This window comes from Oncorhynchus tshawytscha, linkage group LG01, assembly GCF_018296145.1.
Source record: "Oncorhynchus tshawytscha isolate Ot180627B linkage group LG01, Otsh_v2.0, whole genome shotgun sequence".
Classification (NCBI taxonomy): domain Eukaryota; kingdom Metazoa; phylum Chordata; class Actinopteri; order Salmoniformes; family Salmonidae; genus Oncorhynchus; species Oncorhynchus tshawytscha.
This window is the reverse complement of record NC_056429.1, coordinates 87,238,166-87,483,203: the sequence shown is the minus strand read 5'-3', so window position 1 is coordinate 87,483,203 and position 245,038 is coordinate 87,238,166. Positions and strand designations below refer to the sequence as shown.

At 43.1% G+C, this 245,038-nt stretch overlaps 1 protein-coding gene across 1 annotated transcript; it reads right to left on the bottom strand.

Annotated features, from left to right (window-relative positions):
* Positions 1-21,704: 21,704 nt before the first annotated feature.
* On the bottom strand, positions 21,705-206,194 carry LOC112246397 (protein sidekick-2-like). Its single transcript, XM_042327072.1, has 45 exons — positions 206,038-206,194; positions 177,757-177,863; positions 170,121-170,268; positions 142,147-142,280; positions 129,742-129,853; positions 129,237-129,427; positions 120,330-120,413; positions 109,526-109,720; positions 104,099-104,215; positions 101,125-101,292; positions 100,138-100,240; positions 98,866-99,042; positions 97,623-97,759; positions 97,331-97,478; positions 89,518-89,658; positions 88,357-88,538; positions 87,391-87,506; positions 85,858-86,053; positions 85,174-85,272; positions 84,904-85,095; positions 80,475-80,596; positions 80,196-80,305; positions 78,387-78,537; positions 77,773-78,010; positions 74,198-74,313; positions 73,824-74,013; positions 73,497-73,595; positions 71,119-71,313; positions 70,266-70,467; positions 69,968-70,071; positions 69,398-69,468; positions 68,617-68,752; positions 58,438-58,494; positions 55,933-56,034; positions 54,924-55,039; positions 54,542-54,728; positions 53,374-53,511; positions 52,720-52,926; positions 52,162-52,287; positions 50,557-50,721; positions 50,137-50,277; positions 48,507-48,645; positions 34,316-34,448; positions 28,373-28,429; positions 21,705-22,438 (listed from the first exon to the last, which is right to left on the bottom strand). Exons 1-45 carry the CDS (start codon positions 206,115-206,117, stop codon positions 21,983-21,985), a joined length of 6,585 nt encoding a protein of 2,194 aa, XP_042183006.1. The 5' UTR covers positions 206,118-206,194; the 3' UTR covers positions 21,705-21,982.
* Between the last annotated feature and the right edge of the window lie 38,844 nt (positions 206,195-245,038).

Below are 245,038 nucleotides of genomic sequence, written 5' to 3'. Positions count from 1 at the left end.
TGCTTGTAAGTAGGAATCAAGAGCTTTGAAAGGCTGGTAAGACCACTTCCGTATTGAGCAAGTGTAACGGATGTGAAATAGCTAGCTAGTTAGCAGCGGTGTGCGCTAAATACTTGCTCTGAGACCTTGAAGTAGTGGTTCCCCTTGCTCTGCAAGGGCCGCGGCTTTTGTGGATCGATGGGTAACGATGCTTCGTGGGTGACTGTTGTTGATGTGTGCAGAGGGTCCCTGGTTCGCGCCCGGGTATGGGCGAGGGGACAGTCTAAAGTTATACTGTTACACAAGTCACTGGTACTTCCTGCTTGACTTTTTTCTTGTAAGCAGGAATCAAGAACTTTGAAAAGTTATGTGTGGAGTAAAGGTGGTCTAGCATTTTTTTTCTTCTGGTTGCACGTGACATGCTGGTAGAATGAGGTAAAAAGGATTACTAGGTAAAATGGCCACTAGAATTGCCGCTTCTGAGTGAGCATACTCTTGTTTGCTTAAGGCCTTATACAGCTCGTTGAGTGAGGTCTTAGTGCCAGCATAGGCTTATGGTGGTAAATTGACAGATGAAAAATATGGATGAAAACTCTTTTGGTAAATAGTGTGGTCTACAGCTTATCATGAGGTACTCTACCTCAGGCGAGCAAAACCTTGAGACTACCTTAATATTTTGATTGCGCACAAGCTGTTATTGACACAGACACAGACCACCACCCCTCATCTTACCGGAGGTTGCTGTTCTGTCTTGCAGATGGACAGAAAATCCAGCCAACTGTATATTATCCACGTCATCGTTCAGCATTACTCGTTGAGACATAAGATATTACAGTTTTTAATGTCCCGTTGGTATGATCGTTGTGAACGGAGCTCATTTTGTGTATTCTCTAGTGATTGCACGTTCGCCAGTAGGAACTACGGTAAAGGCGGATTATCCACTCACCGACACATTCTCACCAAGCCCCCGGATCTGCCCCCCCCTGTATCGGTTTCTCTTCTTCATACAAATGATGGGGATTTGAGCATGGTCTGGGAGGAGCCGTAAATATTTCTCCTCAGATAGGTTAAAGAAAAATAATTTGTCCAGTACAAGGTGAGTAATTGCTGTTCTGATGTCCAGAAGCTATTTTCTGTCATAAGAGACGATGTACAAAAAAAAAAGTTACAACCAACGCAAAAAAAACACACAGAACAACACAATTGGTTAGGAGCCCGTAAAACGGCAGCCATCCCCACTGGCGCCTTTGTGTGTGTGTGTGTGTGTGTGTGTGTGTGTGTGTGTGTGTGTGTGTGTGTGTGTGTGTGTGTGTGTGTGTGTGTGTGTGTGTGCGTGCGTGCGTGCGTGCGTGCGTGCGTGCGTGCGTGCGTGTGTGTGTGTGTGGAGGATACAGGGACTTTGATCCAGAAGGAGGGGACATCTTATATTTGTTTCACCTACTGCATGTGCTAAATTACTTCAAACCAATAACCTAGCTAATTCATTTAAAATGGGCAGATTGAGCCATAAAGTCAAAACAATAACCTGGATTAGTAATTTATAATGGGCAGATTGAGCCATAAAGTCAAAACAATAACCTGGCTAATTCATTTCTAATGGGCAGATTGAGCCATAAAGTCAAAACAATAACCTGGATTAGTAATTTATAATGGGCAGATTGAGCCATAAAGTCAAAACAATAACCTGGCTAATTCATTTCTAATGGGCAGATTGAGCCATAAAGTCAAAACAATAACCTGGATAATTAATTTCTAATGGGCAGAATGAGCCATAAAGTCAAAACAATAACCTGGATAATGAATTTATAATGGGCAGATTGAGCCATAAAGTCAAAACAATAACCTGGATAATGAATTTATAATGGGCAGATTGAGCCATAAAGTCAAAACAATAACCTGGATAATGAATTTATAATGGGCAGATTGAGCCATAAAGTCAAAACAATAACCTGGATAATGAATTTATAATGGGCAGATTGAGCCATAAAGTCAAAACAATAACCTGGATAATGAATTTATAATGGGCAGATTGAGCCATAAAGTCAAAACAATAACCTGGATAATGAATTTATAATGGGCAGATTGAGCCATAAAGTCAAAACAATAACCTGGATAATGAATTTATAATGGGCAGATTGAGCCATAAAGTCAAAACAATAACCTGGATAATGAATTTATAATGGGCAGATTGAGCCATAAAGTCAAAACAATAACCTGGATAATGAATTTATAATGGGCAGATTGAGCCATAAAGTCAAAACAATAACCTGGATAATGAATTTATAATGGGCAGATTGAGCCATAAAGTCAAAACAATAACCTGGATAATGAATTTATAATGGGCAGATTGAGCCATAAAGTCAAAACAATAACCTGGATAATGAATTTATAATGGGCAGAATGAGCCATAAAGTCAAAACAATAACCTGGATAATGAATTTATAATGGGCAGAATGAGCCATAAAGTCAAAACAATAACCTGGATAATGAATTTATAATGGGCAGATTGAGCCATAAAGTCAAAACAATAACCTGGATAATGAATTTATAATGGGCAGATTGAGCCATAAAGTCAAAACAATAACCTGGATAATGAATTTATAATGGGCAGAATGAGCCATAAAGTCAAAACAATAACCTGGATAATGAATTTATAATGGGCAGAATGAGCCATAAAGTCAAAACAATAACCTGGATACTGAATTTATAATGGGCAGATTGAGCCATAAAGTCAAAACAATAACCTGGATAATGAATTTATAATGGGCAGATTGAGCCATAGGGTCAAAACAATAACCTGGATAATGAATTTATAATGGGCAGATTGAGCCATAAAGTCAAAACAATAACCTGGATAATGAATTTCTAATGGGCAGATTGAGCCATAAAGTCAAAACAATAACCTGGATAATGAATTTCTAATGGGCAGATTGAGCCATAAGAGGAAACACTTGTAGAGAGCTGTTTCATAGATCACCTGCAGCATGTGGTGACAAAATATACAATTGAGAGAAAAGGAGAAAAATAGTAAAAATATTTGAATTTTGTGTGCTTTGTCAAAGCAACTTTCCTCTTTTGTGGAGTCTCTTGGTTCCCACAGTAGTTCTGGCAGGAGCCATAGCCCACCTACACCCTAGTCCCTCTATCCCAACTCCCCCAGCCAGGCATCAGGAGAAGGGGAGAGGCCTATTCCATCATGAAAGATCGCTTTTTGAAAAGGCACCAAGCTATGGATGGAAAAATAGTGGATCAGTTCCTAACTGGTTACCCATGACTAGACAGGCTCAGACATGCCGTACAACGTCAGGCCAATCGAGTGGGATGTTTTTCCCCACAACATATAAATCATAACTCCAAGTTTAGCTCCTTCCCAAATATCCCAGTATCCCAATAATATAAGCAGCTTTACTGACTGTTTATACAGAGTTTAACATGTATTCTGGAATCATTAATATTCCAGAGATTGCCTCCACCACCAAAGGCCATGTATCCCTGTCACGACCTCCGCCGAAGTCGGTCCCTCTCCTTGTTCGGGCGGCGTTCGGCGGTCGACGTCACCGGCCTTCTAGCCATCGCCGATCCACTTTTCATTTTCCATTTGTTCTGTCTTTGTCTTTCACACCTTGGCTTCACTCAACCAATTACTTGTTTATTATTTAACCCTCTGGTCCCCATGTTTTGTTTGTGAGTGATTGTTCTTTGTACATCGTTCCGTTTTTGTGGGCTCGCTATGTTGCTTTATATTTTTGTAATTTTGAGTAGAGTACGTTGATTACTCATATCTGCTGTCCTGCGCCTGACTCTCTACATCAGCTGCACACAGGACCATTACAACCCCACTTAGGGTTCCCAACATCCCGTGCTTTTTCAGAAATCCATGTTGGAGGATTTCTGGAATCAGCATGCAATAAGCTACAAGGGAATTCTCCAACCGGGAAAAACATGGAATTTCGGGAAAGTTTCTGGAATTTTGCAACACTGTATCCCACCCAATCCCCACAGCCCTCTGTCTGAGCCAGACCATTACCAGCAAAATAAACAAATTAAACTTTCGATTTTCAGCTTTGAAAGACATTTGAACTTCATGTTCTGTCAGTACCTTTGAATGTCATTTCAGGCTGTATATCTGTCTTAGGGCTCTGAGAGGCCCCTATCCCCATTTAATGGTCATAGCCTCCTGCCTCTATACCCCGGTCCCCCTGTCTCTCCAGTCAAGAGAGATGTTTTCAACAAAAATTTTAATGAATGGTGTTGTCATGGCCATCTTCCTGGAAGGAATAAGTGGACCGAGGTGCAGCGTGGGGAGTGTACATATTCCTTTTTTTATTTGAATGTAGCCAACAAAACAATAAACAATACAAAACGACCGTGAAGCTTAACAGGGCTATGATGCCTCTAACAAAGTTAACTACCCACAAAGACAGGTGGGGAAAAAGGGCTGCCTAAGTATGGTTCCCAATCAGAGACAACGATAGACAGCTGTCCCTGATTGAGAACCACACCCGGCCAAAACAAATAAATACAAAACATAGAAAATAGAACATAGAATGCCCACCCCACATCACATCCTGACCTAACCAAATAGAGAAATAAAACGTCTCTCTAAGTTCAGGGCGTGACAGGTGTAGGCCAGTCCATTCCAATCCTTGTCCTCTATCCTTTCTATCCTCTATCCTAACCAATCATAACCCTCCTGTTCCTGGCTCGGACACGTTAGTAGGTTAGGGTTGGATCCCATTAGCTTCATCCCCATCTGACATACACTACCGTTCAAAGGTTTGGGGTCACTTAGAAATGTATTTCTTTTTGAAAGAAAAGCTTATTTTTTGTCCATTAAAATAACATCACATTGATCAGAAATACAGTGTAGACATTGTTAATGTTGTAAATGACAATTGTAGCTGGAAACAGCGAACAGCGTCATTAGCTCTGAGACCTTGAAGTAGTGGTTCCCCTTGCTCTGCAAGGGCCGTGGCTTTTGTGGAGCGATGGGTAACGATGCTTCGTGGGTGTCAGTTGTCTATGTGTGTAGAGGGTCCCTGGTTCGAGCCCGGGTAGGTGCAAGGGGACGGACTAAAGTTAAACTGTTACATTAGCACAGCTGAAAACTGTTGTCCTGATTAAAGAAGCAATGAAACTGGAGCATCAGCATTTATGGGTTCAATTACAGGATCAAAATGGCCAGAAACAAAGGACTTTCTTCTGAAACTCATCAGTCTATTCTTGTTCTGAGAAATGAAGCCTATTCCATGCGAGAAATTTCCAAGAAACTGAAGATCTCGTACAATGCAGTGTACTACTCCCTTCACAGAACAGCACAAACTGTCTCTAACCAGAATAGAAAGAGGAGTGGGAGGCCCCGGTGCACAACTGAGCAAGAGGACAAGTACATTAGAGTGTCTAGTTTGAGAAACAGATGCCTCACAAATCCTCTACTGGCAGCTTCATTAAATAGTACCCACAAAACACCAGTCTCAATGTCAACAGTGAAGAGGCAACTCCGGGGTGCTGGCCTTCTAGGCAGATTTGCAAAGAAAAAGCCATACCTCAGACTGGCCAATAAAAATAAAAGATTAAGATGGGCAAAAGAACACAGACACTGGACAGAGGAACCATTTTGAGCCTGTAATCGAACCCACAAATGCTGATGCTCTACATACTCAACTAGTCTAAAGAAGGCCAGGTTATTGCTTCTTTAATCAAGAACAACAGTTTTCAGCTGTGCTAACATAATTGCAAAAGAGTTTTCTACTGATCAATCAGCCTTTTAAAATGATTAACTTGGATTAGCTTACACAAGGTAACATTGGAACACAGAAGTGGTTGCTGATAATGGGCATCTGTACGCCTATGTAGATTTCATAAAAAATCTGCCGATTCCATCTACAATAGTCATTTACAACATTAACAATGTCTACACTTTATTTCTGATCAATTTGATGTTATTTTAATGGACAAAAAAATTTGCTTTTCTTTCTAAAACAAGGACATTTCTAAGTGACCCCAAACTTTTGAACGGTAGTGTATATACTCTACAAATAACATTATGGCACAGTTGGAGTCTGTGTGTGTCTACGAATAGGACCAGGGATGCGGTTTGGACAGTCTAAAAAGGAGCAGACCATATTATTTTTGTCTCCAAGAAAAAAGAAAAGAAAAGGCAAAAAGAGTCCAGGTTATTTTCTGATCAGCTGTCATTTCTCTCAAATGACCTCCCCACTACATGTCTGTTACTGGACAAGTTTATCAGAACAATGAATGAGCTGATGAATGATTTGCTGTAATTTATGTTGTGAAACTCCCTCCTCTCATTGAGAAGATCATTGAGTTATGTAATTGTGGTCCGAGTGGACTGGACTGGGGTGAACTAGGCAAGGTCAGGAGGGGACAGCTGTAGCCATGTAACAGGATTTCTCAGGTCTACTGATCCAACAACCCTACACGCTGATAGAAGCCAGGTGGGATTTCAGCTTTCAGCGCCTAGCCTACAGTACACACAAGATAACACACAGGACACAAAAACCCTGCTTTCCTCCTCGTCAGTGTTCCTCTGAAGTATGGGATATCCACAAGTGGAAGGGTCGCTGGCCTGTATAGGGAAAACATTGTAGATTATAAATGAGCTATTATTAAGTTATAATTGAATGTGATGTTCCTACTAAACACTTCTATCTGGCATTCCCTTCCTGTCTACATGACACATTCACTGTTTACTGTCAACACGGTCTCAACGTATGGTACCATGGTTATAGTCATACAATTTAATTTCAATGCCACTCTCCATTCACATCAACCCCATTCTCCAAATCCTTTACCCCCCTCCCCACCCCTCTCGTTCCATTCCCTTTACAGTATTGATACAGTACCAGGACAGGACTCCCATTGAAAAATAATTTATTTTGGAAAAGTACGGTGATCATATATCCATTCGGAATCAGCATAATGATAGTTATTTTATTTGCGTACAGTGACATCACCCCACAGAGAAAAAAACACATGACAATTTTGGAATTATGATTAAACTGTGACTACCATTAAATGTGTCTGTGTCCTGACTGTAGCTGCACTAGTATGTGGCTGTGTCCTGCCTGTGGCTTCTGTGTCCTGCCTGTGGCAGTACTAGTATGTGGCTGTGTCCTGCCTGTGGCTGTACTAGTATATGGCGTGTTCTGCCTGTGGCTGTACTAGTATGTGGCTGTGCCCTGCCTGTGACTGCTGTGTCCTGCCTGTGGCTCTACTATTGTGTGGCTGTGTCCGCCTGTGTCCTGCCTGTGGCTGTGTCCTGCCTGTGGCTGTGCTATTATGTGGCTGTGTCCTGCCTGTGGCTGTGCTAGTATGTGGCTCTGTCCTGCCTGTGGCTGCTGTGTTCTGCCTGTGGCTGTAATAGTATGTGGCTGTGTCTTGCCTGTGGCTGCTGTTTCCTGCCTGTGTCTGTGTCTTTCCTGTGGCTGCTGTGTTCTGCCTGTGGCTGCTGTGTTCTACCTGCGGCTCTACTAGTACATGGCTGTGTCCCTCCTGTTGCTGTAATAGTATGTGGCTGTGTCCTGCCTGTGGCTGTGCTAGTATGTGGCTGTGTGCTGCCTGTGTCCTGCCTGTGGCTGCTGTGTCCTGCCTGTGGCTGTAATAGTATGTGGATGTGTCCTGCCTGTGGCTCTACTAGTATGTGGCTGTGTGTCTTTCCTGTGGCTGCTATGTCCTGCCTGTGGCTGTGCTAGTATGTGGCTGTGTGCTGCCTGTGGCTGTACATAGCATATGGCTGTGTCCTGCCTGTGGCTGTACTAGTATGTGGCTGTGTCCTGCCTGTGGCTGTACTAGTATGTGGCTATATCCTGCCTGTGGCTATACTAGTATGTGGCTATATCCTGCCTGTGGCTATACTAGTATGTGGCTGTGTCCTGCCTGTGGCTCTACTAGTATGTGGCTGTGTTCTTCTTGTTGCTGTACTAGTATGTGGCTGTGTCCTGCCTGTGGCTGTACTAGTGTGGCTGTGTCCTGCCTGTGGCTGTGTACAGTATGTGCCCTTTAAGCTGGTTATGGAGGGCAGGTGCCAGGCAGGCAGTGCCTACCTACTCCCCCTCTTCTTCTTCTGAGCATCCTGTACAGTCTCTTGTATCCAGACACAGTGGACGCTCCAAAGCTTTTGTCGAAGAAGTGTTATCATCAATCGTCAGCACAGACAATAGTCTCATATTCAGATAGGACTCAAAGTCAATCACAACTGCATTGTGTATTTGTGAATCCATTCCATGACATCATCGCTTTGCTTCGGCTCAAAGGCTTCCTGCCCGCGATGATGATGTCACTGACAAAGAGCAGCACCTGAGCCAGATGAGACATGCAGAGGCGCCTATCCTCTGTCTGTTTTTCAAAATGGCTCGTGTCTGAGCCTGCTCCTTTCTGTGTGCCCACATGTGAGAATCATTGAACTCAAAGAAACTTAAAATGTTGCTGGCTGTGTTATAATGACACATATTATACACATCATTACACATTCACTGTCAACACCATCTCAGTGTATGCTACCATGGTTAACAGTCATACAATTTCAAGGTCACTCTCCATTCACATCAACCCCCTTACTTACACACACTCCTTCCATACCCTTTACAGTATGCAGTACCAGAACTCCCATTGAAAAATCATTTATTTTGGAAATGTACCGTGATCATATATCCATTCAGAATCAGCATAATGATGGTTATTTTATTTGCGTACAGTGAAATCACCCCACAGAGAAAAAAGCAGAAGAGATTTTTGGAATGATGATTAAACTGTGACTACCACCACTGAGTCTGGAATTAAATGTACGTGCCCTTTCAGCTTGCCATGGAGGGTAGGCGCCGGGAGGGCAATGCCGTAGCCTGGGCGTCCTGTACACACAGTGGACGCTATGTATAAAGCTTATGTTGAAGAAGTGTTATCATCACACGTCAGCACAGACAATAGTCTCATTCAGATAGGACTCATAGTCAGTCACACATGCATTGTGCGCTCATCATCATCATCATCATTGTTACACAACATGAGAGAGAGGTGAATTCATTCCATGACATCTATTTGTACAAGCTCAAAGACTTCCCATGATGTCACTGACAGAGAGCAGCAACTGAGCTAGATGAGAGAGAGCCCAAAGAGCCGATAGATGAAGAGCTCCAGAAACTGCTTCTCCAATAGAAATCCCAGATCACGCTTGTAGTCGATGTCATGGGCGATGTTAGCTAGCTTAGCTCATGTGCAGGCCGTAAAATCAAAGGCACTCCTTCTATATAAAGTCGTTTTTTTACAAAATGAAAAAAAAGTGTCAGTTTGTCACTTTCACAAGGTCGAAGTAATAACATGTTCAGCTACTTAAGACATCTCGAGTCTAATCTGGGTTTGAGAACCAGCGGAAATACGTATTCTCTGTCTGTTTTTCTAAATGGCCCCCATGTCTGAGCCTGCTCCACTCTGTGTGCCCACATGTGGGAACCACTGAACTCAAACACACTTTAGATGCTGTCTGTGTTATCATTTCCAGTCTTTATAGTTTGATGTGGAAGCATGATGATGTCACTGATGTTGTGGGCCACTGGGCATGTGCGGTGGCGGTGTGTTGATGAGGGTTGTGAGTGAGTCGTGATGCCACAGGTTAGGTTAGATCATCAGTATAGGAAGGGCTTTTAGATGTCTTCACACCCAGCACCTGTCCGATCTGTAGAAGGCTCATAGTGGCTGATGAGCCTCTGTAGGAGTAATCACCTGGATTGCATCCCAAATGGTACACTATTCTTCTTTTATTGCACTAATTTTGACCAGTCCCATAAGACTCTGGTCAAAGTAGTGAACTATATAGGGAATAGGGTACCATTTGGGCCGCATACTCTGGTCAGGCCCATTAAACTTCTTTAGTGGTGTCAGATCAATACACTGTACAAATATACGTTATAAATAGGGATTAACACCAGTATCCGCGACCCCCCCCCCCAAAAAAATGACGGGATATCGGGAATAATAATATACAGTGCTTTCGGAAAGAATTCAGACCTTGACTTTTTCCACATTTTGTTAGGTTACAGCCTTATTCTAAAATGTATTAAATAAAAAACTCTCCTCGTCAATCTACACACAATACCCCATAAAGACAAAGCGAAAACAGTTTTTTTTGTGCAAATGTATAAAAAGACAAACAGAAATATCTTATTTACATAAGTATTTAGACACTTTGCTATGAGAATCGAAATTGAGCTCAGGTGCATCTTGTTTCCATTAATCATCCTTGAGATGTTTCTGCAACTTGATGAGAGTCCACCTGTGGTAAATTCAATTGATTGGAAATTATTTGGAGAGGCACACCTGTCTATATAAGGTCTCACAGTCAACAGTGCATGTCAGAGCAAAAACCAAGGCATGAGGTCGAAGGAATTGTCCGTAGAGTGCCGAGACCGGATCGTTTCAAGGCACATATCTTGGGAAGCGTACCAAATAATTTCTGCAGCATGAAGGTCCCCAAGAACACAGTGGCTTCCATCATTGTTAAATGGAAGAAGTTTGTAACCAACAAGACTCTTCCTAGAGCTGGCCGGCTGGCCAAACTAAGCAATCGGGAAGAAGGGTCTTGGTCGGGAGGTGACCAAGAACCCGATGGTCACTCTGACAGAGCTCCAGAGTTCCTCTGTGGAGATGAGAGAACCTTCAAGAAGGACAACCATCTCTGCAGCACTCCACCAATCAGGCCTTTATGGTAGTCGCCAGACGGAAGCCACACTCAGTAAAAGACACGTGTATACCTGCTTGGAGTTTGCCAAAAGGCACCCAAAGACTCTCAGACATTGAGAAACAAGATTTTCTTGTCTGATGAAACCAAGATTGAACTCTTTGGCATGAATGCCAAGCATCACATCTGGAGGGAACCTATCACGATCGCTACAGTGAAGCATGGTGGTGGCAGCATCATGCTGTGGACATGTTTGTCAGTGGCAGGGACTGGAAGACTAGTCAGGATCGAGGCAGAGATGAGCGGAGAAAAGTACAGAGAGATCCTTTCTGAGAACCTGCTGCTGGGGCGAAGGTTCACCGTCCAAAAGGACAACAACCCTAAGCACACAGCCAACACAACGCAGGAGTGGCTCTGAATGTCCTTGAGTGAACCAGCCCGAGCCCGGACTTGAACCCGATTGAACATCTCTGGAGAGACCTGAAAATAGCTGTGCAGCAATGCTCCCCATCGAACCTGACAGAGCTTGAGAGGATCTGCAGAGAAGAATGGGAGAAACTTCCCAAATACAGGTGTGCCAAGCTTGTAGCATCATACCCAAGAAGACTCAAGGCTGTTATCGCTGCCAAAGGTGCTTCAACAAAGTATGGAGTAAAGGGTCTGAATACTTATGTAAATTTGATGTATGTTTTTTATTTTTTATAAATTCGCAAAAAATTCTAAAATCCTGTTTTATCTTTGTCATTATGGGGTATTGTGTTTAGATTCATGAGGGGGGGGAAACTATTTAATCCATTTTAGAATAAGGCTGTAACCTACCAAAATGTGGAAAAAGTCAAGGGATCTGAATACTTTCCAAAGGCACTTTATAATTTCTATGGAAAAATATTAAATAGATTTTAACTGTCTGACTTCATCTACACATTAGACCACTGATCACAATGTCCCCAATAGATTCCCTTTAACTGGCATCGTTGACTATCATGAAACTGTAGCAGACTACATGTGACCTTTGCTTACCATAACTGCGTTGAATCTCAATCTCACGTTCACAAATCTCCAAATTAGCTTTGGCAGAGGCTCCAAAATATAAACTGCTACTCACTGTTAACAAAACGGCTGATACATTGTGTCCGCAGAAGCACTCAAGGAAATAGAAATTTGCAACGTTGTTCCATGATGTTACACTAACAAAAGTGAGAGCATGATTTTAAAGATCCGCAGGGAATTGATAAACCATGGAGCTGAATCTCCGCTACTGCGGCCATTTGCTTTTCTGTTTGTTTAGCGCAGCATCAGACTACATTCCCTAAGACTAAGCCAACACAGTAAGCGGCAGGTATTCTAGCGGTTAAGAGCATTGGGCCAGTAACTGAAAGATTGCTGGTTTGAATCCCGATGAGGTGAAACATCTGATGTGCCCATGAGCATTTCACTTAACCCTAATTGCTCCTGTAAGTCCCTCTGGATAAGAGAGTCTGCTAAATGACTAAACTGTTGTCAAAACAACCACTATTTGGCCTCATTCCCATAATAGTGAGAGGAAAGGACCAACAAGCTTTCCGTCAATGGTAGGCTAAAACGAATTTTCACTAGGCTGTAATAACCTCCGGATATTTTACAAGTCGACCAACAGTGCTTCATATGCCTACATTAAAACTAGATTACATCAACAAAATAGTGTAGTGACTTTGAGAACTTCTAGTTGATTAAAATGAAACAAAATCAAGAAACTGTTAGATTCCTGTGTATATTTTTCAGTGGTAGAATTATGTCCGATTTCCTTCGCTGGTATTATACGCTTTTAAATAGCACTTCCGCTTTCAACAGGAATACTGGGATGCCTGAGAATGGCTTGTAAGGGAACATTTTCAGGAAAATATGAATCCCTAGTTATAATCAACCATGTCATGTCTGATCCACTAAAGGACACAAAGAACTTGCAGACCAACCTCAACATTTTTACTTCAGACATACAGTACATTTCCCATATCTGCCAAGGCGGGCAGGCAACTAGGAACTTGGTGTACAGCACAGAGATGTGACCTGCCTGTGACATCGAAATGCTGTCAGACACAATAGTGCGTACCCTATAAGCCAGCCCAGATAACTGCTGAGGATCATGGTCCATAGGTTAAATAGGTGGAGGTCACTAACATATCTCACATTAACACCCAGAAACTTAATTGACCTAATTGGACAGGACTGGGCATTTAACGACTGCCAGTGGGCTCATTTCAGCCTCAATCTCCCCCTTCCTCCTCACTTTCATTACTTTGTCTTTTCTATACCCTGTTCCTCTTTCCGCTCGCTTGTATGGCTCCAGTTTGGGATCCCAGTTTCATTGGTGCTTGTTATCCGAGTGTGGATTGACGCTATGACACTTTTATCGTCTCGTAGATATTTGTTTCCAATAAACTCTTGCCTTTTTACAGTATCTAACTAAATTATTCTCTTGTTGTATGTGTGTAGAAGTGTAACAATGAAAAAGAGAAAATAAATAATACATTGAAACTCATGCAAATCAATCAAACAGAAACATGAATAGATACTGTCTTGTTCTCAGCAGATGTCTATGGGTTAAATAAAACTATACCAGCACACGCACAAATAAAACTATACCAGCACACACACACAAATAAAACTATACCAGCACACACACACACACAAATAAAACTATACCAGCACACACACACAAATAAAACTATACCAGCACACGCACAAATAAAACTATACCAGCACACACACACATAAAACTATACCAGCACACACGCACAAATAAAACTATACCAGCACACGCACACACATAAAACTATACCAGCACACACACACATAAAACTATACCAGCACACACACACAAATAAAACTATACCAGCACACGCACACACATAAAACTATACCAGCACACGCACACACATAAAACTATACCAGCACACACACACATAAAACTATACCAGCACACACACACACATAAAACTATACCAGCACACACACACACATAAAACTATACCAGCACACACACACACATAAAACTATACCAGCACACACACACACATAAAACTATACCAGCACACACACAAATAAAACTATACCAGCACACACACACACATAAAACTATACCAGCACACACACACACATAAAACTATACCAGCACACACACACACATAAAACTATACCAGCACACACACACACATAAAACTATACCAGCACACACACAAATAAAACTATACCAGCACACACACACACATAAAACTATACCAGCACACACACACACATAAAACTATACCAGCACACACACACACATAAAACTATACCAGCACACACACACACAAAACTATACCAGCACACACACACACATACTATACCAGCACACACACACACATAAAACTATACCAGCACACACACACACATAAAACTATACCAGCACACACACACACATAAAACTATACCAGCACACACACACACATAAAACTATACCAGCACACACACACAACTATACCAGCAAAACACACAAAAAAACTATACCAGCACACACACACACATAAAACTATACCAGCACACGCACACAAATAAAACTATACCAGCACACACACACACATAAAACTATACCAGCACACACACACAAATAAAACTATACCAGCACACACACACACAAATAAAACTATACCAGCACACACACACAAATAAAACTATACCAGCACACGCACACAAATAAAACTATACCAGCACACACACACAAATAAAACTATACCAGCACACACACACATAAAACTATACCAGCACACACACACAAATAAAACTATACCAGCACACACACACATAAAACTATACCAGCACACACACACAAACCAGCAAAACTATACCAGCACACACACACATAAAACTATACCAGCACACACACACAAATAAAACTATACCAGCACACACACACAAATAAAACTATACCAGCACACACACACATAAAACTATACCAGCACACACACACAAATAAAACTATACCAGCACACACACACAAATAAAACTATACCAGCACACACACACAAATAAAACTATACCAGCACACACACAAATAAAACTATACCAGCACACACACACACATAAAACTATACCAGCACACGCACACAAATAAAACTATACCAGCACACACACAAATAAAACTATACCAGCACACACACAAATAAAACTATACCAGCACACACACAAATAAAACTATACCAGCACACGCACACAAATAAAACTATACCAGCACACACACAAAATAAAACTATACCAGCACACACACAAATAAAACTATACCAGCACACGCACACAAATAAAACTATACCAGCACACACACACAAATAAAACTATACCAGCACACACACACAAATAAAACTATACCAGCACACGCACACAAATAAAACTATACCAGCACACACACACAAATAAAACTATACCAGCACACGCACACAAATAAAAACTATACCAGCACACACACACAAATAAAACTATACCAGCACACACACACAAATAAAACTATACCAGCACACACACAAATAAAACTATACCAGCACACACACACAAATAAAACTATACCAGCACACACACAAAATAAAACTATACCAGCACACACACACAAATAAAACTATACCAGCACACACACAAATAAAACTATACCAGCACACACACACAAATAAAACTATACCAGCACACACACACAAATAAAACTATACCAGCACACACACACAAATAAAACTATACCAGCACACACACACAAATAAAACTATACCAGCACACACACACAAATAAAACTATACCAGCACACACACACAAATAAAACTATACCAGCACACACACAAATAAAACTATACCAGCACACACACACAAATAAAACTATACCAGCACACACACACAAATAAAACTATACCAGCACACGCACACAAATAAAACTATACCAGCACACGCACACAAACAAATAAAACTATACCAGCACACACACACAAATAAAACTATACCAGCACACACACACACATAAAACTATACCAGCACACGCACACACATAAAACTATACCAGCACACACACACAAATAAAACTATACCAGCACACACACACAAATAAAACTATACCAGCACACACACACAAATAAAACTATACCAGCACACACACACAAATAAAACTATACCAGCACACACACACAAATAAAACTATACCAGCACACACACACAAATAAAACTATACCAGCACACGCACAAATAAAACTATACCAGCACACACACACATAAAACTATACCAGCACACGCACACATAAAACTATACCAGCACACACACACAAATAAAACTATACCAGCACACACACACAAATAAAACTATACCAGCACACACACACATAAAACTATACCAGCACACACACACAAATAAAACTATACCAGCACACGCACACAAATAAAACTATACCAGCACACACACACAAATAAAACTATACCAGCACACCAGCACACAAAAATAAAACTATACCAGCACACACACACAAATAAAACTATACCAGCACACACACACAAATAAAACTATACCAGCACACACACACAAATAAAACTATACCAGCACACACACACAAATAAAACTATACCAGCACACGCACACAAATAAAACTATACCAGCACACACACACACATAAAAAAACTATACCAGCACACGCACACAAATAAAACTATACCAGCACACGCACACAAATAAAACTATACCAGCACACGCACACAAATAAAACTATACCAGCACACGCACACAAATAAAACTATACCAGCACACACACACAAATAAAACTATACCAGCACACACACACAAATAAAACTATACCAGCACACGCACACAAATAAAACTATACCAGCACACACACACAAATAAAACTATACCAGCACACACACACAAATAAAACTATACCAGCACACACACACAAATAAAACTATACCAGCACACACACACAAATAAAACTATACCAGCACACACACACAAATAAAACTATACCAGCACACACACACAAATAAAACTATACCAGCACACACACACAAATAAAACTATACCAGCACACGCACACAAATAAAACTATACCAGCACACACACACAAATAAAACTATACCAGCACACACACACAAATAAAACTATACCAGCACACACACACAAATAAAACTATACCAGCACACACACACAAATAAAACTATACCAGCACACACACACAAATAAAACTATACCAGCACACGCACACAAATAAAACTATACCAGCACACACACACAAATAAAACTATACCAGCACACACACACATAAAACTATACCAGCACACACACACAAATAAAACTATACCAGCACACACACACAAATAAAACTATACCAGCACACACACACAAATAAAACTATACCAGCACACACACACAAATAAAACTATACCAGCACACACACAAAATAAAACTATACCAGCACACGCACACAAATAAAACTATACCAGCACACGCACACAAATAAAACTATACCAGCACACACACACAAATAAAACTATACCAGCACACACACACATAAAACTATACCAGCACACACACACAAATAAAACTATACCAGCACACGCACACAAATAAAACTATACCAGCACACACACACAAATAAAACTATACCAGCACACACACACAAATAAAACTATACCAGCACACACACACAAATAAAACTATACCAGCACACACACACAAATAAAACTATACCAGCACACGCACACAAATAAAACTATACCAGCACACACACACAAATAAAACTATACCAGCACACGCACACAAATAAAACTATACCAGCACACACACACAAATAAAACTATACCAGCACACACACACACATAAAACTATACCAGCACACACACACAAATAAAACTATACCAGCACACACACACAAATAAAACTATACCAGCACACACACACAAATAAAACTATACCAGCACACACACACAAATAAAACTATACCAGCACACACACACAAATAAAACTATACCAGCACACACACACAAATAAAACTATACCAGCACACACACACAAATAAAACTATACCAGCACACACACACAAATAAAACTATACCAGCACACGCACACAAATAAAACTATACCAGCACACACACACAAATAAAACTATACCAGCACACACACAAATAAAACTATACCAGCACACACACACATAAAACTATACCAGCACACACACAAATAAAACTATACCAGCACACACACACAAATAAAACTATACCAGCACACACACAAATAAAACTAAAACTATACCAGCACACACACACACATAAAACTATACCAGCACACACACACAACCATAAAACTATACCAGCACACACACACAAATAAAACTATACCAGCACACACACACAAAAAACTATACCAGCACACACACACAAATAAAACTATACCAGCACACACACACAAATAAAACTATACCAGCACACACACACAAATAAAACTATACCAGCACACACACACAAATAAAACTATACCAGCACACACACACAAATAAAACTATACCAGCACACACACACAAGCACACACACACAAATAAAACTATACCAGCACACACACACAACATAAAACTATACCAGCACACACACACAAATAAAACTATACCAGCACACACACACAAAGCACACACACACAAATAAAACTATACCAGCACACACACACAAATAAAACTATACCAGCACACACACACAAATAAAACTATACCAGCACACACACACAAATAAAACTATACCAGCACACACACACAAATAAAACTATACCAGCACACACACACAAATAAAACTATACCAGCACACACACACAAATAAAACTATACCAGCACACACACACAAATAAAACTATACCAGCACACACACACAAATAAAACTATACTATACCAGCACACACACACAAATAAAACTATACCAGCACACACACACAAATAAAACTATACCAGCACACACACACAAATAAAACTATACCAGCACACACACACAAATAAAACTATACCAGCACACACACACAAATAAAACTATACCAGCACACACACACAAATAAAACTATACCAGCACACACACACAAATAAAACTATACCAGCACACACACACAAATAAAACTATACCAGCACACACACACAAATAAAACTATACCAGCACACACACACAAATAAAACTATACCAGCACACACACACAAATAAAACTATACCAGCACACACACACAAATAAAACTATACCAGCACACACACACAAATAAAACTATACCAGCACACACACACAAATAAAACTATACCAGCACACACACACAAATAAAACTATACCAGCACACACACACAAATAAAACTATACCAGCACACACACACAAATAAAACTATACCAGCACACACACACAAATAAAACTATACCAGCACACACACACAAATAAAACTATACCAGCACACACACACAAATAAAACTATACCAGCACACACACACAAATAAAACTATACCAGCACACACACACAAATAAAACTATACCAGCACACACACACAAATAAAACTATACCAGCACACACACACAAATAAAACTATACCAGCACACACACACAAATAAAACTATACCAGCACACACACACAAAATAAACTAAAACTATACCAGCACACACACACAAATAAAACTATACCAGCACACAAATAAAACTATACCAGCACACAAATAAAACTATACCAGCACACACACACAAATAAAACTATACCAGCACACACACACAAATAAAACTATACCAGCACACACACACAAATAAAACTATACCAGCACACACACACAAATAAAACTATACCAGCACACACACACAAAAACTATAAAACTAAAACTACCAGCACACACACACAAATAAAACTATACCAGCACACACACAAAATAAAACTATACCAGCACACACACACAAATAAAACTATACCAGCACACACACACAAATAAAACTATACCAGCACACACACACAAATAAAACTATACCAGCACACACACACAAATAAAACTATACCAGCACACACACACAAATAAAACTAAAACTACCAGCACACACACACAAATAAAACTATACCAGCACACACACACAAATAAAACTATACCAGCACACACACACAAATAAAACTATACCAGCACACACACACAAATAAAACTATACCAGCACACACACACAAATAAAACTATACCAGCACACACACACACAAATAAAACTATACCAGCACACACACACAAATAAAACTATACCAGCACACACACACAAATAAAACTATACCAGCACACACACACAAATAAAACTATACCAGCACACACACACAAATAAAACTATACCAGCACACACACACAAATAAAACTATACCAGCACACACACACAAATAAAACTATACCAGCACACACACACAAATAAAACTATACCAGCACACACACACAAATAAAACTATACCAGCACACACACACAAAATAAAACTAACCAGCACACACACACAAATAAAACTATACACACACACACACAAATAAAACTATACCAGCACACACACACAAATAAAACTATACCAGCACACACACACAAATAAAACTATACCAGCACACACACACAAATAAAACTATACCAGCACACACACACAAAAACTAACCAGCACTAAAACTATACCAGCACACACACACAAATAAAACTATACCAGCACAGCACACACACACAAATAAAACTATACCAGCACACACACACAAATAAAACTATACCAGCACACACACACAAATAAAACTATACCAGCACACACACACAAAAAAACTATACCAGCACACACACACACAAATAAAACTATACCAGCACACACACACAAATAAAACTATACCAGCACACACACACACTATAAAACTAAAACTACCAGCACACACACACAAATAAAACTATACCAGCACACACACACAAATAAAACTATACCAGCACACACACACAAATAAAACTACCAGCACACACACACAAATAAAACTATACCAGCACACACACACAAATAAAACTATAGCCAGCACACACACACAAATAAAACTAAAACTAAAACTACCAGCACACACACACAAATAAAACTATACCAGCACACACACACAAATAAAACTATAGCACAGCACACACACACAAATAAAACTATACCAGCACACACACACATAAAACTATACCATAAAACTATACCAGCACACACACACAAATAAAACTATACCAGCACACACACACAAAAAAACTATACCAGCACACACACACAAATAAAACTATACCAGCACACACACACAAATAAAACTATACCAGCACACACACACAAATAAAACTATATAAAACTATACCAGCACACACACACAAATAAAACTATACCAGCACACACACACACATAAAACTATACCAGCACACACACACAAATAAAATACTATACCAGCACACACACACAAATAAAACTATACCAGCACACACACACAAATAAAACTATACCAGCACACACACACAAATAAAACTATACCAGCACACACACACAAATAAAACTATACCAGCACACACACACAAATAAAACTATACCAGCACACACACACAAATAAAACTATACCAGCACACACACACAAATAAAACTATACCAGCACACACACACAAATAAAACTATACCAGCACACACACACACACACAAATATAAAACACACACAATAAAACTATACCAGCACACACACACACATAAAACTATACCAGCACACACACACATAAAACTATACCAGCACACACACACAAATAAAACTATACCAGCACACACACACAATAAAACTATACCAAACTATACCAGCACACACACACAAATAAAACTATACCAGCACACACACACAAATAAAACTATACCAGCACACACACACAAATAAAACTATACCAGCACACACACACAATAAAACTATACCAGCACACACACACAAATAAAACTATACCAGCACACACACACACATAAAACTATACCAGCACACACACACAAATAAAACTATACCAGTCTATACCAGCACACACACAAAATAAAACTATACCAGCACACACACACAAGAGGAACAATGTAGTGGAATAAAGTAGGTAACTTCTGTCATGTTTGTGTACAGTATGATCCTTAAAACACAACTCTGTAATAAAAAGGAAAGAAGAAAAACAAGTAAGAAAAAACAGAGAAACAGAAATCAAGATGGTGGATTCTGAGGTTTTTTTGTGTTGGGTATTTACTCTCTAGACACGTTGGGCAGCAGGGTGGGTTTTGTTTTCAGAAGGGAACACAGATCCCTCTCGGAATCAAACGAATGAGGAGAACCCGGCGATGGGGGCCCGAGATCCAGGGGCTGGGCTGGGGCTGCTGGGTGGCCAGTAGGACAGGGTGTTGGAGTGGCTAGGAGGGGTGGAGTTGGAGAGCTGCTGAGAGGGGGTGGGAGTCCGGCTGCCTTTAGGCCTGAACAGACTACCCTGGCCCTGGGGTGTGAGGCCCTGTGGTTGACCATGGGGCTGGGTCTGGGTCTGGGGTAGAGGGGTGGTGGAGGTGAGCTGGGGTGGTAGCGGGGGCAGGGGTGGTGACGGGGCGCAGGGCTCCGGGTCACCCGACTCTGATTCTGTATAATTGTAGGCCTGTGCCCGGGAGATGCCCTTCTGCTGGCGGCGCCAGGAGTTGTAGTAGGTGGGGTCACTGATGTAGTGGCTCACAAAGGAGTGTGTCTTCTGTCTGTGCTGGTCCACTTCGTACTCACTGTCACTGCCCTGAGAGGGGAGAAGGGGGAGAGGGGAGGGGAGAGGACAGGGGAGGAGGAGAGGAGGGGGGGTATGGGGAGAGATGGAATAGGGGAGGGAGAGGACAGGGGAGGAGGAGAGGAGGGGTATGGGGAGAGATGGAATAGGGGGAGGGAGAGGACAGGGGAGGAGGAGAGGTGGGGAGGGTTATGGGGAGAGATGGAATAGGGGGGAGGGAGAGGACAGGGGAGGAGGAGAGGAGGGGTATGGGGAGAGATGGAATAGGGGGAGGGAGAGGACAGGGGAGGAGGAGAGGTGGGGGGGTTATGGGGAGAGATGGAATAGGGGGAGGGAGAGGACAGGGGAGGAGGAGAGGAGGGGTTATGGGGAGAGATGGAATAGGGGGAGGGAGAGGACAGGGGAGGAGGAGAGGAGGGGTATGGGGAGAGATGGAATAGGGGGAGGGAGAGGACAGGGGAGGAGGAGAGGTGGGGAGGGGTATGGGGAGAGATGGAATAGGGGAAGGGAGAGGACAGGGGAGGAGAGGTGGGGAGGGGTATGGGGAGAGATGGAATAGGGGGAGGGAGGGACAGGGGAGGAGGAGGACAGGGGGAGGAGGAGGAGGGAGGGGTATGGGGAGAGATGGAGTAGGGGGAGGGAGAGGACAGGGGAGGAGGAGAGGAGGGATGGAGTAGGGGGGGGGGAAAAGGGAGGGGGAGGGAGAGTGGAGATGTTATCAGCACAATACCACATATTTGTCTGAGAATTTAGAGATGTGATAATGTGTTTTATTGGGAGGTTCAGAGCACAGTGTCTTTCTATAACACACACGCACGCACGCACACACACACACACACACACACCCCCCTTTGGCCCCCTTTCCTTCCAGTTCTCTGCTGCCAATGACTGAATTTGGAGACATGTCTCCCTCACTAACTTTAAGCATCAGCTGTCAGAGCAGCTTATCGATCGCTGCAGCTGTACACAGCCCATCTGTAAATAGCCCATCCAATCTACCTACCTCATCCCCATATTGTTTTTATTTACTTTTTTCCTCTTTTGCACACCAGTATTTCTACTTGCACATCCTCATCTGCACATCTATCACTCCAGTGTTAATTTGCTAAATTGTAATTACTTCGCTACTATGGGTTATTTATTGCCTTACCTCCTCACGCCATTTGCACCCACTGTATATAGACTTTTTTTATTGTGTTATTGACTGTACGTTTGTTTATTCCATGTGTAACTCTGTGTTGTTGTTTGTGTCTCACTGCTTTGCTTTATCTTGGTCAGGTCACAGTTTTAAACAAGAACTTGTTCTCAACTGGCCACCTGGTTAAATAAAGGTGTTCTCAACTGGCCTACCTGGTTAAATAAAGGTGTTCTCAACTGGCCTACCTGGTTAAATAAAGGTGTTCTCAACTGGCCTACCTGGTTAAATAAAGGTGTTCTCAACTGGCCTACCTGGTTAAATAAAGGTGTTCTCAACTGGCCTACCTGGTTAAATAAAGGTGTTCTCAACTGGCCTACCTGGTTAAATAAAGGTGTTCTCAACTGGCCTACCTGGTTAAATAAAGGTGAAATAAATGTTTTATAAATAAACACACACACACCTCAGGAAATTACAATTGGCTCAGAACAGGGCAGCACAGCTGGCCCTTAAACATACACATTAATAATATGCATGTCAATCTCTCATGACTCAAAGTGGAAGAGATATTGACTTCATCACTACTTGTTTGTGTATGAGGTGTTGACAAGCTGAACGCACCAAGCAATCCGTTCAAAATACTAACACACAGCTAAGACACCCATGCATACCCCACAAGACATGCCACCAAGGGTCTCTTCACAATCCCCATGTCCAGAACAGACTATGGGAGGCTCACAGTACTACATAGAACCATGACTACATGGAACTCTATTCCACATCAGGTAACTGATGCAAGCAGTAGAATCAGATAAAACAAATAATTAAATAATAAAAAACAGATAAAAAATACACCTTAAGGAACAGCGGGGACTGTGAAGAGACTCAAGCACTCTAGACACACGTACATTGTAATAATGTTGTATGGTGGTATTATACATGTTGTATTGTATATATATATAGTGGTGTAATATTGTTGTATGGTGGTATTATACATGTTGTATTGTAGATATGTAGTGGTGTAATATTGTTGTATGGTGGTATTATACATGTTGTATTGTAGATATGTAGTGGAGTAATATTGTTGTATGGTGGTATTATACATGTTGTATTGTAGATATGTAGTGGAGTAATATTGTTGTATGGTGGTATTATACATGTTGTATATATGTAATGGTGTAATATTGTTGTATGGTGGTATTATACATGTTGTATATATGTAGTGGTATAATATTGTTGTATGGTGGTATTATACATGTTGTATTGTAGATATGTAGTGGTGTAATAATGTTGTATGGTGGTATTATACATGTATTGTAGATATTGTAGATATGTAGTGGTGTATTGTATTATTGTTGTATGGTGGTATTATACATGTTGTATTGTAGATATGTAGTGGTGTAATATTGTTGTATGGTGGTATTATACATGTTGTATTGTAGATATGTAGTGGTGTAATATTGTTGTATGGTGGTATTATACATATGTAGTGGTGTAATATTGTTGTATGGTGGTATTATACATGTTGTATATATGTAGTGGTGTAATATTGTTGTATGGTGGTATTATACATGTTGTATTGTAGATATGTAGTGGTGTAATAATGTTGTATGGTGGTATTATACATGTTGTATTGTATATATGTAGTGGTGTAATATTGTTGTATGGTGGTATTATACATGTTGTATTGTAGATATGTAGTGGTGTAATAATGTTGTATGGTGGTATTATACATGTTGTATTGTAGATATGTAGTGGTGTAATATTGTTGTATGGTGGTATTATACATGTTGTATTGTAGATATGTAGTGGTGTAATATTGTTGTATGGTGGTATTATACATGTTGTATTGTAGATATGTAGTGGTGTAATATTGTTGTATGGTGGTATTATACATGTTGTATTGTAGATATGTAGTGGTGTAATAATGTTGTATGGTGGTATTATACATGTTGTATTGTAGATATGTAGTGGTATAATATTGTTGTATGGTGGTATTATACATGTTGTATTGTAGATATGTAGTGGTGTAATAATGTTGTATGGTGGTATTATACATATGTATTGTAGATATATAGTGGTGTAATATTGTTGTATGGTGGTATTATACATGTTGTATATATGTAGTGGTGTAATAATGTTGTATGGTGGTATTATACATGTTGTATTGTAGATATGTAGTGGTGTAATATTGTTGTATGGTGGTATTATACATATGTAGTGGTGTAATAATGTTGTATGGTGGTATTATACATGTTGTATTGTAGATATATAGTGGTGTAATATTGTTGTATGGTGGTATTATACATGTTGTATTGTAGATATGTAGTGGTGTAATAATGTTGTATGGTGGTATTATACATGTTGTATTGTAGATATGTAGTGGTGTAATAATGTTGTATGGTGGTATTATACATGTTGTATTGTAGATATGTAGTGGTGTAATATTGTTGTATGGTGGTATTATACATGTTGTATTGTAGATATGTTGTAGTGGTGTAATAATGTTGTATGGTGGTATTATACATGTTGTATTGTAGATATGTAGTGGTGTAATAATGTTGTATGGTGGTATTATACATATGTATTGGTGTAATAATGTTGTTGTATGGTGGTATTATACATGTTGTATATATGTAATGGTGTAATATTGTTGTATGGTGGTATTATACATGTTGTATATATGTAGTGGTGTATTATTGTTGTATGGTGGTATTATACATGTTGTATTGTAGATATGTAGTGGTATAATATTGTTGTATGGTGGTATTATACATGTTGTATTGTAGATATGTAGTGGTGTAATAATGTTGTATGGTGGTATTATACATGTTGTATTGTAGATATGTAGTGGTGTAATATTGTTGTATGGTGGTATTATACATGTTGTATATATGTAGTGGTGTAATATTGTTGTATGGTGGTATTATACATGTTGTATTGTAGATATGTAGTGGTGTAATATTGTTGTATGGTGGTATTATACATATTGTAGTAGTGGTGTAATATTGTTGTATGGTGGTATTATACATGTTGTATTGTAGATATATAGTGGTGTAATATTGTTGTATGGTGGTATTATACATTTGTATTGTAGATATGTAGTGGTGTAATAATGTTGTATGGTGGTATTATACATGTTGTATTGTAGATATGTAGTGGTGTAATAATGTTGTATGGTGGTATTATACATGTTGTATTGTATATATATATAGTGGTGTAATATTGTTGTATGGTGGTATTATACATGTTGTATTGTAGATATGTAGTGGTGTAATGTTGTTGTATGGTGGTATTATACATGTTGTATATATGTAGTGGTGTAATATTGTTGTATGGTGGTATTATACATATGTAGTGGTGGTAATAATGTTGTATGGTGGTATTATACATGTTGTATTGTAGATGTGTAGTGGTGTAATAATGTTGTATGGTGGTATTATACATGTTGTATTGTAGATATGTAGTGGTGTAATAATGTTGTATGGTGGTATTATACATGTTGTATTGTAGATATGTAGTGGTGTAATAATGTTGTATGGTGGTATTATACATGTTGTATTGTAGATATGTAGTGGTGTAATATTGTTGTATGGTGGTATTATACATGTTGTATTGTAGATATGTAGTGGTGTAATATTGTTGTATGGTGGTATTATACATGTTGTATTGTAGATATGTAGTGGTGTAATAATGTTGTATGGTGGTATTATACATATGTAGTGGTGTAAATAATGTTGTATGGTGGTATTATACATATGTATTGTAGATATATAGTGGTGTAATATTGTTGTATGGTGGTATTATACATGTTGTATATATGTAGTGGTGTAATAATGTTGTATGGTGGTATTATACATGTTGTATTGTAGATATATAGTGGTGTAATATTGTTGTATGGTGGTATTATACATGTTGTATATATGTAATGGTGTAGTATTGTTGTATGGTGGTATTATACATGTTGTATTATAGATATATAGTGGAGTAATATTGTTGTATGGTGGTATTATACATTTGTATTTTATATATGTAGTGGTGTAATATTGTTGTATGGTGGTATTATACATGTTGTATTGTAGATGTGTAATATTGTTGTATGGTGGTATTATACATGTTGTATTGTAGATGTGTAATATTGTTGTATGGTGGTATTATACATTTGTTTTGTATATATTTAGTGGAGTAATATTGTTGTATGGGGTACACACACACACACACACACACACACACACACACACACACACACACACACACACACACACACACACACACACACACACACACACACACACACACACACACACACACACACACACACACACACACACACACACAACAAAGGCTGTCTGCACATGATCATGATTGGAGAGGAGGATGACTCATCACTGGACGTGCAGAGTAATCAGATCATCAACACATCTACTGGGGTCAGAGGTTGATTGATTGGGTTTAACATTACTACAACAGCCACAAATTGAGCTAACATATACTATGGGCATTCATCACATACAGTTTAACACTAGGAAGATACAGGAGAGATACCACGGGATCCAAGAGAAGTTTAATTGAGGAGAAGAAAGGAGGGGAGAGTAGAGAAAGAGGAGGGAAGAGGAGGTGAGAGGAGGAGAGAGGAGGGAACAGGAGGGGAGAGGAGGAGAGAAGGGGAGAGGAGAGGAGAGGCGGAGGGAGAAGGAGAGGAGAGGTAAACAGAGGAAGAGAGGAGCAAGGGGGATGGGGGCTAGGGACAAGTCAGTCTCCTACTACCAGTCTGCAGACACACAAGCATGCAGAAAGCCACAGAACCTCACCCAGTTCAGTGGAAGCACACGCAGACCACCCGTCCCATATGAGAACACCAGGGCCTCCTATGGGTGACATGGACAAAGACATGCATGGTTTAAAACGCCACAGTACAGTATGACAGCCACCATGATCCCTCTGTGGTTCAGGTCCCTCCTTGGAACCATCATCATCTATTAAAGAGGCACTTCAAGGGTACAACTCATATGCCTTAATAATATAATAATAAAGTATGCCATTCAGCAGACACTTTTATCCAAAGCAACATACGTGTACTTGTGCATAAAACGGTTGTATTGGTGACACCAGTGGGAACAAAAGCCACATAGGACAACTGGACACTTATCCTACCAGTTAACCCCGACACACACCATGAAACTGATCTGACAAACACACCATGAAACTGAACTGACAAACACACCATGAAACTGAACTGACAAACACACCATGAAACTAATCTGACAAACACACCATGAAACTGATCTGACAAACACACCATGAAACTGATCTGACAAACACACCATGAAACTGATCTGACAAACACACCATGAAACTGATCTGACAAACACACCATGAAACTGATCTGACAAACACACCATGAAACTGATCTGACAAACACACCATGAAACTGATCTGACAAACACACCATGAAACTGATCTGACAAACACACCATGAAACTAATCTGACAAACACACCATGAAACTAATCTGACAAACACACCATGAAACTGATCTGACAAACACACCATGAAACTGATCTGACAAACACACCATGAAACTGAACTGACAAACACACCATGAAACAAGGTGAAACATGGAAGAATGTATTCCATGATCATCGTGCACAACCTTAGGATGTAGGCTAACACCCAGTGCTTCTATCTATTTCATTCAAACAATCACAACAGGAATTTGGGTATATTTCCAATAAGCACATTAGAGTTGCTGAACTCCTAGCTTGTATCTTTGCTAGATGCCTGGCATAAGCTCATCTGAATCATGACACCCAGCATTCCAGATGTTAAACAAGAAACAGCTCTCTCTCATTGGTCACTCTGTGGGGTCTGTTCATGGTCAACCAACTCTCAGCTCTCCTGCTATGGTACTACTGCACATGTGACACACATGACCACACTCCTATCCATCCTCTCCTGCACCGTCCCAACAGGTGTGTGTGTGTGTGTGTGGGTGGGGTGGGGGAGAACAGGGTTGACATACTGGATTGCGTCCCACCCCGGCCCAACTTCACTAAGGCTTTGGAGTGTGTGTGGAACAGATGGTTTGTTCTCCTCAAACATTAACATCCACCCCTCCCTGCCTCCCTCCATTCCACATCCTTGTCCAAAATAAACTCAAGGGTCCTATTGTGGAATCTACACTAAAAAAAGATTAGTTAAAATATGCCTTGAGGGGCCTTAGTCTGTGAAACAGTGATTCATTTGAACACACTAAAAGGCTTATTAGGGGAGATGACTGCTCTGAATGGGCCAAGGCCTTAGGCATGAAACTACACAGTCCCCAGGGGAGTTACCCTTCTATCTGAGGATAACAGAGAGACAGACACCAGCCAGTGGCAGATCCCAGACAGAATGTGCATAATTAGGATGTTTACTATATAGACAGATTAAGATTTCATCTCATTAATGGGTGTAATATTTATGACAGCCGTTTTTCGCAGTGGAGAGTGGTTTCATTTCCAACGTTAACAGAAACATAAGGTTTATGTTTTTATGGTGAATGACTTCTCAAATCTGCTGTTGTCGACAACACTGCTAATAAGCCCTGGTATATGTCTAAAAAGAAAACAGAGGGAATAACATTCAAAATATTTCAGAAACCACATTTGACCTAGTTTCCTAGAGACAAAACTCTCAAAACCAAGAGATAGAGATAAAACTCTCAACACCCAGAGATAAAGACTTCTCAGAAGACTACTAGACTTTTCAGGAGATTACACGACTTCTCAGGAGACTACTAGACTTCTCAGGAGACTAGCATCCTTCTCAGGAGACTAGCAGACTTCTCAAGAGACTCATAGACTTCTCAGGAGACTATTAGACTTTTCAGGAGACTACTAGACTTCTTTGGAGTCTCCTAGACTTCTCAAGAGACTACCAGACTTCTCAGGAGACTCCTAGACTTCTCTGAATTTTCATAGACTTCTCTGGAGACTCCTAGACACCTCAGGAGACTATCAGACTTCTCAGGAGACTACCCAACTTCTCAGGAGACGACCAGGCTTCTCAGGAGACGACCAGGCTTCTCAGGAGACGACCAGGCTTCTCAGGAGACTACCAGGCTTCTCAGGAGACTACCAGGCTTCTCAGGAGACTACCAAACTTCTCCGGCGATTAGCAGACTTCTCATGAGATCAGCAGACTTCTCATGAGATTACCAGACTTCTCAGGAGACTCCTAGACTTCTCATGAGACTCCTAGAGTTTTCATGAGACTGTCAGACTTCTCAAGAGACTACCAGACTTCTCAGGAGACTACTAGACCTCTCAGAAGACAACTAGACTTCAAAAGAGATTAGCAGACTTCTCAGGAGACTCCTATACTTCTCTGGAATTTCCTAGACTTCTCTGGAGACTCCTAGACTTCTCTGGAGACTCCTAGACTTCCCAGGAGACTACTAGACTTCCCAGGAGACTACTAGACTTCTCAGGCGACTCCTTGCCCTGGTATAGATGGTCTGTTGGGGCCAGAGTGGAATGCATTGTGAAGTCTTTAGTGCTGTTCTATCCATCAAACCCTGTGAACTTTATCTTGGGGATTGAAGTTGTAAGAAACCCCCATAACCCTACATCCCATAACCAAGAGAGTTGGGGAGAGAAGGAGTGAGAGAGAGAGATACAGAGAGAGTGAAAGAGAAGGTGAGAGAGGATGAGAGAGAGAGATACAGAGAGAGGAGGGACAGAGGAAGAGAGAGAGAGATACAGAGAGATAGAGATACAGAGAGAGGAGGGATAGAGAAAGAGAGAGAGAGAGAGATACAGATAGAGGAGGGACAGAGGAAGAGAGAGAGAGAGAGAGAGAGAGAGATACAGAGAGATACAGAGAGAGGAGGGACAGAGGAAGAGAGAGATACAGAGAGAGAGAGAGAGAGAGGGGAGGGACAGAGGAAGAGAGAGAACACTGTACATCGTTTCAACACTGTGTATAGACATTATGACATTTGAAATGTCTCTATTCCTTTCAAACTGTTCTGAGTGTAATGTTTACTGTTCATTTGTGATATTCTTTTCACTGTTGATCTATTTCAATTGCTTTGGTAATGTAAACAATGTTACACTCATCATTGTTACAGTGAACACAGCAGGAACCTCAGGCAACAGGTAAACACTCGGACAGTACAGAGGGAGGGGGGAGTGTGTGTGTTTGTTTGAGTATGTATTTGTTTGAGAGCATGTGTGCCTGTGCACATTTGTGTGTGTAAATATGTTTTTTAAAAACATATTGAGTCCCTTGCGAAATCCCCTACAATCCAGCTGTACATCATTTGAGACAGGGATTTAGCGTGACTAGGCAGTTCTAATCCCCCTCTGCACACGCAGCAACTGCTGTTGTTTATGATGAACTAAATCAGACAGATCTGACAGATTTTGCTCTGGGCTTTTTATCATGTCTTAAATGTCTCTCATAACATGCATTTGTGAATATTATGTCATGAATTATAGTCAATCATTATCAGGTATTTCCTCTTTGTTAAAAAAATAAATATATTTCCTTTTTTCTGCATTTCACTAAGACTCTAGCTAGCAGTACTCAAAGCCTGTTCTATTTTTACTTGGTTCCATGAAGTGACATCATATAACTTAATGGTGTTTCCAAAAATGCTACAGATGAACCCTCGGAGCAGTTCCAGTCGAAACAATCCTCTGTGTTGTCATGGGAGACAACCATAACACAGCAGACATGTTTCTCTCTGTAGTGTCTAGGTCTGCGCTCCAGCAGCCGGACACAGCGTCCAGATACTGTATGTTCTTTCATCTCCCATGATGAAGCAACCCACGGACTGATCACCAAATGGCATCCTATTTATTATTTAGTGCAAGGGCCCATAGGGCACTATGCTATAGGGCACTATGCAATTTGGGGGACGCACTCACGATCTTCAACCTCCCATCGACTCAGATGAGCTCACTCCATTCTCAACTGCTGATTTCTATCCAGAGTGTCAAACACACAGTGACAAAACAAGCTGCATAAGGACACACTGTCTACTGGTTTCTAAAGAGTGTGTCTGGTCTACCTGCCGTTAGCCCAGGTACAGTTGTGGTGGTGGCCCGGTTGCCTCAATAACCCTGCATTAACTTCTTCTTCTAAATCCCTTCTTAAGGGGAGGACAATAGCCAACTTATACCTGCCAGTGGAGGACTGAACTGCAGGCCCATAGGGCTTAATGGAGACAACCCCAGCCACAACCCAACACTGAGCAGAGCTGATAGTGTGTGTGTGTGTGTGTGTGTGTGTGTGTGTGTGTGTGTGTGTGTGTGTGTGAGAGCTAAGCTGATAGCCTGGAGTTATCCACTCAATAAAACTTCAAAAGGGACATCACGTTACTGGTCATCTGTAGAATAGACCACTGGTGATGATATGGTTGTGCTTTGAGAGGGGATGGCAGGGTAACCACAGGGCTATGGGGAGGAGGCCTGGGCCTGTACGTCTGGGGTGGTGCAAGTGGAGTTTGGAGGGCTGGAAGGCCAGATAGGCTAGTGTTGTTGAGCTTGTTTGACAATAAGGAAGTATGGAATGGTAGATATGACAGCCCGATGATGACATTTCAAAATTGCTTATATCGGAGGATGTTTTGGATGTAAGGAAAGATCCTGTCTGTAGCAGTTCATTGGGTGGGAGATTTATCCATTGATGTGATGCTAAACTTTTGATAAGGGAACAGCTGGAGAGAGACATCTGGCTTCTGAGGAATTCATACTGGTATGTATTTAGTAGAAGCTGAGTCTGAGTCCCAGATGGCACCCTATTCCCTGTATAGTGCACTACTACAGTACCATAGGGCTATGGTCAAATGTAGCGCACTATATAGGGAATAGGGTGCCATCTGGGAGACTGACCATTTGGGAAAGCTAGAGTAAAAAAATCCAAGATGAAAGAAAACTTAGAAGGCTTCCTCCCTCCATTTGCAGGTTTCTACACAAACCACAAGAACAGAGCAGAGGAAAACAGCAACAAGAGCATCAGTATAGACAACAAGCTAGAAGAGAAAAACAGACAAATTAAAAGAGAGAAAAATATAATTGGAGCTGGAGAGAGAGAGAGAGAGAACGAGAGAGAGAACGAGAGATCCAGTTCATTGATGAGAGATGTTTATTGGGCCCCAGCCCCCCTGTGTGTCTGTCTGTTCCTCTGATTCAGCAGATGCCAACACAGCAGACTGGGACGGGATGTAAGGGGCATTATGGGTAACGGTGACCCAAAACGAGGACGGGGCTGTGGAAGGAATCCAGCCTGGGCCTGAGAACGCAGCAGACCCTCCAGTCTGTGTGCGTATGTGTGTGTGTTTGTGTGGGCATGTGTGAGCATCCTCTGTGCTTGATTCCGACCACCACCAGAGCTGGGCATTGGGTACTGGCCTTACTCCCAGAGCTTGCCTCCAGCTCAGCCTGACTGCCCCATAAAGACCAGGAGAGACACAGGACACATTTCCCATCTAAACCCTACTCTATCAATGCCCTGAGTGTCTGCTTACAGACATTAGACCATTACCAGTACACTGGACAATGCACTGAGCTAAACATTCCAGGTGGAAGTTTCAGCTGTCCCTCCGAATCCTAACCTTAACCACTAGAGGGGAAATACAAAACTGACCACAGATCATCATCTATGGGCATAGCATCAATGTAAAGGTGAGGTGCAGTGGGATCCAATATGTTGACAGACACTCCCAGTGAGAAGGGAGACGTTAAGGGGAGTACATACTGTCGGTACCTTAGAGTCTGATATCTCAGATGGTTTCTCTGTCAGGCTGCTGCTCTCAGCTGGGATCAGATCGTTGTACTTGGTGGTGCTCAAATCCTCGTCAGAGTAGTTGAGACTGCCTGGGCTGGGCCGAGGAGGAGACCTGAGGAGACAGGACAATATAGAGAGATAAATATACACTGAGTGGACAAAACATTAAGAACACCTGTTCTTTCCATGACATAGACTAACCAGGTGAATCCAGGTGAAAGCTATGATCCCTTATTGAAGTCACTTGAGAAATCCACTTCAATCAGTGTAGATGAAGGGCAGGAGACAGGTTAAAGAAGGATTTGTAAGCCTTGAGACAATTGAGACATGTATTATGTGTGCCATGAAAAGGGTGAATGGACAAGAAAAAGATTTAAGTGCTTCTGGGTTTTTCATGCTCAACAGTTTCCAGTGTGTCTCAATAATGTTCCACCATCAAAAGGACATCCAGTCAACTTGACACAACTGTGGGAAGCATTGGAGTCAACTTGGGCCGGCATCCCTGTGGAACACTTTCGACACCTTGTAGAGTCCATGCCCCGACGAATTGAGGCTCTTCTGAAGGCAAAGGGGGTGCAGCTCAATATTTGGAAGGTGTTCTTAATGTTTCGTACACTTAGTGTATAATTACATAATATAACATTCTAATTACATTGCTATGGCAAGGACAGAGCCATTGGCAGTCCTATCAGTCAGTCACTGGCTAATGCACAACATTGGCATTGAAATGAGGTACACTAATATGCTAAAATAATAAAGGAATTCTAGCTACAGTACACTCACTTCAACAGAAAGACCCTCTACATAAACAACTTGTATAAAATCACAGAGAAATCTCATTCACACACCAGAGTGACATGGCAGAGAAACTGGATGAAAGGAAGCAGGAAAACAGCTGAAGGATACACACTGATCAGTCAAAATGTAATGTCTCCACGCATTTACCAATAGTGGTATAGAAAGGGATAGAAGAGAAGGTGCCCTCTAGTATTTATTAATTAATTTATTATTATTATTATTTTAATTTGACCCCTTTTGTTTGTTGGAGACATATTGTTAGTGTGTTTGTGTGGTGGTGGGGAGGTGGCCGTGGGGTATGGAGTGGGAGGAGGGGGGTTGTTATAAGGATCATGGAACAGCCATGAGATCCCAGCCTGTCTATTGTCAGTATTCCCTGAGATGATCTCTTCTGATGAAACACTATGTGGGCTGTCTGTGGAATGCCATTACAGTTAGCCTTGTGACTGACTCATAAATTCGACCCTTGTAGAGTGGAGGAGCTCACTGCATAGGCATAAATCCCATGCAGTCTCAGATAGGAAGGCTCAGGTAGTGTAGATTAGGTTATGTTCAATCCCCATGCAGTCTCAGATAGGAAGGCTCAGGTAGTGTAGATTAGGTTATGTTCAATCCCCATGCAGTCTCAGATAGGAAGGCTCTGGTTGTGTAGATTAGGTTATGTTCAATCCCATGCAGTCTCAGATAGGAAGGCTCTGGTTGTGTAGATTAGGTTATGTTTAATCCCCATGCAGTCTCAGATAGGAACGCTCAGGTTGTGTAGATTAGGTTATGTTCAATCCCCATGTAGTCTCAGATAGGAAGGCTCTGGTTATGTTCACTTTATTGTAAAGGTTATCAACATACTGTACATATAAATAACGAGATCCATTCAAGAGCCAACAGCCATGTTTCAGGGAGTGTAGATGACACTTTCAAAACCTCTCCATTCAGAGATACGTGTGGAGGTTTACAAGGAGTGAGAGAGAACATTTATTAGTATGGAGTGAGAGAGGGTATTTATAAGTATGGAGTGAGAGAGGGTATTTATGAGTATGGAGTGAGAGAGGATATTTATGAGTATGGAGTGAGAGAGGGTATTTATGAGTATGGAGTGAGAGAGGGTATTTATGAGTATGGAGTGAGAGAGGATATTTATGAGTATGGAGTGAGAGAGGGTATTTATGAGTATGGAGTGAGTGAACACGTGTAGTGGGCAGGGTCAGGGCAGGTATTGAGAAAGTTATGAGTGAGAAGGGAAAAGAGCGAGACCTCACAACATCCACAAGTGGTGCACTCAGAATAGCTCTCTCAAAACAATCAAGGTTCTTCTTAGAACTTGGTGAAAAAAATGTTTTGCATTCTGCATAAGTTCCTCCACATGTTCCTCCCTCTGTCCCTGTAAGCCTGTTAAACAATCAGACATCCGTTTATGCTGAATGGCCTTGGTTGGTTTGGTTGGGAGAGCCTCTCTCGATCTCTCTCCTCTCTCTGTCTTTCTCTGGACACACTGTCACTGAAGGGCCTGAAAACCAACTTTATTTTTTCCACAAATATTTATATTTTAGGTTGAGTGCATTCCTAAATCCCAACGTTTAAGTAAACATTTGAAACTTTCATGAGAAAGACATTTGGAGAAGAGGGCGGGGGATTATCATATGATGAGCGTGTTGCTGATAAATTTGAACTAAACCACAAAAACCTTTAGGGAAATCACGGAGAGAGCTGTAATTCAACTACTAATAATAATGTTAATAATTTATAACAAGACTACATTTAATACACTTAAACTTGGATGCAGGAGAGAAACGCACACAATGGAAAGTTAACGTATTATTGCCATCTTCTATCTCTACTGTGTCTCGGTTATGAAACACGAAACAGTAAAATGGGATATGAAGGTTATGAGGAACAATACCACCGCTGCGGAGGTTTTTGCATTGTTGATTATTTGGACGAATCACGATTTCAATTGAGTGCACATACACCTAGTATGTCATTATTTCACTTGCTCCCCATGGCCCCTAAATTTTAGGGCTCCCAAGTGATGCAACGGTCTAAGGCACTACATCTCAGTGCTAGAGGCGTCCCTACAGACCGTGGTTCGATCCCGGGCAGTATCACAACCGGCTGTGATCTGGATTCCCATAGGGCGGTGCACAATTGGCCCAGCATCGTCCGGGAAGGTTTGGCTGGGGTAAGCCATCATTATAAAATAATAATTTGTTCTTAACTTCTTGGATATAGGGGGCGCTCTTTTAATTTATGGATAAAAAAACATGCCCGTTTTAAGCGCAATATTTTGTCACGAAAAGATGCTCGACTATGCATATAATTGGCAGTTTTGGAAAGAAAACACTCTAAGGTTTCCAAAACTGCAAAGATATTATCTGTGAGTGCCACAGAACTCATGCTACAGGCGAAACCAAGATGAAACTTCAACCAGGAAATGGGCAGAATTTTTGAAGCTCTGTTTTCCATTGTCTCCTTATATGGCTGTGAATGCGCCGGGAATGAGCCTGCCCTTTCTATCGTTTCTCCAAGGTGTCTGCAGCATTGTGACGTATTTGTAGGCATATCATTGGAAGATTGGCCATAAGAGACTACATTTACCAGGGGTCCGCCCGGTGTCCTTTGTCTAAATTGGTGTGTAATCTACAAGCTGCATGCAGTCATCCAGTGATTGAGAGGACAGAGGAGGCTTTCAACGAACGATATATCATGAAGAGATATGTGAAAAACACCTTGAGGATTGATTCTAAACAACGTTTACCATGTTTCAGTCGATATTATGGAGTTAATTTGGAAAAAAGTTTGGCGTTTTGAAGACTGAATTTTCGGGTTTTTTTGGTAGCCAAACGTGACGCACCAAACGGAGCAATTTCTCCTAAACAAATAATCTTTCAGGAAAAACTGAGCATTTGCTATCTAACTGAGAGTCTCCTCATTGAAAACATCTGAAGTTCTTCAAAGGTAATGATTTTATTTGAATGATTTTCTGGTTTTTGTGAAAATGTTGCCTGCTAATGCTAACGCTAAATTCTACGCTAGCTGCGCTAGCTGTTACACAAATGCTTGTTTTGCTATGGTTGAGAAGCATATTTTGAAAATCTGAGATGACAGTGTTGTTAACAAAAGGCTAAGCTTGAGAGCTAGCATATTAATTTCATTTCATTTGCGATTTTCATGAATAGTTAACGTTGCGTTATGGTAATGAGCTTGAGTCTGTATTCACGATCCCGGATCCGGGATGGCTCGACGCAAGAAGTTAACTGACTTGCCTAGTTAAATAAAGGATAAACGGTCATGCTGCTCCCACTCTGGTCATTCCCCCACCAGTCTTTACTCTGCCTCCATCCCAATGGACAATTGTTTACTCATCAGTGCTACAGTTATGTATGTATGTTTTTTGAAAAACAATTGAATTCCTATTGAACATACTACTTTCCGAATGAGATATTATAGTTTATTTGCATTTTAGATAATTATTTTCCTTTAATTTTTTAGTGACAGGGACAGGGAAATTCAGATGAATGACGTGCCCAAAGTAAACTGCCTGTTCCTCATGCCCAGAAGCTAAGCTATGCATATAATTGGTAGATTTGAATAGAAAACACGCTAAAGTTTCCAAAACTGTTAAAATAATGTCTGTGAGTATAACAGAACTGATATGGCAGGCGAAAACTAAGAAAAATCCATCCAGGAAGTGGGATTTTTTTATGTTTGTAGTTTTCCATTGACTGCCTTTACAGTATCCAAAGACGTAGGACTCAGATTTCACTTCCTATGGCTTCCACTAGATGTCAACAGTCTTTAGACATTGTTTCAGGATTGTATTCTGAAAAATTAGAGAGTAAGACCACTTTGAATGAGTGGACCCTGCAGTGTCCCAGAGCTGTTTACTGCGCTCGACTGAGAGCGCGCCGTTCTTGTTTTTCTTTTATATTGACGAAGCTATTGTCCAGTTGAAATTTTATTGATTATTATGACTAAAAACAACCTGCGGATTGATTATAAACATCGTTTGACATTTTCTGCGAACTTTACTGATACTTTTGGGATTTTTCGTCTGCCTGTTGTGACCGCCTAGGAGCCATTACTGAATGTAATTACATGCCAACAAAATGGAAGTTTTGGGATAAAAAGGGACTTTATCAAACAAAACAAACATTTATTGGGTAACTGGGAGTTTTGTGAGTGCAACCATATGAAGATCATCAAAGGTAAGTGATTAATTTTATCGCTAATTCTGACTTTTGTTACTCCTCTAATTGGCTGGTAACTGTTTGTAATGTTTTGTGTGCTGGGCGCTGTCCTCAGATAATCGCATGGCTTTCGCTGTAAAGCCTTTTGAAATCTGACACAACGGTTGGATTAACAATAAATTAATCTTTAAGCCGATGTATAACACTTGTATGTTTTAAATTTGTTATGTGTATTTCTGTTTTTGTATTTTGCGCACTGCAATTTTACCGGATGTTGGCCAGGTGGGACCACCTAGAGAGGTTAATGTGTTTATGGTTGAATCATCAGCATTCATGGACACACATGCTTTGTTTAATGCCAGTGGTAGGTCATTGGTAAAAATAGAAAAGAGTAGAGGGCCTAGAGAGCTGCCCTGCGGTACACCATACTTTACATGTTTGACATTACAGAAGCTTCCATTAAAGAAAACCCTTTGAGTTCTGTTAGATAGCTCCGAATCCATGATATGGCAATCTAAGGTTTAAAAGCCATAACACATATGTTTTTTCAACAACAGGTTATGGTCAATAATATCAAAGGCTGCATTGAAATCTAACAGTACTGCTCCCACAATCATCTTATTATCCATTTATTTCAACCAATCATCAGTAATTTGTGTCAGTGCAGTACATGTTGAGTGCCCTTCTCTATAAGCACGCTGACAGTCTGTTAATTTGGTTACAGAGAAATAGCATTTTTTAAAACTTTTATTTAACTAGGATAGTTAGTTAAGAGTCAATTATTATTTACAATGACAGCCTACCCCGCTGGGCCAATTGTGCGCCGCCCTATGGGACTCCAAATCACGGCCGTTTGTGATATTGCCTGGAATCAAACCAAAGTTTGTAATGACACCTCTTGCACTGAGATGCAGTGCCTTAGACCGCTGTGCCACTCAGGAGCTCTGTATTTAGTCAAACACCATTTTTTCCAACAGTTTGCTAAGAGCTGGCAGCAAGCTTTTAGGTCTGTTGTTAGAACCAGCAAATGCCACTTTACCACTCTTGGGTGGTGGAATTACCTTGGCTTCCCTCCAGGCCTGAGGACAAAGACTTTCCTCTAGGTTCATATTAAAGATATGACAGATAGGAGTGGCTATCGAGTCAGCTACCATCCTCAGTAGCTTTCCATCTAAATTGTCAATGCCAGGAGGTTTGTCATAATCCACCTCTCCCACAGTAACTTTACAAAATGTTAACTTGCATTAAAAAACAAATAATGAAAGAAAAATATTGCATGAATACGATTGCTCACTGTTCGTTGTTGGCATTTCCTGCCTAAGTTTTCCCACTTTGCCAATTAATTAGTCATTCAAATAATTGTCAACATCAAATTGTTATGTGATGAATAAGCCATCTGATTCGATGAAAGGTAGAGTTTATATTTTCTTTCTGCAAATAATTTCCATCATTCTTTCTGTAATTGATCTTGGCTTCATAATACAGTGTCTTCTTCTTTTTGTTGAGTTTAGTCACATTATTTCTCAATTTGCAGTAAGTCAGCCAGTCTGATGTGAAGCCAGACTTATTAGCCACACCTTTTCCCCCATCGCATTCAACCATACAGTTTTCAATTCCTCATCAATCCATGGAGCCTTAACAGTTCTGACAGTCAGTTTCTTAACAGGTGCTTGTTTATCAATAATTAGAAGATGCAATTTCTTAAATCCATCAAGTGCAGATTCTGGATGCTCCTTCTTAATCACATCAGACCAACAACTATTTTTAACATCATCTACATAAGAGTCACAGCAAAATATTTTGTATGATCTCTCATACACTATTTTGGCTTTTCTGGATATAGCCACTATATTGAGATCACTGCATCCAATGGGTATGGATACAGCTTAAGAACAAAGTTCTACAGTATTAGTGAAAGTGTGATAGATACATGTGGATGATCTTGTCCTGTAGCGTTAATCACCTGAACCAGAATGCAGGCACTAGTTACAGTGAGAAGCTTCCTCTTGAGCGGACAGCTTGATGAAAACCAGTCAATATTCAGGTCCCCAAGAAAGTAGACCTTTCTGTTTACATCACATACAGTATCAAGCATTTCACACATATTAGATACTGACTGTAAGCACATAGTGGCATATAGCAACACCTCAATAGAAAAGGCTTTAGATGTGCCAAGTGAACCTGCAACCACAACACTTCAATAACACTCAACATAAGATCTTCTCTATGCATTACAGGAATATGGCTCTGAATATATACAGCAACATCTCCCCATAAGCATTTATGTCTCTTTTATATATGTTATATTGCTACTGCTGTATTATGAAATGAATTATCTGAGTGTGTTACAGAAATGGCTAATAGATGAATGTCATCTGATGTTAGCAAGTTACTGATTTCATTAACCTTATTTCTAAGGCTACATATATTAATATGGGTTATTTCAGCACTTTCCTGGGTAGCTTATTATAAATAGACATAATATGGAAAAGAACAAACAACCTACCCAACCTCTAGTGGTCCTGGGCTAATCTCACACAGCAGACTTCACAGCAAGTTTCAGAGACACATTGGACTGGTTCCACCATTGTGTCTTCTGTGAGAAGGGACTAGTCGTGGCTGGGATGGCCCCTCTATGGGCAGACAAAGGGTTAAGGAGTGAATGTGAAGAAAATGTTATTGTTGGCCCTGTGAGAGATTATGATAAACTGCCTGTTTAAAAATTCAGAGGAAGCTCCACTCAACAGGCCCACCTCTCCCATCATCCCCTTCTCTCTCCCTCTCCCTTTCTCCCTCACTAACTCTGATGCTCATTCACTTTTGAGTGAGTGAGGTGTGAATTATTTAACAATTCTCCGGCATAGAGAGGGGGTAGTAGCACCCTTATCACAGCCCCGAAATCCAGGCTAGGGGCAGTAGGTTGGTTGGTGTGTAGTGAATGCAGAAGGGGTGTAATCCACCCTCACCTCCTCCTCTGCTCCCCTCCTCGGGCCTGTGGGACTCATTAACAATGAGTGCAGTTGCGTTCCACAGCTTTGTGAACTTCAGGAGTGCCACAAGCTCCTTTAACTCATACCCTCATTCCTTCCTTAATCGTTCTTGGCCAAAGGCCACTTTCCACTGGGCACAGACGTAACTTCAATGTCTAGTTTTGATTTACATTTTGGTTAAGTTGTCAACTAACGTGAATTCACTGTGAAATCAACAAAACATTTCACCACGTCAATAAATGTAGGTTGCAAGTTATGTGATTCAATGCCATCACAATACATTTTTTGGTTGAAATTATGTGGAAACATTGATTCAACCAGTTTTTTCCCAGTGGGTTATCACCAGTGGTGTAAAGTAATTAATTAAGTAAAAAATACTTTAAAGTACGACTTAAGTAGATTTTTGGGGGAATCTGTAGTACTATTTATATTTTGGAAAATTTCACTTTTACTTCCCAAATAAAATTATGTACTATTTTTCTCCATACATTTTCCCTTACACCTAAAAGTACTCGTTACATTTTGAATGGTTAGCAGAACAGGAAAATTGTCTAATTCACACACTTATCAAGAGAACATCCCTGGTCATGTCACGACTTCTGCCAAAGTCGGTTTCTCTCTTTGTTCGGGCGGTGTTCGGCGGTCAACGTCACCGGTCTTCTAGCCATCGCAGATCCATTTTTCATGTTCCATTTGTTTTGTCTGATTGTCACACTCACCTGGTTTCAATTCCCTAATTACATGTTGTATATGTTCCCTCTGTTTCCCCCATGTCCTTGTTGGGAATTGTTCATTGTAAGTAAGTGTGCCTTTTGTAACTGGTGCGAGATGGGTTTTGTGCCCATGTGTTTTTTGTGATTTCTGTAAGCCGGGATTTATGTGCGTTAAACGGCTGCGGCCATTTACCAAGTTCTGCTCTACTGCTTTTGACTTCCATGCCACCAGTTACCCACCCATTGACAGGTCATCCCTACTGCCTCTGATCTGGCGGACTCACTAAACACATGCTTCATTTGTAAATGATGTCTGAGTGTTGGAGCATGCCCCTGGCTATTCGTACATTTAAAAAACAAGACAATGGTGCCGCCTGTTTTGCTTTATAAGGAATTTCAAAAGATGTAAACTTCTACTTTTGATACTTAAGTATATTTTAGCAATTACTGTCACGGTTTTCCTCCTCTTCGTCTGAGGAGGAGTAAGGATCGGACCAAAGCGCAGCATGGTGTGAATACATCCTTTTAATGATAGACGAAAAAACACGAAGTATACTAAATGAACAAACAAAATAACAAGACGACCGTGACCGCTATCAAAACTGAGTGCAAACATACATCACATAAACAATAACCGACCAACCACAATACAAAACAGGCTACCTAAATATGGTTCCCAATCAGAGGCAACAACAAACACCTGCCACTGATTGAGAATCATATCAGGCCGAAACACATAGAAACAGACTAACTAGACATGCAACATAGAATGCCCACTCATATTACACCCTGACCAAACAAAACATAGAAAAAAACAATGCAAATAATGGTCAGAGTGTGACAATTACATCTACTTTTGATACTTAAGTATATTTAAAACCAAATACTTTTAGACTTTTACTCAAGTAGTATTTTACTGGGTGAGTCATTTTCTATTAAAGTATCTTTACTTTTTCTCAAGTATGACAATTGGGTACTTTTTCCACCACTGGTTATCACTGAAGATGTAAACACACTGGCTCAAATAAAACAACATCTGTTTTCATCGTCTCTCTCTCTCTAGGAAATACTGAGGATGTTCAACCATCCAATAAGTTAACACAGTTATTCAGAGGAGCTAGCCAACAACACAGCTAACACAATCACTTCAAACTGAAGCTGGAATGGCTGCAAACTAGCAACCCTTCGTTTCGTTGTACCTTTATTCAATTGACATTTCTTTGTATATTTTGTGGAATTTGTGGAATAGATACCGGCTGGATTGAGTTTTAACCAATCAGCATTCAGCACCTCGGCAGTTCAAAGATATCTGAGGTGCATCTTAGCATTCCTCCTCTCACACATAATCTCACCCCCTGGCTACTCTTCAAAGTCCAATGCACCTTTGATCCATCCCCAAGGGCAAACAAACAAACAAACAAACACACACACACACACACACACCTACCTACCTTCTGGGGTATGAAAGACATGACTAATTCCCCTGGGCACAGCATCACAGCATCAGACAGAGGGCACTTGGCTTTCCAGCTGGTACTTGTGAGCTTGATCAGCCAGTCAGTCCCAAATGGCTCCCTATTTAGTGCACATATTTTGACCACAGTCCATAAAACTCTGGTCAAAAGTAGTGCAATATCGATTTATTTGCCATTTGGGACACTCACGCAGTCAGTCAGTCAGTCCCACACCTTAATGCTATCTCCACTAACTTAATGCCATGCCATGCCGCTGGCACAAGTACACACACACTTACACACTCCACACAGAGCTAAATCCAGTGAGCAGTAGAGCAGGAACTCCCAATATGTCGCAATGCTGTGGTTAGTCCTAACTTATTGTGTGGTAGTACACAGAGCCAAACAGTAAAATCCTGTGGTTAATGTAGCACAGAATTGTCTAAAATGTAATTGTATGCTGTAGCGTTAATATTTCCCTTCACTGGAACAAACAGACCTAGCCCAAACCATGAAAAACAGCTCCAGACCATTATTCCTCCTCCACCAAACTTTACAGTTGACAATATGCATTCAGGCAGGTACTGTTGTCCTGGCATTGCCAAATACAGATTTGTCTGTCGGACTGCTAATTGGTGAAGTGTGATTCATCACTCCAGAGAAGTTTCCACTGTTCTAGAGTCCAATGGTGGCGAGCTTTACACCACTCTAGCCGACGCTTGGCATTTCACATTGTGATCTTAGGCTTGTGCGGCTGCTCGTCCATGGAAACCCATTTCAAGAAGCTCCCGATGAACAGTTCTGGTGCTGACGTTGCTTCCACTGGCAGTTTGAAACTTGGTAGTGAGTTTTGCAACCGAGGACAGACGTATTTTACTCACTACGTGCTTCAGCACTCGGTGGTTGTTGCTCCTAGGGGTTTCCACTTCACAATAACAGCACTTACAATTGACCGGGGCAGCTAGAGCAGGCAGAAATTTGACAAACTGACTTGGCCATTCTACTGCTAATGTTTGAATATGGAGATTGCACGGCTGTGTGCTTGATTTTATACACCTGTTAGCAACGGGTGTCTAATCCACTATTTTGAAGGGGTGTCCACATACCTTTGTATATATAGTGTATCCTATGAATCACACTGGCTATGCATTGCCTATCTGCAAGGAATTTAAAACATTGTATCAACTATTAGCTTAGTCAGCCCAAGCTCATGGTAGAAAACTTTAAACATTGTATAAAATATTCTGAGCCCTCAGAGTTTCCTGTGCCAGTGAGCTCCGGACAGCCAGAGCTATAGGCTATTTGCACAAGGGATAAGAAATAATCATGTAGGCCTATTTAATAATGTTTCCACCCGACCAGAGTATGACATTTTTATCCCCTGTCATGCTGAGTGGTTATTGAAAGGGAGAGAGATGGAAAGATTGAGCAAATAGGCTATTTGGAATTGAGGAACTATTGTCATTCTCAATGGACGTAAAAACAGACTTTGTTTACTTACCGTTTGAGGCAAAGAAGAAATTACTTTGAGAAGCTCCACAGTGATGGTAGCCTAGGACTAGTTCTATGCGCAATCAAGTGTGTGTCCTCACTCAAGACTGACATGTGCGGTCCAAACAAAAGACAATACATTTAAAACTAATAAATGGAATTAAATAAACTGGGGGCGGCAGCGTAGCTTAGTGGTAGCCCAGCGTAGCCTAATGGGAATTTAGGGTAAATGTACTACTGGTGAAACTGGTGTGCCATCCCCTTTGCCTCCACAATGGATTAGTCCACTCAGACAGGGGTGAATCACACAGGTGTCTCGTGTGCCATAATTGCTTTGCCATTGCTCGACTAAAAAAATCTCGACCAAGCATTCGACCAGTCGACTAAATGGGGTCAGCCCTAGTTTGGAACAAAAGCTGTCACGGGATAATTTAAATACCCTAGCATGACTTATCCGGCAAGCATTCTGCATCAAAACTCAGAACAGAAAGGGTCTCCTCAGTCTCAAGCTCGCCACTAGGTCTGCATTGCACCAAATGGCATGTATCACAGACACCGGGGATCCTCAACTTCAGTAGATCCATCTCAACACCACCCCAGTTATCACTCCTTTCAGCTGCACTCCAAAGAGCAAAGCAGGATACAGCTTTTGTCCCGAGTCATGAAACGTGTAGCGCTCTCTCCCTCCCAAAAAATCTAGACTTTGACCATATTGACAGAACCCAGCCTAACACCACAAACGGATCAGCCAAAAGGCATGGATCCACTTTCTCCATGAATCGTACTGCCTCTGGGCCAGAGTCATCTCGGGCATTTTCCTGATCATCAGGGTGAGGCCTGGAAGCCTTCACCTCACCTGTCAGCGCAGGTTCTTACTCTTCACTTCTGTCAGGAGAGTGATCTTTTCCAGTTCACCATCCATCGCCTGCTCACGGTTTTTAGGAGCTTAACAAGCAATTATCTGTCCTGTACTTGACTCATAAGAGAAATTACTTGGTTTGTATTTCACAGTTTGAACCTCACACCCTTTGTGTCGCGCCATCTTTTCTTCCATTCCATGGGGCGTCATCTTAACATGTGCTGACAATACAACACAACAGATGAACCGGAATGACATTTACTCTCACGGGTGGCCAAAATGAAATAGCTGAAAGCCACGCCCTTAATAAGTCATGCCTCCGGTCTTCTACTCTAACCCGGTGGATCACAGCTCAATAACCAATCTGGCTGGGTTAAAATAACCCAACGTTTGTTCTGTCCACTATTTACCCAGCACTGGGTTGAATTTAATCCAGCCTTTTTTTTGAGTGCAAGCCAGTTAAAGCAAAAGCTTAAAGTGTTTGAAAAGTATTTGAACCCATGCCTGGAATATACTGCATCATAAGAAAGCAGCCATTCTCTTTGTGTTTTACAGTGGAAGTATAGGGTTAATAGGAGAGTATACATTCCATCACAGCAAAAAGTCTGTTCCATCCATCAGCCTTAGTTGGACATCTCCATGCATGATTCAAGTCATAGGCGATGTCCAAATACCCATACTGGCTTTCTATATTTTGGGATTTTTGGGTATGCAAAAATAGAACATTTTATAATACGTGAAATTTTGGAAATTGAGTTTGCTTTAAATGCCAGAATGTAATACTTATTTTGGCTTTCATTTATAGAATTCCCTGCACACTTTTGAGGAGGAGAATGGTCTTTTCACACCCACTGCATCTGACAACAGCTGATATTTAGAATAAGGGACGCACTCTACAAAAACAAATGAATAGCGGGGAACAGTATGGATTATGTTGATTATGTTGATATTTGCTGCTTACTGCACACGTTTTTACTAAACAGGACATTCTAAATAGTATGTAGTACGATTAGTACACAGTATGTAGTTTTAGTAAGCAGTAGGCAAGCCACATTTCAGACACAGCCATAGTGTTTTCTCAATAATGATAAACGCAGTACCATAATACTTAGCATTGTAACTATACAGTATTGTCAAAAACATATTCAAACCAGTCAATTTAAAGGTGCAATGAGTAAAAGTGTCAACTCAAGGTAATGCAAAGACATTTGTTTACATGCCAAGTAGGGCTGGGACGATACCAGTATCGCAATATTTTTTTCCATGGCAAAAATGAAAATACGAAGCAGACCAAACTATTTGATCCTTTAAAAACATGCTGTATGTAACAAATAGTGTGCTATAGCTTGGAAAATACATACATTTGTCTCTGGATGACAACATGATCCTGTTCTTGGTGTGGCCATGGCTACAGACATGTTCTTGGTGTGGCCATAGCTAGAGGCATGTTCTTGGTGTGGCCATGGCTACAGACATGTTCTTGGTGTGGCCATGGCTACAGACATGTTCTTGGTGTGGCCATAGCTAGAGGCATGTTCTTGGTGTGGCCATGGCTACAGACATGTTCTTGGTGTGGCCATAGCTAGAGACATGTTCTTGGTGTGGCCATAGCTAGAGACATGTTCTTGGTGTGGCCATGGCTAGAGACATGTTCTTGGTGTGGCCATGGCTGGTTACTGACCTGGTATAGACACCGTTCTTACGGCAGAAGGAGTTCTTGACGGACAGCCGTCGGTTGTTGAGTTCCAGGGCGGGGAAGCGTCCCTCGTCCAGGCTGACCATATCTCCATGGGTCAGGGCATTACAGTTGGAGTTGTTCCCTGATGAACACACGTAGGGAGACACTGTGACTACAGGCCAGAGGGACGGACGGACAGGCAGTTGGAGGTTAGTGATGCTGTATGTCATGTAGCCCACTCTAGTTCTTTTACTACTGTATGGCTGTGCCCCAAATGGCTCCATATTCCCTATATAGGCCCTTGTCAAAAGTAGTTCACCACATAGGGAATAGGGTGCCATTTTGCACGTACACTATGAGTTGTATAGAAACACTAGAGGATGAATCATGGATGTATGTTATTCATAATATTCTGTTATGTACTCTACCACTACTAATGTTACTAGTGAGTTCTATAGAAACTAGAGGAGTGACTGGAATGATTCCATAATGATGTCATCACCAGTATATTAGGCGATTGAAGCCAGGCATCTAAACACTGATGATAAATTCCACAATATTCAACCAAAACACAGCCTTTAAACCTAAACTAAAACCCACGAAGTCTAGGTCAATAGCCTTATCAGCTGATGTTGATGTAAAGATGCTGATTTAAAACTGATTTGTGTTTTTACTTCTCTGACCTACCCTCTGACCTACCCCTTCTTAGCGAGAGCTTTGATCAGCAGACTCTATTGGGCCTGGGTCTACAGTATGATAATATATTCCCTGCCTATGAGTGAAGTAGGAATCTACGAGAACCCAAAGGTCCAAACATCAACTACCCCCCTGATATACCAGACCCCTCCAAAGACATCTGGGAGCAAAGCTGTCATTCTGCAAATAGTCACTCTATTTGCAGTCACACGAACAAGCTGATCTGTTAACTAGGACTGGTCCAGTATTCCATGAGGGGGTTACAGGGGGTCTGTGAGAGTATCTTTGTGTGAGAGAGCAGAGAATAAAGGGAAGCGATAGAGAAGGGAAGAAAGGACCTCTTGTGTTTCGTCTGTCAGTCAGAAACATGGGCAGTGACCCGCTGGATGCCCTACCCTGGCAGCAGTGCCCGTGAACCACTGACAGTGCCACACAGCAGAGATAAGTGTTGTGCCAGAGGAAATACCTGCTCATTTCAGAGAGGAGCAGACTAGATACTGTAGGCCTTCTACTATACTGCTCCTCTACTATACTCCTCCTCTACCATACTCCTCCTCTACCATACTCCTCCTCTACCATACTCCTCCTCTACCATACTCCTCCTCTACCATACTCCTCCTCTACCATACTCCTCCTCTACCATACTCCTCCTCTACTACACTCCTCCTCTACTACACTCCTCCTCTACTATACTCCTCCTCTACTATACTCCTCCTCTACTACACTCCCCCTCTACTACACTCCCCCTCTACTATACTCCCCCTCTACTATACTCCCCCTCTATAGATCTCTCTCCTTTCCCCTCTTTCCTCTCCCTCTATCACTCACTCTCCCTCCCTCCCTCTCTCCATACTACCCAAAACCAAACCATAACCATAACAAATAGCTTGTTGCCTAGTAATATCAGGTCAATGACATCTTCGTCTCTGCCTCTCACCTGAGTCAGATTTCTTGGCGTACTTCTTGCTCTGTCCTCTGATGATGAGGATGAAGACCAGAAGGAGGATGAAGATAAGACCTACCAGGGCCACCACCACCAAGAACCACCACTCCTCGTAGAATGGCGCCACCTTTTTGGCTGGAGGAGAAGAACACATATAACAACTGGACTAAACACAAGGACAGGGAGCACTGATGCAAAGGTAGCATCTGAAAATGACTGTGGTACATTTCTGTTATACTGATTAGTCTTATATTCTATATAATGAAGTAATATTGTCATTGATTAACATGAAAACCTCAAGCTCAATGGCTTGTGTGTCCTCCAAATGACACCCCTATGAGCCCTGGCCAGAAGTAGTGTACTAGGGAATAGGGTGACATCTGGGACATACTGTAGATATATGAAATAACTCACCAGATATGGAGGCTGAGGGTGGACTAGGAGACCCGTAGCCATAGTCGTTCACGCCAATAACCCGGAAGTCATAACTAACCCCTTGCTTCAGAATGTCCATGTTGAAGGCGTATGACGTCACTTCCTTTGGGATGTCCTTGATCAAGATATCCCACAAGCCCTCATCTGTTGGCAGAGTAGAAGAAGTAGAATGTATTTCAATGAGTAGTAATCAGACATGACAAAATATAGTGGTAAACCAGACTCATTGATATAAAAGCTTATTTAAAAGCCTATAGTATGAACACAATCTGACAATGTCCAAGGTAACTCATATCACATACACATTATGCAAGTTATATATTTTACAGCTTCCATATGGGGCTCTCTGGTCTTTGAGAGGTACAAAAACGGATCTAAAACATGGGTAGGTATGATTCACAAGAGGGACTATTATGCGATGTTTCAAGTTTCCTTTTGCAATGGCTGCCAGAATCCATAAGGGCTAAGTGCTAATAACCATATATATTATTTGGAGTTGACAGCGTTCATGGAGTGCTCAAGAACATCAGCCAACACCAGAGTTTATGTAACGTTTATGTCAGTAGGGAAGAAGTGAAGATATGAAGGATCAATTGAATGTGTTGTAACGCCAGCAGTTTTTCCTGACTATGACAGACTGTGCACTAGTAACAAGAAGAGCTGACTAGTCGTACTGATGTGGTTAGGGGCAGGGTCACTTGGACAGTGGCAGGATATTAGGATAAGATCAGGTCAGGGGTGTTGGGGTTTATGGGTATGTGTTTGTGGCATTCTAATCATCCTCTAAGGCCCCCAAACTCATCTCTGGACCTCCATTTTCCCATTGTTCCCCTCTGGTCAGGGACTGATTTAGACCTGGGACACAAGGAGTGTGAAATTAAGTATCAGGTAGACCAGAAAACCAAAAGGTTGAATAGCCCTGCTCTAGGGAGATCAATGTAATCCATACGAAGCTAAGCCTCTGCTGCCTAATTGGGTTTCCCACCATGTCAGTCAGTCCCATACTCTCAACATCTGGGGCTTAGTGCCCCCAACGGATAGTGAAATCCATCCCTCCCTCTGTGCCTCCCTCCCTACATCCATCATCCATGTATTCCCTCTGTACGGCTGTCCCTGTGCACCGATGACGTGGACGTTGATTAAGGCAGCCCCCCTCTGATTCAGAGGGGTTAGGTTAAATGCGGAAGACACATTTCAGTTGAATGCATTCAGTTGTGCAACTGACTAGGTATCCCCTTTCCCCACTTTCCCAATCACAGATGAAATGTGATACTACGTCTCAAGCTCTGCTGCACCTCAATCAATACTCAATTAAAAGAATAGAGAATGAGCATCACCATCTGTGGAAACACATTGACACTCTAATCTTAGACAGATTATTTCTGTCCAAGCAAGCATCAGGCCGGGCTAAGAGATTGCATGATTGGAAAGAATGTGAAACGTGAATCAATCTGGAAGTGTCCAGTATGTGAACCTGGACAGGGTTCACTGCAGATGCACTGCTGAGGATCTTAGTTCCACTAGAAGCTAAAAAGAATACGTTAAGCAGTGGTGTCCACTATGTCATGTGTTGGGTGTATATACCTGAAGGTCTGGCCTCGATGACGTAGTGTGTGATAGGCGAACTCCCGGGGTCACCGTTGGACCAGTGGATGGTAAGAGCTGAGCCGTACCGAGAGATGAAAGGCTCTCCAGGGGGGCCCGGGGCTCCTGCGTGGGGTCAACGGTTAGAGAAAGGTTTTAGGGTCAGGCAGCCTCAATATACTTTAAAAAATATTATGGCACATTCAGGGCCTAATCTTAAATTGAGACCAGCACACTGACATTTGTTAATCATGCATTGATGTTAATTGAAGATTTGCACAGAATGTTGAGCTAAGTGGGGCGGCAGGTAACCTTGTGGGTAGAGGGTTGGGCCAGTAGCCGAAAGGTTGCTAGATCAAATCCCCGAGCTGACAAGGTAAAAATCTGTTGTTCTGCCCCTGAACAAGGCAGGTAACCCACTGTTCCTAGGACGTCATTGTAAATAAGAAATTGTTCTTAACTGACTTGCCTAGTTAAATACATTTAACAAAAGGGGGCATTTTGCAAGTTAGAATTTGGGCCTCGCTGAACTATAAACACAGCCAAAGATAGACAAACCTTCCCCAGGCCCCATGGTGATGTTAGCCTCCACCTCAGGCCCGTATATGAACGTCTTGGCCCGGATCCTGAAGTTGTAGGTCACCCCGTCAGCCAGGTCCTTGATCTTCATCCAGAACGGGGCCCCTTTGACGTCCACCGTCACTATCTTACTGACGCCTGGGGGGGAGGGGGAGTGAAGACAGTCGGCACAGGCCACGGAAGATTCTAGACAAACACACCACATTTAAAATGGGGCTAATACCCAGAGAATGAATTGGAACAACATGAAACACAAAAACACACACACTGACATAGGCAAAGTCCAACAGTTGTTGGGACGTACATGGGAAATGAATGAAAAGGGTTAACATAGTAACATTATCAAATGATTCAGCATATTATTTGGTGTCAACACACGAAATGAAGGCCACCACTCATTCAGTAATGAAAAAATGTCGTTTTCAATGTAGTTAAGTTATTTGGATCGTTGATGTTTAGCCACAAACAGTGAGACTGAGCTCTTGTCCCAAATGACAATCTACTCTCTATATAGGGCAAAAATAGTGCACTACATAGGAAATGGGGTGTCATTTGGGATGCATATTCAGAAATGTGCATTCGTTGTGAATTGTCAAATGTGAGATGTGGGACATGACGAGATGGGTGGCTTACCGTCAACAGGGGTGCAGGGCTCGTAGACCAGCCGGTAGCCCTCTAGAATGCCGTTGGGGTAGGTGGGCTCACCCCAGGACACGTTGACTGACGTGGTAGTCAGCTCACTGAAGTGGATGAAGCTGGGAGCGCTGGGGGCTGGAGTTCAGAGGACACACAGGTCAGAGGTTAGGGGTCAAATGTTACGGGTTAGGGGCCATAGACAGTAGTGCTACATCTTGGATTGTGTACTTTGACAGCCTTTTTATGATGGCCTCAGAACACAGGACAATTTGAGTTATGATTTCTATTTTGAAGATTGGAAAGAAATTGCAAAAACAATTTAGGATATGTTGTTTGTTTTTAGTCATTGTCTATCCCCATGACAGCCATCATATCATCAGGCTCCAGTCTCTATAGGCTACAGTGCCATAGATGAGCTTGTGACACTAACACAGTACATCCAACACAGCACTCATTTGTGTTATGAGCCTTCTGCTATCAGTCCTGTGAAAAACAGGCTTCATTGTGTGATGAGCCTCCTGCTTACCAGACCTGTGCATCTCTTCTCCTCAACACGCTTGTCACCTGCTTCCGTCTTTTCCACCAAAAAGGCTAGAGCCCTCTGTATCTACCACCCACTTACACCCCTCCACTCCCTCTTGAGATATCAAACACAGTAAACTGCAAACATTTTCCTTTTTATGAGGGGATCGGATGAAACACACATTTCTACAGTGACTGTTCAGAAGGGAGGGAGGAAGACCTTTGGAGGGAAAAACTATCTGGCGACTGTCTTCTGTTGCTATTTAGAACACTGAGCCAGAGACGAAGCATTTCCAAGAAACCACAGGAAGGAGCTTCGAGAAAAAAATTACTTTTAGCCTCTAAACATTTTCATACCATCTTATACCAAACATGACTGTCCAGGGAACCAGCGGATGAGTCAAGAGACTGAAAGAGGAAATTGAAAGGTAAATGATGTTTATGTTGTGTGGTTTCTAACATTCCTGGCTTGGCATGCTGACAGCAACAATTAGGTGCATTGTCTAAAAGCTCACAGATAGAAATCCCTGGATGGTTTGTAAGAGTTGGAGGAGGAATTTGAGTCAATAGAATTGCTTTCTTTTCATGTTAAGATAGACAGCTCCTGTGTGTGTGTGTGTATCTGTGTGTGTCCCACCCTTACCAGCCTGTTGTGTACGGCCCCTGGTTGGTGGGCTTCGGGGCCCGTCCCCTGCTGCGTTGAAGAGGGCCACACTGATCATGTAGGTGGTGTATCCAGTCAGGTTCTTCAGCTTGACCCCTCCCTCTGGCAGGAAAAGGGTGCGCAGTCTCTCCGTCTCATTCTTGTGCTGGATCTCCCAGAAGTACACCTGGAGGGAGAAGAAGGAGGAGATATGGAGAACAGACACATCTTAAGCCACAGCAAAGATGGCCTTTAAATCCCACTGGGATTAAAGAGAAGCAAACATGTGTAACTGCCATTACATTTGAATGACTTCGATTGGAATTATTTAAATGATAAGAATTCTATGGTAACTCCATCCTTGTGAAACCCTCCTCTTCACCTTGTATCCCTGGATGTCTCCGTTCTGAGAGTCCAATGGAGGAGGCTCCCACGTCACGTCCAGCTGGGTGGCCGTTGCTGATTGGATGGCCACGTTCTGAGGTGGGGCGGTGGGTACTGTGAAAAAAGTCAAGATGATAAATCAAGCAAGAAACAACATTAAAAACAGAATAGATTTCAGTGAAACCCTTTCCAGTGTTTTTTTTTCCCTCACTGTTCCTGGAAACACTACAGCACCATTGTCTATCTGCCTGTGTGTGGACTGGTAGCTGTTTGGCTGAGAACAGGGAGAACCATCCTCACTGTACACTCCCAGGCTCTCACAGTCAAAGACATGGAGATTTAAGAAAAGTGAATGTATCCTGAAACCTGAATGAACTTAATGGTACCAATTCAATAGATGTTTGCCAAAAGCAGCTTGACAAGCAGAATAATCACCCTGCCTTCAGGGAGGTCGGATAGTCTATAGTTCTCCTGTTCAGGGAGGTCAGATAGTCTATAGTTCTCCTGTTCAGGGAGGTCAGATAGTCTATAGTTCTCCTGTTCAGGGAGGTCAGATAGTCTATAGTTCTCCTGTTCAGGGAGGTCAGATAGTCTATAGTTCTCCTGTTCAGGGAGGTCAGATAATCTATAGTTCTCCTGTTCAGGGAGGTCAGATAATCTATAGTTCTCCTGTTCAGGGAGGTCAGATAGTCTATAGTTCTCCTGTTCAGGGAGGTCAGATAGTCTATAGTTCTCCTGTTCAGGGAGGTCAGATAGTCTATAGTTCTCCTGTTCAGGGAGGTCAGATAGTCTATAGTTCTCCTGTTCAGGGAGGTCAGATAATCTATAGTTCTCCTGTTCAGGGAGGTCAGATAGTCTATAGTTCTACTATTCAGGTCCTCCGTTGAGGTGATGATTGAAATGACAAGAAAAGCAGAGAGAAAGAGAGAGATAGATTGTGTGTGTGTGTGTGTGTGTGTGTGTGTGTGTGTGTGTGTGTAACCTCACTCCCTCACTCTGCGACTTACCTGCTTCTCCTACAAACACTTCCTGTGGTGTGCTGGTTGGTCCCTCCCCCACGGCGTTATACACACTCATCCTGATCTCATAGCGCTTGTGTTTGCTCAGGTCTGGGGAACAAGGAACAACACTGACATTAACCAACAACCCAGCACAATATTTAATTTCACTTTTATTTCACCAGAAAGGACCCAGAGGTTAGAAAACTATTTTGTGGGGGCGACCAATACATGCCAGAAAATACAGTTAGAGTCTATCCAAGGATGTAATTGAGTTGTTATTGCGTACTGGAAAGCAATACCCTGAAATATGTGACCGTCTGGCTTTGCGCTGCTTAACAAAACAAATACAAGTTCATGAGCTCATGAGACTTGGAATGGACAAGTAAATCTACCAGCGATTCTTATTGAAAATACAATGCAACCACATAGACAGAGAGTCTTTAAATCAGGGCTCACGTAGTGGTCTGTTTGAGCACACTGTCAGAACAGACAAACAAAGCATGTGGCAACAACTCCATTAGACTTAGTTTCACTTTCCATTTCCTCATGACTCCAACTCAAGGCAGCTGACTGTATCATATACATTACCTCATGACTCCAACTCAAGGCAGCGGACTGTATCATATACATTACCTCATGACTCCAACTCAAGGCAGCTGACTGTATCATATACATTACCTCATGACTCCAACTCAAGGCAGCGGACTGTATCATATACATTACCTCATGACTCCAACTCAAGGCAGCGGACTGTATCATGTACATTACCTCATGACTCCAACCCAAGGCAGCGGACTGTATCATATACATTACCTCATGACTCCAACTCAAGGCAGCTGACTGTATCATATACATTACCTCATGACTCCAACTCAAGGCAGCTGACTGCATCATATACATTACCTCATGACTCCAACTCAAGGCAGCTGACTGTATCATATACATTACCTCATGACTCCAACTCAAGGCAGCGGACTGTATCATATACATTACCTCATGACTCCAACTCAAGGCAGCGGACTGTATCATATACATTACCTCATGACTCCAACTCAAGGCAGCTGACTGTATCATATACATTACCTCATGACTCCAACTCAAGGCAGCTGACTGTATCATGTACATTACCTCATGACTCCAACTCAAGGCAGCTGACTGTATCATATACATTACCTCATGACTCCAACTCAAGGCAGCTGACTGTATCATATACATTACCTCATGACTCCAACTCAAGGCAGCTGACTGCATCATGTACATTACCTCATGACTCCAACTCAAGGCAGCTGACTGTATCATATACATTACCTCATGACTCCAACTCAAGGCAGCTGACTGTATCATATACATTACCTCATGACTCCAACTCAAGGCAGCGGACTGTATCATATACATTACCTCATGACTCCAACTCAAGGCAGCTGACTGTATCATGTACATTTCCTCATGACTCCAACTCAAGGCAGCTGACTGTATCATATACATTACCTCATGACTCCAACTCAAGGCAGCGGACTGTATCATGTACATTACCTCATGACTCCAACTCAAGGCAGCGGACTGTATCATATACATTACCTCATGACTCCAACTCAAGGCAGCGGACTGTATCATGTACATTACCTCATGACTCCAACCCAAGGCAGCGGACTGTATCATATACATTACCTCATGACTCCAACTCAAGGCAGCTGACTGTATCATATACATTACCTCATGACTCCAACTCAAGGCAGCGGACTGTATCATATACATTACCTCATGACTCCAACTCAAGGCAGCTGACTGTATCATGTACATTTCCTCATGACTCCAACTCAAGGCAGCTGACTGTATCATATATATTTCCTCATGACTCCAACTCAAGGCAGCTGACTGTATCATACACATTACCTCATGACTCCAACTCAAGGCAGCTGACTGTATCATATACATGGCTACAGATAACACACTGAGTAACTTATTTCTGCTTTATGACTAAATTGTGTGTGGTGTGAATGTGTATGTGTGTTTGTCTACCAGCACTAGGGCACTGTGCTCTTCAGTATGTGTTTCATCAGCAGTGAGACGGATTGAGTTTCATCAGCAGTGAGAAAGGTTGAGTTTCATCAGCAGTGAGAAAGGTTGAGTTTCATCAGCAGTGAGAAAGGTTGAGTTTCATCAGCAGTGAGAAAGGTTGAGTTTCATCAGCAGTGAGACATATTGAGTTTCATCAGCAGTGAGACATATTGAGTTTCATCAGCAGTGAGACAGATTGAGTTTCATCAGCAGTGAGACATATTGAGTTTCATCAGCAGTGAGACAGGTTGAGTTTCATCAGCAGTTTCATCAGCAGTGAGACCGATTGAGTTTCATCAGCAGTGAGACCGATTGAGTTTCATCAGCAGTGAGACAGACTGTTTCATCAGCAGTGAGACAGAGTGTGTGAGACAGAGTGTGTGAGACAGAGTGTGTGAGACAGAGTGTGTGAGACAGAGTGTGTGAGATGCAGGCAGGCCTGTGAGGACTTACTATCCAGCTCATACTGGGTGAGAGAGGACTCGCTCAGGTTTCTCACGCTGTAGGGGGCTGTGAGGGTGATGGGTCAAACATGAATAGGAGAGAGAGTCAGAAGTCAAAAGAGAGAGGGGGGTAGAGAAGAGACATGTTATTTTGTTAGTGTGGTACCGCAGTGCCAAGTATAGGTCCAAAAGTCTCCTTTGCAGCTTCTACCCCCAAGCCATAAGACAGCCAAGCAGTTAATCAAATGGTTACCCAGACTATTTGCATTGACATGTTTTAAGCTGCTGCTACTCAGTGTTTATTATCTATGTTTTTGTTTTTATACATACATCCATACAGTGGGGCAAAAAAGTATTTAGTCAGCCACCAATTGTGCAAATTCTCCCACTTAAAAAGATGGGAGAGGCCTGTAATTTTCATCATAGGTAGTACACTTCAACTATGACAGACACAATTAGAAAAGAAAATCCAGAAAATCACATTGTAGGATTTTTAATGAATTTGTTTGCAAATTATGGTGGAAAATAAGTATTTGGTTTATCTCAATACTTTGTTATATACCCTTTGTTGGCAATGACAAGAGGTCAAAAGTTTTCTGTAAGTCTTCACAAGGTTTTCACACACTGGTATTTTGGCCCATTCCTCCATGCAGATCTCCTCTAGAGCAGTGATGTTTTGGGGCTGTTGCTGGGCAACACGGACTTTCAACTCCCTCCAAAGATCTTCTATGGGGTTGAGATCTGGAGACTGGCTAGGCCACTCCAGGACCTTGAAATGCTTCTTACGGAGCCACTCCTTCGTTGCCCGGGCGGTGTGTTTGGGATCATTGTCTTGCTGAAAGACCCAGCCACGTTTCATCTTCAATGCCCTTGCTGATGGAAGGAGGTTTTCACTCCCGATACTTGGCCCCATTCATTATTTCCTTTACACGGATCAGTCCTCCTGGTCCCTTTGCAGAAAAAAAGCCACAAAGCATGATGTTTTCACCCCCATGCTTCACAGTAGGTATGGTGTTCTTTGGATGCAACTCAGCATTCTTTGTCCTCCAAACACAACGAGTTGAGTTTTTACCAAAAAGGTCTATTTTGGTTTCATCTGACCATATGACATTCTCCCAATCTTCTTCTGGATCATCCAAATGCTCTCTAGCAAACTTCAGACGGGCCTGGACATGTACTGGCTTAAGCAGGGGGACACGTCTGGCACTGCAGGATTTGAGTCCCTTGCGGCATAGTGTGTTACTGATTGTAGGCTTTGTTACTTTGGTCCCAGCTCTCTGCAGGTCATTCACTAGGTCCCCCCGTGTGGTTCTGGGATTTTTGCTCACCATTCTTGTGATCATTTTGACCCCACGGGGTGAGATCTTGCGTGGAGCCCCAGACCGAGGGAGATTATCAGTGGTCTTGTATGTCATCCATTTCCTAATAATTGCTCCCACAGTTGATTTCTTCAAACCAAGCTGCTTACCTATTGCAGATTCAGTCTTCCCAGCCTGGTGCAGGTCTACAATTTTGTTTCTGGTGTCCTTTGACAGCTCTTTGGTCTTGGCCATAGTGGAGTTTGGAGTGTGACTGTTTGAGGTTGTGGACAGTTGTCTTTTATACTGATAACAAGTTCAAACAGGTGCCATTAATACAGGTAACAAATGGAGGACAGAGGAGCTTCTTAAAGAAGAAGTTACAGGTCTGTGAGAGCCAGAAATCTTGCTTGTTTGTAGGTGACCAAATACTTATTTTCCACCATCATTTGCAAATAAATTCATGAAAATCCTAGAATGTGATTTTCTGGATTTTTTTCCCTCATTTTGTCTGTCATAGTTGGAAGTGTACCTATGATGAAAATTACAGGCCTCTCTCATCTTTTTAAGTGGGAGAACATGCACAATTGGTGGCTGACTAAATACTTTTTTGCCCCACTGTACGTACATACATACATACATATATATATACATACACACACACATATATACATACACACATATATATACACACACACATATATACTGCTCAAAAAAATAAAGGGAACACTTAAACATCACAATGTAACTCCAAGTCAATCACACTTCTGTGAAATCAAACTGTCCAATTAGGAAGCAACACTGATTGACAATAAATTTCACATGCTGTTGTGCAAATGGAATAGACAACAGGTGGAAATTATAGGCAATTAGCAAGACACCCCCAATAAAGGAGTGGTTCTGCAGGTGGTGACCACAGACCACTTCTCAGTTCCTATGCTTCCTGGCTGATGTTTTGGTCACTTTTGAATGCTGGCGGTGCTTTCACTCTAGTGGTAGCATGAGACGGAGTCTACAACCCACACAAGTGGCTCAGGTAGTGCAGCTCATCCAGGATGGCACATCAATGCGAGGTGTGGCAAGAAGGTTTGCTGTGTCTGTCTTCGTACTGTCCAGAGCATGGAGGCGCTATCAGGAGACAGGCCAGTACATCAGGAGACGTGGAGGAGACCGTAGGAGGGCAACAACCCAGCAGCAGTACCGCTACCTCTGCCTTTGTGCAAGGAGGAGCAGGAGGAGCACTGCCAGAGCCCTGCAAAATGACCTCCAGCAGGCCACAAATGTGCATGTGTCTGCTCAAACGGTCAGAAACAGACTCCATGAGGGTGGTATGAGGGCCCAACGTCCACAGGTGGGGGTTGTGCTTACAGCCCAACACCGTGCAGGACGTTTGGCATTTGCCAGAGAACACCAAAATTGGCAAATTCGCCACTGGCGCCCTGTGCTCTTCACAGATGAAAACAGGTTCACACTGAGCACATGTGACAGACGTGACAGAGTCTGGAGATGCTGTGGAGAACGTTCTGCTGCCTGCAACATCCTCCAGCATGACCGGTTTGGCGGTGGGTAAGTCATGGTGTGGGGTGGCATTTCTTTTGTGGGGCGCACAGCCCTCCATGTGCTCGTCAGAGGTAGCCTGACTGCCATTAGGTACCGAGATGAGATCCTCAGACCCCTTGTGAGACCATATGCTGGTGCGATTGGCCCTGGGTTCCTCCTAATGCAAGACAATGCTAGACCTCATGTGGGTTGAGCGAGCTCCATCCACCAACGCCACGTTGCACCACAGACTGTCCAGGAGTTGGCGGATGCTTTAGTCCAGGTCTGGGAGGAGATCCCTCAGGAGACCATCCGCCACCTCATCAGGAGCATGCCCAGGCATTGTAGGGAGGTCATACAGGCACGTGGACCACATTAATCTGTACAAACAATAGCACGCAAGTATAAACATCATGGGACCATGCAGCCGTCATACCACTCAGGAAGGAGACGTGTTCTGTCTCCTAGAAATGAACGTACTTTGGTGCGAAAAGTGCAAATCATCCCAGAACAAAAGCAAAGGACCTTGTGATGATGCTGGAGGAAACAGGTACAAAAGTATCTATATTCACAGTAAAACGAGTCCTATATCGACGTAACTGAAACGCTGCTCAGCAAGGAAGAAACCACTGCTCCAAAACCGCCATAGAAAAGCCAGAAAACGGTTTGCAACTGCACTTGATGAGAAAGATCCAACTTTTTGGAGAAAAGTCCAAAAATAGAACTGTTTAGCCATAATGACCATTGTTATGTTTGGAGGGAAAAGGGGGAGACTTGCAAGCCGAAGAACACCATCCCAACCGTGAATCACGGGGGTGGCAGCATCATGTTGTGGATGCTTTGCTGCAGGAGGGACTGGTGCCCTTCAAGAAATCGATTTAATCATGAGGGAGGAAAATTATGTGGATATATTGAAGCAACAGCTCAAGACATCATTCAGGAAGTTAAAGCTTAGTCGCAAATGGGTTTTCCAAAATGGACAATGACCCCAAGCATACTTCCAAAGTTGTGACAAACCGGCTTAAGGACAACAAAGTCAAGGTATTAGAGTGGCCATCACAAAGCCCTGACCTCAATCATATAATTTGTGGGCAGAACTGAAAAAACCTGACTCAGTTACACCAGCTCTGTCAGGAGGAATGGGCCAAAATTCACCCAACTTATTGTGGGAAGCTCGTGGAAGGCTACCTGAAATATTTGACCCAAGTTAAATAATTTAAAGCCAATGCTACCAAATACTAATTGAGAGTATGTAAACTTCTGACCCACTGGGATTGTGATGAAAGAAATTAAAGCTGAAATAAATCATTCTCTCCACCATTATTCTGACATTTCACATTCTTAAAATGAATTGGTGATCCTAACTGACCTAAGAAGGGAGTTTTTACCAGGATTAAATGGCAGGAATTGTGAAAAACTGAGTTTAAATGTATTTGACTAAGGTGTATGTAATCTTCCGACTTCAACTGCATGTATACATATATATATATATATATATACACACACACACACAGTGCCTTCGGAAAGAATTCAGACCCCTTGGCTTTTTCTACATTTTGTTACGTATTCTAAAATGGATGAAATATTTTCTCCCCCTCATCAATCCACAAACAATACCCCATAATGACAAAAAAAATGTTTAAAAAATATATATATTTATACTAAAAAGAAAACAGAAATATCACATTTACATAAGTACTCAGACCCTTTACTCAGTACTTTATTGAATCATCTTTGAAAGTGATTACAGCCTCGAGTCTTCTTGGGTATGACGCTACAAGATTGGCACACTTTTGGGGAGCTTCTCCCATTCTTCTCTGCAGATCCTCTCAAGCTCTTTCAGGTTGGATGGGATGCGTCGCTGCACACTATTTTCAGGTTTTTCGGCCCAGATGGCATCCCAGCCGGGTCCTCAGAGCATGCGCAGACCAGCAGGCTGGAGTGTTTACGGACATATTAAATCTTTCCCTATCCCAGTCTGCTGTCCACACATGCTTCAAGATGGCCACCATTGTTCCTGTACCCAAGAAAGCAAAAGTAACTCAACTAAATACTGTAGCACTCACTTCGCTCATCATGAAGTGCTTCGAGAGACTCGTCAAGGATCACATCACCTCCACCCTACCTGATACCCTAGACCCACTTTAATTTTCTTACCGCCCCAATAGATCCACAGATGATGCCATCGCCATTGGACTGCACACTGCCTTTTCCCATCTGGACAAGAGGAATACCTATGTAAGAATACTGTTTATTGACTATAGCTCAGCATTCAACCCCAAAGTACCCTCCAAGCTCATCATTAAGCTTGAGGCCCTGGGTCTGGACCATGCCCTGCACAACCGGGTCCTGAACTTCCTGATGGGTGGTGAAGGAAGGAAACAACATCTCCACTTTGCTGATCCTTAACACTGGGTCCCAAAAGGGTGCCCCCTCCTGTACTCCCTGTTCACCCATGACTGCATGGCCACGCACACCTCCAACTCAATCATCAAGTTTGCAGAAGACTAACAGGGAGTGTGGTGCCAGGAAAATACCCTCTCACTCAACATCAACAAAACAAAGTAGATGATCGTGGGCTTCAGGAAAGAACTATAAAAGTTTCATCAAGCGCTATGATTAAACTGGCCCTCATGAGGACCACCACATGAATGGAAGACCCAGAGTTACCTCAACTGCAGAGGATAAATGACCAAGCATTATCACTATTGGAGACATATTTTAAGTTTTACAAGTGTATTTTATACAGCTCTGAAACTTGTTTTAAATGCAAAGAAAACACATTTAATGATTTTTAATAGGTTCAAAATGTTGGTTGAAATTCACTTACACTTACGAGCTTAGATGGTTCTCAAATTAATCAGGTCTCTGCATATAAATACTTAGGGACATGGTTGGATGATGAACATGGTTGAATGATTTTAAAATGCATATTGACCAACTTTGTAAACGGCTAAAAATCAAGCTAGGCTTCATCTATAGAAACAGGACATGCTTGTCCTCTACAAATAGAAGACACATTGTGCAAGCTACTTTTATGTCTGTTATAGATTATGGGGATATTATTTACATGCATGCTACGGCATCAACACTTAAATCGCTGGATGCTACTTATCATTGTGCACTTAGGTTTATTACGGGTGCTACAGAACTCACCACTGTGTTTTATATCAAAATGTGGGTTGGACTTCACTGTCTGTGAGACAAGAACAACATGCTCTCGTGTTTGTCTATAAAGCACTTCTGAATAAGCTACCTTCTTATTTATCATCACTCATCAATATTATAGTTCTAATTCCTAAAACCAGGTCTCAAACAGGGATTACACTTGAGGCCCATGTGATTTCCACAGAGTTGGGTATGGCTGCCTTTTCCTGTTACGCTCCTTGCCTGTGGAATAGCCTAAACTTAAACCTGAGACTCTTGTCGCCCATTTTAAATATTTATTGGAGGATTTGTATTTTTGTATTGCTTGTAACTGTTTCAGGTAGTGCAAGTTCTTGTGCTGTTAGGGGAATAACCTGTGTTTAATCTGTTGCTGTATTTGTTTGTGTTATCTGCAATCAATTTGTTTGTCTTTTGTAGTTTCTTAATCATTGTACCTAAACTCTATGTGTAAACATGAATACGCACGACCCAGCTGTAAAAGAGACCTTGGTCTCAGTCTGTGTTCCTTGTTGGAATAATAATAAGTTCATTAGAGATACCAACCTCAGAAATTGTAGCCCAAATAAACGCTTCAAGTAACAGACACATCTCAACATCAACTGTTCAGAGGAGACTATGTGAATCAGGCCTTAATGCACAAATTGCTGCACTAGCACTACTAAAGGACACCAATAAGAAGAAGAGACTTGTTTTGGCCAAGAAACATGAGCAATGGTCCAAAATGGAGGATTTTAGTTCCAACCGCCGTGTCTTTGTGACACGCGGTGTGTGTGAACGGATGACCTCCACTTGTATTTCCGACCGTAAAGCACAGAGGAGGTGTTATGGTGTGGGGGTGCTTTGCTGGTTGCACTGTTTGTGATTTATTTAGAATTCAAGGCACACTTAACCAGCACAGCTACAACAGCATTCTGCAGTGTTAAGCCATCCCATCTGGTTTGGGCTTAGTGGGACTATGATTTGTTTTTCAACAGGACAATGACCCAACACACCTCCAGGCTGTGTAAGGGCTATTTGACCAAGAAGGAGAGTGGTGGAGTGCTGCATCAGATGACCTGGCCTCCACAATCACCCGATCTCAACCAAATTGAGAAGGTTTGGGATGAGTTGGACAGCAGAGTGAAGGAAAAGCAGCCAGTAATCAAGGCAAAGGGTGGCTATTTGAATCTGAAATGTATTTCGATTTGTTTAACACTTGTTTGTTGCTAAATGGTTCTATATGTGTTATTTCATAGTTTTGTGTTCGCTATGCAATGTGGAGAATGAATGAATGGGGCCATGTATCATGAGATTTTGAGTGAAAACCTCCTTCCATCAGCAACGGCATTGAAGATGAAATGTGGCTGGGTCTTTCAGCATGACAATGACCCCAAACACACCGCCCGGGCAACGAAGGAGTGGCTTCGTAAGAAGCATTTCATGGTCCTGGAGTGGCCTAGCCAGTCTCCAGATCTCAACCCCATAGAAAATCTTTGGAGGGAGTTGAAAGTCCGTGTTGCCCAGCAACAGCCCCAAAACATCACTGCTCTAGAGGAGATCTGCATGGAGGAATGGGCCAAAATACCAGCAACAGTGTGTGAAAACCTTGTGAAGACTTACAGAAAACGTTTGACCTCTGTCATTGCCAACAAAGGGTATATAACAAAGTTTTGAGATAAACTTTTGTTATTGACCAAATACTTACTTTCCACCATAATTTGCAAATAAATTCATTAAAAATCATACAATGTGATTTTCTGGAATTTTTTCCCACATTTTGTCTGTCATAATTGAAGTGTACCTATGATGAATATTACAGGTCTCTCTCATCTTTTAAGTGGGGGAACTTTCACAATTGGTGGCTGACTAAATACTTTTTTTCCCCACTGTATATGTCTCTCTTTCTGCATGGCCTGGGGGAGAGTCTCCTCCAGAATTTTACAACCTGAGATAACAGAACCTGGGTGTAGGAGTGAGAGAGGGGGAAGCCACGATCTGTATCCAGAAAGGGCCACGTCATGACAGTGCTTAGGGTCATTCTCCTGTTGGATGGTGAACCTTCGCCCCAGTCTGAGGTCCTGAGCGCTCTGGAGCAAGTTTTCATCAAGGATCTCTCTGTACTATGCTCCGTTCATCTTTTGCTCTATCCTGAGTAGTCTCCCAGTCCCTGCCGTTGTAAAACATAAACACAGCAGGATGCTGCCACCCCCATGCTTCACCATAGGGATTGTGCCAGGTTTCTTCCAGACGTGACATTTGGCATTCAGGCCAAATAGTTCAATCTTGGTTTCATCAGACCAGAACATCTTGTTTCTCATGGTCTGAGAGTCTTTAGGTGCATTTTGGCAAACTCCAAGTGGATGTCATTAGAGAGTTGGGCCAGTAACCAAAAGGTTGCTGGATCCAATCCCTGAGCTGACAATGTAAAAATCTGTCGTTCTGCCCCTGAGCACTGTTCCCCAGGCGCTGAAGACGTGGATGTCGATCAAGGCAGCCCCCCCGCACCTCTCTGTTTCAGAGGGGTTAGGTTAAATGCGGAAGACACATTTCAGTTGTACAACTGACTAGGTATCCCTCTTTCCCCCATGTGCCTTTTACTGCGGAGTAGCTTCTGTCTGGCCACTCTACCATGAGCGCCTGAGTGTTGGAGTGCTGCAGAGACATTTGTCATTCTGGAAGGTTCTCCCATCTCCACAAAGGAACTCTGGAGCTCTGTCAGAGTGACCATCGCGTTGTTGGTCACGTCCCTGACCAAATCCCTTCTCCCCCGATTGCTCAGTTTGGCCAGGCAGCCAGCTCTAGGAAGAGTCTTGGTGTTTCCAAATATCTTCCATTTAAGAATAATGGAGGCCACTGTGTTCTTGGAGACCTTGCTGCATAAATGTTTTGGTACCCTTCCCCAGATCCGTGCCTCGACATAATACTGTCTCGGAGCTCTACAGACAATTCCTTTGACCTCATAGCTTGGGTTTTGCTCTGATATGCATTGTCAACTGTGGGACCTTATATAGACCAGTGTGTGCCTTTCCAAATCATGTCCAATCAATTGAATTTACCACGGGTGGACTCAACAATGATCAATGGAAACAGGATGCACCTGAGCTCAATTTCCAGTCTCATAGCAAAATCTGAATACTGTTTTAAATTTTTTATACATTTGCAAACATTTCAAAAAAACTGTTTTACTTTTGTCATTATAGGGTATTGTGTGTCGATTGATGAGGAAAAAATGAATTGAATCCATTTATAAGGCTGTAACGTAACAAAATGTGGAAAAAGTCAGTGTCTGAATAATTTCCGAAGGCACTGTATACATAACAAAATGCAGCTAATATTTTCTTACTTAAAAAACTCTGCTTAAGGGCTTGTAAGTAAGTATTTTACTGTAAAGTCTACACCTGTTGTATTTGGCAAATGTGACAAATACAATTTGATGTGACTGTTCTGCAAGAACCAGTGAAAAACCCACACAATCATAGAAACCCATACTAACTTCATCAAAGAGAAATGAAACATCACACAGACATAGAAACCCACACTAACTTCATCAAAGAGAAATGAAACATCACACAGACATAGAAACCCATACTAACTTCATCAAAGAGAAATGAAACATCACACAGACATAGAAACCCACACTAACTTCATCAAAGAGAAATGAAACATCACACAGACATAGAAACCCATACTAACTTCATCAAAGAGAAATGAAACATCACACAGACATAGAAACCCACACTAACTTCATCAAAGAGAAATGAAACATCACACAGACATAGAAACCCACACTAACTTCATCAAAGAGAAATGAAACATCACACAGACATAGAAACCCACACTAACTTCATCAAAGAGAAATGAAACATCACACAGACATAGAAACCCACACTAACTTCATCAAAGAGAAATGAAACATCACACAGACATAGAAACCCACACTAACTTCATCAAAGAGAAATGAAACATCACACAGACATAGAAACCCACACTAACATCACACAGACCGAGCAAATAGTAGAAGACTATTAGAAGGGACTGATTCTAAGAAGTGTAGTGTCAGGTGTCAGGCACAGCCAGTGTTACAGGAAGACAATATAGGAGAATGTTTGGTACACTTTCTGATGGAGTTCTGTGTGGCCTTCTTGAGAGATGGTGGTTGATGTGAGGTTGTAGGAGCATTGTGGGGAGGTTAGGACAATACTCACAGTTGAGCTCGGTCCATGTATTGGAGGGGCTGTTGGCGGTGCGTACGGAGACGCTGCGGAGGCGGTCGTACATGAGCTCCCGGTATCGTATCCGGAAACCCAGGAGGATACCGTTAATCTTCTCCTCAGACGGATGCTGTGATGACAATACATAACGTGAGACTACCATTAGGTCATGTTCAACATAGTCTTTTCACGGACAGTCATATTTACAAAGCCGAGCAAGCTAACTAGATATTTGATTAAAAATAACAATATATTTAATTCATAACTCGCTTTACGATCATCCCATTTATGGCAAGCCCTCCCCGGCAAAGCATGGCCAGTGTACAACAGGACTAAGATAAAGGAGGATTCAAAAATCCCCAGAAAACCGGAGCTCATCCATGGCTGACTCACACAGACAAAAATCCCCAGACAACCGGATCTCATCCATGGCTGACTCACACAGACAGAAATTCCCCTGTTGTAAAACATTAGATAACAGGGCCAGAACAAATGGAAAAGAGAGGAGTGAGAGAGAGAACAGGGGAAAGAGATGTCTCGTTTGGATGTCTCGGTGTAAAACTCCTACAGGCAGTAACCTGGGAACTCTCCATCTCCCCGTTATGACCTGCTAATTCAGGTGTTAGTGTTAGAGAGAGGAGGTGTGTGTTCCACTCAGTCTAAGTACACCCTATTCACCGTGCTACCCTCTCATTACCACCCACTGACTGACAGATGACTGGGTTTTTACTGCGGATAGGAAGACAGACATCAGGACCAATCACCACGTGATTACCTGCCAGCGAATCAGCACGGATGTAGTTGTGTGTGGTGTGACAGAGAGGATTGTGGGGGCTTCGTCAGGGGCTGCAACAGAAGGAGAGAAAAGAAAAGAAGGTTGAAAGTGAGGACAATTAGTTGAGACTACCACCAGGTGCAAATAACTAAAGCAGTGGTATTCACAGCATACACAACTAAAAGAACATATCACCCACTGGTAAACAAGTCAAATATGGGCATGACATTGATTTGAAGGAAGAACATTTCTTGAATTAAAGTTAGTTCTTCTCGGTTGACATTGTTTGGTTTTAAGTGCCACCCCCCCCCGTCACACAGCAACCACAGATGGTGAAGATGATATCACCTATTCTGCTGCTGCCAATAATGTCCTCACCACAGCATTACATTAACTCTAACCCAACACTGATGTAAAACATACTTTATAGAACCCCTGCATACAAATGTGTCAATGTGGCAAATCCAAGGATAATGAATACCAAATCATGTGTGGATAATGATGTCCACAAGGATCTGTATTTTCAATGCAGTAAGATATCACAACTTGAAAACAGTTCTAGTCTCTTACCGTCCTGTAGTGTGGTGATAACTTCACTCTCCTCGCTGTATTCACTGTCTCCTATGTCGTTGGTGGCTTTCACTCTAAACTGGTAGGAGATGAAGGGCTTCAGCCTAGCAACAGAGATGTAACACATGACAACATCATTCTCAGTCGTTACAAGATTTTTTTCAACCTTTCAAGTTCCATTTAGGGCTAAGTGCAGCTTTTCCAAGCAAATATCTCAAATATCTCAGCTCAGGAAACCTTCCACTATGTACCCCTGTTAGTGCACTGGGTAGGGTGCTAGGTAGGGTCTATAATGTACCTGCCAACTATGTAGAAGCTAGACTCGTGGTTGACCGAGGCAGAGTGGACGGTCCAGTTGCTGTCGGGCAGTTCTCTCAGCTGCACGGTGTAGTAGCGGACCGGAGAGAGGCCATCGCTGCCTGGTTCCCATGACAACAACACGCTGCGGGCCTGAACATTCTCTTGGGGCACCATGGGACGCCCGGTGGGCTGAGGGCGAGCTGGGGGGGGGAGACAGAGGAAGAGGGGAAGAGAGAGGGGAAAACAGAGGGGGTTAAAGAGGCTAACAAGGTTAACAACAACAGTTCTACGATAACAGAAAGAAAGTTTGAACTGTGTACTGTCAGTTCTTATCAGGTTAAACAAATGACCACACACAATATCATTAGCCTACAGTACTCACTAACTTCAAGTGCTTGTGTAAAAACACTAAACAAATAGCTTGTTACTGCAGATGTAACCGGGCCGAATATGACTCATTAGAAACCAATGTGCTGAATCTGTAAACCACTATCAGATGAGTGTTTCTTCTAAACTCGATGGAATTCTCTGTTGTTTACAGTAACTGTCTGACTTAGCCCAGCCACTCTAACATTTTGTGTCAACCCTGAGAAAATAAACCTGTCTGCTCTCTAACACATGTAGACAGTATTCTGTGGTATGCTCTATAAGTACAATAACTCATATGCTAATGTAACATAAAACTTGATCTAAGTACACAAAATACACAATTATTTCTGTAATGTCCTATAAGCTACAATAACTCATACTATAACTTTTCCATATGTTTTTGGTATATTCAATAAGTACAATAACTCAAACACTAATGTGATATAACACGTCATCTGACATATCTTTCAAATCACATTTACCTCTCTTCTCGGTAGTGACCACCAGTGCCTCTGCAGCCTCCCCCCAGCCCTTGCGTGTCTGGGCTGTGATGCGGAACACGTACACTGACTCTTGTTTCAGGCCAGTCACCATGTACTGGCGAGCACTCGGGTTTAAGACGTCCACTGTGGCCGTGTTGCTATTGGTCGAGTTCAGACGATACGTGATCTGATAGGCTGAGAAGAGAAAACAGAAAACACAACATGAAAGCATAGAGTCAGAGTCAGACACTATATTAACTTGATGATTAAACGTAATGTCTGTCAACATTTCCTTCGGAAGATATGATGATTATCCTTAATGTCTGTCAACATTTCCTTCAGAAGATATGGACACCCACATTTTAAAGTGGAACTGACAGTGTTTTAACTACTTTGCAGACAAACAGACAATCATATCAGTCAAAAATATCAAATACTCAGTTTATGCTTCAAAAACATCTTCATTTGACTCAACATTCCATGATGTACAGTAAGGCATTGTTGGCAGAATAGATGGATGCAGTTCAATGCATGATTAATATAATTCACCAACACATTTCTTGGTAGTCCCAAAACACATTGCTGTCGGGTTGTCAATCACAGCCTGGTACATTGTTTGCTGCCTCCACCCATTCTGGATACTTTCTTTCAGTTTCAATATATTCTGAACAAGAACGGACGACCGGGAAGACGACTGGGAAGGCTGGGAATGTCAATACAATCAAACTAGTTAGGGCAATGATCACAAGTCAGTCATAACGTGGCTAATAGGCCAGCGCACTTGTCAAACAAAGCCCGCGGGCTGAATAGGACACACAAGCGTGTATAAATTAGTAAACAGTTGAGTCATTAACTTTATAAAATTACAGCCTGATGCGCACGCATAGGTGAATTCAACTTCAACTACGCTACTTTCGTGTGTCCCATTTACAATGCGTAGCGGAGGGTTAAGTGTACAGACACATGCCAGTCCTAGCTGGGCTACTAAAATGTTGCAGTCTGGCTTCGGTTTATAAAACTTAAATAACCAACAATAAATAACCAAAAACTAAACCTGCAACAAAACACCATACCTGTAGTCTTATTCCAGCAACATTTGGTGGGTGGGGTTATATCCTTCCTGTTTGGCCCTGTCCGGGGGTGTCCTCGGATAGGCCACAGTGTCTCCTGACCCCTCCTGTCTCAGCCTACAGTATTTATGCTGCAGTAGTTTGTGCCGGGGGGCTAGGGTCAGTTTGTTATATCTGGGGTACTTCTCCTGTCCTATTCGGTGTCCTGTGTGAATTTAAGTGTGCTCTCTAATTCTCTCTTTCTCTCTTTCTTTCTCTCTCTCGGAGGACCTGAGCCCTATGACCATGCCTCAGGACTACATGACATGATGACTCCTTGCTGTCCCCAGTCCACCTGGCCGTGCTGCTGCTCCAGTTTCAACTGTTCTGCCTTATTATTATTCGACCATGCTGGTCGTCATGTATGAACATTTGAACAGCTTGGCCATGTTCTGTTATAATCTCCACACGGCACAGCCAGAAGAGGACTGGCCACCCCACATAGCCTGGTTCCTCTCTAGGTTTCTTCCTAGGTTTTGGCCTTTCTAGGGAGTTTTTCCTAGCCACCGTGCTTCTACTTCCTGCATTGCTTGCTGTTTGGGGTTTTAGGCTGGGTTTCTGTACAGCACTTGGCGATATCAGCTGATGTACGAAGGGCTATATTAATACATTTGATTTGATTTGATTTGAGCAGTAGCCTCGGCTGGCTACTCAACAGACGTTGCAATACATTTTGAGTGCACCATACATCAATGCTGCATTCAACCGCACTGGTGATCCATGCAGTGCAAAAACATGAAAAACATGTTTGACATTTAAATGTTATAACAATCTATAGCTACGTTTTTGTTATTTGGAGTTAGGGTCACAGCATAATATGCACATCTGCAAGCTAGCATAGCAGTAAAGGATGGACAAATATTATTTCTCTCTTTTGTTGTAATATGTTAAAATGCTATATTCGGCATGCTACCCCACACGTTTGTGGGGCCACAGGCGTGGTGGACATTATAAAGGACCACATTTTTTCAAATAAAACAACGGGCAGTTTGAGTCGTGGCTGCAATTTCTGTGTCTTTTCAATATGGCCAATGCGCTGATTGCAACAACTCTGGCAGTTCTACTTTGAGCCCTTTGAACCTGCCTGAAACATAATGGTGAACACAAGTATCTGGTTGGTTCTAACAAATATCTGGTTGGTTCTACGATGCTAGGTCAAAAGTTGGTTATATCTAAATCATCATAGTCAAGGTGATGTTGTCATTCTTGTGGAGTCTGGACAGGTTAAAGGTGAAAGGTCTGGTCAGGGTCAAAGGTCAAACCACATACCCAGGATGATACCATTAGGCTGGGACGGGGACTGCCAGATGAGACGCACCGAGGTGGTCCGGACCTCAGGGAACAGGATGCCCACTGGAGGGCCGGGCACTGGAGACAAGAGAGTGGCAGAGGGGTTAGACTATTTAACACCTCTTTCTTCACTTCAGATGCATTGGTTTACTGAATGGTAGTGGGCATTGGTATACTATAATATCAAATTCTGGATAAGCTATTTGAAAGCTTGAAAATATCCTGTATCCACCACTACTTGATGTCTAAGGGCCCTACAGGTAGTATACATTAAGAAAGGCATATATTATGCTGCCCAGTGCATACCGTCGTCCAGAGTTCTCTCCAGTATGAGTGGTGAGCTGGGCATGCCGTCTCCGATGCGGGTGAAGGCCAGGACCTGGATCTCATAGAGGACGTATTTCCCCAGACCAGTCAGCTGGACACTGTGGCTGGCGTTCCCATCCACTGTCCACAACTGGAGGGAAGAGTCAGAGTCCTTCTCCCTATACAACACCTGAAAGCGAAGAGAATAGAAGAAAACAGAGGATAGATGAGAAGAGTGGAGAAGAGAGGGAAGAAGAGAAGAGCAAAAGGAAGATGTTGAATTAGAGAGTGGGAGAGGGAGTAATGGAATTATTTTTGTGTACAGTATTGTATCCCTCTTGGAGGCGAGGGTGATGACTAAGCACCTCACACACCTTGTATCCCAAGATCAGCCCATTCCGGTCTGGTTCTGGTACTTCAAACCAGCGCACCAGGATACTGCTGGAGGTTGTGGCAAAGGCTGACACGTTGGTGGGGCCACAGGAGGGGACTGGAGGGAATAACAAATTTAAAAAATCACTTTTAAGACCCAAATCCAGGTATTTTACGCTGATGATATTGTAACTTATTGTTGTGCCTCGTCTCTCACAAAAGGTTCCCAGAACTTGCAAACTGCTTTTTATACCTTGTGTCAGTTGAAGCTTATCCTCATTACTGACAAAACTAAACTAATATTGTTTTCTAAAGCAAGAAATAGACCTCTGAACCTTTCACCTATTATTACTTGTCAGGGCAATGAGATTGAGACTGTAACCTCATATAAATATCTTGGAATATTAATTGATGACAGCCTCTATTTTACATTACATATTCAACATCGTACAAAAAAATGGAAACTGATTTGGGATTATATTTTAGGAATAAGGCCGGTTTTTCTTTCGAAGCCAGGAGGCTAGTATCAGCTACATTTATGCTTATACAAGACTATGGTGATGTTTTATATATGAATGCTTCCGCTCAGTGTTTGAGATCAATTGACACCCTTTACCATGGAGCTTTGAGATGTATTTTAAACTGCAAAACCCTTACGTACCACTGCAATTTATATACCAGTGTTGGCTGGCCTTCTCTAATCAATCATAGGCTCAGTCACTGGTATACTATAATTTAGCCCAAACAACTACATCTCCACCTAATGTATAGATTTATGTATTTATTTTGCTCCTTTGCACCCCATTATTTCTATCTCTACCTTGCACATTCTTCCACTGCAAATCTACCCTTCCAATGTTTTACTTTCTATATTGTATTTACTTCGCCACCATGGCCTTTGTTTTGCCTTTACCTCCCTTAGCCCACCTCCTTCACTCACATTGTATATGGACTTATTTTTCTACTGTATTATTGACTGTATGTTTGTTTTACTCCATGTGTAACTCTGTGTCGTTGAATGTGTCGAACTGCTTTGCTTTATCTTGGCCAGGTCGAAATTGTTCTCAACTTGCCTACCTGGTTAAATAAAGGTAAAAAACATAAACAAAAATACATCTTCATGGGCCATTGTGTGTGTGTGTGTTAAAGACACATAGACACTGAGGCCTAGGGTCTAACCCAGGTGTGACTGTAGCTCCAGAGAATCAGGCCAGCTAGGCTATGACTCCTTCCTGGCACACGTCCTCTCACTGTCAACCATGTTTATTTTCAGCAAACTTAACATGTGTAAATATTTGTCTGAACATAACAAGATTCAACAACTGAGACATAAACTGAACAAGTTCCACAGACATGTGACTAACTGAAATTGAATAATGTGTCCCTGAACAAAGGGTAGGTCAAAATCAAAAGTGACAGTCAGTATCTGGTGTGGCCACCAGCTGCATTAAGTACTGCAGCTCCTTCTCATGGACTGCACCAGATTTGTCAGTTCTTGCTGTGAGATGTTACCCCACTCTTCCACCAAGGCACCTGCAAGTTCCCAAATATTTCTGGGGGGAATGGCCCTAGCCCTCACCCTCCGATCCAACAGTCCCCATACGTGCTCAATGGGATTGTGATCCGGGCTCTTCGCTGGCCATGGAAGAACACTGACTTTCCTGTCTTGCAGGAAATCACGCACAGAACGAGCACTATGGCTGGTGGCATTGTCATGCTGGAGGGTCATGTCATGATGAGCCTGCAGGAAGGGTACCACATGAGGGAGGAGGATGTCTTCCCTGTAACACACAGCGTTGAGATTGCCTACAATGACAACAAGCTCAGTCCAATAATGCTGTGACACACTGCCACCCCAGACCATGACGGACCCTCACCCTCGATCCCGCTCTAGAGTACAGGCCTCGGTGTAACGCTCATTCCTTCGACGATAAATGTGAATCCAACCATCACCCCGGTGAGACAAAACCGTGACTTGTCAGTGAAGAGCACTTTTTGCCAGTCCTGTCTTTTCCGGCGACAGTGGGTTTATTGCACATAGGCGACATTGTTTCCGGTGATGTCTGGTGAGGACCTGCCTTACAACAGGCCTACAAGCCCTCAGTCCAGCCTCTCTCAGCCTATTGCAGACAGTCTGAGCACTGATGGAGGGATTGTGGGTTCCTGGTGTAACTCAGGTAGTTGTTGTTGCCATCCTGTACCTGTCCCGCAGGTGTGATGTTCGGATATACCGATCCTGTGCAGGTGTTGTTACACGTGGTCTGCTACTGCGAGAACGATCAGCTGTCCGTCCTGTCTCCCTGCAGCGCTGTCTTAGGCGTCTCACAGTATGGACATTGCAATTTATTGCCCTGGCCACATCTGCAGTCCTCATGCCTCCTTGCAGCATGCCTAAGGCACATTCACGCAGATGAGCGGGGGGCCATGGGCATCTTTCTTTTGGTGTTTTTCAGAGTCAGTAGAAAGGCCTCTTTAGTGTCCTATAGTTTTCATAACTGTGACCTTAATTGCCTAACGTCTGTAAGCTGCTAGTGTCTTAACGACCATTCCACACGTGCATGTTGATTAATTGTTTATGATTCATTGAACAAGCATGGGAAACTGTGTATAAACCCGTTACAATGAGATCTGTGAAGTTATTTGGATTTTTACGAAAGACAGGGTCCTGAAAAAGGAACTTTTCTTTTTTTTGCTGAGTTTATATGTGATTATAAAACTTCTGATTCTGAATATGTTGATGTTGTGAGTGGAAAAAAGGAAAAAACACAGGAATTCCACATTGTAGCCCATGTGTTCCCAATTTCCTCCTCTACTCTCTACTCCCTAAAGTCTGGTAGCCACAGTGACTGCACCAGCGGGGGGTGGGGGGAGAGAGAGAGAGAGAGAGAGAGGCAGACAGACGGGTTGATGTCTGTTTCATAAGGCTCCATGAAGAAGAAAGAGTAAAACTACCTTGGCCCCAATGCCATACACATGGATAGCTAAAGAGCTAATATGCAGGAGGTCTGGGCCAAACCCACATATGGGTGAATATAACCTGCACACAGTGTTGTGTGTGACTGAAAATCTGGTATTATAGATCAGAATACTGGTTCTGAAGATCAGAATACTGGTTCTGAAGATCAGAATACTGGTTCTGAAGAGCAAAATACCGGTTCTGAAGATCAAAATACTGGTTCTGAAGAGCAAAATACCGGTTCAGAAGATCAAAATACTGGTTCTGTAGATCTGAATGCTGGTACTGTAGATCAGAATTCTGGTTCTGTAGATCAGAATTCTGGTTCTGTAGATCAGAATACTGGTTCTGTAGCTATAGGCCATGCCTTTTAAGTCCTAAATTAATGAAGTGTGTAGGTCAAGGGTCCCCATATTAAAGACTGAACATCAGTGCTGTGTGTGATACTCCACCAATTGTTGAGATGTGAACAGTATTTTAACCAGTATATAACAGCATCTACCGTATACAGAGTCTGCATCCCAAATTGCACCCTATTCCCTATGGACCCTGGTCAAAAGTAGTGCACTATACTATATAGAGAATTAGGTTCCATTTGGGACAAAGGCAGTGTGATCTCACCAGACTCCCTGGTCCTTCCTCTGACAGGCTGGCTCCAGGGCCCGGCCCCAATGCCATTGAGAGCCTGAACCCTGACATCATACTCTGTCCACTCCTCCAGGTCCTCGATGGTGAACTCCCTCTCCAGCCGGTCAGCGATCACATGGGTCAGCGCCCTACCCTGGGAGCCTGTGCGGGAGTACTGGACCCGGTAGCCCACCACCTCTGGGTCCCCATTGTACTCCCACTCTGGTAGGGGCTGGGGGGGTAAGAGATGGAGGTAGAGGTGGGGAGGGCGAGAGAGGGAGAGAGGGCGAGAGCGGGGTGGGAGGGAGGGGGAGAGAGGGTGAGGGAGAGAGATGGTGAGGGAGAAAGAGGGTGAGGGAGAGAGGGAGGGAGAGAGATGGTGAGGGAGAGAGATGGTGAGGGAGAAAGAGGGTGAGGGAGAGAGGGAGGGAGAGAGAGGGTGAGGGAGAGAGGTAAGAGGGGTGGAGAGAGTGAGAGGTGGAGCGGGAGACAGAAATGAAAGAAAGAAAGGAGAGAGAAATCCATAATAATCAGTATAAATCAAACATCGCTTGATGATGAAACCAGAGCATCATATCATGTCGTCAGTCTGTTGAGACGTCACGTACCACCCATCGGAGCCACAGACTGGTCTCGCTGGCCGTGCGCAGGGTGACGTTAGCGGGGAACATATCTGGACGGGCCTGCAAGGTCTGGATCTTCCTGGAGGGCTGACTGGGAGGACTAGTCCCCACAATGTTCACCTGACGCATACGGAACCTACCAAGGGGGAGGGAAGTAACAAGAGCAAAGTCATCACAGGAGAGGTCCATAGGGCCCAGAGGGCTCACAGCTCTATTCATTACATCTAAACTAGACTAACAGAGATCATGAAGCTGTATTGTTTTGAGTTAATGGGTCCCAGGAATCTGCATAAGGTGTTAGAGGTTAGCTACACTACCTGTATAAGGGTTAGAGGTTAGAGGTTAGGTACACTACCTGTATAAGGGTTAGAGGTTAGAGGTTAGGTACACTACCTGTATAAGGGTTAGAGGTTAGAGGTTAGGTACACTACCTGTAGAAGGGTTAGAGGTTAATGGTTAGCTACACTACCTGTATAAGGGTTAGAGGTTAGAGGTTAGGTACACTACCTGTAGAAGGGTTAGAGGTTAGAGGTTAGGTACACTACCTGTAGAAGGGTTAGAGGTTAATGGTTAGCTACACTACCTGTATAAGGGTTAGAGGTTAGAGGTTAGGTACACTACCTGTAGAAGGGTTAGAGGTTAGAGGTTAGGTACACTACCTGTAGAAGGGTTAGAGGTTAGAGGTTAGGTACACTACCTGTAGAAGGGTTAGAGGTTAATGGTTAGCTACACTACCTGTAGAAGGGTTAGAGGTTAGTGGTTAGCTACACTACCTGTAGAAGGGTTAGAGGTTAGAGGTTAGGTACACTACCTGTAGAAGGGTTAGAGGTTAGAAGTTAGGTACACTACCTGTAGAAGGGTTAGAGGTTAATGGTTAGCTACACTACCTGTAGAATTGTTAGAGGTTAATGGTTCGCTGCACTACCTGTAGAAGGGTTAGAGGTTAGAAGTTAGGTACACTACCTGTAGAAGGGTTAGAGGTTAATGGTTAGCTACACTACCTGTAGAAGGGTTAGAGGTTAGAAGTTAGGTACACTACCTGTAGAAGGGTTAGAGGTTAATGGTTAGCTACACTACCTGTAGAAGGGTTAGAGGTTAATGGTTAGCTACACTACCTGTAGAAGGGTTAGAGGTTAATGGTTAGCTACACTACCTGTAGAAGGGTTAGAGGTTAATGGTTAGCTACACTACCTGTAGAAGGGTTAGGGGTTAATGGTTAGCTACACTACCTGTAGAAGGGTTAGAGGTTAATGGTTAGCTACACTACCTGTAGAATTGTTAGAGGTTAATGGTTAGCTACACTACCTGTAGAAGGGTTAGAGGTTAATGGTTAGCTACAATACCTGTAGAAGGGTTAGAGGTTAGAAGTTAGGTACACTACCTGTAGAAGGGTTAGAGGTTAATGGTTAGCTACACTACCTGTAGAAGGGTTAGAGGTTAGAAGTTAGGTACACTACCTGTAGAAGGGTTAGAGGTTAGAAGTTAGGTACACTACCTGTAGAATTGTTAGAGGTTAATGGTTAGCTACACTACCTGTAGAAGGGTTAGAGGTTAGAAGTTAGGTACACTACCTGTAGAAGGGTTAGGGGTTAATGGTTAGCTACACTACCTGTAGAAGGGTTAGAGGTTAATGGTTAGCTACACTACCTGTAGAAGGGTTAGAGGTTAGGTACACTACCTGTAGAAGGGTTAGGGGTTAGAGGTTAGATATACTACCTGTAGAAAGGTTAGGGGTAAAGATGTATATGGGTTAAGTATGGTACCAATAGAAGGTGTAGGGGTTAGTTACACTACCTGTAAAATGTGTATGGGTTTAGTCCTGGCACCTCCAGGGATCGGGCATCAGGCTCGTTGGGCAGCTGGTGAACAATCACCCAGTCCTCATTGTCTCCTATCACACTGACCTATAGAAAACAACAACAATATATATATATATATTGTGCGTCCCAAATGGTACACTATAAGTAGTGCAGTGTATAGGGAAAAGTGTGCCATTTGGGACTCAGCCATAGTCGATGTGGGTCACAGATCAGGGGAGGGGTCAGAGACTTTCTCAGGGGAAGAAGACCTTACCTGGGCCTCTACCTGCCAGCGAGAGATGGAGGTCTTTCCATCGTAGCCGGGTTTGAACTGGAGAGTGATGGATCGAGGGCCAATGTTGGAGATGGCCATGTTGGTGGGAGGACCAGGCAGCTCTAGATAGATAGACAACACATCGTTATTGACCATTTGAAAGGTGGGAATAATACAAGGAGAACAGGAAGGAACAGAGGGTATCAAGGACCAGGGCCTTTCATACAGTAAAGAGTTGAAGTAATGAGTCGACAGAAAACCTAATACAGTGGTCTCTATGCCTAATGCAATGTTGTTTTTGACTTGAGGTTTTCTACTACATGGAATTGTTTTATCTTTTAAATCTTTACTGATTCAGGACTATGCTTCTACTACATTAAAATGCTAAAGATTGAAGGTACTTCTCCAATAAGTATAAACTAGAGACATCTGTTTGTTTTGCATTGGATGCATCTCAATTCACATTGCTCTTCCTCATCAGCAGTGAAAGGTTATAGAGGTAGAATGGTGTTTGTCAGGCCAAGAGACATCCCGAAAATCAGTCTTCTTACAAAATCATTTGTAGCTTCCGAACGGTTTGACCTACAAACTATTATGGAAAGATGAGACTCCCACGAACATGGTGGTGTTCCCCGTTTTGCTCTGCGCCCCTTACAAGCGTCTTGGGACTCGTCTGAATTTGGTACAGCCGATCTGCCAACTTCTTTCTGTAGCGTCCAAACAGTTTGGGCTGAACACTAATATGTGACTCTCACGAACATGCACATGTCTGTTGTTTTGCTCTAGGATGCCCACAGGCCTCACAAGACTCATATGAAGGTCCCCCGGTACCAGTTGAAAAAATACATGTAAGTACAGTATATATGGAGACTGTTTAATGCCAAAAATAAATAAATGTACAAAACAATAATAAATGTTTCCTGATCTTATATCTCTCACTTCAGAACAACCTTCCTTTAGATTTTTTTGGGGGCTATCTGTTGATGTTGTCCCCCGATTTAGACAGGGCTTGGACTCTCATGGGTTAAAGTTGTGGGTTAAAGTTTAAGTTATGGGTTAAAGTCGACTACAGGGAAATCTATTACTTTGTGACAGTGCAGCCTTGTGGTCTAAAATGGATACTGCACTGGTGATGAGCCAATGCTGTTGACTAGCAGTCTCTCGCTCTCATGGAAGTTTCACTTCACTCAACTCGAAGTTCTGAGATAAGATAAAACAAAATGTTTTAGATCAGCGGGAAGAGTTGGGGATCTTGGAAAAAGCTCTTACATAGAGATAGCCCTATACATAGTATGCCAATTCATGATAAACATTTGCATTCGGATATTGTATTTTTATTAAGTTATGAAAAAATAAAAAATGACAATATCCTAATGTAAATGTTTATTATTAATATCATGAAGTTGGCATATTCTTTATAGGGATAGAATAAACGGCCAAATGAATAGCAATTGCATTTCATCTCACTTTTTACATTATGGATGGCTTATTCTCTGCAAATCCTGCTGGAGAAAAAGCTGAATATGACAAAGATTCTATTCAAGTATGTGTGTATGTGAGTGCGGTATTCCAGGAGCTACTAACACGCAGCCAGAATCAGCAGAGTGTGTGGTTCCCGCTTCGGACTCAAACACATGAAGAGGAACATCTTCATCATGGACTACGATGGACCGCTAAGATTAGTTTGAGGTAACTCACGATCAAATGATTGTGGATGGAGTAACTACACAAGTACAGTTATTTGCCTGTAAGTTACCGTACAGTGTAGCCTACACTGGAAAAAAACTTGTTTTTACGGTAACTTACTGGCAGCCAGCTACTGTTACGGTTTTCTTCGGGTGAAAGAGAGTCGGACCAAAATGCAGTGTGGTTAATTCGATACATCTTTAATGAAGACGAACCACGAATAATACAAAAACAATAAACGTAACGAGAAAACCGAAACAGCCTAAACTGGTGTAAACTAACACAGAGACAGGAACAATCACCCACGAAACACTCAAAGAATATGGCGGCCTAAATATGGTTCCCAATCAGAGACAACAATAAACACCTGCCTCTGATTGAGAACCACTCCAGACAGCCATAGACTATGCTAGAAAACCCCACTAAGCCACAATCCCGAAACCTATGAAAAAAAACCCATACATACCCCATACCCCACACAACACAAAATAAACCCATGTCACACCCTGGCCTGGCCAAATAAAGAAAGAAAACACAAACGACTAAGACCAGGGCGTGACAGCTACCTGTACGTTACTGAGTGAACATGTTTGGGAACCCTTGCCCTAGGGTACTAAGTGGAGGCTGCTAAGGGGAGAATGACTCATAATAATGGCTGGAACGGAGCGAATGGAATGGCATCAAACACATGGAAACAATGTTTTTGATAACATTCCATTTAATCTGCTCCAGTCATTACCACAAGCCCATCCTCCCCAATCAAGGTGCAACCAACCTCCTGTGAGGGTACTATATAGTGAAAGGGACCAACTCTTCAAGTTGATGTAGTGGGTCTATTGGCACATAGACTATATACCTGGAATAGTAAAAGCATCAAAGGTGAAAAACGTCACTTTTTGAGCGACCTAAGAAAAATCACATAGACATGTGAGTTATAGATATGTAATTCCCATTGAAAGCAAGTTTAAAAAGAGGTAGATCTGTTCTATGTGCACCATTTCTATACTTTCCTGTTTTAACGTTTCGTTGTTCCGTCTTTTAATTTTGGTTTAAAACATCAGCTTCAAACAGCTGAAAATGTTGGTTATGGAAAATATATTTCACAACGGTTTAGATGATACAATGATTCTATTCACTATACTTTCTTGTTTTGTCACATAAATTGAAATTTAGGTGATTTATTAGAATTTTAGCAACATGGAAATGGCTGAATGATTTCTACGTAGTGCATCTTTAAAATAACTGTCCAGTGTTTACATATTTCTGTGAAATATTCCCTATAATTAATTACAATATGAGTGAAATAGCTTTCCTTCAACAAATTGTAATTGAGTATGTTAAACAACTACTTTTCTGTGATGGAATGGTGTGGGCTTATACCAGTCAAAAAACATATTAATGCGAGTAGACCGCTGATTGGCCAGCTCATTCTCTTCAGGAGGATGACATCATCCTCTATGAGGAAATAGCTAGCATTTTTTAAATGGTCTGTTTGAGATACAAGTTTAAGGTGGGGTTTTTGAAGTGTTTATTCTCCTATTTATACTTTGTCCACAAATACTAGTATAGGACGAACAACAACATTATATGGGAATGAGTGAACAGAATATTAACTTTTAAAGGTGAGATTTTCAATGGACAGTTAGGATACTTAATAAATAATTAGCATGACTGGTTATACAGACAAAAGCACAGTGTGAGATCTCTAGGGTGGGGATGTAGAGTTAAAGCCATAGACTATCTTTTTACAGTTAAAGAGTTGAAGTAATCACCATTCTTGAAAAATAACCATAGCTCTATACTGTACTAACTATAACCCTCGATATAATGGGTAATTTTACTTGACAGCTCTGAAAGACATACTGTATAGTGTCTGGGGGAGCCCCAGGTGCAGTAATAATTTACTGGAGGTCTTGTATTTCTATAATACACTGTACCGTGTTTTAATAGGTAATTGTAAACTGGAATTATCTCGATGGACTCTTACTTTTGAGCCATGTGTCGGTACTGACCTGGAGCTACACACCAGGGACTGAGCCATGTGTCGGTAATGACCTGGAGTTACACACCAGGGACTGAGCCATGTGTCGGTAATGACCTGGAGTTACACACCAGGGACTGAGCCATGTGTCGGTAATGACCTGGAGTTACACACCAGGGACTGAGCCATGTGTCGGTAATGACCTGGAGTTACACACCAGGGACTGAGCCATGTGTCGGCAATGACCTGGAGCTACACACCAGGGACTGAGCCATGTGTCGGTAATGACCTGGAGCTACACACCAGGGACTGAGCCATGTGTCGGTAATGACCTGGAGCTACACACCAGGGACTGAGCCATGTGTCGGTAATGACCTGGAGCTACACACCAGGGACTGAGCCATGTGTCGGTACTGACCTGGAGCTACACACCAGGGACTGAGCCATGTGTCGGTACTGACCTGGAGCTACACACCAGGGACTGAGCCATGTGTCGGTACTGACCTGGAGCTACACACCAGGGACTGAGCCATGTGTCGGTACTGACCTGGAGCTACACACCAGGGACTGAGCCATGTGTCGGTACTGACCTGGAGCTACACACCAGGGACTGAGCCATGACCCGGTACTGACCTGGAGCTACACACCAGGGACTGAGCCATGACCCGGTACTGACCTGGAGCTACACACCAGGGACTGAGCCATGTGTCTGTACTGACCTGGAGCTACACACCAGGGACTGAGTCATGTGTCTGTACTGACCTGGAGGTACTCCAGAAGAGATTGTGGAGGAGGACAGTTTTCCCTGGCCCTTGGAGGTCATGCCGGCCACCTCGATGGTGTAGGTGGTGAGGGCAGTCAGCCCTGTGACGCGGTACTGCAGGGTCACGTTGGGGAGGTAGTGGGTCACCCGTGTGTTGGTGCGGTTAAACTCCTCCCATGAGATACGGTACCCTGGAACAGAGAATCAATCAAATTCATCAATCAATCCAATATTATTTGTTCAGGTCCAATGTCTTTTGCGTGATGTACCTGTGAGGACTCCGTTCTTCTCTTCAGGTTCTCTCCAGCTCACTTTGAGAGACGTGTCGAGGATCTCTGTGAAGCTCAGGTCACCCACCGCCCCAGGAGCTAAAGAGGAGGGCACAGTGGTTATTTAAGAACAAATTCTTACTTTCAATGACAGCCTAGGAACATTGGGTTAACTGCCTTGTTCAGGGGCAGAACCATTTTTACCTTGTCAGCTCGGGGATTCAATCTTGCAACCTTTCGGTTACTAGTCCAACGCTCTAACCAGTAGGCTACACTGCCACCCCATTATCATGATGAGAATTATAACACAATGGATCCCACGGGTGTCAATAGCATACATAATTACATTATGTAGATGCATTTTAATATATTAGGCTTTTTTAAAAATTGCCCGTTGAACAGTCATTACAGCTACTAAAATAGGCAAAATTAGGCTTTTACTTGGAAGATTGTGTAATTACAAGTAAAAGCCTAGTACAGTATGGCCAAACCTTTATCTCTTGAGAAAATGTGTCCCAATTAAATGTGAATTTGTGCAAAACCCTAATTGTAGCCCACGTATTCATTAGGACTGTAGAACTAGGCTGATACTGTGCATTAATAATACATTTGACCCAGTGGGCATGTTTCAGTATGATTGGCCATGTCCACTAAACAGTGAGTCTGTGTGTGTGTTGAACTCACTGTCTTCATGTGTCCTCAGGCCGTTGGCGGGGCTGCGGGGGCCGTCTCCAGGCGTAGTGAAACACAGCACAGAGCTGTAGTACTCTGTGAACTTCTTCAGCCCCGTCACATAGCCCACATGCACACTGTCCTGGAAGTTAGGTCTCACTGTAACCATGGTGACCTCCTCTTCCTGACCTGGCTCCCATGCCAACAGCTAGCAGAATGGTTAATGCGAACAGAGAAGGAAGAGCGTGAGATTAAACTAGAAATAAAAACTAAATGGTAGAACATCTAATAGGACTGACTGGTTTTCTGACATTTTGGATGGGAACCAAAGAGCTCCACAATTTCCCCCAGAAATAGAACTGTTACTCTCCAAGTCTAATCATTTTCAAATGTTTTGTTTAAACCAACTCTTCCCCCTCGCACGTGCTGGTGACCTGCTCTGGGGTGTCATTTGGCATCATACCTGCCACATGAATAGTTAGCGCCAGTGTCAACGTGTTCTGCCAGTGAGTAAGCACTGGAAGGCAGGGCTGGAATGAGTCCACAGAGAGAGAGGATGAAACAGAGAGCTTTAAATTGTGGTGTATAGCACGTCTAATGTATAGCGACTGCATACACATCAGAATGAGAGAGTGGCCAATTAGGTGTTTAGATGATTACTACCATTGGCAAATCTGTTGGGTCTATTGCTATATTGGTTCCCAGGCTGTGAGTAGAGTTTGTCTCTGGGAAAGAGAGTGTGGAGTTGGCACGCGGTGAGGTGGGTGTGTAAGCTGAATGTGGAATATATGGATGTCCCCTCTGCTTCCCTCTCTCGCTCTCTCTCTCTCTCTCTTCCTCTCTCGCTCACTCACACTCCCAGTAACCTCTCTCTCGGGACAGCCCTGCAGTCAGAGAGAGTTTAACAGTGACTGCTAAGATGTCCTGATAAGTGGGGCCAGAGTCATTCTCATGAACTCTTCTGAGAGAAATACCGTGTCATCACATCACACAGACTATATAATCAAGTACTAGTACAGCTGATTCTAAGCAGTCTTTCTCCATACATCTCATTCTAAGCCTATAAAGTACATATTTAAATGACAGCTGACATTCTTAAACCATCTTCCTTGACAGTGTGAGCTGGAGAGATTGAACAAATGACTTCCAGATCTAGTTAGCCACAAGATAGATAGCTGGTCAAATGCTCCAAAAATGAAGGTCAATGAAACAAATGACAAATCGGAAGCCATCTTTCACAATGTTTGGTAGTGGCATATCTGTTTCCCCCTGTGACACAGTATGATGCGCTACCAGCCTATCATCCAGTCAATCGATTGTACTGCCCCTAATGACAGGCTGTCTAGTGTCTCTGAGACGGCCCTCAGTGACAGGGTGACTGGTGTCTATCACCCATTAGAGAGTACTGCCCTTAGTGACAGGGTGACTGGTGTCTATCACCCATTAGAGAGTACTGCCCTTAGTGACAGGGTGACTGGTGTCTATCACCCATTAGAGAGTACTGCCCTTAGCGACAAAATGACTGGTGTCTATGATGTCCCTCACCTTGTATCCCTGGTTGATCCCGTTGATAAACTGAGGGTTAGGGGCGGCCCAGGTGATACGGATGGTCGTGGAATTGACGGCCTCCACCTGAACTTTACTGGGGGCTATAGTCGGCACTGCGGAAGACAAGAGGAAAAGAGAGAATCAGAGAGAGAATCAGAGAGAGATAAAGAGAGAGAGATGGAGAGAGAGATAAAGAGAGAGAGAGAGAGAGATAAAGAGAGAGAGATAAAGAGAGAGATAAAGAGTGATAGATAGAGAGAGGGATGGACAGAGAGAACAGGATACAACCAAACGAAACACATTTCAAATTGGACAGCCTTGGCTAGGTATTGATTCTGCAGGGCAGGGGCCACCATATTCACATCTTCACTCTCTTCTTTTTCTTCTCCTATCTTGAGGCTCAGGACTTATTACAACATTGTGGCTTTACTGCTCTCAGTTTCCAGCTGCGGGCTCAAACTTGAAATCTACGGCCAAGGTAGTGTAATGTACTATTCAGACCTTACAAACGATTCAATTGGAATGCATACCTCTATTCAGCAAGGATTACATCTATTCAGCAATATTTCAATACCATTTGGCACGGATGCTAACTCAAGGTTTTTGCTCCAGTTCTGACTGCGCTGCCTTCTACATAAACTGCATCAATAAAATATCCTTGTTGAACATCATTCTTATATTCTCCAAATGGGCATGATGCTTGACAAGTTAATTTATGTGTTAACTCATGAAATAGGTATTTAAAGGTAAGTTCTCCACAGGTAAAATCCTTTCCATTCAATTTCCTTCCAATGTCATCTAAGTATTTATCTGACTGACAAGCAGAATGTGCAATGAGCAGAGACGTTTACAGCTCACATCTGCACTGACAAGCATCAGGGAAAATGAGCAGAGTCTATTCCAGCTAACATCTGACTGACAAGCATAAGGGAAAATGAGCAGCGAGGATTCAGGATCACTCACCTCCCTGCAGCGTCCACTCAGTGACCTTGTGGCTGAAGGTTCCTAGCCCCGCCCTGTTGTAGGCTGCCACCTCTATCTCATAGTTGGTCCAGATGATCAGGTCCTCCAGGAGAATGTTGGTAACGTCGGGTTTGGAGATGTTCTTACTCTGGTAGTCCACTGGAAGACCTGTTAGACGATACCTGAGAGGGGGGGGATAGGGGAGGGAGAGGGTGTAGAGAGAGGAGAGAAAGGAGAGGTTAGTCTGGTCTGGTTTGGAGATGTTCTTACTCTGGTAGTCCATTGGAAGACCTGTTAGACGATACCTGAGAGGGGGGTAGGGGAGAGAGAGGGTGTAGAGAGAGGAGAGAGAGGAGAGGTTAGTCTGGTCTGGTTTGGAGATCTTTGGTTCTTACTCTGGTATTCCACCGGAAGACCTGTTAGACGATACCTGAAAGGAGAGGGGTGAGAGAATGGAGGGAAGGAGGGAAGGATAGGGGAGAGAGAGGGTGTAGAGAGAGAGGAGAGGTTAGTCTGGTCTGGTTTGGATATGTTCTTACTCTGGTAATCCACCGGGAAACCAGTTAGACAGTACCTGAGAAGAGACAGTACAGTCTAGTCTGAGACGATTGTAACTACAAAGTCATCCAGGGTGAAGAGACACTACAGTCTAGTCTGAGACGATTGTAGCTACAAGGCCATCCAGGGTGACAACATTGAGCAAAAACGGATTCTTAGTTGGAGAACAAGACATTCAACTCTTGTGTTTTTGTGTCATGGTCCCTGAGACACAGTGCCAGAGTGTGTTAAGGCCAGGTACTGTAGTACATCCTATCTACAGTAGAGGGAGACAGAGCAGTAGTCTACAGCACTCGCCATAGTGAGCAAATGATGATGACAGAGTGATTGGAATATCTACAGAATGCCTGCCAACTTATTCTACACCATGACACAACCAGCTACAAAACTACTGCAAACTGAGTTTATCCCTACTGATAAACTGCCAGAGCTACAAGAGCAACTCCTAAAATTGTTCTTTCTCTCAGCTCGTGGTTTTACTTCATTTTGAACATGAGCTCTTATGTTATGTGCTTCCATGTAGCATAACAACTCTCATCCTTGATTCAGAGAACCAGGGAGGGTTATAGCAGCCAACCAATCCTGTTATGCCATGGTTCTCACCGGACGCTGTAGCCCCTGAGAACCCCGTTCTGGTGGCTCTCTGGTGGGGGCTGCCACTGGATCATGATGGACTGGTTGGTGCGGCCGCTGGCGATCACATTCTGGGGAGGGGCACTGGGAGGTTCCTCTGGTAGAGATACACTGCAGAGAGGAGAGAGAGCAGAGAAAGTTTGGAAGGATAGAGCGTTGTTTGTTTTTCTGTCAGAAGAGAAGACAATGCAGCGTGTTGACAGGCTCTGTCTGTAGACAGGCTCTGTCACTTCTTTCTCATCCATAACCTGTCTCATGACCTCTTGCTCTTTTCAATAATCAACGCGATGTCATGAGAATGGCGCTGAAATGTATAGCGTCCATTTTACGGCCTGTTTTGTGTTTTTCTTTGCTGATCTTAACATATTATATATATTTTTTACATAGTGTTTCCGCGGTCGTTTTTTATGTCCTAAAGGAGCTTCTGGACATCAGAGCAGTGATCACTAACCTTGATTTGGATGAAGATTTCTACTTCAATGGGTCGGCGGCGCAGGACATACTGCTTACCCCGGACCAGGCCCTAATCCCCAAAACTCGGAAGAGAAAGAGACGGCAATATAGAGGGCGACGTGCGGGCACCCTGACGAAACTATAGCGGCGAGTAAATAAACCGCCTCTACCCTCTGTTCTATTGGCGAATGTACAATAATTGGAGAACAAACTGGATGAGCTCCATTCGAGACTACCTTATCAATAGGACGTGAAGAACTGTGATATCCTTTGTTTCTCTGAAACTTGGCTGAAAAAGGAGATGGATAATATACTGAAACTCTAGATCCCCATTACTCCACACACAGAGACACATACAAAGCTCTCCCTCGCCCTCCTCCATTTGGCAAATCTGACCATAACTCTATCCTCCTGAATCCTGCTTACAAGCAAACATTCTAACAGGAAGTACCAGTGTTGTCCCGACAGTGACCGTACACACAGTACATATCCCAACAAGAAGCCATGGATTACAGGTGTCGTGTCTTTGGCTATGCTGGATTAAGTGATATGACATGCTATTCTATAAAATCCTTTCTCTGTAATTAATATTACCTGATTGAGCTAATCATGTAAATGTAATTAACTAGAAAGTCGGGGGACCACGAAATAATATTTCTTGAGCAGTTATCTATTATCTATTATTATTATCTGTTATCTAGCAGTCAATATTAATCGTCACCTTATTTCAGTCTCATCTGAAAGTTGTAAAATCTTCACGAACCCTGGCTAACAAGTTGAACCAGCCATACAAAATTGGGTTCAATTATTTATTTACTAAATACCTAACTAATCACACAGAGTTACATATACACAGAATGAATCATACCTTGATTTCAAATGATGTCATAAAGGAAAACGTCCCTAGCGGACGGAACAGATATGACAGCTGGTTACACAAAGAAAAGGGGGCTGGGTTTGAGTGAAAGAGAGGGAGGACTGAAGAACAAAGGGAGAAGCGATGTCTCTATCGGGCCGTAGGCAGCTACTCTATTGTAAATACAGAATCTTATGCATTCTAAATGACCGCCCATTTGGAAAAGGAAAATGCAATAAATATTTACTCAGAGCTGCGCTTCGGTAGGTTGGCCGTAGATGCTGGTCGTGTTGGCCAACAGATATCTTCCTGTCCTCGGAAGAATGTATCTGGTGTTAAATTGTAATGTCATTGTAACGTTGTTGTATGGTAGACGGGATACTCTGTCTGTTCTTTCCTAGCCCACATTTGCAGCTGCTGTTGCTAACTCAATGGCTAGGAGGTATCACTTCCGTAGTGAATAAGAGTTCAAAGTTCATACCATTTGCAACCAAAGCTCACGCTGAGGTTGGCTTCGTTCTGTAGTTATTATCTGAACCCTTCTGACATCGGATTGTCATCCTAATATACCTGGAACAGCAAGCTATATTGTCGCCAAGGCTTTATAAAGGAAGGGAGAGGAGGGAGTGTTCCATAGTTTATAACCAATGTCTCTTCACAAGGGTGGGCCACTGAATCGGTCCTAATTCACTCATGAAACCCCAACTCTCACATTTTAGAAGCTAAATTCACATTTCATCCCCTCCCAAATCATATAAATATTCAAACGTTTAAATTGCAAAACAATTCCATGTGAATCTGATAACTATAATGTGTAGACTTTCCACTGTAGAGTTTATGTCATCCTATCATTGATGAGAATGTCTCAGATGACAACCGAACTGACATCATATTCATTAAGTACCAACGCATATGATCAACTGGTTGGATTACCAAAATATGTTTCATTTCCCCCCACCTTATGATGTTCCCAGAATCTCTGTTTAACAAAGGCTATTCAAGAGTCCCTCTGTAGAGTCAAGAAAGAGGGAAGGGAGAAAGGTATTTATGGGGGGGGTCATAAACCTTACCCACAGGGTAAGGCAACAGGCAACATCCACACTGAGCTAAGGGCTAGAACTGCCACTTTCAAGGAGAAGAACACTAACCCAGACTCGTATAAGAAACCCTGCTATGCCTTCCGACGAACCATTAAACAAGCAAAGCGTCAATGCAGACAATGTGTGTAAGACCTTTAAACAGGTTAACATTCACAGGGCCACAAGGCCAGATGAACTACAAGGAAGCGAACTCAGAGCATGAGCCGACCAGCTGGCAAGTGTCTTCAGTGACATTTTCAACCTCTCCCTGACACAGTCTGTAAAACCTGTAGCCTGTCTAAATGACTATCGCCCCATAGCACTCACATCTGTAGCCATGAAATGCTTTGAATTGTACTCTACACTACCCTTTCTCACTTAGACAAAAGGAACACCTACGTGAGAATGCTGTTCATTGACTAAAACTCGGCGTTCAACAGAGTGTCTTCCAAGCTCATCACAAAGTTAAGGACCCTGGGACTGAACACCTCTCTATGCAACTGGATCCTGGACTTCCTGACGGGATGCCCCCAGGTGATGAGGGCAGGCAATAACACATCAGCCACACTGACCCTCAACATGGGGGCCCCTCAGGGGTGCGTGCTTAGTCCCCTTCTGTACTCCCTGTTCACAGATGATTGCATGTCCGCACATGACTCCAACACCATCATTAAGCTTGCAGACAACACAACTGTGGTAGGCCTGATCACTGATGACAATGAGAAAACCTATAGGGAGGAGGTCAGAAACCAGGCAGTGTGGTGCCAGGACAACAACTTCTCCCTCAACATCAGCAATACAAAAGGTGCTGATCGTGGACTACAGGAAAAATCCTCAAAAATCCTCATATTCTCAAAAAGTCCTACAGCTGCACTATTGACAGCATCTTGACTGGCTGCTTTACCGCTTGATATGGCAACTTTTCTGGCATCCAACATGTCCTGCCCAATGAGTAGCCCATGCTAGAGACACGCCGAGAGATGAGTTTGGATTGGACATTGGACGTTGCATTTTGTGTCTGTAAAATGAGCTGCTCGTAATGCCTAGATAGTCCTTTCTACTGCAGTTTATTTGAAAGATATAACTTTAGCCACGGAGAACTGCAAATATGTTGCTTCTGCTCTCAATAACATTCCTGCTCTGAACTTATCAGGCGCTATCGACAAAGGTCAGTGGGGAAAAGTTGTGATGATGGACTACTTTCTGGACCACAATCGTGCAATGCAATGCTGACTCTCTCTCACTCTGAAAATAACACGTTTTGAAATCAGTGGAACACAACCGGCCAAAAAAGCTATGCAAAATAAACAGACAAAACACAGGATGTCTTATAAAAGGGGTTGCAGTCTGCCGTGAAGCTTTCATCCATGTATACATCCATGTAAGAATCTAGCTACAGATATTATACATTTCTAATTTTGTCAGAAAGTTGTTTTCATTGCAAACTAAAGCTTGCTGTTAGGTAGCCAGCTGGAGTTCGATGGCTGGTTTGCTAACTAACAATGAACCTAATGTGAAGCTTTCATCCATGTATACAGGTAAGACTCTAGCTACAGGTTCAGATATTATAAGATTCTAATTTTGTCAGAAAGTTGTTTTCATTGCAAGCTTAAGCATGCTGTTAGATAACCAGTTGGAGTTCGATCGCTGGCTTGCTAACTAAGAATGAACATAACGTTATTTGTTTAGCTTGCTATGACAATCGGTTTGTATTGCTAGTAACGTTACTCTATATATTGGGATTATATTTAATATTTTTGCTAGCTAACGTTAACGTGACATGTCTAAACAAAAGACCCCAAGTTACAGCTTGATGTTAGCTAGCTAACGTCAGCTGAAGTTAGGTGGCTGGCTTGCTAGCTAAGATGAACTTGTGTATAAAGTGTGTGTATAGTTAGTTTAGTTTTCTCAGAATGCCATTTCACATTGCTAGTTATCTTCTTCGGGATAGGTGTCCGATCCACTGGATGGTTGAGCTAACGTAGGCTAATGCATGAGATTGTAAGTACCAACATTTTTTCCCAGGACATAGACATATATGATATTGTCAGAAAGCTTAAATTATTGTTAATCTAACTGCACTGTCCAATTTACAGTAGCTATTGCAGTGAAATAACACCATGCTATTGTTTGAAGAGAGTGCAAAGTTTTGAACATGAAACGTTATTATTTTTTACAGAAATGCGATGGTTCATTGGATCAGTCTAAAACTTTGCACATACACTGCTGCCATCTAGTGGCCAAAATCTAAATTGCAGCTGGGCTGGAATGATACATTATGGCCTTTCTCTTGCATTTTTAAAATGATACAAAAAAAATACAAAATAATGTATTTTTTCCCTTCTTTGTATTATCTTGCGTTATATTCTCCTACATTCCTTTCACATTTCCACAAACTTTAAAGTGTTTCAGTTACAGGAAATTAGATTTGGGTATGTCATTTTAGGCAAAAATTGAAAAAAAGGGGCAGATCCTTAAGGCTAGCTAACATTAGGCTTTAAAGCTTGCTTAGCTAGCCAACTGATGTTAGATGGCTGGCTAGCTACAGTAGCTAACATTCCCTGCATGAACTGTGTGTAGTGATATCTCAGAATGCCATTATGTATCTATTGTAGAGTAATGCTAAAATATTTGTATCTGGAATTTGTCTTTCAGCATCAATCAGTAGCAAACGCCTGACTCTAATCCACCATTCACACAGTCATCAAAAAGAAAGCTGGCCCATGCAAGCAAAGGCAGCAGCGCAGTCATCAACTACATGCACCACTTCTTCAACTACAGAGTTGGTAAAAACACGTGGGGACCTGAATTGTGATAACTCCAGTGGCCAAACAAGAACAAGTTTATGCTCTGGCATGCACAAGCTCCACCACAATCTGGACATTCACTTCCTGATCACAGGCCACACCAAGTGTGCCCCTGACTGGTGCTTCAGTCTCATGAAGCAGTGCTTCAGAAAGACCAGAGGGAACACTTTGTCTGAGATTGCTGGTGTTGTAAAGGACAGCACTGTGACAGGGGTCAACATCTCACAGCTGGTTGGACTTTAGGATGGTACGGTGCTGGTGGAAAGCTATGGCTGGCAATCACACCTGTCTCCATACTTCAGGCCGCTGCCACAGATCAAGCAGTACCAGCACTTCAGGTAAAAAATAATTTTCATTGTATGAGGTTCTTCTTATCTAAACTTGCATTGATGTTGTGCAGGATTGTAATGTCTTCAGATTTTTTGTTATTCCCTATTTTACAGATTCAATTCTCTAGAGCCTGGTGTTGTCGACAAGGAGCGTTTGGGGTTTTGAAACTGGGAGTCAGCGTTGGAAATTAGTCGTGCACGCACGACGTGCAAGTAAAAAAAGTATTTAGTCAGACACCAATTGTGCAAGTTCTCCCACTTAAAAAGATGAGAGGCCTGTAATTTTCATCATAGGTACACTTCAACTATGACAGATAAAATGAGAAAACAAAATCCAGAAAATCACATTGTAGGATTTTTTATGAATTTATTTGCAAATTATGGTGGAAAAGTATTTGGTCAATAACAAAAGTTTATCTCAATACTTTGTTATGTACCCTTTGTTGGCAATGACAGAGGTCAAAAGTTTTCTGTAAGTCTTCACAAGGTTTTCACACACTGTTGCTGGTATTTTAGCCCATTCCTCCATGCAGATCTCCTCTAGAGCAGTGATGTTTTGGGGCTGTTGCTCAGCAACACAGACTTTCAACTCCCTTCAAAGATTTTCTATTGGGTTGAGATCTGGAGACTGGCTAGGCCAGCCAGTTTCATCATAGTGCTTGATGGTCTTTGCGACTGCACTTGAACAAACTTTCAAATTTCAAATTTTTCGCATTGACTGACCTTCATGTCTTAAAGTAATGATGGGCTGTCATTTCACTTTGCTTATTTCAGCTGTTCTTGTCATAATATGGACTTGGTATTTTACCAAATAGGGGTAACTTCTGTATATCACCCCTACCTTGTCACAACACATCTGATTGGCTCAAACGCAAGGAAAGAAATTCCACAAATGAACTTTTAAAGAGGCTCATCTTTTAATTGAAATGCATTCCAGGTGACTACCTCATGAAGCTGGTTGAGAGAATGCCAAGAGTGTGCAAAGCTGTCATCAAGGCAAAGGGTGGTTACTTTGAAGAATCTTAAATATAAACATCGATTTGGATTTGTTTAACTTCTTTGGGATAGGGGGCAGTATTTTCACATCCGGATAAAAAGCGTGCCCAAAGTAAACTGCCTGTTTCTCAGGCCCAGAAGCTAGGATATGCATATAATTGGTAAATTTAGATAGAAAACACGCCAACGTTTCTAAAACTTTTATAATTATGTCTGTGAGTATAACAGAACTGATATGACAGGCAAAACCCAGAGGACAAACCATCCCCCCACCCCAAAAAAAACATATTCACCTCATCGACTAGGTAAATGGGACCCCATGTATATAAGTTATTGTTACTCATTGTGTATTTATTATTACTTTTATTATTATGTGTTTTACTTTTCTATTATTTCTCTATTTTCTTTCTCTGCTCTGTTGGGAAGGGACTGTAAGTACACATTTCACTGTTAGTTTACACCTGTTGTTTACAAAGCATGTGACAAATAACATTTAACTTGATTTGATTTTGTCCATGCTATCTGCAGTATCTGTGTCTAAACTGTGTACAAAACCATCACTATGCCTTAATGAATTTCCTACTGATGGAGACACATAAGGTACCTAGCCAGAGAGAGAAAAGGCTAATACCAAAGACCACAGCGGACCAGTCAGATGATGCTGAATCAATTCAATCAATTCAAAACCAAAGGGCCCATACAGAGATATGACTTTTCAGAAAGCGAGGCGCAGTTGAGATTAATTGTGGCACTTTAGGATCAAACGGAAGCACAAAGCACTCAGTGTGAACCCTTGCGCTGTCAGACGTGAGCCCCCTATGGTTCTCCTCTCAGCTGGATATGGCTGGGGATCCAACTGCTCACATTTGAGCTGGCTTGACGAGCTAGTCTGTGTAAGAGGAGGGATTGAGTCCCAAATTACCCCCTATTCACTACATAGTGCACTACTTTTGGCCAGAGCACACTACGTTATGAGAAGTGACTCAGGCTATTGAAGCCAACCTGATCTCAACAATCTCCGAGGACACCCCCAAAGCCCCCTCTGAGTGAGTGAAGTGGTGGTGTGTGTCTGGCTGCATCGGCTCAATTACTAATCCTTCAGCAGATAAAAATACACACACACACACACACACACACACACACACACACACACAATGTGTACTGGCACGGGATCACACACTGGTTGACTGGGAGACTGAGTAGGCTGTTATCATTGCACAGCAGGGGGAGAGAGGAATCCTGGGAGGGCTCTCTCTCTCTCACCGGTCAGTCTCCTTGCTGAACTGGCCCTTGCCCACGTCGTTGACGGCACACAGGCGGAACTGGTAGGAGCGTGCTGGGATGAGTCCACTGACGGTCACTGCTGTCGACTCAGGCTCTATGTTGGCCAGGAGGATAGCCCAGGGAGCGTCTAGCACAGGAGAGAGAACAGACACATATCAAACCTGCAGATAGTGCAGATGATCTAATCCTTCTCTTTATTCTATTTATCCTACTAACAGTGGTTTATTCTTTCTCATTATCCATCTGCCTGTGTCCTCCTGAGATCACTCACTGTTCTCAGAGACCTCCAGGATGTAGCGAAGCAGGGGGCTGTTCCCGTCGAAGGGCTTGGCCCAGGTCAGGTTAATGGCCCTCTTTTCTGAGGAACTTAGCAGGGCCGCAGGGTTCTCTGGAGCATAGGGCAGCTGTCTGAGGGGTGGTGGTGTGTGTGTGTGTGTGTGTGTGTGGGGGGGGGTAGACAGATAGTCAGAGAGGTTGTCAGACAGACGGGCAGACAGAAAGAGGAGATATGACTGACTGGATGAGTTTTTAAAAATACATTCTTTGAGGTAAGATTTACTCAAAATCCATCATTAAAGGAAACTAGGACAGAAGGAGAGGTGAGACAGGAGAGGTGGGACTGGAGAGCTGAGCTACAAGAAGACAATGAGTAAGGGCTGGCAAAAGAACAGGAGGTCAGAAAGTTAGAAAATGTTTATTGTATTTTTCTGTGTGTGTTAAGAGAACAGCAGACAGAGATAATTATAAAAAGACCACAGAGGTGGACAGAGCAAGAAGTGAGAGAGAGAGAGAAGAGCAGTATTTTTTGTTAAAGACAGGATGAGAGAGAGAGCAAACAAGCTGTATATCTTGTTCAAGACAAGATGAACGAGAGAGAGAGAGAGAGAGAGAGAGAGAGAGAGAGAGAGAGAGAGAGAGAGAGAGAGAGAGAGAGAGAAAAAAACAAGCAGTATATCTTGTTCAAGACAAGATGAACAAGAAAGAGAGAGAGAGAGAGAGGGAGAGAGAGAGAGAGAGAGAGAGAGAGAGAGAGAGAGAGAGAGAGAGAGAGAGAGAGAGAGAGAGAGAAAAGAGAGAGAGAGAAAACAAGCAGTATATCTTGTTCAAGACAAGATGAACAAGAAAGAGAGAGAGAGAGAGAGGGAGAGAGAAAAACAAGCAGTATATCTTGTTCAAGACAAGATGAACAAAAAGAGAGAGAGAGAGAGAGAGAGAGAGAGAGAGAGAAAAAAGCAGTATATCTTGTTCAAGACAAGATGAACAAGAAAGAGAGAGAGAGAGAGAGAGAGAGAGAGAGAGAGAGAGAGAGAGAGAGAGAAAAACAAGCAGTATATCTTGTTCAAGACAAGATGAACAAGAGAGAGAGCGAGAGAGAGAGAGAGAGAGAGAGAGAGAGAGAGAGAGAGAGAGAAAACAAGCAGTATATCTTGTTCAAGACAGGATGAACAAGAAAGAGAGACAGAGAAAACAAGAGGATGATAAAGAGGGAGAGAGAGATATGTCGATCGTGTTACCTGACTCGGAGGTGTGCGCTGCGTGAGTCGTTGCCTCCTACCGACATAACCCTACAGGTGTAGGTCCCGATGTCACCTGACCAGGTCTGGGAGATGTGGAGGGTACCATCCGGGTCCAGTCGGATACGAGGGATAGACTGGGCGTTGATGACCAAGCCCTCCTTCTCCCACACATACCTACAGTTTAAAGGTCCAATACAGACATTGTTATCTAAACATCAAATCATTTCTGGGTAACAATTAAGTACTTTTCAACTAAAATGGTCAAAACTAAACAAAAATAACTTCCTATCAAATAGCAATTTCTCAAGCAAGAATTTTACTTGGACTGTCTGGGAGTGGTCTGAGTGAGGGTGGGAAACTGAACCCTGGCTGTAATTGGCAGAGAGGTTTGGAACTCTATCTTATTGGTCTATTAACTAATTTACTGCCAAAACTCCATTCACCGAAAACAGACTGTAATTTCAGGCGGCCTTTTCAAACAGCTCTTACACAAAATGGGCAAAATCATACATTTCCCAATTTCACAGTATCATTCCAACCTCATAGTGGTTGCTTCTTGACATGCACAGCAGGCGTGACCTGCCCCTGTGACCTTGTCATATTGTGCAATGTTAGTGAGTGTTGTTATATGTAAGGTTGGAGAAAAGTGTGTGTGTTTGTGTGTGCATAAGATGCTTTGTGTGCATCTCACTCTCTGTGTGTGTGTGTGTGGGTGGGTGCAGTGTGTCTGTATGTGTGTGTAAAAGTGTAAAAGCCTGGAAGTCAGGCGCAGGAGAGCAGAGATGAGTGGACAAAGCACTTTACCAAGGCAATCATAATACAGAACACAAATGCGTCACAAAACAAATGCCCAAAGAACAAGTGAGGCAGCACAAAGTACAAAACCTTTAGTACAAAGTACCGGCTGCCACAAAGCACAGGCATAAAACAAAACCTGTTGCAAACCAGCCGGAAGTGTGCCAACCTTGACAAATGAACAATACCCCACACAGACATGGAGGGAACAGAGGGCTAAATACACATATTAATGATGATGAGATGTAAACCAGGTGTCCAGGAAAACAAGACAAAACAAATGGAAAATGAAAAGTGGATCGGCGATGGCTAGAAGACCAGTGACGTAGACCACCGAACGCAGCCCAAACAAGGAGAGGAACCGACTTCGGCGGAAGTCCTGACAGTGTGTCTGTATGTGTGTGTAAAAGTGTACTGTGTGTGTGCGTGCATGCGTGCGTGCACATAGTGCTTGGTGTGTGTGTGCTCTCCTACCTGACCGTGACACTGGGGTCGTGTGTAACTCCACAGGTCACAGTGGCCTTGGTGCCTTTGATGACACTCTGGTCCTGAGGGGGGGTGTTGATACGGGTGCGAGCTGTAGGGAGAGAGAGTGGGTGTATGAACACACACTTATACACACACACTATAAAGAGAAGGATGCAGTGCGTGCTGCACGTTTTGATTTCTCCAAGTGGCACGTTGTCCCTGGATCAAGTCACATGTTATCCCTGGATCAAGTCACATGTTGTCCCTGGATCAAGTCACATGTTGTCCCTGGATCAAGTCACATGTTGTCACTGGATCAAGTCACATGTTGTCCCTGGATCAAGTCACATGCTGTCCCTGGATCAAGTCACATGTTGTCACTGGATCAAGTCACATGTTGTCCCTGGATTAAGTCACATGTTGTCCCTGGATCAAGTCACATGCTGTCCCTGGATCAAGTCACATGTTGTCACTGGATCAAGTCACATGTTGTCCCTGGATCAAGTCACATGCTGTCCCTGGATCAAGTCACATGTTGTCACTGGATCAAGTCACATGTTGTCCCTGGATTAAGTCGCATGTTGTCCCTGGATCAAGTCACATGTTGTCCCTGGATCAAGTCACATGTTGTCACTGGATCAAGTCACATGTTGTCCCTGGATTAAGTCACATGTTGTCCCTGGATCAAGTCACATGCTGTCCCTGGATCAAGTCACATGTTGTCACTGGATCAAGTCACATGTTGTCCCTGGATCAAGTCACATGCTGTCCCTGGATCAAGTCACATGTTGTCACTGGATCAAGTCACATGTTGTCCCTGGATTAAGTCGCATGTTGTCCCTGGATCAAGTCACATGTTGTCCCTGGATTAAGTCGCATGTTGTCCCTGGATCAAGTCACATGTTGTCCTTGGATCAAGTTACATGTTGCCCTTGGATCAAGGCAAATGCTGTCCCTGGATCAAGGCACATGTTGTCCCCCCCACACGCTCACCCCACACCACAAGGTCAGCAGCAGCCTCGTCTATGCCCCGGGAGTTGCTGGCCATGCAGGTGTAGGTGCCAGCGTCTGATATGTGGGATGGGGAGATGAGCAGGCTGCCTGACTCCAGCAAGGTGAACCTGGGCAGCTGAACAGAACCACTGGCCAGAACACGCTCACCTGGAAGGACAGAGAGAGAGAGAGAAAGAGCGAGAGAGAGAGTGTTTGCTGGGGACAGTGATATGTCTTTTGTAATTTCTTAAAGTTCAAGTTTTATTGTCACATGCACAACAAGTACAGTGAAATGCTTAACAAGCTATTCTCAACAGTGCAGTAATCAATATAAAAATGAAACAACTAATAATAATAATAAACTAAATTAAAATATTTACAGCACCAGTCAAAAGTTTGGACACACGTACTCATTAAAGGTTCTCTTTGTTTTTACAATTGTTTACATTGTAGAATAATAGAGATGACAACAAAACAATGAAATAGCACATTTGGAATATGAAAATATGAAAATATATTTAAAACATTCAAAGTTCTTGACATTTTCAGGATTGACTGACCTTCATGTCTTAAAGTAATGATGGACTGTTGTTTCTCTTTACCAATTTGAGCTGATCTTGCCATAATATGGACTTGGTCTTTTACCAAATAGTGCTATCTTCTCTGTTTCATTTTTATTTATCCATGCAAGTCAGTTAAGAACAAATTCTTATTTACAATGACAGCCTACCGGGGAACACTCGGTTAACTTCTTGATGCCCCCATCCTGTTAGCGGGATCATTTTCGTCAACATCCGCTGAATTGCAGAGCGCCAAATTCAAATTAAATTACTAAATATATTTCATTTTCATGAAATCACAAGTGCAATATAGCAAAACACAGCTTAGCTTGCTCTTAATCCACCTGGCGTGTCAGATTTCAAAAAAGCTTTTCGGCGAAAGCTATCCAAGCGTTTATGTTAGGACATCTCTCTCAGCAGACAGAACATTACAAACAACTAGCAGCAAAGTAGATTGGTCACGAAAGTCAGAAAAGCAATAAAATGAATCACTTACCTTTGATGATCTTCGGATGTTTGCACTCATGAGACTCCCAGTTACACAATAAATGTTCCTTTTGTTCCATAAAAATTATTTTTAAATCCAAAAACCTCCATTTGGTTGGCACGTTATGTTCAGAAATCCACAGGCTCGAGCGGTCACGACGGGGCAGACGAAAATTCCAAATAGTGTCCGTAAAGTTTGTAGAAACATGTCAAATGTTTTTTATAATCAATCCCCAGGTTGTTTTTACAATAAATAATCGATATCTCAACCGGACCGCAACTTTTTCAATAGGAGTGAGAGAGAAAATGTCTGCTCCAAGCTGCTCGCGCTTGCAAAACTCAGCCATCCACTGACGCGATGTGATTTTTCTCGCTCATTTTTCAGAATAAAAGCCTGAAACTATGTCTAAAGACTGTTCACACCATGTGGAAGCCATAGGAAAAGGAATCTGGTTGATATCCCTTTAAATGGAGGGAAGACATGCAATGGAACAGAGAGGTTTCAGGACAAACAGCACTTCCTGGTTGGATTTTCCTCAGGTTTTCATCTGCAATATCAGTTCTGTTTTACTCACAGACAATATTTTGACAGATTTGGAAACTTTAGAGTGTTTTCTATCCTAATCTGACAAGTATATGCATATTCTAGATTCTGGGCCTGAGAAATAGGCAGTTTCATTTGGGTACGTTTTTCATACAAACATCAAAATTCTGCCCCCTACACTGCCTTGTTCAGGGGCAGAACAACATATTTTTATCTTGTCAGCTCTGAGATTCAATCCAGCAACCTTTCAGTTACTGGTCCAATGCTCTAACCACTAGGATACCTGCCACTCCAAATACCACCCCTAACTTGTCACAACACAACCGATGAGACAAAAACACATTAAGAAGGAAAGAAATTCCACAAATTCACTTTTAACAAGGCACACCTGTTCCAGGTGACTACCTTGTGAAGCTGGTTGAGAGAATGCCAAGACTGTGCAAAGCAGTCATCAAGGCAAAGAGTGGCTTTTTTGGTTATTGCATGATTCCATATGCGTTATTTCATAGTTTTGATGTCTTCACTATTTTTTTACAATGTAGAAAATAGTAGAAATAAAGGAAAACCCTGGAATGAGTAGGTGTGTCCAAACCTTTGACTGGTGCTGTAAATAATACAGAAAACACGAGAAAGTAGAAATAAGACATGTCTGATGTCTTTATGGGACCCTTTAGTGGAAGCTGGGGAGCCGGTTTGGTGTACATTTTTGATTGATTCTTACTATTTTTTGATTGCATTTCATATTCAACGTGTTTAGTTTTGTATTTTGCTAAAAGAGACCTGGTTCTCAATATAACACCATGTTTAAAGCTGCAAAAAGGAACTTTCTGGGCCACTCGACCAAACGCACATAGAAATGTGAGTTATAGATCTCTCATTCTCATCGAAAGCAAGGCTAAGAAGTAGATATTTTCTATGTGTGCCATTTGTATGCTTCCCGTTCTTACGTTTAGTTTTTGCATATTTTACTTTCGGTTTTTCACACCAGCTTCAAAAAGCTGACAATACAATATTATTGGTTATATAATATATTTCACAGCTCTTTAGAAGGTACAATGTTTCTTTACATGGAAATTATGCAAACTATTAGAATTTTAGTAACCAGGAAATGGTGGAGTGATTGCTGTATATTGCACCTTTAAATAACGGTTAAATAAAACATTTAATAAACCAATGTCTGCTATTCATCTGCATGCGCTAGATAGACTGGTACCATGGGAGATGTGCATTCATCCATCCTATTGCAGATAGTTGAGTAATGCTATGATTGGATTGTTCCATTCTGTTTAACTCCATTGTTTATACATCATGGAAAATATTAGCCATATTGTGAATAGTCACATAGTGTGTGTCTGGTTGAGTGGTGCAGTGTAGAGAGTCTGACCTTTCTGCCAGGTGATAGCTGGTCTTGGTGCTCCTGATGTTTCACAGTGGAGAATGACTGACATGCCGTCAATCACCGTGCTGTCAGATGGTCCAGCTGTGATGTTAGGGGCGATGCCTGATGACACAAGCACACACACACTGGAGTGACAAAGGCAGGCAGAGGGCTACAGAGAGGTGAAAGAGAGAAGTCGTCTTCAATAGGAACTCATCTTCAAATCCATCCAGACAGTTATTGGCTGTGTCTGTTACAGACTTTCTCTGTCATGGTATCTCATTGTTCAGTAGCACTAACACTCCCAGGATTAACACATCAGTCACCCACCTTTCATTTCCTTCATACACAAACCAGAAACAGAGGGAGGGAGTTGAGGGAGGGAGGGAGTTGAGGGAGGGAGGGAGGGAAAGAAAGAGACAGGGCGATAAAGCATTCTACCCCACTCACAACAGGTGACTAATTAGGAAGCATGTGACAAATAACATTTGATTGGATTGAGTCTTAGAAGATGACAACAGAACATGCCACTCAACCAACTGACAGAGAAAGGAAAAGAGGAAGGTAAAGAAAGAGAGAAATAGAAGGGAGTGGTATGGGGGCAAACATATATTGAACAGAGAGGACAAGGGAGAGAGCAAGAGGGAGGCAATAAATACTGGAAAGGATATGACATAAGATTGTGACACAGGTAGAGGGAGGAAGGCAATACACTAGGTAGGGTATGACCTAAATGGTGACACAGGTAGAGAGAGGGAGAGACAGAAAGATTCCTTCACTCTGTTAACATGGTCACATTAAGTAGTACATGTCAATGAGACATATAGACAGAATAAGTCAAATAAAGGAAACAAGTAAAAGGATGAGTAAAAAGAGTTGTAGCCAGAGTAAAATGATGAGTAAAAGGAGTTGTAGCCAGAGTAAAAGGAGTTGTAGCCAGAGTAAAATGAGTTGTAGCCAGAGTAAAAGGAGCTGTAGACTGAGTAAAAGGATGAGTAAAATGAGTTGTAGCCAGAGTAAAATGAGTTGTAGCCAGAGTAAAAGGAGCTGTAGACTGAGTAAAAGGATGAGTAAAAGGAGCTGTAGACAGAGTAAAAGGAGTTGTAGCCAGAGTAAAAGGAGCTGTCTCAGCCTCCAGTATTTATGCTGCAGTAGTTTATGTGTCGGGGGGCTAGGGTCAGTTTGTTATATCTGGAGTACTTCTCCTGTCCTATTTGGAGTCCTGTGTGCATCTAAGTGTGCGTTCTCTAATTCTCTCCTTCTCTCTTTCTTTCTCTCTCTCGGCGGACCTGAGCCCTAGGACCATGCCCCAGGACTACCTGACATGATGACTCCTTGCTGTCCCCAGTCCACCTGGCCGTGCTGCTGCTCCAGTTTCAACTGTTCTGCCTTATTATTATTCGACCATGCTGGTCATTTATGAACATTTGAACATCTTGGCCATGTTCTGTTATAATCTCCACCCGGCACAGCCAGAAGAGGACTGGCCACCCCACATATGCTCTCTCTAATTCTCTCTTTCTTTCTCTCTCTCGGGGACCTGAGCCCTAGGACCATGCTCCAGGACTACCTGACATGATGACTCCTTGCTGTCCCCAGTCCACCATGCTGCTGCTCCAGTTTCAACTGTTCTGCATTATTATTATTCGACCATGCTGGTCATCTATAAACATTTGAACATCTTGGCCAAACATGAGGATTTCTTCCTAGAGGGAGTTTTTCCTAAAAGGAGTTGTAGACAGATATCAGGTGATAAAGGGAGATTTGATTCTGTAGACAGAGTAAAATGATGAGTAAAAGCTAAAAGGATGAGAAAAGGAGTTGTAGACAGAGTAAAGTGAGCTGTAGACAGAGTAAAAGGATGAGTAAAATGAGTTGTAGCCAGAGTAAAAGGAGCTGTAGACAGAGTAAAATTATGAGTAAAAGGAGTTGTAGACAGAATAAAAGGAGCTGTAGACAGAGTACAATGAGCTGTAGACAGAGTAAAGGGAGCTGTAGACAGAGTAAAAGGATGAGTAAAATGAGTTGTAGACAGAGTAAAAGGAGTTGTAGCCAGAGTAAAAGGATGAGTAAAAGGAGTTGTAGACAGAATAAAAGGAGCTGTAGACAGAGTACAATGAGCTGTAGACAGAGTAAAAGGATGAGTAAAATGAGTTGTAGCCAGAGTAAAATGAGCTGTAGACAGAGAAAAAGGATGAGTAAAATGAGTTGTAGCCAGAGTAAAATGATGAGTAAAAGGAGCTGTAGACAGAGTAAAGGGAGCTGTAGCCAGAGTAAAATGAGCTGTAGCCAGAGGAAAAGGAGTAGTAGCCAGAGGAAAAGGAGTTGTAGCCAGAGTAAAAGGATGAGTAAAAGGAGTTGTAGCCAGAGGAAAAGGAGCTGTAGACAGAGTAAAAGGAGTTGTAGCCAGAGTAAAAGGATGAGTAAAAGGAGCTGTAGACAGAGTAAAGGGAGCTGTAGACAGAATAAAATGAGCTGTAGACAGAGTAAAAGGTTGAGTAAAATAGTTGTAGCCAGAGTAAAAGGATGAGTAAATGAGTTGTAGCCAGAGGAAAATGAGTTGTAGCCAGAGGAAAAGGATGAGTAAAAGGAGTTGTAGCCAGAGGAAAAGGAGCTGTAGACAGAGTAAAAGGTTGAGTAAAATGGTTGTAGCCAGAGTAAAAGGATGAGTAAATGAGTTGTAGCCAGAGTAAAAGGAGTTGTAGCCAGAGGAAAAGGAGTAGTAGCCAGAGGAAAAGGAGTTGTAGCCAGAGTAAAATGATGAGTAAAAGGAGATGTAGACAGAGTAAAAGGAGCTGTAGACAGAGTAAAAGGATGAGTAAAAGGAGTTGTAGCCAGAAAAAAAGAATTAGTAAAAGGAGTTGTAGCCAGAATAAAATGGTAAGTAAAAGGAGTTGTAGCCAGAGTAAAAGGAGTAGTAGCCAGAGTAAAAGGAGTTGTAGCCAGAGTAAAATGAGCTGTAGCCAGAGTAAAATGAGCTGTAGCCAGAGTAAAAGGATGAGTAAAAGGAGTTGTAGCCAGAGTAAAAGGAGATGTAGACAGAGTAAAGGGATGAGTAAAAGGAGTTGTAGCCAGAGTAAAAGAAGTTGTAGCCAGAGTAAAAGGAGCTGTAGACAGAGTAAAAGGAGCTGTAGACAGAGTAAAAGGAGCTGTAGACAGAGTAAAAGGAGCTGTAGACAGAGTCAAAGGATGAGTAAAAGGAGTTGTAGTCAGAGTAAAAGCATGAATAAAAGCAGTTGTAGCCAGAGTAAAAGGAGATGTAGACAGAGTAAAAGGAGCTGTAGACAGAGTAAAAGGATGAGTAAAAGGAGTTGTAGCCAGAGTAAAAGGAGTTGTAGCCAGAGTAAAAGGAGTTGTAGCCAGAGTAAAAATATGAGTAAAAGGAGTTGTAGCCAGAGTAAAAAGATGAGTAAAAGGAGTTGTAGCCAGAGTAAAAAGATGAGTAAAAGGAGTTGTAGCCAGAGGAAAAGGATGAGTAAAAGGAGTTGTAGCCAGAGTAAAAGGATGAGTAAAAGGAGTTGTAGCCAGAGTAAAAGGATGAGTAAAAGGAGCTGTAGACAGAGTAAAATAATAAGTAAAATGAGTTGTAGCCAGAGTAAAATAATGAGTAAAAGGAGTTCAAATCAAAAATTATTTGTCACGTGCGCCGAATACTATACAACAGGCTCTAACCAATAGTGCAAAAAAGGTATTAGGTGAACAATAGGTAAGTAAAGAAATAAATCAACAGTAAAAAGACAGGCTATATACAGTAGCAAGGCTATAAAAGTAGCGAGGCTACATACAGACACTGGTTAGTCAGGCTGATTGAGATAGTATGTACATGTAGATATGGTTAAAGTGACTATGCATATATGATGAACAAAATTTAGCAGTAGCGTAAAATAGTGGTTTGTGGGTGGTGGGTGGCGGGACACAATGCAGATAGCACAGTTAGCCAATGTGTGGGAGCCCTGGTTTGTCGGCATAATTGAGGTAGTATGTACAAGAATGTATAGTTAAAGTGACTAGGCATACATGATAGACAGAGAGTAGCAGAGGGGTTGGGGACTTGGGAGGGGCACACAATGCAAATAGTCCGGGTAGCCATTTGATTACCTGTTCTGGAGTCTTATGGCTTGGGGGTAAAAACCATTGAGAAGCCTTTTTGTTCTAGACTTGGCACTCCGGTACCGCTTGCCATGTGGTAGTAGAGAGAACAGTCTATGACTGGGATGGCTGGGGTCTTTGATAATTTTAGGGCCTTCCTCTGACACCACCTGGTGTAGAGGTCCTGGATGCAGGCAGCTTTGCCCCAGTGATGTACTGGGCCATACGCACTACCCTCTGAAGTGCCTTGCGGTCAGTGGCCGAGCAATATCCGTACCAGGCAGTGATGCAACTAGTCAGGATGCTCTCGATGTTGCAGCTGTAGAACCTTTTGAGGTTCTCAGGACCCATGCCAAATCTTTTTAGTTTCCTGAGGGGGAAAGGCTTTGCCGTCCCCTCTTCATGACTGTCTTGGTGTGTTTGGACTATTCCAATTTGTTGTTGATGTGGACACCAAGGAACTTGAAGCTCTCAACCTGCTCCACTACAGACCCGTCAATGAGAATGGGGGCGCGCTCGGTCCTCCTTTTCCTGTAGTCCACAATCATCTCCTTAGTCTTGGTTACATTGAGGGATGGGTTGTTATTCTGGCACCACCCGGCCAGGTCTCTGACCTCCTACCTATAGGCTCTCGTCGTTGTCGGTGATCAGGCCTACCACTGTTGTGTCGTCTGCAAACTTAATGATGGTGTTGGAGTCGTGCCTGGCCATGCAGTCGTGGGTGAACAGGGAGACCTGGAGGGGACTGAGCACGCATACCTGGGGATGTCCCTGCGTTGAGGATCAGTGTGGCAGATGTATTGTTATCTACCCTCACCACCTGGGCGCGGCCCGTCAGGAAGTCCAGGATCCAGTTGCAGAGGTGTTTAGTCACACCTTAGCTTCGTGATGAGCTTTGAGGGTACTATGGTGTTGAACGCTGAGCTGTAGTCAATGAATAGCATTCTCACATAAGTGTTCCTTTTGTCCAGATGGGAAAGGGCAGTGTGGAGTGCAATAGAGATTGCATCATCTGTGGATCTGTTTGGGCAGTATGCAAATTGGAGTGGGATTTCTGGGATAATGGTGTTGATGTGAGCCATTACCAGCCTTTCAAAGCACTTCATGGCTACAGACGTGAGTGCTACGGGTCTGAAGTCATTTAGGCATGTTGCCTTTGTGTTCTTGGACACATGGACTATGGTGGTCTGCTTGAAACATGTTGGTATTACAGACTCAATCAGGGATATGTTGAAAATGTTGTAGACAGCATAAAATGAGTTTTAGACAGAGTAAAGGGATGAGTAAAAACAGTTGTGGACAGAGAAAAAGGAGTGAAAAGACTAGAACAACAGGTAAACTCACTAGTGACAGCCAGGTAGGTGTTGGTCTGCACCTCTCCTGCCAGGTTCCGTGCAAAGCATTGGAACATCCCTGTGTCGTCAGGAAGAAGGCCGTTGACCTGCAAACTGCCCCCCACTAACACCCTATACCTGGGGGTTTTCACTGGGCTGATGGGCGCCGCATCCTTATACCACACAATGTCTGGTTGAGGCACACCTAAAGGAAGGATAGAAGTAGTTAATTAAATACTGGGAAAGCACACACACCTGTACATGTGGGGATATGTAATCAAACTCACACACACCTGTACATGTGGGGACATGTAATCAAGCACACACACCTGTACATGTGGACATGTGGGGACATGTAATCAAACACACACACCTGTACATGTGGACGCTCTACCGGCGCCGACAGAGATGGCCGCCTCGCTTCGCGTTCCTAGGAAACTATGCAGTTTTTTGTTTTTTTACGTGTTATTTCTTACATTAGTACCCCAGGTAATCTTAGGTTTCATTACATACAGTCGAGAAGAACTACTGAATATAAGATCAGCGTCAACTCACCATCAGTACGACCAAGAATATGTTTTTCGCGACGCGGATCCTGTGTTCTGCCTTACAAACAGGACAACAGAGTGGATTCCATGCAGCGACCCAAAAAAACGACTCCGAAAAAGAGGGAAACGAGGCGGTCTTCTGGTCAGACTCCGGAGACTGGCACACCGTGCACCACTCCCTAGCATTCTTCTTGCCAATGTCCAGTCTCTTGACAACAAGGTTGATGAAATCCAAGCAAGGGTAGCATTCCAGAGGGACATCAGAGACTGTAATGTTCTTTGTTTCACGGAAACATGGCTCACTGGAGAGACGCTATCCGAGGCGGTGCAGCCAACGGGTTTCTCCACGCATCGCGCCGACAGAAACGAACATCTTTCTGGTAAGAAGAGGGGCGGGGGCGTATGCCTTATGACTAATGTGACATGGTGTGATGACAGAAACATACAGGAACTCAAATCCTTCTGTTCACCTGATTTAGAACTCCTCACAATCAAATGTAGACCGCATTATCTACCAAGAAAATTCTCTTCGATTATAATCACAGCCGTATATATCCCCCCCCCAAGCAGACACATCGATGGCTCTGAACTAACTTTATTTAACTCTCTGCAAACTGGAAACGATTTATCCGGAGGCTGCATTCATTGTAGCTGGGGATTTTAACAAGGCTAATCTGAAAACAAGACTCCCTAAATTTTATCAGCATATCGATTGCGCAACCAGGGGTGGAAAGACCTTGGATCATTGTTACTCTAACTTCCGCGACGCATATAAGGCCCTGCCCCGCCCCCTTTCGGAAAAGCTGACCACGACTCCATTTTGTTGATCCCTGCCTACAGACAGAAACTAAAACAAGAGGCTCCCACGCTGAGGTCTGTCCAACGCTGGTCCGACCAAGCTGACTCCACACTCCAAGACTGCTTCCATCACGTGGACTGGGAGATGTTTCGTATTGCGTCAGATAACAACATTGACGAATACGCTGATTCGGTGTGCGAGTTCATTAGAACGTGCGTTGAAGATGTCGTTCCCATAGCAACGATTAAAACATTCCCTAACCAGAAACCGTGGATTGATGGCAGCATTCGTGTGAAACTGAAAGCGCGAACCACTGCTTTTAATCAGGGCAAGGTGTCTGGTAACATGACTGAATACAAACAGTGCAGCTATTCCCTCCGCAAGGCTATTAAACAAGCTAAGCGTCAGTACAGAGATAAAGTAGAATCTCAATTCAACGGCTCAGACACAAGAGGCATGTGGCAGGGTCTACAGTCAATCACGGACTACAGGAAGAAATCCAGCCCAGTCACGGACCAGGATGTCTTGCTCCCAGGCAGACTAAATAACTTTTTTTGCCCGCTTTGAGGAATATACAGTGCCACTGACACGGCCTGCAATGAAAACATGCGGTCTCTCCTTCACTGCAGCCGAGGTGAGTAAGACATTTAAACGTGTTAACCCTCGCAAGGCTGCAGGCCCAGACGGCATCCCCAGCCGCGCCCTCAGAGCATGCGCAGACCAGCTGGCCGGTGTGTTTACGGACATATTCAATCAATCCCTATACCAAACAGCCACCACTAAAATTGAGTGGCTGCTGCCAACACACTGACACTGACACTGACTCAACTCCAGCCACTTTAATAATGGGAATTGATGGGAAATGTAAATATATCACTAGCCACTTTAAACAATGCTACCTTATATAATGTTTACATACCCTACATTATTCATCTCATATGCGTACGTATATACTGTACTCTATATCATCGACTGCATCCTTATGTAATACATGTATCACTTGCCACTTTAACCATGCCACTTTGTTTACATACTCATCTCATATGTATATACTGTACTTGATACCATCTACTGTATCTTGCCTATGCTGCTCTGTACCATCACTCATTCATATATCCTTATGTACATATTCTTTATCCCCTTACACTGTGTATAAGACAGTAGTTTTGGAATTGTTAGTTAGATTACTTGTTGGTTATTACTGCATTGTTGGAACTAGAAGCACAAGCATTTCGCTACACTCGCATTAACATCTGCTAACCATGTGTATGTGACAAATAAAATTTGATTTGATTTGATTTGACATGTGTACATGTGGACATGTGGGGACATGTAATCAAACACACACACCTGTACATGTGGACATGTGGGGACATGTAATCAAACACACACACCTGTACATGTGGACATGTGGGGACATGTAATCAAACACACACACCTGTACATGTGGACATGTGGGGACATGTAATCAAACACACACACCTGTACATGTGGACATGTGGGGACATGTAATCAAACACACACACCTGTACATGTGGACATGTGGGGACATGTAATCAAACACACACACCTGTACATGTGGACATGTGGAGACATGTAATCAAGCACACACACCTGTACATGTGGACATGTAATCAAGCACACACACACACACACACACACACCTGTACTTGTGGGGACATGTAATCAAACACACACACCTGTACATGTGGACATGTGGGGACATGTAATCAAACACACACACCTGTACATGTGGACATGTGGAGACATGTAATCAAGCACACACACCTGTACATGTGGACATGTAATCAAGCACACACACACACACACACACACACACACACACACACCTGTACTTGTGGGGACATGTAATCAAACACACACACCTGTACATGTGGACATGTGGGGACATGTAATCAAACACACACACCTGTACATGTGGACATGTGGGGACATGTAATCTACCACACACACCTGTACATGTGGACATGTGGGGACATGTAATCAAACACACACACCTGTACATGTGGACATGTGGGGACAAGTAATCAAACACACACACCTGTACATGTGGACATGTGGGGACATTTAATCAAACACACACACCTGTACATGTGGACATGTAATCAAGCACACACACACCTGTACATGTGTGGACATGTAATCAAACACACATGTACATGTGGACATGTGGGGACATGTAATCAACCACACACACCTGTACATGTGGACATGTGGGGACATGTAATCAAACACACACACCTGTACATGTGGACATGTGGTGACATGTAATCAAACACACACACACCTGTACATGTGGACATGTAATCAAGCACACACACCTGTACATGTGGACATGCAATCAAGCACACACACACACCTGTACATTTGGACATGTGGGGACATGTAATCAAACACACACACCTGTACATGTGGACATGTGGGGACATGTAATCAAACAGACACAGATAGATAAACGTGATCATGCCCTAAACTCATATATGTGGGTCAATATGGTAACTGCCAAAAACAAGGAAACACAAGAGTAAATTAGGGATACAAAGTTTATTGAAAGCAGGTGATTCCACAAAGGTGTGGTTCCTGAGTTAATTAAGCAATTAACATCCCATCATGCTTAGGTTTGTGTATAAGAATGCCCAGCAGCCCATTATTTTGGCTACCATAGCTAGAAGAGATCTCAGTGACTTTGAATGAAGGGTCTCAAAGACTCATAGCGAGTTTAAAGGATGTGTATGTATGTATGAGTGGGTGTGAGTCTCAGTCACCAGATCTCAACCCAATTGAACACTTATGGGAGATTCTGGAGTGGCGCCTGAGACAGTAATTTCCAACAGTATCAACAAAACACCAAATTTTTGAATTTCTCGTGGAAGAATAGTGTCGCATCCCTCCAAAATTATTTTAGACACTTGTAGAATCTATGCCAAGTTCCATTGAAGTTGTTCTCATGGCTCGTGGTGACCCAACGCCCTAATAAGACACTATATGTGGGTGTTTCCTAATTTGGCAAATATTTAGACTACCAGGCAAAAGTTTGGACAAACCCTCTCAATCAAGAGTTTTTCTTTATTTTTACTATTTTCTACATGGAATAATATAGTAACCAAAAAAGTGTTAAACAAATCAAAATATATTTTAGATTTTAGATTCTTCAAAGTAGCTACCCTTTGCCTTGATGACCGCTTTGCGCACTCTTGGCATTCTCTCAACCATCTTCACCTGGAATGCTTTTCCAACAGTCTTGAAGGAGTTCCCACATATGCTGAGAACTTGTTGACTGATTTTCCTTCACTCTGCTGTTCAGCTCATCCCAAAACATCTCCATTTGGTTGAGGTCAGGTGATTGTTGAGGCCAGGTCATCTGATGCAGCACTCCATCACTCTCCTTCTTTGTCAAATAGCCTTTACACAGCCTGGAGGTGTGTTGGATCATTGTCCTGTTGAAAGACAAATGATAGTCCCACTAAGCGCAAACATGGGATGGCGTATCACTGCAAAATGCTGTAGTAGCCATGTTGTTTAAGTGTGCCTTGAATTCTAAATAACTCATAGACAGTGTCAACAGAAAACCACCCCCACACCTCCTCTTCCATGCTTCACAGTGGGAACCTCACATGTGGAGATCAACCGTTAACCTTCTCTGCATCTCATAAAGACACAGCGGTTGGAACCAACAATATTACATTTGGACTCATCACACCAAAGGACAAATTTCCACCGGTCTAATGTCCATTGCCCATGTTTCTTGACCCAACAAGTCTCTTCTTCTTATTGGTTTCCTTTAGTAATGGTTTCTTTGCAGCAATTCAACCATGAAGTCCTGATTCATGAAGTGTGCTCTGAACAGTTGATGCTGAGATGTGTCTGTTAGTTGAATTTTGTAAAGCATTAATTTGGGCTGCAATTTCTGAGTTGCAGTTAACTCTAATGAACTTATCCTCAGCAGCTGAGGTAACTCTGGGTCTTCCTTTCCTGTGGTGGTCCTCATGAGAGACAGTTTCATCAAAGCAGTTGATGGTTTTTGCGACTGCACTTGAAGAAACTGTCAAAGTTCTTGACATTTTCCAAATTGTCTTCAAGTAATGATGGACCGTCATTTATCTTTGCTTACTTGATATGTTCTTGCCATAATTTGGACTTGGTCTTTTACCAAATAGGGCTGTCTTCTGTATACCACTCCTACCTTGTCACAACACAACTGATTGGCTCAAACGCATGAAGAAGGAAATACATTTCACACATTAACAACAAACACCTGTTAAATCCTCTTAAGGATCGGACCCTTTCTTCATTTTTCGCCTAAAATGACATACCCAAATCTAACTGCCTGTAGCTCAGGACCTAAAATGACATACCCAAATCTAACTGCCTGTAGCTCAGGACCTAAAATGACATACCCAAATCTAACTGCCTGTAGCTCAGGACCTAAAATGACATACCCAAATCTAACTGCCTGTAGCTCAGGACCTAAAATGACATACCCAAATCTAACTGCCTGTAGCTCAGGACCTAAAATGACATACCCAAATCTAACTGCCTGTAGCTCAGAACCTGAAATGACATACCCAAATCTAACTGCCTGTAGCTCAGGACCTGAAATGACATACCCAAATCTAACTGCCTGTAGCTCAGGACCTGAAATGACATACCCAAATCTAACTTCCTGTAGCTCAGGACCTGAAATGACATACCCAAATCTAACTGCCTGTAGCTCAGGACCTGAAATGACATACCCAAATCTAACTGCCTGTAGCTTAGGACCTGAAATGACATACCCAAATCTAACTGCCTGTAGCTCAGGACCTGAAATGACATACCCAAATCTAACTGCTGTAGCTCAGGACCTAACATGACATACCCAAATCTAACTGCCTGTAGCTCAGCACCTGAAATGACATACCCAAATCTAACTGCCTGTAGCTTAGGACCTGAAATGACATACCCAAATCTAACTGCCTGTAGCTCAGGACCTGAAATGACATACCCAAATCTAACTGCCTGTAGCTCAGGACCTGAAATGACATACCCAAATCTAACTGCCTGTAGCTCAGGACCTGAAATGACATACCCAAATCTAACTGCCTGTAGCTCAGGACCTGAAATGACATACCCAAATCTAACTGCCTGTAGCTCAGGACCTGAAATGACATACCCAAATCTAACTGCCTGTAGCTCAGGACCTAAAATGACATACCCAAATCTAACTGCCTGTAGCTCAGCACCTGAAATGACATACCCAAATCTAACTGCCTGTAGCTCAGGACCTGAAATGACATACCCAAATCTAACTGCCTGTAGCTCAGGACCTAAAATGACATACCCAAATCTAACTGCCTGTAGCTCAGGACCTGAAATGACATACCCAAATCTAACTTCCTGTAGCTCAGGACCTAAAATGACATACCCAAATCTAACTGCCTGTAGCTCAGGACCTAAAATGACATACCCAAATCTAACTGCCTGTAGCTCAGGACCTGAAATGACATACCCAAATCTAACTGCCTGTAGCTCAGGACCTGAAATGACATACCCAAATCTAACTGCCTGTAGCTCAGGACCTAAAATGACATACCCAAATCTAACTGCCTGTAGCTCAGGACCTGAAATGACATACCCAAATCTAACTGCCTGTAGCTCAGGACCTAAAATGTCATACCCAAATCTAACTGCCTGTAGCTCAGGACCTAAAATGACATACCCAAATCTAACTGCCTGTAGCTCAGGACCTAAAATGACATACCCAAATCTAACTGCCTGTAGCTCAGGACCTGAAATGACATACCCAAATCTAACTGCCTGTAGCTCAGGACCTAAAATGACATACCCAAATCTAACTGCCTGTAGCTCAGGACCTGAAATGACATAACCAAATCTAACTGCCTGTAGCTCAGGACCTGAAATGACATACCCAAATCTAACTGCCTGTAGCTCAGGACCTAAAATGACATACCCAAATCTAACTGCCTGTAGCTCAGGACCTAAAATGACATACCCAAATCTAACTGCCTGTAGCGCAGCATTTGAATGGAAATACTTTGAAGTTTGTGGAATTTGTGGAAATGTGAATCTATTGTAGGAGAATATAACTCATTAGATCTGGTAAAAGATAATACAAAAAAAACATGCCTTTTTCCACAATATCTTTGAAATGCAAGAGAAACGTCACAATGTACTATTTCAGGTTAGGTGCAACTTCGATTTTGGCCACTATATGGAAGCAGTGAATGTGCAAAGTTTTAGACTGGTTCAATTAACTATTGCATTTTTGTCTGCATTTTTAAAAAATCAAGACTGCCCAAATGTGCCTAATTGGTTTATTAATACATGTTCAAGTTCATAACTGTCCACTCTCCTCAAACAATAGCATGGTATTATTTCACTGTAATAGCTACTATAAATTGGACAGTGCAGTTAGATTAACAAGAATTTAAGCTTTCTGCCCACATCAGATAAGGCTATATCCTGGGAAATGTTATTGTTACTTACAACCTCATGCTAATCACATTAGCCTACATTGGTTGCTCTACTAAAACTTGTTTGATTATGCTGCAGGATTTAGAGGTAATTTTAGGTTTTTTACGGTACCCTGTGTCACCACTTAATTGCTCCAGACCAGCACAAGGGGGAGTTGGAGCACTGTATATGCTTTTAGGTCCTACTGTGTCTCTAATTGTCAATGAATGGGCGACATAAACCTATATAGAAACTGATAATTATGTACAACTTCAGAATTACTTACTAAAACTGTTGTTCCATTAAGGTTTTTATTATTTTATTTTGTTAGGATTATTTTGCTCTTGTAGTACTATAGCCTACTCCCGACCGGTCATGCTGTACAGCGCCTGAGTGGCACAAAGGTCTAAGACACTGCATAGCAGTGCAAGCTGTTGCTGGTTCAATACCTGTGTGCACAATGGGATTGCCTTGCAGTTCTCCAGCTGTGTCCACTGAAAGCATATGAGGTTCAAGGCACAGGATGAGCTGCAGGGCCATGCACAGAAGACTGACTTAGCCCATTGGGAAGGGAAGAGGAGGAAGTGGAAGTGGAAGTGGGAGGGGGGTTGGACCCCCACCCCACTGGCAACACTTTTAGGGGTATTGCACTAATAATGGAGCTGACTAGGGAACAGTTCCTGCTGTTCTGTTCTTAGTGCCAGTCTGCATGTTCAAACTAAAACAATGTAACTAATAATGGCATCTTTATGCTTTCGTTAATAAAATAATGATAAAAATACTCTTTCAAAATGCCGATGTTTATTTAGTTATGGATCCATAATGAATTACTATGTTAATAAATATCATTGAATTACAGAAATATCCTCCAATCCTCTAGATGCAATTATTGGTAGAGAGTCACATCATTTTTTTTCAATATACTATCGGCCTACCGTAGGTGACATGAGTCTCACTAGTGTAAAGTAATGTGCTGTTAAAAGTGGTGTAGGTCTTATTTATTAAAAGAGCATATTGAAGTTAGAAGCAATATGATTTGAAGCAATAGCCTACAACAATTTTAGCACCGTTTCGTGCTGCTCTGAGACAAGCATGGGGACTGGTCTTGGTTGAGGTTAACTGAAATGCATTCCAGGTGACTACCTTATGGAGCTGGTTGAGACAAAGCCAAAAGTGTGCAAAGCTGTCATCGAGGCAAAGGATGGCTAATTTGAAGAATCTCAAATGTAAAAAATATTTTGATTCGTTTAACACTTTTTTGGTTACTACATGATTCCATATGAGAAATTATGTCAGTCAGTCACTTTTTTCACGTAATTTCCGGTCACAACTTGCAGACTTGTTTACGTGCTGCTGTGCGTTTTGTTGCTAACCTTACTTTGCTACCTGACAACCTAACGGTTTTTACTTTTGAATTACTGTTTATATTTTTAGTTTATCCCTCGCTCAACTTTTTTTCATTCAACTTTTCAACTTCCCCGCAGCCGGACAACTTCTCATGGCTTCTGGAGGGAAATGCTGTAGGAATGCTCAACCGGTGTCGCTCATTCATTTGACAGAAACTTTCAACCGGTTCTCCCCACTAAGCAGCGAGTCAGAGTCAGAGGCCGAGCCTTCTCTGGTCTCTACTTCTCCCGTTACGGGGTCTGAGACGCCGAAGCCTCCCACCATTATCTCTGACAAATTGAAAACCCTAGTCATTGGCGACTCCATTACCTGCAGTATTAGACTTAAAACAAATCATCCAAAGATCATACACTGTTAACCAGGGGGCAGGGCTACCGACGTTCAGGCCAATCTGAAGATGGTGCTGGCTAAAACTAAAACTGGCAAGTGTAGAGAGTATAGAGATTTTTTTTTCTCGTCGGCACCAACAATTTTAGGATGAAACAATCAGAAGTCACCAAGCGCAACATAGCTTCAGGTGCAAATCAGCTAGAAAGATGTGTCGGCATCAAGTAATTGTCTCTGGCCCCCTCCCAATTAGGGGGAGTGATGAGCTCTACAGCTGAACTCTATGAGCTCTACAGTCTCACAACTCAATCGCTGGTTGAAAACTGTTTTCTGCCCCTCCCAATAGTGGGTGGGGTTATATCCTGCCTGTTTGGCCCTGTCCGGGGGTATTGTCAGATGGGGCCACAGTGTCTTCCGACCTCTTGTCTCAGCCTCCAATATTTATGCTGCAGTAGTTTAAGTGTCGGGGCTAGGGACAGTCTGTTATATCTGGAGTATTTCTCCTGTCTTATCCGGTGTCCTGTGTGAATTTAAGTGTGCTATCTTCTTTCTTTCTTTCTCTCTCTCTTTCTCTCTCTCTCTCGGAGGACCAGAGCCCTAGGACCATGCCTCAGGACTACCTGGCCCGATGACTCCTTGTTGTCCCCAGTTCACCTGGTCATGCTGCTGCTCCAGTTTCAACTGTTCTGCCTGCGGCTATGGAACCCTGACCTGTTCACCGGACGTGCTACCTGTCCCAGACCTGCTGTTTTCAACTCTCTAGAAACAGCAGGCGCGGTAGAGGTACTCTGAATGATCGGCTATGAAAAGCCAACTGACATTTACTCCTGAGGTGCTGACCTGTTGCACCCTCAACACCCACTGTGATTATTATTATTTGAACCTGCTGGTCATTATGAACATTTGAACATCTTGGCCATGTTCTGTTATAATCTCCACCCGGCACAGCCAGCAGAGGACTGGCCACCCTTCATAGCCTGGTTCCTCTCTAGGTTTCTTCCTAGGTTCTGGCCTTTCTAGAGAGTTTTTCCTAGCCACCGTGCTTCTACACCTGCATTGCTTGCTGTTTGGCGTTTTAGGCTGGGTTTCTGTACAGCACTTTGAGATATCAGCTGATGTAAGAAGGACTTTATAATACATTTGATATGTATTATTCATAGTGTTTATGTCTTCACTATTATTATACAATGTAGAAAACCCTTGAATGAGTAGATGTGTCCAAACTTTTGATTGGTACTGTATATGTGCATGTGTCTCACCTCGTGCCTGACAGGGGATATCCACCACTTTCTCCATCTCAGCAATGATGTGTTTCTCTGGTTCCTTCACAAACTGGGGAGGCTCTGAAGGAGAGCGGGAGATATGGTGAGGTAATTGTCAGACAGCTGAAGCAAATAAAAACCTTGAGGAGTACTTAAAGTCTTACACAAATCTCCTGAACATTGCATGATTTACCCAAAACCTTGAAATGAAACACCCCTGTTTCTCAAGAATTCGGCCTTCAGAATCTGTATGGAACGTATATTCATTTTTTTATTTTTTTTTTTCACCTTTATTTAACCAGGTAGGCTAGTTGAGAACAAGTTCTCATTTACAACTGCGACCTGGCCAAGATAAAGCATAGCAGTGTGAGCAGACAACACAGAGTTACACATGGAATAAACAAATTAACAAGTCAATAACACAGTAGAAAACAAAGGGGGAGTCTATATACAATGTACAATGTGTGCAAAAGGCATGAGGAGGTAGACGAATAGTTACAATTTTGCAGATTAACACTGGAGTGATATATGATCAGATGGTCATGTACAAGTAGAGATATTGGTGTGCAAAAGAGCAGAAAAGTAAATAAATAAAAACAGTATGGGGATGAGGTAGGTGAAAATGGGTGGGCTATTTACCAATAGACTATGTACAGCTGCAGCGATCGGTTAGCTGCTCAGATAGCTGATGTTTGAAGTTGGTGAGGGAGATAAAAGTCTCCAACTTCAGCGATTTTTGCAATTTGTTCCAGTCACAGGCAGCAGAGTACTGGAACGAAAGGCGGCCAAATGAGGTGTTGGCTTTAGGGATGATCAGTGAGATACACCTGCTGGAGCGCGTGCTACGGATGGGTGTTGCCATCGTGACCAGTGAACTGAGATAAGGCGGAGCTTTACCTAGCATGGACTTGTAGATGACCTGGAGCCAGTGGGTCTGGCGACGAATATGTAGCGAGGGCCAGCCGACTAGAGCATACAAGTCGCAGTGGTGGGTGGTATAAGGTGCTTTAGTGACAAAACGGATGGCACTGTGATATACTGCATCCAGTTTGCTGAGTAGAGTGTTGGAAGCCATTTTGTAGATGACATCGCCGAAGTCGAGGATTGGTAGGATAGTCAGTTTTACTAGGGTAAGCTTGGCGGCGTGAGTGAAGGAGGCTTTGTTGCGGAATAGAAAGCCGACTCTTGATTTGATTTTTGATTGGAGGTGTTTGATATGAGTCTGGAAGGAGAGTTTGCAGTCTAGCCAGACACCTAGGTACTTATAGATGTCCACATATTCAAGGTCGGAACCATCCAGGGTGGTGATGCTAGTCGGGCATGCGGGTGCAGGCAGCGATCGGTTGAAAAGCATGCATTTGGTTTTACTAGCGTTTAAGAGGAGTTGGAGGCCACGGAAGGAGTGTTGTATGGCATTGAAGCTTGTTTGGAGGTTAGATAGCACAGTGTCCAATGACGGGCCGAAAGTATATAGAATGGTGTCGTCTGCGTAGAGGTGGATCAGGGAATCGCCCGCAGCAAGAGCAACATCATTGATATACACAGAGAAAAGAGTCGGCCTGAGAATTGAACCCTGTGGTACCCCCATAGAGACTGCCAGAGGACCGGACAGCATGCCCTCCGATTTGACACACTGAACTCTGTCTGCAAAGTAATTGGTGAACCAGGCAAGGCAGTCATCCGAAAAACCGAGGCTACTGAGTCTGCCGATGAGAATATGGTGATTGACAGAGTCGAAAGCCTTGGCAAGGTCGATGAAGACGGCTGCACAGTACTGTCTTTTATCGATGGCGGTTATGATATCGTTTAGTACCTTGAGTGTGGCTGAGGTGCACCCGTGACCGGCTCGGAAACCAGATTGCACAGCGGAGAAGGTACGGTGGGATTCGAGATGGTCAGTGACCTGTTTGTTGACTTGGCTTTCGAAGACCTTAGATAGGCAGGGCAGGATGGATATAGGTCTGTAACAGTTTGGGTCCAGGGTGTCTCCCCCTTTGAAGAGGGGGATGACTGCGGCAGCTTTCCAATCCTTGGGGATCTCAGACGATATGAAAGAGAGGTTGAACAGGCTGGTAATAGGGGTTGCGACAATGGTGGCGGATAGTTTCAGAAATAGGGGGTCCAGATTGTCAAGCCCAGCTGATTTGTACGGGTCCAGGTTTTGCAGCTCTTTCAGAACATCTGCTATCTGGATTTGGGTAAAGGAGAACTTGGAGAGGCTCGGGCGAGGAGCTGCCGGGGGGGAGGAGCTGTTGGCCGAGGTTGGAGTAGCCAGGCGGAAGGCATGGCCAGCCGTTGAGAAATGCTTATTGAAGTCTTCGATAATCATGGATTTATCGGTGGTGACCGTGTTACCTAGCCTCAGTGCAGTGGGCAGCTGGGAGGAGGTGCTCTTGTTCTCCATGGACTTTACAGTGTCCCAGAACTTTTTGGAGTTGGAGCTACAGGATGCAAACTTCTGCCTGAAGAAGCTGGCCTTAGCTTTCCTGACTGACTGCGTGTATTGGTTCCGGACTTCCCTGAACAGTTGCATATCCCGGGGACTATTCGATGCTATTGCAGTCCGCCACAGGATGTTTTTGTGCTGGTCGAGGGCAGTCAGGTCTGGGGTGAACCAAGGACTGTATCTGTTCTTAGTTCTGCATTTTTTGAACGGAGCATGCTTATCTAAAATGGTGAGGAAGTTACTTTTAAAGAATGACCAGGCATCCTCAACTGACGGGATGAGGTCGATGTCCTTCCAGGATACCCGGGCCAGGTCGATTAGAAAGGCCTGCTCACAGAAGTGTTTTAGGGAGCGTTTGACCGTGATGAGGGGTGGTCGTTTGACTGCGGCTCCGTAGCGGATACAGGCAATGAGGCAGTGATCGCTGAGATCCTGGTTGAAGACAGCAGAGGTGTATTTGGAGGGCCAGTTGGTCAGGATGACGTCTATGAGGGTGCCCTTGTTTACAGAGTTAGGGTTGTACCTGGTGGGTTCCTTGATGATTTGTGTGAGATTGAGGGCATCTAGCTTAGATTGTAGGACTGGCGGGGTGTTAAGCATATCCCAGTTTAGGTCACCTAACAGAACAAACTCTGAGGCTAGATGGGGGGCGATCAATTCACAAATGGTGTCCAGGGCACAGCTGGGAGCTGAGGGGGTCGGTAGCAGGCGGCAACAGTGAGAGACTTATTTCTGGAGAGAGTAATTTTCAAAATTAGTAGTTCGAACTGTTTGGGTATGGACCTGGAAAGTATGACATTACTTTGCAGGCTATCTCTGCAGTAGACTGCAACTCCTCCCCCTTTGGCAGATCTATCTTGACGGAAGATGTTATAGTTGGGTATGGAAATCTCTGAATTTTTGGTGGCCTTCCTGAGCCAGGATTCAGACACAGCAAGGACATCAGGGTTAGCAGAGTGTGCTAGAGCAGTGAGTAAAACAAACTTAGGGAGGAGGCTTCTGATGTTGACATGCATGAAACCAAGGCTTTTACGATCACAGAAGTCAACAAATGAGGGAGCCTGGGGACATGCAGGGCCTGGGTTTACCTCCACATCACCCGCGGAACAGAGAAGGAGTAGTATGAGGGTGCGGCTAAAGGCTATCAAAACTGGTCGCCTAGAGCGTTGGGGACAGAGAATAAGAGGAGCAGGTTTCTGGGCATGGTAATGTGGGCATGGTAATGTGTTGTGTTCATGAACACAAATCAAACAAATCAAATCAAACAAACCAAACAAAATTATTTAGCCATGCTTACCATGTGCATGTAAATAGGCCCCTGATAGGCCCCAGAGTCATACGCTGTACATGTAATTAGGCCCCAGAGTCGTATTTTGAACATGTAGGTTGGCCTAGTGTGACGACCCTCCCACTCTGTCTGCCGTATTCTCTCTCTGTTATTTCCTTATTAGGATGCTGGTGGGCGGAGTTGGGAGGGTCGTTAGCTACATGGGAAACACCTGGGCCCGGTGTCTCCCAGGATAAATACACCACTTCCCCATTCATGGAGGAGACTCTCCATGCAGACACCTTTATGGATTTTGTTGTGTTTCTTGGTGGTTTTTGAGTTGTTTGCGACAACATCTTTCAACACCCTGCATTATCACATTCATGCATAACACTCACTTACACTACTGATTACACACACCATTGTATATTTTCCTTAGTTGCTTTAGTTAATAAATATATCTTTTGTTACGCCTTATCTCCACGTTGTCTCCCTTTTGTTACGGGCTTTGAGCCGGTTCGTAACAAGTGGGGGCTCGTCCGGGATCTTTGAACTATTGGTTTGGGAGACCGTGAAGGTACGTGTTTGGTTTGCATATTTTGTCTGAGTTTGATAGGCCCAGTATTGGTTGCCTTTGTTGTTTGGTTTGTGTGCTGTGTTGGAGAGAGTATAATGGTTAGTTTCCAGGCCCTGCCTAGCCTGAACTCTTGTTCTACTTTCTGTTGGGACGTCAGTCTGATGTGAGTAATCGGCTGTGTACCTCGGTGGGAGATTTGGGTAGGGTAGTGGAACTTGCTACCCGGAGCTATAGCCTTTTTCCCCTGATAGGTTTAGCGACGTGTTTCATTTTTTGGAATATGTTGGGCATGGTTAATGTTTGTTATTTTTGTGTGGTGTCTGTAGACTGAGCAGTTGTCTCGGGGGCACATCTGTGGCTTGGTGGAATTTGCCAGCATGCTGGGGAGTTTTTCCTTGCCAGCGGGCTACAGTGCGTAAATTCCCACCACAAATCTGCACGAAGACTAGGGTTGAGTTATTGTAGGTTTTGGGGAAGCTCCGTATCTCATCTCTCTTCTGTGGTGCTCAGGGTGATTGTCAATTCTCGGGTTGTGGTCTGGTGTGCTCAGCAGAAGGGAAGAGCGAGAATTTTTTTTGTGATTATGGCGTCTTATGTAGATAAGTTCATTCGCTCTCCATCAGAGGAATTGTTAGATTTAGGTACTAAAGATCAGCTGTTGAAGGTCGCGGAACACTACAAGGTTGAGATTAGTGATAAACGTCTAAAGAATTCTATTAGGTTGATATTGAAGGCCAATCTGATGGAGAGTGGTATTCTTGAAGTTACCACTGGGCCAGCCTCTGCTGAGGATTTGTCATCTCCCCATAATGTTACAATGGCCATTCCATCGGTTAGCCCTAGTAGCCTTCTTTTTGAACAGCAGAAAGAACTGCTTTGTTACAGCTGGAATATGATCGTGAGAAGAGAGAGCATGATCGGTAGCATGATCGTGAGAAGCTAGAGCATGATCGGTAGCATGATCGTGAGAAGCTAGAGCATGATCGTGAGAAGCTAGAGCATGATCGTGAGAAGCTAGAGCATGATCGTGAGAAGCTAGAGCATGATCGTGAGAAGCTAGAGCATGATCGGCAGCATGATCGTGAGAAGCTAGAGCATGATCGGCAGCATGATCGTGAGAAGCTAGAGCATGATCGTGAGAAGCTAGAGCATGATCGGCAGCATGATCGTGAGAAGCTAGAGCATGATCGGTAGCATGATCGTGAGAAGCTAGAGCATGATCGTGAGAAGCTAGAGCATGATCGTGAGAAGCTAGAGCATGATCGTGTAAAATATGAAAAGGAATTGGCATTTAAACAAGATATGGAGCGTGCTAAAATCAAGTTGCAACAAGAACGTATAGAGTTGGTTAGGGAAGGAAAGATCTCAGGGGAGAGTTTGTTTTGGGAAGGTGACCCAGATTTACCTAGGGGTAGTTCTCCTTTTGGTCGTGCCCCAGAGACATTTGATATTGTTGGGAACTTACGGTTATTGCCTCAGTTTAATGAAAAGGACCCCGAGACATTCTTTTCGTTGTTTGAATGGGTTGCTGACGCTAGGAGTTGGCCTGATTCTGACCGCACTTTAATGTTGCAGTGTGTGCTGACTGGTAAAGCGCAGGAAGCATATTCAGCTCTTAGTGTACACGACAGTGCCAGTTATGATAAAGTTAAAACAGCTGTGTTACAGATTTATGAACTGGTCCCTGAGGCTTACCGCCAACGATTTAGAACTTTAAAAAGGGATGATAAGCAGACTCATGTTGAGTTTGCGTGACAGTTATCTTTACAGTTTAATCGCTGGTGTTCCGCCTCTGCAGTTGTGACTTTCCAAGGGCTGTGTGATCTGATTATGTTAGAGCAATTTAAGGACACAATTCCTGATCGTATTGCCACGTATATTAACGAACAGAAAGTAAAGAATGTTGCTGAAGCTGCGGTTTTGGCGGACGAGTATGTGTTGACTCACAAAAGTGTCTTTGCAGAGCCCCGTATTCGGAAAGAGTGGGGGCGTTCGGATAGATTTGGGCTTCGCTCACAGAGATACTTTGGTTCACGGGCAGAGTTCTATTCAACTAGGGTTGAGCCTGACTCCCATGGTAAAGCTGACTTTGGGCAGGAGTGTCACTACTGTCAAGGTTCAGGTCATTGGAAAAACGAATGTCCACTTCTCAGGTCAAAGGGTGCTTATGCTAAATCTAAGCCTACCGCGTTAGCTGCACCTGTTCCACATCAGTTCACTCATGACTCATTTCCTCAGGCCCAGGAGAATGTGAAAGTCCATATTGATCCAGACTATTTACCTTTCATTACAGAAGGTTGTGTGTCTATGTTAGGAAGTAAAGACCTAGTGCCAGTGAAGATCCTGAGAGACACAGGTGCCTCTGAATCATTTGTGTTGGAGTCAATGTTACCCTTTTCTGCTGAGACTGATTCGGGGAATAGTGTTCTAATTAGGGGAATAGGTTTGAACACTCTGTCAGTTCCATTGCATGAACTGATGTTGGATTGTGGATTGGTGAAGGGTGAAGTTGTTGTGGGGGTGCGTCCTTCGTTGCCTATTGAGGGTATCGACGTTATCCTTGGGAATAACTTGGCTGGTGAGCGTGTATGGCCTGTCGTGTTTCCATCTCTAGTGGTTTCCACTAAGCTGTCATTTGTTGGGATTCCTGATGAGAGTGTACAGAGTTTCCCAGAGGTGTTCTCTGTGTGTGCAGTGACACGTTCTATGAGCCGTGGCGAACTGGTTACTGCGCCGACTAATGATAATAATGCAAAGTATGTCACTGTTTTCCCTGTTATCCCGTTATCTGTAACCCGGTCAGATCTAATCAATGCGCAACGGGATGACCCCACGTTGGAAGAGTTGCGTGATCAAATTGTGCCTGTAGAACAGTTGGGAGATGTCGCCCATGGCTATTTTCTCCAAGAGGATGTCCTGATGAGAAAGTGGGTGTCTCATGATAGTAGTTTTCTGGGGGAGGCAATTAGTCAGGTTGTTGTACCAGTTAAGCTTCGTGAGTTGGTGTTGGAAACTTCTCACAGCGACGTTGCTGGACATATGGGGGTGAGGAAAACCTACAATCGCATATTAAGACATTTCTTTTGGCCTAGATTAAAGCGGGATGTTTCTGATTTTATCAAAACTTGTCACACCTGTCAATTAACTGGTAAGCCTAATCAAGCTATTAAACCAGTACCATTGTTTCCTATTCCTGTACTCAGCCAACCTTTTGAGTATCTGATTATTGACTGTGTGGGTCCTCTGCCTCGTTCTAAAAAGGGTAGCAGTTACCTGTTCACTGTGATGTGTCAGACCACTAGGTTTCCTGCTGCCTATCCTCTCCGATCTATCGACTAAATCGGTGTTAAAAGCTTTGACTCAGTTTCTCTCATTGTTTGGAATCCCTAAGGTCATTCAGAGTGATCAAGGATCTAATTTTACCTCTAATCTGTTTAGTCAGGTTCTTCAACAGCTCCATATTAAACACAATTTGTCTAGCGCCTATCACGCGCAAAGTCAAGGAGCACTGGAACGTTTCCATCAAACACTTAAGTCTTTGTTGAGAGCTTATTGTACTGAGATGGATAAGGATTGGGAGGAGGGGTTGCCTTGGTTACTGTTAGCCGCTAGGGAAGTTTCACAGGAGATCACAGGTTTCAGTCCAAATGACCTTGTGTTTGGACATAGGGTGCGTGGACTTTTATCTGTTCTCCAGGATGACTGGAAGTCTCCCGAGCCTCCTCAGTCCCTATTATCGTATGTGTGTGATTTCCGGCGACGACTGTACGCCGCTGGTGAAATGGCTAAAGAGAAGTTATCATCTTCACAGGAGAGGATGAAGGGCATATTTGATCGCCGAACTGAGCCTCGTCACTTCAGTCCAGGTGACCAGGTTCTTGCTCTGCTGCCAATTGTTGGTTCTCCTTTTCAAGCCAAGTTTCAAGGTCCATATACAGTGGTGCGCCAGTACACTCAGCAAAATTATCTAGTTGCCACTCCAGAACGGAGGAAAGCACACCAGCTGTGCCATGTAAATCTGTTAAAACCCTATTATGCACGTTCCTCTGAGACTGAACAGTGGGATTCTACAGAGGACGGTAAACCTGTTCTTTTGGCTGATACCGTTGTTTCCTTGGGTTCTTGTCGTGCTAGATCTGTGCATGAGGAGGAAGATGTTCCTGGTCCTGACGATTGTATATTGCAGGGTAGATTGAAAAATTCAGAAACACTGGATATTTTAGTCAGTTCTCTCACTCACATACCTGTTGATGGCCGGAAAGAGATGGTTGGTCTTATTCAGAGATTTCCAGGTTTGTTTTCTGATACACCTACACGTACAAACTTAATAGAACATGATATTGACATTGGAGGTGCTGACCCCATTCGTCAGCGGTTCTATAGAGTTTCTTCAGAGAAACTACGTTGTCTGGATGCTGAGGTCAAGTACATGCTGGAGAGTAAGATAGCAGAGCCTTCTTACTCCAGTTGGGCTTCTCCCTGTATCTTGGTCAGTAAACCGGCTGGAACAAACCGTTTAGTACGGACTACCGTAAGGTAAACAGTGTCACAAAGCCAGATTCATTTCCTCTTCCTCGGATGGAGGACTGTACTAGGCCCAAGATATATTCATACCTTGAACATGAAGGTAGGCCCCAGCATTGACAGAAGGCACACTGCTGCTGCGGAGGACCACCTCACATTCATAGAACCCTGAGTCACTGACCACAGGGCCGATAATGGTCAGTCTGCGGTTGAAGTCACTCAGACCACTGGTGACCAGAACCCTGTTCTTCCTCCATGTGATGCTGAGTTTGATCAGTGGTCTGGGATGGAAGAGAGAGAGACAGAGAGATACACTCATGATATTGAAAAAGACAGCAATCTATTTACCAAATATCTTTGTGCATTGCATCAGCCAAATACAGACATTAGTATTTGACTCATTAATAACTCATTACACATTTGTATAAAAAATAGTTTTTGTCTCAAAATTATCCATCAAAACCAATCAGTCTGGCAGGAAGACAAGAGGATTTGTCTGTCAGGAACACAATAGATAATGACAGAGTAGAGACTAGGGAGTGACAGCTAGAGTATGTTGTCACAGTGGGCCTCCGGGGTGGTGGGGGGAGGTTACCTTGCGTTCGCGACACACTCCATGGTGACTTCAGACGTGCCTGACACTACACTGGTGTTTGTTGGGGGGATGATTATGGTGGGGGCAATGGGGTCTGCAGGCCCACCAACATCTAGAGAGAGAGAGAGAGAGAAGGAGATATATATTTATATACCTATATATGACCACATCAGAATCAAACAGTGATCAGTGTACTACATGCAATAGAAATGATACAATCTAAAAGGTGTGTAGTTCATATTGAGTGTCTCTATGGATGGTCTGCTCTGACTGATTATATAGCCCAGGCTCATTTTCAGGCCGGAGCCGTGTTGTCCATTACATGTCAGTCTTAATCTAAAATAGATTTTTTTTAAATCCCTATTAACATACAGTACCCTCTAATGAGAAAGTGAAAACCCTTTTTTAGATATTTTTGCAAATGCATGGAAAAAGGTCCCCAAGAACACAGTGGCCTCCAAAATTCTTAAATGGAAGAAGTTTGGAACCGCCAAGACTTTGGAGTGGCTTTTTGGGACAATTATCTGAATGTCCTTGAGTGGCCGATCTAGAGCACGGACTTGAACCCGATCAAACATGAAGATACCTGAAAATACTTTTGGAGCAACGCTCCAGGATCTGCAGAAAAGAATGGGAGAAACTCCCCAAATACAGGTCGGGCAAGCTTGTAGCGTCATACCCAAGAAGACTTGAGGCTCTTAGCGCTGCCAAAGGTCTGAATACTTATGTAAATGTGATATTTCAGGTTAGAAGCTTTGATAAATGTACATTTCTAAAAACATTTCCTAGAACCTGGTTTTGCCTTGTCATTATGGGGTACTATGCTGATGAGGGGAAAAAACGATTTAATCAACTCAGCAAAAAAAGAAACGTCCCCCTTTCAGGACTTTGTTTTTCAAAGATAATTCGTAAAAATACAAGTAACTTCACAGATCTTAATTGAAAAGGATTTAAACACAGTTTCCCATGCTTGTTCAATGAACCATAAACAATTAATGAACATGCCCCCGTGGAACGGTTATTAAGACACTAAAAGCTTACAGACGGTAGGCAATTAAGGTCACAGTTATGAAAACTTAGAACACTAAAAATTCTGAAATCTTCATCGCTAACTATAACATTTTCAGACAAGATAGAACGGCCAAAGGGGGCGGTGTTGCAACCTACTGCAAAGAGAGCCTGCAGACTTTTTTCCTACTATCCAGGTCTGTACCTAAACAATTTCAACTTCTACATTTAAAAATCCACCTCTCTAAAAACAAGTCTCTCACCGTTGCCACCTGCTATAGACCACCCTCTGCCCCAGCTGTGCTCTGGACACAGTATGTGAACTGATTGCCCCCCATCTATCTTCAGAGCTCGTGCTGCTAGGCAACCTAAACTGGAACATGCTTAAAACCTCTTGAAGCTAGGGGGCAATATTTTTATGTTTGGAAAAATAACGTAAGTAAACGGCCTATTTCTCATGACCAGATGCTAGAATATGCATATAATTGACAGATTAAGATAGAAAACACTCTAACGTTTCCAAAAGTGTACAAATATTGTCTGTGGGTATAACAGAACTGATATTGCAGGCGAAAGCCTGAGGATAATTCAATCAGGACGAGCCTCTTATTTTGAAACATCTGTGTTCCTATGCGTGCTTGTCCTCCATTTAAAGGGTTATCAACCAGATTCCTTTTTCTGGGGCTTCCCTAAGGTGTCAACAGTCTTTAGACATAGTTTCAGGCTTTTATTTTGAAAAATGAGCATGAAGGATCACATTGCGTAGTGGAGAGGTGGGGGCTCTCAGAGTGAGATGGTGCCCAATTGAGTGAAGCAGCCATTGTTCCTCCCGCTGTTTTGGAAAAAGCTACACACTCGGTTGATATATTATCAGATATATATTTTAAAAACTACCTGAGGAATGATTATAAAAAACATTTGACATGTTTCTGTCGACATTATGAAGACTATTTCCGTCTGTGTTGTCGTGACCGCTCTTTCCTGTGGATTTCTGAACATAACGCGACAAACAAATGTTGGTATATTGGGTATAAAAATCATCTTTATGGAACAAAAGGAACATTTGCTGTGTAACTGGGAGTATCATGAGTGAAAACATCCGAAGATCATCAAAGGTAAACGGTTCATTTGATTGCTTTTCTGATTTTCGTGAACAAGCTTCCTGATGCTATGTGTACATAATGCTATGTTAGGCTATCGATAAATTTACTCAAACGCTTGGATTGCTTTCGCTGTAAAGCATAATTTCATAATCTGAGACGACAGGGTGATTAACAAAAGGCTAAACTGTCTTTCAAAATATTGCACTGGTGATTTCATGAATAGGAATGTTTTCTAGTAATATTATTTGACTGTTGCGATATGCTATTCAGCGGTTGCAGACAAATTATCCCGCTACAGGGATTGGTAGTGTCAAGAAGTTAACATCCCAGCCATCCTACAATCTAAGCTTGATGCCCTCAATCTCACACAAATTATCAATGAACCTACCAGGTACCACCCCAAAGCCGTAAACACGGGCAACCTCATAAATATCATCCTAACCAACTTGCCCTCTAAATACTCTGCTGTTTTCAACCAAGATCTCAGCGATCACTGCCTCATTGACTGCATCCGTAATGGGTCAGCGGTCAAATGACCTCCACTCATTCATTTTGCCCTTGGGTCTCTCCAGACCTGACTGCCCTTAACCAACACAAAAACATCCTATGGCATTCTGCATTAGCATCAAACAGTCCCCGTGATGTGCAACTTCTCAGGGAAGCTAGAAACCTCTATACACAGGCAGTTAGAAAAGCCAAGGCTAGCTTTTTAAAGCAGAAATTTGCTTCCTGCAATACAAACTCAAAGTTTTGGGACACCGTGAAGTCCATGGAGAATAAGAACTCCTCCTCCCAGCTGCCCACTGCATAGAGGCTAGGAAACACTGTCACCACTGATAAATCCACGATAATTGAGAATTTCAATAAGCTTTTTTCTACGACTGGCCAAGCTTTCCACCTGGCTACCCCTACCCCGGTCAACAGCACTGCACCCCCAAAGCAACTCGCCCAAGCCTTCCCCATTTCTCCTTCTCTCAAATCCAGTCAGCTGATGTTCTGAAAAAGCTGCGAAATCTGGTCCCCTACAAATCAGCCGGGCTAGACAATCTGGGCCCTTTCATTCAAAAATTATCTGACAATTGTTGCAATCCCTATTACTAGCCTGTTCAACCTCTCTTTCGTGTTGTCTGAGATTCCCAAAGATTGGAAAGCAGCTGCAGTGATCCCCCTCTTCAAAGGGGGGACACTCTTGACCCAATCTGCTAAAGACCTATATCTATCCTACCCTGCCTTTCTAAGGTCTTCGAAAGCCAAGTCAACAAACAGATTACCGACCATTTCGAATCCCACCATACCTTCTACGCTATGCAATCTGGTTTCAGAGCTGGTCATGGGTGCATCTCAGCCACGCTTAAGGTCCTAAACGATATCTTAACCACCATCAATAATAAACAATACTGTGCAGCCGTATTCATTGACCTGGCCAAGGCTTTCGACTCTGTCAATCACCACATCCTCATCGGCAGACTCGATAGCCTTGGTTTCTCAAATGATTGCCTCGCCTGGTTCACCAACTACTTCTCTGATAGAGTTCAGTGTGTCAAATCAGAGGGCCTGTTGTCCGGGCTTCTGGCAGTCTCTATGGGGGTGCCACAGGGTTCAATTCTTGGACCGACTCTCTTCTCTGTATACATCAATGATGTCACTCTTGCTGCTGGTGAATCTCTGATCCACCTCTACGCAGACGACACCATTCTGTATACTTCTGGCCCTTCTTTGGACCCTGTGTTAACAACCCTCCAGACGAGTTTCAATGCCATACAACTCTCCTTCTGTGGCCTCCAATTGCTCTTAAATACAAATAAAACTAAATGCATGCTCTTCAACCGATCGCTGCCTGCACCTGCCCGCCGATCCAACATCACTACTCTGGACGGTTCTGACTTAGAATATGTGGACAACTACTAATACCTAGGTGTCTGGTTAGACTGTAAACTCTCCTTCCAAACTCACATCAAACATCTCCAATCCAAATCTAGAATTGGCTTCCTATTTCGCAACAAGCATCCTTCATTCATGCTGCCAAACATACTCTTGTAAAACTGTCCATCCTACCGATCCTCGACTTTGGCGATGTAATTTACAAAATGGCCTCCAATACCCTACAGTCTATCACAGTGCCATCCGTTTTGTCACCAAAGCCCCATATACTACCCACCACTGCGACTTGTACTCTCACGTTGGCTGGCCCTCGCTTCCTACTCGTCTCCAAACCCACTGGCTCCAGGTCATCTACAAGGCCCTGCTAGGTGAAGTCCCCCCTTATCTCAGCTCGCTGATCACCATAGCAGCACCCACCTGTAGCACGCGCTCCAGCAGGTATATATTTCTGGTCACCCCCAAAACCAATTCTTCCTTTGGCCGCCTCTCCTTCCAGTTCTCTGCTGCCAATGACTGCAACGAACTACAAAAATCTCTGAAACTGGAAACACATCTCTCACAAGCGTTAAGCACCAGCTGTCAGAGCAGCTCACAGATTACTGCACCTGTACATAGCCCATCAATAATTTAGACCAAACAACTACCTCTTGCCCTACTGTATTTATTTATTTATTTTGCACCCCATTATTTCTATCTCTACTTTGCACATTCTTCCACTGCAAATCTACCATTCCAGTGTTTTACTTGCTATACTGTATTTACTTCGCCACCATGGCCTTTTTTTTGACTTTACCTCACTTATCTCACCTCATTTGCTCACGTTCTATATAGACTTATTTTTCTACTGTATGTTTGTTTTACTCCATGTGTAACTCTGTGTTGTTGAATGTGTCGAACTGCTTTGATTTATCTTGGCCAGGTCGCAATTGTAAATGAGAACTTGTTCTCAACTTGCCTACCTGGTTAAATAAAGGTCAAATAAAATAAATAAATAAAAAAGTTAGATATTTGGTTGAGATGGAGACATTAATTCAACATATCAATTATTCATTTTTAGACAAACTGGATTGTGATTGGTTGTCAATGCAACCAAATATCAACATTGAAGGAAATGTATCTAATGCTTGGATAGCTCCATCTGTGCAATTAACTTAGTCTGGCTTTAATTCCAGTTTGTCGACAAATTAATAATTGATATGTTGAATTGACGTCTACATCTCAACCAAAAATCTAGTTTAAAGAACAGGACTAAATCAAATAAAACTTTAAAACGTTTTAAAAACTTTAAAAGTTTGATTTGTTTTAGGCCTACTCTGATTGAAATGGAGACTGAATCCAACATATCAATTATTATTCATTTGTAGACAAACTGGAATTAAAGTCAGACTAATTCAGTGGCACAAAAGATACATCTCCATCAAATGTTGATATTTGGTTGTGTTGAAAACCAAACAAAATTCAATAACACTTTTGTAATACACTAGTTACAGTGGCTTGCGAAAGTGTTCACCCCCCTATGGCATTTTTATTTTATTTTTTACCTTACAACCTGGAATTTAAATAGATTTTGGGGGGGGTTGGTATCATTTGATTTACACAATGTGCCTACCACATTGAAATAAACTGAAACCTTTAGCATCCATAACTATTCATCCCCCCAAAGTCAATACTTTGTAGAGTCACCTTTTGCAGCAATTACAGCTGCAAGTCTCTTGGGGTATGTCTCTATAAGCTTGGCACATCTAGCCACTGGGAGTTTTGCCCATTCTTCAAAGCAAAACTGCTCCAGCTCCTTAAAGTTGGATGGGTTCGGCTGGTGTACAGCATTCTTTAGGTCATACCACAGATTCTCAACTGGATTGAGGTCTGGGCTTTGACTAGGCCATTCCAACACATTTAGATGTTTCCCCTCAAACCACTCAAGTGTTGCTTTAGCAGTATGCTTAGGATCATTGTCCTGCTGGAAGGTGAACCTCCGTCCCTGTCTCAAATCTCTGGAAGACTGAAACCGGTTTCCCTCAAGAATTTCCCTGTATTTAGCAGCATCCATCATTCCTTCAATTCTGACCAGTATCCCAGTCCCTGCCGAGGAAAAAACATCCCCACGGCATGATTCTACCACCACCATGGTTCACTGTGGGGATGGGGTTCTCGGGGTGATGAGAGGTTTTGGGTTTGCTCCAGACAGAGTTTTCCTTGATGGCTTAAAAGCAAAATTTTAGGCTCATCTGACCAGTGTACATTCTTCCAAATGTTTGAGGAGTCTCCCACATGCCTTTTGGCGAACACCAAATGTGTTTGCTTATTTTTTTCAAAACCAATGGCTTTTTTTCTGGCCACACTTCTCTAAAGCCCAGGTCTGTGGAGTGTACAGCTTAAAGTGGTCCTATGGACATATTCTCCAATCTCCCCTGTGGAGCTTTACAGCTCCTTCAGGGTTATCTTTGGTATCTTTGTTGCCTCTCTGATTAATGCCCTCCTTGCCTGGTGTGTGAGCTTTGCTGGATGGCCCTCTCTTGGAAGGTTTGTTGTGGTGCCATATTCTTACCATTTTTAAATAATGGATTTAATGGTGCTCCGTGTGATGGTCAATGTTCCGGATATTTTTTTATAACACAACCCTGACCTGTACTTCTCCACAACTTTGGCCCTGACCTGTTTGGAGAGCTCCTTGGTCTTCATGGTGTCGCTTGCTTGGTTGTGCCCCTTGCCTTGTGGTGTTGCAGACTCTGGGGCCTTTCATAACAGGTGTACATATACTGACATCATGTGACAGATCATGTAACAGTTAAATAAAGTCCACCTGTGTGCAATCTAACTAATTATGTGACTTCTGAAGTTAATTGGTTGTACCAGATCTCATTTTGGGGCTTCAAATCCAAGTTTATTTGTCCATGCTCCGAATACAACAGGTGAACAGTGAAATGATTGCTTACAGCCTCTAACCAATGGTGCGGGAAAAAATATATGTGTGTGTGTGTGTGTACGTAAGTAAAGAAATAAATAAAACGAGTAAAAATACATTTGAAAAAAGAGTAGCAAGGCTATATACAGAAACCTGTTAGTCAGGCTTATTGAGGTAGTATATATGTAGGTATCGTTAAAGTGACTATGCATATATGATGAACAGAGAGTAGAAGAAGCATAAAAAGAGGATGAACAGAGAGTAGAAGAAGCATAAAAAGAGGGGTTCACAATGCAGATAGCCCGGTTAGCCAATGTGCGGGAGCACTGGTTGGTCGGGCACAATTTAGGTAGTATGTACATGAATGTATAGTTAAAGTGACTATGCATATAAGATAAACATTGAGTAGCAGCAGCGTAAAAGAGGGGTTGGGGGGACACACAATGCAAATAGTCCGGTACTTATTTTCCACCATAATTTGCAAATAAATTAATTAAAAATCCTACAATGTGATTTTCTGGATTATTTTTTCTACTAATTTTGTCTGTCATAGTTGAAGTGTACCTATGATGAAAATTACAGGGCTCTCATCTTTTTAAGTGGGAGAACTTGCACAATTGGTGGCTGACAATCATTTTTTGCCCGACTGTATGAGATGAGTAATGTAGGGTATGTAATCATAACATAAAAGGTGGCATTGTTTAAAGTGACTAGTGATAAATGTATTACATCCAATTATTAAAGTGGCAAGTCAGTATGTTGGCAGTTAGTGAAGGCTGTTAAACAGTCTGATGTCATTGAGATAGAAGCTGTTTTTCAGTCCCAGCTTTGATGCACCTGTACTGACCTCGCCTTCTGGATGATAGCGGGGTGGTTGTTGTCCTTGATGATCTTTTTCGTCTTCCTGTGACATCGGGTGATGTAGGTGTAATGGAGGGCATGTAGGCTGCACTACTGTGTTGTGCATGCCACACTACTCTCTGGAGAGCCTTACGGTTGTGGGCGGAGCAGTTGCCGTACCAGGTAGTGACACAGCCCGACAGAATGCTCTCGATTGTGTTTCTGTAAAAGTTTGTTTTCAGTGACAAGCGAAATTTCTTCAGCCTCCTGAGGTTGAAGAGGCACTGCTGCGTCTTCTTCACCACGCTGTCTGTGTGGGTGGACAATTTCATTTTGTCCGTGATGTGTACGCAGAGGAACTTAACTTTCCGCCATCTCCACTAATGTCCTGTCGATGTGTATAGGGGGGTGCGCCCTCTGCTGTTTCCTGAAGACCACAATCATCTCCTTTGTTTTGTTGACGTTGAATGTGAGGTTATTTTCTTGACACCACACTCCGAGGGCCCTCACCTCCTCCCTGTAGGCTGTCTCGTCGTTGTTGGTAATCAAGCCTACCACTGTAGTGTCGTCTGCAAACTTGATGATTGAGTTGGAGGCGCGCATGGCCACGCAGTCATGGGTGAACAGGGAGTACAAGAGAGGGCTGAAGAACGCACCCTTGTGGGGCCCAAGTGTTGAGAACCAGCGAGGTGGAGATGTTGCTTCCTACCCTCACCACCTGAGGAGGAAGCCCGTCATAAAGTCCAGGACCAAGATGCACAGGGTGGGGTCGAGACCCAGGGTCTCAAGGTTAATGATGAGTTTGGAGGGTACTAAGGTGTTAAATTCTGAGCTGTAGTCAATGAACAGCATTCTTGCATAGGTATTCATCTTGTTCAGATGGGATAGGGCAGTGTGCAGTGTGATTCCCTTTGTGTCGTCTGTTGACCTACTGGGGAGATAGGCAGATTGGAGTGGGTCTAGGGTATCAGGTAGGGTGGAGGTGATATGATCCTTGACTAGTCTCTCAAAACACTTCATGGTAGTACCTTAGCTTTCTTGGGGACAGGAACAATGGTGGCCCTCTTGAAGCATGTGGGCACAGCAGACTTTGATAGGGATTGATTGAATATGTCTGTAAACACACCAGCCAGCTGGTCTGCACATGCTCTGAGGAAGTGGCTTGGGATGCTGTCTGGGCCAGCCGCCTTGCGAGGGTTAACACGTTTAAATGTTTTTACTCACGTTGGCCATGGTGAAGGAGAGCCCACAGGTTTTGGTAGCGGGCCGTGTCACTGGCACTGTATTCTCCTCAAAGCGAGCAAAGAAGTTGTTTAATTTGTCTGGGAGTTGTTGTCTGTGTTTTTTTTTGTTTGTAATCCGTGATTGACTGTAGACCATGCCACATACGAGCCGTTGAATTGCGACCCTACTTTGTCTCTATACTGACGCTTAGCTTTACTGACCTTGTGGGGATATTGGGGCATTTCTGGAACCATCACGGATAGTGATATACGCCCACACACACACACACACACACTCTGGCAAGGGCTCTGTGTCCTTCACAGGGGCAAAAAAGTGTCTCTCTCTCTCTGGCATTCCTCCCCCTGTCCTGCCATGCCAAGCCCCCCCCCCACTGACTCTCCCTTCTCTCTACCACCAGCCATACATACCAGCCATACATACTGACTCTGACTGCTCTGTTCTGTCTGCTCTTGTCTGTTTGTCTTTGTTTGTCTGGTCTGACTGGTATGTCTGTTTTGTTCCTTCTGGTCTGACTGTTCTGTCTGCTCTGTTCTGGTCTGTCTGCTCAGTTCCGGTCCCTCTACTCATCAACTAGCTCTACTGTCTGGGTCTGAGTTCTGTTCTAATCAACACTCCCCCTGCACTGTGCCATAGGTAATGTCTGCTCCCTCTTTAATTATAGATGTGACGATAGTCATGTCTATATTAGGCATTGGATGAAGCACAGTGTTAAATTCAAATCTCTTTGAAAATGTGCAAATCAACTTTATTGGAGGTACATAAACCTTTGCCAAGAGTGTGCAAAGCTATCATCTTAGCAAAGGGTGGCTACTTTGAATAATCTCAAATATAAAATATATTTTGATTTGTTAACACTTTTTTGGATACTACATGATTCCACGTGTTATTTCATAGTTTCGATGTGTTCAGTATTATTATATAACGTAGAAAATAGCAAAGATAAAGAAAAACCTTTGAATGAGTAGGTGTTCTAAAACGTTTGACTGGTAGTGTGTACATACAGTCAGAAGGTTACATACACTTAGGTTGGAATCATTAACTCGTTTTTCAGCCACTCTACAAATTTCTTGTTAAAAAACTATAGTTTTGGCAAGTCAGTTAGGACATCTATTTTGTGCATGACAAAAGTAATATTTCCAAAAATTGTTAAGACAGATTATTTCACTTATACACATATTTCACACTATCATAATTCCAGTGGGTCAGAAGTTTACATACACTAAGTTGACTGTCCCTTTAAACAGCTTGGAAAATTCCAGAAAATTATGTCATGGCTTTAGAAGCTTCTGACAGTCTATTTTGACATCATTTGAGTCAAATGGAGGTGTACCTGTGGATGTATTTCTAGGACTACCTTCAAACTCAGTGCCTCTTTGCTTAATATCATGGGAAAATCTAAAGAATTCAGCCAGACCTCAGAAAAAGATTGTAGACCTCCACAAGTCTGGTTCATCCTTGGGAGCAATTTCCAAATGCCCGAAGGAACCAAGTTCATCTTTACAAACAATAGTACGCAAGTATAAACACCATGGGAACACACAGCCAACACACTGCTTAGGAAGGAGATGCATTCTGTCTCCTAGACATGAACATACTTTGGGGGGTTAAGTGCAAATCAATGCCAGAACAACAGCAAAGGACCTTGTGAAGATGCTGTAGGAAACAAGTACAAAAGTATCAATGTCCACAGTAAAACAAGTCCTATATCGACATAACCTGAAACGCCACTTAGCAAGGAAGAAGCCACCGCTCCAAAACCGTCATAAAAATAGCCAGACTACAGTTTGCAACAGCACATGGGGACAACAATCGTACTTTTTGGAGAAATGTCCTCTGGTCTGATAAACAAAAATAGAACTGTTTGACCATAATGACCATCGTTATGTTTAGAGGAAAAGGGCTGAAGGAGGGACTGGTGCACTTCACAAAATAGGTGGCATCATGAGGTAGGAAAATTATGTGAATATATTGAAGCAACATCTCAAGACATCAGTCAGAAAGTTAAAGCTTGGTCGCAAATGGGTGTTCCAAATGGACAATGACCCCAAGCATACTTTCAAAGTTGTGGCAAAATGGCTTAAGGACAACAAAGTCAACCTCAATCCTATAGGAAATGTGTTGGCAGAACTGAAAAAAATGGTGTGAGGCTAGGAGGCCTACAAACCTGACTCAGTTACACCAGCTCTGTCAGGAGGAATGGGCCAAAATTCACCCAACTTATTGTGGGAAGCTTATGGAAGGCTACCTGAAACGTTTGACCCAAGTTAAAGGCAATGCTACCAAACACTACTTGAGTGTATGTAAACTTCTGACCCACTGGGAATGTGATGAAAGAAGAAAAAGCTAAAATAAATCATTCTCTCTACTATAATTCTGACATTTCACATTCTTAAAATAAAGTGGTGATCCTAACTAACCTAAGACAGGGAATTTTTACTATGAATAAATGTCAGGAAACGTGAAAAACTGAGTTTAAATGTATTTGGCTAAGGTGTATGTAAACTTCTGACTTCAACTCTATGAATGTATATCATTTGGCTCTATGTATTTTTAGATATAGGCCTATTTTAAATGTGTATTATTGTTGTCATTATCTTTATTGTAAAAATAAATCCAAGCACAAACACAACATAAAGCTACATATTTTTTTGACCGAGGTAATGAACTGTGCATTGATCACTGTGTCCAACACACCACCACCTGTTGTTACGTAGGTCAAAGCTGTGTGCTGGGAAACCTTGGTAGACCATGGGTGGAATAGGCATTGAGGTGCTATGTGTCTTCAGACCAATGACTATTCTCATTTAAAAGTTGTTGTTTTTTCCATCTTTAATCGTGTCTAATTCCATGAACTGCACCGGCCTGCTTTCAATTCGCTTTTTCAAAATACTTTTCTATACGATTTCTTTATAATGATTCACAATTTTGTGGTCCCCTTTCACACTACATTAGTATAACATGTCTGATGGCATTATGGTGATTTAAGAATGTCTGCTAAATGAAATAAATATACATGTATATGTAAAAATGAACAATTGAAAAGCATGCTGGGTTTTATTTTAATGAGCAAGGCCGATGACAATAGCCAGTGTGATTTGCAGTATACATTTACATGTTGGACAACTAAGGTAGATAAACAACAACATATCACATTCAGCAAGTAAAATATTTGTTTAACCATTCCTGAGAATGTCTTTGCTGTTCGGCCGGTTACTTACAAATGTTTTTTTGTAATTTAAAATACATGTATTTTAATTCAATACAATACTTTGCAAAAGTATCTTATACTTTGTTTTGATACATTGATCTTTAGGGTATTTTGTAGTTGTATTTCGTATGATCAAATTTATGCCCATCCCTCTGTGTGTGTGTTTGTGTGTGTGTGTGGTGCATGTCTCTGCATATGGTTTCAGTACTACTCACTGTCGACAGAAAGGGTTATGGGTTGGCTGGTCTTGTTTTCGCCGTTCTTGTCGTTGACAGCCTGTACGTAGTAACGTCCAGCATCAGGGGCCACCGTGGACAGGATGACCAGAGTGTTGTCCAGAGTAATGGCTCTGAGGAACACAGAGACATGTTTGGTCACTACACTGCCACAAACACCACTGACAAAAAGGCCCCTCCGCACATACACACACACTTTACAGTGTAAAACATCCTTAAGAAGGAATGCCTTCCAGGTTTTTGCAGAGCTGAATAAGATTACAGTTGTCCTGTTATATTCTTGTTGTGTGTACCAGCTTCTCCCCTGCTCCAGCCCCTCCCACTCTGTGTTGTGCTGACCAGTGGAGTGAGACCCAGGCCTCCACTCCCTGCATTCTACCAATTATAGCCCCGCCTCGGTTTACAATCAATGTTTGCTTATTATCAGCGCCTGTTCACCAATTTGGAGCTGGATTGCATGTTCCGACTCATTGCCCCCGACCCCCTCTCCCTCCCTCCCTTCTCTCTCTCCACCAAGAGTCAGCATACTAACGTGAATGCACCTCTCCCCTGGAGGAATGCAAACCACAGTGAGGATCAGGTGATGCTGTATATACGGTACACACACATCCGACTGTACCTATGGTACACGCATCCTACTGTACACACGTACACATCCTACTGTACGCACGGTACACGCATCCTACTGTACACGGTACACGCATCCTACTGTACACACATCCTACTGTACACACGGTACACGCATCCTACTGTACACACATCCTACTGTACACACGGTACACGCATCCTGCTGTACACACGGTACACGTATCCTGCTGTACACACGGTACACGTATCCTGCTGTACATACGGTACACATGGTACACATATCCTGCTGTACACACGGTACACATATCCTGCTGTACAAGCAGGGAAATAGAAAATAAATGTAGGATACAAATACAGATAAACTTCATACAAAAATAAAGATATGTAGAAACACATATGTGCACCTTTGACATACAATATTAGGCCTTTGTTCACATGCATATCCAGAGACAACATTTTACCTTCAATGCTCAGTAACCTGCACCCTCCTGAATGAACAAGGTCATGGTTTTGATAATAAACTGGAAGTCTGAGAGACTTAACAAGTATGCACTTGGCAACCAGCAGCAGCAGTAAGACGTTGTTGTGATTCATGGTGGGCTGTAAATAAGGGGCTCGGCTGTGTGTCCTGCAGTGTGCTTTGCTTGTGTTCTGTTCGGAGCGGTGAGGTACTAGGATTGGCTTCCTGGGGTGTATGCTTGGCCCTGAAGCCTGGCGCCAGCCGACGCATCCCCCCACCTCTACTCACAGAGACAAATGAATACACACACGCAACCACAAACACACGCATACGCATGCACACACAATCAACCCCTTCACCTCCCACCACATGTTCACCCAGTTTAGATACCATCTATGTGAATTGAGTTCTTGAATTGCCATGGAATTTGCATCCCATTGCAACCATGAAACATATTTTAAAATGACAAATAGTTACACAAGTTAATATTGAACTCTTTATCAATGATAAAACATAACTTCTATACTGCAACACTTTATGTTTATGCATTGTTTAAAGTACTTTGGGCAAGCAAATTGCCTTGTCCCAGTAGTGATGAGTTTTGGGGATGGAGAGTTTTTTTGTGCCACATTTTTTTTTTTTTTTGGGGGGGGTGGTTACAGGTATAATATAAAAATCATTTAATTATGTACTTTGTACTTACCTGTGGGCTGCCACTCACAAATGATGAAAAAATCTCCACCACCTGGAAACCAGTTGATGGTTCGGATTACGGGATGCTGAGGTCATATTTTTCCATATTCTGTTCCAATTAAAGGGTTGTTCAGATTCACTTAGATATGTGGACCATACCTTTTTAATGGCTATCAGCATATGAGCTTTCCAGAAGTTGTTTATACTGTACATTGTAGAGAACAGTCATTTAAGGAGCCCAGATCATTTATTTTTTAATCCCATCAGTATTTTGGGTCAGTATTTGACTTTCCAAAGGGACTCGATAGGCCAGCATAGCTGATTTAGATTGTAAATATAGAAAAGAGGAGGTGCCTGGTAATGTGTGTGTGTCTATCAAGTCTTGGAATGTTGTCAAACCATTACTCTCCATGATATCTGTACAGATTCTACAGATGACACAGATGCTAAGCTACAGGACTGTTTTGCTAGCACAGACTAGAATATGTTCCGGGATTCTTCTGAAGACATTGAGGAGTACACCACATCAGTCATTGGCTTCATCAATAAGTGCATCAATGACGTCATCCCCACAGTGACCATACGTACATACCCCAACCAGGAGCCATGGATTAAAGGCAACATCCTCACTGAGCTAAAGGCGAGAGCTGCCGCTTTTAAGGAGAGGGAGACTAATTCGGACCCTTATAAGAAATCCGACTATGCCCTCAGCTGAACCATCAAACAGGCAAAATGTCAATACAGGACTAAGATTGATTTGTACTACACCGGCTCCAACGCTCGGTGGATGTGACAGGGTTTGCAAACTATTACAGACTACAAAGGGAAACACAGCCTCAAGCTGCCCAATGACATAAGCCTACCAGAAGAGCTACTTCTAATTACTTCTATGCGCTCTTCGAGGCAAGCAACACTGAAGCACGTACGAGAGCATTAGCTGTTCCGGACGACTGTGTGATCACGCTCTCAGCAGCCGAGTGAGTAAGACCTTGAAATAGGTCAACATTCACAAAGCCACGGGGCTAGACGGATTACCAGGATGTGTATTCCGAGCATGCGCTGACCAATTGGCAAGTGTCTTCATTGACATTTTCAACCTGTCCCTGACTGAGTCTGTAATATCAACATGTTTGAAGCGGACCACCATAATCCCTGTGCACAAGAACACTAAGGTAACCTGCCTAAATGACTACAGACCGGTTGGCACTAACATCTGCAGCCATGAAGTGCTTTGAAAGGCTGGTCATGGCTCACGTCAACACCATTATCCCAGAAACCCTAGACCCACTCCAATTTGCAACCACCTCAACAGATCCATAGATGATGCAATCTCTATTGCACTCCACACTGCACTGTCCCACCTGGACAAAAGGAACACCTATGTGAGAATTCTATTAATTGACTACAGCTCTGCGTTAAATACCATAGTGCCCACAAAGCTCATCACTAAGCTAAGGACTAAACACCTCCCTCTAAAACTGGATCCTAGACTTCCTGACGGGCCACCCCAGGTGGTAAGGGTAGGGAGTAACACATCTGCCACACTGATCCCCAACACGGGGCCCCTCAGGGGTGCGTGCTTAGTCCCCTCCTTTACTCCCTGTTCACCTATGACTGCATGGCCAGGCACAAATCCAACACCATCATTAAGATTGCAGATGACACAACAGTGGTAGGCCTGGTCACCAGCAATGATGAGACAGCCTCTATGGAGGAGATCAGATACCTGGCCGTGTGATGCTAGGGTAACAACCTCTCCCTCAACGTGATCAAGACATAGGAGATGATTGTGGACTACAGGAAAAGGAGGACCGAGCACGCCCTCATTCTCATCTATGGGGCTGTAGTGGAGCAGGTTGAGAGCTTCAAGTTCCTTGATGTCCACATCACCAAATGATCATGGTCGAAACACACAAAGACCGATTTAGCATGGGTACCTCAGATCCTCAAAACGTTCTATAGCTACACCAGAGAGCATCCTGGTTGTATCTCTGCCTGGTATGGCAACTGCCCGTTCTCTGACCGCAAGGCACTACAGAGGGTAGTGCGTACAGCCCAGTACATCACTGGGGCCAAGCTTCCTGCCATCCAGGACCTCTATACTAGGTGGTGTCAGAGGAAGGCCCTAAATACGTCCACCCTAGTCATAGACTTTTTCTCTGCTACCACAGTACCGGAGCACCAAGTCTAGGTCCAAAAAGCTTCTTAACATTTTCTACCCCCAAGCCATAAGACTCCTAAACAGCTAATCAAATGGCTACCCAGAATATTTGCATTGTCCCCCTTTTACGCTTCTGCTACTCTCCGATTATTATCTACGCATAGACACTCTATCTACATGTACATATTACCTCAATTACCTCGACTAACCGGTGCCCCCACACATTGACTCTGTACCGGTACCCCTGTATTTAGCCTCACTACTGTTATTTTACTGCTGCTCTTTAATTATTAGTTATTTTTATTTTTTTGATCTATTATTTACTTAACACTTATTTTTCTTACAAGCCCTTAACCAACAATGCAGTTGTAAGTAAGCATTTCACTACAAGGTCTGTTGTATTCGGCGCATGTGACAAATAACATTTGATTTGATTTTGACCATTAGGGCGATGCAAAAAGCCGCCCTCCAGATTGCAGGGCGTAATTGTGAAATACTGGAGTATGGGCATGCCATTTTCATTCCCTGTTATATTGTTTTTCAATTTTGCGCCAAATAGAGATTATGTGTGTAATAATAGAACCAAAGCATAGTTTACATTGTTTAAGGGATATACAGTATTAGTGACCATCTCTTCCAGGGCAATAGGAGACACCATGTTTCTCTCTATACTCAGCCAGGGGTGGAAGAATCATGTCTAAACCAATTTAATGTGGGGTGAAATGCCTGGAAATACAATTTAATGTTTGGTACGGATAGTCCTCCTCAGTCTTTTCCTATTTGTAAATGTGTTAATTTTATCCGGGATCACTTACAGTGCCTTATACAGTACATTCAGAAAGTATTCAGACCCCTTCATTTTTCCACATTTTGTTACATTACAGCCTTATTCTAAAATGGAAAAAAAAAACATTTTGCTTAACATATTGTATATTTTGCATCTTTGTAATATATGTTATGGATTGACATCCACAAATGAAAACATATCATACGAAACGTAACATATCATACCAAATGGAATGTCTCGGATTTACATACAGAATAATATGAAATGATCTAAGATCAGGTTGGTGTGTCTGAGCTAAATCCATAATAAAAACACACTTTATCTCTCCAATGCTGCATGTGGAAAACAATAGAATGGCTCCCAGTAGAGGAGAGAGATCGAGGTGATGTAAGGAAGCGACAGGGTGTTAATGGTGATGTGTACCTGTTCTTTGGGTTTTTACCATGACTTACGAGTTCCAACCGCTCGACTGTTCATTTTAATGTACTATATCTCCAAGTGAAAAAGGCTTCATTTGGGATTCCCTGAGCGTTGTATAGGCCTCAAAACTGTCTGTCGCCCCAAAGCACCTCGCAGGACTGACTGAGCAGAGGCTTATGATCCATGGTTAATATTTAATACCATTGTCCTAGCTCATCGCCCTGGAAACACATGCTGGACCATCGCTATAGTGATCAGTTTTGGATTCCCTTAGGGATGTGGACTGTCCGGTGCGTTAAATGAATCCCAGGTGACTCCCGGGACATTTCCAAAACAGGGACACTGCGTAGTGATGCTTGTAGCTTAAAGGATAAGAAACTGGCCAGGGATAAATATAGTTTGTATAGTAGATAGATATTCACTATATTAACAGGAATTAGTACTAGACTACTATGTAATGCAGCCCATCACTCACACTGTATACCTGAATACTTGTAAACATATAATCTGCACTGAAAGATACATAACGCACAGTTCACAAGCTGAATTTATGGCAAGTTAAACGTGGTCTGGCACAGTTAAGAGCTTTGCTTGACGTACCAATTGCTTTCACACAACCGCTCTCAACGACACAGAACAGGAGACCCAACACCTCATTGGTTTGGATAAAATGTAGGTATAACAGCGACCCCTTCTGTTGAAAAAAAAAAAACGTTTATTGGAATAAAAAGACAAACGATGCTTCACACACCTGTGTGGATGTTTGAAACAGTGAATATGTGTCTCGGTTAACATGACGTGTCCTCATATTTCATAACTCCCTTTACTAAAGAATCACAAGAGTCTTCTCATCCCTAAAATAAACCATGAGTTCTGCTAGTGGTAGCAATATTAGGGATACTATGTAACATTCCATTCTCTTTCCCGAGATTACAAAACAACATATGTTAATGTAGTACACATCGGTTAGGAATATTTCAACCTCTGTGTTGAGAAGTTGTGTATTTACTGTCATTTCCTGGTTTCAAAGAGCACCAGAAACTACACTAACTGTGAGCTTTAGCATTTCTTCTGTCGCTACAGAAACAGACCCTGGGTCTGTTCTAAATTGAACACCTGCAAATCCGAGGCCATGATTGTGCTTTTGTTGTTGGTGTGGTAGTGAAGCAACCATTATTTGCATACAATTAACATAACATACTTCATTTAAAGGTGCAATATGCAGAAATTGATCCGTCATTTCATGGTTGCTAAAATTCTAATAGTTTGCCTATTTTCAGTTTAAGAGACAAAACAAGGAATGTATCATTTAAACCAGCGACCCAACTGTTAGGCTTCCTGCTGCTCTATATATTATTATGAAATTACCATTTCTCCAGACTGTGGAAGAACTTATCTGACATGCTGCATTAAACAGAGGTGTGCTTCACCCATGCCGAAAAAGCGGCACAGGCTGCTGAACCATCTTGGTGCACTGCAATGTTCCACTCTATCCAGCTCTTCCAAAGAGAAAGGCATTTATTTTTGTATTTGGTGTGGCGATAGAGCAGTCAGTTTGAAAGAGGGTGTAACGGTTTTCTTCTTCCTCTGACGAGGAGTATGAAATATCAGACCAATGCGCAGCGTGGTAAGTGTCCATAATTTATTTAATAAACTGGACACAGAATACAAAAGAACAAGAGAAATAAATGGAAAAACCGAAACAGTTCTGTATGACAGACACAGAACACAACTACCCACAACCCATAGTGGGAAAACAGGCTGCCTAAGTATGGTTCTCAATCAGAGACAACGATCGACAGCTGCCTCTGATTAGGAATCATACCAGGCCAAACACAGAAATACAAAACATAGAAATACAAAACATAGAATGCCCACCCCAACTCACACCCTGACCAAACTAAAACAGAGACATAAACAAGGAACTAAGGTCAGGTGACAGAGGGCATAACAATGCTCTCTCTCTACCTTTACCAGCCACAACCGTAATATATGTCTCTGTACTGGGCTGTTACGGTGACCCTATTACCACCACACCGGTCAACACGAGTTATGATGGCACTCAAATTCCATGTGACTGTTTAATTAGTCTTCTCCAAGCTCTGATGCTGCTCATGGTCATTAGTAGCATACCAAATGTGCTAACTGCCTCGTACTCAGCACTCTATTGTCCCTCCAATCACTCTGTCATCAATGCAAATATTCAAAAATCGAAACAAACACTTCATGAGAGCTTATGAGTTCATGTTGCTCAACATTTCTATAGGCTTTGCAATTGCGTGAGAAAGAGTTTTGATGGCCTCTATTAAAAAGAGGAGGATCCCATCAGCTTTCTATAGGCTAGGCCTACTATATTTATTCATCAACTTTCTTAATAATAAGTACATTGCTTCGCTTTACAACAGGAGTATACCCTATCTGGCTGGGATGAAAATTAACCATGGGAAAAGCGTCCTCCATTCGCTATTTAAGTGCATACAGGAAATGTATTTTTTACCCCATTCTCCTGTTACGAGACAGGTGCATAATAATGGTCCATTCTAAATCAAATCTAATTTCACACATATACTAAAAATCTATGTAAAGATGAGATTAAATTAAGAATAGTCTGGTGGGTGCAATATTAGCCTATCACTTGTGAATGATGCCCAGCGTGTGCAGTAAGGCATTTTTTTGCCACTTTTCAAATCATAGTTGCACACCTCATGTAGGCTAGTCCATACGACTAAACATTCTTATAAGATTTGTATCACAACTAAAGTGGCCAAATAACTTCTTATATTCAGCCTGGTGGAACAACGGTCACTTTGGCTGCAAAATGCATGGATTTTGAAAGGGGCATGACGGCCACAGAAGAGGGATGTCGGACAGAGAGTTCGAGGCCTGGTGAGAATATTATCAAACGCTTGTCAAATGGTTAGCAGTTGGCAACTGCTTGCAACTTTTTCAAATCATCATTATAGTCCCATCATGCAGCCTGAGAATGTATTACAACTCAAAACAGACAGTGCCTTCAGAAAGTATTCAGACCCCTTGAGTTTGTTCACAAATTTTAAAAAAATATATAACTTATTGACGTAAGGAATCAGACCCTTTGCTATGAGACTTGAAATTGAGCTCAGGTGCATCCTGTTTTCATTGATCATCCCCTGAGATATTTCTACAACTTGATTGGAGTCCACTTGTTGTAAATTCAATTGTTTGGACATGATTTGGAAAGGCACACGCCTGTCTATATAAGATCCCATAGCTGACAGTGTATGTCAGAGCAAAAATCAAGCCATGAGGTTGAAGGAATTGTGCGTAGAGCTCTGAGACAGGATTGTGTCAAGGTACAGGTCTGGGGAAGGGTACCAAAATATTTCTGCAACATTGAAGTTTCCCAACCTGGGTGGGAGGTATTCTAGTGGTTAGAGCGTTGGGCCAGTAACTGAAATATCAAATCACTGAGCTGACAGTTAACCCACTGTTCCCCGGGCGCTGAAGACATGGATGCCAATTAAGGCAGCCCACCGCACCTCTCTGATTCAGAGGGAAGACACATTTCAGTTGAAGGCATTCAGTTGTACAACTGACTAGGTATCATGTGGGTGCAAAGTGAAGTGAGGTCCAGCTGCATAATGGGTGAGCTTGAAGACACCATGACAGAGGAAGCAAAGCCAAATAGAGAGACTAGATGCCACTGTAAACATACAGATGGGTTGGGTCTAGGAGCTACTTTAACATCATAGTTGGGTTGCATTGGGTGCTTCATTGGTTAATGCATCATATAAAAGAGGATAGATGTTGGGGCAATTGTACTCTGAACATTTTGAAGACATTGATGTGAAAGCATATACAGTGCTGAGTTACCTCAAGAGGATGTAATGTTGATTAGGGATATGTATTTGCCTACCAGGTGATGTGCCAACAAGTGGCAATGAAGGAGATGGGGAACAAAGTGAAAATGACAGCTTGGGAACACCTCTCGGGAACCTGGGGCCGGAAAGGGGAAGACTGGGCGAAAGCATGAGGAGGCCAAGTGTTAAGCAAATCACAGTATATTTTATATTTGAGATTCTTCAAAGTAACCACCCTTCACCTTGATAACAGCTTTGCACACTCTTGGCATTCTCTCAACCAGCATCACCTGGAATGCTTTTACAATGGTCTTGAAAGAGTTACCACACATGCTGAGCACTTGTTTGCTGCTTTTCCTTCACTCTGCAGACCAACTTTTCCCAAACCATCTCAATTGGGTTGAGGTTGGGTGAATGTGGAGGCCAGGTCATCTGATGCAGCACTCCACCACTCTCCTTCTTGGTCAAATAGCCCTTACACAGCCTGGAGGTGTGTTGTGTCATTGTCCTATTTCAAAACTCTCCACCCGGCACAGCCAGAAGAGGACTGGCCACCCCTCATATAGCCTGGCTCCTCTCTAGGTTTCTTCCTAAGCTTTGTCCTTTCTAGGGAGTTTTTCCTAGCCACCGTGCTTCTACACCTGCATTGCTTTTTGTTTGGGTTTTTAGGCCGGGTTTCTGTAGAACACCTTGAGATATCAGCTGATGTAAGAAGGGCTTTATAAATCTTTATAAATTATAAATTTATAAATTTTGCACGCCCAATTTTTCAGTTTTTGATTTGTTAAAAAAGTTTGAAATACCCAATAAATGTCGTTCCACTTCATGATTGTGTCCCACTTGTTGTTGATTCTTCACAAAAAAATACAGTTTTATATCTTTATGTTTGAAGCCTGAAATGTGGCAAAAGGTCGCAAAGTTCAAGGGGGCCGAATACTTTCGCAAGGCACTGTATATGGGCTGCATTTTCTGGGGGTGGTAACTTCAATGAACTTATCCTCAGCAGCAGAGGTAACTCTGAGTCTTCCTTTCATGTGGTGGTCCTCATGAGAGCCAGTTTTATCATGGAGCTTGATATTTCTTGCGACTCTTGATAAAACTTTCAAAGTTCTTGAAATGTTCTGTATTAACTGACCTTCATGTTTTAAAGTAATGATAGACTGTCATTTCTCTGCTTATTTGAGTTGTTCTTGTCATAATATGGACTTGGTCTTTCACCAAATAGGACTGTCTTCTGTTTACCACCCCTACCTTGTCACAACACAGCTGATTGTATAGGAAAGAAATTCCACATTCAATTTTAACATGGCACACCTGTTAATTGAAATGCATTCTTCATGAAGCTGGTTGAAAGAATGCCAAGAATGTGCAAAGCTGTCATCAAGGAAAAGGGTGGCTACTTTGAAGAAAATAAAATATTAAATATACTTTGAATACTTTTGTTTCCGTATGTGTTATTTCATACTTTGAAGTCTTCACTGTTATTCTACAATGTAGAAAATAGTAAAAAATAAGAAAAATGAGAAGGTGTCCAAACTTTTGACTAGTACTGAACATGTTGCTTGAGATGCTAAAGTTGTTTATGTTAATTAATATTCAATTACTGTGAGAGGCAGGAGGCAGGCAGTTATTTACTTGGCAATCACCGGCTGACAACATGTCATGACCGCCACAGCCCTACTCTGTACACACACACACACGCTCACGCTCACACACACACACACACACACACACACACACACACACACACACACACACACACACACACACACACAGAGGGATGGGCATACATTTGATAATAAAAATACAACTACAAAATACCCTAAAGATCAATGTATCAAAATAAAGTTTAAGATACTTTTGCAAAGTATTGTATTGATTTAAAATACATGTATTTTAAAATACAAAAACATTTGTAAGTAACCGGCCGAACAGCAACGACATTCTCAGTAATGGTTACAAAAACTATTTACTTGCTGACTGTGATATGTTGTTGTTTAACTACCTTAGTTGTCCAACATGTAAATGTATACTGCAAATCACACTGGCTATTGTCATTGCTCATTAGAATAAAACCCAGCGTGCTTTGCAATTGTTCATTTTTACATATACATGTATATTTAGTTCATTTAGCAGACATGTTATACTAATGTAGTGTGAAAGGGGACCACAAAATTGTCAATCATTAAAAAGAAATCGTATAGAAAAGTATTTTGTATTTTGAAAAAGAGAATTAAAAGCAGGCCGGTGCAGTTCATGGAATTAGACACAATTAAAGATGGAAAAATCAATAACTTTTAAATGAGAATAGGCATTGGTCTAGTAATACATTGTTATTGACTATTGCATTGTTGGGTCTTGAGTTTGCAAGAAAGGTATTTCACTGTACCTATGCCTTTGTCAAATTGAAAACACACACACACACACACACACACACACACACACACACACACATATCAAACCACCTCTTCAATCAACACAAGTAGTACATGTAGAGTCAGTAGTCCATGTGGAGTCAGTAGTCTATGTAGATGGAGTCAGTGGTCTATGTGGATTGAGTCAGTAGTCCTTGTGGATTGAGTCAGTAGTCTATAAATCAAATCAAATTAAATCAAATTTTATTTGTCACATACACATGGTTAGCAGATGTTAATGCGAGTGTAGTGAAATGCTTGTGCTTCTAGTTCCGACAATGCAGTAATAACCAACAAGTAATCTAACTAACAATTCCAAAACTACTGTCTTATACACAGTGTAAGGGGATAAAGAATATGTACATAAGGATAGATGAATGAGTGATGGTACAGAGCAGCATAGGCAAGATACAGTAGATGGTATCGAGTACAGTATATACATATGAGATGAGTATGTAAACAAAGTGGCATAGTTAAAGTGGCTAGTGATACATGTATTACATAAGGATGCAGTCGATGATATAGAGTACAGTATATACGTATGCATATGAGATGAATAATGTAGGGTAAGTAACATTATATAAGGTAGCATTGTTTATATATTTACATCATTTCCCATCAATTCCCATTATTAAAGTGGCTGGAGTGGAGTCAGTGTCATTGTCAGTGTGTTGGCAGCAGCCACTCAATGTTAGTGGTGGCTGTTTAACAGTCTGATGGCCTTGAGATAGAAGCTGTTTTTCAGTCTCTCGGTCCCAGCTTTGATGCACCTGTACTGACCTCGCCTTCTGGATGATAGCGGGGTGAACAGGCAGTGGCTCGGGTGGTTGATGTCCTTGATGATCTTTATGGCCTTCCTGTAACATCGGGTGGTGTAGGTGTCCTGGAGGGCAGGTAGTTTGCCCCCGGTGATGCGTTGTGCAGACCTCACTACCCTCTGGAGAGCCTTACGGTTGTGGGCGGAGCAGTTACCATACCAGGCGGTGATACAGCCCACCAGGATGCTCTCGATTGTGCATCTGTAGAAGTTTGTGAGTGCTTTTGGTGACAAGCCGAATTTCTTCAGCCTCCTGAGGTTGAAGAGGCGCTGCTGCGCCTTCTTCACGATGCTGTCTGTGTGAGTGGACCAATTCAGTTTGTCTGTGATGGTTATGCCGAGGAACTTAAAACTTGCTACCCTCTCCACTACTGTTCCATCGATGTGGATAGGGGGTGTTCCCTCTGCTGTTTCCTGAAATCCACAATCATCTCCTTAGTTTTGTTGACGTTGAGTGTGAGGTTATTTTCCTGACACCAAACTCCGAGGGCCCTCACCTCCTCCCTGTAGTCTCGTCGTTGTTGGTAATCAAGCCTACCACTGTTGTGTCGTCCGCAAACTTGATGATTGAGTTGGAGGCGTGCATGGCCACGCAGTCGTGGGTGAACAGGGAGTACAGGAGAGGGCTCAGAACGCACCCTTGTGGGGCCCCAGTGTTGAGGATCAGCGGGGAGGAGATGTTGTTGCCTACCCTCACCACCTGGGGGCGGCCCGTCAGGAAGTCCAGTACCCAGTTGCACAGGGCGGGGTCGAGACCCAGGGTCTCGAGCTTGATGACGAGCTTGGAGGGTACTATGGTGTTGAATGCCGAGCTGTAGTCGATGAACAGCATTCTCACATAGGTATTCCTCTTGTCCAGATGGGTTAGGGCAGTGTGCAGTGTGGTTGAGATTGCATCGTCTGTGGACCTATTTGGGCGGTAAGCAAATTGGAGTGGGTCTAGGGTGTCAGGTAGGGTGGAGGTGATGTGGTCCTTGACTAGTCTCTCAAAGCACTTCATGATGACGGATGTGAGTGCTACGGGCGGTAGTCGTTTAGCTCAGTTACCTTAGCTTTCTTGGGAACAGGAACAATGGTGGCCCTCTTGAAGCATGTGGGAACAGCAGACTGGTATAGGGATTGATTGAATATGTCCGTAAACACACCGGCCAGCTGGTCTGTGCATGCTCTGAGGGCGCGGCTGGGGATGCCGTCTGGGCCTGCAGCCTTGCGAGGGTTAACACGTTTAAATGTCTTACTCACCTCGGCTGCAGTGAAGGAGAGACCGCATGTTTTCATTGCAGGCCGTGTCAGTGGCACTGTATTGTCCTCAAAGTGGGCAAAAAGTTATTTAGTCTGCCTGGGAGCAAGACATCCTGGTCCGTGACTGGGCTGGATTTCTTCCTGTAGTCCGTGATTGACTGTAGACCCTGCCACATGCCTCTTGTGTCTGAGCCGTTGAATTGAGATTCTACTTTGTCTCTGTACTGACGCTTAGCTTGTTTGATAGCCTTGCGGAGGGAATAGCTGCACTGTTTGTATTCAGTCATGTTACCAGACACCTTGCCCTGATTAAAAGCAGTGGTTCGCGCTTTAAGTTTCACACGAATGCTGCCATCAATCCACGGTTTCTGGTTAGGGAATGTTTTAATCGTTGCTATGGGAACAACATCTTCAACGCACGTTCTAATGAACTCGCACACCAAATCAGCGTATTCGTCAATGTTGTTATCTGACGCAATACGAAACATCTCCCAGTCCACGTGATGGAAGCAGTCTTGGATTGTGGAGTCAGCTTGGTCAGACCAGCGTTGGACAGACCTCAGCGTGGGAGCCTCTTGTTTTAGTTTCTGTCTGTAGGCAGGGATCAACAAAATGGAGTCGTGGTCAGCTTTTCCGAAAGGGGGCAGGGCAGGGCCTTATATCCGTCGCGGAAGTTAGAGTAACAATGATTCAAGGTCTTTCCACCCCTGGTTACGCAATCAATATGCTGATAAAATTTAGGGAGTCTTGTTTTCAGATTAGCCTTGTTAAAATCCCCAGCTACAATGAATGCAGCCTCCGGATAAATTGTTTCCAGTTTGCAGAGAGTTAAATAAAGTTTGTTCAGAGCCAACAATGTGTCTGCTTGGGGGATATATACGGCTGTGATTATAATCGAAGAGAATTCTCTGGGTAGATAATGCGGTCTACATTTGATTGTGAGGAATTGTAAATCAGGTGAACAGAAGGATTTGAGTTCCTGTATGTTTCTTTCATCACACCATGTCATAAGGCATACGTTAGTCATAAGGCATACGCCCCCGCCCCTCTTCTTACCAGAAAGATGTTTGTTTCTGTCGGCGCGAGGCGTGGAGAAACCCGTTGGCTGCACCACCTCGGATAGCGTCTCTCCAGTGAGCCATGTTTCCGTGAAGCAGAGAACGTTATATGGATTGAGTCAGTGGTCTATGTGGATTGAGTCAGTAGTCCATGTGGAGTCAGTAGTCTATGTAGATTGAGTCAGTAGTCTATATGGATTGAGTCAGTGGTTTATGTGGATTGAGTCAGTAGTCCATGTGGATTGAGTCAGTAGTCCATGTGGATTGAGTCAGTAGTCTATGTGGATTGAGTCAGTAGTCTATATGGATTGAGTCAGTAGTCTATGTGGATTGAGTCAGTAGTCTATATGGATTGAGTCAGTAGTCTATATGGATTGAGTCAGTAGTCTATGTGGATTGAGTCAGTAGTCCATGTGGAGTCATTAGTCTATGTAGATTGAGTCAGTAGTCTATATGGATTGAGTCAGTGGTTTAGTCCATTTGAGTCAGTAGTCCATGTGGAGTCAGTAGTCTATGGATTGAGTCAGTAGTCCATGTGGTTGAGTCAGTAGTCCATGTGGATTGAGTCAGTAGTCTATATGGATTGAGTCAGTAGTCCATGTGGAGTCAGTAGTCTATGTAGATTGAGTCAGTAGTCTATATGGATTGAGTCAGTGGTCTATCTGGATTGAGTCAGTGGTCTATGTGGATTGAGTCAGTAGTCCATGTGGAGTCAGTAGTCTATGTAGATTGAGTCAGTAGTCTATATGGATTGAGTCAGTGGTTTATGTGGTTTGAGTCAGTAGTCCATGTGGAGTCAGTAGTCTATGTAGATTGAGTCAGTAGTCTATATGGATTGAGTCAGTGGTTTATGGGATTGAGTCAGTAGTCTATATGGATTGAGTCAGTAGTCTATCTGGTTGAGTCAGTAGTCTATATGGATTGAGTCAGTGGTCTATGTGGATTGAGTCAGTAGTCCATGTGGAGTCAGTAGTCTATGTAGATTGAGTCAGTAGTCTATATGGATTGAGTCAGTGGTTTATGTGGTTTGAGTCAGTAGTCCATGTGGTTTGAGTCAATAGTCCATGTGGATTGAGTCAGTAGTCTATATGGATTGAGTCAGTAGTCTATGTGGATTGAGTCAGTAGTCCATGTGGAGTCATTAGTCTATGTAGATTGAGTCAGTAGTCTATATGGATTGAGTCAGTGGATTGAGTCAGTAGTCCATGTGGATTGAGTCAGTAGTCTATATGGATTGAGTCAGTAGTCTATGTGGATTGAGTCAGTAGTCCATGTGGATTGAGTCAGTAGTCTATGTGGATTGAGTCAGTAGTCTATATGGATTGAGTCAGTAGTCCATGTGGATTGAGTCAGTAGTCCATGTGGATTGAGTCAGTAGTCCATGTGGATTGAGTCAGTAGTCCATGTGGATTGAGTCAGTAGTCTATGGACAGCAGGCAGCTGCAAGGCAGAAGGCTGTACAACAGGTGGTTGCAAGGCAGAAGGCTGTACAGCAGGCAACAGCTCTAGGAAATGTTGGCCGCCTAGACAGCTGGTACAGCCTGGCTGTGCTGTGCTGGGGCCTGGACCTGTCATGTAACTCCATTTGTAATGATTTCCCATCTAAGGCTCATTTATTTATTTGATGCCATGGGGGGAGTGATTGACAGCTAACGTTGATAATAATTAATAATAATTAATAATTAATTAATTAATTAATTAATAATAATTAATAATTAATAGATAATAATTCTGTACAGCTCCCATCAATATCGGTATGTGTGTTGGTGCGGTATGCGCGCGTAGTCTTGTGTTTGTGTGTGTGTGCTTGAAGTGTATGAGTGTAAAACGCTGTTGACATAGAGTGACAGTGTCCAAACTATTCTGAGACACACAATGGAAGAGTGTAATGTCATACTGTATGTTGTGGTGGTCTCACTCTATCTCCACCCCCCCACCACCCACCCCGACACCCACCTCAGACCTCGATTACTTCCAGACAAATAGCCGTGGCCAACCTCCGCCAACCTCCCCCAGTAGAGACAGAGGTCAGGGGGGATCAAGCGGCCGACAGGCCTGGGACAAATATGACTCAAACCAGAGCCGACACCCTGCCTTCCATCGCTCCACAACACATCTCTCTGATGAAAACCTACAGCTCCAAGGTAGATGGAGGGAGGGAGGGAAGGAGGGGAGACATGGAGGAGAGAAGGGAGGCCGGTGCTCATAAAAACAGCCACTCGCTTTTCTGCCCGGGAGCTCTCATGATTTGTAGCTGGTAGCTTGACTTTCCACTCCCTACTGCTGGAGTTATTTTCAGAAGTAAGCTATTGAGTATTCATACAATTCATTTTCATCTCTCGATGTCTGAGACACAGTGCCATTTCAATCAGATCTCCTGCCATCCACGTCAGCCTCCTCACACCTACAGTACTCCACCAGGACCTAATTCTCCTTGACCACTCCTCCCTGTTCGCCAGGTCAACTAGTCAGTGTGAGGCAGATGAAGAGTTTGGTGTGTTCCGTCACACATACGCTTGAACGCACACACACAAACATACCCACTAACACACACACACACACACACACACACACACACAAAGACTACACAAACCTGCGCATAACACAGGCTACACGTACACTTACACACACTACACATGAAACACACACACGACTACACACACACATATGTACAATACTACACACACACACACACACACCACAGTGAGTAATGCAGAATCCATATTAGACAGACAAGAGGTGGATGTCTCAGGCAGACCCATTAATTGACCACTCTCCAAGCAGTAAATTGGTAATTGCACAGTGTCAGCACAGCGTCGTTGTTCCTCCTCCTCCTTCGTCTTCTCCTCTCTGTGACTTTCTAGGTACGCCGTGTTAGAATGGGTTGTTGGGCTGTAGCACTCAGAGATAAATCCATGTCTTAACGTCTTTAGAAGAGACGAGAGAGACATTTCCGGATGAAAGGAGAGAGAATGAAAAGATTGTCTGAGGAAGAAAACGTATTCTAGGGCCCGCCTGACTCCTGTACCCTGTGCCTGACTCACCTTCCAACCTAGAAAATGGTGCGGTGCAATTTCAGGTAAATGGGTTTACTGAAGGAGGCTCTGACTATACAGCACATTAAGTCTCGGGAATAACATAACAAATCACAGCAGCTGAATGGAAAAGGCCCTTCAATTGCATTCCCATTCAATAAGAGAAGAGTAATGGCTATTAGAGCTAAATAAGTGCTTTCTCTCCCCTCGGCCTCACACAGTCCTCACACAGCACACTGTATTTCAATGAGCATGGGATCCAGTCGGTCTAAACCAATCTAGTGCAGAGCAGATCGGCTAGAATTCCAGACACCAAACCTGTTCAGGACAGTTGATTTCAATCAATTTCAGAAAATCGGATAAGAGACAAAGAAAGCAGTTTGAGATTTATTTTGTGAACAGATGACTGCTCCTGTCAGTTAAGGTGAGAAAGAGACATAATATTTACGTTGTTGCAGATCCACAATGGTCCTAAAGGATCAACATGACAAGTATAAAGAACTCAACTAATGCATAAAAGTCTTTCCCTGTGACAAGGACATTCAAAGTCTGAGAGGACAGAGCAGTGGATGTCATAAAGAACAGCTGCATAGGCAGCGTGGCAGAGAGAGAGAGAACAGCAGTGGATGCCAAGAAGAACAAAAAAGAGAGAGAGCAAATGTCAGAATGCTGCATAGGCAGCGTGGCACAGAGAGTACGAGAGAGAGAGGCAGAATGCCTGAACAGCTGCATAGGCAGCGTGACAAAATTAAGGAAAGCCTGGAGTCATGTAGTCAGACTCAGTGAGCAAGGACATTCACAGTCTGAGAGGACAGAGCAGTGGATGTCATAAAGAACAGTGGATGTCATGGATGTCATAAAGAACAGCTGCATAGGCAGTGTGGCTCACTGCCCACAAAATGAGGTGGAAACTGAGCTGCACTTCCTAACCTCCTGCCCAATGTATGACCATATTAGAGAGACATATTTCCCTCAGATTACACAGATCCACAAAGAATTCGAAAACAAATCCAATTTTGAAAAACTCCCATATCTACTGGGTGAAATTCCACAGTGTGCCATCACAGCAGCAAGATTTGTGACCTGTTGCCACGAGAAAAGGGCAACCAGTGAAGAACAAACACCATTGTAAATACAACCCATATTTATGCTTGTGTCCTTTAACCATTTATTGTTAAAACTTATTTATTTTATCTTGTGTCCTTTAGCCATTTGTACATTGTTAGAACACTGTATATATATATATATATATATGACATTTGTAATGTCTTTACTGTTTTGAAACTTCTGTATGTGTAATGTTTACTGTTAATTTTTGTTGTTTTTCACTTTATATATTCACTTTGTATGTTGTCTACCTCACTTGCTTTGGCAATGTTAACACATGTTTCCCATGCCAATAAAGCCCTTGAATTGAATTGAATTGAATTGAGAGAGAGAGTAGAGAAACTTCTGAGAGAGCAGTGGATGCCATGAAGAACAGCTGCATAGGCAGCGAATTGGCAGAGAGAGAGCAGTGGATGTCATAAAGAACAGCTGCATAGGCAGCGTGGCAGAGAGAGAGAGAGAGAGAGAGAGAGAGAGAGAGAGAGAGAGAGAGAGAAGCAGTGGATGTCATAAAGAACAGCTGCATAGGCAGCATGGCAGTGGCAGAGAGAGAGAGAGAGAGAGAGAGAGAGAGGATGCCATAAAGAACAGCTGGATAGGCAGCATAAAGAACAGCTGCATAGGCAGCGTGGATGCAGAAAGAACAGCTGCATAGGCAGATGGCAGAGAGAGAGAGAGAGAGAGAGAGCAGTGGATGCCATAAAGAACAGCTGCATAGGCAGCATGGCAGAGAGAGAGAGAGAGAGAGAGCAGTGGATGCCATGAAGAACAGCTGCATAGGCAGCGTGGCAGAGAGAGAGAGAGAGAGCAGTGGATGCCATGAAGAACAGCTGCATAGGCAGCGTGGCAGAGAGAGAGAGAGAGAGAGCAGTGGATGCCATGAAGAACAGCTGCATAGGCAGCGTGGCAGAGAGAGAGAGAGAGAGAGAAGTGGATGCCATGAAGAACAGCTGCATAGGCAGCATGGCAGAGAGAGAGAGCGAGAGAGAGAGAGATGCCAGAAGTGGATGCCATAAAGAACAGCTGCATGCCAGGAACAGCTGCAGGCAGCGTGGCAGAGAGAGAGAGAGAGAGAGAGAGAGCAGTGGATGCCATGAAGAACAGCTGCATAGGCAGCGTGGCAGAGAGAGAGAGAGAGAGAGCAGTGGATGCCATGAAGAACAGCTGCATAGGCAGCGTGGCAGAGAGAGAGAGAGAGAGAGAGCAGTGGATGCCATGAAAGAACAGCTGCATAGGCAGCGTGGCAGAGAGAGAGAGAGAGAGAGCAGTGGATGCCATAAAGAACAGCTGCATAGGCAGCGTGGCAGAGAGAGAGAGAGAGAATGGATGCCATGAAGAACAGCTGCATAGGCAGCGTGGTAGAGAGCGAGAGAGAGAGAGCAGCAATGGATGCCATAAAGAACAGCTGCATAGGCAGCGTGGCAGAGAGAGAGAGCAATGGATGCCATAAAGAACAGCTGCATAGGCAGCGTGGCAGAGAGAGAGAGAGAGCAATGGATGCCATGAAGAACAGCTGCATAGGCAGCGTGGCAGACAGATGCCAGAACAGCTGCAGAGAGAGAGAGAGAGAGAGAGCAATGGGATGCCATGAAGAACAGCTGCATAGGCAGCGTGGCAGAGAGAGAGAGAGAGAGAGAGCAGTGGATGCCATAAAGAACAGCTGCATAGGCAGCATGGCAGAGAGAGAGAGAGAGAGAGAGCAGTGGATGCCATAAAGAACAGCTGCATAGGCAGCATGGCAGAGAGAGAGAGAGAGAGAGAGCAGTGGATGCCATAAAGAACAGCTGCATAGGCAGCGTGGCAGAGAGAGAGAGAGAGAGAGTGGATGCCATAAAGAACAGCTGCATAGGCAGCGTGGCAGAGAGAGAGAGCAGAGAGAGAGAGAGAGAGAGAGAGCAGTGGATGCCATAAAGAACAGCTGCATAGGCAGCGTGGCAGAGAGAGAGAGAGAGAGAGCAGTGGATGCCATGAAGAACAGCTGCATAGGCAGCATGGCAGAAGAACAGAGAGAGCGAGAGAGAGAGAGAGAGAGTGGATGCCATAAAGAACAGCTGCATAGGCAGCGTGGCAGAGAGAGAGCGAGAGAGAGAGAGCAGTGGATGAGAGAGAGCAGTGGATGCCATGAAGAACAGCTGCATAGGCAGCGTGGCAGAGAGAGAGAGAGAGAGAGCAGTGGATGCCATGAAGAACAGCTGCATAGGCAGCGTGGCAGAGAGAGAGAGAGAGAGAGCAGTGGATGCCATAAAGAACAGCTGCATAGGCAGCGTGGCAGAGAGAGAGAGCAATGGATGCCATGAAGAACAGCTGCATAGGCAGCGTGGCAGAGAGCGAGAGAGAGAGAGCAGTGGATGCCATAAAGAACAGCTGCATAGGCAGCGTGGCAGAGAGAGAGAGAGAGAGAGAAAGAACAGTGGATGCCATAAAGAACAGCTGCATAGGCAGCGTGGCAGAGAGAGAGAGAGGGAGAGAGAGCAATGGATGCCATGAAGAACAGCTGCATAGGCAGCGTGGTAGAGAGCGAGAGAGAGAGAGCAGTGGATGCCATAAAGAACAGCTGCATAGGCAGCGTGGCAGAGAGAGAGAGCAATGGATGCCATAAAGAACAGCTGCATAGGCAGCGTGGCAGAGAGAGAGAGAGAGAGAGAGAGAGAGAGAGAGAGTAGTGACAGGCCCACTATAAGACATTGCCTCTATCAAGGGGAAAATGGAGGCAGGGGAGCCGAGATGGAGAATTCTCTGAGCCACCATGGAACTCCTTTACTTTACACATCCATTGTAGAAGACAACTTATGTTAATTTTCCTGCAGTTGAATGTTGAGGAAAACGTACCCAACACTCCCCAGAATCTCTCCCCAAGCAGTGGCACCTTTACACATAACTAAACCCGCCCAATGTCCTTGGAAACACTGCCAAGGACAAGACAGCAACACAACAACCAGGAGATAAAGCACAGAAGAAAAAACAAATACCAGCCAATGTCCAATCCGTAGAATGAAAATCACTATATTACAATAATCTCTTCATATCCTAATAAAATATATCTTACTATATGAAGACTCAAATCCAGATGTTCTGTCAGCAACGTCAAATTGCACTGAGGTGTGAATGCCCTTGAATTGTATTTTACCTCAATTTAACTAGACAAGTCAGTTAAGAACAAATTCTTATTTTCAATGACAGCCTAGGAACAGTGGGTTAACTACCTGTTCAGGGGCAGAACAACAGATTTGTACATTGTCAGCTCAGGGATTTGAACTTGCAACCTTCCGGTTACTAGTCCAACACTCTAACCACTAGGCTACCCTGCCGCCATTGAATACAATGGCAGCAGAGGAGCACAGCCTCCCCAACCCAAACGAAGAGGCCTCACACCCCTATCCAGAGGCCACACTCCTATGCAGTGGCCACACCCCTATGCAGAGGCAATCTAAGTACAGTCCCCCCCCCAGATTATTTTTTTATCCTGCTTGTAAAAGGTACAAAGAGAAGCTCCTCAAAGAAAATCTAGATACACTATTTACTGTCAACAATGGGTACGTAAACAACCTCATCTTCCAGACAGGGATGCAGCATGAGCCCCATCCTCTTCAACATTTACATGAAAGAATTGGTGAGGGCACACGGCCTCACCCTACTGGACGTGGAAATCAAATGTCGACTGTTTGCTGATGATCTGGTGCTTCTGTCCCCAACCAAAGAGGGCCTACAGCAGCACCTAGATCTTCTGCACAGGTTCTATTAGACTTAGGCCCTGACAGTAAATCTCAGTATGACAAAAATAATGGTGTTCCAAAAAAGGTCCAGTTGCCAGGACTACCAATACAAATCTACCTAGACACTGTTGCCCGAGAGCACACAAAGAAGAGTACATGCCTAAACATCAACCCCACAGGTAACTTACACAAGACTGTGAACGATCTAAGAGACAAGGCAAGAAGGGTATTCTATGCCATCAAGAGTAACTTAGGCGTCCCACCTGGCCAACATCCAGTGATATTGCAGAGAGCCAAATTTAAAAACAGAAATACTCATTATAAAAATTCATAAAACATACAAGTGTTATACATGGGTTTAAAGATTAACTTCTTGTTCATCCAACTACGTTGTCAGATTTCCAAAAGGCTTTACGGCAAAAGCATACCATGCGATTATCTGAAAACAGCGCCCAGCAGACAAATCATTACAAACCGTAACCATCCAAGTAGAGGACTTACACATGTCAGAAATAGTGATACAATTAATCACTTACCTTTGATTTTCGATTAAGTCCATGTTTATATCCAAAAATCTCAGATTTGTTTGCACGTTTTGTTCAGTAATTCACAGGCTCAAACACAGTCACAACAGGCAGACGAAAAATACAAATAGTATCTGTAAAGTTCGTAGAAAACACATCAAATGATATTTATAATCAATCCTCAGGTTGTTTTTAGTCCTAATAATCAATAATGTTTCAACCGGATAATAACGTCGTCAATATAAAAGGTAAACATGTAAGGCGAGCTCTCGGTCGCGCATATGAAAAAGCTCTTGGACACTGTAGTGTCCACTCATTCAGAGAGGTCTGTTCACTCATTTATCAGAATACAAGCCTGAAACAATTTCTAAAGACTGTTGACATCTAGTGGAAGCAATAGGAAGTGTAATTTGAGTCCTAAGTCAATGGATACTGTAATGGCATTCAATAGAAAACTACAAACATAAAAAAATCCCACTTCCTGGATGGATTTCTCTCAGGTTTTCGCCTGCCGAAGTTCAGTTCTGTTATACTCACAGACATTATTTTAACAGTCTTGGAAACTTTAGATTGTTTTCTATCCAAATCTACCAATTATATGCATGTCCTAGCTTCTGGGCCTGAGTAGCAGGCAGTTTACTTTGGGCACACTTTTCATCCTTAAGTGAAAATAGTGCCCCCTACCCAAGTGAAGATAACAATTGACATCCCAATTAGGATCTGTAAAAAAAAAAACTTACCAGTTACGGAACCCATTGCCATTATGGTGGTAATGTCTGAGATCAACTCACCAACAAATCATTCACAAAATGGGACAAATACCCAATTGAGACTCTTCATGCAGAATTCTTTAAAAACATACTTTGTATCCAACTTAAAACCCAAAACAATGCATGAGTCAGAATTAGGAGTATACACACTAGTTATCAAAATCCAGAAAATAGCTGTTAAAAAAAAATCTACAACCACGTAAAAGGAAAGCTCTAACCTACAGTGAGATGAACCTGGAGAAGAGTCCCCTAAGCCAGCTGTTTCTGGGGCTCTGTTCACAAACAGACCCCACAACAGCGCCAGGTCAGCAACACAATTAGACCCAACCAAATCATGTGAAAGGAAAAAGATAACTATTTGATACACTGGAAAGAATTACCCAAAAAACAGAATACCTGACCACTGTGACTGACCCAAAATGACAAAAATCCTTGACAATTTACAGACTCCGTGAACATAGCCTTGCTATTGAAAGAGTTGAAGTAGATTGAAGTAGGAAGTTTATATAAACTGAGTTTAAATGTATTTGGCTAAGGTGTTTCACATTTCCTGACATTTACTCATAGTAAAAATTCCTTGTCTTAGGTCAGTTAGGATTACCACTTTATTTTAAGAATGTGAAATGTCAGAATAATAGTAAAGAAAACAAATTATTTCAGCTGTAATTTCTTTCATCACATTCCCAGTGAGTCAGACGTTTACAAATCAATTAGTATTTGGAAGCATTGCCTTTAAATTGTTTAACTTGGGTCAAACGTTTCAGGTAGCCTACCACAAGCTTCCCACAATAAATTGGGTGAATTTTGGCCCATTCCTCCTGACAGAGCTGGTGTAATTAAGTCAGGTTTGTAGGCCTTCTTGCTTGCACACGCTTTTTAAGTTCTGCCCACACATTTCCTATAGGATTGAGGTCAGGGCTTTGTGATGGCCACTCCAATACCTTGACTTTGTTGTCCTTAAGCCATTTTGCCACAACGTTGGACATGTGCTTGGGGTCATTGTCCATTTGGAAGACCCATTTGCGACCAAGCTATAAATTCCTGACTGATGTCTTGAGATGTTGCTTCAATATATCCACATCATTTTCCTACCTCATGATGCCATCTATTTTTTGTGAAGTGCACCAGCCCCTCCTGCAGCAAAGCACCCCCACAACATGATGCTGCCAATCCCGTGCTTCACAGTTGGGATGGCATGCAAGCCTCCCCCTTTTTCCTCCAAACATAACGATGGTCATTATGGCCAAACAGTTCTATTTTGGTTTCATTAGACTAGAGGAAATTTCTCCAAAAAGTACGATCTTTGTCCCCATGTGCAGTTGCAAACCGTTGTCTGGCTTATTTTATGGCGGTTTTGGAGCAGTGGCTTCTTCCCTGCTGAACAGCCTTTCAGGTTATGTCGATATAGGACTTGTTTTCCTGTGGATATAGATACTTTGTACCTGTTTCCTCCAGCATCTTCACAAGGTCCTTTGCTGTTGTTCCGGGATTGATTTGCACTTTTTGCACCAAAGTACGTTCATCTGCAGGAGACAGAGCGTCTCTCCTTCCTGAGCGGTATCACAGCTGCGTGGTCCCATGGTGTTTATACTTGCATACTATTGTTTGTACAGATGAACGTGGTACCTTCAGGCATTTGGAAATTGCTCCCAAGGATGAACCAGACTTGTGGAGGGCTACATATTCTTTCTGAGGTCTTGGCTGATTTCTATTGATTTTCCCATGATGTAAAGCAAAGAGGCACCGAGTTTGAAGGTAGGCCATCCACAGGTACACCTCCAATTGAATCAAATTATGTCAATTAGCCTATCAGAAGCTTCTAAAGCCATGACATCATTTTCTGGAATTTTCCAAGCTGTTTAAAAGCACAGTCAACTCAGTGTATGTAAACTTCTGACCCACTGGAATTGTGAAACAGTGAATTATCAGTGAAATATTTGGTCTGTAAACAATTGTTGGAAAAATTACTTGTGTCATGCACAAAATATATGTCCTAACCTACTTGCCAAAACAATAGTTTGTTTACAAAAAATGTGTGGTTTGGTTGAAAAACAAGTTCTAATGACTCCAACTTAAGTGTATGTAAACTTCCGACTTCAACTGTAGGTGGAAACTGAGCTGTACTTGCTAACCACCTTTCAGTATGACCATATTAGAGACACATATTTCCCATAGATCACACAGACCAACAAATAATTTGAAAACAAACCAAACATTGATAACTCCCATATCTGTTAGGAGTAATACCACAGTGTGCAATCACAGCAGTAAGATTGGTGGCCCGTTGCCATGAGAAAAGGGCATTCAGTATAGCACAAACACCATTGTAAATACCAACCATATTTATCTGTTAATTTTTCTTCCCCCACTATTCATACTCCAACTATTTGCACATTGCTAACACACTGTCCATATCTGATAATATAACAGTTAAAATGTCTTTATCTTTTGAAACCTTTTTGAGTGTAGTGTTTACTACGAATTTCAAATCGTTTTTTGATGATGTTTCTTCTCACATTTGTTTATTGTTTATTTCACTTGCTTTGGCAATGTAGACATTTTTCCCGTGCCAATGAAGCCCCTTGGCATTGAGAGAGAGAGCCACACATGTGGACATCATCTGTTAACCTACTCTGAGTCTCAAAAAGACACTGCGGTCGGAACCTAAAATCCAAGATTTCCACCGGTCTAATGTCCATTGCTCGTGTTTCTTGGTCCAAGCAAATCTCTTCTTATTATTGATATCCTTTAGCAGTGGTTTCTTTGCAGCAATTCAACAAGAAGGCCTGATTCATGAAGTGTGCTCTGAAAAGCATTCATTTGGGCTGCAATTTCTGAGTTGCAGTTAACTCTAATGAACGTATCCTCTGCAGCAGAGGTAACTCTGGGTCTTGCTTTCCTGTGTCGGTCCTCATGAGAGCCAGTCTCATCAAAGCAGTTGATGGTTTTTGAGACTGCACTTGAAGAAACCTTCACATTTCTTAAATTCTCCAAATTGACTGACCTTCATTTCTTAAAGTATTGATGGACTGTCATTTCTCTTTGCTTATTTGAGTTGTTCTTGCCATAATATGGACTTGGTCTTTTACCAAATGGGACGATCTTCTGTATACCCCCCTACATTGTCACAACACAAGTGATTGGGTCAAACGCATTAATTAAGAAGGAAATACATTCTAGAAATGTACTTTTAACAAGGCACACCTGTTAATTGAAATGCATTCAAGGTGACTACCTCATGAAGCTGGTTGAGAGAATGCCAAGAGTGTGCAAACCTGTTGATCAAGGAAAAGTGTGCCTACTTTGAAGAATATAAAATATATTTTGATTTATTTAAAACTTTTTTGCTTACTACATTATTCTATATTTGTTAGTTGATCGTTTTGATGTAGAAAATATAAAAAATGAAGAAAACCCTTGAATGAGTAGGTGTGTCCAAACTTTTGACCGGTACTGTATGTCTGGGGCCAATCCTTTCACTGTAAATAAGCAGTGCTCCCAGTCTCCCACTCGGGGCTGCCGAGCCAGTGAGAGAGCCAGAGAGACCTCTTTCCAAAAGCACCTCTCTATTTGTCCCCTTTTTTAGTTTAAGAGGTAGAATGCCAAGACAAGAATCCCATTTGAGGCTTTCAGTGGCTCCACCAGGCACTCAGAGCCCCACACTCCTATCCCCCCTCTCAGAAGCCCCTATCTAGCCCCAATGTAGTCTGACAGTACTAGGCCTCTCTCTAAACTGGTAAACAAGTCTCCCTCGCTGCCTCGCCTCCATTAGAGGGCAGAATAAATGGAGAGTAGAGGAGAGGCCCTGGGAGTACATTTCACTGAGGCCGAGACCTCTTTCAAGTGATGGAGACATAGTTACAAACAGACAGAACATGCTATCTATCACGCTCTGTCTCTCTTTCCCTTTCTCTTCATCTCTCTGTCCTCCATGTCACTCTCAGACACAGGCACTAACAACCTTACGGCACCTTAGACACATAAAACACGCAGATGGAGCCAGCTGATATGAAATACAATAGAATGAACAACCCATTCACACTAACACATAATAGACAACATAGCTATTGTTTATCAAATAGACAGCATCTTGAGGTAAGATGGGAGAGGGAAGAAGAGAGAGAAGAAGAGAGAGCGTGGGAGAGAGAAGAAGAGAGATAGTGGGAGAGAGAAGAAGAGAGAGAGAGAGAGAGAGAGAGAGAGAGAGAGAGAGAGAGAGAGAGAGAGAGGGAAGAATAGAGAGAGTGGGAGAGAGATGAAGAGAGAGAGTTGGAGAGAGAGTGAGATAGCTGCATAAGAGACATCATCATCATCATGCATCTTACATGCGGCTGCTGGGTGGTATCTTGCGTCCGTCTCTGAACCATGTGACCTGCGGCTGGGGAAAGCTCCTGATGCGTGGAGCGGGAACCACTGCCCCCTCCCCCTGAGAGACCGACTGGTCGCGCTCACCCTCCTCAAAACCGCCCATAACTAAATGAAGAAAGAAGAGAAAGAAAGAAAAATAAATGTTTAGTTAGTCGTTGGGAGAATATTATCTCTCAAACTTGATCCTTTGTTTCCTTTGTTTTGTGGACTGAGTTGGTTTTACACAGCCTGTGATTGGTTGTCACATACTGAGGCAGTGGGACTGTAGATGTAGTGACTCACTGAGGGAACGCGGGGAGAACATGGATTGACTCAGATAAATCTGTCACAACACCACTAACAAATGTATTTTTTAAATATATTTTTTTCCTTTATTTAACTAGACAAGTCAGTTACCCCTTGTGTTGTCTTATGGGTAAAACATGACCCGCCACTATGTTTAACAGCAGAGAAAACCCCCTAAATGACAGATTTTTTCAATTTGAAATGTGATTAATTTTCCGGAAGTGACCCCAACATTAGAAAAAGTGAAACATAACCTTTGTTGATATTTCAATGAAAGCTGTACACCACCAGGGTACAAAGATAGTCTTAGGGTCATTTTTAACGCGGCAGTTATAAAATAATTTACACACCACAAAAACCACAAAGACACATACACACACAATAATGATAAATTGAGATCATGTGTTCTACTGATTGAACTCAGCCAGCATCTCCTGAAGAGGAAGATTGGCACAGTTAGAAATAACAAGCCATAGCTCACCCCTGCGCTCATCGCAACAAGGGGGAGAGAGACCTTCTCATCAAAGTTTGCCTTCACCCCCACCACCACTCTAGTTTCTTACCTCCCCCAAAGAGGAACAGGAATGTCGTCACTGCACAAAACACCTGAGATCAGTGATCGTGAGGACAGGACGCCAGCCATCTTCCTGGACTACAACCACAACAAAGGAGGTGTGGACAACCTGGACAAGGAGAATGGAACTTACAGCTGCAGGAGGATGACTGCCCGCTGGCCCCTGGTCATCTTCCATAACGTCATTGATGTGTCCTCATACAATGCCTTCATGATATGGAACAAGATCAACTCTACCTGGATGCCTGATAAGCGGAACAAGAGGAGGGTGTTCCTGGAGCTGCTGGGAAAGGCACTTGTAACCCCACACATTCAAAGAAGAAAGCATCTCCCCCGCACAGCAGCCTCTGCAGCGCTTGTGAAAGCTGAATCTTGTCCTGATTCACCTGAGGATGCAGCTGGGGCAGCAAGAGGAGGATATGCCAATTATGCCCCCTAAAGAAGGACTGTAAAACAAATAGTATGTGCTGCACATGTGAAAAATACATCTGCCAAGTCCATGCACACACACTTGCATACTGTCCTACATGTTATAATTAAAGATGATTGATCTTTGTTCTTTATATTTTTGTTTTGTATCTATTATCTTATTTACTTATTATTATTTATTGTTGTTATTTATACACCTTGTGGCTGGGGGCAATGCTTCAAAAAATGGAAGAGGACTAGTATTTTGTAGTTGAATTCATCATTGTACAGTATATAAGAATATGTCACTATGTTGCCAAAACAATTCAAGACTGTTATTGTTTCCCTTCATTAAAATGCATTCAAAACTACTTTCTGCACATTTCTGCAACTTTCTTAGGCCATACAAGTGCTATCTCTTGCTAAGAAATGTATGTTTACACCTATGCAGTACCTTTAGCAATAAGAATAATAATAATAATAATAATAAATCTCTACTTTAGTAAAGAAAACAAGTATAACAGGTGTGTTGTAATAAAAATGAGTGGTGTCCACTGATTAAATGCAGTCTTTCTGCAGTGTGAAGAGGGAAAACCCAGATATTCACAAAGTTTGTGATGAATGACAGGTTGTTTCTTCATGCAAAATACATTTGACGTTTAAAATTCAATTAAGCTGCTTTATTTTAGGGGTTTAGTGAAGGCGGGTCATTTTCTACCTTTAGGAGAAGGGGAGTATACCTGATTTTAAGACTACACAACGGTTAAGACAAATTCTTATTTACAATGACGTCCTACCCCGGCCAAACCCTAACCCGGACGATGGTGGACCAATTGCGTGCGCGCCTATGGGACTCACAATCACGGCCGGTTGTGATACAGCCTGGAATCGAACCAGGTTCTGTAGTGAAGCTTCTAGCACTGAGATGCAGTGACCTTAGTGACCATAGACCGCTGACTATAAGTGGCTGTTCATGTACCTAGAGAGTCAGTATGTGGGTTCACACCCAGGGAACAAGGGCACGTGGAAGAAAAAACAGTGCTGTGTTGCTGCATCATTTGAAGCAACACAAACTGAGTCCAGCAACTCCATGAGTCAAGACTACAATGTATTGTAACTAAAAAACCATCACTGAATTGTTTTCAGTAAAAAACTCTAAAGAAATTAAATAGATACACTGAGTGTACAACACATTATGAACACCTACTCTTTCCATGACATAGACTAACCAGGTGAATCCAAGTGAAAGCTATGATCCCTTATTGATGTCACTTGTTAAATCCACTTCAAATCAAATAGATGAAGGGGAGGAGACAGGTTAATTAAATAATTATTTTTAAGTCTTGAGACAATTGAGACATGGATTGTGTATGTGTGCCATTCAGACCGTGAATGGGTAAGACAACATATTTAAGTGCCTTTGAACGGGGTATGGTAGTAGGTGTCAGGCTCACCAGTTTGTGTCAAGAACTGCAACTCTGCTGGGTATTTCACGCTCAACAGTTATCCGTGTGTATCAAGAATGGTCCACCAACCAAAGGACATCCAGGCAACTTGACACAACTGTCGGAAGCATTGTAGTCAACATGGGCCAGCATCCCTGTCGAACACTTTCGACACCTTATAAAGTTCATTCCACGGCAAATTGAGGCTGTTCTGAAGGCAAATGGGGGGGTCTTATTGTAGGCTGCTTCATGGCGCTATGGCAACAATATAACTGATATACTGTGACTGTCATGTTCATATTACATACTGTATATTTCACATTATAATGCAGTCTTCTTGTCTTTCTCAGACTTTCTTTATTGAACATAATCATATTTGCTTTGGTGCATTTTAAAGTCAAACATTGTATCGGTAATAAATACATTTTCTACCATCCTTAGGAGAAGATGCAGTAAAAACTGTACAACTTCACAATGTAGCTTTGCTACCTCCAAGCTGAACATAGCAATGTCGTCAACTAACATTAGCTGCGTTTTACACAGGCAGCCCAATTATGATATTTCCCCAATTATTGGCAAAAGAGCTCATCTGATTGGTCAAAAGAATAGTTAGTGAAAAAAAATATGTGTCTGCCTGTATAAATGCAGTCATTGTCACCTCAAACTAAATAAAGGATTGGTAAAGAATAGTAGATTATCTTACTCTTTACAGTCCACAAGGTTGGTCAAATGAGACTATATGCTTGAGCAGTGGCTGTCACTGATGCTGTAGGCCTAGTTGAGCTACAAGTCATGAAAGACACAGAGCTGGGGACTCAGAAATGTACGTTTCTGTCAGTTTCCCTACCAAGTAGAGGTTAAGACCCTCAAAATAGAATCTTTCTAACCCCATGTGAATAAGTTAAAACACATTTTAGAAATAATACTATTATTGATACATGCTTTAGACATTGAACTATAGAGATGTAATAGACCCTGAATGTGGTGGTAGATGGTGGCCAGCTCTCTAGCTTTTTCTTTCAAATAGAATTGTCTTGAAGTGACTTAACATTAGAGTAATTGCGCCGGAGGAGATGGCTGCCGTTTTACAGTCTTCTAACCAATTGTGCTATTTTGTGTGTTTTTTCGCATTATTTGTAACTTATTTTGTACAAAATGTTTCTGCCACCGTGTCTTATGACCAAAAAGAGCTTCTGGATATCAGGTCAGCGATTACTCACCTCATACTGGACGAAGATTTTTTCTATAACGAGTCGGACGCAAAGGATTTACTTCAGACACCTGACAAGGCTAAAATCCCCCGTATTCGCAGGAGAGAGAGACAGAGGGACGTAGGTTGGGGTGCCTTGTAAGGATTCGATGACGAGTGGAAATATGCCTCTACCATCAGTCCTATTAGCAAACATACAATCATTGTACAAAAAGGGCTAATTACGATCACGAATATCCTACCAACGGGACATTAAAAATGTACATTGCCTTGCAAAAGTATTCACCCCGCTTGGCGTTTTTCCTATTTTGATGCACTGCAACATGTAATTTAAATAGATTTTTATTTGCATTTCATGTAATGGACATACATAATATAGTCAAAATTGGTGAAGTGAAATTCTAAAGTGAAAATTCTAAAAAATACAAAAACAAAAAAGTGGTGCCCCTAAATAAGATCTGGTGCAAGAAATTACCTTCTGAAGTCAAATAATTAATTAAATAAAGTCCACCTCTTGCCTTTACGGAAGAGTGGCCAGAAAAAATAAGCACACGTGTTTGGTGTTCGCCAAAAGGCATGTGTGAGACTCACCAAACATATGGAAGGTACTCTGGTCAGATGAGACAAAAATGTAGCTTTTTGGCCATCAAGGAAGGAAAACGCTATGTCTGGCGCAAACCCAACACCTCTCATCACCCCTGAACATCATCCCTACAGTGAAGCAAGGTGGTGGCAGAATCATGTTGTGGGGATATTTTTCATCGGCAGGGACTGGGAAACTGGTCAGAATTGAAGATATGATGGATGGCGCTAAATACGAGGAAATACTTGAGGGAAAACTGTTTCAGTTTTCCAGAGATTTGAGACTGGGACTGTTACGTTCCCCAGTTTCTGTGCTGTGGGTTTGTTTGTATATGTTTCAGGAAATGGCTTCCTGGAATCCCTCAAGCAGCTGATTGGTCGGCCCCTTTGCTATTTGGAGCTGACCCCGCCCTCTCGTCAGAGGTTACAGCTGTATCCCATTACAGATTCCTTCTCCAGCTAGAAAATCCAGTGTTCCTTTGTTAGGGAGAGCTTATTAGTAGGTATGAGGTATGTTGGTTGTTGCTGAGAGAGAGCAAATGGTTGTGTTGGTTGTGTCCTGTGTTGGTTGTTGCTCAGAGACAGGTTTTTGTTAAGTATTTTGTAGCCGCTGATCTGAGGTATGTGTGTGCAAATAGAACGCAGTGTTTTGATTCTTGAAATTGATTACTTACGTTTGTATTATACTTTTTAATTTGTTCCCAGGGGGGAAGGGGAAGGCACCTATGGAGTGCTTAGGCAAGAGGCCTGTGGGCATACATAACCCATAGTATTTACTGTCTATGCACACTAGGTATGACCTGGGATGACCACCGCTTTTATTTTGGTTAGCTCACCAGGTGGTGCTAGTTAGGTAAGTAGTGGGTAGGCAGGTAAGGTAGGAGAGGGGGCGCTTTAACTTTAACTTTCTTTGCTTTGTTTCGTCCAGCCCCTTTTTCTCAAAATTACTGTGTGAAGGAATAAATTCCCTGTAAACGGTAAATTAAACACCTCCCTCTGCAACTGAATCCTGGACTTCCTTGCGGGCTGCCTCCAGGTAGTAACGGTAGGTAACAACACATCCCCAACACCTGGGACCCCTCAGGAGTGCATACTCAGTCCCCTCCTCTACTCCCTGTTCACACATGACTGCATGGCCAGGAACGACTCCAACACCATCATTACCTTTGCCGACGACATAGATCGTCATTCTAATGGAATCCAGAGAGAACAAAACCCTGTCCTCAAACATTTACATTGTGTATTTAGTCTTCATAATCCTTCAATTTTGCCTGATCCCCGACAATGATGAGCCTATATGGAGGAGGTCAGAGACCTGGCCGTGTGGTGCAAAGGATAACAACCTATCCCTCAATGTAACCAAGACTAAGGAGATGATTGTGGACTACAGGAAAAGGAGGACCGAGCACACCCCCATTATCATCAACGGGGCTGTAGTGGAGCAGGTTGAGAGCTTCAAGTTTCTTGGTGTCCACATCAACCTCAAACTAGAATGGTCCAAACACACCAAGACAGTCGTGAAGAGGGCACGACAAAACCTATTCCCCCTCAGGAAACTAAAACGATTTGGCATGGGTCCTGAGTTCCTCAAAAGGTTCTACAGGTGCAACATCGAGAGCATCCTGACTGGTTGCATCACTGCCTGGTACAGCAATTTAGAGTACTAGGGAGGGGGGCACTAGGACCGGGGATACTAGTGAGGGAGTACTAGAGAAGGGTACAAGGGAGAAGAGTACTATGGAGGGGAATACTAGGGAAGGGATAAATAGGAAAGAGAGTACTAGGGAGTACTAGGGAAGGGAGTACTAGGGAGTACTAGGGAGGGGAGTATTAGGGGTGGGAGTACTATGGAGGAGAGTACTAGGGAGGAGAGTACTAAGGAGTAATAGGGAAGGGAGTACTCTGGAGTACTTGGGATGAGAGTACTAGGGATAACTAGGTAGGAAAGTACTAGGGAGGGGAGTAATAGAGAGTTCTAGTGAGGGAAGTACTGGAGAGAATAGTACTAAGGGAAGGGAAACAAAACAGAGTACTAAGGAGGGGAGTACTAGTGAGTGAGTACTGGGGAATGGGGCACAAGTGAAGAGAGCACCAGGGAGTACTAGGGAGGGGAGTACGAGGAAGGAGAGTTCCAGGGAGTAAAAGAGAGGGGAGTACTACGGAGTACGAGGGAGGAGGGTACTATGGAGTACTAGGGATGGAAAAACTAGTGAGGGAATACTAGGCACTGGGGTACAATGGAGGAGAGAACTAGGGCATACTAGGGAGGGGATATCAATGGAGGAGAGAGTACGAGGGAGTACGAGGGAGGATAGTTCTTGGGAGTACTAGTGATGAGAGTAAGGGAAAAAAGGGAAAGGGGGATACCTAGTCAGTTGTACAACTGAATTCCTCCAGTACTAGGGAGTACTAGGGGGGGGAGTCTAGGGAGGATAGTACCAGGGAGTACTATGGAGGAGAGTACTAGGGAGTACTAGGGATGAGAGTACTAGGAAGTACTCGGGATGGGAATACTACAGAGTACTAGGAATTGAAGTACTAGATAAACAATTGTTTTCATTTATTTAAAAACTCTGCGGTTCAACCGGAGATTAACAGATGTTGATGTCAATTAAGGGAATAAAATAAGTGGCAGTCATATAAAAACCACAGCACAACATAATCCATCTAATGAGAGGGTTGAGTGGAACAGCTGTCCGGGGGGACATAGGCTCAGTAAATGAAATGCAGGTAGATATTTTCTCCCCAGATGGAGCTGGCACACTCTTCAACAGTGCCTAGCAAAGGGAACCTCTCTGGATACTCTGTAACACTGCTTACTCGACAGGCAGAGTATCATCATGGGGATACTCACACACACTACCTGCAATCCAGTTGGTTTCACGAGAATGCACACACACACACACACACACACACACACTTGCATGAATGCACACAGACCCACGCACTTGCACGCACACACACAAAAACATGCCAAACTTTCAAATATTATATTCTACTTTTCAGAATATAGAAAAGTAAATGATTATTAAATTGTCAATTTAGTTGACTTCCTGAATTGACTGCCACACACAGTCACAGTCACTTACATGCAACCTGCACTTCAGTCCTCCTCTGTAGTAAGGCTCCAACACGGTTCCTGATGATACATTGGTAGAAGCCAGCATGGGAACGGTCCAGGGAGGGAATCAAGTACCTGCAAAACACACACATATTACACACATTCACACACACATGTTAGATATCTGGATCACATTCGATACACACACATGTTAGATATCTGGATCACATTCGATACACACACATTAGATTGTTGAAACACGCACAATACATACATCAATCAAAATGAAGCTTTAAGCGACATTATTTGTCTAAACACACAATACCCCCACATGACTGGAGTAACTTAAATACCCCACATGACTGGAGTACCTACAATACCCCCCATGACAGGAGTACCTACAATACCCCCCCATGACAGGAGTACCTACAATACCCACACATTACTGGAGTACGTACAATACCCCAACATGAATGTATCAATGACAATATCCCCCCCATTACAGGAGTACCTACAATACTTCCACATGCCTGGAGTACCTACAATACCCCCACTTACCTGGAGTACCTACAATACCCCCACATGACTGGAGTACCTACAATACTCCCACATGATTGGAGTGCCTACAATACCCCCACATGATTGGAGTGCCTACAATATCCCCACATGATTGGAGTGCCTACAATACCCCCACATGATTGGAGTGCCTACAATATCCCCACATGATTGGAGTGCCTACAATACCCCCACATGATTGGGGTAAAAACAATACACCCACATGACAGTGTCACCTACAAAACATACACATGACTGAAGTACCTACAATACCCCCACATGAATGGAGAACCTAAAATACTCGCACAACACTGGAGTATCTACAATACCCTCACATGACTGGAGTACCTACAACCCCCCCCCCCACACACCCGTGACTGGAGTACCTACAATACCTCCAATTGACTGTGTCATCAACAATACCCCACATATGACTGGAGAACCTACAATAGCCCCAATTGACTGTGTCATCAACAATACCCCACATATGACTGGAGAACCTAAAATACCCCCACATGACTGGAGAACCTACAATACCTCCAATTGACTGTGTCATCAACAATACCCCACACATGACTGGAGAACCTACAATACCTCCAATTGACTGTGTCATTAACAATACCCCCACATGACTGGAGAACCTACAATACCCCCACATGACTGGAGCAACAACAATACCCCCACATGAATGGAGTACCTACAATACCCTCACATGACTGGAGAACCTACAATACCCCCACATGACTGGAGGACCTACAATACCCCCACATGACTGGAGGACCTACAATACCCCCACATGACTGGAGGACCTACAATACCCCCACATGACTGGATAACCTACAATACCCCCACATGACTGGATAACCTACAATACCTCCACATGACTGGATAACCTACAATACCCACACATGACATGAGAACCTGTCACGTTCTGACCATAGTTCTGCTATTTTATTCTTTGTTTTAGTATGGTCAGGACATGAGTTGGGGTGGGCAGTCTATGTTTGTTTTTCTATGTTGGTTTTTGTGTTCGGACTAGTATGGTTCTCAATCAGAGGTAGGTGTCGTTAGTTGTCTCTGATTGAGAATCATACTTAGGTAGCCTGGGTTTCACTTTTGGTTTGTGGGTGTTGTGAGTGTTTGGGCCACACGGTACTGTTTCAATTTTAGTTTTGTTCACATCGTTTATTGTTTTGTATTACAGTGTTCAGTTCGTTTTGAATAAATCATCATGAACCCTTACCACGCTGCGCTTTGGTCCTCCTCTCTATCTTCAGACGACAGCCGTTACAGAACCTACAATAGCCCACATGAAAAGAGCTACTACAATACCCAACCATGACTTGAGTACCCACAATACACCCACATGACTGGAGAACCTACAATACCCCCACATGACTGGAGAACCTACAATACCCCCACATGACAAGAGCAACTACAATACCCACACATGACTGGAGTACCTACAATACCCCCACATGACTGGAGTACCTACAATACCCCCACATGACTGAAGAACCTACAATACCCCCACATGACTGGAGAACCTACAATACCCCCACATAACTGGAGTACCTACAATACACCCACATGATTGGAGCAACAATAATACCCCCACAAAATTGGAGTACATACAAAAAACTCCCGCCCATGACCTACAATACCTCCAATTGACTGTATCATCAGCAATACACCCACATGACTGTATCATCAGCAATACCCCACACATGACTGTATCATCAGCAATACCCCACAAATGATTGGACTACCTACAATACCCCACACATGGCTGTATCATCAACATTAACGCAAAGTGATTGGACTACCTACAATACCCCACATGACTGGAAAACCTACAATACCCCACATGACTGGAAAACCTACAATACCCCACACATGACTGTATCATCAACAATAACCCAAAGTGATTGGACTACCTACAATACCCCACATGACTGGAAAACCTACAATATCCCCACATTACATGAGTACCTACAATACCCCCACATGACTGGAGTACCTACAATACCCCACATGACTGGAGTACCTACAATACCCCACATGACTGGAGTATCTACAATACCCCACACATGACTGGAGTACCTACAATACCCCACACATGACTGGAGTACCTACAATACCCCACATGACTGGAAAACCTACAATATCCCCACATGACATGAGTACCTACAATACCCCCACATGACATGAGTACCTACAATACCCCACATGACTGGAAAACCTACAATATCCCCACATGACATGAGTAGCTGCAATACCCCCCACATGACATGAGTACCTACAATACCCCACATGACATGAGTACCTACAATACCCCACATGACTGGAGTACCTACAATACCCCACATGACTGGAGTACCTACAATACCCCACACATGACTGGAGTATCTACAATACCCCACACATGACTGGAGTATCTACAATACCCCCCATTACTGGAGTACCTACAATACCCCACACATGACTGGAGTATCTACAATACCCCCACATGACTGGAGTATCTACAATAACCCCCATTACTGGAGTACCTACAATACCCCCACATGACTGGAGTATCTACAATAACCCCCATTACTGGAGTATCTACAATACCCCCATTACTGGAGTATCTACAATACCCCCCATTACTGGAGTACCTACAATACCCCACATGACTGGTGTATCTACAATAACCCCCATTACTGGAGTACCTACAATACCCCCCATTACTGGAGTACCTACAATACCCCACACATGACTGGTGTATCTACAATACCCCCCATTACTGGAGTACCTACAATACCCCACACATGACTGGTGTATCTACAATACCCCCCATTACTGGAGTACCTACAATACCCCCACATGACTGGAGTATCAACAATACACCAGACTTTTTCATTGACCCCTCCCCCACACTTGTTTTGTTCACTGCTGCTACTGTCTGTTTTTTATCTATGCATAGTCACTTCACCCCTACGTACCAAATGATCTCAACTAACCTGTACCCCCGCACACTGACTCTGTACTAGTACCTCCTGTATATTACCTCTTTATTGTTATTTTATTAATTTTTCTCTTCTTTTTTTTCTTTGGAAAATAGTTTCTTAACTCTTCTTGAACTGCACTGTTGGTTAAGGGCTTGTAAGTAAGCATTACACGGTAAGGTCTACAATTGTATTCGATGCATGTGACAAATAAAGTTTGATTTGATTCAAAAATTAACAAAAAGATACATTCATTTGAAATGCACTCATTGAAATACATGCATTTCGAAATGAATTCATTAAAATACATGCATTTCGAAATGAATTCATTAAAATACATGCATTTCGAAATGAATTCATTAAAATACATGCATTTCCAAATGAATTCATTAAAATGCATGCATTTTCTATTTGAATACTCTGAAATACTGTATATTTGCAAGTAGAGCAACAACATACAGCAAAATCATTCTCCGAAACGGTTAAAGAACCATTTTACTTGCTATAGCTGTGATATGATGTTCATCTATCTTAGTTGAATACACTGAAGTCACTCTGGCTAAACAGGCACTTGCATAGATAAGGCTCTACCTGTGTCGAGTACATGCTCCTTACTGTCTCCAAAGTGCCTTTTTCGGTGGTGATATCATTTCCTCATAAAAATATTTTTGTTTTATAGATTTTTTGTCGTCGCTGTTCTGAGCCCACTTTCCACAAGTCGTCGTTAAATTCTTAACTACAGTATGTTTCAGAACCAAAATGATGTGCTTCTTGATTGTTGACCAATGACCAGTCATCATCATTGGCTGGCACGCATATCCAGATTAGTGACCAGAAAGAACTTGTTTAATATCCTCCAGTTTTGCCTGGTACAAACAGAAAAGTCTATGTTTATTATCCATTTCAAAAACAGTTTAACAATCCACTACTGATTCATCTCTACCAGAACAACCTGGCGATTTGATTGATCATTTTCATATTTCAGATAGGCCCAGTTTGGGTGCACACTGGTTGAATCAACGTTGTTTCCATGCCATGTCATTTCAACGAAATTCTGTTGAACCAACTTGTAATAGACATTAAATTGACATCTGTGCCCAGTGGGAGGCCACTGGCTATATGTTTAAAGATAAGCAGTTGTAACATCGCACGGCCGTCAATATTATGGGATGGAGATGTAACATATTCTGGGAAATTTATTACGATATTTGTGAGGAAAAACGTGGCTACCTGGCTAGCAATGAGCACTCTGCAGGAAGGCTGCCCTACAAATTGATAGAGTTTTGCAGACAGAACATGCTTTCCATCTGATCCTGCAACCTCCAAGTAGCCTAGGCTGTATCATTTTGCTCGCTCTGGACTCCAGATAAGTGACATGATGTATCCATCCCTAGCATCCCGTTGCTAACATGAATTACTTTCAGCTGCAAATGCAGGTGTTAAACGCAGTTTATTTCTGTTGCCTATTTTGAGTTTTGAAAACTCATCACTGTTTATGGCTGTAACGAAAGGCTACATTTGCTCAGCAATTGTGGGTGCATGTTCGCATGTGCATGACTCAAGCTTTGCCTCTCCCGAGCCCGTTGGGGAGCTGCAGCGACCAGACAAGAACGTAATTCTGGAGCAAAAGGGGGGTTAAAAGAACTAAAGAAACTAAAATAAAAAGTTTTAAAACCACTGGGATAACTTGATAGGGTTGAACAAATGGAGTTAGGTCGGATATAGTCAAGGTTGGCTGCAATATTTCTTACGATCTTTTATGTTGACTGGAAATGTGTTGGTCATTGTTTATAAGAGCTGAGTACTTTCCTCATCAGATTGGTCTGCTTTCGCCTCTTCTTCTAATAATTTCTCAGCTAGTCCGTGAGTGCGGATGCATACATTTTTTTGGGGGGATTGCCATTTTATTTTTTGATTCACATGCCCCCCAAAAGGTCTGAACATGGCCCTGCTGCTAAATGAACATTAACTGACCAAAATGAATTACAAAGCACACTGGGTATTATTATTGCCCTTGTTTCAGGGGTGGCGCTCAATAGAACTAAACTCAGCATGCTTTGCAACTGTTCATTTTCACATATACTCTACCGGTCATATACACTACTGGTCAAAAGTTCGAGAACAACTAATCATTCAAATGTTTTTCTTTATTTTTATTATTTTCTAAATTGTAGAATAATAGTGAAGACAGCAAAACCAATAAATAACACATGGAATCATGTAGCAACCAAAAAAGTGTTAAACAAATCAAAATCAATTTTACATTTGAGTTTCTTCAATTAGTCACCCTTTGCCTTGATGACAGATTTGCACACTCTTGGCATTCTCTCAACCAGCTTCTGATGTTGCTCTTGCTGCGGGCGATTCCCTGATCCACCTCTACGCAGACGACACCATTCTGTATACTTCTGGCCCGTCCTTGGACACTGTGCTATCTAACCTCCAAACGAGCTTCAATGCCATACAACACTCCTTCCGTGGCCTCCAACTGCTCTTAAACGCTAGGAAAACCAAATGCATGCTTTTCAACCGTTCGCTGCCTGCACCCGCACGCCCGACTAGCATCACCACCCTGGATGGTTCTGACCTAGAATATGTGGACATCTATAAGTACCTAGGTGTCTGGCTAGACTGTAAACTTTCCTTCCAGACTCATATCAAACATCTCCAATCTAAAATCAAATCTAGAGTCGGCTTTCTATTCCGCAACAAAGCCTCCTTCACTCACGCCGCCGAACTTACCCTAGTAAAACTGACTATCCTACTGTTACGTTCCCCAGATTATGTGTTGTAGTTTGTGTATTTACATGTGTTTATTTCAGGAAATGGCTTCCTGAAATCCCTCAAGCAGCTGATTGGTCGACTCCAGGGCTAATTGGAGAGCTGACCCCGCCCCCTCGTCAAGACGCAGCTGTCTCCAATTACCCATTCCTTCTGACACTATATAAAAGCCAGTGTTCTGTTCAGGGGGGATCTCTTCTTTTGGAGGTAGAGATTTTGCTGGAGGTAGAGATTTTGCTGGAGGTAGAGATTTTGCTGGAGGTAGAGATTTTGCTGGAGGTAGAGATTTTGCTGGAGGTAGAGATTTTGCTGGAGGTAGAGATTTTGCTGGAGGTAGAGATTTTGCTGGAGGTAGAGATTTTGCTGGAGGTAGGGATTTTGCTGGAGGTAGGGATTGTGCTGGAGGTAGGGATTGTGCTGGAGGTAGGGATTGTGCTGGAGGTAGGGATTGTGCTGGAGGTAGGGATTGTGCTGGAGGTAGGGATTGTGCTGGAGGTAGGGATTGCTGAGATTAGGGATTGCTGAGATTAGGGATTGCTGAGATTAGGGATTGCTGAGATTAGGGATTGCTGAGATTAGGGATTGCTGAGATTGATTGTGATAGAGGTTGATTTTGCTGGAAAGTGGTATGTTCTGTGAGTTTGTTGCTCAGATAGAGCTTATTTGACATCCTTTTGTTTCTTAGTTTGTTTGAAATTGTTTAATATTCTGTTTCATTTGTTCCCAGGGGGAAGGGGAAGGCACCTAGGGAGTGCTTAGGCAAGAGGCCCGCGGGCATACATATACCCGTAGCATATTCGCTGTCTAGACACACTAGGTAAGACCTGGGCGGACCACCCCTTGTATTTTGGTTAGGGCACCAGGTGGTGCTAAATTAGGTAAGTAGTGGGTAGGCAGGTAAAATAGGAGAGGGGGCTTTGAGATTTACTTTCTTTGCTTTGGTTCCGTCCAGCCCCTTTTCCCCATATTACCGTGTAAAGGAATAAAGTCCTTGTAAACGGTACCACATTCTGCCTGTTGTCATTCTTACTTGCACCTACAGTCCATACCTTTTTCGCTTCACAGAGAGTTTAGTTGTAGCAGGGTGTTGCGGTCCCTCTTCATAGAGGCGTGCGTAACACCTACCGATCCTCGACTTCGGCGATGTCATCTACAAAATAGCTTCCAACACTCTACTCAGCAAACTGGATGCAGTTTATCACAGTGCCATCCGTTTTGTTACTAAAGCACCTTATACCACCCACCACTGCGACCTGTATGCTCTAGTCGGCTGGCCCTCGCTACATATTTGTCGCCACACCCACTGGCTCCAGGTCATCTACAAGTCCACGCTAGGTAAAGCTCCGCCTTATCTCAGTTCACTGGTCACGATGGCAACACACACCCGTAGCACGCGCTCCAGCAGGTGTATCTCACTGATCATCCCTAAAGCCAACACCTCATTTGGCCACCTTTCGTTCCAGTTCTCTGCTGCCTGTGACTGGAACGAATTGCAAAAATTGCTGAAGTTGGAGACTTATCTCCCTCACCAACTTCAAACATCTGCTATCTGAGCAGCTAACCGATCGCTGCAGCTGTACATAGTCTATCGGTAAATAGCCCACCCAATATTACCTACCTCTTCCCCATACTGTTTATATTTATTTACTTTTCTGCTCTTTTGCACACCAATATCTCTACCTGTACATGACCATCTGATCATTTATCACTCTAGTGTTAATCTGCAAAATTGTAATCATTCGCCTACCTCCTCATGCCTTTTGCACACAATGTATATAGACTATTTTTTTCCTACTGTGTTATTGACTTGTTAATTGTTTACTCCATGTGTAACTCTGTGTTGTCTGTTCACACTGCTATGCTTTATCTTGGCCAGGTCGCAATTGCAAATTGAGAACTTGTTCTCAACTAGCCTACCTGGTTAAATAAAGGTGAAATAAAAAAAATAAAAAATGAGGTAGTCACATGGAATGCATTTCAATAGCAGGTGTGTCTTCAAACCTATTAAGGAGGCTGCGAATTTTCGCAGCTTTTTGTTAAAAATCGCACAACATTTCAGCGTCCTGCTACTCATGCCAGGAATATAGTATATGCATATGATAAGTGTGTGTGTGTATAGAAAACACTCTGAAGTCTCTAAAACTGGTTCAATCGTGTCTGTGGCTATAACAGAATGTGTTTAGGAGTCAAAATCCTTCGCAAAACTGTTCACCAAAAATACAAAAATAATATTCATCCGCCAGTCAATGTATTGTCTAAGGCTGAGGAAAATACATGGAGATCCCCTGTAAACGCCTACAGATTCCACACGATGTCGCCAATGCTGTCATTTTGGGGCTGCTTTATCCTTGGTTTGGTGACGTGTAAGCACTTCCTTTCATCGAGTACACCACAGGATGTTATGAAAGTGAAAACATGGAGTATGATTTTAAGACTTGCTGCTATCGAATACAGATCGCCCGTGATCAATTTGATAGATTATTAACGTTTATTAATACCTAAAGTTGGTTTAGATAAGTAGTTTGAAGTGATTTGTAAAAGTTTATAGGCAACTTTTGTAATTTTAAAAAGTGACGTTGCGTCTTGTAAAGGGGCATTTTTCTGGATCAGACCGGTCTTCAGCAAATCACATTTTGGGTATACAATGACGGATTTAATCGGGAAAAAGACCCAATTGTGATGTTTATGTGACATATAGGAGTGCCAAGAAAGAAGCTCGTCAAAGGTAATGAATGTTTTATATTTTATTTCTGCGTTTTGGGTAGCGCCGGCTACCACGAAATCTGTTGTTTTGTTGACGGTCTGGTATTCTGGGGGTGCATGCTATCAGATAATAGCTTCTCATGCTTTCACCGAAAAAAAAAAAAAACATTTTACAAATCTGACTTGCTGGCTAGATTCATAATGAGTGTAGCTTTAATTCAGTACCTTGTATGTGTGTTTTAATGAAAGTTTGAGTTTTATCGAAAACTATTAGGTGGCGCTCTAAAATTTCCGCTGATTTGATCCCGCCACAGGGACCTAGTCAAAAACAAGTTATTAAAAGTTCATTTGTGGAATGTCTTTCCTTAATGCGTTTGAGCCAATCAGTTGTGTTGTGAGAATGTGGGGAGGTTAAACAGAAGATGTTTAGTAAAAGAAGCCTGTTTAGTAAAAGACAAAGTACATATTATGACAAGAACAACTCAAATAAGCAAAGAGAAATGACAGTCCATCATTACTTTAAAACATGAAGGTCAGTCAATTTGGAAAATGTCAAGAACTTTGATAGTTTCTTCAAGTGCAGTCGCAAAAACCATCAAGCGCTATGATGAAACTGGCTCTCATGAGGACCGCCACAGAAAGGAAGACCCAGAGTTACCTCTGCTCTAGAGGATACGTTCATTATCAGCCACAGAAATTTCAGCCCAAATAAATGCTTCACAGAGTTCAAGTAACAGACACATCTCAACATCAACCATTCAGAGGAGACTGTATGACTCAGGCCTTCATGCAGGAATTACTGCAAATAAACCACTACTAAAGGACACTCATAATAAGAAGACACTTGTTTGGGCCAAGAAACATGAGCAATGGACGTTAGACCAGTGGAAATGTGTCCTTTGGTCTGGAGTCCGAATTGAAAGTTTTGGATCCAACCGCTGTGTCTTTGTGAAACGCGGTGTGGGTGAACTGATCTACACGTGTATTTCCCACCGTAAAGCATGGAGGAGAAGGTGTTATGGGGTAGGGGTGCTTTGCTGGTGACAGTGTCACTGAATTATTTAGAATTCAAGGAACACTTAACCAGCATGGCTACCACAGCATTCTGCAGCGATATGCCAAGCCTTCTGGTTTGGGCTCAGTGGGACTATCATTTGTTTTTCAACAGAATAATGACCCAACACACCTCCAGGCTGTGTAACGGCTATTTTACCAAAAAAGGAGAGTGATGAAGTGCTGCATCAGATGACCTGGCCTCCACAATCCCCTGATCTCAACCAAATTGAGATGGTTTGGGATGAGTCTGACCGCAGAGTGAAGAAAAAGGAGCCAACAAGTACTCAGATTATGTGGGAATTCCTTCAAGACTGCTGAAAAAGCATTCCAGCTGAATCTGGTTGAGAGAATGCCATGAGTGTGCAAAGCTGTCATTAAGGCAAAGGGTGGCTATTTGAAGAATTTCAAATATTAAATATATTTTGATTTGTGATTTCATATGCATTATTTCATAGTTTTGATGTCTTAACTAACTAGAAACTAGAAAATAGTAAAAATAAAGAAAAACCCTTGAATGAGTATGCGTTCTACAACTTTTAACCGGTACTTTACATGTATATTTAGTTCATTTAGCACACTCTCTTATCACACCATAGTGCCATCAGACTTCTGATATCAATGTAGGGTGAAAGGGGGCCACAAAATTGTGAACCATTATTAAGAAATGGGATTGAAAAGTATTTTGAAAATACTAATTACAGCTCTCCCCATCTATTCCAGAGTGTGTTACTGAAGCAGACCATAGAGAGATGAAAGCAGCAACATTAGCAATGCAGGTGTTATGTACACATCCACCAGTCAACAGCCCACCCACACCCTCCCTATGACCTTGAGTTCAATGTACGTCCCATGGAGCTGCAGTACCTACTCCGTCCCATGTGGGGACAGCCTAACACATCATATTCAATACCATACCTAAGCAGGATGGAGTAATAATGTCAACGTAACGATAGGACACTAACACTTCGTAAGTCGTCATGCTCTCTGAGTCTGGCTGCAGAGAGTAAAATGTCTGCTACCAAAGAAGGGGATATCACACAAGGAAATGACCATAAAAGGAGAAATGCAGAGAAAGCAGGGACACCATCTGGACTCTCCGTGATGATTAATAAAAGGTCAAAATCCCTTGATGTGTTTGACACTGGAATGAAACACAATGCCTGGGTCTTTGGTCAGGGAGGCAGACTCCACTACACCAAAGGGACATCTCTTTCCTTTGGTCTATTATATTTCACTACTTTCTGTCCTACGGTGAGGCAGTGTCTGGTATATTCATTTTCCCACACAAACTCTTAGTTTGAGAAGGTCTAACAGGAAAAAGGGACTTTTATGTCGACAATCAGGGTACTTGTGGTACTGCAACTCTCTTCTCTGTGCAAGGCTGTAGTTACACATTGTCAACAATAGGGGAGCTGATCACAATGTCTGTTTAGCTCTGGTATTTCAGAGGCACCTAACAGACCCATCTTCAGAAGCATGTAACAGCCTCATGGCCTAATTGTTTTTTAAGTCTTCAAAACGATTTTGTTCTGCCCTGATGACTTGTCATAACTTTTAATTTATATCTAGTAACATCCGGTTAATACTGAGTTAAAAGTGATTATATTACCTTAAAGTTATGGTCTGAGCTCTGCAAATAGCTCCAGTAAATTAACCCATTTTTCTTTACAGTTAACCATTTATATACATAGCGGTTCCTGTCTGCGATCCGAAAGATAGATATAAAGGAACATAACCTGGAGACCTTGGGCTACAAATTACTCTAGTGGGAAAGCACTCCCTGAACCTGCGGATCAATGCTGCGGAGAAAAGAGGAGCGAGACAGAGAGGGATTAGGGGAGGGAGGGAACGCAAGGGAGTATAGAGCAAGATAGTTTGGAGTTTCGATCTTGATGCTTTAAAAAGCTATTGACCTCAGATGGAGATCAATAGACACAATAGAGTGGGGAAGGTAAAGAGATCTGCCCAGACAGAGGGGATATGAAGGAGAGAAAAAGAGTGAGAAAGAGAGAGAGAGCAAGAGAGAGAGAGAGAGCAAGATAGAGAGAGAGTGTGAGAGAGAGAGAAAGCAAGAAATGGAGAAAGAGAGAGACAGCGAGCTAAAGGGGAGAGGAGGACGAGAGAGGGAAAGATGACAAACAGGCCAGCCAGACACACATCATCTGGAGAAAGAAAGGGACCAAGGTCTGCCTGGAACTGGAAAGAGAAGAGGATCATTTTTTCACACTCATCAAATCAAATCAAGTGTTATTTGTCACATATACATGGTTAGCAGATGTTAATGCGAGTGTAGCGAAATGCTTGTGCTTCTGGTTCCGATAGTGCAGTAATATCTAACATGTAATCTAACAATTCCCCAACAACTACCTAATGCACCCAAATCTAAAGGGGTGAGTGAGAATATGTACATATAAATATATGGATAAGCGAGCGGCATAGGCAAAGTGCAATAGATGGTATAAAATACAGTATATACATATGATATGAGCAATGTAAGATATGGAAACATTATTAAAGTGGCATTATTTAAAGTGGCATTGTTTAAAGTGACTAGTGATCCATTTGTTAAAGTGGCCAGTGATTGGGTCTCCATGTAGACAGCAGCCTCTCTGAGTTAGTGATTGCTGTTTAGCAGTCTGGTGGCATTGAGGTAGAAGCTGTTCTTCAGTCTCTCGGTCCCAGCTTTGATTCACCTGTACTGACCTCGCGGTCTGGATGGCAGCAGTGTGAACAGTCAGTGTCTCAGCTGGTTGTTGTCTTTGATGATCTCTTTTGCCTTCCTGTGACATTGGGTCCTATAGGTGTCATGGAAGGCAGGTAGTTTGCCCCCGGTGATACATTGTGCAGACCGCGAAACCCTCTGGAGTGCCTTGTGGTTGAGGGACAAGCAGTTGCCGTACCAGGCAGTGATACAACCCGACAGGATGCTCTCATTTGTGGATCTGTAAAAGTTTGTCAGCGTTTCGGGTGACAAGACACATTTCTTCAGCTTCCTGATGTTGAAGAGGTGTTGTTGCCCCAACTTGTCTGTGTGGGTGGACAATTTCAGTTTGTCGTTGATGTGTATGCCTAGGACCTTAAACTTTCCATTTTCTCCACTACTGTCCCTTCGTTGTGGATAGGAGGCCGCTCCCTCTGCTGTTTCCTGAAGTCCAAGATCATCTCCTTTGTTTTATTTACGTTGAGTGAGAGGATGTTTTCCTGACACCACACTCCGAGTCTCGTCGTTGTTGGTAATCAAGCCCATTACTGTTGTGTCATCTACAAACTTGATGATTGAGTTGGAGGTGTGCATGGCCACGCAGTCATGGGTGAACAGGGAGTACAGGAGGGGGCTGAGCATGCACCCTTGAGGGGCCCCAGTGTTGAGTGTCAGTGAGGTGGATATGCTGTTTCCTTCCTTCACCACCAGGTGGCGGCCCGTGAGAAAAGTCAGGACCTAACTGCACAAGGTGGGGTTGAGGCCCAGGGCCTCCAGCTTGATGATGAGCTTGGAGGGTACTATGGTGTTGAAAGCTGAGCTGTAGTCAATGGACAGTATAGAATAACCCTGTTGACTGCTGTGTTTCTGTGTCCACTGTGTTTCTGTGCTTCATTCACAACTGTTTTTCTACATGTTCTTGTGATTTTTGGATGCACCACGGTTGATTCTCAATTCATTGGAGAAGCAGGTACGAGGAAAGGGACCTTGGACCTCCGCCTCTAATATGGTTGAAAATAATATAAGGAGAAACATTGTCAACTCCACTCCTCTTGATATATTTTCAATAATAATTAATAAAATTCATCGTCAGGAAACAGCATTTTTGTTATTCCATATTCACTGTTACCCTATTATTATATAATTTACTGTAGCAAAGGCAGCAGGGAGACATTCAGATTGCACGGCTGAGCAGGTACTGTAAGAAACTAAAGAGAGGTCGACAGAGGGCCAGGAGGAGGGAGGGAGTGAACGAGGGAGGGAGGGAGAGGAGGAAACATTGATTGACAGGGGCCCGGGTCGATAGTGTGATGTGGGGATCAGGGGAGGGAGGAGCCAGAGGGGGCTGTAACAACCAGTCCGTAATGAGGTATCAAACCATATTAGTACTGGGGTTAGCGTGGAGCACAGAGCAACTGGACTAAATTACTTCTGGTGTCTATTAATGTTAACGGACTAATTAGGGGCTAACAGTAAGGTAGAGGTAAGCAAGTGGCGTTAGAGACACTTCTCGTTTAAGACACGTGTTTTGGCAGCTAGCGCTATTAAACAGAATGGCTGTTTTGCATATACGTAGTGCAATATGCTACGGAAGTAGCATTAACTTGAGTAACAGGTAAGGGAGAGGATTGAATCAGGGAATCCTCTGGAACGATGCAAGGAGATTTAGAAAGAGAGGGGGGGGGGGAGAAAGCTGTGAGGTGGTGCTTGTTCTCCGCAGTCTGACCTTGAGGACACCTGTGGAGATTTCACTCCTCAGTCTTGAGCCTAAACCTTCAGGGTGACTTTAACCAGAGTTTGTTTATTATCTCTCTCTCTCTCTCTCTCTCTCTCTCTCTCTGCATGGGAAACATATGTTGAATTCGCCAAAGCAAGTGAAATTGATAAAAAACAAAAGTGAAATAAACAAAAATTGAAAAAAAGGGGAAATAACTAAACATAAAAATGGGTTGTATTTACAATGGTGTTTGTTCTGTATTTGTATTTATTATGGCTCCCCATTAGCTGTGGCCAAGTGTCATGACGTTGGACTGGGGATAGGCCTGGGGATAGGTATGACAGTCATAAATACCTCTTCCCCCCTTTTTCCTCTCTCTACTCTACTGAGGTTACATTTGAAAAACCCTTGGTTAACTTAAAGATTCTGCGAACATCAGTAGGTGGGGGGAAATGAATTATATTCTGGTAATCCAAACAATTGAACATATGCGGTGGTACTTAATGAATATGATGTCAGTTTGGTTGTCATCTGAGACATTCTCATCAATGATAAGATGACAAACTCTACAGTGGAAAGTCTACACATCAGAGTTATCGGATTCACATGGAATTGTTGTTCAATTTAAATGTTTGAATATGAAATTATTTGTGATGGGATGAAATGTGATTTTAGCTTCTAAAATGTGAGATTTGGGTTTTCATAAGATATGGCTCTGCTCAATCAGTGGCCCGACCCTGTGAAGGGACATGGGCTATAAAACTTTTCAAACACACCATCCTCTCCCTTCCTATATAAGCCCTTGACGACAATATAACCTCCTGTTCTGAGGATGTAGGACGACGGTCCTATGTCAGAATGGTTCAGATAATAACATCAGCATGAGCTTTAGTTGCGAATGGTATGAACTTTGAACTCTTATTCACTACAGAAGAGATACCTCCTAGCCGTTGAGTTAGCAACAGCAGATGCAACGAGGGTTAGGAAGGAACAGACAGAGTATTCCGTCTATCACCCAATGACGTTACTACAACGTATCCCATTGACAACCAGAGACATTCTTCAAAGGACTCCATCTACCACCAACCTACCGAAGCACAGCTCAGAGTAAATATTTATTGCATTTTCCTTTTCCAAATGGGCGGTAATTTAGAATGCATCAGAAACTGTATTTACGATAGCACAGCTTCTCCCTGTGTCCCTCAGTCTTCCTGCTCTTTCACTCAAACCCAGCCCTTTTCCTTTGTGTAACAAGCTGTCATATCTGTTCCGCCCGCTAGGGACGTTTTCCTTTATGACGTAATTTGTAATCAAGTTCTATTTTTTTTAAACATTACAATACTTTCACAAGAGATCTCACAACACATTGAGTGTGTGTCGCATCACAGTGCCCGCTGTTCCATAAGGTGTATTTGTATCTGTTTTTTAAATCTGATTCTACTGCTTGCATCAGTTGCCTGATGTGAAATAGATTTCCATGTAATCATGGTTCTTTGTAGTACGGTGCAACTCCCATAATCTGTTTGGGATTGTGAAGAGACCTCTGGTGGCATGTTTTGTGAGGTATGCTTGGGTGTCTGAGCTGTGTGCTAGTAGTTTAAACAGACAGCTCGGTGCATTCAGCTTGTCAAAACATATTACTAAAACAAGTAGTGATGGAAGTCAATCTCTCCCCCAATTTGAGCCATGAGAGATTGACATACATAGTATTAATGTTCGCGCCACATGTACCTTTAAGGACCAGCCGTGCTGCCTTGTTCTGAGCCAATTGTAATTCCCTATGTGTGGCACCTGACCACACGACTGAACAATAGTCCAGGTGCGACAACACTAGGGCCTGTAGGACCTGCCTTGTTGATAGTGTTGTTAAGAAGGCAGAGCAGCTCTATATTATGGATAGACTATCAATATGTTTTGACCATGACAGTTTTACAATCCACGTTTATTCTAATCAGTTTTGTCACCTCAACCTGCTCAATTTCCACATTATTCATTACAATGTTTAATTGAGGTTTAGGATTAGTGAATGATTTTTATCCCAAATACAATGTTTTTTTTTATTTTTTATATATTTAGGACTAACTTATTCCCTGACACCCATCTTGCTACCCATTCTCACACTAACTGCAGCTCTTTGTTCAGTGTTGAATTCATTTCAGTTGCTGTAGTAGCTGACGTGCATAGTGTTGAGTCATCCGCATACAAAGACATATTCAAAGCCAGTGGCATGTCGTTAGTAAAGATTGAAAATGGTAAGGATCCTAAACAGCTGCCATGGGGAATTTTTTATTATACCTGGATTATGTTGGAGATGTTTCCATTAAAGAAAACCCTGTATGTTCTGTTAGACAGGTAACTCTTTATCCATAATACAGCATAATAAAGCCATAACATATATGTTCTTTACTGGTAGTCATTTTCTTGTGGCAACAGGCCACAAATATTACTGCTGTGATGGCGCACTGTGGTATTTCACCTAATAGATATGGGAGTTTATCAAAATGGTGTACTCTCTGTTTAGGGCCAAATAGCATTCTAGTTTGCTCAGTTTTTTTTTGTTAACTCCCAAGAACTATACAACTATACAGTAAATGCTCTGGAACAGCAAAATAAGCACAACAGAATCCTGAAAATACCATCCAACCTGGAACTGAGTAAGTAGTGTTTCAGTCTGAAGCTACTTTTAAAGCCAAGAAGAACAATAAATTACAATAATCTATTTTACTTTATAAGGACTGAATGCTATGCAAATGTTACCAAGCTTGCTAGGACAGAACAGATACGGCTGCAACTTCAATTAGCACTAAAGTGTGAAGTGAGATGTGAGAACTCTTGAGCCCAACAATGGCAGGAGAGCTTCACAAGAGGCAGAGGCCTTTGAATCCCCCTCCCTCATTACAATACAGTACCCCCTGGATGTAGAAAATGAGAAGGTACTGAAGGGGTACAAAAATAAGCTCCTCATGGACAATTCAGAGACACCTTTTGCTGACTGTTACAAACAAGGAAAAGTTTTACAGAGCAATACTCAATCATGAGGCATCAAAGCCAAAGGAACTGAATAATACTAAAACATGATATAGAAGGAAGGAAAGTAGTGTAGAAACCTACCAAAAACAATTAGGCAACGAATAATTAAATCCTTTTTAGACAACTTCCTGGACAAAATGTTTCACTGTAATAGTGAAGGTGTAAACGTGGCAGTAGAACATCTAAACTGTATATTTGACCTCTCAGCTTCCCTCTCAAATTTGAAAATGCAAGCAGGTAACTTAAGAAATGAATAACAATGACAAATGGTTTGATGAAGAATGGAAAAACCTAAGAAAGAAAATGAGAAACCTATCCAACCAAAAACATAGAGACCCAGAAAACCTGAGCATACACCTTCACTATGGTGAATAACTAAAACATTACAGAAGTACAATACGGAAAAAGAAGGAAAAGCGCTTCAGAAATCATAGAATCTAACGAATCGATAGAATATAACCTCTTCTGGGAAAATGTGGATACACAAAACAAACAACAACACCAAAATGGAGGTGTATGGGTAAACCACTTCTCCAATCTGTTGGGCCTATAACAAAGAACAAGTAAAAATATACAAGTAGAACAAGTAAAAATATATCTAATATAGGAGATTCTGTAAAGATCCACCCTTTGCCTTGGTGACAGCTTTGCACACTATCACTACAGAATGATGTGGTAGCCATGCTGGTTAAGTGTGCCTTGAATTCTAAATAAATCACTGACAGTGTCACCAGCAAAGCACCCCCACACCATAACACCTCCTCCTCCCCCTCCATGCTTTACGGTGGGAAATACACATGTGGAGATCATCCGTTCACCCACACCTTGTTTCACAAAGACGCGGTGTTTGGATTCAAAATGTTTCAATTTGGACTCCAGACCAAAGCTCAAATTTCCACCGGTCTAATGTCCATAGCCGTAATGGTCGTCAGTGGAAGAAGGTGAGGACCAAAGCGCAGCGTGGTATGTGTTCATGATGTTAATATTTAATGAATCAAACTGAACACTGAAATACAAAACAACAACGTGAACGAACGAAACCGAAACAGTTCTGTCTGGTGCAGAATAGTAACACTCAACAGAAAATAATCACCCACAACTCAAGGGTGAAACCAGGCTACCTAAGTATGGTTCTCAATCAGGGACAACGATTGACAGCTGCCTCTGATTGAGAACCATACCAGGCCAAACACAGAAATCCAAATCATAGAAAAAATAACTTAGACTGCCCACCCAAACTCACGCCCTGACCATACTAAAACAAAGACAAAACAAAGTAACTAAGGTCAGAACGTGACAATTGCTCATGTTACTTGGCCCAAGCAAGTCTCTTCTTCTTATTGGTGTCCTTTAGTAGTGTTTTCTTTGCAGCAATTTGTCCATGAAGGCCTGATTCACACAGTCTCCTCTGAACAGTTGATGTTGAGATGTGTCTGTTACTTATTTATTTGGGCTGCAATTTCTAAGGCTGGTAACTCGTATGAACTTTTCTTCTAGAGCAGAGGTAACTCTCGGTCTTCCATTCCTGTGGTGGTACTTGTGAGAGCCAGTTTCATCATAGCGCTTAATGGTTTTTGCGACTGCACTTGAAGTAACTTTCAAAGTTCTTGAAATGTTCTGTATTACCTTAAAGTAATGATGGACTGTCATTTCTCTTTGCTTACTTGAGCTGTTCTTCCCATAATATGGACTTGGTCTTTAACAAAATATGGGGATATACAGAAGTTAGCCCTATCTTCTCACAACACAACTGATTGCCTCAAACGCATTAAGAAGGAAAGATATTCTTCAAATTAGAGAAGAAGGGACACCTGTTAACTTAAATGCATTCCAGGTGACTACCTCATGAAGCTGGTTGAGAGAATGCCAAGAGTGTGCAAATCTGTCATCAAGACAAAGGGTGTCTATTTGAAGAACCTCAAATATAAAATATATTTTGATTTGTTTAACACTTCTTATGTGATATTTCATAGTTTTGATGTATTCACTATTAATCTACAATGTAGAAAATAGTCAAACTAAAGAAAAGAAAAACCCTTGAATATGTGTTCTAAAACTTTTGACCGGTAGTGCACATAATCGAATACATATCTTATAATCAACTATTAAAAACTACCTTCTTACAACCCTGTTCTTCTCATACTTTCCTGTCCTCTTCATACGCCCCTGTTCTTCTCATACTATCCTGTCCTCTTCCTACACCCCTGTTATTCTCATACTTTCCTGTCCTCTTCATACACCCCTGTTCTTCTCATACTTTCCTGTCCTCTTCATACACCCCTGTTCTTCTCATACTTTCCTGTCCTCTTCATACACCCCTGTTCTTCTCATACTTTCCTGTCCTCTTCATACACCCCTGTTCTTCTCATACTTTCCTGTCCTCTTCATACACCCCTGTTCTTCTCATACTTTCCTGTCCTCTTCATACACCCCTGTTCTTCTCATACTTTCCTGTCCTCTTCATACACCCTTGTTATTCTCATACTTTCATGTCCTCTTCATACTTCCCTGTCTTCGTCATACTTCCTGTCCACCATATTTCTATATTGCCGTGTCCCCTGGGTTGGATAGGACTTTGCAAGCTTTTCCACAGACGATGAGGGATATGTCAAGCTTATGAAACGCTATAGCAATAGTACAACACTATAAATCACATCAAATCAAATGTTATTTGTCACATACGCAGAATACAACAGGTGTAGACCTTACAGTGAAATGCTTAGCTACAAGCCCTAAACCAACAATACAGTTCAAGAAATAGAGTTAAGACAATATTTACTAAATAAACAAATGTTTTTTAAAATGCTAATAAAAAAGTAACAATAAAATAACAATAACGAGGCTATTTACAAGGGGTAATGGTAACAAGCTAATGTGCAGGGGTCCAGGTTAGTGTAGGTAATTTGTACACGTAGGTTGAGGTAAAGTGACTATGTATAGATAATAAACTCTGTGGGCGGCAGGGTAAAAACAAGTGGTTAGAGCAATGGACTAGTAACCAGAAGGCTGCAAGTTCATATCCCCGAGCTGACAAGGTACAAATCTGTCGTTCTGCCCCTGAACAAGACTGGTAACTGGAAGGTTGCAAGTTCATATCTAGAGAGCTCCCGAGTGACTGGGTACAAATCTTTCGTTCTGCCCCTGAACAAGGCAGTTAACCCCTGTTCCTAGGCCGTTATTGAAAATAAGAATTTGTTCTTAACTGACTTGCCTAGTTAAATAAAGGTAAAATAAATTAAAAAAAGGCAGTGAGTTGCAGCAGTGCAAAAACAAAGGGGGGAGATCAATGTACATAGTCAGGGTGGCCATTTGATTCATTGTTCAGAAGTCTAATGTCTTAGGGGTAGAAGCTGTTGAGGAGCCTTTTGGTCCTGGACTTGGTGCTTCGGTACAGCTTGCTGTGCAATAGCAGAGAGAACAGTCTATGACTTGGGTGACTGGAGTATTTGACAATATTTTTTGGGCCTTCCTCTGACACTGCTTAGTATATACAGTAAGTCCTGGATGGCAGGAAGCTTGGTCGCAGTGATGTACTGGGACGTACGCACTACCCTCTGTAGCGCCTTATGTTCAGATGCCGAGCAGTTGCCATACCAGGCGGTGATGCAACCGGTCAGGATGCTCTCGATGGTGGAGCTGTCGATCTTATTGAGGATCTGGGTACCCATGACAAATCTCTTCAGTCTCCTGAGGGGGAAAATATGTTGTCGTGCATTCTTCAAGACTGTCTTGGTGTGTTTGGACCATGTTAGTTAATTAGTGATGTGAACACCAAGGAACTTGAAACTCTCGACCCAGTCTACTAGAGCCCCATCAATATTAATGGTGGACTGTTCAGCCCGCCTTTCACTGTAATCCACGATTAGCTCCTTTGTCTTGCTCATACTGAGGGAGAGGTTGTTGTCCAGGCACCACACTGCCAGGTTTCTGACCTCCTCCCTATAGACTGGCTCGTCATTGTCGGTGATCAGGCCTACCACTGTTGTGTCATCAGCAAACTTAATGATGGTGTTGGAGTCGTGTTTGGCCACACAGCCATGGGTGAACAGGGAGTGCAGGAGGTGACTATTATTGGTCCTTATGCCCTGACTGATACTGTTGTGTTGCCTGTCTGTTTATTGATCCTGATGCCCTGACTGATACTGTTGTGTTGTCTGTCTGTTTATTGAACCTGAAGCCCTGACTGATATTGTTGTGTTGTCTGTCTGTTTATTGGTCCTGATGCCCTGACTGATACTGTTGTGTTGCCTGTCTGTTTATTGATCCTGATGCCCTGACTGATACTGTTGTGTTGTCTGTCTGTTTATTGAACCTGATGCCCTGACTGATATTGTTGTGTTGTCTGTCTGTTTATTGGTCCTGATGCCCTGACTGATACTGTTGTGTTGCCTGTCTGTTTATTGGTCCTGATGCCCTGACTGATACTGTTGTGTTGTCTGTTTGTTTATTGATCCTGATGCCCTGACTGATACTGTTGTATGTCTGTCTGTTTATTGATCCTGATGCCCTGACTGATACTGTTGTGTTGTCTCTGTCTGAGTTCGTATCTTCCTGAGGGAAGGTAGAGAACAGCAAGCAGCAGCTCCATCAACAATAGAAACACTGAACACACACACTCAGTCCAGTTTCGGGTGTGACAGAGATGTTTGTGTCAGCTCATTGTCTCTCATCGCCCCGACATTCCATTTACACCTCTGTACGAGCACACACACACACACACACACACACACACACACACACACACACACACACACACACACACACACACACACACACACACACACACACACAGACACACAGACACAGACACGCACCTTATCCAGAGATCAGACCAATGCTTTCCACATGATAAAGGTCTCCTATTTAACTCTCCCCCTCTATCTTTCTTTCCCTCTCTCTCCCCATCTCCCTTTGCTCCCCCCCCCTTCTCTCTCTCTCTGAATTCAAACAACTTTATTAGCATGGGAAAAATTGTTTATCGGCAATGTTCGAACAACGTGCAAATAGTATGAAAAGTATGAAAGGAAAACCACGGAGTCAATGTGCGGAGTTGTGACGACCCTCTCACTCTGTCTGCCAAAACCACCAAGTCAATGTGGGGGGTTGTGGCAACACTCCCACTCTGTCTGCCGAAACCACCGAGCTACCCCATTTATTTCTCTTTGCTCTTGTTTCCTTAATAGGATGTCGGTGGGCACTGGGGAGGGTCATCAGTGAAATAGGACACACCTCGGCTCGGGTTTGTCCCGGGGATAAATACACCTTTCTCTGCGTTGTCTCCCTCTTTGTTATAGGCTACGAGCCGGTTTGTAACAGGGTACATGTTAGCAGAGGTAATTGAGGTAATACTGTATGTACGGTGCATTCAGAAAGTATTCAGACCCATTGACTTTTTACATATTTTTATTATGTTACAGCCAAACAATTGATTAAATTGTTTTTTGTCCTCATCAGTCAACACACAATACCACATAAGGACAACACAAAAATAGGTTTTTAGAGTTTGTTTATGGATTAAAAATAGACGATTTATAATAAACTATTACGTTTACATAAGTTCTCAGACCCTTTACTCAGTACTTCGTTGAAACAACAACTTTGGAACGTCAGTTCTTCTTCTATTCTTCTCTGCAGATCCCCTCATGCTCTGTCAGGTTGGATGGGGAGCGTCGCTGCACAGTTATTTCCAGGTCTCTCCAGAGATCTTCGATCTGGTTCAGGTCTGGGCTCTGGCTGGGGAACTCAAGGACATTCAGAGACTTGTCCCGAAGCCACTCCTGTGTTGTCTTGGCTGTGTGCTTAGGGTCGTTGCCATGTTGGAATGCTGCCACCGTCACCCCAGTCTGAGGTCCTGAGCATTCTGGAGCAGGTTTTCGTTAAGGATCTCTCTGTACTTTGTTCCGTTCATCTTTCCCTCGATCCTGACTAGTCTCTCAGTCCCTGCCACTTAAAAACATTCCCACAGCATGATGCTGCCACCACCATGCATCACCATAGGGATGGTCGCTTAACCAAAAAGGCATGATTGCGGAGTGCTGTAGAGATGGTTGTCCTTCCAGAAGGTTCTCCCATCTCCACAGAGGAACTCTAGAGCTCTGTAAGACTGACCATCGGGTTCTTGGTCACATCCCCCAATTTGTTTTGGTACCCTTCCACAGATCTGTACCTCAACACAATCTTGTCTCAGAGCACTACGGACAATTCCTTCGACCTCATGGCTTGGTTTTTGCTCTGACATGCACTGTCAACTGTGGGACCTTAAATAAACAGGTGTGTGCCTTTACAAATCATGTCCAATCAATTGAATTTACCACAAGTCCACTCGAATCAATTTGTAGAAACATCTCAAGGATTATCAATGGAAACAGGATCCAGCTGAGCTCAATTTCAAGTCTCATAGCAAAGGGTCTGAACACTTATGTAAATAAGGAATTTCTGTTTTTTATTTCAAATACATTTGCAAAAATTTCTAAAAACCTGTTTTCGCTTTGTCATCATGGGTTATTGTGTGTAGATTGATGACACAAAATATAATTTAACTGATTTTAGAATAAGGCTTTGGAAAAAGTCAAGGGGTCTGAATACTTTCTGAATGCACTGTAGATGTAAGCAGGGGTAAAGTGATAAGTCATTTAAAATAAAGCAGCGAGTAGCAGCATAGTAAAAAAGGTTCTCAATGCAAGTAGCCCTGTTAGCCATTCCATGAACTGTTTATCAGTCTAATTGCTTGGGATAGAAGCTGTTAAGCAGCATTTAGGATCTAGACCAGGACCGCTTGCCGTACCTTTAGGACCTAGACCAGGACCGCTTGCCGTGTATGATTAGGGTGGCTGGAGTTTTTCACAATTTCTAGGTCCTTCCCCTGACACCGCCTGGTACAGAGGTCCTGGAAGGCAGGAAGCTTGGCCCCAGTGATGTACTGGGCTGTACGCATTACACTCTGTAGCGCATTGCAGTCAGATGCCGAGCAGTTGCCATAACAATCGGTGATCCAACCAGTCAGTCATGCTCTCAATGGTGCAGCTGTATAACTTTTTGAGGATATGAGGATCCATGCTAAATGTTTTCAGTCTTCTGAGGGGGAATAGGTTTTGTCGAGCCCCCTTCACAACTATCTTGGTGTGTTAGGACCATGATAGTTTGTTATTAATTTGGACGCCAATGAACTTGAAGCTCTTGACCCGCTCCACTACAGAACCGTCGAAGTGAGTGGGGTCATGCTTATCCTGCCCCTTATCCTGTAGTCCATGATCAGGTTGAATTTACAATGGTGTTTGTGCTCCACTGGTTGCCCTTTTCATGTGGCAACAGGTGAGAAATCTTGCTGCTGTGATGGCACACTGTGGTGTGTTAGATAGATAGATAAATAGAAGTCTCTCTCTCATGGAGGTCAAAGGTTGTGAGTGGCATTGCAGCAGATCTGAGGCTGAAGAGAGGAGGAGCAGGGGAGGGCAAAAGAGAAGAGGAGCCTGTCTGGGCCGAAGAGAGGAGGAGCCTGACAGAGACGAAGAGAGGAGGAGCCTGATAGGGCGGAAGAGAGGAGAAGCAGAGGAGGGCTGAAGAGAGGAGAACCAGGGGATGGCTGAAGAGAAGAGGAAGAGGGGAGGCACGAAGAGAGGAGCAGCAGGGGAGGGCCGAAGAGAGGAGGAGCAGGGGAGGGCCGAAGAGAGGAGGAGCAGAAAAGGGCTGAAGAGAGGAGGAGCCTGACAGGCCCGAAGAGAGGAGGAGCCTGACAGGGTCGAAGAGAGGAGGAGCCTGACAGGCCCGAAGAGAGGAGGAGCCTGACAGGGCCGAAGAGAGGAGGAGCCTGACAGGGCCGAAAAGAGAGGAGCCTGACAGGGCCAAAGAGAGGAGGATGCAGACAGGGCCAAAGAGAGGAGGAGCCTGACAGGCCCGAAGAGAGGAGGAGCCTGACAGTGCCGAAGAGAGGAGGAGCCTGACAGTGCCGAAGAGAGGAGGAGCAGGAGAGGGCTGAAGAGAAGAGGAGCAGGGGAGGGCTGAAGAGAGAGGAGCAGGGAGGGCTGAAGAGAGGAGGAGGAGCAGGGGGGCTGAAGAGAAGAGGAGCAGGGGAGGGCTGAAGAGAAGAGGAGCAGGGGAAGGCTGAAGAGAAGAGGAGCAGGGGAGGCTGAAGAGAAGAGGAGCAGGGGAGGGCTGAAGAGAGGAGGAGCCTGACAGTGCCAAAGAGAGGAGGAGCAGGGGAGGGCTGAAGAGAAGAGGAGCAGGGGAGGGCTGAAGAGAGGAGGAGCAGGGGAGGGCTGAAGAGAAGAGGAGCAGGGGAGGGCTGAAGAGAAGAGGAGAAGGGGGGAGGGCTGAAGAGAAGAGGAGCAGGGGAGGCTGAAGAGAAGAGGAGCAGGGGAGGCTGAAGAGAAGAGGAGCAGGGGAGGGCTGAAGAGAAGAGGAGCAGGGGGGAGGGCTGAAGAGAAGAGGAGCAGGGGAGGGCTGAAGTGCCAAAGGAGGAGCAAGGGAGGGCTGAAGAGAAGAGGTGCCAGGGAGGGCTGAAGAGAAGAGGAGCAGGGGAGGTCTGAAGAGAAGAGGAGCAGGGGAGGGCTGAAGAGAAGAGGAGCAGGGGAGGGCTGAAGAGAAGAGGAGAAGGGGAGGCTGAAAAGAAGAGGAGCAGGGGAGGGCTGAAGAGAAGAGGAGCAGGGGAGGGCTGAAGAGAAGAGGAGCAGGGGAGGCTGAAGAGAAGAGGCACAGGGGAGGGCTGAAGAGAGGAGGAGCCTGACAGTGCCAAAGAGAGGAGGAGGAGGGGAGGGCTGAAGAGAAGAGGACAGGGGAGGGCTGAAGAGAAGAGGAGCAGGGGAGGGCTGAAGAGAAGAGGAGCAGGGGAGGGCTGAAGAGAAGAGGTGCAGGGGCAGGGCTGAAGAGAAGAGGTGCCAGGGAGGGCTGAAGAGAAGAGGAGCAGGGGAGGGCTGAAGATGAAGAGGAGCAGGGGAGGGCTGAAGAGAAGAGGAGCAGGGGAGGGCTGAAGAGAAGAGGAGCAGGGGAGGGCTGAAGAGAGGAGGAGCAGGGGAGGGCTGAAGAGAAGAGGTGCCAGGGAGGGCTGAAGAGAAGAGGAGCAGGGAGGGCTGAAGAGAAGAGGAGCAGGGGAGGGCTGAAGAGAAGAGGAGCAGGGGAGGCTGAAGAAAGAGGCACAGGGGAGGGCTGAAGAAGGAGGAGCCTGACAGTGCCAAAGAGAGGAGGAGGAGAGGAGGGCTGAAGAGAAGAGGAGCAGGGGAGGGCTGAAGAGAAGAGGAGCAGGGGAGGGCTGAAGAGAAGAGGAGCAGGGGAGGGCTGAAGAGAGGAGGAGCAGGGGAGGGCTGAAGAGAAGAGGTGCCAGGGAGGGCTGAAGAGAAGAGGAGCAGGGGAGGGCTGAAGAGAAGAGGAGCAGGGGAGGGCTAAAGAGAAGAGGAGCAGGGGAGGGCTGAAGAGAGGAGACAGAGTATTTTATGTATCTTCTCTCTTCACCTGTACTTCTTACTGGCTACACCTCACCTCAGGGGAACACCCCCCTATCCACATCGATGGAACAGTAGTGGAGAGGGTAGCAAGTTTTAAGTTCCTCGGCATACACATCACAGACAAACTGAATTGGTCCACTCACACAGACATCATCGTGAAGAAGGCGCAGCAGCGCCTCTTCAATCTCAGGAGGCTGAAGAAATTCGGCTTGTCACCAAAAGCACTCACAAACTTCTACAGATGCACAATCGAGAGCATCCTGGCGGGCTGTATCACCGCCTGGTAGGCAACTCACCGCCCTCAACCGTAAGGCTCTCCAGAGGGTAGTGAGGTCTGCACAACGCATCACCGGGGGGCAAACTACCTGCCCTCCAGGACACCTACACCACCTGATGTTACAGGAAGGCCATAAAGATCATCAAGGACATCAACCACCCGAGCCACTGCCTGTTCACCCCGCTATCATCCAGAAGGCGAGGTCAGTACAGGTGCATCAAAGCTGGGACCGAGAGACTGAAAAACAGCTTCTATCTCAAGGCCATCAGACTGTTAAACAGCCACCACTAACATTGAGTGGCTGCTGCCAACAGACTGACACTGACACTGACTCAACTCCAGACACTTTAATAATGGGAATTGATGGGAAATGATGTAAATATATCACTAGCCACTTTAAACAATGCTACCTTATATAATGTTACTTACCCTACATTATTCATCTCATATGCATAAGTATATACTGTACTCTATATCATCGACTGCATCCTTATGTAATACATGTATCACTAGCCACTTTAACTATGCCACTTTGTTTACATTCTCATCTCATATGTATATACTGTACTCAATACCATCTACTGTATCTTGCCTATGCTGCTCTGTACCATCACTCATTCATCTATCCTTATGTACATATTCTTTATCCCCTTACACTGTGTATAAGACAGTAGTTTTGGAATTGTTAGTTAGATTACTTGTTGGTTATTACTGCATTGTCGGAACTAGAAGCACAAGCATTTCGCTACACTCGCATTAACATCTGCTAACCATGTGTATGTGACAAATAAAATTTGATTTGATTTGATTTGATTTGACCTGTACTTCAGTAAGAAGTGTGTGAGCTTGGTGCCATTTTGGATCTATAGAGGTAATTACAGTATATAGTGGCAGCACTCACCTGTACTCCTGTGAGAAGCGTGTGAGCTCAGTGCCATTGTGGATCTATAGAGGTAATTACAGTATATAGTGGTAGCACTCACCTGTACTCCTGTGAGAAGCGTGTGAGCTCAGTGCCATTGTGGATCTATAGAGGTAATTACAGTATATAGTGGCAGCACTCACCTGTACTCCTGTGAGAAACGTGTGAGCTCAGTGCCATTGTGGATCCATTTGAACTCCAGGGGCCAGCTCCCCTCTGCCATACACGTCAACACGAGCCTGTTACGCTCCAGGTGCAACTGGCTCCGCACCGGCTCCGTCTTAAAGTAGGGCGGCACGTCATCTGGAGGTGGGGATGGGAGAAAGAGAGAAAGAGAGAGACAGAGTCACACATGGAAGAAACTCACAGGTTCACAGGTGATCAATTAACAGCATCAGAAGAACAGAAAGTGAAGCAAACCTTGGTGATCATACAGTGACTGTATGGGGAGAAACGTTCAGTGTAGTTGTGTGACAGCAGGGACATGCTTGTGTGTCACCCAAGAGAATCTGGACATGTTCCACTGCTCTCGCTCTCTAATCTGACTAGTAACAGTGGGCCACAGTCTGCTGACTAGTAACAGAGGGCCACAGTCTGCTGACTAGTAACAGTGGGCCACAGTCTGCTGACTAGTAACAGTGGGCCACAGTCTGCTGACTAGTAACAGTGGGCCACAGTCTGCTGACTAGTAACAGAGGGCCACAGTCTGCTGACTAGTAACAGTGGGCCACAGTCTGCTGACTAGTAACAGAGGGCCACAGTCTGCTGACTAGTAACAGAGGGCCACAGTCTGCTGACTAGTAACAGAAGGCCACAGTCTGCTGACTAGTAACAGAGGGCCACAGTCTGCTGACTAGTAACAGTGGGCCAAAGTCTGCTGACTAGTAACAGAGGGCCACAGTCTGCTGACTAGTAACAGTCTGCTGACTAGTAGTGGGCCACAGTCTGCTGACTAGTAACAGAGGGCCACAGTCTGCTGACTAGTAACAGTGGGCCACAGTCTGCTGACTAGTAACAGAGGGCCACAGTCTGCTGACTAGTAACAGTAGGCCACAGTCTGCTGACTAGTAACAGTGGGCCACAGTCTGCTGACTAGTAACAGAGGGTCACAGTCTGCTGACTAGTAACAGTGGGCCACAGTCTGCTGACTAGTAACAGTAGGCCACAGTCTGCTGACTAGTAACAGTAGGCCACAGTCTGCTGACTAGTAACAGTGGGCCACAGTCTGCTGACTAGTAACAGTGGGCCACAGTCTGCTGACTAGTAACAATGGGCCACAGTCTGCTGACTAGTAACAGAGGGCCTCCTTAGAAGCTGTACTCAACTTTTATTCCCTCCACAAACCATGCTTCTGAGGATCGGGCCAAACCAAAATTATAATTTGCGGCTGGGGAATCCAATGGTAAAGTGAAGAAATTAGTAGCACTGTGTCAGGTAAATACACAGAAAACCAGTAGCTGCCTGCCACACACACACACACACACACACACACACACACACACACACACACACACACACACACACACACACACACACACACACACACAAGCTCCAATCCACCTCACTGTCATACTCCCTTGTGGTTCTGATAACTCACTCTTGATAGATGGTACTACAATTAAGACCTTGTGTTTGATGATCATTGTAAATATAGACCAATTTAATTTGATGGATGGATTATATAATTTTCTAATTATCTAATAATCAATAATTGAAATTAAACTGTCAAAATGATCTATTGGCTTGGTATTTTGCACTCCTATTTTGGCTCCACCAATCCAACGTAGGTAGGTTAGCAAGACAGATAAAAGAAAGGGGGAAGATGGAGAGAACATAAAGACATCCAGTCTATAAACAGAGAAGACTGGTAGACAGGATGATGTGGGTAAGACGAGGCTTGTATAGATGGTTTCACAGCCTCCTTAGTGTGGTTAAAGAAGGGGAAAGGAACTACACATAGAAGACCCACGTCGACAGGACGTACATCCAGACTACAGCACCACATCCACACCCCCAGCCCAAACAATAAACACCCCCAAGTGAACCACGCCCACACCCCATTTAGAACCCCTCAGATAAGACCTCACAAATACTTCACTATCTTATCCTGGAATATCTAAGGCCCGAGGTCATCTGCCTTTGGCCTAAAGAGCAGGAACCTGGACTTCATCAAAGAAATCAGAAGTACAGACATTGTCATCCTACAAAAAACATGGTATAGAGGAGATGGACCCACTGGTTGCACTCTATGTTACAGAGAGCTGGTAGTTCCACCCACCAAACTACCAGGTATCAAACAGGGAAAGTTTGAAAATAAAAGAGAGCCGCACACTCTAGGAGCTCAGATGCAAAAATTGAATTACCAACGTTTCGACAGCCAAGCTGTCTTCATCAGAGTATAATCACAAACACTGCGGGATGACTCGTTTATGTAGTGTCAAAAGACACAGGTGTCTGTAATCATGGCCAAGAGTGGCCTAATATCATTGGTTAATTATCAAATATTAAAATGTCATACAAAGAACAGCATACAAACAACAAATGGATAGCATACGATCATAGATTAATTTGACTACACAAGCTTACAAACAATTACAATGGCAAAGTCACAATAATCACAAGAATGGCTTCAGATCAAAGTCTACATTGAGACCGAAGGGCGCAAGGGTCTTTAAGTCGCAACTGGGCAAGTCAAGTTTTTACACCTAATGGTGCTACGATGCTCTGAGATACGTACTTTTAATTTGCGCTTTGTTTTACTTACATACTTTTTTACCACAAGGACAAGTTATAAGATAAATAACTGCCTTAGTGGAGCACGTAATAACACCTTTGATTGGGATCGATTTCCCTGTTTGTGGGTGTTTGAAGGATCTACATTTATAAGTGCCATTGCATTGAGCACAACCATTACATTTGTAATTTCCTTCCAGTAGGGGCGCAAATAGACGTAGTTCAGGAATATCTTGGGGTGGTAAATCAGAGTGTACCAACTGGTCTCTGAGATTTCTGCCCCGCAAGAATAAGACCAAGGGAAGGGCCGAAAACACATTACCGAGACTATCATCGGATTTTAGGATGTGCCAATGTTTGTGAACAATTCCCTTAATTTGTTCAGAGCACTTTGAATAGCTGGTAGTTAGAACACAATGGATGGAAATTACAAATGTAATGGCTGTGCTCAATGCAATGGCACTTATAAATGTCCCATGACCTTGAAAAAGGTCATGTCTCATTTTGTTTTGAATTTTTACAATGGCAATATTAATCTGATCATTCTTGTAGCCCCTCTCCCTGAACTTTCTTTGCATCTCAGCCATATTTCTGTCGAAATCTGATTGTTTTTTGCAAATTCTTTTGATTCGACAGAATTGGCTGTAGGGCAAACTATTTTTCAACGGAAGTTGGTGACAACTATCAGCCCTCAACAAACTGTTAGGATCAGTAGGCTTCCTGTAAAGATCAGTGTATAGAACATTATCTTCACACAAGATCAGAAGATCAAGAAAACTGATTTGACATGTATCAGATTGCATAGTAAATCTCAGATGCTCAGAACAGGAGTTAAGAAAAGCATAGAACACCTGGAGCTGTTTTGCATCAGCCCTCCATAGAACAAAAATATCATCAATATACCGTTTCCAAATAATGATGTGAGGCAAGAAAACATTTTGGAGAGGATTGAAAATAGACTGTTTCCCCATGTAACCCACATACGAATTAGCATAGTTAGAAGCCATGGGGGATCCCATAGCAGTACCTTTCGTCTGAATAAAGAAATAATTTAGAAACATGAAATAGTTATGCGTGAGTATTATTTCAGCCAATGTTATAATGCATGTACTGGAAGATAGTTCATTAGGGTCACGTTGCAGAAGAAAATGTTCCATAGGACTCAGGGGGTATGCTAATTTGGCATAGTGCAGACCTAACTCACTCTATTAACCTTCCTGTTGTGTTCGTTTCATGTTAATTCATTCTGTGTTCCCTGTCCAAAATGACCGCCCCATTACAGCTGATAAAAATCCATAATAATACATATATTATTACCTAATGTTGTGTTAGATCTTTTTATCAACTTAAGTTCTTGTGAACATTACACGTTTTGAACTTCTATTTGCTATTTATGGCCTGTAGGCCTCATAACTCATTTTTGATTAAAGAAAAATTATTATTATTTTGACTATAACAAATAGTCAGATGAAACATATTGTCCTTTTATCACAAACGACTTTATGTCAAAGATTATCAAGAACTCTCTCCTCCTCACCAGTGTCATGATCATAGATATGATCAAGAGCCTCACATACAGTATATTATATGGTCATTGTGCTGCCACAGAAAGAATTGTGAGCAAGGCCTCAAAAAAGCTTTATATACCAGAGCTACAAGAAAAGTTCTGTATATTATTGAAACAATGTTGCTATTGTTTTTGAGAATGCCAACAGGTGTGGTTCCCGTGGGGGAACGATTCTATTGGGGAAAGGTTCCCGTGGGGGTTGCCATGGAAGCCAAGAAGGGGAGTGAGGTTTGTGTGTGTGTGTGTGTGTGTGTGTGTGTGTGTATGTGTGTGTACTCAAACACACATGCATGTGGGGGTCTGGGAGAAGAAGTGTGTCCATCTGATGAATGGGCAAGTTCCTGAACTCTATTTTATACACTAATTGTAGTCTCACCCATTAATTTCTAATGAACCCATTCATCAATGACCGGGAACACCACAGGTGTAATAAAGTTAAATAAAACACCCAAAATGTAATGAAAATCATCAAAATGTATTTCAGATGCCTTGTGTGGACAGTCATGGAACCTTATGACAATCAGATTAAATGAACTACATTTTTCAGAGAGAGAACTTGTAACTCAGTCCAATTTGACCGGAACACAGCAGGAGGGTTAAATGAATCAAAACAGGAACATTTTACATTTGGATAGAAATTCAAAAGGAAATTATCTCAACAGAGGAAAATGTCATCCTGTGTGCTATATACCCCCACGAGAATTCCCATAGTTTAATGAAGACATCTTCTCCATCAAAATCACTAATTTCCAGGTCCAGGGACATGTACTTGTCTGTGGTGACCTAAATGCCAGAACACAGGGACAAACACCTACCTGGAGGTGACAGCATTCCCTCCCCCATATTTATTTGTTATTTTCAATGACAGCCTAGGAACAGTGGGTTAACTGCCTTGTTCAGGGGCAGAATGATAGATTTTATATTGTCAGGTCAGGGATTCGTACTTGCAACCTTTCGATTACAAGTCCAACACTCCACTAGGCTACCCTGCAACCCTATGCACAACTATGACCACATAACCAACAAAAACATGTCACAACTCCTGCAGCTCTGTTGTACGCTGGGCATGTACATAGTCAATGGTAGGCTTCGAGGGGACTCCTACCGTAGGTACATATATAGCTGATCAAGAGATCAGTACAGTAGTACTGTAGACTACTTTATTATCGACCTCAACCCAGAGTTTCTCAGAGTGTTCAAAGTCAGCCCAAATCACAGCAAAATCAGTCTACCTGAACAGAGCAATAATCAATCATGAGTCAGCAAATAATAATATTAATAAATGCTATAGATGGTAGGAAAGTAGTGTGGAAACCATCCAAAAACAGTTAGGCAACAACAAATTCAATCCCTTTTAGACAACTTCCTGAACAAAACATTCCACTGTAATAGTGAAGGTGTAAACATGGTAGTAGAAACCCTAAACAGTATTCAACCTTTCAGCTTCCCTATCAAATCTAAAAAAATATATTAAAAAATAAAAGAAAATTAACAACAATGACAATGGATTGATGAAGAATTCAAAAACCTATTTTAAGAAATTGAGAACCCTATCCAACCAAAAACATAGAGACCCAGAAAAGTTGAGCCTATGCCTTCACTATGGTTAATCACTAAAACAATACAGAAATACACTATGGAAAAAGAAGGAATAGCATGATGAAATCAGCTCAATGTTATTAAAGAATTCATAGACTCTAACCACCATAGACTCTAAAAACACTCAACAACACAAAGAGTTTTCTATGCAAAATGGAGACGTATGGGTAAACCACTTCTCCAATATTTTTGGCGCTTCAACAAAGAACAAACAGCAAAAACATATACATGATCAAATACAAATCTTAGAATCAACTATTGAAAACTACCAGAACCAACTGGATCCCCCAATTACATTGAATGAAGTACAGGACAACATACAAACCCTCCAATCCAAAAAGGCCTGTGGTGTTGATGGTATCCTCAATGAAATGATAAAATATACAGAGCATAAATTCTAATTGGCTATACTAAAACTATTTAACATCATCCTTAGCTCTGGCATCTTCCCCAATATTTGGAACAATGGACTAATCACCCCAATCCACAAAAGTGGAGACAAATTTGATCCCAATAACTACAGTGGGACATGCGTCAACAGTAACCTTGGGGAAATCCTCTGCTTTATCATTAATAGCCGACTAGTTCATTTCCTCAGAGAAAACAATGTACTGAGCAAATGTCAAATTGACTTTTTACTAAAATACCATACGACAGACCACGTATTTACCCTGCACATCCTATTTGACAAAAAAAAAACAAGGCAAAGTCTCCTCATGTTTTGTTGATTTCAAAAAAGCTTTTGACTGAATTTGGCATGAAAGTATGCTATATAAATTGATAGAAAGTGGTGTTGGGGAAAAAACATACAACATTAGCAAAACCATGTACACAAACAACAAGTGTGTGGTTAAAATGTGCAAAAACATGCACATTCATTTTCACAGGGCCGTGGTGTGAGACAGGGATGCAGCTTAAGCCCCACCCTCTTCAACATATATATCAACAAATTGGCGAGGGTACTAGAACAGTCTGCAGCACCCGGCCTCACCCTAAAAGAATCTGAAGTCAAATGTCTACTGTTTGCTGATGATAGTGTGTTTCTGTCACCAACCAAGGAAGGCCTAAAAAAGGTTCAGTTGCCAGGACCACAAATACAAATTCCATTTTGACACTGTTGCCCTAGAGCACACAAAAACAATGCAAATCTCGCCACAGGTAACTTCCATAAAGCTGTGAACGAGCTGAGAGACAAGGCAAGAATGTCCTTCTATGCAAACAAAAGGGACATAAAATTTGACATACCAATTAGAATCTGGCTAAAAATACTTGAATCAGTTATACTGTATAACCAATTGGCCTTTATGGTTGTGAGGTCTGGGTTCCGCTCACCAAACATCAATTCACAAAATGGGACAAACACCAAATTGAGAATCTGCATGCAGAACTCTACAAAAAAATATACGCTGTGTACAATGTAAAGAACAAATAATGCATGCAGAGCAGAATTAGGCCTACCCCGCAAATGATCAAAAATCCGAAAATAGCTATAAAATTCTCAAACCACCTAAAAGGATGCGATTCCCAAACCTTCCATAACAAAGCTGTAACGGCGTTCGTCTGTTGAAGGAGAGTCGGACCAAAATGCAGCATGGTGGTTACTCATGTTCTTTACTGAAAAAATAGCGATACATGAAATAACTAAATAAATACAAAAACAACAAACGAAACGTGAAAACCTAATTACGGCCTATCTGGTGGACACTACACAGAGACAGGAACAATCACCCACAAAATACACAGTGAAACCCAGGCTACCTAAATATGGTTCCCAATCAGAGACAACGAGAATCACCTGACTCTGATTGAGAACCGCCTCAGGCAGCCAAGCCTATGCTAGACACACCCCTAATCAGCCACAATCCCAATGCCTCCAAAAACCCCAATAAGACAACACAATAAGCCCATGTCACACCCTGGCCTGAACAAATAATTAAAGAAAACACAAAATACTAAGACCAAGGCGTGACAGAACCCCCCCAAGGTGCGGACTCCCGGAGGCACCTCAAAACCATAGGGAGGGTCCGGGTGGGCGTCTGTCCATGGTGGCGGCTCTGGCTCAAGACGTGGACCCCACTCCATAAATGTCTTAGTTCCTCCCCCTTGCGTCCTGGGATAGTCCACCCTCGCCGCCGACCATGACCTCGTAGTCCTCACCCAGAACCCCACTGGACTGAGGGGCAGCTCGTGACTGAGGGGAAGCTCGGGACTGAGGGGCAGCTCGGGACTGAGGGGCAGCTCGGGACTGAGGGGCAGCCCGGGACTGAGGGGCAGCCCGGGACTGAGGGGAAGCCCGGGACTGAGGGAAGCCCGGGACTGAGGGGAAGCCCGGGACTGAGGGGAAGCCCGGGACTGAGGGGAAGCCCAGTACTGAGGGGAAGCCCAGTACTGAGAGGAAGCCCAGTACTGAGATGAAGCTCAGGCAGGTAGTTGGCTCCGGCAGATCCTGGCTGGCTGGCGGATCTGGAAGAGTCTGGTTGACTGGCAGATCTGGAAGAGTCTGGTTGACTGGCAGATCTGGAAGATCTGGCTGACTGGCAGATCTGGAAGATCATGGCTGCTCCATGCAGACTGGCAGCTCTGGCTCTAGCTGCTCTGGCTGCTCCATGCAGACTGACAGCTCTGGCTGCTCCATGTAGATTGGCAACTCTGGCTGCTCCATGCAGATTGACAGCTCTGGCTTCTCCATGCAGACTGGCAGCTCTGGCTGCTCCATGCAGACTGACACTCTGGCTGCTCCATGCAGACTGGTACCTTTGCGCAGACTGACAGCTCTGGCTGCTCCATGCAAACTGGCAGCTCAGGCTGCTCCATGCAGACTGACAGCTCAGGCTGCTCCATGCAGACTGGCAGCTCTGGCTGCTCCATGCAGACTGGCAGCTCTGGCTGCTCCATGCAGACTGGCAGCTCTGGCTGCTCCATGCAGACTGACAGTTCAGGCTGCTCCATGCAAGCTGACAGCTCTGGCTGCTCCATGTAGACTGGCAGCTCTGGCTGCTCCATGCAGACTGGCAGCTCTGGCTGCGTTGAACAGGCAAGAGGCTCCGGCAGCGCTGTAGAGGAGGAAAACGCTGGCTGTGCTGAACGTGCGGGAGGCTCCGACAGCGCTAGAGAGAAGGATGGCTCTGCCTGTGCTGAACAGGCGAGGCGCACTGAAGGCCTGGTGCGTGGTGCTGGAACTGGTTGTACTGGATCGAGGACACGCACAGGAAGCCTGGTGCGGGGAGCTGCCACCGGAGGACTGGTGTGTAGAGGTGGCTCTGGATAGACCGGACCGTGCATGCGCACTGGAGCTCTTGAGCACCAAGCCTGCCCAACCTTACCTGGCTCGATGCCCACTCTAGCCCGGCCAATACGAAGAGCTGGTATGTACCGTACCGGGCTATGCACCCACACTGGAGACACCGTGCGCTCACTAGCATAACACGGTGCCTGCCCGGTCTCTTTAGCCCCCCGGTAAGCACAGGGAGTTTGCGCAGGTCTCCTACCTGGCATCGCCATCCTCCCTGTGAGCCCCCCCCCCAATACATTTTTGGGGGTGACTCTCAGGCTTCCATCCGCGTCGCCGTGCTGCCTCTTCATACCAGCGCCTCTCCGCTCTCGCTGCCTCCAGTTCTTCTTTGGGGCTTCGATATTCACCAGGCTGTGCCCAGGGTCCTTTTCCGTCCAATATCTCTTCCCAAGTTCAGAAGTCCTTTGATGTTGCTCCTCACGATTAACAGGGAGAGTTGGCTCAGGTCTGACTCCTGACTCTGCCACTCTCTCCCTGAGCCCCCAATACATTTTTGGGGCTGCTTTTTGGGCTTCCTTGCCAACCTTGTTCCCTCGTATCATCGTCTCTTATCTCCGGCTGCCTCTGCTCTCCTAAATGCCTCCACCTGTTCCCATGGGAGGCGATCTCTTCCGGCCAGTTTCTCCTCCCAAGTGTAACAACCTTTGCCATCCAACACGTCTTCCCATGTCCATTCCTCCTTTCGCTGCTCCTGCTGTCGCTGCCTGTTACCACGCCGCTTGGTCCGTGTGTGGTGGGTGATTCTGTAACGGCGTTCGTCTGTTGAAGGAGAGTCGGACCAAAATGCAGCGTGGTGGTTACTCATGTTCTTTACTGAAAAAATAGCGATACATGAAATAACTAAATAAATACAAAAACAACAAACGAAACGTGAAAACCTAATTACAGCCTATCTGGTGAACACTACACAGAGACAGGAACAATCACCCACAAAATACACAGTGAAACCCAGGCTACCTAAATATGGTTCCCAATCAGAGACAACGAGAATCACCTGACTCTGATTGAGAACTGCCTCAGGCAGCCAAGCCTATGCTAGACACACCCCTAATCAGCCACAATCCCAATGCCTACAAAAACCCCAATAAGACAACACAATAAACCCATGTCACACACTGGCCTGAACAAATAATTTAAGAAAACACAAAATACTAAGACCAAGGCGTGACAAAAGCCATCACATACAGAGAGATGAACCTGGAGAAGAGTCCCCTAAGCAAGCTGGTCCTGGGGCTCTGTTCACAAACACAAACACACCCCACAGAGCCCCAGGACAGCAGCATAATTAGACCCAATCAAATCATGAGAAAACAAAAAGATAATTAATTGACACATTGGAAAGAATTACCAAAAAAACAGAGCAAACTAGAATGCTATTTGGCCCAAAACAGAGAGTACACAGTGGCAGAATACCTGACCATGTGACTGAACCAAACTTAAGGAAAGCTTTGACTATGTACAGACTCAGTGAGCATAGTCTTGCCATCACAGCAGCAATATGTGTGACCTGTTGCCACAAGAAAAGGGCAACCAGTGAAGAACAAACACCATTGTAAATACAAACCATATTGCTGCTTATTTATTTTCTCTTGTGTACCCTTAACAATTTGTACATAGTTGCAACACTGTATATACAGTGCCTTGCGAAAGTATTCGGCCCCCTTGAACTTTGCGACCTTTTGCCATATTTCAGGCTTCAAACATAAAGATATAAAACTGTATTTTTTTGTGAAGAATCAACAACAAGTGGGACACAATCATGAAGTGGAACGACATTTATTGGATATTTCAAACTTTTTTAACAAATCAAAAACTGAAAAATTGGGCGTGCAAAATTATTCAGCCCCTTTACTTTCAGTGCAGCAAACTCTCTCCAGAAGTTCAGTGGAGATATTGACATTAGAGAGGGGCATAGAGCAATCATAGGTGTTGTTTGGGAGAGCTAAAGGTTGAGACAACAATGACATTATAGACGATTCTGTGCTTCCAACTTTGTGGCAAAAGTTTGGGGAAGGCCCTTTCTTGTTTCAGCATGACAACGCCCCCGTGCACAAAGCAAGGTCCATTCAGCAGTGTTTTTTCGAGATCGGTGTGGAAGAACTTGACTGGCCTGCACAGAAACCTGACCTCAACCCCATCGAACACCTTTGGGATGAATTGGAACGTCAACTGCGAGCCAGGCCTAATCGCCCAGCATCAGTGCCGACCTCACTAATGCTCTTGTGGCTGAAAGGAAGTATGTCCCCGCAGCAATGTTCCAACATCTAGTGGAAAGCCTTCCCAAAAGAGTGGAGGCTGTTATAACTTCATATTAACTTCATATTAACATATCAACTTCATATTAAAGCCCATGATTCGACGAGTACATGTCCATATACTTTTGGTCTTGTAGTTTATTTAATCTAGAGCCTGGGTGATGAACACACACAGTGGGCAGTGCATACAGTGTTGGGTGTGTGTTTTTATGTGTATGTTTGTGTGGTGAGAATGTATGTCAGTACGTCAGTTGGAGTGCTGCTCTGCTGGAGGTCTGGCCAGGCTGTTAAGGACTCCCACTGGGGTTGAGATCTGTTCCGGGGTCTTTCATTATGTAGCCCAGTGGCCTTTTCCTGTCTGTGTGCTGTGTGTGAAATCTGTTCACGGACCCGTCATTATTTAACCCTGTGGCCTGGCCCTGTCTGAGTGTGTCCTGGTGACCGTCCCACTGAGACACTCATAGCCTGGCCACAGCTCCCTACTGCCAAGCAGGCCCTCCTTCTTCATACACTCTGACAATACACAAACACACACACACACACACACACACAGGTCATCCACTACCCAGGCACACACACAAACACACACACCCACACACACATTAACAAACTCTGATCATCCACTACCCAGGCACACACACATACTCACACAATGAAACACACTGATCGTCCACTAACCACACACACACACACACACGTTCCATTTGAGAGGGAGGGAATGAGAATCGACGCAAGGAATTGGGAAAGGGCCAAATGCATCCAGTGTTTTTCCCTTGCAACCCTCACCATCACTGATGCTAAGATGCTCAGTCCATCCATTGTTGTGACAGGGCAATACTGACCCTCCACCCTCCCACCTCTCACTGTGGGGGATAAGATAGGAAGGCCTTGGCACCACTGACCCTCCACCCTCCCACCTCTCATGTGCGGATAAGATAGGAAGGCATTGCTATACACCTGACCCTCCACCTCCCCACATCTCACTGTGGGGATAACATACAAAGGCATTCACACCATAAATCAGAAAGGCAAAACATTAAAGTCGTCTCTGTTCTTTAATGGCATTGCTGGAGAAGGACGCAGGTTCATAAATCTGCTGGCTAACCTTTCAGCTTTCAGTGCGCGCTCCCACCTTTATCACTCACCCCATAGCCATCGCTCCTCTTCCTAATAACGTCAAAGCAGAACAACACGGTGATGAAACACTGCCTCCTCGGAAAGAAGAACTTTAATAAGGACGTGTGTGTGTGTGTGTGTGTGTGTGTGGTACAGGAGTGAGAGAGACTGTGTTAGTGTGTGTGTCACAGAGCGAGAGCACAATGTTATGTTTGTACGTGTGTGTGTTTGCATGCGAGAGAGTGTCTACCTGTGTGTGTGTGTGTGTATCTCCCTCAGACATGTGTGGGCAAGCAGGTTTAATTTCCCTGAAGATCCAAAAATAAAAGCCTCTCTTGTGGACGGGACGGCTCCGTGCATCACTGCATGTTCTGAGCAAATTATGCCATTATGTTTATGAGAGCAAATCAAATCCTGCATTATTGAGACAATAAAGGCTAAGACAGGTCCCGTGTGTCAGGATCACATGGCTAAAGACCTGGAACATCCCCACAAACAACCTGCACATCAACCAACTACTCAGAAACACTCTGCTCACAGCTAATAATGAGGAGAGGGGTCGTGAACGAACCAACTGGAAAAGCTACTGTAACAGTCAGAAGGAGGGAGGGAGGAGGGAGATGTAAGTGGACGCAGACACACATACAAACACACAGTATACACACAAGGAACCTGACCAACCCAAACCACAGGGATGGGTTGTGTCCACTGGTCGCCCCCGACTATTAAAGCTGTAAAATAACGTTCACTGAGATAACACAGAAGTGAATATAGGCCCCATAACACACACACAGGTACAGTGCCTTGCAAAAGCATTCATCCCCCTTGGAGTTTTTTATATTTCGTTGCATTACAACCTGCAATTTAAATGGATTTTATTTGGATTTCATGTAGTGGACATACACAAAATAGTCCAAATTGGCAAAGTGAAATGAAAAAAAATGACTTCAAAAATGCTAATAATTCAAAATGGAAAAGTGGTGCGTGCATATGTATTCACCCCATTTGCTTTGAAGCCCCTAAATAAGATCTGTTGCAACCAATTACCTTCAGAAGTCACATAATTAGTTAAATAAAGTCCACCTGTGTGCAACCTAAGTAGCACATGATCTGTCACATCTCAGTATATATACACCTGTCTGCAACACCAATAAGCAAGGGGCAACACCAAGCAAGCAGCACCATGAAGACCAAGGTGCTCTCCAAACAGGTCAGGGAAAAAGTTGTGGAGAAGTACAGATCAGGGTTGGGTTATAAAAAAGATCAGAATCTTTGAACATCGCTAGGAGCACCATTAAATCCACTATCAACCAACAAACCTGCCAAGAGAGGGCCGTATACCAAAACTCGCGGACCAGGAAAAGAGGGCATTAATCAGAGGCAACAAAGAGACCAAAGATAACCCTGAAGGAGCTGCAAAGCTCCACAGCGGAGATTGGAGTATCTGTCCATAGGACCACTTTAAGCCGTACACTCCACAGAGTTGGGCTTTACAGAAGAGTGGCCAGAAAAAAGCCATTGCATAAAAAAATAAATAAGCAAACACGTTTCGCCAAAAGGCATGTGGGAGACTCCCCAAACATATGGAAGAACGTATGCTGCGTTTTTCATCGGCAAGGACTGGGAAACTGGTCAGAATTGAAGGAATAATGGATGGGGCTAAACACAGGGAAATTCTTGAGGGAAACCTGTTTCAGTCTTCCAGAGATTTGAGACTGGGACGGAGGTTCACCTTCCAGCAGGACAATGACCCTAAGCATACTGCTAAAGCAACACTCAAGTGGTTTTAAGGGAAAACATTTAAATGTCTTGGAATGGCCTAGTCAAAGCCCAGACCTCAATCCAATTGAGAATCTGTCCCAGTGGCTAGATGTGCCAAGTTTATAGAGACATATCCCAAGAGACTTGCAGCTGCAAAAGGTTGCCCTTCAAAGTATTGACTTTGAGGGGGTGAATAGTTATGCATGCTCAAGTTTTCTGCTTTACTTGTCTTACTTCTTGTTTGTTTCACAATAACAAGTATTCTTCAAAGTGGTTGGCATGTTGTGTAAATCAAATGATACAAACCCCCCAAAAATCTATTTTCATTACAGGTTGTCAGGCAACAAAATAGGAAAAAGGCCAAGGGGGTTGAATACTTCCGCAAGCGTTGATCCCAATGTCATACATTGGCCCCATTATTTATAGAAAGACCCTTATACATTATTCATGTAACCACATCATGATAAGGCAGTCCTATGTATCTTTAATTTGGTGTATTGCACTTGTTAATGTATGATAAATGACATATTTCAAAAAAATAGTTTTGAATTTCACGCACTGCCTTTTCAGCGGAATGTTGTCGAGGGGTGCCGCTAGCGGAACCCCTAGTCAGAAGAAGAAGGAACTTGGTATTTGATCACTTTCTCAATATAAAAACAGTGTTGGTGAGATTAATGCTACTGCTATTCATTATGTGTGCCTGCAAAAAATTCATCCAATATATTTAGTCAGGCAATGTCAACATTATTCTCAAATATTTTAGAATGTAATAATAATTTGAATATCAACGCCTTTAAAAAATGAATACATTCTTAAAGTGGTAATAGCCTTTTTATATATATTTTTTTTTACACTTTTTGCACGTTCTTTGGGGTGGATAGGGGTTCTATGTTAGACCCTACATGTACAATGATATAACTTATACAATTGTATAACATTGTGGTCATTGAAAATTACAATGGAATGCTTTAAAAAGTCCCTGAAAGTCCTTGAATTTGACTTGCCAATGTCTGCATGAACCCTGCTTGAAGGATGTATTGTCCTAGGCCTATTTTGTTGTAAAGGTGGAGTAATGGGACAATTTGCATATATTAACTTGTATTCCTCTAAGTGCACATGTGGAACTGCATAAAAATCCTTGACATTTTTGTTTCAAACCATTCTTAAACGTTGATCCCAATGTCATACATTGGCCCCATTATTTATAGAAAGACCCTTATACATTATTCATGTAACCGGAATAGAAATATGAAAGGCCACATAGCCTAATGAGTTGGTATACGGTGAGGGTTCGGAGAGACCCATAATCCTATTCCGTGAAACACTATCTGGATAGAAATAAATCCTATTTTTGTTCTCAGTACCACAGCAGGGGTCTCCTGTGCGTGGCTCGTGTCAAGCTGAATTAGACGGATGTTTTAGCAGAGCTGCTAGAAACAGCAGGGGGTGTGATGGTTAAAAGAGAGGATGTAGAGGGTCAAAGAGTGTAGAGACGACGAGGTGCACACAAGCCCTTAGCTAGTAATGAGGTGTTATTTCAGGTGCCAGCTGTTATCACAACTAAATAGAGCTCACACGTCCTGCCTGAAGAAGTAGGAGGAGCAGAAGGAGAGTTAGAGAGAGAAAGAGAAGGGGGGAAATAAAGGATAGTGGGAAGGTGTGAAGAGGAGGAGGATGAAGAGGAGGAGGATGATGAGCAGGATAGGTGGAAAAGAAAGAGAGTACTGACACTGTAAAAATACAAGGGGAGGCACTTTATGGATGTGAGGCCTGGGGTCAGCTCACCAAACAATAATTCACAAAATGGGACTCTGCTTGAAGAATTCTGCCAAAATATCCTCTGTGTACAATATAAAACACCATATAATACATGCAGAGCAGAATTAGGCTGATAACCTCTAATTATCAAAATCCAGAAAAGAGACGTTAAATTCTACAAACACCTAAAAGGAAGTGATTCCTAAACCTTCCATAACAAAGCCATCACCTACAGAGAGATGAACCTGAAGAAGAGTTCCTGGGGCTCTGTTCACAAAGACAAACAGACCCCACAGAGCCTCAGAACAGCAACATAATAATTAGACCCAAACAAATCACGAGAAAACAGGAATGGAATTACTTGACACATTGGGGAAAAAAATCACAAATAAACTGAGGAAACTAGAATGCTATTTGGCCCTAAACAGACAGTATACAAAATATCTGACCACTGTGACCATCTTTAAAGACAGGCTATGTGCACACTGCCCACAAAATGAGGTGGAAACTGAGCTGCACTTCCTAACCTCTTGCCAACTTTATGACCATATTAGAGACACATATAGTCCCTCAGACTACACAGATCCACAAAGAATTCCAAAACAAATCAAATTTTGATAAACTCCAATATCTACGGGGTGAAATACCACAGTGTGCCATCACAGCAGTAAGATTTGTGACCTGTTGCCTCAAGAAAGGGCAACCAGTGAAGAACAAACACCATTGAAAATAAACCCATATTTACAGTGCCTTGCGAAAGTATTCGGCCCCCTTGAACTTTGCGACCTTTTGCCACATTTCAGGCATCAAACATAAAGAAATAAACCGTATTTTTTTGTGAAGAATCAACAACAAGTGGGACTCAATCATGAAGTGGAACGACATTTATTGGATATTTCAAACTTTTTAAACAAATCAAAAACTGAAAAATTGGGCGTGCAAAATTATTCAGCCCCCTTAAGTTAATACTTTGTAGCGCCACCTTTTGCTGCGATTACAGCTGTAAGTCGCTTGGGGTATGTCTCTATCAGTTTTGCACATCGAGAGACTGAAATGTTTTCCCATTCCTCCTTGCAAAACAGCTCGAGATCAGTGAGGTTGGATGGAGAGCATTTGTGAACAGCAGTTTTCAGTTCTTTCCACAGATTCTCGATTGGATTCAGGTCTGGACTTTGACTTGGCCATTCTAACACCTGGATATGTTTATTTTTGAACCATTCCATTGTAGATTTTGCTTTATGTTTTGGATCATTGTCTTGTTGGAAGACAAATCTCCGTCCCAGTCTCAGGTCTTTTGCAGACTCCATCAGGTTTTCTTCCAGAATGGTCCTTCCTGTATTTGGCTCCATCCATCTTCCCATCAATTTTAACCATCTTCCCTGTCCCTGCTGAAGAAAAGCAGGCCCAAACCATGATGCTGCCACCACCATGTTTGACAGTGGGGATGGTGTGTTCAGGGTGATGAGCTGTGTTGCTTTTACGCCAAACATAACGTTTTGCATTGTTGCCAAAAAGTTCAATTTTGGTTTCATCTGACCAGAGCACCTTCTTCCACATGTTTCCTCACTGAACTTCTGGAGAGAGTTTGCTGCACTGAAAAGTAAAGGGGCTGAATAATTTTGCACGCCCAATTTTTCAGTTTTTGATTTGTTAAAAAAGTTTGAAATATCCAATAAATGTCGTTCCACTTCATGATTGTGTCCCACTTGTTGTTGATTCTTCACAAAAAAATACAGTTTTATACCTTTATGTTTGAAGCCTGAAATGTGGCAAAAGTTCGCAAAGTTCAAGGGGGCCGAATACTTTCGCAAGGCACTGTATGTTTATTTATTTTCCCTTTTGTACTTTTACAATGTGCACATCGTTACTACACTGTAAATAGACATAATATGACATTTGTAATGTCTTTACTCCTATGGAACATTTGTGAGTGTAATGTTTATTTCACTTTTATTTATAATTTACTCCACTTGCTTTGGCAATGTAAACACATGTTTCCCATGCCAATAAATCCCTTAAATTGAGTTGAATTTAATTGAGTGAGAGAAAGAAAAGAGGGGAGGACAGCTGGAGGGAAAGAGTAGAAGGGGGAAGAATGGAAGGAGGTATATAACAATGACAGTGAAAATGTCTAAACCTCGTATTCACTGGGAGGTATTTTGTTGAGTTCAGTAAGCTAGCGCCAAACACCTTAGTGTTATGTGATGTTCCCCTGGAGCACGCTATGATGGCAGTAACTGGGCTGGGTATATGCCGGAGCAGGGTGTGTGTGTACATGCTCATGCAAGCGCGTCTGCACACTGTGTGTGCCCCATCATGCTGTGCACAATGCCAGTTTCCTGTCAGGGTATGCCCACACTCCCTGGAAGGATCAGTCATGCTATACTTAGAGTAGGAGAGAGAGAACAGGAGATGAGAGAGTAGGAGATTGAGTGAGAGAGAGAGTAGAGAGAGAGTAGAATAGAGAGTAAAGAGAGAGAGAGAGTCTGAGATAGTAAGAGTGATTAGGAGAGAGAGTAGGATAGGAAGAGAGTAGGAGAGAGAGTTGGAGAGACAGTAGGAGAGAGAGTAGGAGAGAGAGTAGAAGAGCGAGTAGAGAGAGAGAGTAGGAGAGAGTAAGAGAGAGATTCAGATAGAGAGTAGGTGAGGGAGAGTAGGAGAAAGTAAGAGAGAGATTTGGAGAGAGTAGACAGAGAGAGTAGAGAGAGATTTGGAGAGAGAGTAGGAGAGAGAGTAGGAGAGGGAAAGAGTAGGAGAGGGAGAGTAGGAGAGAGAGCAGGAGAGTGAGTAGAGGAGAGGGAGTAGGAGACAGCGTATGATAGAGAATAGGAGAGAGAGTAGGATAGATAGTAGGAGAGGGAGAGAGTAAGAGAGAGTATGAGAGGGAGAGAGTAGGAGAGAGAAGGAGTGGGAGTAGGAGAGAGAGAGGAGGAGAGAGTAACGGAGAGAGAGTAGGCTAGAGAGTAGGAGCGATAGAGAGAGAGAGAGTAGGAGAGAGAGTAGACAGAGTCTCTCAGAGCCTTCACAGTCAGCCCATTGACACCTCTCTCAGACCACAGTAAAATCACAGTGTATCTGAGAAGGGCAGAACCCAACCATGAAGCATCACGGCCCAATAAATGACATGCTACAAAACAGGCCTATAGATGGAGTGCAAACAGTACAGACATCTACCAAAAAGCAATTAGTAGCCAAAAAATACAATCTCTCCTGGACAACTTTTTAGCCTTAACATTCTCCTACAGCAATGAAGGTGTAAATTTGGCTGTTTGGAACATAAACTTTATATTTGACAAATTAGCCTTTACACCCTCCACACTCTAATTGATAAACAAGTAAACCAAAACAAAGCCAAAATCTACTCGTGTTTTGTAGATTTCAAGAAAGCATTTGATTCAATTTGGCACGAAGGTCTTTTTTATAAACTAATAGAAAGTGGTATTGGAGGGAAAACATATGATTTTATTAAATCAATGTACACTAAAAACAAATGTGCGGTTAAAATTGGCAACAAGCAAACAAACTTCTTCTCTCAGGGACGGGCAGTGAAACAGGGCTGCCCAATAAGTCCAACACTATTTAACATCTACATTAATGAGTTAACAACAGACTTCTTCTCTCAGGGACGGGCAGTGAAACAGGGCTGCCCAATAAGTCCAACACTATTTAACATCTACATTAATGAGTTAACAACAGACTTCTTCTCTCAGGGACGGGCAGTGAAACAGGGCTGCCCAATAAGTCCAACACTATTTAACATCTACATTAATGATTTGGCAAAAACATTAGAAGAATCGGCAGCACCTACACAACACTGAAATTAATTCTCTGCTGTACGCAGATGACCTGGTGCTGCTGTCTCCCACTAAAGAGGGGTTACAGCAACACCTAGATCATCTTCACAGGTTCTGTCAGACCTGGGCTCTGACCGTTAACCTAAAAACACCAAATATAATGATATTCCAAAAAAGGTCTGGAAATAAGGATGACAAATATAAATTATATTTGGACAGAGTTCTATTAGAACACACCAAAAACTACACATATCTAGGACTAAATATCAGCAACACAGGTAGATTTCAAATGGCTGCAAATGAGCTGAGAGACAAAGCAAGAAGAGCATTCTATGCCATTAAAAAGAACATTAAAATAGAAATTCCAATTAGAATCTGGCTCAAAATTTTTCAATCAGTTGTAGAACCAATTGCTCTATATGGCAGCGAAGTATGGGGTCCAATCTCTAATAATGAATTTACCAAATGGGACAAACATCCAATTGAAATACTGCATGCAGAGTTTTGCAAGACTGTATTGCAAGTGCAAAAAAAACCTCCAAATAACGCATGTAGAGCAGAATTGGGCCAATAACCCCTCCTCATTCGAATAGAAAAAAGAGCCATCAAATTTTACAACCATCTAAAAACAAGTAACCCCAAAACATTCCATCACACAGCTCTACAATGTCAAGAGATGAAAAAAGAGAAGAGTCCCCTCAGCCAGCTGGTTCTGAGGCTCAGTTCACCAACTCAAACCAACCCCATAGAGCCTCAGGACAGCACTCAGAAAATCTGGCCCAACCAAATCATCACAAAACAAAAATAAAAATATATCACCTATTGGAAAGACACCACAAAAAATCTAAGTAAACTTCAATGCTATTTGGCTCTAAACAGACAGTACATGGTGGCAGACTATCTGACCACTTGACTGAGAGAAAACTGAGGAAAACATTGACTAGGTACAGACTCAGTGAGCACAGTCTGGCTATAGAGACCGGTCGTCACAGACAAACCTGGCTGCCCAAAGAGGACAGGCTGTGCTCACTCTGCTCCAGGGGAGAGGTAGAGACGGAGCTGCATTTCCTATTACACTGTGACAAATACTCAGACCTAAGAGAATATTTCTTTACCAAAATTATAATTCAATACGAAGAATTTGAAACTATAAAAGATGAAGAAAAAATCTAATATTTATTGGGTGAAAAGCCAAAATGTGTAGTTTTGGCAGCCAAATATGTCCTCCTGCCACAACCTGAGGGACAGCCAGTGAAAAGTGCAAAATAATGTTGATAATATTTCCCATCTGGTTTTGTTTGGTCTTTCATACCATGTCATGTGTCTTCTCAGTCATGTTGACACTGGTCTACTACCACTGCTTTAATGTATTGTTGTTCTCATTAATATTGTTGTTGAAGTTGTTAATGGTAATCCCATGTCCACTATTATTATTGCTGTTGGTCCCACCATTTATTTATATATAAATATATATATATTTTATATTTAAATATATATTTTTATTTTATTTTAATTTTTTTGATATGACAAGGTACAAATCTGTCGTTCTGCCCCTGAACAGGCAGTTAACCCACTGTTCCTAGGCCGTCATTGAAAATAAGAATTTGTTCTTAACTGACTTGCCTAGTAAAATAAAGGTACAATTTAAAAAAAGAAATAAAATGTATACTTTGACAATGTAAGTAATAATGAACGTGCCATGTCAATAAAGTCAATTGAATTGAAAATTGAGTAGAAGAGAGAGTAGAGAAAGAGTAGGAGAGAGTAAGAGAGATTTGGAGAGAGAGTAGGAGAGAGAGTAGGAGAGGGAAAGAGTAGGATAGAGAGTAGGCTAGAGAGTAGGAGTGATAGAGAGAGAGAGTAAGAGAGAGAGAGTAGGAGAGAGTAAGATAGAGATTTGGAGAGAGAGTAGGAGAGAGAGTAGGATAGGGAAAGAGTAGGAGAAAGAGTAGGCGAGGGAGATAGTAGGAGAGAGATTAAGAGAGGGAGTAGGGGAGAGAGAGGAGAGGGAGTAGGAGAGAGAGAGAGAGATTAGGAGAGATAGTATGAGAGAGGGGGAGAGAGCAGTGTAGGGAGAGAGTAGGTGAGAGAGTAGGAGCGAGAGAGTTGGATAGAGAGTAGAAGAGAGAGAGAGAGTATGAGAGAGAATAGGAGAAAGAGTAAGGGAGAGAGAGTAGGATCGAGAGTATGAGCAAGAGATAGGCGAGGGAGAGTAGGAGAGAAAGAGAGGGAGAGAGTAGGAGAGAGAGTAGGAAAGGGAGGGAGGAGAGGGTAGGAGAGGGGGTAGGAGAGAGAGGAGGAGAGATAGTATGAGAGATAAAGAGGAGGAGAGAGCAGTATATGGAGAGAGTAGCCAAGAGATTAGGAGCGAGAGATTGGGATAAAGTAGAAGAGAGAGAGATTAGGCAAGGGAGAGAGTAGGAGAGAGAGTAAGAGTAAGAGAGAGAGAAGGAGGGGATAGAGAGTAGGACAGGGAGTAGGAGCGAGAGAGAAAGAGAGATTAGTATTTTCATTTGTCTTTATTTATTTCACGTTTATTTAAACAGTTAGGCCAGTTGAGAACAAGTTCTCATTTACAACTGCGACCTGGCCAAGAGAAAGCAAAGCAGTGCGACACAAACAACAACACAGAGTTACACATGGAATAAACAAAATTATTTGTCAATAACACAATATAAGAAAATATATATACAGTGTCTGCAAATGAGGTAAGATTAGGGAGGTAAGAAAATAAATAAGCCGTAGTGGCGAAGTAATTAGAAATGAGCAATTAAACATTGGAGCGATAGTGCCGAAGATGAATTTGCAAGTAGAGATACTGGGGTGCAAAGGAGCAAAAAAATAAATAACAATATGGGGATGAGGTAGTTGGATGGGATATTTACAGATGGGCTATGTACAGGTGCAATGATATGTGAGCTGCTATGACAGCTGATGCTTAAAGATAGTGAGGGAGATATGAGAGAGAGCAGAAGGGATAGAGCAGGAGATGGAGAGAGGAGAGAGAGAGAACAGAAGGAGAGAGTAGGAGAGAATGTAGGTGAGGTAGAGAGTAGGAGATGGAGAGAGTAGGAGAGGGAGTAGGAGAGAGAGAGCACAGAAGGAGAGAGTAGGAGAGAATGTAGGTGAGGGAGAGAGTAGGAGTGGGAGAGAGTATGAGAGGGAGTAGGAGAGAGAGGGTAGGATAGGGAGTAGGAGAGAGAGAGAGAGAGAGGGGGAGAGAGTGTAGAAGAGGGAGAGAGTAGGAGAGAAAGTAGGAGGAGAGAGAATGAGAGAGAAGGAGAGGGAGTAGGAGAGAGTAGGAGAGGGAGAGAGTAGGAGAGAGTGTAGGAGAGCGAGTAGGGGAGAGAGAGGAGAGGGAGCAGAATAGGGAGAGAGTAGAAGAGAGACTAAGAGAATAGGAGCGAGAGTAGGAGAGAGAATAGGAGAGCAAGTAAAGGAGAGAGAGTAAGAGAGAGAGCAGGAGGGAGAGCAGGAGAAAGAGGAGGAGCTAGAGGGAGAGCGTTAGAGAGAGAGCAAAAGAGAGAGAGAGTAGGAAAGAGAGTAGGAGAGAGAGCAGGATGGATAGAGTTGGAGAGAGTTGGAGTTTTTATAAAATCTTTATTTTAAACTACGTATTAACACAAATATTGGCACAGTGCCTTTTCAGAAATTAAACAACAAATGTGTCCTTCTTAAATAAACATTTAAAAAGCTAATGCATTAAATAAAAATGATTTACATTCAACTTATTATCAACAAAAATAGTTTCCCCTCCTCCACAAAACATACCGCTCCTTCATAAATCCACTTCTCCTCAAACAATGGGAGGTCTTTTACAGCCGAGAAGAACTGAAAATCAACTTTTATTCTCACTTTTACTAATCCTTTAAAAACACATCTTACATCCTTACTATATCCTTTATCTATCTTATTTTTCCTACTCAGAAAAAGAGATATTTTAGTTGACCCAAAATAACATTGAACAGTTTCTGGTGCTTACCATATTGAAATCCCAAAATAAAAACAGTGTCATTGAAAATCTCCCCTACAGCTGTAAACAAAGACTCCAGTATTTCAAAGAGAAGCTTCATCCTCTCACACTCCATAAAACAGTTAAAAATAGTTTCTCTTATATTACAAAAAGATGTCTCCAACATCTCAGTTAATAGCATATACAAAAGCATTAACTGCAATGATGCCATGCAAAACCCTCTGATCCATGTCACCAGTGCCCTTTTGTAACGGTGGCTTGTACAGTGCTCTCCATGCTGGCTTTACCTTGTCACCAATGCCCAGTTTTACCCTCCAATGAGTGTCTTTTCCATTCTTCAATTTATCTTTATTGAAAACCTTGACACACCACTATATAAGTCTTTCCATCCACCAATCCACCTCTTCCAACCCTCTCAAATCCAGTACTAAAGCCTTTCTGTCTGACTCTGGGATACTGGGTGTAATCCTTAGTCTGGGAAATGGGACGTTCTCATCTTGTGCCTTTTGCAGTAACTATTGAACATAATCCACTCTTCTGCTGACAGAGCCTTCCTGCAACATCCCAGCAATTGTCCGACAATCCTTTCCGACCTCACCCCCAAATGTTCAGCCACCGACCCTTCATCCATTAATTAGGGCCCAGACATGTCCATTAACTTCCTTAGGGTGATGATTTTGCCCTTCACCAGCATCTTGGAGAAATGTGGAACAGCTTCAGTTATACAATCCAGTCTTGCCCCATACACCAGAGGTTCCTGCAGCAGCAAATGCACTGACTTTGCCTTAGTGCGTCTGGACACCTTCATTGTACTCCAAACCCTAAGAAGTCCTCAAACCCTAAGAAGTCCAGAAATCTGGCAACTATCAACCAAAAATAAAGCCTTCTTTAAATCTAATCCCCCTACCTTCTGTAATAGCAGACCTGCCATCCCACTCCTAACCACATTTATGTTTTGGTCCATAAACAACCTATGTATTAACTGAAACTGAAAAGCAGCAGACCTACTAGCAAGACACACAAGACCTTGTCCCCCCCTCCTCTTTTGAGAAATACAAAACACTTTGTGGAATCCAATAATATTTATCCCCAAAAACGTCTATGTTAATTGCCTGTATCTTAGCCAGAAGGCCAGATAGTGGCGCTAAACATGACAACCGATGCCACAGTTGTAATAGGGTCCTGTGTGTAGCTGGTGTAGAGAGTCACGCGCAGGACAGCAGAGATGAGTAATCAACGTTATTAACTCAAAATGCAAAAATACAAGGAAAATATTACGAGCCCACAATAACAGACCGATTTAAAAAGAACAATCACTCACAAACAAACATGGGGAACAGAGGGTTAAATAATAAACAGCTAGTTGGGTGAGTGAAACTAGGTGTGTAAGACTAAGACAAAACAAATGGAAATTGAAAAGTGGATCGGCGGTGGCTAGAAGGCCGGTGACGTCGACCGTCGAACGCCACCCGAACAGGGAGAGGGACCGAGTTCGGGGGAAGACGTGACGCGTGGCTCCAGTAGCACGCCGACACCGACCTCGGGGACGACCCAAAGGACGAGGCGCAGGGCGAACCGGATGGAGACGGTGGAACTCCCGCAGCAACGAGGGGTCCAAGACGTCCTCCACAGGCACCCAGCATCTCTCCTCCAGGCCGCACCCCTCCGACACCAAGAGCTACTAAAGGCCCCTCACCCGACGTCTCGAGTCCAGAATGACTTGAACAGCATATGCCGGTGCCCCCTCGATGTCCAGAGGGGGCGGAGGAACCTCCCGCACCTCAGACTCCTGGAGTGGACCAGCCACCACCGGCCTGAGGAAAGACACGTGGAACGAGGGATTAATACGGTAATCTGGGGGAAGCTGTAACCTGTAGTATACCTCGTTCAGTCTCCCCAGGACTTTGAATGGCCCCACAAACCGCGGGCCCAGCTTCCGGCAGGGAAAGCGGAGGGGCAGGTTTCAGGTCGAGAGCCAGACCCGGTCCCCCGGTGCGAACACCGGGGCCTCGCTGCAGAGGCGGGCGGCGCTCGCCTTTTTCCACCTCACAGCACATGGGCGGCGTCCAAGGTCTCCTCCGAGCACTTAAACCGTGAAAACCTGAGGTGAGGCTGACTGAGCCCCCCAGATGTTCCTTGAACGCTCTCCAGACCCTGGACGTGAACTGGTCCCCGATCAGAAACTATGTCCTCTGGCACCCCGTAGTGCCGGAAGACATGTGCAAACAGGGCCTCCGCTGTCTGTAGGGCCGTAGTGAGACCGGGCAAAGGAGGAGATGGCAGGACTTAGAAAACTGATCCACAACGACCAGGATTGTGGTGTTTCCCTGTGAGGGAGGAAGATCCATCAGGAAGTCCACCGACAGGTGCGACCACGGCTGTTGTGGAATGTGTAGGGGTTATAACTTCCCTCTGGGCAGGTGCCTGGGAGCCTTGCACTGAGCGCACACCGAGCAGGGGGAAACATAAACCCTCAGGTCCTTGGCCAAGGTGGACCACCAGTATTTCCCACTAAGGCAACAAACCGTCCGACTGATGCCAGCGTGACCAGAGGAGGGTGACGTGTGGGCCCAATAGATCAACCAGTCGCGGAGAGCAGACGTAACGTACAGGCTGGGGCTGGACACTGCGGGGGAGTGGGCTCTCTGCGCAACGCCTGCTCGATGTCCACACCACCGGTGCCACCAGGCAAGAGGCCGGAAGTATGGGAGTGTGATCCATGGACCGCTCCTCTATGTCATACAGCCGGGACAGTGCGTCTGCCTTAGCGTTCTGGGAACCTGGTCTGTTGGACAGAGTGAAAACAAAATGTGTAAAGAACATGGCCCTCCTTGCCTGGCGAGGGTTCAGTCTCCTCGCCGCCCGGATATACTCCAGATTGCGGTTTTCAGTCCAGATGAGAAAAGGGTGTTTAGCCCCCTCAAGCCAATGTCTCCACGCCTTCAGAGCCTTGACAACAGTCAACAGCGCCCGGTCCCCCACATCATAGTTTTGCTCTGATGCTCCTATCCCAGCCTCGGACGCGTCCGGATCCACTATGAACGCCAAAAAGAGGGATCCGGTTGAGCCAGCATGGGGTCCGAGGTAAACAGAGCCTTCAGGTGACCAAAAGCCCTGTCGGCTTCAACCGACCACTGCAGACATACAGGACCCCCCTTCAGCAGTGAGGTAATGGGAGCTGCTACCTGACCAAAACTCCGGATAAACCTCCGGTAGTAGTTGGCAAACCCTAGAAACTGCTGCACTTCCTTTACAGTGGTGGGAGTCGGCCAATTACACACGGCTGAAATGCGGTCACTCTCCATCTCCACCCCTGAAGTGGAAATGCGGTACCCTAGGAAGGAGACGGACTGTTGGAAGAACAGACATTTCTCAGCCTTGACGTATAGGTCATGCTCCAACAGTCAACCAAGCATCCTGCGCACCAGGGACACATGCTCGGCGCGTGTAGCGGAGTATATCAGAATGTCGTCGATATTCACCACTACACTCTGCCCATACAGGTCCCGGAAAATCTCGTCAGCCAAGGCCTGGAAGACTGATGGAGCATTCATCAACCCGTACGGCATGACGAGGTACTCATAGTGCCCTGAGGTGGCACTAAATGCCGTCTTCCACTCGTCCCCCTCCCGGATACGCACCAGGTTGTAAGCGCTCCTGAGATCCAATTTTGTGAAGAAGTGCACCCCGTCCATTGACTCGATTGCACTGGCGATGAGAGGCAGCGGGTAGCTATACCTCACTGTGATCTGATTGATCCCTCGATAGCCAATACACGGGCGCACACCCACATCCTTCTACTTCACAAAAAAGGAGGCAGGTGAAGTGGAGGGCCGAATGTATCCCTGGGATTCGGAGACATATGTTTCCAAAGCCGCCGTCTCCTCCTGTGACAGAGGATACATGTGACTCCTGGGAAGTGTTGCGTCTACCAGGAGATTTATCACACAATCCCCCCGTCGATGGGGTGGTAATTTAGTCACCCTCTTCTTACAGAAGGCGAGAGCCAAATCAGCATATTCTGAGAAGATGTGCATGGTGGAGACCTGGTCTGGACTTTCCGCTGTAGACGCACCGATGGAAACACCCACACACCTCCCTGAGCACTCTCGTGACCAACCCTTGAGAGCCCTCTGTTGCCATGAAATAGTGGGATTATGACAGGCCAACCAGGGTAGGCCCAGCATCATGGGAAACGCAGGAGAATCAATACGGAAGAGACTGATTCTCTCCTTGTGCGTAACCATGTCTAGTGGAGCAGTGGCCTCCCTAATCAGCCCTGACCCTAATGGTTGACTTTCCAGGGCATGCACAGGGAAGGGCATATCCACAGGAACAAGGGGGATCCCTAAACTATGGGCAAATGAACGGTCAATACAATTCCCAGCTGCGCCTGAATCTACGAGCGCCTTATGCTGGGAATGAGGGGAAAATGAAAAAATAAAATACATGTGAGCAACAGGGGGCTCTGGGTGAGCCTGGTGCCGACTCACCTGGGGTGAGACAATAGTGCCCTGCTGCCTCGGAACCCCCCAGCACCGACCAGCAGTGTGCCCTCTGCGGCCACAGATGGTGCAGGGAATGGCCCCTCCTCCGTTCGCCCTAAGTGCAGCACCTCCCAGCTCCATGGGCATCGGAGCACAGGTGTTGGGGGATGGAACTGACAGGCCCCGATCCGGACATCCGCGGGTAGTCAACAGGTTGTCCAGCCGAATGGACAGGTCCACCAGCTGGTCCAATGTGAGGGTGGTGTCTCGGCAGGCCAACTCTCGACGGACGTCCTTGCGCAGACTGCACCGGTAGTGATCGATCAGGGCCCTGTCATTCCATCCCGCACTGGCTGGCAGGGTCCGGAGGTCCAATGCAAAAAGTCCCCTGCCTCAGGTGGAACAGTTGTTCTCCTCTCGACCCTCAGGCGGGTGGTAGAAAACGTCCCAAAAGCGGAGGGTGAACTCTGCGTAATGGTCCAAAGCAGCGCCTCCTTCACTCCATACGGCATTGGTCCACTCCAGGGTTTTGCCTGAGAGGCAGGAGACAAGGGTGGACACGCTCTCACGTCAACCACATTGTTAACAATAATAGTGTGTCCCTTATATGACATACGAGATAACAACAAATGCCATCTCCTCATCCTCCCTTCCACCACTTCAACCACCCCATTCCAATTTTATTTTCCATTGTCTCCTCATCCCCTAGGTATACTCCAAGATACTTGAAAACTCCCTTACACCATTCCAGCCCCCCTGGAAAAGCCATGAATATTCAATACACTTTCAATGTCACCATATATCACCCTGATCATGGCAATAAAACCAGAGCTGAAAACAAAAGCCTCAAAAGTGCACCAGGGGTATTGATGTTCAACTCGGTCAAACGCCTTTTCTTGATCAATTGAAATTAGACCAGCATCCAACCCAATAGCCCTAGAGACATCCAAACAATCCAGAATCAGGAAAATGTTATCCCCTATCTGCCAGCCGGGAACACAGTAGCACTGGTCCGTGTGTATGATTTGCCCCATCACCTCCCTCAGCCTGGTGGACAAAGCCTTGGACAGGATCGTATAATCAGTGCACATTAAGGCCACCGGCCTCAAGTTCTTAACCTCCATAGGGTCACCCTTTATGGCAGTAAGGTGAGCACAGCCCTTCTGCAGCTTAGCGGTAGTAACCCTCTGGTCAAACGATCGTTAACTATTGCAAGTCAAACCTCTCCCAACATAGCCCAAAAATATTTTAAAAAGTCAACAGGAAGCTCATCAATGCCCAGTGCTCTTCCATTTTCCATGCCTTTTAATGCAGTGTTTTGCTCCTGCGAAGACAATGGTTTCTCTAGTTCAACCTAAGCTTCTTCAGCCACCTGTGGGAGCCCATCTTGGAACTGCTGTGTAACTGTTTATCCTCTTTATACTCACACCTGTAGAGCTCAGCATAGAACTCTACTGCCCTCTTTCTAATTTCACTAGGGCTAGTGAGATCTTGTCCAACAGCTGATTTGAGGCAATGAATAATTCTTCTCTGTCCATTCTTTTTCCCTAAGCTAAAGAACAATTTGGATGAGGCATCCATTTCAAAGATTCCCTGAAACGTACTTCTCACCAATGCCCCCTGTGCTCTGATACCCAGCAGGTCTGCCAATGCAGCTTTTTTTCTCTTGAGGGCCTGAGTATGGCCTTGATCTCCTGTGTCTCAACTAACATCAGGAGTTCCACTATTTCAGACTCTAGGATGTTCATTGATCTGCTGATATCTTAGGTGACATTCATTGTGTATTGATTACAGAATTGTTGAATCTGGATTTTCCCTAATATCCCACCACTGTTGAAGAGATACAAAACGGTCCTTTTCAGACCTCCACCTCTCCCAGTAAAAAACAAAAACATTTCCTGAAATGAGCATCACTCAATAGAGTTATATTTTAAAAAGCCAGTATGCCCTTTTGGGTTTTACAGCATTAATGTCCACCACCTCTGTTACTAAACAATGATCAGAACATCCCACTGGGGTTATCACACTTGATTTACAAACCTGAGATTGATGCTCAAAACAATAACACCTATCTAACCTGCCAGAGAGATGGTGTTCTCTCTCACATTGGCCAACGTGTACGGTCTCGTGCCTCCATTTTGACTCTTCAAAATATTACGTAGTTCATGTGTTACAAAAAGGTGTTTTTAAAAAGTAATTGAGGCTAGATTATGTTTTTTTGTGATTTCTATCTAAATCACTGACTGTGCAGTACAGATAAAATCCCCAGCAAGAAATAAATTATCCTCAGTATTACATTTCTCAATGAAATTTGATAATGTCTCTAAAAAAACATACCATCTCAACTGCCACTACTGGGGCATATACATTTATTAAACATATAGTGATGATTAAATATCTCGCTCTAACTTTTAATAACCTCCCCTCAACTACCTCTTCAACCTCACATGACAAAGGCAAAAAACCTTTTGAGAACAAGATAGCCACAGCACAATTGTTTTTGTTTTTATGACTACACATCACTGCCCCCCCCACCCACATAACTTCATTTTCCACATTGGCAGCAAACTTAATATGTGTAAATATGTGTATGAACATAAGATTCAACAACTGAGACATAAACTAAACAAGTTCCACAGACATGTGATGAACAGAAATTGAAAAATGTGTCCCTGAACAAACGGGGGTCAAAATCAGCTGCATTAACTTCTCTGGGATAGGGGGCAGCATTTGGAATTTTGGATGAAAAGCATGCCCAAATTCAACTGCCTGCTACTCATCCCCAGAAGATAAGATATGCATCCTATTAGTCGATTTTGATAGAAAACACTCTGAAGATTATAAAACTGTTTGAATCATGTCTGTGAGTATAGCAACCCGAGGACAAAATTCAAACCACTCTTTTCAATGAGTTTTCATTTGGAATCCAGATTTCAAAGGGACTTGCATGCAGTTCCTACCACTTCCACTGGATGTCACCAGTTTTTAGAAATTGGTTGAGGTTATTCCTTTGTGTAATGAAGAAGCACGGCCATCTTGAACGAGGGTCACTTCATGTGTACTGTTAGATAGAGGCGCGTGACCAGAAAGTAGCGTCAGTTTGTTGTCTTCCTGTATTGAACACAGATCATCCCGTATTCAATTTTATTGATTATTTACTTTAGAAAATACCTAAAGTTGTATTACAAAAGTAGTTTGAAATGTTTTGGCAAAGTTTACAGGTAACTTTTGAGATATTTTGTAGTCACATTGCGCAAGTTGGAACCAGTGTTTTTCCTGTATCAAACGTGCCAAATAAATGGACATTTTGGATATATATGGACGGAATGAATCGAACAAAAGGACCATTTGTGATGTTTATGGGACATATTGGAGTGCCAACAGAAGAAGCTCGTCAAAGGTAAGGCATGACGCTACCTTCCCACATATCCCAGAGAGGTTAAGTGCTGTAGTGCATCACCTCCTCATGGACTGCACCAGACTTGCCAGTTCTTGCTGTGAGATGTTACCCCACTCTTACACCAAGGCACCTGCAAGTTCCCGAACATTTCTGGGGGGAATGGCCCTAGCCCTCACCCTCCGATCCAACAGGTCACAGATGTGCTCAAGGAGATTGAGATCCGGGCTCTTCACTGGCCATGGCAGAACAATGACATTCCTGTATTGCAGGAAATCAGGCACAGAACGAGCAGTATGGCTGGTGGCATTGTCATGCTGGAGGGTCATGTCAGGATGAGCCTGCAGGAAGGGTAACACATCCCTGTAACGCACAGCGTTGAGATTTCCTGCAATTATAACAAGCTCAGTCCGATGATGCTGTGCCACACCACCCCAGGCCATGATGGACCCTCCACCTCCAAATCGATCCTGCTCCAGAGTACAGGCCTCAGTGTAACTCTAATTCCTTCGACGATAAACGAGAATTCGACCATCACCCCCGGTGAGACAAAACTGTGACTCGCCAGTGAAGAGCACTTTTTGCCAGTCCTGTCTGGTCCAGTGACGGTGGGTTTGTGCCCATAGGCGTTATTCTTGTTGCTATCCTGTTCCTGTCCCGCAAGTGTGATGTTAGGATGTACCGCTCCTGTGAAGGTGTTGTTACATGTGGTCTGCCACTGCGAGGATGATCAGCTGTCCGTCCTGTCTCCATGTAGCGCTGTCTTAGGCTTCTCACAGTACGGACATTGCAATTTATTTTCCTGGCCACATCTGCAGTCCTCATGCCTCCTTGCAGCATGCCTAAGGCACATTCACAAAGACGAGCAGGGATCCTGGGCATCTTTCTTTTGTTGTTTTTCAGAGTCAGTAGAACGGCCTCTTTATAGTGTCCTACGTTTTCATATCTGTGATCTTAATTACCTACTGTCTGTAAGCTGTCAGTGTCTTAACAACTGTTCCACAGGTGCATGTTCATTAATTGTTTATGGTTCATTGAACAAGCATGGGAAACAGTGTTTAAACCCTTTGCAATGTGAAGTTATTTGTATTTTTACAAATTATCTTTGAAAGACAGGGTCCTGAAAAAGGGACATTTATTTTTTTGCTGAGTTTATCTTAACACAGTTAGGACTGCGACTGTACTCTTTCATTTCCATTAGTATGTACCTCACTTGTCACTCTCGTGACCACTTTCTTTAGGTTAGCCATTTCTGTGCTTTTCAATCCTCCACCCGTTATGTTTGATATAAGAAATTAGGCTGATTCAATAAACAATTAACTTTCAGGAAAAAAAATCTGTTACAATATAATCCTGTTTATATTTCTTCCCTTTTGTCAAATTCAGAAGTTGATGTACCTTTTCAATCCTGTATCTCCCTTCCACCCCATTTCTCTCTCTATTTTGTTGTGACGCCTCAGATGCCTCACTCTCACTATCATTCCCAGAATAAAACTCCATCTCTACAACCTGTTTATCCTCAACTGATTCATCATCTCTGCCTTCCTCTTAGAATTAGAACCTTCACCACCCCTTCAATACATCCTCTTACTCCTCGGTACTGAAAACAGCTGCTTCACTCTCCTCTTAAACTCTCATTGCATTCTCCAGCACCCCCTCAACGACCTCAATCACAGTCTCACCTACTGACCCCCCCTCTTTTCCCTGCTCTACCACAACTTCCCCCGTAGCCACATTGCTCTCCTTTCCTATTTCTCCCACCACATCTGCCCACCTTCTCCCTTCTCCTGAACCCTTAGCCTGTTCATCCCTTCTCCTGAACCCTTAGCCTGTTCATCCCTTCTCCTGAACCCTTAGCCTGTTCATCCCTTCTCCTGAAACCTTAGCCTGTTCATCCTTCTCCTGAACCCTTAGCCTGTTCATCCCTTCTCCTGAACCCTTAGCCTGTTCATCCCTTCTCCTGAACCCTCAGCCTGTTCATCCCTTCTCCTGAACCCTTAGCCTGTTCATCCCTTCTCCTGAACCCTTAGCCTGTTCATCCCTTCTCCTGATCCCTTAGCCTGTTCATCCCTTCTCCTGAACCCTCAGCCTGTTCATCCCTTCTCAGTGGTGCTTCAGCTGCACCAGCGCTAGAGCTGCTACTGGGCTGTGCGCTGTCATTCTCTGGACAATTACGCACCAAATGACCCTTTCTTCCACACCCAAAGCATTTCATTGATTCAGTAGAAGCGTAGAACACATAATCAATCTTTCAATCTTGAAACGGAACGCTAAATTTAGTTCATCAGTATCCTTCTTTAAAATCATGTGCACTTGTCTCCTATGAGATATGACATATTTCAGCAAAGGCGATTTAACAACCTTTTTTTATTGTAGAAACAAGTTGTCCATGACGAGATAACTCTCGCTCCAAAACTTCATCTAACAAAAGGGGGCACGCCAGATTCATAAGAGGGAATACTGACATCTGTCTCTCCCGCAACACAACACAACTCTCAACTATTGTATTCACATTTTCAATGGAATCCAATAATATTACTACAGTGCTATTCATCCTGGAGGCTGATTTATTGCTATCATGCCCAATGATAGTGCCCACTGCTAAACTGCATTCTTCCACCGAACAACCTGTCGCAGCGGGAATCTTCACACCATGCCGCCAAATAAGTTTTTCAAACTCTACACCTCCACGAGTGGCCATTACAACCAGCCCCTCCTGCTGGTTGCGCCCTCGAGAAAACCAACCTCAATGATCCCACAACCCCTATACGTGCTTAGTGAAAGTGAGACAATATAACCTTAAAACAACTCAACTAATCAATATATATATATATACACAACGAAACCCAATAGGGTGAAAGTATTCCAGTCACTCCAACAATCGCTCCTGCTTCCCGACTTACTCCCAGCATGCACTCCGACAAGAGAGAGAGAGAGAGTAGGAGAGAGAGAGCAGGAGAGAGAGAGTGGGAGAGAGAGAGTAGGAGAGAGAGAGTAGGAGAAATAGTAGGAGAGAGAGAGTAGGAAAGAGAGGAGGAGAGATAGTAGTATATATAGTAGGAGAGAGGAGGAGAGAGAGGAGGAGAGAGAGAGAATATGAGAGAGAGGAAAGAGAGAGACTTGGAGGAGTGAGGGGAGAAAGAGAGGTGAAGGTATAGTAGCATAGAGACAGGAGGAGAGAGAGAGTAGGAGAAGGAGAGCGTAAGAGAGAGAGTAGAATAGAGAGAAAGTAGAACAGTGAGAGTAGGAGGGAGAGTAGGAGAGAGAGTAGGAGAGAGAGGAGGATAGAGAGGAGGAGAGAGAGTAGGAGAGAGGAGGATAGAGAGTAGGTGAGAGAGGAGGATAGAGAGGAGGAGAGAGAGTAGGAGGGAGAGTAGGAGAGAGAGTAGGAGAGAGAGGAGGATAGAGAGGAGGAGAGCGAGTAGGAAAGAGAGGAGAGAGAGAATAGGAGATAGAGAGATTAGGATAGAGAGCAGGATAATGAGTAGGAAAGAGAGAGGAGAGATAGTAGGAGAGAGAGTAGGAAAGAGAGTAGGGAAGAGCGAGTAGGAGAGGGAGAGAGTAGGAGGGAAAGTATGTAGGGAAGAGAGTAGGAGAGAGAGAGTGCAGGTGAGAGAATATGAGAGAGAGTAGGATAGATAGAGTAGAAGAGAGACCAGGAGAGAGAGTATGAGAGAGAATAGGAGAGTCTAAGGGAGAGAAAGTAGGAGGGAGAGTAGGAGAGAGAGCAGGAGAGGGAGGAAGATTAGGAGTGCAGGAGAGGGAGAGAGTAGGATAGAGTAGGGAGAGAGAGTAGGATAGACAGCAGGTAAGATAATATGAAAGACAGTAGGATAGATAGAGTAAAAGAGAGACAAGGAGAGAGAGATTAGGAGAGAGAATAGGAGAGAGAATAAGGGAGAGAAAGTAGGAGAGAGAGAGCAGGGGGTATTTTAGGAGAAAGAGGAGGAGAGAGAGCAAGAGAGAGCGCAGGGGGAGAAAGTAGGAGAGAGAGTAGGAGAAAGAGCAGGAGAGGGAGACAGGGGAGAAAGTAAGAGAGGGAGAGAGTGTGAGTAGGAGAGAGTATGGGAGAGAGTAGGAGAGTATGAAAGGGAGAGACTAGGAGAGAGAGCAGGAAGAATTTTAGGAGAAGGAGGAGGAGAGAGAGGAAGAGAGAGGGAGGAGAGGGAGAGAGTAGGAAGGAGAGCAGGAGGAAGATTAGGAGAGCAGGAGAGGGAGAGAGTAGGATAGAGTAGAAGAGAGAGTATAGTATTAGTGTAGAGATAGTAGCAGAGAGAGGAGTCGAAAAAGGAGGAGAGGGAGAGAGTATGAAAGACTTGAGGAGAGAGTAGGACAGAGAGTAGGAGAGAGTAGGATAGAGAGGAGGAGAGAGGGGAGAGGGAGGATGAGAGAGGAGTAGAGAGAGGAGGAGAGAGAGTAGGGGGAGGAGGAAAGGGAGGAGAGAGAAGAGGAGAGAGAGTAGGTGAGATAGGAGAGATAATAGGTGAGAAAGTAGGAGATAGGGAGGGAGGGAAGTAAGTTGTGAGAGAGGGAGGGAAGGATGTAAGTAGGGAGAGGGGGAGCGGGGAGGGAAAGAGGGAGGGAGAGAGGGATGTAAGTAGTTCTTGTAGTTCACAACCCTGCTATTTCTTACCCACCAGACAACCCTGCTATTTCATACCCACCAGACAACCCTGCTATTTCATACCCACCAGACGACCCTGCTATTTCTTACCCACCAGACAACCCTGCTATTTCATACCCACCAGACAACCTCGCTACTTCTTACCCACCAGACAACCCTGCTATTTCTTACCCACCAGACAACCCTGCTATTTCTTACCCACCAGACAACCCTGCTATTTCTTACCCACCAGACAACCCTGCTACTTCTTACCCACGAGACAACCTCGCTACTTCTTACCCACCTACCCACCAGTCTTTACATAACAACACCTGACTCCAAGTGACATAATGGAAAGGTGATTTCAAGTTGTTTGAATAAAAGCATGTATTACATGTTTACCCCCATGTACAACAACATAATAACAAGTCCTGATTTAGCTTTCTGCGTTTAGCTCAGGGATGGTTTGCATTGCCGACAAGGTCCTGCTGTGGAATACGTTAGGTTTCAGCGAAGGGGAAGAAAAGATGAGTGAACTCTCTCTCTACCTGATCTCTCTCTCTACCTGATCTATGAGCTAATCTCTCTAATATGTGTTCCCTCCTCTACTCTCTCTCACTTTACCAGATCTATGATCTAACCTCTCTAATCTGTGTCCTCCCCTCCTCTAATCTCTCTCTACCTGATCTATGAGCTAATCTCTCTAATCTGTGTCATCTCCTCCTCTACTCTCTCTCTCTACTTGATCTATGATCTAACCTCTCTAATCTGTGTCCTCTCCTCTAATCTCGCTCTCTACTTGATCTATGATCTAACCTCTCTAATCTGTGTCATCTCCTCCTCTACTCTCTCTCTCTTTACCTGATCTTTGAGATAATCTCTCTAATCTGTGTCCTCTACTCCTCTACTCTCTCTACCTGATCTATGATCTAAACTCTCTAATCTGTTTCCTATCCTCCTCTACTCTCTCTCTTTACTTGATCTATGATCTAACCTCGCTAGTCGTCTTCCTCTACTACTCTAATCTCTTTCTCTACCTGATCTATGAGGTAATCTCTCTAATCTGTGTTCTCTCCTCCTCTACTCTCTCTCGCTCTACCTGATCTTCCACATATGCGCTAACCTCTCTAATCCACGGTGTGTTTGAGTGAGTGTGTGTGTATGTGCATGTCTGTGTGCCATTTGCTATCCCAGTCAATGACCATGACAGGGGACATTTAATTCTAACAAGTTGCTTTTCTCAGATTCCCAGTATTATCCCGAACCACCTCACACACACGCAATCACACACAAACTCTCTCTCGCTCTGCTGGATCAACAATCACACACACACACTGTCTCTGCTGGATCAACAATCACAACACACTACCTCTCTGTTGGATCAACAATCACACACACACACACACTGTCTCTGCTGGATCAACAATCACACACACACACACTGTCTCTGCTGGATCAACAATCACACACACACACTGTCTCTGCTGGATCAACAATCACACACACACACACTGTCTCTGCTGGATCAACAATCTCACACACACACTGTCTCTGCTGGATCAACAATCACACACACACACTGTCTCTGCTGGATCAACAATCACACACACACACACTTTCTCTGCTGGATCAACAATCACAACACACTCTACCTCTCTGTTGGATCAACAATCACACACACACACTGTCTCTGCTGGATCAACAATCACACACACACACTGTCTCTGCTGGATCAACAATCACACATACACACTGTCTCTGCTGGATCAACAATCACAACACACTTTACCTCTCTGTTGGATCAACAATCACACACACACACTGTCTCTGCTGGATCAACAATCACAACACACTTTACCTCTCTGTTGGATCAACAATCACACATACACACTGTCTCTGCTGGATCAACAATCACAACACACTCTACCTCTCTGCTGGATCAACAATCACAACACACTTTACCTCTCTGTTGGATCAACAAACACACAAACATTCAACATAATAGTAAGGAGCAACTGGGAAACTGGATGGAGGTGATGGAGGGACTTTCGCAGCGGGAAAGCCAGGTGGGAATGAATCATGGTGTGTTGTTGGATTTTTCTTATACTGTATATTCTGCTCCAGTATTTACTCGAGTGACACACACAGGATGTGGCCAAGATGGCACCCTATTCCCTTTTACAGGGCACTTCTTTTGATAAGGGTCAATAAGGCTCTGGACAAAAGTAATGTACTACATAGAATAATAGGGTGCCATTTGAGATGCAGGCTATATAGACATTTGTGACTCGTTTCAGGAAAGAACTTCACAGGAGAGGCATTCGAACGTGAACATATATATTTTTTATCAAAATGCCAAAATGCCTCCTGGAACATGTGAACTTTCATGTGCCTTACTAACAAACTTGTACACCATCTGTAAATACAAATAGAAATGGTTAAATTATGAGCCTAGTTGGTTTAGCCACGTAAAAAGGGAGGAACCTTCCCGCTAGCCATGATTGGCTGATATAATGGATGGGCTGGACATGCCCATGAGAGATGAGTTCGGATTGGTCTGCCATGTAGCACGGATCTGTCTTTAACATGAGCTGCTCAGTATTAAATACACAACATGTAATGAATGGTATTGGAACCAGGAGTGTAGGAAGACAAGACAAAACCAATGGAAAATGAAAAATGGATCAATGATGGCAAGAAGGTTCGTGACGTCGACCGCCGAACACGACCCGAACAAGGAGAGGGACCAACTTCGGCGGAGGTTGTGACACTAAGGAAAACCATGGCATCTGTGACAGAGAAGGAGAAG

Bases quoted from the DNA above. Each gene is read 5' to 3' on its own strand.
- LOC112246397 (XM_042327072.1), bottom strand. From the start codon at position 206,117: ATGGCAGAGGGGAGCTGGCCCCTGGAGTTCAAATGGATCCACAATGGC. The intron at 89,659-97,330 runs GTGAGAGAGAGA...TCCTCTCTGCAG, and splicing joins TTCAGCAAGGAGACTGACCG to TGTATCTCTACCAGAGGAAC. The intron at 50,278-50,556 runs GTGAGTTATTTC...CTTCTCCTCCAG, and splicing joins ACCCTCAGCCTCCATATCTG to CCAAAAAGGTGGCGCCATTC.